Source organism: Phalacrocorax carbo, chromosome 10, assembly GCF_963921805.1.
Source record: "Phalacrocorax carbo chromosome 10, bPhaCar2.1, whole genome shotgun sequence".
In the NCBI taxonomy this organism is placed as follows: Eukaryota; Metazoa; Chordata; class Aves; order Suliformes; family Phalacrocoracidae; genus Phalacrocorax; species Phalacrocorax carbo.
The window spans coordinates 3,074,793-3,302,839 of NC_087522.1; the positions used below are offsets into that span (position 1 = coordinate 3,074,793).

General features: G+C 47.4%; 3 protein-coding genes across 10 annotated transcripts; 2 read left to right on the forward strand and 1 right to left on the reverse strand.

Moving 5' to 3' along the window:
* Positions 1-15,572: 15,572 nt before the first annotated feature.
* On the forward strand, positions 15,573-144,431 carry CACNA1H (calcium voltage-gated channel subunit alpha1 H). Of its 3 annotated transcripts, none has more exons than XM_064461417.1 (33): positions 15,573-15,994; positions 19,040-19,173; positions 24,229-24,326; positions 29,475-29,634; positions 39,545-39,860; positions 52,654-52,746; positions 54,693-55,482; positions 59,639-60,051; positions 87,629-87,780; positions 88,773-88,958; positions 89,620-89,737; positions 91,361-91,516; positions 96,150-96,240; positions 98,409-98,617; positions 100,309-100,743; positions 101,439-101,539; positions 101,958-102,081; positions 102,222-102,290; positions 102,409-102,593; positions 104,783-104,909; positions 105,527-105,652; positions 106,361-106,450; positions 107,295-107,508; positions 115,487-115,638; positions 117,643-117,752; positions 118,908-119,041; positions 119,614-119,684; positions 128,536-128,614; positions 130,749-130,870; positions 131,370-131,708; positions 137,351-137,534; positions 140,606-140,784; positions 141,383-144,431. In XM_064461417.1, exons 1-33 carry the CDS (start codon positions 15,902-15,904, stop codon positions 142,562-142,564), a joined length of 7,032 nt encoding a protein of 2,343 aa, XP_064317487.1. In that variant the 5' UTR covers positions 15,573-15,901; the 3' UTR covers positions 142,565-144,431. The 3 variants fall into 3 exon arrangements, with proteins under 3 accessions (XP_064317487.1, XP_064317488.1, XP_064317489.1); XM_064461418.1 differs by having other exon boundaries at positions 131,370-131,690; XM_064461419.1 differs by having other exon boundaries at positions 15,685-15,994; positions 107,295-107,487.
* A 9,036-nt stretch (positions 144,432-153,467) lies between these two features.
* On the forward strand, positions 153,468-159,012 carry B9D1 (B9 domain containing 1). The gene is made up of 7 exons (XM_064461427.1): positions 153,468-153,576; positions 154,673-154,741; positions 154,854-154,965; positions 155,035-155,131; positions 155,609-155,671; positions 156,841-156,908; positions 157,093-159,012. Exons 1-7 carry the CDS (start codon positions 153,511-153,513, stop codon positions 157,236-157,238), a joined length of 621 nt encoding a protein of 206 aa, XP_064317497.1. The 5' UTR covers positions 153,468-153,510; the 3' UTR covers positions 157,239-159,012.
* A 6,784-nt stretch (positions 159,013-165,796) lies between these two features.
* EPN2 (epsin 2) lies at positions 165,797-212,658 on the reverse strand. Of its 6 annotated transcripts, XM_064461421.1 has the most exons (10): positions 212,496-212,656; positions 210,353-210,462; positions 190,412-191,185; positions 180,100-180,224; positions 178,502-178,594; positions 178,077-178,233; positions 174,773-174,946; positions 173,121-173,213; positions 171,963-172,178; positions 165,797-170,361 (listed from the first exon to the last, which is right to left on the reverse strand). In XM_064461421.1, the coding sequence occupies exons 3-10, from the start codon at positions 191,004-191,006 to the stop codon at positions 170,024-170,026; spliced, it is 1,791 nt and encodes a 596-aa protein (XP_064317491.1). In that variant the 5' UTR covers positions 191,007-191,185; positions 210,353-210,462; positions 212,496-212,656; the 3' UTR covers positions 165,797-170,023. The 6 variants fall into 6 exon arrangements, with proteins under 6 accessions (XP_064317491.1, XP_064317490.1, XP_064317493.1 ...); XM_064461420.1 differs by lacking the exon at positions 210,353-210,462; XM_064461423.1 differs by lacking the exon at positions 210,353-210,462 and having other exon boundaries at positions 180,112-180,224; positions 212,496-212,655.
* Between the last annotated feature and the right edge of the window lie 15,389 nt (positions 212,659-228,047).

A 228,047-nucleotide genomic window follows, 5' to 3' on the forward strand; every position in this document is an offset into this window, starting at 1 on the left:
TCCAGGTTTCCGTGGCTCTATTATTTCCCTGAGGTTCGTTCAAGCTTGGTTATGTGCCAGTGGGATGTATCCAGACCCCGCCATTCACCGGCTAATCCAGGAGAGTGAAGCAGAGAGAAAGCACTGAAGCATCCAGCCAAACCCAAGTTGGTCAGAGGAAACCTAACCATGCAACCTAAATGCTATTACAGCGATATGAGGGTTTTGGGAAGGGTGAGAAGGTTCAGAGAGGAAGGTTAACTCCAAAGTCCCTCGAACCCCCCAGTGACACTTCCATGACCAGCAGCATCCTGCACTGGGATGCTGCAATGCGTCTCCTCTGGCACCGTAACGTACCTGACTGCGCAGGGAGCCCGCGCTGCTGCACGGTGTCCCCATCGCCTGCCTAAGACCAGAGTGCTTCCCGTGACAAAGCAGGTCATTCAGTCACTGCAGTCCTTTGCCTCCTGAGATTATTGTAATTTGGGGAGTTATTACGGTGCAAACGTGGGACACGGAGTTATTTAAAGCAGTAAGTAGAAAATCACTAGCTGATAATACAGCTCAGTTTAAATTTGAGCTCATTTAAATGTCAGTCTAAACTGCCCCTTGAATCAAAGCTGCTTAAATTATTCTGAAAAATAATTGCCTCTATTCATCAGAAGAATGTGCCATAGATCCAAGTATAACATGAAGCATTTGATTGAAGATTTTATTTTATTTCCCCCCCCTTCTTTTTTTCAATATTGCAGTCAGGAGAAGAAAAAAAAGCCCACTCTTCGCTTTCTTTTAACAGAGCAGGTCGATCCATCAAATTGCAGTACTGAGATAGGTAAGTTTTATCTGTCCGTGATGGATGTTGCTGCTTATGCAAATCTATCACGAGACCCTGGCTGCAGTAGCGCTCGGCTCTTTGGGAACAGGACTTGAGTCTCCCGCAGCTGAACTAAAGTATGCGCCTGTCCTGACTGAGAAGAGTGAGCGTGGCGGTTGCCTTGGGGCAGACCTTGGGGGGCTTCCAGTGTCGGCACGGCCGCTCCTAAAACTCAGCGTCGTAGCAGATACGTCTCTTGGGTACCAAGGATGAGCAGGCAGTGGATGGAAGGGGATGGAAGGTGCCAAAGTCCCATCTGCTTATAATGGTTGCAATTATTATTGTCCTTCATTTTTGCCACTCATCGCCTCAGTTAGCTCCTTGCATGCCCAGCTCCGTGGACAGCCCAGCTCAGGATCGGCCGGGAGCTCAGCGAGCCCCGAGGGCTCGGCTGCGGCTCCTCGCCGGGGCCGGGACAGGGACCTGCCTGGCAGAGCTGCTGCTGCGCTGGGGCTGCTCCCATCCCAGGGGAGCGAGGACCCACTACACCCAGTACCCTGGGGTTGGCTGAACCACTGCAAACGCCCGGCTGTGCTCTTTTACTCACTCAAAATTGGACTGAACCTCTTTCATTTTGGATGTGTTGAGGCATTTGGCAGAGGCTGAAAGCCTTCCCGAGGCCAGTTACAGCTGTCCAGAGCCTGCACAGAGACCAGTCCAGCTGAGATAGGTTTGCTCACTGAGCTCGAGCATGAGTCGAGAGTTACACTGAAAACATCTGAACATCATCAGTTAGGTTAAAAGGGCATTTCTTGCGTGGATCAGCCACACTTCTTGGACCTATTCATCTTCTCCAGCACAGCACATGGCAGGAGCAGATGTTATAGATAATAAGTCAGAAGCATTTTGCCATTTTGAAAGCGCTCTCCAAGCGCTGAGCTGGCGATGCTGCCGTCTGCCAGCTCCTCCAGCGGGTTACCCTTTCCCCAGCCCCGTGCGCTAAATGCAGTGCCAGACAGTGGCTGCGGTTCCTTTTCACTCAATTGCCGTTGTGCAATGTTTTCTCCCCTCTATTTCCCAAGTAACCCCGGGAAGGATGGTTAGAAACGTCATGGCATAAATCCATGAGGAGCTGGCTCTTGACCGGCTCCGCTGGGCTGGCAGGGCAGGCGGTGGGTGCCCGTGCCCTGCGCCTTTCCCTTCCCTGAGAGCAGCTGGAAACCGTGCGTGGGAAGCACGGGGGTGGCAGGCACGCGTCCCGGTGGATTTTTGTGCCCAGGTAAAGTGCAAATACAGAGAGGGCACATGGGCAGCCCCTGCCCACGGCAGCGGCAAAGAGCAAGAGCTGCAGCGGCAGCAGGGCTGAATCCAGAAGCTGTCAGAGCTCCGGACTATGGTGAAATTAGTTTCTTCCTCTAAACAAACTTCATGCCCCATGTGCATCCATGGTTTTTACCTTTGTATTAGCATTTCCAAATTACTCAATGCTTTCCGGCTGGATGACATTTGGTATTGCTGTTTATTGACCCTGGGGACCACAGCGTTGACATTATTGCTACCAAGTGACATTTACATGGACACCAACGTCATGTTGATATCAATAACGGCAGCTGAGTTTATGACACAGCATTAACTATGTGAGGCAAGGACAGCTTCTGTTATTGATGCTGAAACTGTTTAAAAAGAGAAAAAAAAAAAGGCCAGTCTTCACTTCAATTGACCAAATTTCTGGCAAACCTGTTGCTGGGCGATGAGAGCGGCCGGGGCTCGGGGACGTGCAGGGTGGCAATCCTGGCTGCAAACGCAGCCGAGCCAGCCCAGCCACGCTCGCTGCCTCCGTTCCTGTCGGATCCTCCTGCCCCAGTGTTGACAGAATGGATTTTTGCTACACGTGAGCAGAGGACCAGGTTTGTTCTGGTGCCATTCGCTGCTCGTTCGTGGTGTTTGCTCAGTGAGTCATCCCGTTCTGCCCCAGGTCGTGGGCAGCAGCACTGTGTCAGGGGGCCGAGCCCTCGGCTCCATCCCTGGGCTGGGTTGCGGTTCCTCCCCACGCCATATCACACCTGTCCTTTGCTCATCCTGTCCCATAGACCATTTGCTTCACTATTATTATTGCCATTATAATTATTATTTCTCCCTATATGCAAAGGGTGTTTTGGCTTTACCCAAAATCCCATGAAATTCAGCCCTTAGCAGCCGGTGGCGGGATCCCACTGGAGGATGAGGAGGCCAACCGTGCACTGAAAATGCCCTGGGTCATCAGGAAGCTGGTTTCAAGGGTGTTGCTGGTTAAATCACCCGTGGGGTGAGAGACAGGCAAGGAAGGGCAGGGCGGGAGTCAGAGCAGTGTTGTTAAAGCAAAGCGTCCCTTCTTGGCTGTTAAATACTTCATGCCCAGCTGGGGGGAGAGCCCCAGTGCTTCTATAATTCATGCGCCGAGTTTCTGCCTTGTTTGCCGGTGGAGCAATCGTTACTTTTCATGGTGGCTGGTTCTCCTGCCCAGCACGGACACCGGCCACGCAGGGAACTGCCGCGAGCGTGGCTGGAAGTGGGCAGAGATGGGGCAAATTCAAGCCAAGAAATCCCCTGCCGAGCCTTTTACCTTTTCCTCAGGGCTGATATCGTTTGACTGCAAATATTTAGAAATCCCGGATAAAGGCTACGGGGCACATTGAATTTAAAACGGCAACAAATTTTTAATGCGAGTGACCCAATTCTAACATGAAACGCTCAAGTGGAGGGGGATAAGATCAGGCTGATGGAAACATCCCTCTCTCTGGGTGCAGTTTGGCTCATTAAAACAGGGATCGATGCTGCTAATAAATGAAATATTTAAGACCTTTGAAACCCCCCCAACTACCCTGATGCTGTGACGAGAGGGATCCTGGCTGCGGGCTGCCAGGGGGAGGTTGCACCCCGGCAGGGCGTCACCGCATCTCAGCCAGGACCCCGATGGCAAAACCAGCAGGGGCTGGTTTCCAGAGGGAGACATCACCGAAATGCAGTAGGTCAGGTTTTTTTAATAAAACTTGACCCTTTTTTAAAAAAAAAAAGCTTGACCCAATGCAGCTGAATTGTCACAGAAACAAGAATAAAACTCCGTGGCTGCCGTGCAAGCCCTTGCAAGCACCAGCCCTGAATGCCACGATGGGATGCTGAAGGTGTGTAAAACACCTGAAGCATCTAAGGTAGGGAAGAAAAACACAGTTTTTCTCTTTCCTGAGAATCAGGTTAAAAATTCTTCCTGAAATTATTGCAGCATGGGGTGTCTCGGCACAAAGTGAGTATTGAGTAGCCTACACGGGGAAAACACAGGCTCTTTCCTGGAGCGGACACTGTGGCATTGGGGTCTCTGGTCCCTCGGTTGTTTTTTCTTGTCCTTTTATCATCTAAAAGCCAGCTCACGCTACCCCCAGGGTTACTGGGGCGCGTTGCATCTTTAGTCCCACACAGCTCTGCCTGTAGCTGAAGTGAAGGACACAGGAGAGAAAAAGTACAGCTATTTCTCTTCCAGCATCTTTCATCTTTTGGCCTTTTGTTTGCCCGTGGAAACCTGGACAAGCATTTGGGTTTGGATGAGGTCAGAGTGAGGTGTCCGTCCCCCCGCAGAGTATCTGCCTGTCCAGCTGCACGGAGGTTTGCCACCCCCTCTGAAGGGGGTCTGGAGCAGGTACAAGAGTCCTGTAGCTGCTGCAAGAGTGTTACTCGGAGTGGTTGATCCAATAATCCCTAGAGTGAGATCCACATCCCCACAGGTGATATTTTCCTGGGAAATATTATCTATCATCCTCTAATGCAAACACAGCCCGAGGTCCTGCAGGAGAGGGCAGGGATGGGGCCCCTGTGCTCGGCCCTGGGGAGGCCCCACCTCGAGTGCTGGGCTCAGGTTTGGGCCCCTCGGGACAAGAAGGGCCTGGAGGGGCTGGAGCGTGTCCAGAGAAGGGCAGCGGGGCTGGGGCAGGGTCTGGAGCACAAGTGTGCTGGGGGGCGGCTGAGGGGGCTGGGGGGGTTTAGCCTGGAGAAGGGGGGGCTGAGGGGAGCCCTTCTCGCTCTCTGCAGCTGCCTGAGAGGGGCTGGAGTGAGGGGGGGGTCGGTCTCTGCTCCCAAGTCACCAGTGACAGGGCGAGAGGGAACGGCCTCAGGCTGCGTCAGGGGAGGTTTGGGTTGGAGATGAGGGAAAATGTCTTTAGTGCCAGAGCGGTCAGGCCTTGGCACAGGCTGCCCAGAGAGGTGGGGGAGTCACCGTCCCTGGGGGGTGTTAAAAAAAACATCTAGACGTGGCACTTGGGGCCATGGTTTAGGGGGCCTGGGGGTGTTGGGTTGGGGGTTGGGCTTGATGATCCTCGAGGTCTTTTTCCAACCTTAATGATTCTGTGATTCTATGGTGCTGGTTATTCTGGCCTGGGGGGTGGCTCAGGGTGCTCAGAATGGGGTACCACTTCTGCCTGACACCAATCCCAATTTGGGCAACTCACACGGGGCCGTATTTTGTCTCCTTCAGCTTGTACTGCACTGTGTGGGTGCAAATTGGGCTTGCGAGCAGGAGCGCTGGCCCTCGCAAACCATCCCTCCAACCTCTTTCTGTGCTGATATTTCCCGTCTGTAAAAGGGGATTTTTCTTACCCACCACATGGCACTTCTGCAAAGTTTAATTTATTTGCTTGCTTTTTCTTGTAAAGCCCTTTTTCTGTGGCTGGATAGATGAGGCAGAGAAGACAAAGTCATCCTCTTCTGTTTATTTTCAGGATTCCAGCTGAGTTTGGCTTCCCAAGGGTTGCACTTTTGAGGCAGGGAGCTGGTGGAGCAATTTAGCTGAGTGCAGCCTGGGAATGGCATGCGTTTTGCTAGAGGCACATGTAAGGAAAAGGCAAATGGGATGAAAGGTGATGTGTTTCCAGGGGCATCGCAGTTCTGGAGCAGCCTCATCTTTGCACTGACCTTCCTCAGAAGGGGATGCTGCGATGTTTGTCACCTCTGTGGTCCCCTGCGGGTAACGGCTCCTACTTCTCAGCACAGAGGGCACGGGGGAAGGCTGCTTCCCCTCCTCAGCCCTAATTCATCAGGATACTGGTGTAAAGAGGAGAAGCCATGCTTGGTCCAGATCTGCCAACACACCGGCTGCATGAGGCTGGTAGTATTTGCTCTGAACACCTGTGGGTGTCCCTGTGGGGAAATGCAAATGTGCTTTTCCCCACAGGGAGAAAGCAAAAACCAGAAAGCAAAATAAACCCCAGAAGTGCTGCCCCACCGCTTCGTCTGATGCACGATGCGAGGGCAGGACCGGCGGCAGGCGGATGGTGAGCCGCATCTCCCCCACCCTCTCCCTGCAGCCCCCTCCAGCATCACCCACCACCGAGCAAAGCTGGCACGGGAGATATTTAGGGCTCAACCACCCGCACGGGGTTCACCCCCAGCAGCATCATTTCGGGAAGCCAAGCTGCAGCCCCGAGTTGCCATGACACCGAGCCGCCCCCGAGGATGTGGCTGCGGCTCTCTGCCCTCCGTGACCTGTTTCCCCAAGTATTTGGTGTCTCACCCACGCACCCGTCTCTCTCAAGTAATTACCTGCTCTGATTGCTCACCCTCGCATGTCACTGCTTAGATAGGTGCTTATATGTATTTTAATCAAGTGAGTCACACAGGCGGAGGGGACTAGGCAAAACACCGCTTCTGTCCTTGTCTCCTTGCTGGGTAAATGATGGCTGGGAATTTACTGAGCATGAAACACTCTCATTTGGGTGGATTTAGTGGATTCGGTGGCTGAACGGGTTGTGATGTGTTTAGAGATCATTTGGGTTTATTTTGGGTGAAGCGGTAGGGACTTGATGTCTGGCCCTGGCCCTGAGATGTCCATGCACCGTCAATCAGGAATAGCACCTTTGAATTACCGAGGCTTTGGATTCCCGAGGGTTTTTATCACGATATGTGGAAGTGGCAGGAACAGAGGCTTTCCTGGATGGTCTGAACCTGCCACTCAAGGGCTTCAGAGCGGTGGTCACAGGCAGGAAAACCACAGTAACCCCAACTCATCGGGCATGGTCTGGCCATGGCGTTCCAGCTGGGGTTAAGCCATGTAAGATGGTGTTTTCCTTCATATAATAGAAATGTAAATTCAGAGGGCAGCTCCTGAGCCCGCCCGGTGCAGCACGGCTGTGCCAAAGTCCATTTATGTCACTTTAATCGATACAACCTTGTTTCCTCTCAGGGCATCTCGCAGCAGTTAAGGACGCCTTAGCGACACGCTAAATCCATTTGCTATCATCGCTGTGGGCATTAACAGGCACTAACTTAACACAGGCAGGGGAGGGGACGTTTCCAGGGTGATGCATGCCAGCGGGCTGACGTGGGGAGGTTTTCCTGTGGGTTTGGCAGCAGCAATGGTTTGTGCTGCCTTGATTTCCCTGCTGAGCTTGTTTGGGAGGTACAAGATCCGCTGGGACAGGTTTGCGCTGGGGAGGCACGTGGCAGGGAAGAGTGACGGTAGCGATCAGGTTTTACGGATCCTGGTTTTATGCTCGGAAAGCCCCAAGAACAGCAGGGATTAGTGTTACATTGACTGAGCCGCACCGGGAGGCAGCGTGAGGATGTGCACCCCTCGAGGTGCTTTTATGCCTGTATCATCCTTTTAGTTTGAAGTTTAATCCCCAATAGCTGCGACTTGCTGCATCGCCTGTCTCGTAACAGCCTTACAAAGCTGTGACAACAGGCAGGGAAAATGAAGCTGTCTGACAATGACACACGACAAGGACTTGGAGTTAACTGCTTTTAAATTCATTATGGCTCCCAAAGATTGGCTTGAGCAAGGTGAATGATTTAAGGTGCATAATGGGATGGATTTAGCCTCCTTTTACTGCCGTTGAATGATCTGTGGACAAGCTTTGATCTCTGCATTAGTCGTTACCAAGATTTGTCAGTAAGGGGGGCGTTATTTGAGGACCACTGGCCGTTTGTGGCGGTGGCTCGGTTGCACACTGGTGGCTTCTTCCTGGCAGGACAAGTGCCGACCTCTTGGTGCTTTCAGAGCCAATACCTTCAGTGCAGCCCCGAGTGCCAAAACCAAGGAGGAGGCGTTCAGAGGGCACGTGGGCAGCCTGGGCACGAACGCAGCCGCCCTGCAGCAGGTCCCTGGTTTGCAGAGAAGCTGTGCTGCACAAGGGTCTCGGGAGCCACACCAAGGTTTCTGCCTTGCAGGATGACGAACATCCCAACAGGGAAGGCTTCCAGGTTTGGGATGCCCTGGCCGTAGCACATACGGCACGTCTGGGAGGCCCAGGGCTGCAACCTCCCATGCTTCAGCCAAAAACCGTCTAGTGAGGCCAGATGCAGGAGCTCTGCCCCCAAATCAGCTCCCTGGTCTTTGGCTGTGCACGGCAAAGGGAATTATTCACATTTTGGGGGAGAAAGGCACATCCTCCAGCAGAACAGCCTGTTGCTCAAGGCCCATTTGGGGCTGGTACCAGGTTGGAGTCTCGTTACGGCTATTTTACAGCAAACTAGGTGGATGCAATTATTCCAGTAACTCAGGCTAATCCTTTCTTAAACAAGAATTCTCTGCAGTCAGCCCCATCTCCAAAGACATGTGCCAACTTGGTGTCTTTCAGGCTGAAATATTGCTTCTGGTCCGCATGTTTGTGGTGCTGTTGGGGAGTTATACATTTCTGAAGTGCAGCTGCCTCATTTTGTTTTACAATTCATAAGCAAACGAACCCGAATGATCCAGTGCAGTATGGGCACTAAAAATAGCTTTAATCAATCAACTTTTTAAAAATAAGAACGTTCCTTAAAATTATGCCAGCACCAGCCAGTGCTGCCTCTTGGGAATTTTATTCTGACTCATTTTTCTTCCAGTTCTGTTCCTTCCTTTTCTTTCTTTTTATTTTTTTCCTGCTCCTATTTACCAAATATCATTGGGTTTGGACTGTTTTCCGTTACTTAGCACACAGGATGAGGTGGATACTGCAGACTTTGAGAGCTATTTTTGTCGCTGGTGGCATGAAGGGATGGGAAGCATTATTACAGTCATTTGCTAGTATTTGGGCAGCACCCCTAAATTCTGGTAAAACAGACACTAGGTACTTCTAATTCAATGTTTCTCCACTGGAGCAGCTTCCCGTTTCCTGCAAGCGCTTCGATGCCCCGCAGCTTTGCAGGAGCCCCGTTGCCATCCCATGCAGTGGCTGATTCGTGCTCTGAGCAAGCACGTGGGCGGCCTCGCGGCCTCAGGGTCTGCTGGACCTCTCGAGCGGAGGACTGAGCCCCTCGCCTGCCTCCCCGAGCTCTCCTCCTGCAGCCAGCCGCCCTCCCGCCGCTGCCAGGGGACAGAGGCCAGGTTGGGCGGTTTACAAGCAGGTGCTCAGGTTTCTGACCAGCCTCGTTTCTAAAGGCAAATAAGGCTGTGATTTTGCAAAGGAGGCGTTACACGCCCGAGTCCCGCTGCTCTCCGATGAGCGGTACGTACCCAGCTCACCACGAGCGCCCTGAAAACCCCGGTCTCTCAGATGTGTATGTATATATATGTGTGTGTGTGTATTTAGTGCATTAGTCACATCTCAGGCTATAAAAACTGAAACTTCAGTTGGCTGCTGCTTCTATAAACATATGTTCTCCTTGTAACTATAACTTGGCTCTTCCTGCTTTGTGTTATTCCTCAGCATCATGTGCAGTACATACAGCTACGGTAACAGTAATGATCACAATACTGCCAAATCCAAGCGTTTGAAATAATGGGTTAAGTCTCCAAAATCCCTTGACTGGCTTAAAAATAATAAGCTTATGTGAAAATAGTAAGCACCATGATCTTGTCTTGATGCTTTTCGGTTGCTGGGTGTTTGGAGAGAGGCAGGAGCTGAAAGCCTAACATGGGCATTTAGAAATGAGGGCTGGGGTTGGGGAGGGGAACCTTTAAATGAAGCTGAGACTGATCCCTCTGAAGGACCTGGGAATTTGAAGCAGCACGTCCTTCATCACGAGGCATGGGATGAAAGCAACGGAGTTTGTGACACAGCGGTAATACGGTCCTGGCATTTTTTACTGTGTTTATTGCAGAAATATTTTTAGAATTAGAGTGATGGATGGTGGAGATTATTTCCCTGAAAATGGGGAGGCGCAGGCTGGCTGAACTGCCTAGTGAAGGAGAGCGGTTGCGTTATGGTATGTCCGAGCCTGACCTATCCCCACCTCACTGGAGGTTCCTGTGCTCGTTGTCTGGAGCGGGGAAATGACCGGTGCAAAGCGAACACAACGCAAACCAGCGCTGCGGGCACGGCGGCCTACTCTGTACCTGTGTGATTTTCATACAGGCAATGGAAACATAGTTTTCTAACAGAATGAGCATTTTCTTTTTAAGCCTTTCATTGTTATTTTTAAGAAGGCCTTCAAATTTTTAAAGAAAATATTAGACTTTGACCTGCAGGCTAAGGAATCCCCTTACAGCATTGCACAAATGTGTAAGAATCTGAAAGTCTTCTAGAAATAGGAACTTTCCCCGTTGATTTGCTGACCAAAATGTGTGAAACAGAGATCCAAGTTGCATCATTGCAGTTAATTTCACATTTCTCTTTTGGCCAAGAATCGGAGGTTTATAGCGGGAAGGAGCTGGAGGATGCTGGCTTTGGGTTTGGTGGTTTTCAGTTCAGCAGAGTCATTCTTTTCTTCTGCCTGCAACCATCCCTGTCGTGGTGTACAAAGCACCTCCAGAGGAGATGGAGCTGTCAGGCCTGGCTGGGGCTGGTGTTCCAGTTTAATTAGATCCGTGCCTAAACCAGTTGAACTAAACGGATGCAAAGCGCAGCGCGAGGGCTGCGAGCGCAGCAAGGACACAGCTTATTTCTGCTCTTGCTTAGGTTTGTTCTGTTGCCATAAACTCAACAGAATTCAGTCCCTTTTAAAGTTAAATGTGAGGGTCTGGAGGCGCAGGGTGTTAAGGTTCTTCCTCTGGGTTTCATCCTTGCAACCCGTGGGCAGGTCTGTGTGCGGCAGTGGAACCGGTCTGCCCTATTCCTCTGCTCCGTGGTTTGGGGCTTGAGGTCAGCAATGCACAAAGTCACAAGTGCACTGCTTTAAAAAGGGAGAGAGGAAAAGAAGAAGTTAAATCAGAGGCCAAGTGCAAACTTGTCTTCGGGAAACACTTGCTGCACTAAGAAAAATTGTTGATGCGCTGCTGTGAAATGCCGAACCACTGCAGGCATCCTCGGTCACCTCTTTGCCCTAAGATGACGTCCCGGTTTGCTCTGGATCCACCTGAGAATAGGTTGAAAGACAAATATTTTTGTCTGTGTTTGTTAGCTGGATTTCTTAATTAATCGATAACATCCTTAGGATATGAGAGTCTTGCTGCGTTGCTGCCTCAGGGATGGAGGAGCCCTCTCTAACCCCACGGCTGGTGGCAGAGGGCAGGGGCTGCTGACGGAGGCAGGAGGTGCCAGGAGGTCTCCCTCTGGGCAGGACACGTGCACAGCTCCTGCCCAGTTTTATTTTGGGCTGCCTACTCCTCAGACACGTCCACGGGCACTGACACCAGCTGCTGGAGAGCACCAGCATCCGCCGTTGCCCTAACAGCAGGTGGGGCCAGCAACATTTTGGGGCAGAGCATGATTTCCGTCTTGCCACTTCTAAACTCGGGGCTAGAGTTCAGTGTAAGAGCCTGTGTGGATCGCGCAGCGCAGTGCTGGGCAGCTGAGAGCAGCTCCCCTGGGCAGACTGGGCTCTGCTGCTCCCCAGCTCCTGCCCGAAGGGCGTCTGCGGGATTAGAGCTCAGCCCAAATACACCGGAGATATCATTACCCTGGAGTTTGTGGCAGAGGAAGAAACACCAAGCAAATCTTTTGCAATTATCTTTGCCTCCAGTGGTTAGTCTAGATCTCCCCTTTGCATCTTTTTCTTTTCCAAATCTCCTAGTCGCGAAGTTGGCTGCTTTTAAACTGGGTGGTGCTTCGGTGGCCTCGAGAGCAGCAGTTTCCATGGCAACTCAGAAGTACCCGTTTTTGCACAGTCACGGTTTTAGCGGGTGGCAGCCACCGCTGCTGCTGGAAGATCCCGAGCCGGCCCCGTCCCAGCTCCAGCAGCGCGGGAGCTGGTGCCACTCAGGGTGTGAGCAGGAGCCCCGTATGGCTGAGTTTGGTGTTACCATCCCTCACCTTCCTTGACCTCCTGGTTGCAAAAAAGCCAGTCAGGGCGTGCAGCAAAGCTGCAGGGTCACCCACGAGGCCATCCTGTGCCATGGGGCTTCTGTCTCCAGCCACATCCTTGCTATTTGTGCTGGCACAAGCCCGCTATGGGATTCGTTGGCCTTTTTTTCACCTTTTCCTCTTTCTTTTGCCCTTCTGGATGTTGGTGTTCTCCCATTATTATAAGGATGGGGCTTTTCTTTGTTGATGGGCATTTCAAACTGGACCAGGTTCCGTGGGAAGGATGCTGTGAAAGGTGCCTTCTATAATCCCACCCTGCAAAGCAGCATCACCTCCCGCTGCCCAGGAGCTTTGCTTTGGGGCATCTCCGTGTGGCTGCTGGAGGCTGGATGGCATTGGGGGGACTCTGGAAAAGGAGCCAGACGGGGCTAAAATCACAGCTTTTGGGCTTCTCTGAAGGCAGGAGCAAGGAAAGGGGGAGTGAACTGAAATTCCCTCGAATATCTGTGCACCAGAGGGAAGATTAGTCCCGTTAGGGAAGAGCACTCCAGTAATCCCACTTTTGAATTAGGGATTTCACTGTCATTAATCTGATGTGAAAATAAATAGAGCAGGAGCATAACGCCTTTGAGGGAACTGCAGGCACAGGAGGAGGTGGGCTGGGGGGGGCTGAGCAGGCACAAGACCATTTGGCTCAGAGCCCTCCAGCCCCATCCCCTTGGGAAAGGTCCTGGGACAAGGGAGGAGAGGAGCATCCCTGAGAAACATCCGAGCCCTGAGCAGGGGCTTCCTCCTCCAGTCCATTCTCCAGCCAAAACAAAACTGTTCCCTACAGTGGATTTTCTTCCTCCTTTTCAGTCTTTTCTTCAAAGGCAGCACAAGCTTTCTTTTGTCTTTTTTCTTTCTTCATGCAGCAGCATTGCCGTTTTGCATCTCGCGGCCACGGCTGACCCTCGCTGACTATGCTGACAGCCTCTAAACATCTGTGGCCACAAAGCTATGGGAGAGCCTTTCTTTTTCCTGTTAGAAAATTAAAACAACTCTTCTGACATCCCAAAAGACACTGAATTCAGCTTTGGTGTTAGATGGACACGGGCTAGCAGTGGCTCTGCCCGTCCTTAAGGAATTGGGGCACTCATTTCAACTCCAGTGACAATTCTTCTCATGCAGGTGATTATTTAACCATAGAAAAACCACAATTAGAACTTTTAGAAGGAGGTTTTCTAGAGATCTGATGAGCAGAGCTCCTGAACAAGTAGCTCAGCAGAACGGGGGCTTTAGCCCCCAAGCATCTTCAGCCTCTGCTTCAGCCGCTCCACCGAAATAAAAAAGCAAGGGCAGATGCCGGATCCAGAGGGCAGGCGGGTTTTCCGCTCAGCAGATTTTCTTTTCAAATGTTTGTTATTGATGAGAGTGATCTGAGCAGCAAAAGGCTCCGAGCCAGAAGCCAGGAAGAGCCTGGGATGCGGGAGGCCCCGGCATCCATCAGGGTTTGCTGTACTCCTGAGGGCTCCCTTCAGCAACAGGCTGTGCCTCTGCCTTGCTGGGGACAGACCCCTCTGCGTTGTATGTGAAAAAGCCCATTCTGATCGAATGTTGCCATCAGAAGTGGTCCATGCCAACAACTCGCTTTTCACAAATCAGGTTTTTCTAATGGAAACCAAAACCTAATTCTTGATCAGTTCTGCTAGAACCGAGGGCTCAGACGATGGAGAGCAGGATGGAGAGCAGTAACGCAACCAGCAGCCCTCGGTGGATGGTGGATTCAAAAGCCTTATCACTCCTGAGGCAGGGAAAAGCCTAGGTCGTGCATTTCCCCATCGCTGGAGCCGCCGGGGATGGAGCTGGCACGAGCCCAGGATTGGTGTCCCAGGGCAGGGCAGAGGAGCAAGGCTGGAGCAACCAGGTACAGGGCCAGGGTGCTCCCCTGCTCCGGGGAAGGCAGGACACCTAATTCATCAGCAAAGTTATACCTTTTCCTAACAGTACAAAACCCGCATGCTTTTATTTTCTTACTTTAAAGGAAAAACAAAAATATCTGCAAGTATAACAAGTGAAATGAATGCAAGTACAGGCACCCTGGGAATAGCGCAGGGAGTTCCACATGAATCCCACCAGCAATGCAAATATTGTAAGTAGGATGTGGCCATGGATTGGGCTTTATTTGGGTCTGAATCGGGCTGTTTCCTCTAAGGAGCAGGATTACCACTCTGCTTCTAATGAGACAAAAGGGAAGGGGATCCAAAGAGCCCCTAAAGATGTCAAAAATCAGAAAGAAGTCACTGAAGGGAGGGAGAAATTAAAATAAACCAACGTTGGTGTTTCAGCGATGCACAAGTCCTCTGGGGCTGTGGCCAGGACCTTCGCCTGCTCCAGCTCCTTCTGCATTGCTGACGGGGTGACCTGAGTTTTTATTTCATTTGTTTGTTTGATTTCATGCATTTCCATTTTAGACAAGTGGGTTTCCAAATCTGGCGAGTTTAGTCTCCAGCAGGGGCTTCAAGGTGTTCCTGACTCTGAATTTTGAAATTAAAGCCCTTCCTAGAACAAGAAGTGGCTTGGGCTCAGGTTTTAGGGAAGCTGCGGTAACTGACCCCACTGATGTCTCTTGGCTTTTTCAATCTGGATAAATGAGAGCGTGTGTGCAGAAGTAGCTTGAGACTGCAGCCCTGCACTTGCCTAATCTCATGCTGCAATAAATCTTATGCTGAGCTGCTAAAATGCCAGATAAAATACTTCTAAAAGCAGCAGGGATAAATATGGTACGTATTTTTGTTCAGGTTTCCAGAGCAGGAGAATTGTTGTTATCAGAAATAAGACAATGACTATGTACTTCTCTCTCCGTGATCCCTTGCTCACATACGCTGTGTATTTGAAAGCATAAAGGTTTATTCATGCGCAGATGTTTCCAATTATTTTCCTAAGAACAGTTGTCTCATTCATGCTTCTTTGTGAAACTCCTGTTTAGTTCCTCCAAATCTTTTTTATATTATTTTTAATAGTCATACCAGCAGCAGTAATCATAAGCTCTGGGCCTATTTTGCTCTGATGCAAATCACCACTTACTACTTTGAAACTATTAGTGTTAGTGCAGTTGAGCACTGGTGGGTCCTGTAAGAGAATATGGTCTTTCTTTTTGTTGACTGGAGACATCCAACCTTGAGCCCATCCCTTCCCTTGCGAAGCCTGTGCTGTGCACCCTGGGTCCTGGTTTACACCCCGTATCCCAACATGCCGCCATCCTTGGGCCTAGCAACTTGTGCCACCAGCCTGGCTTTGTTCTGCCTTCATCTTCGGTCATGGTGTAGAGCTCAAAATAGACGCTGTAGCTCCTTGAGGCTTAGAAACTGGGTAGGAAGGAGACAGCCTGCACTCGGCACCCATTCCCATGACTTGAGGTGGAAACAAGGAGAGCAACTTCACTGGTTGGAGCAAGGAACCAGGCACAAGCCGGGTTTCTGGTGGTGCCTGAATTAGTTCATCTTTCTTGGTCTTGCTTTCTTTAGCTTGGTAATGAAAGAGTTAATGCTAGCGGACATATAGGGTGATTCACTGGTAAAACCCTTTGAGATCTGGAGATGAAAGTTACCGTGGGAGGAGGACGGAGGCGGTTGTGCTCTCAGCTGCCCCTGGCATGCATGAAGTAGAGAAGAGGATGGCGGTGGGAAGGACTTGACAAGGAAAGCGTAGCCATGGGACTGTTTGTGCATCTCTGACTTTGCTGCTCTGTAAGAAATGAAAGGCATCCTTTGTCCTTTCATCTCCACAGGACTACCTTTCTCAGGCCCTCCCCTCAGTTGCCAAAAACTTCAAACCTTAGCAAATCTGGGATGTTTGGCAGCGTTTTCTTTTGTGCTTTAGTGAGTAGTGAAGACTTTTTGATGTGTAACTAGCGTGGTGCTTCAGCTTCCTCCCTGCCGATGGCCGCTGAAGCGTGTGCTCTCCTTAACGCCCTCCTCTCACCTGGTTCGAGCACGTCAGCATGCTGGTCATCCTCCTGAACTGCGTCACCCTGGGCATGTTCCAGCCCTGCGAGGACGTGGAGTGCCAGTCGGAGCGGTGCACCATCCTGGAGGTAAGGATCCCGTGCTGCCCCGCTCGCCTGGGTCGTGCGGGTTGCAGGGGGGTGGCTGTCCTGGGAGCCGGGACCCCCATCTTGTCCCCTTGCCCTGAGATCCAGCCATGAAAGTCCTTCCCATAGGGATGGTTTTTCCAATAAGCCACACTTTGGCATGCTAAGTCTGTCCTCCGAGGAGACCTCCTGCCATGGCTCTAGGTGAGACCCAAAGGCTGATTGATTTGGACTTACCCCAGCAAGATCCTTTCTCTACTCAATTAATCAGGGTAGCGTGGCTCAAAACTGGGCAACCAGCTCCCACTGGAGGTGTTGAACACTTTTTAATTACAGGACAGCCAATGCCACAGGGAACCTCTTGCTCGCAGTCAGTCGGTTCCACCCCAGCCAGGTCACTGCCGGCATCTCTTGGATTGCTGCAGTCTGGTCCGCGCAATACAGCACCGATGAGTTTGCCATTTCATTCCCTTCTTGATGAACAAGGGGCCGTGCCTGCTGTCCTCCGCAGCGGAGCCCACCAGCTGAAGCGCAGCATTGCCAAGTGCCAGGATAACTGACCTTTGGGAAATGCATACGCGTACAAAGCTCACAGACACTAGTCTGCTGGCCACCACAAGCTTAGTGGGGCATCGTGCCTATCACTCCATCCCTCGTTGTGTCCTGGCAGTCCCCTCGCTGCCATATGCCCGCAGGATTCGTTTTGGAAGCACATCCCGGCAGCATCTGGTGTGTGGGCTGCACCTTGGCGCTGGGCTTCCTGCAGCAACTCAGTTCTCAGGCTTGGAACCAACTTCTGTTGTTCCTAATGCATTACATCAACCTAGGCAGGGACTACCGACATGTGGTAGTGTAACAGGCTTGGTTCGATTGAATCCTGCACAGATCTGCTGCTTTACTTCCTTTTGGGTGTTTCAGCCATAGAGGAAGGCCAGAGGGATCCTTCCAACCAGGCTCTCCTGCCTCTTTCAAAGATTGGTCCAGAACTGCCTGCAGACGCCAGGAAGAGCAGAGTTTATCATCAAACCCTCTTTCAACCTTAAAAAAGGATCTGTTAAATGCACAGCCAAGTAAACCAGGTGAATTGAGAAGCCACTAGAGGTTTGTTACGGAATGAGATGAGCTTTGGAGAAACACATTGCCACCAGAGGCATCCAGCATAGGGATCGTCTCAGAGGGTCAGGCTCAGGGTTGGTGTGAAGTGGTATCCAGAGGTGGCACCAGAAGATGTCACACTGCAGGCGGCTGTGTGTGAGAGCCCATCAGAAAGTGTCCCATCTCTCCTGAAAGGTTACCCTCCACGTGACTGCTGTTTTTCTGCATGTATTCACGCATGTGGGGCTCTCTTTGGAGGATGCCCATCCCTGCCAAAATGTCCAGGCAGACAAAGTGAATCCTGAGATTCAGCCGAGAAGGTGACATTCTTGAATGCTCCTTATTTGCTGCCTTTTCTTTCGTAATTTAATCAGGTTGCAAACACACGGCTTGTGTGGTCCGTTCTCCTCAGAACACATACTCGTACACCTGCAAGGAGCCCAGGCACTGAATTCGGTTTCTAATAGCAGCTTAATGATTACAACTTATATTTGCAAAACCCAAAGTGTTATCCTGAAGGGTTTGCAGGCAGAAAAGGGCTGCAAGTAAAGCCATCGTTATCCCTCACCCTGCCACAGCTTGCGGGAGGGAATGGAAGCCAGAACATGAGCTGGAAAAGCCTGAACTCCTTTATGGAGGCTTTCGGATGCCAGTTATTAAATGAACTGAAATAATGGAGCAAAACTTCAGTGTAGTTTATCAAGGGAAAGGTTGGTTGATAAAGCCAACAGCCAGAGAAGGTGGTGCTCACACACAGCCATGCAGAGGTACATGGATGCGCAGTGGGAACTTGGCTGCCATGTGGATGCTCTGTTAATTTTACCATTAATCCGCTCAGGCCTCAAATCGAAAGTGCCAGAGACACAATACAAAACACTAAGATCATTAAAAGAGTGGTTTGGACAGCAGCAGTCGTGTCTGTAGATCGAGAAGTTCCTGTGCTTTATCAAGTCTGCAATTCAAAACAAGGAAGCCTTTGCACCTGATTTTAAAGCAATCTGTATCTCCTGATGGTCAAGTTTACAAGCAACATGTAGAAGAGTATTTACAGCAGAGTCCATTTCCTGGTATCTTCAAATACGTCCACATTTCATGCATGTACAGGTAGTCTCCAGGAAGGCTGGAGAATCACAGCTGTCCAAGTCCCCACTACCCTATAGAAGCCATTAAGTAAAGGCTGAGGCATGTTCTGTAGGGCAGCACTGGATTAATCTGGGCATCTTTATTTTCTCCTCTTGTTTTCACAATAATCTTAAAACCCAGAATTCTGGCCTTCACCCAGAGGCTCCTGCGCTTGGGCACGCAGGCTTGCCAGGGGGATGCCCTGAGCCTCTGCACCATGAGGAGCTGCTCCAGTCATTCCTCACGTGCAGCAGAACTGCCCTTATAGTTACTGCTTCAGCCTCTGCTTCATGTGCACATTCGCTGCCAGCTGTGTCTGGGTCTGTGAGTAGGAACCTGGTCCCTTTGGGAGTCCATGAAGGCGTCAGAGGTGAAGCACATCCTCCTGTGTTAGATGGGGGAAATCCTTTCTAGGAGGTATGAGCTGCCCAGTCTGGAAACGCAGCTTCTACTGCAAATTGCTGAGACCTCCTGGACCCAACCACAAGCTGCTGGTGAATGCATAGGCTTTAAATGCCAAGAAACATATCCAGCCTGTGCAATAGCGATGTCCTTACATCTTTGTCAGTAGATTAACAGAAGCTGCTAATGCTTCCCAGGCAGTAGGCTGACCCAGGAGCTGTGCTCAGGGGTTGCCATCACCCATGAGGTATTGCAGGTTTTATTTCTGGAGTTCGGTAGGTGGCACTTTGGTACCAGTGCTTTGCCTTGCGGTGTCTGCCAGGGTATACAGAGCACCTCTGCGGTGGGAGCGCTCGTGTCTCTGCTTTCCCTTTCCCTGATAAGAAAGCACAGCAGAACTGACTGTAATAATCTTTTACTGGTCTCCAGGCATTTGACGACTTCATTTTCGCTTTCTTTGCGGTGGAGATGGTCATCAAGATGGTGGCTCTGGGGATCTTCGGGCAGAAGTGTTACCTTGGAGATACGTGGAATCGCCTGGACTTCTTCATCGTGATGGCGGGGTCAGTAACGAAACCTCATCAATTTGCTTTTTGCGGTGAAAGCAAGAAAAGCCCAGATAGCCAAATCCGTAGGTTGTCTTGCCTGGTTTGTGTAACGTCTTGTGAAAGCCGCCAGGCTCAAGCCAAGGCAAAGTCTCATCTGGTTTCACCTCTGGCAACCACGCCGGATTTTGGGGTGGGGTATGAATATCAGGGCAAAAGCCACTGGGTTTTCAGTAGCAATCCTTTTGCCAGTGTCATGTCTGTCAAGTCAAGCGCGCAGTGATCCAGCCCTTGCGACGGCCAGTATGTCCCAGTGCTCTCAGTTAAGACTGCTGTCTCCAGAGCAGGGGGAAAAAGCACACAGCGGCTCAGCCCCGCTCCTGCTATGTGACACCATTAAAGCGACGCAGAGAGGCAGAAATTGGCTAAGCAACGAGAATCTAGCCCAGAAATCTGGTTCAGAAGGTTGAAATCCCAGTGGAAGAAGGTGACCAGAAGCTGGCCCAAATTACAAGTGCAGGCAAATGCCTCCTGTAAACTTCTCTTGATTTACATTTTAATGTTCCCCACAGCTGCTTATTTGTGCAGGATGTGTTAATAAACAGATATAAGGAAGATCTCGGTGCGTTTGACACCAGCTCCCTCACACCCATAGGGAAAAATGGATTTGACTAAAAGCTTGGCGAGTCTAAAACTTTTTTCTATAAATAAATGGATTTTAGAAACCCCAGGCTCTCTTACCTGCTTAGTATACCCTAGAAAGGGATAGACTCCTGTAATTACAGAGCTCTGCCTTATTTCTGAATTCCTGGGTTTATAATGACCAGCCTGGGGTTAATTAGAACATTCCTGTAATATGTTGGGGCATTTTTACCCTTACATTAGTGATGTACAATCTTCACTGCACTAATGGATTTTGTTTTGCTCCATGTTATTTGTCTGGAATACAATTAGGAATGGCCTTACTGGTTTGAATAAAACATGAGCTCTCCTGCGCAGAGCTTCCTTTGAACCCGTGTGCGGTTACAGCCCACGAAAGAACAGCAGGGACAACAAAAGAAGCTGTTAATTATTTTTTCTAGCCAAAGCTGGTGCAGCGTTTCAGTCAGAAGTAGTAGGGGAAGAGCAAAGCTGTGGTTACAGGGGGAACTCGGGATCAGAAATCTGCCATCCATAACCAACGTGCCGACAGCGATTCCCCACGCTGAACCTGCCGGACGAGCCCTCCTGATGGGCGAGCAGAGGTTCCCCTCATCATCAAAGGGATCATCGCAGCGAAGCGGGAGAATAAGGTAGCACGTGCAGGCAGAAAGGCCAAGCCCTCTGCTCGTACCTCGGAGTCAGGTTTGGCACCAGGGTCTTTGTTCACGTGGCACCTGGGACAAGGGGGAAGGTGGCTGGTGAGTCAGTTTGGTAGTTTTCCAGGGCATTTCCCCACCCTCCGTGGCTGGCATATGTTTGAGAAGAATGAAAACAGCAGGAGCACCAGGAGATGCCAATGGGAAGCCCTGCTGCAGGTCTGGCATTTCTCAGGCTGAAGATGAGAAGAGGAACCCTTCTCTGGCTGGTCCTGGGCCATTTCCAGATGATTTTGGTGTATTCGAGCCATACCTGTGACATTATTTCCGATCTCTCAGACGAGAGGCTGGTCTGGGAGCTGGGCTGGCTGGTAACGCTGGTGGAAGGGAAGGAGAAGCTGTGCGATGGGCTGAGGTTCTTCACCTCCCCCACCACCACCATTCGGTCTGGTGTCTGCCCCTAAAACTGGAGGTGGTTTTAGCAGGGAGCAGTCTACTGGAATAACAAGCGTTGCTTTTTCCAGCAAGGAGATGGATGTGATGAAGTTATTATGAGGCTTTTTCTGATAAGAAGGGAAACAAGTGACAGGCAAAGCTGCCTGCTTTGTTTGTCCCATTCGGTCTCCTCAAATAAGCTGATCTGGCTTACTAGCCAAATCTTTAGTATACTTATACCAAAGAGAGTGGAGGGTAAGCAAGGAAAGTACAAAATAAACATATCTTCTGCCTCTAGCAACAGATTGTGTCTGAAGTTTGTTCCAGCACTGAAAACCCTTTCATGTTTTGCTCGCCTGAGAAATGCACCCTGGAAAATTTCAGACCGAATGGAGCTTACAACCTTTTAGTCTGTCCAGCAGCCAAGTTGAAAGCATTTTCCAAGCATCAAAAATGTTGTCCACTAGAGCTGAAAACTGAGAGGTTTCTTGTGCATCCAGCCCCTGGAGACATTGTAGGCTTATATGATGCTCTGCGTCCAGCTCTGGAGCCCTTGACACAGGAAGGACATGGACCTGTTGGAGCGGGGCCAGAGGGGGCACAGAAATGCTCCGAGGGCTGGCCCAGGTTGCCCAGAGAGGTGGTCGATGCCCCTGGAAACATCCAGGCCAGGCTGGACAGGGCTCTGAGCGACCTGATCTGGCTGAAGATGTCCCTGCTCACTGCAGGGGGTTGGACTGGATGGCCTCTAAAGGTCCCTTCAACCCAAAGCGTTCGATGATTCTATGATGATGCTTTGGGCACCTTTAATTTGACATTTAATTTTCCATTGATTCCATTAATTTTCCATTGACGGAATTGAAAACTGTTCATGGTAGAAGACATCGCAAAGGCTTGTGCCTCCTTTTTTTCAGTACCCAGAGGCTGTGGGGAATCACCTACCAAGTGCCAGTCCACCCAGGCCTCCGGTCCCTGCATACCCAAAATTTCCAGCTCCAGCAAGTTTGTGTCAGGCATTTCCAGGGTGTTCTTGGTTTACATGTGTGATATGACAACAGGACCCCAAGTTTGGTTCATGCTAAGGAGTCTTTGACTTTTTCATGAGGGTTTCAAATGTTTTCACTGCTTGCAGAAGGTCCAATCTGGAATCCATCGAGTGTTTCAGGTGGGCTTCAGTGGGCAGCGTAGATCCCCCTGAGACTTACTTTCAAATCCTGAATGGAGTATCATGGAAGTCCAAAGTATCAGGGTCAGAAAGTCTGTTTCCTAGGCCAAATCCTGGGTGTTTCACCTTTCATCAGCCCCATTGAAACTCCAAGGGCCAAGTAAAAGTGAGGCCCCAGGAGTTGGCCCTTTAACACGCTAATAATTGCATGTCCTCTCTGGAGTACAAAACCAGCTCCCACTGGAGCATTTCGTACTCCTTTTACATGCTATTAGTCGTTCAAAAACTGTATCAGTTACACTAAAATCCACTTACTCAGCCACCCGATAAATTGTGAGTGTGCTGTATTGGGACGACGCCAGCGAACAGCTTCAGGCTTTGGCACTGTTCACTTCAGGGACTTTAAACAATGCTTTGTCTATTCCTGCAAGGTCTGTTTAGAGCAGACACCTGGTGCTGGCTGCAGGCCCCTTGACGCAGGTGTGAATGGGCATTTCCGATGGCTTTCCCACTGTGTGGTCCTTCGCAGCTCTGGGCTGCTTCCCCCGCTCTGCTCGGGCTGCTTAATGAACACACGTTAGATTTAAAACCTGGTTTTGTGCCGTGCTGAGTTTTAAAGCTATTCATCATGTTTGGCTCAGTTCCTACAGACAAACTTTAAGGTGATTTTGAATTATAAAGGCTCACTAACTACTTCAGAAATAAATAATTAAATAAATGGAACATCTCTGGAAGGTTATCACTAAAACCAGCTCAAAATCACCAGGGCCTCTGCACAGCAAATTAAGGCTAACCGGCCAAAGTCACCTCCGTGCAATGCCAGTGGTATCGCAGGGTTACACCAAACAGCTTCGGGACAAAGGCAAAACGGAAGCAAATAGCAGAACGTCTAGATATTCCCAATTAAATTTTGCGGAGCAGGGCTGGGCATCAAATACGAAGTGTGAGGCTCCAGCAGAGCAGAGCATGGGCACGCAGGCAATGATGTGCCCGAGCAAGGCTGACCCAAAACCAAGCCTCCCTCTGCTGTTGCCTGAAATCCCTTCAGCTGTTGCTTCAGTCCATTCGGCTGTTGCTTCTTGATGGCACGTAACGATTCTGGTCCATCCTGGCTGCAGGATGCTTCACTGGAAAACCTCTTCTTCCACTGGAGCTTCTGAAGCGCCTGGTTGCAGCAGTTCAGCTCATATTTGCCTTCCTCCTTCCATATCTCTTTGTTTATTTAAAAAAAAACAAAACAAAACAAAACAAAAGCTCTTTCTCCATGGGATCCAACAGCTTACTCACAGGGTTGCTTTTGATGCCGTTACATTATTTGAACAGGCGTGGTGAGAGATTTGTGACATATTTACAAGTGCTTCCCTGTCGTCAAACTCATAAATTGTAATTACAGCCATGCTAACTAGCCATAACCCCATTAAAAAAACAACACTACACACATTTGCCACTCATTGCTATAAAAGAGCAAGAAAACTGACTTAACATCCTTCCCAGCCTGGGAGAGAAATGTTTATATGAAATGGAGACGGAGCATGAAAAAGGAAATGTTCCCTATTCTTAATATTAAAATGGAAACCAAATGACTTTAACATCATTTGTCGGCTTGGTTATTCACATTTTTGTCATAGGGGGAGAGATAAGCCGGCGTGAAAATACACTGGGGTGCTAGTAGGGGGTATAATATCAGAAACATCTTATTGACTTTGAGCTGCACGGAGTTGTGCAGTAATCTCCCCGGGAAGGCTGGGGCTGCGCCGCCGGCTGGAGCGCGATAAGCTAATGGAGAGGGAGAGCAGCACGGCTGCGGGAGCCGAGCAGATAGTTGGGGGCTCCCCAGTTTCTGTGGCCCCAACTTTGCAGCTCCTTGTCGTGCCAAGTCCCGCTTTCAGATGCGTTACCTGTGCCGTTAGCCCAGGAGCACGTCTGCCTGCCAGTGCCTGCACCATCGCTGCTCCTGTGGGTGTTTTCAGTCTCTCAGAGGCTGAAATATCCCTTATACCCCATTGACAGCATGATGCACATTATGAGCTGCCAACAAAGAGCGAGTGGTTTTGCAAGCGGGCCACGGTTCCCAGAGCACGCAGGCAGCGGCAACCCCAACTCCGGCATCTCGGCACCCTCATGCCCAGAGACCGAGCATCCCATGTCCTGACGCCTTCCCTCTTTCCCCCGCAGCATGATGGAGTATTCTCTGGACGGACACAACGTGAGCTTGTCTGCGATCCGCACCGTCCGGGTACTTCGGCCGCTACGAGCCATTAACAGGGTCCCAAGTAAGTAACGCCTTTGTCCGCGCTGCAGCCTGGAAAAGCAGGGGGTTAAAGCCACCCCCTCTGCGCGCTAAGCCTTGCCGTAGTAGTCTGCTCTCCTGCTGCTGAGAGCAAGTTCATTTGTTTTAATTTTTAATGGCAAGTTAGAGATCATTTGTTATGATTATCAGTGTTAGTAAAGGGCAAGGGAGCAGATTTTATACCTGGAGACCGAATTTTCATGGCTGTTTTCCAATGTTTTTGTGAACTCTCTGAGGCAAGTAACTCTTCTGCTCCTAGTGCGAAGTAAATAACAACGTTCCTATAAAAAAAGGGGGAAAGGTCAGTTCTAAGAAGGATCTTCTTGCCCTGGATGGGTTCATTTTCCCCTCTCGGCTATTTAAGGTCCTTCCATTCCTTTGTGTTCAGGATTAGAAGCGCAGCAGCCTCCGTTGCTGGTAAAATACCACAGAGGGTTTGCTGTCATGTAGAACAAAATTGGGTTCATCCATGATGGAAAGTTCAAGTGGCCCCTAAATCCATTTTCAAGTGGCTTCAGCTGCTTGTCTTCTAAATCCAATTTGAAAGACGAACCAACAAGTTGAAATAATTTCCTGCCGGAATCAGCCGTCTGCTGAGCAATGCTTTGCAAGGTACTAATTTCATAGCGCTTTCATCATTTTTTTTTTGACCAAAATCCACTCAATTCAAGATGCAACGGCATTGCATGGAAATCACAGAGGTTCCTTGCAAAAAAGAAAAAAAAAAGGTGCATTTCCTCTTCTCTCTAAAAGCGCGTTTGAATGACGCAGCCGCGCCAGGCTTTGCTGAACATCCTGCCTGGATTAATTGCCCATCGTGTCGGCACATCTAGGGACAGCAAAACAAACTCCCCCAGAAGGGTTTCGGTTCCAGCACCTCAGATGAACATGCAAGCGAACAGATGGATATTTACGCACAGGAGTCTTTGAAGTTTCTCTCTGAGCTCAAATTCTTCAGGATTTTTCTTAAAAAAATGCTAAAATTCTGTAAATTCAATTGTGACATCATTAGAAGTTAAAAACAAGACCAAAAAAAGAAACAACGGGCTAAAAGGGACCATTGAAACCCTCTGAAGCTTTGTTTTCCTAATGAGGTTTTGTTACCAGGGTTTCGGAGCTGCTCGAAAGCAGAGCGCAAAGTTTTCCTCTGGGGTTTTGAGCACGGTGGTCCATGGCCTCGCTGGGACGGGGAGGAGCAGAGGGACACTGGCACGTGCTCAGCTCGGAGCCCTGCTGAGGTCTCAGACTGCGATGAGGACCAGTCTCACTCTGGAGTCACTTGTACCGTGAAGCCCTTCGTAGCTCTCCCTCGAAACAGTGGGAGTCTCAAGCTGGGATTCAGCTAGGCTGAGAGCAGAAGCTGGGGGAATTTGAGGATTTACATGCCTATTAAACCAAGGCCCAGGGATCCAAAAGCCTCCAGGTCTAGGGGAGATTTTGATCTGGGTCCAGCTTGTGCTTTTCTTTCTTAGGAGTCTGATATTGAAGCTTTGAAATAAGGCATTCAGGCTGTGTTCTGTTACACTTGGCACTTTGATTCTTTTTTTTTTTTTCAATAGGCAGTAGAAAATATTCGATTTTTTTGTTAATAGTATGTGAGATTAAGTCCGAAGAGCTGAATCCCTGTTTGGAGTTGAGTTACTCAGCTTGATGAGCACCTAAGCTGGTCTTACAACACTACCAGTGTCTTGAACAAGTGCCAGGGCAGGATTAGTATTCTTAGAAATATGTCAGTTCCTGAAGGGCAGATAATCACAGACTTTATTTGTTTATGAGACACTAACTCCATCCACCGTTAATATCGGTACTTTTACTGTTTCAGACTAACATAATCCAGGGTCTGTGGAGAACGGATGGCGACAACCCTCTATTTTGTTGCATTTTTGCAGTTTCCGGTAATAACAGAGTTACATTTCTAGTCTTTCATCCATGGGGATGCTACAGCTCAGCCAGGGGTTCACCTCGGACGTCCACCGCATCCCAGCCAGCAGCACAGCAGCAGGTCCCGCTCAGCCCCGTCCGTGCCATCCCCAGCGCCGGGGCAGCGACACTCCCCCGGCCACCGCACCGCTGGCAGCGGCAGGGGTTTCGGCTCAGTGGCAGTCGCAAAAGGACATCGAGCAAATACAAATTATGGCTGGGTCGGAAGAGATGAGCTTGGTGTTCAGTTGCAGGCTCAGGGGAAAGCAGGGACCCATGAGAAATAGCCTGGCTATTTATCCCTCATGCCTGGGCACTTTCCTGGGTTCCAGCCAGTGCTGTTAGCTCTTCACTTCCAGGCACAATAAATTTACCCACAAGATTATGTCATTTTTATTTTATTTGTTAAGAAAAGAAAGGAGAATTCCCAGCCAATAAAAACATCATCTCTATTAGAAATTATTCCTTGAAAACGACTGGAAAAATATAATTCCTGCGATTTATATGTTTGGCAAGGGCTGTAGTTAAGGGTTTGTTTTAGTAGTGGCCACTGTTTTTTCAAATCCATTTCACTGCTTTATTTTTATTTTTCTACTATGTGCTTTAAACCAGGCATCACATGGAATGGGAACTAAAAGAAATCCTGATCCTCATTTCAGCCTAACCGATGCTCTTGCTCTTTTCCCATGGCGCACTTGCCACGCTGCTGAGAGCCCAGGGCACCCTTAGCGGATAGCGAACAGATGGATTCAATCTCAAGAATGGTGCCACTGAACAACCCAAAATACCAAAAGTAGCTGAGCGGAAAAAAAGTTGTCTGGCACAGGGAGATAAATTTTAACCATTTTTGGAAAAAAAAGAGCGAGGATATGGGGGGGGGGGGGGGAGGAGAAAAGCCCAGCATCCTCTTTCCAGTGGGAATTGAGTCTTTTCTGCTTTTCCAAAGATAGATTTGCAAGGAACATCTGAAAGGCAGGGCTGTGGGATGTGCTTCTGGGGGGCTTACGATGCCAGCAGGTGTTGGGAATAAGCGTTACAAAATCAAACCCCCATTTGCCTCCAGCTCGGGGTTTCCCCCTGCGCATGGAGCGGAGGCCAGTGCTGTCCCCGCAGCTGGCACCGGCGTTGCGGTTACGGGGGATGGCAGGGATGCTGGCCGGCATCCCGTACCGCCCGTGGCGCTCGCCGACGCAGCCTGGCTGCCAGCGCTGTGTCCCTTCCCTGCGGGGTGGCGTTGGCGCCGGGGTGGCACGGGGACAGGGTTTGGAGGGCAGCCGGCGGGGCTGGCACGGGGCTAGGCACCAGGATCGCAGCTCCTCCGGAGAGGCATCCGCTGCCAGCGCCAGCAGCGGGGAGCCACGCTGGAGCCAAGACGCAGCTGGGCATGGAGACCTTGAAAGTCTTTTGCCCTGGGATGCAGAGGTTATTACTCACATGTAATTATTTATTAGCATAGACTTCTTGGCCGTGGTGGTTTATCCACCCGCGCTGTGCTGACAAGGTAATATCGGTTCCGGCCCTGCTTGGCTGGGTCGCTTTTCCGCTGGCAGAGCGACACGGGGAGGCGGGTAAAGCGGCGTCACGGGGCTCCGGCTCCTGTTAGCACTGCCTGCCATGGCCTGGGAGGTGCCAGGCTGGACAGGCACTGCTCTCCTGCGGACTCAGCTCCTCCCAGCACCCATCCCTGGGGTCTACAGATGCCAGGCTGCAGCCCAGCATCGTCGCTGAATTAGCAGGAAAGGCATCAGGCGTGACTTGGGAGCTGGCTGAGAGAAGAAGCCAACGTGGAAATGGGTAGGGGAGGAGAGACTGCGTCAGTGTAAATGCCGCTCTCTGTTCAAATGGGATGACTAATGGAGAGCAGCTTCCTGCTAAGGGGAAAGGGAGGGAGATAAAGCTCCACGCAGGCAAGCAAGAAAAGGTGTTTGCAGAGCAGCATTTTAGTGGGATAAAATCCCTCCAAAGGCGGCAGTGTCACCTTACCCAGCAGCCGCATTGATTTCCACCATGTCATAACCTTGAGCCCTACTCTCTGTTGAGTGCCAGGCTCCCGAGGCTCGGTTTCTGGTTTTATTCTTTTCTATAATTTAACATTTGCCTTTGTCTCTTCCTTTTTTCATTAATTCTCCTCTCATCAGTTATCAGCTGTTGAAACGATGGCTGGTCAGTGTCTCAGAGGTTCATTTAACCTCTCTTGAACTGCTGAGCTGCAAGTCTTTATTGCCTTTTTATTCCTGTTTTATCCTTGAGTTTGAAGGTGCCCTGATGAGTGAGATAGGGCAGCTCCCAGGTGCCAGCCCAGTCCCTGCCTCCTTGCCCAGTCTCCCCTGGGCAGCGATGCTGGGAGCATGCTGGATGGAGATGCAAGGGTTAGCTGAGGCTCTGCAAGGTTGACTCATTCCTCAATCTTCTTATTTAGGATGGAAGATCTTGCACAGAAATCAGCCTTTCCCTGGCAGCGAAGGTGCTGGGGGAGCCCTTGCTCTGCACACAGGGTCATAGGGAGCCTGGCAGAGGGGTGCGGGACCGGCTGGGAAGGTCTCCCAGCAGCCTGTGCAGGAGGAAGGGAAGGGAGCAGAGCTGAGAGATTTCCTTAGAGGAAGAAACATTTGCATCCTGCTTTCCCCCTCTCAAAACGTCTTTTGCCTCCCCTGCTTGGAAGTCCTGCAAGCTTCGGAGCACGAATGGCTCTCAGCTGCCAGTGGTGGCGAGCAAGGTGAGGAGTCCTCCGTGGAAGAGGAGTTGTCCATGGAGGAGACCCAGAGGGCAGCCACAGCTCTCATCCTACACAAGGCTCTGTATTGTTTAGTGGAACAATTTGTGTGACTCAGGAGAGATGTTCGATATGTTTATAAATACATATTTTGACAATTTCTCGGGAGGCTGATGGTTTGCAGGGGCGTTTCTCCAGGAAAGACCGTCTTGCAGCTTTGCCCATGTTTGTGTGTTGGTGAGTGCTGTGTTACTGAAAGCATCTTAAAATCCCACTCTTAAGCCCACCCTTTGGAGAGACGCTGTTTGCTCCCATGTGCTGCCAAGACTTTTGTACTCTTACCTTCCTTAAGATTTAGGGGAAAGCATAAACATCCCAATTCCTCTGCCCAGGATGTGCTGCTGCATGGCCAAGCCTGAGAGGAGCTGGGATGCGTGTGGTATTCGCGCTCTCCCCGTCAAGGGGCTCCTCTAACCTGTTTTCTCCTTCTCCCCACAGGTATGCGAATACTCGTCACCCTGCTGTTAGATACTCTGCCTATGTTAGGCAACGTCCTCCTCTTGTGCTTCTTTGTCTTCTTCATCTTTGGGATTGTCGGTGTGCAGCTCTGGGCAGGGCTGCTGAGAAACAGGTGTTTTCTAGACAGGAATTTTGCAATGTAAGTACAGCAAAAAAATCTCCACCTTTCATTCCTTTCTCCCTCTCCCCTGCCAGAGAAAACTCAGCGGTCAGCAGGGTTAGCGTCCAGCTGGGGTGCAGCCAGGGCCCGATCCAGCAGCACGTGGATGAGAGCGCGACGTGGCCATGCCACACAGCTGCAATGGCAGCTCTTAACAGGGCTGTCATCTTGATTCACAAGGTTGTTGGCTTCAGGACTCTGAGTCTGGCTAGGTACTTTTTTTAATGAAAAGCCCCACTTGTCAGCAAGCTACTGAGGGTTTGGAGTGGCTTTCTCATAGTTTTCCTCTGTAGCTGAAGGACAAGGATGTTAGTGTTTGGATTATCTCTGTCCAAGGAAGCTGAGATTCCTGACTCTGGGAATTTGAAGATTTAGAACAAACCAAAGCACTACAGCTCTCCTAAAATTGCCAGTTCCCAAAACTGTACAGGTCCGGGAGGTCACCTAGCACACCACACCACCTGGCAGGGGGTTGATGAGAAGTTCCGCACACTGGTACAGACAGCACCACGGAGATGCTGCTGAAACACACAAATCAATCTTTGTAGGTGTATTAAGGTAAGAAGCTCGATGTGAAAGGCACTAAAGATGTTTGTACACCACTCTCAGCCTGGCACAGGCATCAGGGATGGCAGCACATTTGATCCCCTGCCCTTTTTGATTCAAACTTTAGTTTTGGTTCTTCCAAGCTAGGCAGTTGCCTGGACCAGCATCCCTGCCAGGTGCTGAGGGTGCTAATAGGCCTTAATTACCCTAATGAGCCTCACCTAGGACCCACACCCACACCCTGCCCATGACCCAGGAGTTCTATTTAAGCTCAGCCTGTGGCTCACAGTCTTTGTTTGAGCTGTGCTGTTAGCATGCTTGTCTCCTGCTCTTTGTTCCTGGTTTCTTTGGCTCCTGCCTGAGTTCCCTGGATGGATCCTGGATCTGATTCATCACTTGCCATGTCTGGGGCTTTGAATGGACCCTGCTGCCACCCCTGCTGTGTTCAGACTCTGCCTGTGCGGGTGCTGCTGGCACTGGTATGACCTTTGGCTTCTGGCTCATTCCCCTGCCATGGGACAGTCCTGCTCTGGCAGCTCCCTGGTAATCCCTCTGCATGATACTGAGCTTGGGCTGCTCTGTACTTGCCCCTTCAGAGGTGCAATGTAAGGACACACCTTAAAACCCATCAGCACAACAGATCAAAACCAAATGCAGCCTGCAAGCTCCTGCAGAAAAGGGAGGTCTGCCTGGGAAAAGCCTTCCGAAGGGCTTGTGTCAGAGACTGCTGGAGATGTCAGTGGCTCAGAGGTGAGGAAATGCCTGAGACCAGCTAATGCGGGTAACTGTAGTTCTGTAAGAGAAGATAGAGCCTGTAATTATATCTGTTTGTAATCATCTGCTGTCTACAACTCGTATTGTGCCTGGAAGACAAGCAGAGATTATCCCTCAGCTCTACCCCCGATCCTGTTCCTGCCTCTTGCTGATTAGTCCTGTGGCTTTCAGCTCTCTGAGCCTTTCTCTGTGCAGCAGACCATCTCTGATGGTGCTTACTCATCCCATCAGAGATGCTGAAAGGCAGAAAATTGATGAGTCTATGTGTGTATGCTTCTGCTCCTGCGTCTTGGTGCTCCAACTGCGTGAGCTCTCTTTGGCACCCATGGCAAGTATTTGCTGGTCACCAAGACCCTTTGTCACTCAGGGTAACCCTGAAACGTCATTTCAAAGCCCAAAGAGTGGTGTTAAAGCTGTGCTCAGATAGCCCTGTTGCACGGGGCAGGCACCGTGTACAGGCAGTGCCTTCAGCACAAGGAGCACAGAGCTGTAATTAGCTTTGGCGAGTCTCTCTCATCTCTTTGACCAGGTTTCTAAAATGCTGTGTGATTTCCTGCAAAGTGGAGCTTTTAAAATTAACCACAGGGGGAACGCTTGCTAAGTAGAGATATCAAGCAGCCTGGAGAAAGCAGACTGTTATGTAAGGGCCATTAGCAGCATCGAAGGCTTTGCAGGATTTTTTTATCAGGGTCTTGGTCCCGGTCACTGAAGGCAAAATCAGGCTCCCTGTGCCTCAGGACCTGTGTTTGGAGAGGCTGGAGTTTTGTGAAAGATCATCTCCTTCCCACTTCACTGCAGCTCTGCCCTGGTTCCTGGGTGTGTGTCCCCAGCAGCAGGTAGCGGTGAATTCGGATGCCTGTGGGCTATCCATTGCCTGTGCCCAAGTCCTCTTGCTTGATGCCATGTCCTCAGGGACACCATGAACAAAGGCGTAGCATTCCAGAGAAATCTGGAGAAAGGAGGCTTCTGGCATGCCCATGGGGCAGCTCTCGTGCAGGACAGGGCTGCTCCAGCTCTGCTGGTGCCAGTATGAGTGTAACAAATGTGGGTTGCCCTAGTACCATCACTCAGACTGAAGCTACTGTCTTGGTCTGTGTTTTGCTGGGTTAGCTTTAGACCTGAGAATCCTGGCTGCAATGAGCCATCCCTCCACTTCCAGCTAGAAGCTGTCCCAAGTTGGTTGGACCTTGGTGTGAAACTTTTGGGGAATCCAGATCAAACTTTTCTCGTGTTTTCTGTTACGCCTGATTGACTCTCCTGAATCCATAGTTCCAGGCACTGGGTTATGGTTCACCCTTGCAGTGGTCTTTAATACCCCAACAGTAAGTTGTATATGGGGAAAAGATACGGAGTGGTTTTGGTGTGGCAGTAACAGGGAAAGCACTTCAGGGTTATGTTGTTCTGCTGTTGTGAAGAAGGGCTACAACATAGAGCACTGGGCCCAAATGACCTCGCTTTTGTGGCCAAGAAGGCCAACGGTGTCCTGGGCTGCATGAAAAGGAGTGTGGCCAGCAGGGCAAGGGAGGTTCTCCTCCCCCTCTGCTCTGCCCCAGTGAGGCCACACCTGCAGGGCTGCGTCCAGTTCTGGGCCCCCCAGTTCAAGAAGGGCAGGGAACTGCTGGAGCAAGGCCAGCGCAGAGCTGCCAAGGGGATCAGGGGCTGGAGCATCTCCCTTGTGAGGAAAGGCTGAGAGACCTGGGCTTGTTCAGCCTGGAGAAGAGAAGGCTGAGGGGGGATCTCATCAGTGCCTATAAATACCTGAAGGGCGGGTGTCAGGGGGATGGGGCCGGGCTCTTTTCAGTGGTGCCCAACGCCAGGCCAAGGGGCCACGGGCACAAGCTGGAACACGGGAAGTTCCCCCTGAACATGAGGACAAACCCCTTCCCTGTGCGGGTGCCAGAGCAGGGGCACAGGCTGCCCAGAGAGGCTGTGGGGTCCCTTCCCTGGGGACATTCACCCCCTGCCTGGACGTGGCCCTGTGCCCCTGCTCTGGGGGTGCCTGCTCAAGCGGGGGTGGGACGGGGTGAGCTCCAGAGGTCCCTGCCAACCCCCACCAGTCTGTGATTGTGTGACCAGCAGCACGATGCCACCTGTCTGCGAGGCAGTATGGAGACACAGGCAAAAGCCAAGCCCAGGGTTGGACTGGAGAGGGCCCATCACTCTGGCCTCATGCTCCATCCCTGCGCTGAGCTGCTGTGCTCAGCATTGGTGCTGGCGAGCCCTGACCATCTGTCCCCTTCCAGGGAGAGCTGCCAAAGAGAACAAAAGCAACGACAAAGCCTTGACACAGGGGATGCAGGATTAAAGTTAAGCTCTGGTTTTGGTTAGAAGTAAACAGAATAGAGCTCTGTGGGAACGGGTGAATGAGATTCTGGTCATTTAGTTTTGTCTGCCAAGTCCCACTAAATCCCATTATTGTTCTCCTCAGCCTAAAATAATGTTAGCCAGCAGGCTGTGAGGGACCAGAGGATGGTCAGGGGTGCTGTGCACCTGGACTGGGGCTGAGCAGATGATGGTCCTGATCTAGATTTTCCTTATAGCCCCGTAAAGGGGAAGACCTGAGTTATTGGCAGGACTCACCTTGGTGGTGGTGTCAAACCCTCTCAGATGAAAACAGAACCGCTTTAAAGCGAGGGTGAGCACCTGAGCACAATCCAGGGTGCCAGGCAAGGAAGGGTCATAGCCCCAAAGGTTTTCTGGAGTAAAGCAGGTGTAAGTGAGCTCAGAGACTGGTTCTTCAAATATAGTTTCTTATCTGCTGCATGCTTCTTTGCACACTTGCTGCCAGCAGCTTCCTGGCATTCAGCTTTACAGCAGGCATCAGTTGGAAGAAGTGACTTTGATTTTGCCATCATTCTTCTTCCTATGGAAACTTTTCTTTTAAATCCCCCTTGAAAGCTGGCTGCTCCAAGTAAAGAAACTATTTTTAAATATAGTATATTCTGATAAAAGTTATTTGAGGTGCCTTGGAAATACCTGCTTTCTATCTCTCTCTCTGAAAATTGCACTGTTGCAATGCAAAATCATGCTGGAAGGAGGTCATTTTATTAAGGACTGTCTTTTAGTAGTGACTTCGAAGGAATTACAGGCAGTTACTGGGCTGTTGCAGTAGCAAGTTGGCAAGCAATAGACTGGAGTGGGTCACTGCTGTTCAGGACATGTGAGAAGCTGTCACTCCCCAGCCAGCTGTGGAAACCAGAGTGGTGCTTCAGAGGTCTCTGGTGGCTCGGACACATCTTCAACCCCCCAGGGAGCTCGCTGGCCAGGCTGCGCTTCCCCTGGCATTGAAGAGCAGTGCCAGATTGGGCCCCACCGCTATGAGAGCAAGTACAGGATATCCCTGACAGTGGGAGCTGGAGGGGGAATTTCACAAGGGCTTTTTGGTTGGTCTGAGAGAGGAAGGCTCGGTATGCATGTGTGGGAAGGGCAAGCAAAGCCAGCAGTTTATCTGTCAGATCTCCAGGATGCGTGTCTCCCCACGCAGCCCCTCTGGCTCCCTCCTGCCATCGTGAGCTACTGTCACTGTAAATAAAGGAATCGGGTCACCCCCAGCTTGCCTGGGTTGTTGCGTGTGTGTTGTTATGCAGGGGAGCATTTTCCCCTTTGTGGAGCCTTTCAAGGAACTCAGTGCATTGGAAGCTGGAGAGAGGAGGTAGCTGTGAAGTGCTTTGTATTTATCTAATGTTGCAGGACAGTTATAATGTGAGCACTTCAGTCTTAATTAACTCCGTACCTGCTTGGCATTGTACCGCCTTTGGCTCCTTGGTTTTTGTAGAGCTGCGAGAAGGCACGGACGGCCAAGGCAGACAGCTCTGCGTTTGTCTGAAAGGTTCTTCTGAGTTCTGCTTAATTGCTCCCCCTGGCATCGCTCTGTGCTCTAACGTTGGGTTGTCAGCAGGATTTCCTCCAGAGAGCAGCCTCTGCTTGGAGGGAACAGATCCTGCTTGGTGCTGAGTTTCCACCACATTTTCGCTTTCCTCCTCTGCTCCTTGGGAACCTGAAGCAGGATTGTGCTGAGCATACAGACACCCCATACTCCAGAGGTTGTGGATGATGTCCTGCAGGGGATGGTTGGGCTGTGAGGACTGAGCCAGGGGGAAGATGGAGCAGAGAATAATTGTTCATTCTCCTTTGACATGGGAGAGAATGGACTTTCCTGCCCCCCACTGTCCTTCCTGCATGTGAACATCTCCAGGGACAGAGAAAGGAAAATACATTGCAAAGCTGCTGCAAGGCCAGAGAAAGATGTGCACTGGGCAGCTGGCCGAGAAAGGGGTGTTAATCCTTTCTAATGTGATAACAAGATCCATTCTGGGGCTTAGTTTCTCATGTCTTTTTCCCCAGAGCACAAGGGTCTTGTGATTAGCAGATTCATTACCATTAATAGGTTATTTGGACTATGCCTGCTGGCAAGTAACAAGGAAGTCAGATTGACCTTTCCTGCATGGGGAGGTAGATGGTCTTGGCAGAGCTAATACATTCATTTTGTGGATATTGGGGATTCCCTGACTCTTGCAACACTGTTGTTTCTCATTCTTGCTATCCTTCCTTCTTTCCCCTTTTTGGCTTTGCCAGCAGGGTCATAAAGCAGAGGAACTAGAAAAAGGACTCCAATTTGCAGGGCTTGCTGTCAGTTTTCATGTCCCTTCCCCGCTGTACTCGCTGGTGGCGGAGCGTCATGCGGGTGCAGGTCCATCCCAGCCGGACAGGTGCTTGTGGTGTCTCTGTGCCCAGGGCAGACATAGAACAGGGCTGGGCAGAAATTGGTCACCATGTGACTGATTTGGGCCTGTCGTAGGGAGGACTTTCTCTTAATTTGTAAATTATTTTGGGGACAATTGCAGAAATGAGCAAGGCAGAGAAAAGGGAGGATAAAATCAGTTAGGCAGCAGCAGAACCAAATCAAGCTTCATCTACCCTTTGCAGTCAAGCTGTGCTTTGTTTTCCTGGTTTTATTTTCTTCCCACAGCCACCGAAGTGTGCCGTTCTTTTGGTTCTCCAGAGGGTTTGTGCCCAGATCTTTTCTACGCAGCTTATTAGATCACAGCCCAGGGCGCTGTGTCTGCAGGCAGTATTTCTCCTTCAGCCCAAGGCTTCTTAAGCAGGGACTCATGGGAAACATGCAGCCTCTCAAATCTGCGTACGTGGCTCGTCAAGGGCCTTTGCAGTTGGGATGTGTAGTGAATGGAGAAGCATTGCATGGGAAGGGAATTAGTCCTGTAGGTCCCCAGCCTGGCTGCATCCCCCCTTCCAGCAAAACTGGATAGGTGGGCTCTAGCTGAATTGACTGGCACGTTGCTCTGTGGCTAGCTGTGTTCCTGTCCAGCCTGCCCAGCTGGGTGGGTATATCAGGAGATCAGAGATCAGCTCTGGGGACTGAAATGAAGATAACAAATATGGAATAATCAACATGTGTCAGTCCTGCAGCTGAGAGGGCAGACAGCTGCAGAGTCACGCGTGGTGCTGAATGTTGTGTGTATTGTGCCGTGGTGGGAGAGGCAACTCGCAGGGGAGCTCGGATGTGAGGTGGGAGCGGAGCATCGCGCTGATGCATCAGCCCTTTTGTCTGAGCACTTCTTCCATGGTCAGTGTTTTTGGCATGGGCATGTGTGCGTCTGCATCTAAACACAAAACTGCTCCCAGGAAAGGAGCTTGTGCAGCTATAGCTGCTAATTACACAATCATCCCTCCAGATGGTCCATCTCCCTCTGCAAGTCCAGCTTTGCTCTGGGTAGAATCCTAATTACACTGGACCACGAGCTGCAGTGTGTGCTGAGCCTTCCCATCCTGCCCGCTGCCAAAAGGTGTTTGTGGTCAGGAAGCTCCTGCTGCCAGTGTTGTGGTGGGCTCTTGCTTCCAGGGTGGTGAAGAAATCAGTTTTTGCTGAGTTTCACAGCTCCCCCTGGCCCTGGAGCAAGTTTTTGTGGATGACCAGTTGTAGTTTAGAAGAGCATGTCACTGGAGTGGCTCATACAGATCAAAGAGCCTTGGTCTGCCTTGTTTGAAGGGAATTGAGAAAGAGCAAGGGATGTTCTGAAGATCACACAGGGTTGTTGCAGGACTGGGAGTTCGTTGTGTAGTTTTAGGGTTGCAGGTTACTGCCTGAGACTCGCCTCTGTGGCTGTCTCTGCTGCAAGCACCAGGTTTGGGCTTTGAGCTCAAAGTTTTGAGTTTGCCTGACTTCTCACATCGGGGATTTGAGAACTGCAGAGATCTGTTGAGCCTGAGCTGCAGGTCCAGGTGCTTTGATGAGAAGGTACCAAATGAGTCCTCTCCTGCCATCATCTTAGAGAATTAGAGTACTCTTTGGCTGTAAAACTCAAAGTCCTGGTTTCAAGAGTGGTGAAGTCAGCCCCAGGGAAGCCGGTCAGACCCCGGAGTCCCCCCCGAGTCCTGTGGCCATGTATCAGGCAGTGTAGAGCACAGTCCAGGCTTGGGCTGGGCTCTGGGGATGCTAGAACCCTGTCACCACTGCAGGGTGTGGAAAGCCCTGATCCCAGTGTGCCATTGGAAAGAATTCAGAGCCACTGAGCACCTGCTATTGAGTTCCTTGGGAGGAGGCTAACAAGACATGCACCCATGGCCTCTCAAACCTGGAGGTTTTTGAAAATGTCCTTCCTGAGGCTGGTGGGGCTGGGATGGCTCTTCCCTGGGTCGTGTCATGTCTCATGGAGGTGCGGAGCCCTCCCAGCACCTCCCTGGGTGAGCAGGCTCAGGCAGGTACTGTGGCTGTAAGCAGAGGTGTCTGAGGTGTGTGGGGTTCCCACCACATTTATTTGAGGGTGTAGAAGCCCTTTGCATCTGAATTGAGTCCCTCTCAGCGTACCCACTAAGGTCAAAACAGAGCTGCAGGGGCTTTGCCTGCCACTTGTGAGTTAAAAATCACTTCTCAGGTGCCTCTTCTACTCCTCCCTCTGTTTCTTCTCTCAAGTTCCCCAGATGTTTTTGCTCACAGTCTGTATCACTCCCAGTCACATCCCTGCGCCTCTGCATTTTAATCCTTCGCAAGCCTCCGCAATGCCCCCCTCTGTGTGACAAACTCTACTGGTTGTAGTATCTGATCTAGCAAACACAACGCTAGCATAGCACTCAGCCTTTTCTTCAGCTTGTTTTATATGGAAATTTTTTCCAAGTGAAACCAATTCGTGGGAGGGGAAGGAAAAGGCTTTTAGGCAGTCCTGGAGGAAAAACATTTTCGAGTTTCTTCCTTGTCTCTTGAATCTAAGGCATAGAAACTGGGAGGAAGATATAACAGTTTTTCCTGTAGAGGTGTGGGAACACTGTTCAATGGAAGGAATAGCTGGTGAATACATTTAATTACCAGCGAACAATGCCCAGTTCCTCTGACGTGCTACTCTTGCCTATTCGTGAAGCTGGATGAACCCTCAACACCAATCTCAAGCAATTCATTGATAGAGCAGAAACAAATTCCCCAGGAAAGTTGTTCAGAGTTAATTTCCCCTCAGCTCTGCCCTGCAGCAATTGCTCTCTCCTTAAAGTGCATTTGCTGAGTGACTCCTGCTTGACTCAAGGGTTTTGGGGAGCAATTGCAAGCAATTGTATGGAATAACACTAGTTTGGCACTCATTAGAGCCAAATCTATTCAATAGTTAGGTACATTCAGAAACACATAAAAATACAGCTGTCCTGTCTTGAAGAATTACCTGCTTATCTTCTACCCACATCTCACTTGGTTGTGTAATTTGAGTGTTGCCTTTTCCCTTATCTCCTGACTGATTATAGCATCGTTCGTAGTTCCCTGCAGCTCTGAACACAGCAGATAAAGTCGGTTCTAGGACTCTGCACCTTCTCAGAGCTTCAGCAGCGTGGGTGCCGGAGGGTCTTACTAATGCTAATTAAATAGCATGAAAAGTCCTGCACTCTGGTTGCTCACTGATCTGCCCCAGAGCGTGGCTTGGGAAAAGGCACATCCCTGCCATGCTGCAATTAGAGCACTTGCTTATCTTAGCTGTATCAGAGCCATAAATTTTATCCGGGCCAATTAAATCAGATATGCAGTAAGCATACAGTTCCTGTTAATGTGGGCTCTTTCTTTTCTGATGTCAGTACAGAAGGAATTTGAGATGGTGTGTGTCTGGGTCTCTCTTTGTTAAAGTTCAGCTCGCTCATCCCAGAGAGGTGCTATGGGGCAATTTTATTGGAAAGCTGCTTTGCCATCAGCTTTTCTGAAGTGTGATCTGAGCATCAGAAGAGCTATCTTAAAGTCCTTAGATGGAAACAAAAAGCTCCCTAGATTTTTGGGAAGCACCTGGCCTGCTGGAATTTTTCCTCTCTACACCCTCTCATTTTGACTTTCAACTGCCCTGTTTGCCTGGGAGAGCTCAGGCTGATCTTTACCTGAAAGATCACCGGTGCATTACAGGATGCTGGCAGCAAAAAGCTTTGTAGGCAAAGGTAGGGGCTGATATCTCAACTCTGGCTTGCTGTCCCCAGTCTGATGGGGCTGAAGGGCAAAGGAGAAATAACACACCCAAAGCAGAGCCTTCTGCTGCTGATGAAACAAGGGTTGCATCGTTTGTTCTCATCCTTCTCTTTCTTCCCCCTCCAGGACATACAACCTTACCTTCCTGCATCCGTACTACCGGACAGACGAAGCAGAGGAGAATCCGTTCATCTGCTCATCGCATCGTGAAAACGGCATGCAGAAATGCTCCAACATCCCAAACAGAAAGGAGTACAAGGTGGAGTGCACCTTGAGCATGGACTCCTACGCCCCAAGTTTGTACAACCCTGACTTCAGCAGCAGGAATGCCTGCATAAACTGGAACCAGTATTACAACGTGTGCATGGCAGGGGATGTGAACCCACACAACGGAGCTATCAATTTTGATAATATTGGATATGCCTGGATAGCTATTTTTCAGGTAGGATTCTGCTAAAGATTTTTCTGTTTCTTTTTCGTTTGTCATCTTTTGCTTGAAAAGGTTTTGATAGATGTATCAGAGGAGAAAGGAATTTGCTTGCATCTACGTGAAACTGCAAATAAAGACACATCGAGTAAATGAATCAGGCAATAACCGCACAAATGTTGCAAAAGAGCATTTGGGGAGAAAAGCCATTTTTTTTAGTGCATTTTAGAAGAAGGGGAAAATATTTCTTGAGGCAGACAAAAGTATGGCAAGTTCTAGCACTGCAATTCAGACCTGGGTAAATCCCAGGGATTTTTTAGAGTTAGGGTCTGTCTTTATTGCTGTAGTATCAGAAAATGGGGAACGTTGTCCAAGTCCTTAAGCAAGACTTAACACTGTTCTAAAATGTCGGAACTAGCTCAAAGACATGGTTTGGGCTTGATTCTGGAGCTGCAGAGTTATACAGGTTAGCATGGAATGCCAGGGGGAGGAAGAAGAAATTCTAATGGTCCATCCTGGCTGGAATACCTGTGAAGATACATTACTCACGTGGAATTTGAGTCTCTTTACCCACACCTATGCAGCTCTTCACTAGAGACCAAAGTGCTTCTAGCTCAGGCTGGGGGAGCCTTTACAGGTGACAAAAAGCACTCCAGCAACTGAAGCATCTTCAAAGCATTTGTAGCTCTGGAACACTAGCTCATCTACACAGTCCAGAAGCTATGGTCTCTTAAGGCTAGCCTATTTTAAATGATCCATGTACTGGTTTCCACTTCATTTTTAATTCAAATTTCTTTATGCTTTTAAGTAGATGTCCAGTTTTATTTAGACCTTCTGAAGTGTAGGTGACATCTATTCCCTAAAGAGCTAAAGTTCTTTTAGTTTTGTCAATGATGAATAATTACTCATTCAGAACTCTAAAATTTATTAATTTCCTTCTAGTTTCATATTATAATATGAACTTAATAACTTTCAGTTCTCACCTGGGAGTTGTAAAGGGGCTATTTCTTGCTCTGAGCATCTTGTTTGCTCTCATGCTGTCACAGTAGCACAACTTGAATCACGCTGCTGCTGGTATCAGAGGCTCAAAACCAAATCCAGAAGGGTTCAGACAGATCTCAAGTCTCTACTAGGCTCTGTTTTTAAAAATGCTTTGGTTCTCCCCTGGAATTAGTATGTCAAGAGAGGAGCTGCCGTAGTATATTTGAATATTCCTGACTAGTAGTGAGTGTTGCATAACAGAAGAGGCAAATCAAAGCGAGAATAGTCGAGAGGTCTCTGGCTGCACTTGCATTCTCCTTTTTCTGCTCTTACACAGTTCTTTGACAGAGCTTGATGGATGAGCCCAGGAGGTCCCATCTGGCTCCCACCACAGGGCAGTGGTGTTCTTGCCAGAGAATGGGCAGAGGGCAGTGCGTTGCAGAGTGCCTGTGCTAGTGCATTGAGAATGAGCAGGTGCTTCTTGAGGGCTTCTGCTTCCTTTTTACTTCCCGAGCCTTTCTGCAGACCGCAAGTTTTCATTTCATGTTAGTATTTCGTTTCTACAGCCTGAAAACATAGTTTTAAGCCGGGGAGAACACACCAGCCATAGCAGAGGATTCCTTTGCGAGTGTCTAGCAAAGATGGATATTGTATCCATAGATCATTCTGGCAGCTGCCAGGAGGTTTATGATTGGTTTTAGTCCTGCTTAGGCCATCCAAATGCTAAAGAGTATTTCCAGCCAAAAACTCGTCTTACATCTTCATTCCTTTTAGAAGAAAGGACTCACTCTTAGAAGCTGAAAACAATGTTACTCCAGGTGAAGAAGCAGCTGTTGGGAGTAAGGTGCTTGCTTAACTTCAATATGGAAAGAGTAAATCATTACTGCAAGAGGTTGGATGCTAAATCAAAACAATTGCTGTAAGCAGAGAACATTTAACAAATAAAGCTATTGAGTTGTGCTTTCATTACATTTAATAGTTGAAGCTGCGTAGCACCAGGTCAGCAGTTAGATGAGGCCTCAAAGTAAGTAGTGCAGAAAGTAGAACTGATGGGTTTAGTAGCTCGGGAGCTTCCCTGTGAATTGGTATTGAATTACTGGGCAGAAAGCACTCTGCTGTGCTTTGGAGGAGACTGGTCCAATTGTCCTGATCCCTTCTGGGGAATAATGAATATGTGGTACTTTGCAAGAGTTGTAATGGTGGACTGAACCTCAAGGTCTGGCAAGCCTCCAGTTTGCATAATGGCAATCTTAGGACTCAGCTGGATAGAGCATCCCGCATGATTTATCCCAAATGAGTTGGAAATCTAGCATGGTTTAAGAGCTGTCAGAAGGGAGGTTGGTGAAATGAGCCCTGCAGGTAAGATTCGGCAAGAAGCTTCCAAGTGCAGCGACTGCAAGTCATGCCCAAGAGTTTCCAAGGGCGCAGGTTGATACTGTGCAGACTGCAGACAAACAGAACCAAACGCAGACTTTGACGGGGAAATCCTGAAGATGTCTACCAAAACATCCTTGCGAATGGCACGCCAAGGCAGGAGCCTAGCAGTATGGCCAAACTCTTCCAGCTGCTGGAATTTGGATTCAAGCAGCCAAGCTGAAAGACATTAACTTCATGGTAGTAGTGAGCCTGAACTTGCAAGGCACCTGGCACGTGGCAGCAGGGGCGTACCGAAGAGTGAAATGCGTTGATGGCCTTCTAAGCAGAAGAGTAAGTCAGAGGCATCAGACATGAGAACCAACCTCATGCAAATAGTAAAATCTTAAAGCAATAAAAGCTATGGCTGCATCCATAGCAGGTGTTTGAAAGGATAATAGTTCCTTATGTAATCCTGCAAATGATTCATGTTTTGATTCCCCTCATTTGTTGTGTAATAGGCTAATTCATGTATATATTTGTTACAAAGGCAAGTTCAATGGCAAATTATGTGAACTAATTAGCTTATTACAGAATAAATGAAAGGAGATGGAACCTAAATTAACTGTGAGGTTTGGCACGATATTAAGATCCCTTTATTGCACATGAAATTCAGCCGCAACAATAAGAGCAGTAATTACAGGTATTGTTGTCACACTGCAAATGATGAATTGCCCACCTAACCAAAGTCCAATTTAATTTGAATTACTGACAGTTTCAGTGGAGCAACCAAAACACTGCCACCTTCCTAACCATCAGTCTCGGTGTGGCCAGGCCTGAATGCAGAAACCCAGTTAAAACAAAAGGGAGTTGAAAGGCTGGTAGGATCCATGGTTTGGGAAGAAGAGATCATTTAGGCTACTTTACAAACCACAGAACCATTGCTTGGATGATTTCATGTCTGACTTCCAGAAAAATAAGACCGATAATAGCACTTTACATCAGGAGGCAATGCTTTTGGCAAAACCAGTGAGGCAAGGTTGAAGGAGCAGTAACATTCAGCTGGGCAGATCCAGGGTGAGATCAAGGGAAAGAGCTGTTCCTCTGTACCTCCCTCCAGGACGTAGTTGAGAGGACTGAACTTTGAGAGCAAATGAACAGGAAAATATGACATGGACATTTTGGGAAATGTCCATCCGATGCAAGAGAGAAGATTTGCCTGGCAGTTCAGAGGGGCTCTGACACACTGGTGCTGGCTGAGTTGCCTTTTCTATGGCCTCTTCTTCACGTGTTGTATTTCAGAAGTAATAAAGGCCTTCCTTAATAAAAGACCCTCTTCAAGTTAGTCCTTGGATGCAGCTCTCAGATTCGTGATTCTGTTTCTGGCTTATGTTATTCTGAGTGCATATTGCTTCTATGAGGTTTTGCTTAAGAAGACATCTCGGCTAACAAGTTAATCAAGTCATACAAGTAACACATCTCTGGCCCGTCATCAGAAGGCCCTAGCGAGGGAATTCTCAGAGGAGACTGTTCTGCATTCAGCAGCCCCCTTGCTGCTGTCGGGGGGGGGAAGAAAAAAAAGCCTGGTTGTATTCATGAGAGCTGAAGACAGCCCAGCAGGCACATGACATGATAAGAATGCCCAAGAAAGGAAAAGCTGAATCACCTTCTGAAGAAAGATGTCTGGAAATAGAGAAGCATTAAAGGAACTGGCAGTGGCAGCAGCAAGAGTTCAAGGCATTACCTTGATGCTGTGCTTGGATGGAGAACTCCTCTTTGCACCTGGTCTCACCAAAGCTAGGAGTATGTTACAGCCATGAAGGTGTGGGTGGTCAGCTCCGGAGAGACAACAAGTTGTGGTGGGAAGGTGGGGGAACTGATGTCACCCACTTTTTCCTTCATTTGTCCTTCCACGGGTACTTTACTCTGAAGGCGGTGGCAGGCTGCCTGAGCAGGTAGGACAGCTGGCGGTGACAGCCGTATGCTGCAGGCCACCTGCCGAAATAGCCCTTTTGTTTCGATGTGAAGTCACCTCTTCTGTGCTCTACCTTGTCAAAAAAGCCCCTGGGAGCTTGTGTAAGCTATCTCAATCTAATCAAGGATTTATTCATTTTGACCCTGCGCTATGTGCTGATGAGGAGCTTGTTTTGTCTCCGTGTTGCTGACTCTGCTTCTGCCAGGATCTCCCCCCCCGCTAGCTGTGCCTGTGGATGGGCCAGCTGAGAAGGTACAGACCCTGGGGGAAGATGTCAGGCTTGGAAAGAGAAAGGCTCATTCGTTTCATTTCATCATTGTTTGGTTCCCTCATCTATTCCACAGCCGTTTTCCACTTCACATTGTTTCAGCCTCCGTTCATCACGATTGAAATCCTTCCCTGAGGATTTCTCCCTTGCCTGGAAGTCTTTCAGCTAAATCTGTTGTAATGGGAACCATATCTTCTATTTGAATTAAAGGAAAAATGGCATGCACTCCTGCTATGGCCAAACACAAAAATTATCTTTAAGTCCCTCCTTGTCTATACCATCACTCAGTCAAGAAAAATCTCATTTGAGGAGAACAGACCTGAAGCTCTAATGTTGCTTTCCCTTAGAGTAAGCACAAACCTCCATCCTGGAACCTGCTGGCAGGACGGAATTGGCAGGGTCATTCCTCTTGGCTCCTGCTCGCACCCCATCCTCTTAGCTGGGCTGTCGCTCAGATGGGTGTTAATAGGGACCTTTTGGGGGGCCTGTTTCTCTTGCCAAGGCAAGAGACCTCAGTTTGTCTCAACCAAGTTCCTTACAAAATGATGGCTCAGGAATGGTTACCCCAGTGTCTCAAGAGTCTTGTACGCGAGATGCTACTAATACGCTTGCTTGCCTGTCTGCTGCAAGCTCTGTCCTTCCACTTTCAGTAGTCTTCAATATTTTGGGGAACAGCCAAAAGGCACATTGAAGCAGAAGGAAGTGAAAGAGAGGCTTCCGACTGCAACTGTATTTGTGGGGGCAACATGTAGTTTTACGGGCCATGTTTTTCAGAAGCAGCTCTCACAACGGGTGCCCATGTTTTCAGAGTTCATTGAGTAGATAATTTTTTGGCCAAAAGGGCGTTTTGTCAAATGGTTCATTCTTTAAGCTGGTGATGTGTGTCAACAATGCTTATCTGCTGAATTTGGCAAGAGGTTTTGTCTGGTGAGAAAAAAAGGGAAGAGAGTCCTAAGCTTTTCATTTCCACTGCTTTAAGATGATTCTTTGTCACTAGATTTGAATTTGTTATGGAACACCAAAAATATTTCACTCTAAATGATGGGGTTTGAGTTTTGTTGGTGTTGCTTTTTTTAATTTGGTCAGCCGAATACGCATAGTTTTCTGCATTTGAAGAGCTTTTCATGCTGAACGCCCAATCTAAGAATATTCAGCCCCTTTAAAGCATCTCAGAGTGTGCTTCCAAGAGGATTAGTTGCTTTTGAAAAATCTCTTTCATTTTGAAAGCTAGGAGGAATTGCACCACATAGCACAAGTCAGAGGCCATCCTGATTGCAGGTCTCGGCCCACTAAGCTATGGGACATACTGGAGGGACCCAGTGTGGCACAGAAACCTGCTGCAAACTCTTTAGCATTGGAAGGGTTTCATCCTACCTGAATCATAGATTCTTTTATTCAGAGCAGAAAGAAGGGTGTCTGCAGCAAGCCATGGCCTCACCTGGAGTCCAGTTAGGTGATGAAAAAGCTACCGGTCTTGAGGTGCATCAGAAATTCTTACAGGGAAATGTCACTTTGGTTTGATTGACCCAAACCTGCTCTGTGACCAGGTGCTGCTATTGCACCTTGCACTGTGAGCTGTGCATAGCCTAAGGGAGACTTGTAGGCTAAGCCAAAGGTTCAGCTCCTTCACCCTGATGGCCCCACACAACTGTCCCCAGACTGTTGAGTTGGCAGGTCCATCCAGGAGAGCAAGACACCCCCCGCGCTGATTAGTATGGGTGGGTAAAGCTTAGACACTTGGACACCTGAAATGTTTTGTGTCATAGGCCTGCACAGAGGGCTAGCTGTGCTTGAAGCTGTGCACCCTTCGTCCCTAGTGGTCTCTAATATAATGTGAAGCAAGGTGTAACAATACAATCAACAAAAATCCTTCCTTTTTGTATTTGGGCCAGTACCCCAAGCTGCTGCTGTGTTCCAGACAGTGGTGTCTGGAGAAGCACTGTCATTCGTATAATTGCTATATGGTACACTCATCTGTAAGCAAGGATCTCAGCCTGGCTTCGGTTCCCTTCTCATTGCAGGCTCTTCATCTTTTAGCTTTGCTCTGCTATGAAACTGATTTATGGCACTCTCTATGATAATGGACTCATTATGCTGAAGCTAAACAGTTAAATACATTCCCTGTGCATAAGATACTTTACACAAACAATGAAGACAGAGGATAATTATCACAGTAAATCAAACCTCATGAATATGGACTAAGATGTGATTTATTACAAGCAGCAGTCATCTAAAATCAGTGATGGTTTTGCTATCAGACGAGGATCTTGCATTAGTGTGAAATGGAGAGACTGCAACTAACCTTCCTTTTGTAGCAAAAGTTGCTAAATTTTTATGCCATTTTTAAGCTTGTAGATTCACTTCCATGAGGTTCTGGGCCACCAACAGCAGCATCAGAGATGTGTCCAAGTTTATAAGTGGTAATGCTGACCAGAGATCCCATTTACGTGGAACAAATCTGAGAGGTCACAACTCAAAAACAAATGCAAGGTTGCACAGTTTCCTTTTATTTTCTGTTTTGCAGGGGCACTTCTCAGAGCAGATGCTTGCTTTGCAAGACTCAATTTATAAAGAAATGGCTAAAGTCTCTCTGGAAGTAAGCAGGCCCTCAAAGTGAAAGAAGCATCTCTTGAAGGGACATTACTCAGAATATAATAAAACCTGGTTTTCTGACCAGAGGTTACTTAACAACATGTGTCATGAGGAAATAATTAAAATTGTGAAGCTGACTTTAAAAATACCCGTTGGATTAGCTGCCAAGCACTCTGCATACAGAAAAGGAATACTCCATTATTCACTGGTCAGTACTTGCTAGCCAAATCAATATGCCCAAGAGGGCAGAGTATATAGATAAGAGGCTTTCAGAAATGAATACTGAAGGCCTTATAGAACTTACTGAGACCATCAGAGTAATTAATAGCTCTCGCAGTTTATTATATCATTGGATCTTGTCTTGATAAGGTTTATAAAAATAAGAAATAAAAAGCCTTGCAGCAGGGCCGGGGAAATGATGAGATAAAAAGTAAACAAAAGCAAATAATCATGGCAGTCCTTCAGAGTTGCCGTTCGGGTCAGTACGATTGATTTTCACGCAGATAATGCCCATCTTCTCCCCAAAGGACCCAAGTTAGGCCAAAGAAAAAGAAGCTGAGTGCAAATTACAGATGTCAATTCAGATGAACACTTCAAATGGTTTGGAAACACTTGGGTTTCTCTGTATCTCAGTATCATCATCTGCTTCAGCCAGACACCGAGTTGGATGAGGACCGGCAATTCTGAAATCAACCACCAAGGAAATTTCTGTTTGCCAGAGCTATGCTTTTTAGGGGTTTTGCTCAAAGTGTGAGATGCTGGGTTTGGTTCCTCTGCTTAGGGAGGCTGTCTCTACAAATGAAGTCTGTTCAAGTAATCATAGAAGTGAAATCTTGCCATGAGAAAGATCAGGCCTCGGGGCTGGGCTGGAGTCCTGTATGCTGTGCGTTCAGTTCTTATAGTCTTTTCAGCTTCGCTTCACACAGTAATTTTCCAAACTTCCCTCAGTTGATTAGTGGCACCTCAAGGTTGATTTCTATCTGCTGCAGTCCATCTGGCACTAGCCATTAGTGCTTTCTAATATGAGGAAGTAATTCAGTGTTTGACTTTACTAATTAAACTAGTTTGGGTTGGAGTTTGCATCTTGGGTTTTTTCCCCTGGATGATTGGGTTTGGGGTTTTTTTTTTCCCCTTAACTGACACTAAAGAAAAAAATAACCTGCTCTTAAATCGATTATAGCCAAGAACTTGCAAAAATTTTGGCAGGGCTCAAAGGCAACGATTTTTATGATGAAAATTTCTTGACATAATAAAAGAAATTGTTCTGCAGAGACCTTTGAAGTGACCCCAGAAAAGATAAAGTAAACCTCCTGTCTCCCTGGGAACAGTGAGGAGATCTGAGTTAATTGCCAGTGTCTTTAATCTACATCTCCCTTGTGATTTTCACTCCAGAGTTTTAGATTGATTCTGATTAGCTTGACTAGAAGACCTGATTCTGTCCCCAATTATGCTACTGTAAATCAGACAAGCGTCTTTGTTACAACTGATGAAATTATTGTGGCGTGAGCAAACCAAAAGGAACAGAATCACAGAACAGAAGACATTAAAAAAAAAAAAATATCTGATTGTCCGCTCTCATCCTGCTCATATTAGGAGGGTGATCAGGGAGTGCCTGACTGGGGACTGCATGAATGGTGTCGAGGTCAAAATCTGTCTTGACATTCACCTGAGTGAGCTTTCTGCTCAGTCCTTGCAGTGAGGGGAGAGAGGACCAGACACAAGACTCAGGGCTTTAGTACTCAGCCTTGTAGGTATTAGAGACAAATGATTTATCCCATCCCTACCCATGCTATGTATGAGGTAAAAAACTGAATAAGCAGACAAGGAGAATTGGACTGAGCATCACACAGGATCTCCAATGGGTTAGAGGACAGCTCTGTTCTCTGCCCAGAGTCTCAGTCCTTCGAAGGGAAAAATCATTTCCCCATACTAAGGGAGCAGCATCTCCTTTCCCACTGGCTCTGCAGCATGTGACTAGAGTCGGCAGCGCTCTTCAGGACAGCCTTGCCAATCATCTTAATTGAATCTTTTAGCTATTTCCCTACAGCTGCCAATTTTGGTGTGCCACGTATCTTGCACATCTTTTTCATCAGAGCAGAATTGGGAAACGTGTTTCTCGCCGACTTATCTCTGTTGATAAATAATTGTATGTTGCATTTATTGGAAGCTTTGAACTGGTACATTTGGAGACACTGTTTAATATGTCTGTCTGTGAACAACCATGGCTTGAACAGAATTTAATTACTGAGAATGGATTGCTGAAAATGGAAAGTGCAAGAAAGGTGCTCCAGGTCCTTGGAAGACATCTATAAAGGGCTTGGAGGGCCAAATGCTGGAGCTGCAGTCAACTGGATTAATCAGATTGGAAAGTGAAGAGAGAAGGAAGTCATTTCTGCCTAGCGAAGTAGGTGATACAGCATTCAGGGTGCCCCAAGGGAGGAACAGTAGGCAAAGCAACGCTGAAAAAATGTATCTATGTTCTTGGGAGAATAGTGAGAGTTGCTCACTTTCCCTCTGAGTTCATCTGGTCTGAGAATAGGTGTGTAGGATCAAACTACGCATTGCAGCAGTGAGCCTTGCACCAGTGCAGATGCCTTTGACTTTGTTCCAAAATTATTTAAAGAGTTTAGTTTGCGGTGTATAGACCAGCTGTTGGCAAATTCAAATGGTCTGGTTCCCATTTACACCAAGGCCTTGCTGAGGATATGCAATGAGACCTTGGAGTAGGTAAAAACATACTCATAAAGTCATTCGGAGCCCTTTAAAGGACAGAGGGAAAGAAGTCCACAGCATGGCAAGAATCGGGCTGTAAAAATCATAGACACTGTTTCAGTCCAGACAGGTGGCTATGCATGTGTGCTGTCCTGCATTTCTCCAGAGCTATTTGATTTAAAAAAAAACAAAAACAAACAGATGTCTGTGAGCACGCTCTCTTACGGGATTGCTAGTACTCTAATCCTCAGCAGCTCAGGAATCCTTCCCCTAGGTACTGCTGTGTTTATACTGGGTGAAGAGTCCAAGAATGAATCTACAAAGATGTCAAACAGGAGAACAAAAGCTCAGCGGTCTGTTTATCCCTCCTGTATCCCTTCGGTTTGCGAGTAGTAAATAATGCAAATTCTAATTACATCTTAAATATTCTGTGAGCGAGATGAGCATTTTCAGCCCTCCAGAGGAGAAATGTGGTGTGTCGATTGATTCTTGCTGAAAACGCTGTCTAGCATGCAAGAAAAATACCTCTATAACTGTTGGTTGGCCGTCACTCTTGTCTCAGCAGCTGTTTCCCAGGTGGGGAGCTGGCAGTGCCTGCAGAAGCCCAACAGCAGCCCTCAGGTAACTCCTTTTGAAGAGAGGGCTTTGTGTTTAATCGTTTTAATACATTTTATTTGAGGATTGCCAGCCAAATGCAGATTCAGTGAAGAGGTGTATCCAGTATGTCTGGAGTCCCTGGGCTCATTTTTCATCCCCAAGTGTAAACGATGGAGCGCCTGCTGTGCCAGCTGTGGCAGCCTGACTCTGAAATGCCCATCCAAATAGAGGGGAAGGGACGGAGGGAACTCTGAACAGCAGGAAGACGACTATTTCTTAGGTAGTTGGCAGTGATTCAGTTTAGCCTTGTGTTACCTCCTGATTTGATCCCTCCAGTTTCCCCGTGAACCTACCCAGGCATCAAGTGCAAGAGGCGATCAGCTGCCGAGCGCAGGCAGGGAGTGAGGCCGAAAAGAACTTTGCCCTCTATAAATGTTTCAACCATGTTAAAGGAAAGGCAGAAAAGGGCAGTTTGGGTTTGATTGCTTGTCCGTTTCACACCGCTGAACAGACTGATTACTGCCTGTGTCTGCCCGGGCAGCTTAACCCCTTCTCAGATGTCCAGGGTGAATAACAGCACTTGCATCCACACACAAAAAAAATGTCTGTTACTGAAAAATTTCTACCGCAGATTGATCTCTGGGGTTCACATTGACCAAAAACATTCTTTTTTTGTTTTGTTAAACCCATGCTGCTGGAAGGGTTGTATTGCTGGCTGATACCTGTGCATCGCTAACCAGCAGCGGGGCTGTGATATGAAAGAATATCTAATGAACGTAATGAGGAACAGGAGAGGTGGGTGCATTTTGTGTAAATGCAGCCCACACATCGTCAGACCTGATTGCTCAAAGTCTTTAGCAACGCTGACAGAGTAAACCAGCTGCAGAGACAATTTTTACCTGCTCCTTGGCAGATCATGTTCATTGGTTTTGGCGTGGAGCTGTATTTGCTGGCTCCTCGTCACTCAGCTGCATGGTGGGTGTTGTTACACGCGCTTCAGCATGGGAATTGGGTTTGAAAACTTGCTGGTAAGACATCACCATGTTTGACTTTAGGGTGAGAGGAATCAAAAGTAGGTAGTCTTTCTCTTCCAGCACCCATGAGCTGATGCAAGGTGCTCTGACAGTCTCGGGGAAACTGTGAGTACTGATGGTTGTATGTACAGCAATGCTTCCCCCCTTGCAGATGTGGTCACATACCAAAGATCCATATCTAGGAACTCATTCCAGCTCCTTGAGTTAAAAAAAAATAAAAAATAAATTAAAAAAAAAACCCAAATGAGAAAAGTGGCAAGGATTCATGTCTCTCTTCCCTGCAAGTGTTTTTCCCTGATGCTCCAGGTGTGACAAGAACATTGTTTTATTCGCTGCCTCAACAGCAAGTGCTTTTCTGTACATGCCATGCAGAAAGTCCTCTATACTGATCAGGCTTGATCCTTTTCTTGTTCACAGCAAGCTAATTCACAGTTTCTTCACTGCAAACATGGTTTAAATCAGGAATAATGCCACTGAAATTGGAGGCAGGTGGCAGTTCTGGGTTTAGGCTAGGACCACCAAGGCTTACATTAGGCGTAGCAAATAGGATACATCCGTGCAAGTAGATTCTGACAGGAGCTTTGATTTTGATGGAATTTTTGCTGGGATTTCAGCTTTAGGACTAGTAGCAAGATAGCACTAGAAGTTTGGTATATTTTATCTAAATAAAAAGTGTAAATTACATGGCAGAATTTGCTTTGCTCTGCACACAGCCTGCGTGGTGTTAATTAAATCCTCAGCTGCTTCTTTAGTGGAAGGAAGACTGAGAAAATGAGTATGAAATCAATTCTACATTTAATTAAAGTAACTCTCTTCGATTCAGGTGCTTTCCCACTATGATATTGGTGATACAGTTGTAAGAGTAAGCCAGTAGGAATCGCAAAGAAATTGGTTTTACAGAAACAAAATTGACTCAAAAACGTAGGAATTTTATGAGTAGCATTATAAAACCGGCAGCCTAAGGTAAAAGCCCAGGCCTCTGTAAGAGAGGCTTTTGCTTTGTTCATAATCCCTCCTTGGAATTTCTTTGCACTGGCTTGGAACCAGCGTTTCAGCTGCTTTATTGTAGTATTTTATCATTTTAATTGTACCAGATTCCTGTAGAAACCTCAGGCCAGTCCTTTGGTCACACATTGCTGCTATCCTAAGCCAGCTGGGGAAAGAAGTGCAGCAGGTCTGGATGGAACCTGAGAGATGCTGTGGAGCGATGAGTACCAGGCACTACTGGAAGATTGATGTTTACTAACTTTTTGGTTGACTCTTGTTCTTATACCTTCTTTCTCTGTCTTCCTGTAGGTTATAACCCTGGAAGGATGGGTTGACATCATGTATTATGTGATGGATGCACATTCTTTTTACAATTTTATATATTTTATATTGCTTATAATAGTAAGTATGAACTGTGAGATGCTCCCATTCCTTGTCCTTGGGGGGTAAAGTTGTTCCCTGGGCTTTTCACAGAGAAGAGCCAGCTAGGATTGAGAGCGGGAGACCTTCCTCCTGCCATAAAGTGTAATTATGCAGGTTGTGACTAGTGCTGTGGGGACAGATTATTGGCTACAAGAGTCCTTTTTAGTGTCACATGTGATGCATAGTCACCGCTTGTCAAGCCATATGGTCCTCCCTCCCTCTTACTCTCCCAGTCCTGGTCTTGTCACCTTGACGCGTCCTAACCGTTGTGCCTTGGCCAAGCGACTGCTAATCAGAACAAAAAGCGGAGAGGCTGTAGCTTTGCTTCCTTTAGCTGCTTCAATGTGCCAGAGGGCACCTCATTTCAGTGAAGGGCCCTCAAACTATTGCACTTACCTGAGCCCTTTAAATAACAGTAATAATAGCAGTGCACCCTTCTGAGGTCTTACAGTGCTGTCATTCCTAAAAACAAAGGAGTACTCACTGGAGGCGCTGGAGGTTGCCTTCGGAAGCTGCCGTTCCACGTTAGCAAGGCTCTTTTTTCACAATGGGCACAACCTTCTCCAGGGGTCTACATCTGTGGAAAAGTTAAGCAAGCATTTAAGTCAGGAGGAAAGCAGAGGGAAAAGCACCATGTAGTTGTCAGGCAGGACGTGGGACGGAGGCACTTCGAAGTGCTTTTGTGGCTGGATATTCTTTATATATAACCCCATCCTTGTCAACGTGGTTTTGAAGGCCTTGGGAAGTCAAACCACCACAGCTCCTACCACCAGTGGGAAAGGCGTGGACCAGAGCAGTGTGAGAGGTTCCCAGTAATGATAGCGTTCTGAAGCCGGTGATATTTGAGCCTTTAGCAATGGGCCATGCATAGTAGAGATTTACGCTCCACTCTTTTGAGCTCTTCTGTACATGTGGATCCTTGCAGAAAAGCCAGAAGGTGACTAATCTCCAAGTCACTTGGAGCTAGGAATAGCACCCTTGCTGTTTCTCCAACAGTATCCAGGCCGATATTACAAACTGGAGAACAGCACTGCAAACCGTCTCCCAACACCTTCCCCTGAGGATTCACCAGACAATGGTGCAGATTAAATCCATACGTTTCCTACTGAGCACAGCACAGAGGTTTGGCCATGTAGACAGTGGCGATTTCTTGACGTCAGTCCCCTTCGTGCCTAAGGGCACTGATCCTCTGATGGGAATATCTGACATTTTCCTTTGACTGATTTATGAATCCAAGTGGTGAAAAACCAGTTTGTGGACTCAACAGCTGAGGGATGGATGTAGCCTTATGTCACTTCACATTCTTGTCCTTGGGACTTCATTTTGAAAACCTGGTATCACCCAAGAACACATCAACTCAACCAGACAATAAATCAGGCTTTTCTAGGAGCACTAAATCTCCTAGAGATGCATTTCTCTGTGTCAGAGAGATACAAGAGTACAAGGTCACAGATGCATGGGCCCTGACTGTCATCAGAATGAGGGTGCACTCTGCCAGCGTGTGAAGTGATAGAGGAAGAGAAGAGGCAGTTTCGGTACAGCACAAATTGGACTTCAGACCATCTTTCCTTGCAGGTTGGCTGGGTGTTTCCTAGTGATCTGTTTTGTGGTGATAACTGCATCGTGTTTCATACACCCTGCATTAGTAGCAAATGTCATCACCATTGAGGGGAGGAAAGTGGTGAAGGCTATTGTTAACAGCTTTCTTTGCCATTGCCAAAATAATTTAACAGGGATTAGGGGAAAATTCAGCAGCTCAGGCACATGTTGACATAACATTTGGTGAGCAGACCCTGAGATTTGGCGTGTTTGGAAATCTTGGGATTTCTAAGAACCACATTTCAAGTCCAGACAGCATGTGGTGGTGAAGAGCGTGTCTTCCTTTGTAAAGTCCCTGCTAATTCCTTTCCCTGTGTTTTCTCCAGGTTGGTTCCTTCTTCATGATTAACTTGTGCCTGGTTGTGATAGCAACACAGTTTTCTGAAACAAAGCAGCGGGAGAACCAGCTGATGCAGGAGCAGCGGGCCCGTTATCTCTCCAACGACAGCACAATTGCCAGCTTCTCGGAGCCAGGTAGTTGCTACGAGGAGTTGCTCAAGTACATCTGCCACATCTTCAGGAAGGTGAAACGGCGGACAATACGCCTGTACAATAACTGGCAGAGTAAGCGCCGGAAAAAAGTTAACCCAAACAGCACCACAAATGGGCAAAGCCACCGAGGCAAAAAGCGCATCACCTCCATACACCACCTCATCCACCATCACCACCACCACCACCACCACCACTATCACATCAGCAATGGAAGTCCTCGGGGACCATGTTCCAACCCTGAGATCTGCGACCTGGAACTCAAGGTCATGAAACCTGGAAGCCAATTGATGCTTCCTTCTCCATCACCCAACTTGCAGAGCCCTGCTCCTCCTCCGGATTCGGAGTCTGTGCACAGCATTTACCATGCAGACTGTCATGTCGAAGGACCACAAGTGAACTGTAAGTCTTCCAATGCCCCTGCAAGCATTAAACTGACTGCCGGACTCTCCAACCATGGCAACATGAACTATCCTACCATCCTGCCCTCCCCAACTAGCAAAGCCAGTTCTGTTCCGGTTCCCAAAGGAAAGAAGAATGGCAATTCACCTGTGGCTGTGGTTAATAGTCCTGTAAATTTGGGCACAGATTCTTATGGGAAGCTGCAGCAACTGGTGGGAGAGCATGGTAAGGAAAACAAGCTGGTTTGGGGTTTTTTTTTTTTCTTTTTGCTTAGGAAAACTGGGCAAAGGGCAAATTGCTCAAGAGTTAAGGTGTTACTGATAGCCATGTAGGGTGCTGAAGATGGAGGTTGTTTTGTGAATGCTATTTGAACTGAGCGCTGAAGCCAGAAGTAGGACAGGTTGAGGGACTGAGAGCTCTGTTCCTTCTACCCTTGTATTTGCGGTCATTGGGTAAAGCAAGATACAGGATGGTCCGGGCAGTGAGTTCAGGCTACTGCTGGAGGCCTCTTTCCTGTGGTTACGAAGCATGTGTTTTTGAGCTCCTCTCATGCACTTAGTGAGATCCTGGAGGTTCTCCCTCTGTTCCCACCCAGGAACAGATCTATGCAGCCCCTGGAATTACATCTCTGGTGAGTGACGGACCTGCTGGCTGCAGCCCTGCAGCAGAGGAGCCCCACCTGCTGGGAGATGGTACCTTGAAAGGGAAGAGCAGGTGAAAGCTGGTGGAGAAGCATAGGGTATAGGAAACATAAGAAGTTTAAAACAGGGAGGCACAGAAAGAACTCAAAACAGACACTTCTAGAAACCCCTAGTTCAGCTCTGACGAGCCCCCAAATCTCTTTTTCACAAGAAGGAGCAGAAGATTTGGAGGAAGGCCCATGGCCACTGCAGGGTCTTGCTCCGTGCTAATCCTCAGAGGATGTGTGTGCGGGCTGGACTGTAGCAGAGCTACAAGTCTCAGGCTTTCCCTGTTGTCTTTCTCCCTGTGCAGAAGAAATGTAGGACTGCGTGTCACTGCAGGTTTGGAGCTCCATTCAATCTGAATGAACAACTTGGGGACTGTTTTGTACCTCTGTCCCATCCCTATCTGTACAGGCTGTGGCCAAACCGGCACTGCTGGTTAGTGTAGTCTTGTCTCCCTTCACGTATAAATCACCCACTGGATTTCTGGAGTAGTGATTACATGCAACGCTTGGGTTTCTATTTTGCAGAATGTTTCCAGTTCTCGTGGCTGGAGCTAAAGGCTGAAAATAGAGTCTTAAGCCCTCCAACAGTAAAAAGTCAAAAAGATGTAGATTCTATTTTTTAATCTCTTTAAGCCAAACGTATCATCTGTTTTTTTCAATGCCTGTGTTTTCCAAAACTGTTTATCTGCGTGTGCATGGACACAAGTATTTATCCTAGTGATGTATGTGCTGAAAAAATACCAAGCCTAGCTTGGGGAGGGTTACAGTAAAGGTTGCTTGCCAAACAGGTTGGGTGGTTTGTCTTTGTTAATATTCTTTTTTTAAGGGACCATACAAAAGGGTAAAGTGGATTGGTTATAGGAATTGCCTTCGGCAGACATTTCTGTACGCTTGGGAGCTCAGCAGGAGGGCAGAAAGGGGCAAGGTTAGTTGCAGCGTTCTTCTGTTGTTAAGCAAGGTCTTTATATGAATCACCAGTTCATCTTTAACTATGCAAGTTAATAAAGGTTATTATGAGAACGTGTATTTACCCTGAGATAAAAGCCCAGGCTCTGCAGAAGACTGGAACTGAGAAAGCAAGGATGAGCAGAAGAGCTGTTGCTTGGAAGGCAGTGCTCAAGTCAGAGGTTTGGTTCTTCGTGCTTGCAGGGGGATCTGCTGGTGGGGCCCTCTTCAGAAGAACGCCCCAGATCTCAGTCCCCACTGTGACATCTCAGGGCCACTTCAATGACTTAGGAGATTTTCACATAGCCTGGGGTAGTTCTTTGAAAGCTGGAGGTTAGGTGGAGTTGCTATTAATAACGCAATTATAGCATCCTCCTTTTATGGAGGCATTTCAGCCCAGAGGATGCCAAAATGCTTTAAACAAATCTCCTGAAATTGTTTTGTCTCTTTCAGAAGTGTGGTCATATCTAGGGGAAGGGGTGGATGCTGCAGCTCTTGGCTGGTGAGCAGCAGCTTATCTGGCACCCTGAGGAGCACAGGGTCTGGGAAGGGAAGCAAGTCAGCTGGGTCCATCTGGAGACCCTGTCACACAATGTGTCAGTGCCCAGCTCTTCCCCTATGGGGCTCTGATTCTTTTCAGGCTCTCCTTCCCACTCCTGCCGCAGCCCTTCCTGCCCCACGCCAACAGGGCTGAGTCAGATTCAATTCTGCACCGCAACCATCTTCGTACAGCAGGAATGATGGATATGCATTCAAGGCTTCGGCAGAATCTTTAAGTGCCAGATAAGCTAGCTGCTGAGGGTGTAGCTCTGCCAGGCACAGCTCCCAACTTCTGTTTCTCCATCCCAACCTAAACTTAGCAAAGGAGACATTTTAAGTACCTACCCTGTGCTCGGCAGGGAAGGTAAGGTCTCACAAGCTCACCCAACCCTCCTGGCCTCAGCTTCTTTGGGCAAACAAAATGCTATTTCACTTAATTATCTCTCTGCTCCTACAAGTCAACAAGCAGAGTCTGTTCACTGCAAGACTTGTGCAAGGGGAGCACACAAGTGATAACTGAGAGCATTAAGGAGGCATTAGCAGCCAGGGCACTCACAGCCCCAGCTGGAAACAAGGTTAGTGTCTGCTGGGAAAGATGCAATTGTGGGAGAGAGTATTCTCTTCCCTTCTTTTGTTGTGGAATTGAACAGCATAAAGTACAGCCTGTTCCTCCGTGTTCTCGTGCCCTGCAATGCTGTGAGGTTATTTTAGCAGGCAGCCAAGGAGACTCTGGTATTTTGAAGACATCTGCGGCGCCAGTATTTTTCATATAATTTTTAACACTTTGATAGCATTAAAAGATGTCTGGCAAGCCCACTGCCTCTGCTATCCATGCTACTGTGGCTGTGCTGCAGTCTTTCCTCGTCAGACTGGTCCCAATCAGAAACGCCGTGCTAATGTGCAGTGCTGCACCGGTGCTGCTTGCAGGTTGAGTAAGGGGGCAAATATTTCTGATCCTCCTGGTGTCTTTGACGTAGTGACCAGGAGGAGGACAGTCCTCTCCTGCAAGGCTGTTTTGAAGGTCAGTGATATCTGGGTGACATTCAGGCAAGTAAAATATATTTTGAATTTGTCACAACCCGGTTTTCAAGCTAATGGGGTGCTTTATTTTGTTTGGTGCTGCCTTCTCTTTAAAGGCGTCCTCAAGTGTCAGCCAGGAGTAGCTGAAATCAGCAGCGTTATTGCTGGGTGAGCTCCAAGCTCCTGGGCCCAGAGCCAGGAGCATCCACTGCCTCTTGCTTGGTCTCCCCAAAACCTGCCCAAGCATCCCCATCCAACCTCCAGTCAGGGGCATGTTACAAGGGAAAACTGTCCCCTCCTTATTTCCCTGAATCTCAAGGAAAGTTTTTGTTGATGCTTGAATGGCATTTTGTAGGAAGGATCACATGCTCACAGTACTGCATTCCTGTAGGGTTTTTTCTACCATTACTATCTGTTTCCTAAATATGAGGAAACTAGGAATTTAGTTTTTAAGAGGAAATAAAATCTGGTTCCTGTTCCACCCGAATCACCCTTGTTATGCTTGCCCATATCATCTCCATACCCTGGCCCTGTGAGGGCAGCCAGCATTTCTCCTCACACCACAAAACATGTGGCAGTGTGTTTGATTTTTAAGACACCATGAACACTCAGTCCTGTGCCTCAAGCAAAGAATTCACCTGAGCTTTATTAAAGGCTGAAGGAGGGATGAAGGAGACTGAAGAGACTACGTGACTCTCTGAGCTGTCATCGTGGTCTGTAGCCACCTTTGGCCCATTTCTCCTTTTCCCTCCTCATTATTAGCTAAATGGAAGCGCTATCTAAATTGGGTGTAGCAACTTGATAGTGCTCAGGTCACCGCTAATAATGTTAGGCTGGTCAGATATAATCAAAAATAATTGAAAGTGAGAGGTGTGCCAGCCAGTCTTCCCCCAGCAGCAGAACACAAAATGGCTGCCACGCTGTGTGGAGAGAGCCCCTTGGCCTCATGTCCATGGAGGGAGCTAGAGGATGCTTGGGGAGAGGGGATCAGAGAGAAAAATGAGGCAAAGCAAGAGCCACTTGGTAAGATGGATGGCATGAAGGCTGTATTTGGGTATTATATTTATTTGAGGATGCTGCAGAAGCTGTTCCACCCTGGACGGACCCAGCGCCGCCTGACCGGGGACACGGGGCTGTCCGCCATGTTGAGGGTGTGAGGTGGCTCACGGTGTGCGTCTCCCCTTGCAGGTCTGCGGCGGACGCCCAGCCGGCTGTCGGGGCTGAGCGCGGCGTGCCCGCTACCCAGCCCGCCGGGCGGCACGCTGACCTGCGAGCTGCAGGACTGTCCCTTCTGCGCCAGCCTCCTGGAGGACCCCGAGTTCGCCTTCAGCGAGTCCGACAGCTGCGACTCTGACAGCAACGGTGTCTACGAGTTCACCCAGGACCTGCGGCACGGCGACCACAGAGACCAGCTCCAGCAGCAGCGGGGCAGGAGGAGGAGGAAGAAGAAAAAACCCAAGGAGAGGAACAAGGTCGCCCGCCTGTGGAAGGCTTTTGGCAGCAAGCTGAAGAGGATCGTGGAGAGCAAGTACTTCAACCGAGGGATTATGATAGCCATTCTCATCAACACGCTGAGCATGGGCATCGAGTACCATGAGCAGGTGAGTGTGGGACTGGCCTGAAGAGCCCTGAGGCTTTGTGGTTTCAGGTGCTCGGCGTGGCGGCTTGTGTGGTGGTTTGGGTGACTATGTCGAAGCCATGCCAGAGGAGGAACAAGCGGTTTTCATGCAAGCTGGAAACACCAAATGGGGCCGAGGGCCTGATCCTGCAGATGTGTGATGATCAGGAGCATCCTTCTGTGTACAAAAAGCCTAGAAGGTGTCTGGCAGCACTGCTGAGGTGTGGAGACTTTAAATGTGTGTGTCGCGACGTGGTGGCTCAGAGCCTGACTGCTTAAGTTGTTTGCTGTGAATTATTCATATAAGTGTGAATTGTTTTGATGGAAATACTCCTTTGGTCTAATGATGGTGGTGCACAATGGCCCTTGTAGTGTAAATAACCCATGCAGAAGTTTCTTCTTTGATACTGGACCTCTAAATAAAGACATAAACTGTCAGGCAATGCTAAAAGAAAAAAAAGTTAGCTTCTCCCTGAAGGTTCCAAAACCTTTAATTTGATCTAATAGGGTGTAAGAAGGTCTGTCTTTTAAGTGTTTGGAGGGAGGAAAGAAAAATCATACTGTTCCCAGTATTAGTCTGAAGATGATGATGGCGGAAAGCAGTGCTGGCAGCTGAGGACAGCTTGTCCTTGTTGCTGGCTGATGAGAGCTTGAGGGGCTGTGCAGTGGGAGAGGGAGGCAAGTTATCTCAGTATCTCCAGTTGGTCACTCTAGGGAAAGCTATGCTTTTCTGGGCTTTTCTTTCTTGGAAAACCTGGTTACTTTCAAATGTTTTCTCACAAAGTGCTCTGGAATTTCTCATGCTGCTTCTGTATCAGGTGCAGAAAATGCATGTCAGGGAGGCCAGGTGATCCTCATACTGATCTTCTGTGAGGTGGTTAGCCAAAGGTTCATCAGTGCTCCCCCAAAATCTCCACTGCAGGATCAGGACCAGCTCAAGGTTATTTATAAAGCTATTCCTCCTCTCTGCCTTGGCCCATCCACTCAGGAGCGAGGAGGAAAGGCAGACAGTACATCCAAAGGCAGGACAAGAGGCTCTGTGTTTTCTTTTCCATTGTTTCCCAGGATTAAATCCTTCTCAGGACCATGGCAAACAATTCTCCAGAGTGCTCCTACTTTATTTTCTCTCCACTTGTGTGCTTTAAACCTCCATATTCTGTGCTGAGACATATTTTCTTTCAGAAAAGCAAGTACTCAGCTAAAACACATGAACCTCAACTGTGCAGCAATAAATTAGTTCACACTTACAGCAGAGAGGGTCCAAACCCAACAAAGAAATAGCTGTCGCTGTCAGCTTTCTGTCTGGTTAGTTGTTCCACAACAAGTTTTAAAATTAGGAAGTACACCTTGTCAGTAGCCTTTGAATAGACCATTCATTCCTCGTGGTGGCTGCATTTCTGCATGGATACTCCTTTGTCAGGCGGATACAGCTTTGTCGGTCCTTGGATATAGCTATGATGGGTGCTGGGGGAAAACCTTAGGCAGGCTGCAGTGAGAAAGCCCAGGGATCGCATGGAGTCTGTCCACAATCACTCGTATAAAGGTAACTTGTGATAATTACATCCTTGATGCTAACAAAGGAAAACTGTAGCCGGCAGGTTTATATTGGATTTTACCTTGTAAAAGATTTGCTTTAAACCATCTCAAAGCCAACGGCAATAAAGATTCTGAAGCATTTGGCTACGGAACATCAGACTCCTGCCAGCTTTGCTCACCGGCACTGCCCAGCGTGGGCCCAATAAAAAGGGAGGAATTTTGAAGTGAAACCTGTAAAAGTTCCTCCACGTGCCTGACTGCAAAGCGTCTCTGGTACGCAGCGGGGATAATGAGCCGTGGAGCTGTCAGAGCCCAGCTTCGAAACACCTTGCCCAAGCACTCTTCTATCAATAGAGTGACCTCCAGGGCATCGCCAGAGGCTGAGACACTATCCAAAAACAACAGAAAATGGCTTTACTCTCCCGAACTGTTTGGCATGAAAGTCTGGAGCTTCTGTGAGCAAAGCAGGGTGATTTCAGAACCCGCAGCCCTCCTTGTGTGAGAACTGCCTGCAGGACTCGGGGGGGGGGGGCTGGCTTTGTGTGGAGATAAGGAGAAGATGCCTGAGCAAAGTTGTCATGAACCCACTGCATGGTGTTGGGATGGAGGGGAGGTGAGAATGGCTCGTTTTGGCTATGCCATGATCCTCGCCAGGAAAAACAGTTTAATCACAGCTTTCTGGTTACTGAGGGATGGATGCTGCCCAGTCACTCTGCACCTCTGCTCAGAGCAGGTATGACAAGGCGAGAAGGTGTGAGCCTTCCCCAGGCTGTTAACCAGGCATGGGCATCGCCATCATCTCCTCCATCCTCCCAAGGGCAAGCCTGGAGGCCATTCCCCAAGGTATAAAGATTTAGGACCTGCCTACAAGGATAGCTACTCTGTGGCTCTCCTCTGCTTTCCTTGCTCCCCCCCGAGCAGTTCAGTGTTACCCAGAGAGCAGGGTTCAGGTTCAGCATTGGGGAGGCCTCCTGTGTTCTGTGCCTGCAGACAGCAGCATGGGCAGGGGACTTCTGGGCCCTGAAGCCCTGCAAAACCTCACCTACCATGGAGATATTTGCTCTGGGTGGAACAGCTTAAGCAGGTTCCCTGGTCTTGACTCCTGCCACTTCTTTTCAGCCATCGACTGGTTTTGTCAAACTGGGCTGCAATCAGTGCAGCAGCCACAGGGAAGCCCTCCCCTAACCTCACTGTCTGTAAGGAAATGCCCAATCCCTTTTATAAAAAACTGTTAATGGCTGCTTGCTTTTCTTTTCCGGCTTCTCAGACTTCATAATCATCAGTGGCTTTGCAAGTAGATGGGCACACCATATACATTTTTATTTCAGAGTGCTATTCAAAGCCAAGGCATCAATCCTCTGTGTGCGTGGGAGGGGTGGAGGGTACTGAACAACATATGGCGTGGGAGATAGAGCAGTAGTAGTCCTTAATGCGTTATCTCTCCTTTCATCCCGGGACATAGCGGCACTCCACGAAGAAGTCTCATGGAGCCCTCTTGAGGCAAGCGAGCATTATTATCCATATCTTCTGGATAAGGAAATCGAGGTTGCAAGGTGCCAGGCTGGAGTAAAACCTGGTGGGCTTTAATGCTGGCCCTTATCGTAGCCACAGGGCAAGGGGGCACGTGCACTGTAGCAGCATTTTGGTAGCACCCTTTGACAAAACAGGAAGGTGATCTGTGTCTGTACTGCCACGGTTCTACCTCCAGGTGAATGAGAGAGACCTGTCCATACCCAAATCCCCTTAAGGCTTCAATATGTGTTTTTGTGGGAGTCTGAAGCTCACAGCAGTCTGCTCACACAGTTTCTCTGGCTGCTCTTGGCTAACATAGCTGACACCACCCCATTTAATGCACGTAGCCCACGTAATAACCTTTTAGGCAAGGACCCTGTCCTGTGGCTAAGGGCGCGACCACTGCATCAGCTAGTTGACTCACAGGAAAGATGAGGACATGCTAGAATTGCTTTGCACCAAGCTGTCCTTTAGCATTCCTGCTCTTCTCAGAGGCAGATTGAAGATTTCATGGCAGCACAGCCAGTTTGCGGCAGGAGATCCGGGTAGCGGGAGGCAGCTGATGATGGGAAGCGAGTTTCTTTGGGACTTCAGTCATTAGTGGCAATCAAATTCTCCCGCACAGCACATCCGCAGGGTTAACAGCCAGCTCTGTCTCCAACTGCCACGTTGTACAGGGCTGGTAATTAGGAGGTTACAGGATGCCGTTAGCAGCAGCACAACTTGTATTTCAAAGGTTAATTGGCTGGTTTGGAATTCCTTTTTTTTTTTTCCCCTGCTCTTATGCTTTATTTATTTATTTGTCTATCTCCAGCACGAATAAGCACTCCAACAGATGAGGAAAGCCAAGTACAAAGAAAGCAGCAATCCTTGCATTAATCTTCCAGGCAATTTCAATACATTGGATGATTTTGTTATGCATTCATTGCAGCTGGCAATTCTCCAGAGTATCTGAGAACGTGCCATGGCACTGCAGCAACCAAGCAGGAGCAGCGCACTCCAAAAGCATGACCTCTGCCATGCCTTTGGGGCAGTGGGGAGAGATGCCTGGCACAGGCAGGTCCTGTTCCACAAGGTGTTTCCAAATGCCTCGCTGCCACTTTTCAGTGATACCTTTTTGTCCCCGAGTCAGCTCCTGTGTGTGCTTCCCTGACTGGTCTGAAGAAATAATTGCTGCTTCTTTGGTCTGCCCTAATTCCCAGCTCCCCGATTATCCAGTAGGTCAGAGTCCTGTTCATTTGTCCAAGAGAGGTGCTGGCATTATCCCTGCAGAAGGGTGAGCTCTGAATTCATCCCTGAGGACCTCTGGTTTAAGTTGTGAGGAGGGACCTCCACCTGGCTTCCCAGAGGAATTTGCAAGGTGGCTGTTGATACTTGTAACGGTTCCCCATAAAAGGCTCAATTTACATCAAATGGCACTAGAAATGCTATTTTATATTCACTTCTCAGAAGAGAAGTACAAATTAGTATTTTTTCCAAGCTATTGCTGTTCAAAGAGCTTTTAATTGCTTTTCTGATCCTTCATCCATGGCATGTTTCATTCAGAACAGCTGTCTTTAGAGTAGGTTTGAGCTGACCTTGGTGGGCACCCGGTGGTCTGTTGCTTATCAGTGTAAGAGAAGTATTGGTTTTGAGCAGCACATTTTATTATTCTGGAGTAAAAGTAATTCAGTGTGATTTCAGGTAGCAACTAGCTTCTCTAGTGATGTTCTGTTTTGGCTTGAAAAATTGGTTTGGCCTGGAAAGCTCAGCACTTACTCAGAAAGCAGAGGAGAATCTTTCGGTGGTGTTTGAAGCAAATTGCTTAAATTCCTTTTGAGTTGTGAGTCAATAAAATGTTATCCTGATCTGAGATACTCACTTTCATCTGGCAAAACTTGATCATTCTTCCAACTTTTTTGCAAGATCCAATTTTAAGAACTCGCATACTGGCTGGACTTGAAGCAAACAGATTCCCCCAGCCCAACCCGGGATGTGAAAATTCAGCCCAGTGTGTTTGTGCTTATTGCATAAATGATGTGAGACTCATTCTGCTCTTAGTAGTCCTTTGTTCTATGTGTTTGGGCTTTGTCAGCTACATACCAAGCCGTCCCTCCCTGCTCCCCCTCTGAGGTCCCAGCAGTAAGCGTGGGGTGGATGGTTTTCCCCATGTGCTGGTTTGGTAGGGAAGCTGTGTCGCTCGAGAACATGTGCTGGGTCTCCTGAGCAGAGCGACAGAAATTTGGCTCGTTCAACAAACAGCTTGTGGTAATCTGAATTCTGTCCCCACCTCTTGGGAGGGAAGAGAAGGGCTTTGTCCGGAGACCTCGCGAGAAGAGAGGTGTTTCCCATCCACTTTTGTGTCCCAAGGTCATACCACCTTTTTAGTACACTCCAGGCCACCTTTATCCAGGCCCCCTTTTCTGCAGACAGCCACTCTGCCAGGATGTTAACAAAGCTGGTAACAGTTTGGGGATCCTGTCTGCACAATTCAGGCTGCAAGGCTTCTGATGAGAGCCAGCAGCAGGTCCTACACGGAGCACTTACACCTGGCAAGGTGTTGTTCCCGTATTAGAGGGAATCAAGGGGCAGAGGCAAGATAGTATGAACTGATGGCAAATGTTTGCAGTTAAAAGCCAGGTGTCCTGGCTCAGGGCTAGATCCCTGTCTGCTGGCCTTTAGCAGCTTTCATGGCAAAGGGTGTAAATCACATCCTTCCACAGGGAGCCTGCGTGAATGGTGTTCATGGAGCCTTCTCTCTCTCTTTTATTCTCTTCTGTAATTTAACTGACTCCACTGCTCTGTTTTCCTTCTGTTGGATTGTATGTTCTTGGTATATTTTTTTTTACTATATAAGGGAAAGCATACTAGAGATCCATCCATTCCTCTGCCTCCTACCAGACAGGAACAGCACCTCTCCAATGCAGAAACTGAGTGTAATAACTCATTTGAGCGCTGACATACTGAGCAGTCAGGGGAGAGTCAGGAGAACAACAGAGCTAGTCATGAAGGGGGGAGTTTGCACTCTGATCTGGTTCCTATAGATGTGCTCATTAGTCTAGGGAATAATATTGGGGTATTCCCTGTGGAACCGTAGGCACGTTTTACCACCACCAATGGTTCAGTTCCTTCCCCTCACTTACGCCATTAGTTGTTCTCCGTGGTGAGGGATTGGCCATATAAATCACATCTCCTCTCTGCCAAGATGACGGACTACTTAAACAGGTGATGGTAACGTGCTTCCCAGCATAAGCTGTTGCACGGAACCTGGGGATCTGCACAGCCCCGGTGACAGCCCCACACCATGTAGCAACAGTGTGTGGGACCCACAAGATGAGTTTCTTCCATCTGGGTCATGCACTGAGTCAGCTGAGACAGTCACGGTGCCCTCCAAGGCTTCTGAGCCTGAATCTATGAAACCTCCATGCTTCATAAACATACGTGATGGCAACGGGTGGTTATATATAGAATTTAGACAGGTTGTTTGCATTTCAACTGGCAGGTAAAATAAACCCAGTGTAATATAGCCCCAAGAATGAAAGCAGAGTGCACTTGCCAGCTGCATTTCATCACAAAAATGTGCGTAAATCACAGCCATGGGCAGCCAGCTTCAAATGTTATGCTGACAGTGGTGCTAATGTGCTCCAAGGCAGGGAGGCTTGACACAGCTGGACAGCGGGGCGTTCACTCTCTGTGAAGGGAAACCCAACGAGAAAGGGCCCGTAATGAAGAAGGTGACTTTCACAAAGAGTGGGGCGTTGCATTGTGCCTGTGCCTTCCTGCTGCCTGTCGGCTGAACCCTTTTTGTCTGGGAGTGGGTTTGGTGAGAGGGCTTTGATCAGGCCTCGGGGTGAGCACGCTCCATGCTCCGAAGCAGGCGTAGCTGGTAGTCCCTTGCCTGAGCGATGACAAGACACAAGTTTGAGGAAGAGCTCGAGCCTCTGCTTCATGGCAGCTGTGATCAGCAGTTCCAGAGAGATCTTGGTGCCTGCAGGCAACACGCAGAGCCCCAGTCAGATCCCTCCAAGCAGCCCAAGTGGCTTTGGTACTGCACATGGCAGCAGCTTGCCATCCTTCCAGCTGCCTCCTTGAAAAGCAGCTGGGCTGCAGGGACAAGAGCAGGGTTAGCAGAGAACAGCAGAGGAGGAAATTCAAAAGACTGAGACAGCCAAACCAACAGATGGGGGCAGGAAAACATGGCAAGGCTTGGAGAGGAACGTGCCCTGGAGTGGCGGGAAGCAAGGAGTGGCTTGGATTGTCTCAGGAGCTCTCGGGATGGTGCAGCTGCTGGTCTACCAGGAACACCACCTCCCATGTTAGCTGAGGCTGCCCCTCTGTTTCCTTACACTTCCCCAGTCCGTCTGCATCTATCTTTTGTCTTCTTGGATTTTTAGTTCCACAAGACAAGGATTGCATTTTGTTCTGTGTACATCACCTCGCCAAATGCGCTCCCGGGCACGGCCTGCTAGGTGTTATTACAAGCAATAATAGCAGTGGGAATAGGAACAGAGCACTGCACCTCTCCCAGCACCGGTTTTTATGCCTGGAGGTTGCAGGTGGACTATGAAATTTGAGTTTACAGCCCAAATTCAAACCAAATGCAGCAGGAATGTAACACTAGGGGATGTGCAGATAAGAGGGTGGGAAGGGTGGCACAAAGTGGTGCTGTGCCATGGACTCACGGTGCCTATAGATTGGTGGCTCCCACCTGCTAGGAGGCAAATCAATTTAATACTTTTGTGCATTTCCAACCACTCCCCATGTATGATTGCTTTCTTTGTAGGCCTGGAAAATACAGAAAGGCTTAAAAATAGATTTAACTGAGAAAATGTTTGGAAGGTGTAGAAAAGACAGTCAAGCCACACCTGAGAGCAAAGTGGGGTTAGTATTTGGCAGTACACATGAAATGATGGCAGCTTAGCCTGAAAGCTCTGTGTGGAGATCCAGTGGGGTTGCTCCGGTGTCCTGTACGCTGTCCTTCTCTGGGAACCTCAGAGTTGAGAGGCAGAGCCAGCTGTCCCCACCAGCAGGCAGAGGATTAAAGATGCTCAGGGTAGCAATCACCAGAGGAGAGCCACCACTGCAAGGAAATAAACAGGTATGTTTACTGCTGCTGTCAGCCTGAGTCATGAATTTTCCTCAGGTTTTTAACCAGGGTTCCTCAGCTGGGGCAGTGAGATTTTCCAGAATTATGAATGAAGCTTTAAATGTCTTCTTGAAACCTCCTTCTGGATCTTTTGTTACAAGATCAGGATGCTTTTTTATATAATGGTTTTGAGAGGTGAGGGGAGAAAGTTGCATCTGAAAGGAGCGAGACTCTCACTTGAAAATGAGGGAGATTTGGCATGCCTGCATGCATTCTTTTAAAGCTCTATTTTTGTTTGCTCTGTCTGGTTTACAGCCTTAAAGACAGCCTGACTCCCAATTTGGGAAAAACACTCTGCGCACAGGCCTTGTAGCATCAGTGGTAAAGCTCGCTAGAGCAGGGAGTCTGCCACCGAGGAGGACGGGGCAGGAAGGCCGCTTGGCTTCTTTCCCCCTGTGAATGCATTTCTCAGGAGTTTTCTCTCCTGGCTGAATCCTGTACAAATTAATACCTTCTCTCTCCCTGTTCTGTCCTTGTCCCGTGCACAGACAAATCCAAACCTTTTTACCATAGTGCCCCTGGAGAAAGCAGCAGAGAGAGAGTCTTTTATTTATTTTATATACCCCAAAGGGAATTGACTTTGTTGCAGACAGATGGGTCCTGTAGTTCTCTGACTCTTAGCATGACTATACATGGACTTGTCTGTGCTTTAAAGTTAGTTTGGATTGAGGTGGTTTATGAAGCCAGAGTGTGCTGGCTGCTCCTAGGAGCTCTACCTGGAGCTTGGTGATGGGACCAGGGGAGCAAATCCCTGGCTCTGTGCTCCCCGGGTGCGCCTTGCTCTCAGAGCAACCCAGAGTCTAGGCAGAAACTTCACAGCTCCAACCTGCCCCAAATCCAACCAATAAGAGGAAATACATCGAACCTCAGGGAGATGCTCGATATGGGAGGCAATCAGAGTTTTCCTTTTGTTCATGAAGGGTTCAGAGGCAAAACATCAACCGTGTCAGCACTGTTCAGCTCCGGTCACTGCTGCCTGGGAGTGCAAACAGTTTAAAGTCATTTGTGTAAATTAGTTTCAGGCAGAGAGTCTGAAATCAGCTTGGGTTGCTGGGCAATTATCTCCTTGCAAATGGCCTGTGTTATGGGGCCATATTGCAGAAGATCTCTCACTTGTTCTAAGGTCTCTTGAAGCTGCCAAAACAAGAGATCAGCATCTTGAATATCTTTAAAGCAGAGCTACTAATACGGTATGTTGGAGTGCTGGCAGGTACTGGCTGATTCGTGTGCCAAAGTACAAGGGACTGAACTGCAGAGCGTGGGGATTTAAATGCCAGAGATTTCAGTTTATGATGAGGACTATTAGGGGCTGCAAATGCCTCTGAAATCCCCTAGAGCCAGGGGCAAGCCGGGGTACAGCTCCCCACTTCCTCGGAGGACAGCATAACCCACCAAAACACTTTTCAGAGATATCCAAAAGAGCATTACCCTTCCTTTTCTTGTTCCACGCTCTCCTTTCCCTAGCTGTGTCCCCTCTTCGGGGCACCACTGGGTTCTTCTAAGGTTCAGGCTGGAATTCTGTTGTTTACATCCCTTCCTTCCTGCTGCCAGAGTACCAGCATATCGATACTCCCCAGAGTAGCAGGAATCACCCCCTTGCTGTAATGTGGGGAGTTTGGTGGCTGAGGACGTGCCTCTGCTGCTTCCATTCTCTTGCGCAGATTCTCCCTGTTCCTGAGACTAAGTTTAACCTGTGAGTGATGGGCTGGGACCAACAGACAGATACTGACCCTGCAGCTGACAGTGGAGTGGACATTTCCCACCTGAGCTTGCAGAAGTCCTCGTATTTCAGAAATTATTTAACGCTATGGGTTTCCTCCCACTCCTTTTTCCCCCCCTTGCTAGTCGGTGTGTAATAGCGGAGGGTTTCATACGTATTTGATTTTTTAACTATAGCATGAAATCTGGATGCTGTATTTATGGCTGCAGCTGTCACTCCTCTGAAAACATGCAGTGAAATGAAGGTTAACAAGTTTGGGCTCTCGGGAAAGCATGTAAAACAGCACTTGCAGGAGACTTTTTGTCATCACACCGGAATGAAGAACAGATATTTTCTGAGGTTTTCCAGTCCGGGGTTATTTATCATCATCTGAAGCAAATACTTTTCTAATTGTATATCCTTGCTTGAAATTCTCGAAACCCCAAATCAAATTCTTTTCCTTTGTACAATATACACAGAGAGTACAGGATACAGAGCCTGAGGGGGTGGTTTAATAGTTAAAGAATCACGTTGGCACTGGCCAGACTTGATGCAGCCATATGTTCAAATCCCAGGGGTGACCACTCACCAGGAGGTAGACAGGGCTCCGTATCATTTATTGTGTGTTCACTTAAAAACAGATGTCCTCATTACTGTGGCTGGAGGAAGAGATATTCTGCTTCTCTTCCAAAGAGCAAGGGCACGCCATGCTCTTCAGCATCCCCCCATACCACATTTGCGCTGGTGTGTGCTTCCATACTCCTGTGTGTGCACAGTCTGAGGTTTGAAGCCCTGGCTCGTTGATTTTAATGGTGATTTGCTTAAATAAGATAGCTTTCAGCCTTTGTTTAAACAGAACTTTGGTCTGAAAAGTACCAAATATGCTTGGAAATACTGTACTTGTATAGGAGGTCTTGTTAGAGCCTTAGGGCTCGTGGCTGTGGCTCGTGGCTGTGTCTCTCTAGGGTCACTGCACTCAGGTTTGGGCTCTGTGTGGCTCAACATAGTTGTGTCAAAACAAGACATGGCATTCCAGCCATCCCTGCAGGTCTTTCCGTGTCTGACAGTGCCTGGGAAAAGCAGAGCAGAGCCAAACTGGGACCTAGCATGGGTGTTGAGGGAGTTGGGCACCGGTGCAGACCAGAGCTCTGATCCAGCAGGACTGTACGGATGGGATGGGATGTGAAAGCTCCGTCTTAACGATGGTGAGGCCATCAGGATTGATGGGGCTGGGGTGTGGGAGAGTTCAGACATATTTCTAGTAATCGCATCCTTCCTGTTGTGTGTTGGTTTTGTTTCTAAGACTCTAAAATAGACTGTGTAGGAAGTTGCAAGATTTGGACTCCTTTGCCCAGTTCTGCATATTAAAGAGAGAGAGCTGCTCTGAGAAGCAGCCAAACGCAGCTCCAGTGCTCTTCTGAGAAACCTCTTAACGCACGAGGATCGCTTCTGCCTTGCAAATGCTCACATCCCTCCCTCTCCCTGTCACGTTCACACCGTAAGGAAATCGGGCAGGCTGTCCTCTCCTCTATTGACGCCCCATTGCCTGCAGTTAATTAAACTCTGCATGGTACTCAATGCAGCATGTCCGTTTGGTTAACGCCTGTCAGCCAAAGCGGTAACTTACCCCCATTATCTGCGGCTCTGAGCAAGCAGTTGTAGCCTGGATCTTTAATTCACTCCTCACACTCCTCTTGCGCAGCATTTGCTGCTCACCCAAGTTTTTGCCGTGCCAAATTCGGCACCCAGAAAGTGCCGTTCCATTTTTTTAGCATCTCCATAGAAACCACTTTGGAGTTGCAGAGTGCAGGGTTTGTGCAAATTTAAAAAGAAACTAATGTAATGGTTCAGTTCGATCAGGTTTCGGACTGCCAGTCGCTTGGAAGGAGTGTGTGTTTCAATGATAAAGTTGAGAAGAAAAGCAGCGGAAGTTCTCAAAGGCAGAGATGCAACAATTTTCTGCTATATGAGCCCAGGATAAAGCTTTTATGATAGCACAAAGTTTATCTGAAGATTGTTTGGAGGGAGACACATATTTTTTACTCTTCCACAGAAATCTAGGTAATTTTCTTGCCTAGGAGGAAACCTGTTTATGTGCAAAGCTGCTTTTTTATGTGCAAGCTCACTTCTTCACCTTGTTAATGCAACTGCCTCTCAGTTTGACCTCTCTTAAAAGGTTTAAATGCATATAGATTAATGTACTTTTGATGTCAGGGCTAATGAAGTCCTGTGCCTTCTCTGCTTAATTTTCTAATTTATAGATAGAGGCTCAGCGCCGCTCAGGAGCAGCCAGGATTGGACCTAGGGTTGGTTTGCAGCTGACGGATAGAAAAGTTAATTCTGGGGTGGGGAGCAGAGAGGCAGGCATGAACAGGGGATGCTTCTCTGTAGTAATTTGTGCTTCTCTGTCTCTAGCACAACCACCTACGGCAACTTTTAGACAGGGTTGAACTCAGAAATAAAAACCCCATCATTAGACAGCAAAGGAGGGGAACTCCTTGCTGTGCTCACATGTCCAAAGGTCGCAGTGGTTTAGCAGCACCAGTCCAGGTCCACAGTCACCAAGGCAATAGCTCATTGCCATGGAAACACTCACCACCTTCTAAGCAAGAGCTTTTGAGCAAGTCCTGATGAAAAATTGCTTGAGATCCACTGTGTATCCCACCCCTCGACACATTTGGGGTCTAAGAAATAAAATAATTTGACAGCTTTCATGATCTATCTATTTTGGAAACCCACGAGGAGCATTTCCACATGGGCAGAAACATTTGCGAGCTCCATTGCTTCCTCAAGGGCTCACTGTTTGCACATGATTGTTTTAGCATTACTAGTTTATTAAAGCCACTACACTGGAGATTGCATCTAAATTCTCTTTCACTCCCACTCTCTACAAATAAAAGCTTGTATTGCCTGTTTCATATGAGAACTGACGTAGCTGTTCGGAGGATATGGATCAGTTTGGCTTATTCTTGGGGTTGCCTCTTCCGCAGGGGGTGGCTGGCCCTGCTCCCAGGGCAGGGAGCTGGACGAGCGCCCTGGCGTGGCTGGCGTAGCCGTGAGGTCTGGTTAGAGCAGAGGGTTGGAGCAGCCCTTCCTGTGCATCTGTTCCTCATGGCTCTTGCTGCGGGAGAAGCATCACTTTTGCTACTCAGAGCCACAGCAGGGATGTGCAAAGCTGCCAGGAGGACAACTTGAATGTGGCGTGGAGGAAGGTTGCAAATTAAATCTTTTTTTTTTTTTTTCTTTCTTTGTTTCGGAGCTGTTGCTGTCTGACAGATTTTCCCCAGGTGAAGGCACGATGTGGGCAGCGGGTTGGCAGAGCCGTGCAATTCAGTAGAGCTGCGGAGTGGTCAGGCGCCGCCCCAGTGCTGTCGTGGGGGAGCAGGCGGTGCAGCGAGCCAGAGCTCATCTCCTCTGCCTGGAGGGATTCTCCTGATGCACACAGCGTGGGGTCAGGATGGGGGGCATCGGGGCGAGGCGGCACGGAGGATGGCACGGCCCGCGCAGAGCACGAGGGCCAGGCGCAGCATGGTGTCATGTGGGAGGAAGCTACCCGTCCCTTCACCCGAACCAGGCATCTTCTGTAGAGAAACTGCTGTAAGATGATAAATCAGGAGGAGTGTGCTGCCTCTTGTACCTTCTCTTTTCGCTGCCTCACAGCTCCCCTTGAAATGACAGCAACACATAATTGCATCGCTTTGGTGTTCACGGCATCAGCACTGATGATTTGAGAGGTGTTATTATTGTTGCCATTAACAGTGTAATTAGTGTTAGCGCAACGGTCCCCTTCATCCAACGTGCCAAGGCTGAACTAACAACCTCCAAAACCAAATACATCCACTCCACCAGCTTGGGGAGAGCGTCTCCACTCTCAGGTGTTCAGCAGCCCTACATCTTCTGCAGCTGGCACTGCAGCCTCGTAGTAGTACTGAATTACAATAATTTTAATTAGTACTACTGTTATTAGGGCTAGTATAACTGAATTTCATTATTTTAGAGATTATTTTATTTCATTATATGAAATCATAAAAACTAAACTTTTTTTTCTGAATCATTTTGCTCCCATAACAATAGAAACACTGCAAATCCAGGGCATGCTTGGGTGTGAGGCATATTTCGTGCAAAAAGAATGAGAAGAATGCAGTGGAAAGTCACCTTCTAATTTTTAAGTCCTGTTCTCCAGACTTTTGTGTTCTTCCCCCAATATTAGAAATAAATATTACAAGAGAAATATGTTGCAAAGCCAGCACAGTTAATTTCTGTGAATTTTGTTCCTTGGTCATCTCTGAATATCGGTGGTGGTTTAATATAATTTCATTTCATTGGGGTTTTTTTTGTTGAGAAGGTGAAAATGTGGAAGGGCTGGGCCATCTCCAAACTCAGTGGTGGTTCCACTGAAATCGAGGAATTCTGCCAGCTGAAAATCCAATAGCTGTCTGTAAGATACAAACAGCCGACGTGAGGGGGAACAAGAGCTGCTGAGCTCTCCTGCTGGTTTGTGCTCACATTCAGTAATTCCAAGCTTTCACTTTGTGCAGTGTCCAAGCGATGGGACTATGCTGAAGGGCAGCGCTGTCATGTAGTTCCTTTCTGACCTCTTTTGTCCTTTCTTGCCTTAGCAAAGCAGGTTGCTGTTGTCGCGGGGGGCAAGAGGGATGACCCTGATTGTAGTTGTTACTTCTAAATTTCTGAGTTTGAATGCCTGTATTGCACACACTCAAAAGCTAAAACGGGGCTGTGAGCTCCCGGGAGCGGCTCATTCCCTTGTCTCCAGCAGAAATGGTGGTGGTGTGTGGCTCACCGCTGTCTGCCTGCTCTGATGGATGCTGTTATCAAAGACACACCTGAAGGATCAGGACCCAGAAGCCTTCCTTGCCAGTCGTAATGGCACATGCTGCAGGCTGCCGGCAAATACAGACTCTGGTTTTCTACCTTTTTGTCTTTGCTTTTTTTGATCATTGTGGATGGTTTTAATTGCCACTTTAGTCTGATGCTCATGGCTAAGAAGAATGCATCAATAATTCACTTGCAAGAACAGTGTGGCAGCTCTAGAGTTCCCACCTGCCTGCTTTGGCTGCAGGCGGGAGCACCCTGGGCTGTTCGCAGCATTGTGTTCTCAGGGACAAAAGTAAGTGTGTAACAATTGCTTGGGTTGCTTTAGGTTTACTAGAGGGGAGGAAAGGTGGATTTCCCCTGAATTTGTTCTCCAGGCTCTAGCCTACCTTCTGATACAGAGCAGAGAGGAGTTGCTGCCTGCATTACAGATGTGGGTTTGCAGGTAGTAATTTCCATGCTGATGAAGCTTTTGAAACTTAAGCTCTTTGTGAGCGTTTCTGGAAGCTGCAGAGAAACTGTATCAAAACTGAGTCTGTACAAAGTACAATCCTGTCTTGGAGGACATAAGGGCTGGATGTTCCCCCAGCTGTGTTGTCCCCACAGGATGTCCCTGACCTTCATCAGATTATGAAAAAAGTGATAAGATGTAGCTACCTGCCCTAGCAGTGTCTTGGATCCTAAAAACCCAAGGGGTCTTTTCAGACCAGTGTCACAAAAATCACAGTAGATAGAGCTTGACTCACCTAGTCCATCCTCTTGCTCTAATGCAGGATCAACTCTTCCTGTATCAGGGTCCTAAGTGGTTTCTTATCTTTTAAGACAACCCCAGAAGGTGAACATCCTTGGTTAATGAAGGTCTCTGCACATCCCAAAGGGAAGCCTATAAAGAACTGCCTGTGCCCAAATGTCTGATACGAGTTTAGGACCACATGAGAGACTAGACTTTAGTCTAGCAGTTAGGAAAAGTTCTTGGGAGTCCTGACATTTGGCATCTCATTGTAGACACTTCCCTTGGTGACCCAAGAATGAAGGCTCAAGTAGGCAACACCCCGCTGTTCTGTAAGGTACACCACCAAATTTTCCCCTGATGTCCACCCAACATTTTTGTTTTCTTCTTCTACAAGATCCTTGAACATCAGAAAAGCTGTTGTAACCTTCTTCCATCTTTCCTTCTTCCACTTAGCACTCAGAGGTTAGTTACAGCAGATGGCTCCATTTTTTTCTGAAGAATTATCCTCTCATTGAACTTATTTCCCCATCAGACCACTTCTGCTTCCTTTCCTTGGGCTTAAAAGATTACTAAGTCAGGGTCTTTGTCAGATACACACTAAACATTCCCCATCTTGTTCTTCCCATCAGCAGCCCTCTATCATGTTTTCTTGATGTGCCTCATCTCCTAATACTGGTACACAGTCCGCAAATTGCAAATGCGCATTTTTCAGAGGGACTCTCCATAAAGGTCTATTAGCAAGGGATGAGTAATGATTTGACAAAATAGATTTAAGTGGCCCCTTCTGAATCATCTTGGCAGTAATAGAGAGACTGTGTCCATTTTTTGATTAAATATTTCCAGTGCCATTAGCTTGGGTGAAGTAAACAACTTCTATTGAGTTTGCCTGCTAATGACAACCCACAGGCCTTTGATCTCTGTTATCAGACAGCGAGCCTGTTGCTTGGATATGGATAAAGATCATATAATCATTGCTAAAGGTGCCTCTTGCAGTACAATCAAAGACTTCGGAAACGGTTCTTTATTCTCTTGATGTTCATGCTCCTGAAACCTTTAATGGACGTTGTCAGAAGCGTGTGTGATGGGCATCCCGTAACCTCTGTGCACAGTCAGAAATATGCAACTGTAGTTTGGCTGTAAGATTTTAGCAAAGAAAATCAACAATTAACCTTGATTTCTTGTGCAGACTCCTTGAGGCAGGGCCTCTGTGTTCATTTTTGTCTGAAAGGGACTGTAGCATATTTCCATGTTCTTTGTGTCTATCCTTTTATAGCATGTCTCACAATATTGTATGCTTTTTCTTAAATTTTCCAGCTCTTGAAATCTTGTGACTCGGTTTACATCTAAAAGGAAAAGATAGACCCTAGCTCTTCTTTCTAGTTAATGGTATGGAATATAAGATATTTTCAGCCTAAATATAAAAAAAAAAAAAGAAGAGAAAAGCAAAAGAAAATAAATCAGTATGAATAATGGTTTTCTTTTTTAAATTCATGCTTTGTGATTAGCCAGCAAAGCTGATTCCAGGCATTAGGCTGATGATTTTTAACTATTTCTTGTTGACTTCAGCACAGACAGTGGTCAAGAGAAAAAAAGGTTGGCAATGGGCAAGAATTGCATGAATATAATTCCTTGTGTGAGTGTAATTTTTTTTATGGTGAGAGATAAGTCAAATATATTGGATGAGAGTCAACACGGGCCTCGCTAAGAGATGTCATGCCTCACAGATCTGCCGGTTCTTTGAAGGACTCCACCAGCATACGGATGGGAATGATTCAGGCTGTATAATTTCCCTGGATTTTCGCCAGAGGCTCTTAAAGGAACTAAGCCGAAGTGGGGTGGGATGGCAGTCTGCTCATTGAGAGAAGCCTGCTCGTATTTAGCAGCTGCCTTAGAGATGTGGGAAGGGGTACAAGTAACAGGTCCATTTTTGAAACATTGGGAAGTTGCCAGCAGCATCTCCTGCTGCGCTGTGGGACGCGTGCTGCCCTGCGTACTCCTGAACGATGTTCTGGTCACGGCGTTGCTGAGAGTGAAAGGATGATGATGGCTCCCCTTGGCACCAAGCTCAGTCTGAACAGGCGCTTCCTCGCTTGCACCCAACCCTGGAGGAATGATTATTCATTTGCTGTCCTCAGTTCAGGCATATTTCCAGTTTTCTTCTTTTTCAATGAAACTTATCCATGTATTAGATGACCAGTTTGCAGAGTCCGCACTGGAGCATCTCTCCCCAGGTGAGCTATTACAGTGCTCTTGGTGTATTGCTGGAGGCAGTCATTCTTCGTTGTTGTCTGGAGAGTTAGCTCCTTCCTCCTGTGACTTCTTGTTTAATAACTAAACCTGAGCACTTCTGGCCTTGTTTGGGGGTAGTTATTTTATAGGGCTTGGGGTTTTTTTTCATTTTAAGGCTTATTTTTTCAGCCATCTGTCAGACCAAGTGATCCTCTGTCAAGATATAATCCAGCTGATTGGCCTACTTTTCAGGAATAGTAACTTTAGTTTTGTATGCTACCACTCATAGCGTTTCAGATTACTCAGGTCCTTTCCTCCTGAGGGTGGAGAAGACAGCAATTGATCTAATCCAGCCTGGCATTTATGCCACTTGAAATGAAATTGTATTTTGCTGAATGAAACTGGGAAAGTAATACCGCAAATATGTTGTGCCATGTGGGATCTTCTGCCTGGGAAGCTTCCCAAGGAAGCTACAACGGAGTTGATTATCCCAGAGAACAAACTCTGATCTGTAGCTCTTGTTGCAAGAGACGGAAGCGTGGCAGCCAAGGTTTCTTCTGTAGAAAACATGCCCAAGCAGGGGTGTCAACCAAGTGAACTTGAAGGATTCACACTAAAATCCCAGAGAGTATATGACTTTGGTGTGCCGTCATTGCTGGATAACATTAACCCTAATAGCATTTTGGTTTTTTAATGCTGGAGTACACCATGCTTGTACACAGCTTGCTCCATTCCTCCACTGATGCCCTATCTGCAGCTCTGGAAAGCAGCAGCGTGTTTTGCATTTGGCTGGCCGTATGCAGCTGGGTAAGTAATTATTAGCAGTGACTTTCATGCCACAGAGCAGAGAGGTAAAAGCAATTCCACCGATCATTAGGAGATCAAGTAGGTCAATTGAAAGGAGGAAAAATTACCATCGGCTATCTTCAATTAAACTGTTATCGCTCCACGTGAAGGATCCCATTTAGAGGAAGGCATAAAACCTGAGAGTAGAGGTGACTGAGAGAATAAATCCTCCATTTTTCATTCCAAAGCCAGAGAGTTCATCAGTAGACATGAGGAGGAGATCTCCCTTTCCTTCTATTTCCGGCCTACTTTTGTGTAGAACCCATTTGGAAATCTCTCAGCAAAACATTTCTTTCATCAGAAGGCACAAACTCATCAAAGTCGCAGCTTTTAGTAGAGACATCAATGACAGCTATACCCTTCCTGAGAAGGGCTTTTGGATCTGGGAGGTTGTGGTGTCTGGCTGTCAAACGCAGGGCAGAAGGCACCTCAGAATAGCAAATGTCTTGGTGACCAGGGCAGTCTTCTAGGAGCTGGGGCTTCCTGGTTCAAGTCCTTGGTCCCTTTCCAAGGCCAGAGAGCATAAATAGCTTTCAGTGGCATTCATGTGCATGGGAAAGCACCATCCAAACCATTTTTTTTCTAGTAAGAGGAGTTATATCGTATGAAGGCAAGGCAATTTCCATGGTTTGAACTGGAGTCTGGACTGACTAAACTGGTTTGAAGTTGATTTTAAGACAGTAGGAGTCCTATGTTGTAGTAAATAAACAACATCAAAATGGTTTACAAAGGAAATATTTTCAGATGCAGGAACTGAAAGGCCCACTTGAATTATTATCCATATTTTTTTAAGGGCAGAGAATGCAGAGGAGGAAAGAAGCCAGGTCTTCAGTTGCTTGGGGGGTTTTTTGTTAGGTTGGTTTGATTGGGTTTTTTACTTACCTTAGAAATATCAGAATTATTCTGTTTGGTCTTTGACAAGCAAAAAAAAAAGGGGAGAAAAATAAAGGTCAAAATGTAGCGTTCACATTTGCTAGCAGTCTTCTGAGATGTCACTTACATTCCCTGATGGCTCTCTGCTTCAGCTGTGAGCTTCTGGCTCTTTAAACTCCCTCAGAGAGAACCTTTTCCCAAACTGCTTCAGAGGCATTGGAACGAAATAGCTGTAAATAAAAACAAGCATACAGCTTGCAGAGCGTAGGGCAGCCTTGTCTCTTCTGCATACAGCTGCTGCAGTACTGAGCCCCTGCTTGTGAGATGTCGCTGCTTCCTTCCCTCACCCATTTCTGGGCCCTGGATGTTCGTGTTTATTATTACAGTTAAGCCACGCTACGCACTTATGTTTCATTCCTGGTGTGCGAAACGCTTTCCATGACCTAGCCCAGCCAGGGCTGCCTTGTGACAGAGCCTGCAGGAACTCCCAAAGCACATGGGCCTAAGCACTCTTGCTCTTATTCAGGTGTGAAATTCACTGTCTGCCTGTAGAGCCTTGAGCTGCTTATTTGCTGGGGTTTCAGGCACATGCCGTTATTTTCACCAGTGCTCAGCTTCCACACAGGGTGGGCAAAAGCTTGGGGAGGGACACACAGCCCCCTCTAACTGCATCATTTCTGCATGCAAGTGTAAATCTGCAGTGATATTCAGGCTGTTCTTGTCCCAGACGTGTAGCGGGGGTGTTTGGGGTGGGAGGCAGGGCAGAGTTCCTCTGCCTGGGTGGTAAATACCTGCTGTGACTGAGGGAAGGGACCAGCCCCCAGATGCCGGCACGCAGAGCATCCACACTCATGCTGAATGGCTGAGTACATTGTTTTAGACAGGTTAAATAATTAATAGCCTCAGGGGCACGCGAGGTGACAGATTCTCCTATATGCTGCATTAAGCATTTAAAAACTTCAGCTTAGGCCTGTCCCATGTCATGCCCGGTTGCTGGGCTGACTTTAGGGGGGGTCTGAGCTTGTGCCCAGGAGGGCAAGTGCTGCTGACGTCTTCGCATCCTTTGGCCAGAATTTGCTCTGTAGCAAAATGCCTGTGATGTGGTTGTTAATTATAGCTCTTGACCCATGGGTAGAGCCTACCTGAGGAGGCTGAGGCTCCTCTTTAGTTGAATTTGCCATAGGAAAAGGGTATGGGCAAGAAACTGGTGTTTGATGTAAGTTTTCAAAGGAGTAAGCGTGCAAGAAACACGGCTGAGGGTTTCAAGTGCAAAGCTTGAGCTTGTAAGAGTGCAAGGGTTTGGGGGTCGCTGTGGATGCAGGTGAGCTGTGGTGCGTGGGGAGGAGGGGACCGCTGGGTGCCTGAGGACTGGGATAAATCAGCCACCTCCAAGGAGAGGAAAGAAAGGAAACAGGCTTTGGGTTAGAGATCTCTGCACTTTCTCTGTGGGTTAAACCCAGTCTCCAATAGTCCCATGCAATGTTTTAGCCAAACCTTCATCACGTATTCAGAAGGCACATGGGTCCAGGGTTGCAGACTGATGCTTGCTGCCTAGCACAGTGGGAGTCTGCCTGTAATATTAGTATTATACACACGTTCCATACATGTTCTAGTTTTTTAGGAAAAGTTGGAGGAATAGTTTGTAACTTTGAGCTCTCTTTAGCAATTTCGTTGATTTGCTCCCCTCCTGTGGTGCCAATGCTTCAAACTCATTTAAGCTACTTTCCACAATTTTTGAACAATATTTCTTATTAAAAAAGCCTAATCCCTCCCAAACCATCGCTTTAATCTGTCCCAGAAAACTGGCTTTCATCTCACGATTGCTTTCACAGTGGCACGTAAATTCTAGAAATTTAATATGGAGCCCAGTAATCCATCAGTTAAACGGATTAATCATGTAGGAGGCTATATGGCTCAGAGAGTAAAGCAAGTAGGCTTTACTCTCCCTCCATAGAGGAAAAGCTGGCTCAAGCATAGCTCCGTGCTCTGCCGTCGATGTGCACTGGAGATGCAAAGGGCTTCCTTCCGCCTTGCAGATCTCGTGGCGGGGATGGACCCTGGAGGGTGGCTGGTTGCGGTGTCTTGGTTCTTCCCTCGGATGAGTGAGCACTGATGTCCGTCACAAGATGAAAAGGTAAAGCGCGAGGCTGAGCTGCCAAGAGGCACCGTCTCCTCATCTCACAGTGGAGGGGGAATTGCACTGTGGTTGACATCCCTTTACATGGTTTATTGGGACTGTCACCTTTCTGCAGCCGGCGACATCATGACCGAGGCTGCAGGTGTCCTGGTATCCCCAGTGTACCTGTGCAGCATGCAGACACCACTCGGAAAAGCCTTCACTGGAAAAGTAGAAATTCTTGAGTCCCTGTCCTGACGCTGCCTATGGCTCACTGAGTGAAGTAACTCTTAAAATCCCCATAATTCGGTTTCCTTTCGATAGGGTGGAGCAGAGCTTTTGTACCCCATTACCATAGATGAGGCAGAGCCACAGCCGACACCGCTGCCTGGCCTCAGGAAGGCAGGAGCTTGTATTAGGGAGGAGGAGCAGCCTGTGCACAAGTGCCAGGGGGACAATAAGGCCTTGAAGCTAGACTGTTTCCTTCTGGGTGGTGTTCTGTGCATCACTGTTACTGGATCTTTGCTAGGAAGTGTCAGGAGCAGTCCCTCCTTTAGTCCTTGGGCACAGCTCGCAAATGCCTTTGAAATCTATGAACACACTAAAAAGTAAAGTTGCTTAGTGCTGGGTGGGTTATCCAGTATTGCGCCAATTGCTATGGTTTATTAATCTAAAAAGTTGTGTGGTTTGGATTTTTCCTCCCTCTTCCACCTCATTTTAATTAGCCTGAATGCCTTCTCCCCTGCCTCTCTCCTGCATTCCCTTTGGTTTTTTAATTCTGTGAAATGGGGATGATGCCAGAGACTGCAGACAGGTGAAATCTGTTGCAGTGGGAAAACTGGTAATTCGAAAATGGGGTGAAAAGAGAAAATAGGGAGTGTCCAGAAGCAAAATATGAATTGACAGTTCATTGTGTCTCCTCTTCCTGGTCAGAGCCTCTGCAGACCAAACTTAAAAATGTAAAGCAGAAAAGCCAACATAAACAAGTGCTCAAAATCCCATTGACAGCTTTAGGCCCAGGACTAGGGAAAAAAACAACATAAGTGCAAAGGATGTTTATGAGACTAAATGTTCTGGATTTGTTTACCACTCCTCTGCGTCTCTGCCAGCCTCAGCTCGCCCTGTTCAGGAGTCGTTGAATGGCTGCTTTGGGCTTGGGGGGATTTCTGAAGCAAAGCACATCTTTTACTCTGGAAGCTTCCTTTCCTGTTTGTTCAGCAGGAGGGACCAGGTGTCTAACAGCCCTTTTCTCCAGTGTGATGCAGATATTATTTCTACTCAGTATCAGAGCAAAAAGGAGCCCCAGCCAAGGCATGGTGCCATCCCGCTGGTGATTGAACCTAAGCTATGTAAAATAGGTGGTTGTGGATGCACCAATCAGAAGAGACAAGGTCGAAGGTGGGTGAGAGGACAGAGAGAGGTACAAAGAGATAGTGACTTCCTTGAAAAACTGCAGTAATTCAGTTGCACGAAGAGAATCTAAGGCTACAAAGTCCTACTCCTGCTCTTCGTTCCCTGCTTGTAGGAGCCGTCAGGAGTTTGACCACTATAGGTTTCTCTTTTATTGGATTTCTCCCGATTCCAGGAAGGCTCTGGGGTTGTGCTGCGGCTTGCTAAAACCAGAAGTATCAGATTCTCAGAAAGAGACTAGTCTTCCAAGGTTTTCAGACCCAAACTATTTAGAAAAGGATTTTTTGTCTGTTTATCTGAACTCGGAATGAACTGCTGAAACGTTTGAGGTTTGTCCCTAATAAAAACATGGTTTCGAATCACTGAAATATTCTACAGCAAAAATATGGCCTTCAAAGTGAGCAGAGGTGGTTGCGCTTTCCTGGGACATGTTTTGCCAGGAGTCAAGGCTAACTGTTACTTTAAACTCATATGCAAGGATGCTGAAATCTTACAGATTGATCCCATACAGTTTCTGCCCTTCTCTTGAACGTGGGAAACTTACTCCTGCAGCCAAAGCGTGAGGATTCATTTGAATCTGAAATCTATAAAATTTGTACTCAAATCTGAACCTTTTTTTTGAACGTTGCCTGGGACCTGCCAGTGGGGCTTGTGGGTTAAACCACTCTCTGTGCTCGTTTCTGCTGTCTCCAGCGTGGCAGTTCCCATTCCAGCCTCCACATCTGGCACTGCGGACCCTCGTGATAGCACTGTGCACCATCTCCCGCATTGCCTCCGTTGTGGGGATTCCTCAGCGTTTTGTAGCCTCGTGCAATGCTGCCTGGTTGCCATTCGACTGGGCCTGGCCTGTCTCCAAAACCCTGGACAAATGTAAAGGTCAGTCATTGCAGCAGCAAAAGATGTGGAGATATTCAAAGCTGCTTGAGGGGTCATGCTCTCTGACTGTCGTTTGAAAAAGCAAGTTTGCAGCGATGCAGTTTGGAGCCCTATGGTGGGCTGTCAGAGTTGTTAAGGTTTACAAAGTATTTAGCAAAAAGCAAGAAAATACCACTTTAGAACTACTCTTGGAAGTGCATCGTTTTGATGCCAACCTTTGTTAACCATTCCTTGCTAGGAAGGAAGTTGCATTTTGTGACCTAACCACGTCTCAAGCAAAAAGCCTGACATCTCCTTTTCTGAGAAGGTCAAAACAAGACATTGCAGCAATTTTAAAGCTTTGTTGCAGCTTCATTTTCTTGCAGCCAGAAAGTTTGACAAAAATAATCCTTGCCATGAAAAGTTTTGTTTTCAGCAAATCAACATTTTGTTCTTCCCAGAGAAAAAAGGCTTCTGGAAAAATTCCTGCTCTGGGGTTGGCTTAAATTTGAACAAAACAACAGTGTCTCCTAGTGGCTGACTCCAGGGGAATAGCCAAATCCATCTTGGCTTTCAAGTGTCTCTTCCTTGACCCTCCTCCTAGATCTTTGTTCATCGGGAAGTGAGAGAAGTGGGAAATGAATTGTGCTCTAAGCAACAAACCATTTCATAAGCCATAAAAATATCTATGGCAGGCTGTTTTCTAGGCTCCAGTTGGTGTTGAAAGAAGGTAATTACTTTTGAAGGCTGTATCACTGGATGCTTGCCTCATCTTCTGTTCAGCTTCCACTCTAATAATACAAAAGCTCACATCAGCAGCTTAGCCAGCATGCAGGGCTATCCATCCTTGTCTGTGCCCAGTGGGTCCTGCCTCCGTGGCACTGCAGGGTTGCGCTCCAAATGTCTCACATTACAGCAGTCCTTGTCATCAAATCAGTTCTGCCTCACACCAAACGTGATCGCTACAGGATAACGAAGATCTCTTGTCTAAGCACGCCTGGCTTTGCAGCGTCAGCCTGCTGTCCATCAACCTTGCCCAGGCGTCCCCCTATCATCTTGATCTGCTGGATCAGCTCCTCATCACAGCTATTGATGATCTCATCTGCGCCGCCTCCTCGTCCTCTCCTTTCCCTTTTCCTTGTGCCCTCTCTCCCCTCCCCTGAGAGATGGCTGCGACTTTTCTCCTGCACTCTCTGAACTCATATATGAAGCAAAAGACGTGGCGCTGGAGAGTAAGGAATAAGGACACCCAACTGTCGCAGGAAATTGGCAAATCAATTCAAGCAATGGTATTGGCAGATGAACTGGTTGCAATGCCAACAGGCCACAGAAAAATCTTGGGGTTGGCTTTGAAAACATGGGAATTTAGGGAATAACAATTTACAAATTCTTCTTCTTTGCCTGAGTGTGTTTTTAAGTTTGTTCAGCCTAGGCTTTTCAGGCTGGACACTAACTTTTTTGATAATGACTCCTGAGATTATCTTGTTGTATTTGTGTAACTCCGGGTTAGGGACTTTGAAATGATCACCAGATACCCCAATTTTCACGATAAAATCGTGACTCTTGGCAGCATATCCGGCAGCAGCAAGGTGAACTTTGAGAACTCTGAATTAAGTTTTACATTAGTGGATGAGACTGCTGCTGTATCATTGACTACAAGGTACTGTAGGTCTAAATGGGTAGGTTCTCCATGTTTCCAAACAGAAAGTGCTACAGGACAACTCTGTCCTTTCAGCTGCAGATTCCTTGCTGGTGACTGTGTCATTAATTTCCCAGCCTCAACACACTTAATGAGCCATCCTTGGCCTGCCGTGAACACCCTGTCCCAAGGAGCCCTCAGTCTGCTGCCTGGAGGGATGCAAGAATTTAGCAAGTTATTTTGCTTCTTGTTAAGAATGCCCTCGTATAACCCCATCTGAGGGGAGAGCGTGCCAGCCGCACAATGCTCCTGACAAATAGCTCGAGGACGCTGCGAGCGTGGTGCCCGGTCACCGCTGTGGCTTACAGCGGGACAGGCGCCTGGGAGCCTGCGGGGCTATTTCAGCCTCCGTCTCTGTTGGGGAGCTGGTTAGATGCCACCCTGGAGCAGCCCTTTTCTTCAGCTGTGTTTTCATGGCAAAGGGAAGACTTCTGCCCGGGTTGTTTTGGCATTGTCGGGGAAGGGAACAGCACGGATGAGCACTGGTCGGTGCTAGGAATCGCCGTCCCTGCAGCAAGGAAGGTGTGAGGAGGGGAGCCCGGTGATCGTGCTGTTCAGGCGCACTGTGCAGCCATCCCTTGCTAGAGACTAAAGAACTGAAAATTGCACAGTCCTTCCCCTGGTGTCCCTTAGTAATTAGTGTATATGGATTATAATCATGAGACCTGAGGCTCTCAGTGCTCTTTCTCCTGGATAAATGGTTGAGCAAAAGACAGTCTATTGCATAAAGTAATTTAGCCTATGAACGATGGTTCATTAGCAGCCCACAGGCTGTCGCTGCCTACAGTAGGCGATGTGTGGGCTCTTCCTGCATTCGAGTTAACTCTTTCATCCTCTCTTTCAATTGCCAAGGATTCGGTGTGCGGTGTGTGGAGTTAAATGGGGCTATGCCATAGTGTTACGGTGGTCGTCTCCCTTCAGAGCCTCAAATAATGCAGCAACACCCCCAAGAAACTGCCAGCTTTTAACATAGTGTCTAATGATGGACGGGGAATAAAGGAAGCTATTAGCAGTCGGGAGATGAGTCAGATATGAAAACAACACCTTTTTCTTGACAATACTACTACAGGGAGGAAACGAAAAAGACTTGTTTTCTGTTGCAAAGGAGCAGGCCTTGAGCATTAGAAATGCGCATTGCAGAGCCCAGTGCTGTTTGCAGGAGTAGCTCTGAGTAAGTGAGCAAACCCCCATGCCACCTTTTGCATCTGTCCCTGCTGTGCCACGTTTTGGAGCCTGGGTGCTGGGCAGACATCGCTGTGCTTCCCAGGAAAGGAACATCTAAGGCTCTGTCTGAAAAGCAGGATTGTAGCCCAAGGTAATTTGGAGGAGGGGAATGGAAAAATCAGTTCTTGGATTTAAGCTACATGCAGTCTTTTACGCTCAGAGAAACCCACGCTGATCCTGGAGGGAATCCTGACTCAGGGCCATAGCGCTGTCATTTTAACACAGTCTGCTGTACATTTCTAACCAGGACTCCGGAAGGAAAAGTCATCTTGGGTTTTTTCGGGACAATTTCCAAAGGGAGATAAATGTCTCAAGGGAGGTAAACTATTGATCCTACTGACTTTCGCTGGTATTTGCTTTCCTAATTCTCTTAAGAGATATCTGCAAATAAAAAAGTAGTTTGTTTGTGTATGAATAGAGCTATGTTTTATTGATAGTGGTCCTGCTTTGGATGTAGCTGTATCCATAAAGCTCGGCTGGGGTTAGAGCAACAAAAACAGCCTGACCAAGGCAAGTCCAGATAGAAGCCTTACAAGCCATGCTAGCCATTCACCTGGATAATTTTATCTTGCAACAGTGAACAAGCCCCCTCCTTTGCATTGCTTTAGTTTTTTGGGCCCACGTATTGGGCACAGTTGTTCTGCTCCAGAAACAGGCTGGGATTCTGTGTTTCTAGTAAGAGTCACAGGGTCTGTCCATGAGGCTTGTCTGCTGTTCCCCTCAGACACTTATCATGGCTCTCCGGAAGGAACGTGGGAAGATGTACCATTTGTCCATCATTAGCACAAATCCCGGAGTGGGAGGAACATACCAGCCTTTAGCCATTTCCTCTGTGCTTCTGTTTGACCATGTTGCTTTCTTGCCCCATAGCCGGACGAGTTGACCAACGCCTTGGAGATCAGTAACATCGTCTTCACAAGCATGTTTGCGCTGGAGATGCTCCTGAAACTCCTTGCCTTTGGCCTCTTCGGCTACATCAAGAACCCCTACAACATCTTTGATGGGATCATAGTTGTCATCAGGTCACTGCCAGTTCTTTCTCCACTGTGGCTTTTCTGCCGAGGGCTCAGACCAGCTTGGGAGTGGAATGGGGAACAGGAACAACGTGGCACGTGTTAATCCAGGGCTCGCTGGCTATGGTGTGCTATAATTATGCCGGCCTTTTAGATTCCCGTCATTAGAAGGGCTGTCCAAAGTAAATGGACCTGGCAGATGGAGAACAAAGTCTATTTACGCCACACATCTGGCACTGTGGTCAATTTTCCACTGAAGTGAAGAATGGCTGGTCCTGGGAAAGGAGTACTGTGAGCGTCCATATCCCAGCCCTCTCCCAAATTAACACATAACTCAGGCCAGAACTGGGCAAGCAGGAGGGTAAAAGAGGGCACTGTTCTGCTGTCCTCTCCCAGGGGAATGCTATCCCAGCCTAAACTGGGGATGTCACGGCATGTGGGTGAGAAGCTTGTGCAGCACTTCTCTGCTGGGATTCTTTCTAGCAGTGCTGTTCATCCCTTGATCAGTAATTTGGGGCCATAGAAGTCAAGGGACACACAGAAGGTGTAAACCAGGATAGCGCTCTTGGCTTCAGTTGGCCCATCTGTTTGATCCAGAGGAGTGAAGAGCAATAGGGGCCCAGAACAAAGGCCGTGCTGTGGCCTGATCAAACCAACCCACCCCAACAAATGTAAATTTTTCTGGATATTAGCTTGGTACACAATTGTGATCCACATTTTGTGGCTAGGTTTGTGACTGTAGTGATACAGACTAGCAGGAGACATGCTGTGGTGTGAAGAGCCACAGAAAGCAAGGGAATTAAAGAACCAAGAAACCAGCTATACAGGATATAGGTTGTGTGTCTGCACAACTGGGAAGTGAAGGTATTTTTCAGAAGCAAGAAAGTAGCAGGCAAATAAATTACCCGTTTAGGTCTTAAATGGTGTGATATCCTGTAAGAAACCAGGGCTTTCACAGTACAGTGCTGCTGTTTATAGTTGTTCTCCTGGTGTTCCTGCAGCGTCTGGGAGATCATCGGCCAGTCAGATGGAGGCCTCTCTGTGCTACGAACTTTTCGGCTGCTTCGGGTGCTGAAACTGGTGCGTTTCATGCCCGCCCTCCGTCGCCAGCTCGTGGTCCTGATGAAGACAATGGACAATGTAGCCACCTTTTGCATGTTGCTCATGCTCTTCATCTTTATCTTCAGGTACCAGCGGCTGCTGCTCTTCGATTAATTGTTCAGCTTAAGTAATATGTAGATTAGAACAATGATACACTGCCTTTGCTAGGCTGCCTGCGTGGTCGAATTGCTCACAATAGGCTGACAAGCAGACACTCAACAGACTATTTACCTCTTTTCACTCTCAGTTTTTCATGTAGTACTGTAATTCTGTAGATGAATGAAGTACACAAGCAGGCAACAATTGCTCTGGGGTTCCTGGGAGGCTCGTTTAGCTGTGTCTCAGGAAGCTGTCAGTAACTGGGCTCTACCAGTGTTATATTTGAGATGGAGGCTGTACAGACACCGAGACTTCTGTTTGCCCCTATAATGCACCTCAGGCTCCTGTTCTTGGAAACCAGTTGGATCAGGAAGCTGGCAACATGGTTTGCCATTTTCTAGACAAAGGAGATCCCTGATTTTGACTTTAGTGTAGACAATTGTAATGAAATGTGACACAGAAGAGCCAATTGGCAGGGTTTGATCAGTGATTGTGTCAGTGGTGGAGCAGAGCCCTTCTTCCTGGGAAACATCCCAGGCATACAAACCACTGTTGGGGGGAAGTGTCTGAAAAATCACTGCAGTTCTCCCTGCAACCATATTTCACACAATAATGTGTTTCTTCCATCTCCCTTTTTTCCCACTCTAGCATTCTCGGCATGCATCTTTTTGGATGCAAGTTCAGCCTGAAAACTGATACGGGAGACACAGTTCCAGATAGAAAGAATTTTGATTCCTTACTTTGGGCCATTGTGACCGTATTTCAGGTAAGCTCTGGATCCTCTGGAAAGTTTTAAGGTAGACCACCTGGACAAGTTATTTCACTTTTAAAACGAACCCATTCTGGTAGGTGTCAAATTTGGACTGAAATGGCACTGTAGAGTTATTCGGGCAAAGTGATTGTGTTTCTGAGTTAGGTGGTCTTTATAAGCCCTGATAGAGAAGCAGTCTACTCAAAATCATCACTGTGCATATCTGTTGTCAGTAAAAGTAAAGCCTAAGAAGGCCTGGAAATCCACCCTTAATTTTCCTTTCATGTAGTGGGTAAGATCAAGACCCACAGCCAACTGTCCATTCTGCTCCTGTTCTGTAGACCTCTGTCTCCTATTTGCCTTCACTGCCCCAAAAATGCACTTTGCAAACAATTTCTTTTAACTGGGAGTGAAAAATACTGTCACAAACCATTGACAACTTTTATATATAAAGTTGTGTTTCCTCTGCAGACAAGAGCTGTTATCTGCTTGAAATTACTGGCATATTCCACAATGGAGCAATAAGCTGCTATTCCTAGGACTTTCTAAATATAAAGATTAGCCTTTTCTGTTTAAAAGCTCAATCTTTAGAGCCCGAGAGCAGCAAGTGGAGCACGAAGTAAACAATGTTAAGCTAAACTTCTAGATGCAGAGGAGGTGTTCACCACAGTATCTTTCAAGGTAGAAACCAGTCCAGAGTCTTCACTGTGAATATAACTTCTTGCCAGGTTTTCCTTCTTACAAAGGAGCAAGGACAAATCAGCAGTAGTCTCACAGGTTCACATTTTTCTTTTACCAACATAAATACAGATTTCTGCATTCATTCTAACATCCCTCGGGAAATAGAGTTGGCACAGAGCACAAGGGCTCAGTCCTACATCCCATGAAGTTTAATGAGTGGCATGACTCAGTGCAGCTGACTGCATTCCTATCCCCAAAGCTACCTTGTTTTCAGGAGGGATAGAGGCTATTTTCATTGGAAGCAGGAATTAATGTGCAGCATGAATCTGCCATCCATTTTTCTTAGGCCCCAAGATTTTTGAGCTCCAGGAAAGCTAGGAGAGTGGGAATCCCTGAGGAAGGTGACTTGGAGCAAGGCTTTGCAAAGTTGTGTATTTTTTTGCCTGGCTTGTCAGTGCTTTTAAGTAATGGAAACCACTTCATTTCCCTGAGTTTCCTGAGCCACCCAATGTCATTTATCTCATCAAATATCATGTCCCCTACCCTTTCCTTCAACTCCAGATGCCTTATAAAGAGCAGCCCGAAAGGAGAAAACAGCTCTGGCCTCAGGTCTGTTATTTTCTGAGGGTTACCAAAGGAGGCATTACGCCACCAAATAATGGGACTCCTACCAGTGCATCCTTCATGTTACCATAGGATCTGAACTAGTCATCTCTGTGGGCAGCAGTGCACTAAATCTTCCTGCAGAGAGGGGAGGTTTGGCCAGGAGAGAGCTCTCACATGCAAAAACCTAAATAAAGGAATGGTTTGCTGTCTCATCTCATGAGACCTGCTAATGATTACACTCAGAAAAGGTCAAAGGGAGAAGAATAAGTGGATGAATCAGTATTTGAATGGAGCTGCTGTGCATGAGAGGAGTGGAGTAATTAGAGAGTCTTCCCCTTCACCTCTCTGCAGATCCTCACTCAAGAGGACTGGAACGTGGTCCTGTACAATGGGATGGCATCTACATCCTCATGGGCAGCACTCTACTTTGTGGCCCTGATGACCTTCGGCAATTATGTGCTCTTCAACCTTCTTGTTGCCATTCTGGTAGAAGGCTTCCAGGCAGAGGTAAGAGACCTGAGCAGAGGGAGAAAACTGAGAAGCACGTGTAGGCAAGAGTGTAGGGATGAATCACATCTGAGTGCTAACACCTAGCCATGCAAGCAGCCCTAAATTTAAACTGAAGGGTTGGATGAGCTGGGTTGGGCATGGAAAGCTCTTGCAAATCTATCTTTGTGAATCAGGCCCGCTGGACTTGGCATGGAGCTTGGGAGACGAACACTTAGCTAGATCTGCTACAGGGTCTGTTGTGTGACCTAGAGGAAATAATTTAGGATGAATTGAACTCGCCAAATCTCCCATATGCCCTGTGCTTGGTGTTTCTTTATGGTGGGCCTCAGGCCTTCAATGTATCTAGCCAGTGGTAGTCATGGGGACCAGGTAGGATGTGCACTGGCTCTCAGTCCAGGCCCTTCCTTTTGACTCTGTCCCTTATGTGTTACTTGAAGCTGGTAGCACAGCTGTTCAAAAGTTGTGTTGCAAGGTTACAAACATTAAATTTTGAAATACTTAGGATAATGTAGGACATATAAATGCTAAAGAGATTTTTACCTACACCTGAAAATAACGTGTGTGTCAGGTCAATGAGCAGGGAATTTATGATGAACTGCAGGCATCTCATCTCATCTCACATGGAAAGGATTAGAGAAGTTATTTTATTTCTAAGTCAAAAGTGATATGTCATGTCCTGATCTGAACTAGGCAGGAGGCTTAGCAGCTCTGCAGGCAGTCCTGTGCCACATGATCCAGAGCAGTAGGCCACACTGGTGTGAGTGGTGTAAGGGGTATAGTACTGGTGTGAGTGGGGGGCCCCTGCAACCTCTTAAGTTTTCCTCCCCACTGGCAGGTCCACACCAGATATGCTTTCAGCATCCTGAGAGAGTAAAACCAGCCATTCCCTGCCCTACCTTGCTCTTCCTTCAGATCACAGCCAGTCCATTTGGGGAGATTTTAAGTGAGGATGATCTATTTCGGTTGTAAATATAACTATGTACGTGCATGGATATGTTATCCAGGAAAAAAATTACTTTTTTCAAAGTCCTAGGGCAAATGGAAATTATTTTGAGACTTACCAAAAATCATCTAGTCCCAGTTAAAGCTAAGAATAGTGGCATCAAAAGGGCTTACGTCGTGCTTTGGGATTTTTTAATTATTACTTTTTTATTTCTGCAACCATCAAGAAGGGAGAGTTTGTTTAGTGCTGGATTGGCTTCAGAGACACACAGACTCAGAAATAAAATGAGGAAATGGCTTCAGTTTTCACTGCCTTAGCTCCCAAGGGAAAGAGGAGAAAGAAATTATTTCTATAAGATTTTTTTTCACTTTTCGTTTTTTCCCCAGAAATGGTATCGTGCTCTCATTTACCATGTTTCGATCACACTTAGATGAACCTTCGCTGACCATGGAATATAATTGAAATATTCATGGACCAAAAATTTCAGTCTCTCAAGCCAGCACAGCCACATTTATGTCTTTCAAGGATGTCTGCGTAGATTCATTATTAAAACTTCCCTCCTAGCTTGCTCGTAGCACTAGCAGAGGAAAATTAATTGAAACAACAGGAGCCAAGTCCTAGTTTGCAAAAAAAACACCCTGATCTATGTCTCTCAGGGCCATTTCATGGATGGTCAGAGTGGCAAGTGCCACCTACACACGCGCAGAAGGCACAAGTAGTCTAGCTCATTGCCTTCAAAATGAACAGCTCTGCACTGCATTAGCGGGCATTTTAATGTCTTGCACAACATGGTCCGTGCCCTGAAGAGCCAGCACAGCTGACCATGAAGAGCAAGAAGGTCTTTTTCCAAGAACAAGCCTATACTGCATGTGTCAGTGACTAGAGCTCATGCTGACACTGTTTATTTGCAAATTCCTGTAGTTTTCTCAGTGTCACTGATCTCAGCATCTCCTGGCTTTGCCCTGGATACTAGAACACCTTTGCCATATTCCTGCTCTAGATGCAGCCTGTTGCAGATGGAGGTGGAAATTTTAGCCACTGACCTAATAAGACCAAAGCAAAGGAGCAAAGGAATCACCAGTATTTTTACAAGCACTGCAATAGCTGCTGTCTTCCAACCCAGAAGGAGTTTTCCTCTAGGAGAGCTGTAGCTGTATTCAGAGTGGTTGTGCTGGATGTCAGTTCTGATAGAAAACAACACAGGCCGTAGCACACTAACGTCTGTGTTAAAGTAGTAGCTTTTCCAGAACTGAATGCAGAAACAACCAATACAGGTGGCCATATGGTATCTCGGGGTTTCAGTGGCCAGACGTGTCAGGTATCCTCAGGTTCCACCAACCAGCAAATCTGGGTGGAAAAAAGAGGACATGCCAGGGAAACCCAAACGGCCAATAGCCAGCATATGTGACCCGGCTGACTGGAAACTACTCCTGCTCAAGCAGTCTTGCGATTAGGCACAGAGAGCCCTTGCACAGCAGTTTGCATCCTTTGTTCCTGATTGCTTTAAGGCAGAAGAAAGTTTTCTCCGCTCAGCAACGTGGCAGCTTGTAGGTATCTTTGTACGGTATGGATCCCGTCCCTTACCTGCCCTATTGGAGATTGAATCACCCGCTAATGTGAAGGCAGAAATGGGCAACCTCCTGCAGTACTCTCTGAGTGCGTGATTACAGACCTAGCCGAATGGCTGTCGTTTTCTTGCTCAGGCTTAATGACTCCTTTTGGAGCTGTTATGGACCATGATTTAAATGTGTCTGAGGAGTGGTTTTCAAAGCTTGTGTTATGCACTCAGTGCTGCCTCAGAAAAAGCCAGCAACCACAGGCATGACATTTGCAGGGCACATTTTGCTCTCCGCTTCCATTTATTATAAATCCTGACATTAAGCCTATGGGCTTGTCAGTTGTCTCACAGTAAGGTATTAGCTGTGTTACAGAAAACTCTTCTCCGGGCTGTATTTCAGCTACCGGGGCTTGATTCAAGTCTTGCACTTATAAATGCATAACTTAGCTCTGGTTGTAAACCAAAGCTGTTTATAGTCTCCTTGGACAACTCCCAGGAAGAAGTGTTAGTGGAGCTGGGTTTCCTTTTGTCACCCCTGGTTCTGTCGGTATGTTGGGAAATGGCAGAAATTCTTGTTTTGACCTCTTACGGGGTAATGCTTTTAGTTATAGGAGATGCTGAAGTACACTCCTCCTCCCTTTGCTCAGGTGTTTATTTTACTTAGATGGAGAGTGACTCCTGGGAGACTTGTGCAGCTAAGAGGGTGCACGTTAGGGCTGCTCTAAGCTCTGAACCATCAGCAGAATTTCAGCAGGGACACTAAAAATTGTGCTGTGAATCACAGTACACAGTCTCAGCTTGATCTCAGGTTCCGGTGTGCCTGTGGAGCAAGTTTGGCAGGAGTATCCCTACAAGAGAATAGGCTTAAATGGCCACAAAGCCATTTTTAGTACATTTGTGCTTAGGACAACAAGCAGCCAGGCTTCAAACAGGACCATAATTGCATATTTGTGCTTACATTGTTCCCATGTCATTTTGAAATCTACCCGAGAGCTGCTCTGGAAAAGCAGACAAACCTTCCAAAATTATGCAGATCTTTCATCTACTCTGCAGTAGTGCTTCTGCTCCAAAATGGAGAAGATGGATAAGGGAGCTTAAACCTTTCAGTCATCCTGTCTGTTTGGCTACACCAGTTAGCAATACATCACAGATGAAATTAAGTTCACTGCCACTTCAGCACCATGTCTGTAGCAGCCGTGGTGATTTGTTCAGGCATCAGTTAAGGAACTGCGCTCCTTTTTCTGGGATCAGCTGCTTTAATCCAACCATTTGCTATCAATTTGCACAGCTTTTCTGCAGTCTTGATGGATCAAGCCAGTGTCGTGCCGACAGCCTGCTGGATTCTCTCCTCTCTGCAGACCTCCCCTAGCAGAAGAGAACCTGATAATAGCTCTTCTGTCCCAGGCTTGTACATTATTTAGGCTGACCATTTTTGATAGCAGAGGCAGACGTGTATGAAAGGGAAAAATAACTGGACTTCCAGGAGAAAGCCAATATGAGGGTGGTTGGCCATTCTCTGTCCTGAGATGATGCTGTGCTGCCAGGCAAGCTGGCCTCATTCCCTTCTGCCTCAGCTTCAGTGTTGCCAAGAGATTTCCCAATACAATCCCCATCACCAGGCAGCATGAAGAAAGCAGATCAGAGTTTGGTTTTCATATTTAAGTCAAATTTACAGTGCTGTCAAATAAAGAAAAAGCATTTGACATCCTGTGACCTTAAAACCTAAGTGCTTTCAGCTGGGATCATGGAGAGTGCAACTATGGAACCCCACAATGCCGATTTTTCTTAGTCACTCCTCTGATTACAGCTGCCCTTCCACGTTCTCCCCTGGGATACGCTGTTCAGTGAGGCCGGGCGCAGCGTAGGAAACACAACGACGCGGCAGGAGCGGTAGTCACAAGCACAGCATCATCCTTTCTATCCAAGTATGAGATGAATCGACTTACCCGGGGTCATTCCCCAGGGCAGTGTCAGGGGGAGTTTGGCATTCTGCCCTCCTAATTCTTGAGGCCACACTTAAACTAACCATGGGGAGCTGAGGTATCTCCGAGCTGCTAAGTAATCCAAACGGCCTTTGTGCTAAAGTTTAAATGAATCGTGTCTGATAATTATCCTTCTCGTCTCTGCAGGGTGATGCCAATAGGTCAGACACAGATGAGGACAAGACATCTGCCAACTTCGATGATGATTTTGAGAAGTTAAAAGACCTCCGAGCAACAGGTAGGATTTTGTCTCTACATTTTCCTGGGAATTTGAGCCCTACGACTCTGCTTCCACAGTTATCTTTTCATAGAAACTTACAGGGGAAAGTGGAAGAATCCATTTTATTTGGCAATCTGATAGCAGAGCAGCTATGCAAAAAGCATTGGGAAAGCTAAATGAGCATTGATATTTCCTTTAAACAGATGTTTTTCTAATTTAAACTCTACTAGTATATTTAGATATGTCTCATCATTTCTTCTGTATCATTACCACAGAATGGTTTGCCGACAGCAGTATTTTCACACTACTTCTCAGCAGCTTTTCAAATCAATCATGTTCTTGTCTGTTCTTTTTGGTTTCTCACACAAATGCATTTAGGTGAGGTTTGATTGATGGAAATGTTGCTGTTCATTTGTGTTACAGGAGGGCCTGGCAATTGATTTGAGGTAAGGCCACATTGTACTAGTGTACTATAAACATGGAATAGTAGGTGACAGCCTTCACTCTGTAGAGTTTGCAACCAGATAGGGGACAGGAAGGGGTCACGTATTTTAACAGAGTGAATAGCATGATGGTAAACAGGAGCCAGTTTAGTTCCTCTGTACTTCGATTCTCGGCTTTGGCTCTTGTTAGCATTACTTTAAATGCTTCTAAACCAGGGTTCATTTCAGCTAAGGAAATTATATTGACTGTGGTGAGCAGATGGAATTCAGCTGAGGAAAGGGCAGAAGTAATTTGTTGGGGAAGCTGAGACAGAGCTGGATCACAGCAAGGTGATGGAGCTGCTCAGTCTGCCGATGAAGCAACAAATTCCAAACACCATATAATCAAATGAATGTCCATTGGAAATAGTTGGCAGGGAACCCACAGCACCAACTCCACGCCAGCTTTGCACCAACTCTGTGCGGAGCAGCTTCAAGTATTAAGAGAGTTCTAAGGGAAAGAAATATTCTAACTTCTTCTCAGTTAATACAGGAATAGAAAACAGGGCTGAACTTTCCATCAGTCAAAATCCATGAGCAATTGTGTGTCTCCATAAGCCTCAGAGGTGCCAAGTGGTGACTAAACAGCATAAGGACATTAACAATTCTATTACAACGCTGTTGGTCTGTAAACAGATACACTGGCAAGAGGAGCGTGTATTGCAGATTAGCAAATTTTGAGCTGGATCTTCCACCCCTCAAAATGAATGGCAGTGTTCCCACAGACTTCTGTGGTCCAGATCAGGTATTTGTGCACCAGCCAGCAACTAAACAGATGACACAATAGAAGCACACTGCATTACAAAAGCATCCAGTGGAAGAAAAATAGCAGGGGTAATGCATAATGCACTCGCTTGGATTTCTCACTGCAGACTTACACTTCTTTCCTGCTGGTCACAGATGCTCCCATCCTTCCCCCTCCTTAAGACTGATTCTGCAGTTATTAAACCAGAACCTGCTAAGCCCAATAAAACAGGAGCTAGTTCAACTTTAGTTTTGTGTTTGAAATTAGGCTTTTGGTTTTGAGTATTACAGCACCCCATAGGGCTGGAGGTGTTATGTCTGGTTTGCCTTCAGTGTGAATACGGTTTTTGCAGTCTGTACTTGCCACACAGCTAAAACAGATGCTTTTTGCAGTTACCACAGAGATGTGCCAGTGGGTTTCTCCGTTACAGGAGGTTTACCCTTCTAGACAGGTGGAAGTATAAAAACAACTTCAATTTCTTGTCTCCTGAATATATGACTGAAGACAATGACAAATATTTGCTTAGTGCCTTCCCCATGAAGGAACTTAGAGCACATCAGAACTGCATCAAAATCTCCGTGCAAGACTGTACGACAAGGAGAAGAGACTAACTTCCTAGAGTGAATTTAGCCAGTCCTCAATGCCCTTTCCCTGGAAACTTTCTCCCAGTCCCCCAAAACTGTAACTCTACCCTCTAAATCCCAAGAAATAGTGAGCAAAAAAGGCTTCCTTTGGGGGGCAATGAGTTCCAAGCCCAGGCAGGGCTGAAGGCCTCTTAAAAGGTTGTGACATTTGTTGTATGCCTTTCAAAGTGGTGGAGGTGATCGTATTGCCCACAATATTTCATCTCCATTTGGCAGAGTTCCTAGAAGATCCAAGGAGCAATGTCCGTTTTGAAGAGTGATTTCTGTAGCTGTACCTGAGCATTCACCTCGTATTCTCTCTCCCCTTCTCTCCAGAGATGAAGATGTACTCGCTCGCCGTCACCCCAAACGGACACCTGGAGGGCAGGGGAAGCATGCCGCCTCCTATAATCATGCGCACCGCTGCCACACCAATGCCCACACCGAAGTGTTCCCCACACATGGATTCAGTGCACACTTTTGTGGACTCGAGGAGAGGAAGTAATGCTTCGCTAGACCCCTTGAGCTACGATCAGAAGTCCTTGGTAGGTTCCCGTTGCTAACAACTCTCTCTCAAATGCCTGCAAGCGTCACGGGTGATATATATGTGTGTGTGCACACGTGTGTGTGTGTGTGTGTGTACACGTGTTGCTGGAAAATAAAAAGGAGGGTGATAGAAGTAAGAATTTATGTGGACAGGCAGTAGGAGAACAGAATCAAGGGGGAGAAATGAATGGGTGTGCTATGCTGGGGTAGGACAGTGACAACTTAACAGTCAAGAACAGTGAGTATATGGAGAGCGGAGACAGGGATGTACTGGGATTCGGTGTTTTCCTGCCTAGTATCTGACTGGAAGCCCATGCCAAGCCACCTCACTGGAGAGACGCAACCTGAGACAAGTTGTAAGTTCATGGAGTGATTCCAGCAAACCCCTCTGAGGAAGAGCAGGCACCTTTTTCCAGCCACACTGGCCATTTTTTGGTGTCTTGGAGAAGCTATGAGGTGTTCCTGCAAGGATGAGGCCTGTTTCTCCCCACAGTGTTTCAGGGTTGCATCTTGAATCCACCTTGCGTCAAGGGAAATGAAGCATTTGTCCTTACCAATGCAGCAGCCCCACTAGAGGGGAAGCAGAGGAAACAAGGTATGAGCTGACCGACAGCCACCAGGCACAGCTCATGGAGCAGAGATCTGGCTGGAGCTGACTGCTTTGGCAACTGATTGCATTTTGCCTGCAACAGGGAAGTGGGAGGGCAGCTCTATAAAAACAGAGGGAGCAGAGTAAATAGACAAAGTGGGTTTCTGCTGCTGCTTATCTATCCCATTCCTCTGCTCTGTAACTGCAATATCATGTTCAAATCAAGGCAGTGGACCGTGAAGGCACTTCATGCAGAGACAGAGCCGCTATCCCCTTTGGTAAGCTGCTTAGTCAAGGTAATGCTTTTGAAAAGAAAATAGAGATGACTGCTGTTTGCCTTGGGGTTTCATGGGATTATGAGTTGCTGGAGAGGGTTGTTCATCGTTTGAATCCTTTCTCTGAGAGCACATCAGTGCTACCAGCCAAAGGAAGATGAAGCAGTCAGAGGAGAGCTGGCCAGCCCTGAGGAGGAGGAAGGCAGTTTGCTTCGTTTTGTGCTGGGAGGAAGCCATGGAAGGAAAAGGAGTTTTCCTTCTAGCTTTTCTGCTCTGACCTTAAGCGCTCTCATCCTGGCAACTTCCTAGCAGTCAAAGTGCACTGGCACACTGATTAGTGCCAGAAATTTGCTGCAAGAGAAACATTTATTTCACGTCATATGCAACAAATTGAAGAAAAAGTAATGTAAATAGGGGCACGATTTCCAGCAAACACTTAGGTGACTCAGGTGCCAGAACCCCTTTGGAAATTAGGGAAGTTGTGTGCTGAAACCACTCAAACATGAGGAAAGAAACCACCACTTCAGCAATAGTGTCTGGGTTCAGTTTTTATGCACAGGTAATGTTGCCAGGACAGTAGGAAGTCATGCAACACAGGACTGGTAGCTGTGTTACAGGTGTAGTTCAGAGAGTACCTTCAGCATGGGCTTAGCTGGGTGCTTGGCTCCCATCTCAGGGCATTGGCATGATGAAATCAGAGCAGTGAGGAAAGCTGGACGGGGAAGACGTGACTTGCAACAAGAAGGGTCTTCCAGTCTGGGCAAAATGCCATATCCTTTGGCTTATTCCTGCAAACAAACCTTCAAATGCCTTTCTCCTCTCCCAGTCCAGCCTCCGCAGTTCCCCTTGCGCCAACTGGGGCACCAGCAGCAACTGGGGCAGCCGACGCTCAAGCTGGAATAGCCTGGGCAGAGCCCCAAGCCTCAAGAAGAAGAACCAGTCAGGAGAAAGAGAGTCCTTGCTCTCTGGGGAGGGGAAAGGCAGCACAGACGATGACTCCGATGATGCCAAGTCCAGCACGGTCAGCAGGCCCTCGCTGCACCGGCGGGCAGAGTCCCTGGACTACCGAAGCTCCCTGGACCTGCCTGAGCTGCTCCAGCTGCCCACCATGCGCCACTCGCTCAGTATCAGCCCCATGGCCGTTCTGCCTGCCGAGTACCAAGACTGCAACGGCAAGATGGTTCACGTCCCCAGCGAGTTCTTCCTGCGTGTCGACGGCCACAAGGATGATGCCATGGACTATGAGGATGACATGGAGGATGTGAGTTGAGGGAGAAATCGGGCGATCATGAGTTAAGTGGCTTTTCCACTTCAAAAATGCTGATTAAAAAACGGGCTTTGGAATGTGTTACTGCCTAATGGTTGGTGTAGACAAAATGAATCCAGATCCGAGGGATGGGCATCCACATCCCAAAAAGTTTCTTTTTAGCTGATGGGTTGGGCTGTAACCTTGCAGTGGTCTCTAACGAGGTAAAACTGCAAGGGGTTGTGTGTGCATTTGCCTAGTCTTTGGACCGGCTGAGGTCACCCCCCTGACGCAGGATGCCTCCAAAAATGAGCTGTAGACACAACATCTAGCTCTTGTCTTTGCTCACAAGAGCTGTTTGGCATCTCGAAGGCTTGAAAGCCTAGAAAGAGTGTTCCCTATTTAACCTTTTGGTTGTTTGTGGCCTTTTTGGTTTTGACACAACTTTGGATCTCAAAATGATACCTGCCTAGAAAGTCTTGCTTTGTTATGTTCATATCTCACTGCACAGCAGCCACTTTCTTCCACCCCTTTCCTCCCTGTTTTGTTGGACAAATGTGGCAATGCCTGCCACATCTCTGTCCCAAAAGCCATGACTCCCTGCAGGCACTAGGAAAGGCCACGTACTGTCCCCTTTCACAAAAGGTCTGTGAAAGCTGAAGAGGCAGGAAAATAAGAGGAAGAAAAGGTGTTTCTTCTTTTCTACCCAGAGTTACTGCTACCGAATTCGTAAAGTCCTGGAGCCCTACAAACCACAGTGGTGCAAGAGTCATGAAGACTGGTCCCTCTACTTGTTTTCCCCACAGAATCGGTAAGAAATCCCGGTGAAATGCCAGCCCACCAGGTTTTTGTGGTAATGGAATACTACATTTCTAGCCAGCCTTCCCTTGAGAAAAATCCCTCTCTGATGCAGAAGCACTGAGAGTTTTAGAAAGCCAATTCCTGATTTGTAGGTAACTTTTTCTGTTACACATGGGCAGTATTGTCGCATGATTCGCTCCATGCCTGTCTAGGAACAAAGGTGGTTTAACCAGCATTAATAATAGCTGTATTACATCTTGTTTACTGCATCGCTAATAATGGCTAAAGCTTGAGGAGACACTAGCTCACCAACTGGCCTGATGCTGGTGGCACAGCTGCTGAAGACTTTTGAGGACGTGCCATTCAGGTGGGAGTCTCTTGCTGACCCAAACATCTGAAGGATATTTTTCTCCCCACCATTTCTTCAGGTTCCGAGCGATGTGCCAGAAGGTCATTGCCCACAAAATGTTTGATCATGTGGTGCTGGTCTTCATATTTCTCAACTGCATCACTATAGCACTGGAGCGACCAGATATAGACCCACACAGCACGGTGAGTACCTGAGTCATTTTATTACTTGATGCAGCACCCAAATCTTTGTCTTGTCAGGGCAAGACCCTGCAAGATGAAAGATGTTTGTTTTCTAGCATCTTTAAATAACTTGCCTCTTTTTGTTGTTCTGTGTTCTACAGGAAAGGATATTCCTAAGTGTTTCTAATTACATCTTCACTGCAATCTTTGTGGCTGAAATGATGGTTAAGGTAATTACATCTTCATCCCATGGCCCGTGGTGAGGCCTGGCAAAGACCAGAGCACAACACAGGATCATGGCACATGATCTGGGTGAATGCTTAAATGTCTCTCTTCTCCTGGGTACAGGTGGTAGCTCTTGGCTTTTTCTCTGGGGAGAACACCTATCTGCAGAGCAGCTGGAACGTCCTGGATGGAGTCCTGGTCTTTGTATCTATCATTGACATTATTGTCTCCATGGCATCGGCAGGTGGAGCTAAGATCCTGGGTGTCCTTCGTGTTTTGAGACTTCTGCGGACCTTGAGACCTCTCCGGTACGTTCGCCGATAGGGTGGCTGAGGCTGCTTTGTGTTGATAGATCAAGAAGTTTGAAAAAATGCACATGATTCATCAAGGTCTTGCTTAATAACACAAAAAGCTGAAACACAGTATGGGTAGAGTCGTCTTTGGGGAGCTCTTATCTAGTGAAACTGTTTGAAAACAGTGAAATTAGGTATAATACAGTTGATCTTCACCAGGATAGAAGAGAGTGGATGGAGTCTGGAGTGAGAGGTGTTATCGTTCTCAGGCAGTTAGTGCAGTGAATGCCTCCTCCACGCTGCATTTTTATCACCATTTTACAAATCAGTCTGGCTCCTTGTTAAACTGCACAACCTCACAGTCGTTCCCAAGCAAAGAGGCTTCGTTGGCTGGGAGAAAATTTGCAATTGAACAGGTGCTGACAGTAATTCGATAAGCTCCAGCATCTATACCTGCTTTCCCGTGCCTGCACATCTAACGTTACTGCAAAACAATTTAGCTCTCAGCTCGGAAAAGGAAGGGGAGACACTTCCAGTATTTGAGAAAAGGAATAAAGAGAATTTGTATTTTGTTTACGATTATGCAATAACAAAGAGCGTTAATGCTTAGGGGATTTTTATCAGCTTGCAGCTCCTGTTCTATTTCCATCCTGCTTGGCAAGGAACACAAGCCTTTTTTCATGAAATTTCAAGGGAAATAAGATAGGCACCTCCTGAGACCGGTACGCTTTCAGATAAAAAGCTGCTTGCTTATGAGAGCAATAGGAAGACGCAATCTTGTTTAGGCCCATGACCACAAGAACAACAGTTATTTGTCTGCTGCTCTGTATTTCCTTAGTGGCAAGTAAATTTGTGAGTGTTTCTGTCTCCTCTCCTGCTCCAATGCTCTGTTCTGCTGGTGGCATCGGGGTCCCCTTGCACTGCTGGCTCACCAGGAGCCACTCTGGGTCACCCCGGACGAGCCTTGGCCTGGCAGCGCCTCGGGGCACCTGTCTAAAACACATAACTAGAACTGAAATCAGGGCATAGGCAATTCATAAGTAAATGTAAGGTGAAAAAGGGAATTGGTCTTGGAGAATAACTAGGCCAGATCCTATTAATAGACAGGAATTCATCACCCCTCCTGATGGCTTCACTTATCACAGCCTCTTCTAGGATTACTCCAGGGACCATTCCTAACACTTTGTAGGTGCAGTTCAGACTGCCACATTATTTGCTGCCAAACAAGACCTTATTGAAATGCTTTGTCCCTGCAGCATCCAACTCTCTTCTTTTCTCTATGTTTGGTGGGCATGAAAGCATCATTAACCGTGCAAGCTCGAGCTACCTGCAAGGACTTGTACCCTCTCCCCTCTACAGGCCCCTCTTAAAAAAAAAGCCTTTATATTCTTCAGTCAAAACACCCACCTTCCCAGAAGAGCTTGCTTGGGCTAGTTACACTTATCTGTGCAAACACAATTTTCACATGTGCATGGGAGAGCCACTCTCCGGGCACTCATACAGAAAACTCTTGTTCTCCAGAATACCCAAAAGCTGCTTCAGGCGGTGCTCAGAGCACGCCTGGCCTCTCACAGCAAGTGAGCAAGCTGCTCTTTAATGGGGTGACCCCTTGGCTGTGGAGCTGTTGATCACAAGTTCCTCTTAGCTGAGGGTCAGTCCAGGAACTAATCAGGAAACAAATGGAAGTTATTTTGTTTGAAAAGTTGTCATGGGGCCCAGGCTTGTAGGACAGGTGAGCGCTTACGCCTGTAGAAAGAGGACAAGACATGCTCACTAGTACCACTGTGAAGCTGCTCACACGTGTGGTGCTAGGAAGCAGGCTCCTGCCTGGGGTGTGCCCCTCTGCTTGGATCAGAGAGGCCTCAGAGGGCATCAGCTTTCTGGACTGTGGTATAAATAGCCCTGTAGTGGGAAGCTTTGTGATATTCTGTGCATAGAGAGTATTCCCTCCTCACTGTTACTGGCAAGCAACTGCCCAACACCCTGCTGACAGGGTGTCTTAGACTTTTTTAATTCCATCTAATGTGTCTGTGAATGCTCTGGCTGTCCAAGTCAGTCACTAATCGTCTCCGAATGCTGCCTGCAGATAGAGGAGGGTTGTGTTAGCTTTACTGCAGCCCTAGCAGAGGAGGAAAAGCAACCATATTAATAACAGGGCATGCATAAAAATTAAAAGCTTTATTGTTTTGCCTTTTTTTTTCCAGAGTCATCAGCAGAGCCCCAGGTCTGAAGCTGGTGGTAGAAACCTTAATCTCCTCCTTGAGGCCTATTGGGAATATTGTTCTCATCTGCTGTGCTTTCTTCATTATCTTTGGGATTTTAGGGGTCCAGGTAGAGTATTTCCCTCACCATGGCCATCTGTAAGTGACTGCTGCAAAAGATAAGCTCTTTTTCTCACCACCTGGGGTTAAGGTGGAAGTAAGGAGCTTAAATCCCTCCAAAGGAAGATTTCAGTTAGGTGTTAGGAAAGAAGAGCCAGGCCCTAGAAGGAATACTCCGGGGTGGGGTTGGCATCTGCTCATTGGGAGGTTCTCAGGATTGGAAGAGCAGACCTCCCTGATGAACAACACAGCTAAGCCTGGCTGAGGGTAGGGGAAGGAAAAGAACAATTCCCAAGATCCCGCCCAGCTCTGTGTACTAGGATGTATGTAATATTTCTTCCTCAGAGGGGAGATTATCATCCTCCCAACAAGGCAGGGCAGGCCTGAGCGATCACCTTCCTTCTGCGTGTGAGGCAATGCACAGCAATGTCTCAGGGCCTGAAGTTTCATCAGAGGTGTTTTCCTGCCGTGTGTGTTAAGACAGGTATCTGAGCTGGAAGGAAAGGAAAGGAATTAGAACTTGGCAAACAACTCTACTAGAGGAAAGAAAGGTAAATCAGGGGACAGACTTTTCAAAGCTGCTTCTTTTTCATATTTTCTTTTTTTTTTGTTGCTTCTCAAATACAGCTTTTTAAAGGCAAGTTCTACTACTGTGATGGTCCTGACGTAAAAAACATCACTACGAAGACTGACTGCACTAACGCACACTACAGATGGGTTCGTCGGAAGTACAATTTTGACAATTTGGGACAGGTAAATTCCTTGCTGCGGGGATTTTCTGTACCAGTTTTTAATGGATGAGCACCTAAAATGTATTCCTTGAGGAGGGTGTGGAACCTCCATCATAGTAAGTTTTCAAGAATGATGCAGGCGTTCATCTATCAGAAGCAACCCTAACTGGGTAAAAATGGATCAGGTTACCTCTTGCAGCCAGACTTGCTAGGGTTATACAATTCCTTGTTTATAAGAGAGTATTGTCTTAAAGCTGCTGCTTTTGCATGCAGTCCCTCAGGTATGCACCTCAACTGTCATTTTTATTCTCTTGAATTCTAGCTGTTACATTTGCAAATGAAAAAAATAAGGTGTTTTATACTGCTGAAAAGCAAGACAGCCCATAGTAGGAGCTGGAATATATTACTGCTTTTTAAAACCCCATGACATTGGGCCTGCCTGACATACTGATTTTTAATCATGCTTTGGTGACCAGACAGCCTGATATGTCTTAGCAAAAGTCAGCCTATATGTGAGGGAAAAGGAGCATTAATGACCATAGTTTGCTCACTTTTAAGACAGATATGGAAATAGGTAAAAGAAAGCAACAATACGTTGCATTTCTCCACAGCTCCAGGCCAGATGATGTGTTCTGAGCTGTGGATTGGCTTTGCCGAGCATTACCTGTTGTTAGTTTCTTTTCTGGGGACTAAAATGCAAGACCAGTCTTTTCTGTTTGTTTTCTTATAGGCCCTCATGTCCTTGTTTGTTCTGTCGTCCAAGGATGGCTGGGTGAACATCATGTACGATGGTTTGGATGCCGTGGGTATTGACCAACAGGTAAATGTACAGCAGAGTCCAGCTGTGTTGCTCTCAGAAGTCTCATGCCTGGGTGACTCTGGTGTTTTTGAAGTCCCAGGAAGGAGCAGAGCTACAGGATCTTTTTGAGGTCCCGGCTGCCCCTTGGGCTGCCAGGGTTTTCCATTCTTCACTGAGTAGCTTTTACGGTGGCTGCACGCCATATAGCACACAAGTACTGATGGGGTTTTTAATTAGAGTGATGGTACTTGAGGAGGGCCACACGTGCCATTGCACTGCAGCTTCACAGAAAGCATGATGAATAAGAGCAAACTCACACGACATGGGAAACAACCAGGGATGTTGTGAAAGAGACATTGTTAAGTTTGTGTGTTATGTGGTGTTTACAAAGGAAAGTCAAGAGTCTTAGAAGCGTAGTACCCCGTCGTAGCTACAGAAACACTTTGTACTTAATTTTCCCCTGCTTCTGAAGATCTCATAACAACGGAGAAACATTAACCACATCTCAAAAAAAAATAAGCTGGAGCCTATCTTTAACCAAAACGGTCTCGCAGGTGGGCTGATGCGCATCCACTGAGATTCATCTTAAACTGTGTGAAATAAATGCCAAAATAATTAAACCCTATAAGCCAACTTACGGAGGCTAGGATGCGTTTTACAACAAAAGTAAAATCCTCGTTGGTGAGAATGTGAATGAGAGGAAACTGTTTTGGGAAAAATCTCCTGACTTCTCCCAGCCCTCTCCTCCTCCCCACAAAAGCGTACTGTGCTGTCTTGTTGCTAGAGTGCCCGATATCCTGACTTACACACATCTTGTCTATGCCACTTCCCTTCTCTCTTGTTTTTTAATTCCCCGCCTCACCAGCCCATCCAGAACCATAACCCTTGGATGCTTCTCTACTTCATCTCCTTCCTGCTCATCGTCAGCTTCTTCGTGCTCAACATGTTTGTGGGGGTGGTGGTGGAGAACTTTCACAAGTGCCGACAGCACCAGGAGGCGGAGGAGGCCCGGCGTCGGGAGGAGAAGCGGCTGAGACGCTTGGAGAAAAAGCGCAGGAGTAAGGAGATATACCTGTCTGGTCGGTAGACTGCGTTACAAACCAAAATCTTTCTGAGCCCTGCCTGCTCCCAAAGCAAGACTTTCATTTTCCTTTGGTTTTGTTTCCATGGGATTCAAGAGGCTGGTTTGCTTCGTTACCTCTTTGGCGGTACCTTAAGTCTTGGGTTGCCAACACCCTGGCATTGTCCTCTACAAGCCTGATGTAAAGCATTACCTGTTTACTTGGCTGGGGAGAAAATCCTCCTCCAAGCAGAGTTCTCTCTCATGCTCTGCAAGGCAAAGGTGTCCCAAGCACCGAGCGGGAGCTTGCGGTGTGCCGGAGGGATGCAGTGAGTAAACAGCTGCAATGCTTTCTCTGTGTGTGAAGGCTGGTCCCGAGGGTAGCCCTGTGGCTTAATGTGCCGCTTGCATCTGATGGTGGTGGTGGTTTGATTTATTAATTCTTTTCTTAGACAAAATAATTGCGATGCTTTTTAGAGTCCTAGCGCATGGCCCCGCATGCCACAAAACATGCTGCATGAGGGCATGAACAAACTGACAGCCCTGGGGAGAGGAACAGAGCCCCAGGACGGGGCTATCCAGAAAATTCTTCTCTGGAAGATGTCCATTACAAGAGATTCTTGCCCCATCACAGGCTGGGGGGAGCCCTTCATTGCTGAGCAATGTGCTGGGACTCACTTTGTCCTTGCAAACAGTCTACATGGAAATACCGGCCAGGTGCAGGGCCATTAGGGTGCAACCGAAGGCCTTTAGCTAAAATCTGCTTCTTAGTGGACCTACTAGGAACCATCAAGCTAGACCAGAAAAACACCTGAGCTTGTGTTCCTTTCCTGACCCAAAGCTTCCCAGGGGTTCTCATGTATTAACTCTCACCTCCACTGCTCCTCAGCAGGCTCCAGCCAGGGGCAAGCTGCCGATAGGTGGGTGTTCCCCGGGAAATTGCCAGGAAACCAGCCACACCGACTTCCCAGCCAGTTTTAGTGAACAGGGGGAGCCTGCGTTAGATGCTGCAAGCATTTTTTAAAAGTAAGTGAGGCAACATGGCTTGGCCACTGGGATCAAAGATGAGCTTAGTTAGGGATAAGGCCTGGGCGCTTCTGGCCCAGCTCGTCGCAGCAGCCCTGTGGCTCTTTGCCTAGCGCTGTGCTGCCCTGCGTAACCTCCTGTAAAGACCTAATATCTCATTGTGACAAATGGCTAATTATCTCGCAAATATCAAGCCACAGGTATCCATTTTCAGCTGGAAAAACTGCAGATAGCTCGAATAGGCTTTTGCCTGGCTCGAAGGACATAGCAAGTCAGAGGCTTTGCTTAGAAACCCCAGCCAATTTCCTCCATCCATCTACACTTGAGTCTAAAGGCAGGCAGCAGTATCCCTTGCAGCTCCTCTGCTGCTCTTGTGGTCTTCTTTATAAGAGCATTGGAGACCTCAGCGCTAAATATCTGCACTGTGGTCTCCGCGGGGCCTTAATAACAGACTGACCTGACACCACAGTGAAGGCCAAGCCCATTTCATTTTAGCTAGTTGTGAGTTAAGTAGCTGGGTTAAAATGAAATCCAGATCAAACTAGCCAGCTGCAAACAGACATTGCATCTCTTTGGAGATTTAGAAGAGTTCAAATGCGATTTCATTTCCCTTTTCCCATTTTGTTTTTTGAGTTTGAGGTTCCAGCTAGGATTAGAAGTGGAAATCCTGAAGGCAGCATTTCCAGCACAATAAGAGAAATCAGTTTCAGGCTCTCAAGAGTCCTCCTGCTTGTGCAGTATTTCTACCCCAATGTGCTGATGCAAGAAGACGTTCAGATAAACTCAAAGTTTATATTAAAATAAAAAAGCTTATTTACAAAGAACATTAAGCATCCTTAGAGAAAATAGACTGGGGCACAGGTGAGGAGGGATAGCTTAACCACAGCCAGTTGCTATTCCTGATTAGTAAGTAAACCTTATTACAAGCCTGTCTGTGGCTCGCTGCTCAGGCACTGAAAAAAGCCAGTCCCTGCAGTGATGGGCACTGTTATATTGCCCCTCCTTATTCAGCTATCTCAAAGGATAGGGACATGGAGATATTTCGGACTGCACACCCAGGCATTGCACAGATGTGGGTTGTAACATTTCACTGAGAGCGCGTGGGGAGGAGGACAGCTTTCTGGAAGGCGATCAAGTCCAATATAGCAACTGAGAGGCTAAACGTTTGTCCCTGTGTTGGGCTTCCAGGAGGTTACCTCAGATCGTCTGGCTCTGAGGTCTCCTACTTGCCTCTGCTCAGCATGGACAGCTTGGCATCTAAATTTGAGTTGTTAACAAGGTGAAATCAAATATCTGATACTCATTTTGGAAGATTGCTATTTACATTTTAATGGCTTTTTAAAATTGAAATAGGAGGAGTTTTCACCTCCTGGGTAATTTAGAAGATGATGGATTTGGTGAAAAAATGTGGCAGACTCAGAAAGATGTGAGATGTGGTTGGTGCCACGCGTGGCAGAGTCTCTGGGGGGGACTGTCTGTGTGCACATGCAGGCATGGGATGCTGCGCGGTGAAGGTGGGCTGGCCAGCTTTCCACGTGCCCCAGCGCTGTGTGTCTCACCCATACAGAGGAGTGGGTGAAAGGCCAGTCCCCCCGGCACAGGATGGGCACAGGAGACCAGTAATTCTGTAGAGGAGCAAGGAGCCTGCATTGGGAAGCCTAGCAGAGAGCCCTGCTTTTGCTTCTGTTGCAATTTCTAGTATTTGGCCTGAAGAGACCCTGAGGGGTGGAAGAATCAGGGCTGTTAGCAAGAGTAACATCCAGCATAGCTAACAGGTGTACTCTCTGAGCAATACCCGTCCATTTGGACTCGCCCTGTCTGCCTGGCATCTTGTCTTTGCATCCTGTCTCTTGTCTGTAATGTCCTCTGTGTGTAGTGACCCTGTGTGTGTTTCTGTGTATTGAGGTCTTTGGGCATCTGTAGGTACCTACACACACAGAAACACACCACTGAGCCATGGTAGGCTTGGGCTCAGGCCTGGAAATGGGCTAAGCCTCAGCTTCTCAGTGCCTGGATAGTACCAGTCCCAGGCTCTGCAGGCTGGGTCGAGGATTTGGACCCTGCGTGCAGAGCTATGAGCCTGGCAGAGGATTTGCTCCGTGGAGGACACAGCCCTGTGGTGGGACACAGCTCCTTCTTCAGACCCCATGGATGTGGGATGGGGAATCATCACGTGTCTGTTTTGGGGGTGCTTTCCAGGCCCTTCAGGAGCCTGGCAGGAAGGTTCCTCTCAGCCCACATCTCTGCGGTCACACACCACCTCAGACCATTCCAAAAAGTTTCTTGATTCCCACCTGAGGGCCACTTTCACGGAGGGATGGGGACAGGGTGAAACCCCACATCCCTTGTCAGTGTGCCTTGACTCTCTGCTGCTGTGACAAGCATCACTGGAGGCACCGGCAACAGAGTTCATGGACCAAATCTGTCAGCAAGGCACTGCTGCCATGGCAGCAGCAACGGCCGCAGGGCCCAGCCTTCATGATCGGGCTGCAGTAAACTCAGCTGAGGCCAGGGCCAGTGCTGGAGGCAGGCACTGGGATTGCCAGTTAACCCTGCTCACAGGAGAAAAGAGGGCAGGGGGTTGAATACACTGTAGAAATGCATTTGATGTGGTTTTAAAGGTGGAACGGCACAGTGTACTTTTTCATGTGAAGGTAAAAATTCAAGATAAACTAGAATATTTTCTGACACAGTCACTACTATATCCACTGTATCTACTATGTAAATAAGTGTAGTGTAATTTAATAATCCTGCAGCTCCTAACCTTTTAATGAGGTTCTGAGAAGACACAGACTGAAACCAGCCTCCCCAGATTAAAGTTTTTATTAAAACCACATGGATCAGCTTGATCTCCTCTGCGTTCAGGACACAGGGCCAAATCTACCCGCCCATATCTGCTGTGAAGCCAGCAGCCGCTGGCCCACTGAGCAAAGCACGATGTCAGGTCAAACGCAGGCAGTACCCTGGGCTTCAAAGGCTGCAAGTCGGGTCTGGGTGACACCGTGTGCCAAAAGCAGTGCAGGCGACACTGGAAAAGCTGGAAATGCCTGACACAGCCCAGGGGAGGCCCTAGCTGGGGAGCAGAAGTGCCTTTCAGTAGTGTCACCGAGTCACTGGCCCCTGGGAAGAGCCTAAAAACTGAGAAAAGGCAAACGCATTTTCCTGATTTCCGCTCTGCACGAGAGGAGCACAGCCACAGCTGTGTTCCTCTGAGGCATTTCCCAGCACAGAGCTGAGCATCTGGGCATTGTAGAAGGAAGAGACCAGTTTTGTTTTAAGACCCAGCAGAGATGCCGTTCAGAGCACTGACTCTAAGCCTTTCTCTCTAGGGGTGAGCAATCATGGGCAGCACACAACGGTATTTAAATTAGTCCATCCTCTCCGTGCCGCAACCAGCTCTGTATCCAGCAGAAACATTTGAGCTGTAATTTTGGGCACTGCATATCTGAGTGTTTAGTATTTCCAGCTAGGGAATTATCAACCCATCTCGCTTATTTTTCCAGGCAGCTGCAGGTATAGAGCTACTCTGTGCCAAGCATGCACATAAACCCATTAGGGCTTTCTAATGTTTCATGCAGAGGAGAATAATGGAGGAGCTGTAGCTAGAAATTGTAATGCCAACCCAAATGCTTTTAAGCTAGGAGACAGCGCTTCATTAATTTTCACGTCAGCAGAATCACAAGCAAGAAAGTTTAAATACTCTTCAGAGAGGTGAGAGTCAAGCATTAGCCAACATCTAGAAGTGGGGGCGAGAAAGGACTGTGGTTTTCCTTTTGCTTATGTTTGATGGTTTCGCCTTTCCCTCCTGCATTTCCACCAATTCAAACCGTCAGCTGCAGGGATACTTGTCTGTGTTTGATATAAGTCTGCTGGTTGGCTGACTGGAGCCTCACCCCAGAAACCATTTCCCTGGAGAAACCAGGCACAGGTTGCATTTTGCCTACTGTAATTAACGATGCATTAGATCTTCCCCATTTGCTGTGCCCACATCCCCATGGTCCACTGTTCCCCTCATGCGGGTTCTTCTGCAGACCCCACGTCTCTGGTTGAGCAGGCTGTAGCAGTAGGTGTGTGCAGTGAACGCTTACATGCAAACTGCGGAAAATGACATAGTGTGCTCTCACTAAGAGCTAAAAAACGTGTGTCTGAAGTGAAAGGAGGCCAGAGCCACTTGCTGTGCTGTTGACTGAAGTCAAAGTCCTGTTCCTGAAGGGTCCGGGAATAAACAGTGACCCCGCAGAGCTGGGGGCCCTTGGGGCTCTGAAACGCAGCCACCCTCCTGCAGGGAGCAGGTGAGAGCTGCAGTGAAGCTGTGTGGCTGTTCTCTCACTGCTTTCACCCTGCTGCAAACCCTCTGCCTTCACGGGATTGTCCTGATGCCACACCAGCATCACCAAAAGTAGAAGCTGGCCTGTCCTTCCTGCACATCCCTGCTCACTACAGTTAGCCTCGCATGAGCAGTATCTCCTCTAATGGACATTGCATGGGTTGCTCCACTGAGCATGACAGTGTTGTTGCATGCGTTTTAAAGTGTTGTCAACTTTATTCTAGACTGTCCTTGTATGTGTCCCCCCAGGAAAAGTTTCTTTTTCATCTGTTAACCTGGCTTCAGGCATGCAGTACATCCTAAATGAGTAGGGCATTTCCTAGAGCTCCCTCATCCCAGGTCAAGTTAAACCTGTCGCAAGTTCTCTGAGCAACCAGTTGACCAGGCGTAGCCAGTGCTGAGCACCAGCAGAGTGTACAGACACAGACCTCTGAGACTCTTTCACTCAGTAAAACAGACCCACCTTTATGGCTGGGTGGTTCCTCCTTGCTATTTCTATATCCAGCCCAGGAAAAGCGGGAGCTGTGTTGCTGACAGGCAGCCTAGAAGGTTTTCTGTTCAGCGACTTCACAGTGGAAGACGTTTTCTTGTGATTATGCCTTAGAATTATATAAATAGTTTATAAAAGGTAATAAACACCTGATCTTCTAATGAAGTTAATCAGTGGCTGCATTTGGGCAGGTTAGAGAGTAGTTGCAGTCACCTACAGCCTGTTCTCCATACGTGCTGGTAGCCCGTGTATTCACACGCTGCCCGTCGCAGCTTGTGTTCTTCTGAGATCAATCAGTCATTAATAAATAGCCCCTTAATATAACATTTGACTGTTTGGGGTATTCTCAGACCTCCCAGCAAGCTGATTTTTTTGCATTCCCAAGAAGACAATTCCAAAAGTAAAAAAAAAAAACAAAGGAAGAAAAAGTATGTCGTAATCCTGAATACACACGCACACATAGTACAGAGTTAAGTAAATATTTTACTGTAATATTTTTATTATTATTTTTTAGACACACTGGAAGATTAGCCGAGCTAAGTAGCAGACAGCCGTACCAGCCCAAAATGACTGGTAGGACTAAAGCACGTGAAAGCAACAGAGAAATATATTCCAAAACAATTGCGTTTGCTTTCATCTAGTTTTTCCACCTCCATTAGCAGAAAAAATAAGTCTAGGTGACCCCAGTCAGAAGGAACTGTTTTTCAGATGCCTCCACTCCACTTTTAACTACCAGAAAAAATAGGAGTTGAAAGAGGGCAGCAGCTTCAATTTCCCTTTATCCAATTTATTTTAGGGTTTTGGACTCTAATCTGGCATCAGTTGCACTACCAAAAAAAACACCCACATTTCAAGAGTCACTCCATCTGAAAGATACTAGCAAGATAAGAGGAGTGGAAAATGTATTTCAGGGGGCCACCGAGTACTTTTGAGCCTCTTTCCCTCCTTATTTTTTAAGGTGAAGCAGCTCCTTTCCCTCAGCTCCTCACATCTTTAAAGCTGAATTTGCTGAAACATCTGCAAAAAAAAAAATCCCTCTCTGTTAAGAGCAATCCTGCTCTGACTTAGTGCGACCTAACATGTCTCTTCCACTTGCAAAATCTGCAGTAGTGCTGACTTTGGCCCCAAGTACGCTCTTTGAATATTTGCATTTCTTAAGTTTGAAAAGAATTCAACTCTATCCAAGTGCCCACAGCCATCCTGTGGTCAGAGTCTAATTTGAGAGACACATGCAGTAAATACAGCTCGGTCGCAGGGCAGTGTCCAAACACTGTCCTAGGAACAGCCCCGGGAACTTGGTCATATACAGAAATCTCCTCATTTCAAAGGGAAGAAAGGAGGAGTCATGACCAGAGGCAGAGAGATGAAATTTGTGTGATCATAGCCCAGATGGTTTTTTAGATGCAACCATGTCCTTGTTCGTATATTTCCAGAGGAGCTTGTGCTGACAGTCTTTGTCGAGGCAAATGCTGAGCACCCCACTCCATTGCCATTGATGCTCTTCTGTGTGCTACTAACCCCCACGCATGTGTCTTCCTTTGCCACAGGCATTGCTATGTTTCCTTTAGACCTTTAAAACACACCAAAAGCCTTCTGTCACAGAACCTGGGCTCAGGTGATGTTCGTCTCTTACGTGATGATGCCTGCCATCAGCTGGATTAGGAGAGATGCATATCAGAGTCCAGACCAATAAGACCTGTCCTTGGCCATTCCTCTAAACTGGAGTTGGAGCTTTGTGGGGTTTGGAGCTTTTCTTTTGGCTTTGGGTCTCGTTTCCATCCTGCTTCACACCCTTCCTAGTTCGTGATAAGAGTCCATTAAGTGAAGAGGTTGTCCTCTAGCCTGAGACAGAGCAGTAAGAACAGAGCACACTTGGGAGAAAAACAGACCTGGTTGTCAAAGCTGCGGAGGTCCCTTCTGCAGACACAGGAGGTTTGGCTCAGCCTGAGAACCCCGCTACGGTTCTTGAAGGCCTCGCTGCTAGGAAGAAGCACTTGGCCATTTCCCATGGCTTGCTTGAATCAGTTCTCCCAAAGGCTTCACCCTGCATCTGGGGGTGTGTAAGACACGACCCGCAGCCCACGTTGTGATGGCTGCCGACCGCGCAGCAGGGCCTGCATTCATTGCATTGCCTTTCTTTGTCTTCTTCTGCAGAAGCCCAACGCAGGCCTTACTACGCTGACTACTCCCCAGCACGGAAGTACATTCACACCCTCTGCACCAGCCACTATCTCGACCTCTTCATCACATTCATCATTGGGGTCAATGTCATCACTATGTCAATGGAGCACTACAACCAGCCAAAGGTAAGAACCACCCATCATGTCGGCCACGAAACACAGCAGCATGGGGTAGCAGGGGACCTGAGGACCATACTCTGTGTCCTTGGGATACCATTGATCGATGAGGTCTGCAGCCAGCTCTGATTCCCTGGGACCATTCCCTGTTGTTTGAAAGCCTCAGCAGGCTCCAGGCTCAGCATTGCAATCCATCTAACTCTAGGCCAGCTCTACCATTCGGGAGTCACTTGCCTCAATCAAAAGCTTGACTTCCCTGCTCTTGCATGAAAAAAAAAACAGAGAATAAAGTTAACGGAGAGCAAACTAAACTTTTACTAGGAAAAGATCAGTCCAAATATTTCCTCTCCTAATCCCAGACGTGACTGACCCTCAGACTGTAAAACAGTCCAGAACTTTAGAATATTCCATTAACAGATACAAACATGAAGTTAATGCATGCAGAGCAGCGTTCCTTTTCCTCAATGACTTTAGAATAAACCAGCTCTTAAGTACAACCCTTCTTTTCTTTATGTATCATAAAATCTGCCTTTCCCAAGAAAACCTTTGGCATAAATCATATAGCTTGTCTGTTTGCCGCATATATTAATCTTTCATCACATTATCATTCACAGAGCTCTAGGCTCAGTGTTTACTTTTCTAGTATTGCACGGTCTGCCAGGTAACCTGCAAATGCCTCCTGGAAGCTGAGCCAGAGGGGCACCAAGCCACAGGGTAACGCATGTGTGTTTTACACCAGCTGACTATGTGCTGTTCTGCCCCCATAATTCCTTTGCATAACAGCCTTTGTTTCGCATGTAAATGTTATTTATCCAGATTAGGTCTTATTTATACTTGTTTTATATTCATGTAAAACACAGTGGTGTAAATCTGAATGCAAACCATCACAAATGACGTGAGAATTCAGGCTTGGGCAGTGTGCTTCAGATGAAATAGTAAATAGTCCCACATTCTTTTAAAGTTGCCATTTTACTTCAGGCACTGGAACAAAAATAGGGATGGTAGTGCACTGAGGAATGCCAACATCAGCAAAACTTTCAGCTCTTGTTCCTAAAAAAATTGGTGTGTGGTCATCCCACGTAGCTGGGGTCAGCAAAGCACGGTCATGGCACAAATGTGACGAGGAGAGCTTGCCTGTGGCCCGAGGCTTCCTCTGTCAACAAAGCAGACGTTGCTTTGGAGATTCCTCTGTTGCATTTTATTTCCAATTGTGTCTGTTTTGATGTTCACTGTTATCTTTTTTTTTATTGTAAAAGACCTATATTACATTGAACTAAATTCCCCTTCCCTCCCTCCTTTCCCCAAATCCCTACCCAACCAAAGAGCTGTTTCACTCTGCAACTATCTATTTTAAGGTCCCAGCAAGATTCTTTTGCTATTGTTGGCCTACAGTTCCAGTGAAATCCATTATAAACACTCATCATCTTAAAGTATAAACACTGCAGATTCCTGACTTCCGAGAGCAGCTCTATAGAGAGCGTGAACATTGCACCAAATATGGACACACTCTGCCCAGCTCTAGAGATGTAACATTTTTCAAGAAGGCAAGATTTAATCCATCTCCAACATCATTTATTTTTCTGAGGGTTTTAAGCAAAGCCATCGTTCTAAGGGTTGCCACGCTGGAATAAAGAAATGATCCATCAAGTCTTTTATTCTACCCAAGGCTAGGCAGATCTGACGAAGTAAACCTTCTTAGCTGGAGAAGGGGTAGAATTTTCTGTCTGACCAGACTGAACAATCTGGACACTGAAGTTGGAGGGCTGCTAGCTCTTGACATTTTTAACACAAATAGCATTAGTGCTTAAAAGGTTTGTGTGTGCATCGGTGTCTAACCCTTTATTTGCGTTTTGCTTTGTGATTTAGTGCAGTTTTGTAACTGAGCTCTGCAAGCTATTGTGACTTTCCTTCTTACATCTTTGTCCCTGTGCCACCCTTGTGCCTGCCAGTCCCTCTTCAGGGGCTCAAGAAAAGGATAGCTTGGGCTGGTCTAACTGGTGTCTCTCTTTCCAGTCCCTGGATGAAGCCCTGAAGTACTGCAACTATGTGTTCACCATAGTTTTTGTGTTCGAGGCAGTTCTGAAGTTGGTGGCATTTGGTTTTCGAAGGTTCTTTAAGGACAGGTGAGAGTATTTTAAACTCCTGTGCATTTGGGGTAGAGCTGTATCGACCCAGTTTCAAAGCTGGATGCTGGGTACATGTAGCATCACTATGATAGCGCTACATGCTGTGTGCAAGGAAGAGCAAAGGCCTGTCTCTCCATGGGTGCAAACTTTATAGCGTAGAAACTAAAAATTCGAAGAACTGCTGGTACTGCTTTGCAGAAGGAATTAAGGAAATCTTACAAAATTCTGTATACGTTCTTTCTCCCAGTACCTGCATCTCCACCAGGTCTGACTGGCTCAGCTTAGAGGTCAGAAACAACCTGTTGGCATCAATCCAGTCCTCAAAAGTGTAGTTTTGGCACCCTAAGGTCACAGAGTCCCTCAGAACAAGTCTCCTTTGCAAGCCGAACCAGGCCTTTGGTAGACTGCTGGCTTTGTAAAGCCTTTAGCAAAGGCAGAGGTAGTTGTGTTCAGCCCCGCTGCCTTCAGATCCCAGCTGCAGAGACCTGCGGATCTTCTGCTGCCTCACATTTAGCCACAAGCAAATGTGCGTGAGAGCACGTTGTGGTTTGGCGCCTTGCTGGGGAGCAGGGTAAGACCGAACATTTCTCCCCAAAAGTATCTTGTTTTCCTCATTTATCCTGAGTGAGTGGTTGGAAGCTGTGCAATGAGCTATGAGCAATATTACTTATGAGGGAAACCGCATAGGGAAGTCACTCACTTTCTTCACATCTTACTGTCTTTCTGGTGCTGGTGTGGAAGGCCCTCTACAAGTCTTAGGCTATAAATCAATGAAGAAATTCTAGTGGAGTAATTCAAAAGGCAGGTGACATATCATGGGAGCTGTTATATTGCATCACATCACAGGTCCCTCTAGCCTAGTATCTTGCCCTGAGAGCAGCGCCAGGTGGATAGCAGGGGGACGATAGGGACCGGGAACTGGGCAGGGACACTTCCCAGGCACAGCCTACAGCAGCCTGTGGCTCGGACACAGCCTGTGCCAGCTGCAGTGAGTTGATTTTGTACCACACAGAAGATCATGGACCCAGATATGAGAGAGGAGGGGCATTTGGGGTTTGCTTGCAATTGTTAGTAACAGATAATTCTCTGCCCTTGGGTGTCTGCCCATGTATGATTTTTATTTATTTTGCCTTCCCTCTTTTTGTCTGTTAGGTGGAATCAGCTGGATTTGGCGATAGTTCTCTTATCGATTGTGGGAATCACGCTGGAGGAAATTGAGATGAACGCTGCATTGCCCATCAATCCCACAATAATACGCATCATGCGGGTGCTGAGAATAGCAAGAGGTACGGCCTGCTCCGTAGGTCTCCAGCCATCCCTCCAGACATGTCAAGAAATGCTTTGGCCATTCGTTCTACTAGTCCTACTGTTTAAGTTCAGCCTGAGAACAGTTAGGCGATGAGGCAAAATGTCGATTCAGAGACAAGCTACGTGGGGTTTCATGGGTGTTTCCAGCGGCACCTTAGATTGGTCTCTAATTCAAACCTGGGATCACAGGCCTTTTATACTCATGCCAGACAAGAGCAGGAAGCAGCGGGGAAGGGAAGATCAGAGCTTGAGGTGGTGCTCTTCACTGATGAAATGTCTCCCCATCACTCTCCCACATTTTCCTGCTAGGGCATGCTGGAGTTCTTCTGGCTTCTTGGTCTGTTTTACTGACGTCCTTAACATTAATTGGTGGGGGAAGTAGTCAGGATGTTCTATGGGCCCTGCCAGGACGCAGCGAGCTTGCCATCTGTATGAATAGATGCAAGAGAGATGTAAACCCTCCCTACAAGATCTGAAGCTAAATTTACTTTATGGGTTTTGCTTAAAATATTTCCCAGCCTTTCTGACCAGGATTTGATTCTCATTGTAGTGCTGAAACTGCTTAAAATGGCCACCGGGATGCGAGCTCTCCTGGACACAGTGGTACAAGCACTTCCCCAGGTAAGCCCCCAGACTTCACCCAGGCTCAGTTTGTTCCCCGTGGTGGACTGTGCCTTTCAGGCCTGGGGTGAGCTCTGTGCCACCATCTTTCATGGGCACTAGAAGCCACCTGGGGAGGATATCAGCTTTCTCTGCTGCCACTGTTGCCTTTGTGGCAGTTCTGTATGGTACGTCCTGATCACATAGTGTGTGTTAGATGGGAGAACCAGAATGATGGAAAAAGAGTTAACAGAGAGCCAACTGCTGTAGGCAGAGCTCTTATAAAACACAGATTTCACTGGTAAGTTCAGGAGACACAAGGCTAGAGAAAGCCGTTGGTGAAAGCACTGGAAGTAGACAGCTTCCAGCTCGGCAGTTTTCTTTGTGAAACAGGAGCAACCATGCTTATTGACACCCATTGACAGAGGGCCTGCAGACTTGAAAAGGCAAATAGAGGAGGTGTTTCTGAGTGTTAAAAGCTTGAAGTGGGGCGTCAAGTCACCATATCCTCATGAGCTACAAGAGGAACAATGATGCTGCTAGTCTTAATGATATTTGATAGGATCCTTCAGGTGTTCAGTTCCTGGGACCACTTTTTTATGGATCCATTTATTTGAAAAAAAAAAAAAGAGGGAAAGAAACCTTTGGCTGACTTGCACTCCTCCCTCAAAAAGATCTAAATCACATCAGAAGAATTCCAAGAAGTTTAGGGTTCCTTTGTTTTTAAAATCTTATGCTATTTAAGCTGTGTTCTGCTAGCTTGTGGGTTTGATGGTCTGAGTCCTAATCTTTCAGTCTTTAGAGTCAGCTTGGCTACCTACACATTCCAATTTCATATATCCCCAGCACCCTGTATCCCACCAGGCAGCAGTAGAGACATTTACTGTGACACTTTACCCAGAAGTGAGTACCAATATGAGGTGCCAGGCCATTAAGAATGAGGCAGAGGAACTCTGAGCCTGATTCTCTGAGCTGGCATTTCAGAAGCAGCATTTTTAGGATGCACAGACGTGGTCGGTCCTTAGTTTTCAACCCCTCAATCCCACAGCTGAGCCGCTGGAAGGAGCTTTATGAGTGAGCCCACTCTATTCCGTGTAAAAGGCAGTGTAGTGTGCCCAGGGATGGACTCGGAGAGTCAGGCCTCCCCTCTCCCAGCCCCAGGCCCATAGGCACGGGGACATGGCAGCACACCATGGTGGGCAGTCACGTCTTGATCAGCTTCAGCTGTCTGCAGAGGGATCACATCTCAAAGGCAGGATGATAGCGCTGTGGCTTGGCCAAAAGCAGACACCATGTAAGCAGCTCTTCCAGAATATGAGTGGCCCTGTGAGAACCAGTAGAACTAGTACACATAATTACCCCAAAATACCTCTGTGAGTTAGTTGCTAAGCACAAAGAAGCCCATGATCTATTCAAAATGAACTGGAAAACAAGGGACATTTCTTTTTCTTGGAAAGACCCATTTACTTTTCATCACTGCCATAAAGACGTTTCTAATCTGAGGCACTTGCCCTTTGGTATTCAGATTTCCTTTTCAGTGAAGGATTTTGGCTGAAACTAAAGCAAGGAATTTGCCAACCTGACCCCTGTTTTGGCATTTCAAGAAAGCATTTGATTTGTGTCTATTTTTTTCTATCAAAATCATTGTGATTATAGAGTGTATTTCTCTCTCTCCTTGTTTTGTCTCCCCCCCAGACAATAGAGTGGCTACAGGCCAGGCCTTTTGTTTCCTTGGGGTGTTTTTGCAGTTTACATTCAAACCAAGCTCTCTTTTAAAGGCAAATCCCCAGGGATATTCCAAGCAGATCGTGTGCAGATAAAAATACCATTTTGTCCTCCAGTGAAATTCAGAAAAAGAGAAGGGAAGTTTGGGAAGACCTCTCCGACAACAATCACTCTTCATAAAGCTACAGCTTTCATTTGAAAGGCAGGGTAAGAGTTCCTAGCCCAATTAATTTAGCAGCCTAAAACCACAGCTGGAAAATCCTCATTGAATGTGTCTGCTAAGTGACAAGAAGAATGAATTTGATGCTTAGTCATTACGGTATTTGGGGAAATTCTTTGTCTGGTGTATGTAAAATGGCCCTTTATGGGCTTACCGTGACAAGGTATTGTCATTGCAGCACACTTTTTTCTTTCTTTTTTTGGGTGATGTTTCATCAGCTTCCTATTTGTTTTTATTCAGCAGCAGATATAGCTTGAGGAACACGTAGAGAACCAACTATCCCCCCAGCTTTGGGGAATGTTAGCAGTCACAGTACAGGCTTAGTCTCCTCTTCTGGAACTTCAGACTGACCTTGAGCTGCTGTTTTCAATGCAGGAAGACTTCCTGGTGTCTACCAGTTCAGAGATCTTCTCCTCCACCATGTCTCTGAAAAAAATGAGATGGAGTGGAGGGAGAACAAAGGAGGAGAGGCAAGAGAGACAGAAGGAATGATCAGGAAAAGATCTCAAAATGGCACCTTCTTTGCCCACCACCTCCATTCCCTCTTAGTCTCAGCAAATGTTTGGGATAATGTGTATTGACCATCACATTCCTGCCATAGGCCATCTGTGCATGTCTCCAGCACCGACTCCTTTACCCACTACTATGCAGTCTCGAGGCAGCATCTCCTTTTCAAACAGGAATCCAAGTTTTCCATTTTTACAGCTGGTTGGCCAAGAGGTTGAACTAGTAGTGGGGCCATCCACGGTCACCTAGAAGGGCACTGCCAGCCTTGGCTCTGAAGGTGTACCCTCATGGCATGCCCTTTTGGAGAATGAACTATATCTGCCATGGGCTTAAAATTATGAAGTGCTAAAATCAGCTACATTGCTGTAAACTTGAAATAGAACCATTGCTTTAAACTGAGCAGCTTAAAAAGAGCTGGGCTAGCATGGCGAGCACTGACTTCATCACTTCGACACTGCCAGTCCTAATTGAAGTCAGTTCAGGGCTGCCATTCACAGACTGGAAACTCCCCTGTGATTGCAGAGGCGTGCTCCTGGCGTAACACAAGCTACACAGCTCTGCACTGAACCTCAACATGTCTTCAGAAGCCACCCAGTCCTGTTTTAAGGATGCAAAGTGTTAGGGATCGGCCATCCCCTATTGATGAAATACATTCTTCAAGCAGGTGTTTACTCTTTCTGCTAAAAAAATCTGGTGTTTTTAGTCTGAATTAGCCAAGCTTGTTTTTTCGTTGGATGTAGTTTAGCTTTTTTTTTCTTCTAGAACGTCTTCTTTTTGGAGGCAACAAGAGATAAAATAATCTCTTGCAGTCTGACAAAGAGAAGAACATTGAACTCCTTTAATCTCTCAGTTTGAAGCAGGTTTTCAAGACCTGTTTCAAGTGTTTTTCTCTTCTTTATGAGCTCTGGCCCCATTAAAGCTCTATAATGAATTATACCACTCTTATGCTTCAGCTGAATATTCCCTTGCTTATACATCTGGTGCCTGCCTCAGTTTTGTAAGCGATGTCTGCTCCGTAGGACTCCTATTTGATGGTAATCCTTTAGTCCTTTTCACATCCCCTGCTTTCCAAAGTACAATTCACCCTTTCTGTAGCACAGGCCTGCACTTCGCTCTCAGATTTGTAACTTTGCATTTGGCTGGGTTAAAATGCTCCTTGCGTAAGTGAATCCACCATAGTGAGCAGCCCAGCTCAGTCTGCGCAGCACTTCTAGTATCGATTGCCAGTAAGAAAACCTGCAGTCAATGCTAAGCTGCCAGTGCTCTCCCTGATGGAGAGGACAAAGTGGAAGCCAGTCCAATTGCCATCCTGGCCCTGCAAGGCCAACAATAGTAAAAAGTGGAACTTTCCTATCAAAAGATCTGGGTTCTTTCTCCTTCTTCTTTGTCAGTTGGTCCATGGACAACACATTAATTAAATGCAGAACTGTACAGTATACCTCCTCTTTGTCTTCAAAGCTTGGAACTCCCCCCAGATGGACTCTGTGCCAAGAAAAAAGTGAAGAACTCCTCGTTCTATCGGTGCCCTGAAGGACAGGCTCTGTAGTTTGCTTCTGTCCATGAGTTTAACTCTTCGTGGTGCTGTAATTCCTGTTCTTATCTCAACTTCAGCTCTTGAACAGGTTTTCTGGCATTGTGTAACAGCAGTTATGAGACATAAACAATAGCCTGCTTTTGCCAGATGCTGAAAACCCTCAGCGACTATAAAGCTCAGAGAGCAAGAATATAAATGTCTTACTAGCAAATATTGCAGATGAGACAGATTCTGGAAGGTCGGTACGTGTGTGCTATGCTGCACATCAGCAAGAAGAGTAGAGATGCCTGAGAAATTTGAGCAGTGAACCAGAACTGATTAGGTAAAGAAACCAGGGTTCTACTGGCTGTTAGCACTGGTCTCTGTGGGGCTGAGCGGATACACAGAAAGGGGAGCTCATTCAGGTCAGCTAGCGGCCTTGTTGTTGCACCAATGAGATGACTTTAGCCTTCAAGGTTGTCTCCTGGCCCTTTCCACTAGTCTTGGAATTCACACAGATGGCCTTTGTTTTCCAAGCAGACAAATATGTCCATTTTCTCTTGGGTCCAGTGCATGAATTAGCTGTGTTTTCCTGCTGCCAGGCTTATTGCTTTGGCTGGAATGTGCTGGAAGGAAGATGAGGAGAACTCATGTCCTTGGAAAGGATTGGCAGGGGCTTCGTTTTATGAGAAATTGCTCTTGACAGGCATCCCAGGGAGCTGTGTGCATTGCCTGCATGGACAATTGAAATGCCAAGGTGTGGGCCAGTGATGCAGAAATAATTGATGTCAGAGCAGGAAGAGCCACAAGAGGAACTGTAGTGTGCTTCAGCCAGCCATTGCTGGACTGGGGCAGCAGAAGCCATGTATTTCATCAATGCCACTCCCTGAGCAGGGAGAGTAGAGGCCAGCAGGAGCTAGAGGGATTTGGGTAGCATCACACAGCTGAGAGTGCAACAGAGGAGTGAGAGTGCAACAGAGGAGTGAGAGTGCCCAGGTGGCCCGTGTCCTGTTGTACATGGTCAGTGCGACACGTGCATATCAAGCTAACACAACCTGGCATAGTTGCTTTGCATCCCAGTGCCTGCAGATATGGGCTTCTTTCTTAGTGGCATAGGTCAGGGGTTGAACTCTGATGACACATGCAGTGGTGCTTGGCTATTGCTGTCTCTCTCAGGGGGAGGCCAAAAAACCTGGCAGCAGTGATGGCCACAAGAGCTAAAGCAGACACAGCCTCCCCAGGCCACACAGGGGCAGTGGGAGAAGGGTTTGACTGGGTGTGTGGAGAGGATGGTCGTTTCCCTTGCCACTGAGCAGGGTTATTCCAGGGCTTCTGCAATGGGAGATCACAGATCCAGCTGGGATGCACCATGGTGAAGGGTGGTAGCTCCTCACACAGGGCCTCCCTGCTCCTCCCTGATCACTCTGTCCCAAACACACAGACACTTTTGCCAGCAGTATATGATAGCCAGGATGCCAGAAAGTGAAGGTCCAGGAGGAATCACAGGTACTCACCAGTGTCTCCATCTTCTCTTGTGGCTTCTCTGAGGTACTTTAGGGCACCAAGAACATCTCCAAGATGTGGTTCATCTCTGCTTCACTCCCTACAGGCCAGAGCCTCCCCTCAATGCTGGAGCCACAGCAAATGATGGATAGCCCCTGGCTGCCAGAGAGAGGAGTTATCTGTAGTTTTCTCTGCCCAGCCAAAGGCAGCAGCCCAAGTCAGGGGGAGTTTGATGGATAAACAGAGCATGGGCTGACCTGTTCAGTGCTGCTAGAGCAGAACCACTTCTCAGAGCCTGTCTGGGTGACCGACTGCCAAAGATGAGGTTGCAGACCAGAGCTGGATCTCTGCCCCGATGCAGAGTCCAGCACAGGCATCCCAGCCTTTGGCTGCTGGAGAAAAGTGCCTGGATATGCTCCTGCCCCCTCCCATTCCTCCCAGCAACATGATTCATGCACATCTTTTTCTTGTCTGGTCTCAGTAGATCTTAAAGTGCTTTAGAGACATTAATTACCTATCTGCAAGGGTATTACAAATGGGTACATTGAGTTACAGGAGACGAATGACTCACTCAAGGTCACAAACACATCTAGTCTGCCTTCTCTGCTACTCAGCAGCCGCTGGCTGACCTCTTGCCTCCACCTCAGCCCATCTCTGAGAACATGCCTTGGGTCCTTCTCTGTACTCAGGCCTTGGTGAAGGCCATGGGCTGAAGAGGACCTTCCTTTCCTTTCCTGAGGGACATGGGCTAGCACTGACAAAATATTGAAGATCCGGGGACTGACTTGTACTGATTCGGTACCGCCAGAGCCTACACAAATAGGCCAAGCCGTTTTGCTGAAGCACCTAAGCAAGAGGTGAGCCACTTTGCTCAGCCACATTCTCTTGAGCATCAGATGTTTGTGGGCTGCTGAGAAACTTACGCCCTCTCCAACCTCACAAGCCACCAACTGCCTGCACATATCCAGGTGGATGCTACATCTGCAGGGGGTGGTTTGGGCAGCAGGTTGTTCTTGTGCAGATGGGGAGCAACCTGCTTCTTAGCTGACACTCCAGAGCAGCTCCGGATATCTAGATACAGGTTGGGACGGAGCTTAACAGTAACGGTCATGCCATCACTTGTCCCAGGATCTTTGACTTGCTGCTGTCTCCCACATCTCTCTTTCATGTAGCCACGTTTCCACATCAGTCATTCAGTAACATCCCAAGAGATCCTGTGCACCAGCTGAGCTTTGGAACTGCCCCGTGTCTGCTCTCAGCCAAGGGCAAATGCAACCTTAGACACCAGCAAACACCACGTTAGCAAACATGCTTCTGTTAGCATTCTTAGACTATGCCTGTGGCTGGGATGCCTTGAGCCTATGCAGCAAACCCATGAGTGCAGCCTGGTCTTTGAAGGACTAGTCATGAGACACGTTGGTTCAGTAATGTAATTAGTCACGATCTTAAATACAGAATCTTTTACAAATGTACATGAGGTAGTAGGCAAATTGTTTATGAGCAAACGTCAGCTCATAACATGCTTTGCATGTTGAGAGGTAGATAATAGTTTTGACTGATAACCTGGTAATAACTTCGATGTTACTCTAAATTCTTTGGAGTTTCATTAATGCCAGAAGTTTGCAGACTGATTTATTAGGCATTAAAATAGCCATAAAATATTCAACGTATGGGCTTCTTTGAAAAAATTCCAAGACCCTCTTCTGCAGTGCTACATCAGGCTTTAATTTACACTCAACCTAGAAAACTTATCACTTTTATTTTCCTTCTCTTTAATTATTTGCTCATTTGCCTCCCCAGCAGCATGTGTGTGCATTTGCCTGTGTGCCTGGTTTCCTGTGTTTTCTAATTTGCAGTAATTTTGCAGACTGCTTTCTAATGCCTTAGAAACCACCAGTGGTCCAGCAGACATGAGTTAGGAAACACTATTCCGGAAGACAGTACATGCAGATGAAATAATCCAGACCAGCCATCCACATCACTGTATTATCTCTACTATTCCCTAGAGTATGGTAATAATGTTAGTAGAATTGCAAAGCTCTGTGTGTAGTAGCCAGTTTAGGCTTCAGAGCAATTACAGTCTCCACTGGGTATTTTGCCTACTCCCATTTCTTTAATACAAAAAAACCCCTACTTCATAAGTGATAGCTGTGTTAATTTTATGATAACAGGTATCATACTGATAACCTTTTTAATGAAATTAAGCAGCATGGTCAAAATACCCAGCAACACAGTGGCTGTGCTGCCTCAGAGAATAAAGCTCTCTCAAACTGTAGCGTTCACTAGAAGATACCTTGGAGATCATGAATCCCTTGGCCTGACTACCTGCATCACGACCTGGTTCATTTTTATGTAGAGATAAAATGACGCTTGTGACACCCTGTCTGACTGGAGAACTCGATCGCTCTGTCTCTGTTACAAGCCGATGGACACAAGGCATTTAAAAGTGGTGGGAAAGGTAAATGTGACGTTAGTTGCAGGTAAAATGCAGATGGTTAGCCAGTTGGGTTACCCTGCCCTTCATGTTCTCTGCCTGAATTACAAAAAAGTCTGCTCTCTGAGATGTTTTAAAGGCTTAGACCCCATGTAGTGATTGACTCCAGGGTCAATAACTGTATTGCCATTGTTATTAAGAACCTTTGTGTTCCCTTTAGCAACGCTGTCCTTCTGTTACCATCCCCTTTAGCCACCTTGCAGCACACGTTAATACCTAGTAGTAGCACACCACACAGTGTTTGAACTGTAAGTGGTGGCATGTGGATTAGGCTTTTCCTTTGAGATACTGAAGCTAAAATTCAGGTAGTTGTTGTTAAGAAATATCTGTAAAGTGGCAAGGCTAGGACAGCTTTATATCTTACTGGAGCATATGTTCCTTTTCTGAAAGCCCTGCAGGCCAGTGAAACCTTTGAAAACCAGGCAATTCCTCTTGTGGCTTGAGACATGTCTCATTAATGCCACTGTCTTGAAGCCCTCAGCCTTCATGCTCAGAGTCTCAAACCTGGCAAACAGAAGGGAAAGGCCCTTAAAACTCAAACCAGAGCACCAGGTCACATAAACTACCACTGCACTAAAGCGCAGGGCTAAGTGCTGCTGAGGCTACAGCTGCGGGTTGGCCAAATCGGAGATGAAGGCAGCACCCTGGGTAAGTGGAAGGGCGATGGGGAGGTACCAGCCACAGAGACTGCTTTGCACGTGGGAGCAACTGCTCCTTCCCCAACACAGGAGACTCCTCTGGGTCTGTTAAAGCAGAACCGTGACAGGGGACCAGGGTGTTGAAAGCCAGGGGAGACGATGATTAGCCTCTGGCCACCAGTCACTCTTTTGCTCGTGTTGAAAATGTGATGGAGTGATTTAATTCATGACCTCAATTTGCCTGATCCTTGTTCTGCTTTCTCCTTGTGTAGGTAGGGAACCTTGGCCTACTTTTTATGCTCCTGTTTTTTATCTATGCTGCCCTGGGAGTGGAATTGTTTGGCAAGCTAGGTGAGTAATGTGCCTGACACAATTTATGTCATCCGGTTGATGTTTATTTGGTATCTGGCTGTTTCCTTTCTTCTCTCTTTCATTCTTGGGCCTTCCTTAGCTTCACAGCGCTCAGTCTGAAGATTAAAGCTTCCTCTTGATCTCAGGGTCGCAGATGACACATGGGGATGTAATACAGAACCTAACACGCGCGCGCACACACATTTAGAGATTTGTCCAACACCACCCTTGGCTGTAGAGGAACTATTTACTGTTTAAATATAATTGTCCGGCATGGTTATGTTCACAAAGATGGAAGTTTGCTACTTAAGACAGAACATGAGTCTGTAAAGCTGGATGGCAGTCAGATTCATGCTGGAGAGATGCCACCATAAACATGTCCCTCCTCGGAGCTTCCACCACACTCCATTAGTTTTCTGCACTTGGCTGACATTGCTCTTCCCGCTGCCCAAGTCTTGTCTGTCCGTTGTTCCTCTCAGCATCACCTTCCCCTTTCTACATATATCAGGAAGCATCCACTGGTCCCTGATTGTCCAGCATCATTTATTCCTCCAGCTTGAGGACACTGTGGAGCTGGTGATGATTGTGTCCACCACTAAAAAGAAAATCAGGTGGAGTCAGGGAGAAGCTGGCCCTACCTTGCCCAGCTTAGACAGGCCAAAGCAGTCACTGCCTTTAAACACACTGTTGGAAGGAGATGTGTCTGCCTTCTCAATGTTTGCATCCCAATTAGGGCTTCAAGAGCATCAGAAGGGCCCTTCCTCCGCGATGATTTTATGGCTGTCATTAATCCTTTTTATGAGTCCAGCCCTCTGCTCGGATTACAAATGCCTGAAAGCAGAATATTTCTTTCAACCAAAGACAAATTATTTTTCAGTCTCCAACAAATTCTGGAAAAAAATTAGTTTGCGTCCACCCCAGATGAAATACTGGGATTTTTTTATTACATATCTAGATATATGGGTATGTATTTGTTCAGCCATAAAGGTGAAAAATGTCTTATAGAGGCACCTTCTGCTGCTCTGAATCCTTTTTGTGTTTCCACGCACACACCTTGCCAATGCCAGCCCCCAGGTAACCACAGCATGGGGTCAGAGGCTGGGAAAGCCCTGATCTTGCCTGGGGCAAGCTGCAGGCAGTCAGCCCGCTGCTTCCCATCTAACATTTCCCATTTAACTGGGAAATGCTTTCACTTCTTTTTCCCAATCACCGCTAGTCCATGCTGGGCACAAGAACCACCAGTGCTCGCTCCCCAAGACTGGTCATTTGTGGTTTGTTGTTTTTTCTAATTGCTTTTCTGGTTTTCCTTCCTATTTGCCTCTGAAATAAATACCTAATAGTGAAATGCCCTTGCAAGAGGCATTGCTGCCTGTCCTAATGAATATTTAATGAGCCTGTGTTTTATAGAGAGAAGGACAATTCATATGTTTGATTTACATTCGTTAGTATATCAATTCTCAGGGGGAAACACATCAAATTGCTCTGCTTTATCTCGGTGAAATATCCCTCATGGTAGATGTGCCCTGTAAAAAATAATCAAGACAAGGATGTAATCAAGAGGATAACAGACAAAGGATAGTGTGGAGCAGTATTTGTTGAGACAACCCAGCAAACCTGCTTGTTTCCGGCTCCTTTTAGATCTCTGTGTTGGCTCTGCCTGTTGAGGCAAAGTCAAGAGAATCACAGAAGTGTTGGTGGAAGAGGCCTCTGGAGGCCCCCACGTAGCCTCCCACGTGAAGCCCCATCAGTAGTTCAGAGGAGCTGTGGCTTTGTCCAGCCAAATCTTGAAAACTTCCAACAGCAGAGCTCGCCTGCCTCTCTGGTGGTCTGTCCCAGGGTTGTTGGGCCCTCCAGATGGAAACAACTTTCCTAACATCCACCTGGACCTCCTAAGGCACAGTGTGTTCCTCTCCGTTATATCATCTGCCTCCACTGAGAAGTTTGGCTACGTGATCTCTGCAGCTGCCCTTCAGTAGTTGCAGGCCACCATGAGATCACCACTTAGCAGTCCTCCCTGATGCCACGGATCAGTGTGACGTACCTCAGGGTCTCGCTGCCAGGTTTGGGAGGCTGCTCTGAATAAGTACTGACAAACATGGCTTCACCGACGTGCTTCTGCTTCTCTCTCCTGCAGACTGCAGTGAAGAAAATCCTTGTGAAGGTCTGAGCCGGCACGCAACTTTCACCAACTTTGGCATGGCCTTTCTCACCCTCTTCAGGGTGTCGACAGGGGACAACTGGAATGGTATCATGAAGGTGTGTGCAACCTCTGTTTGGGTACTTTCTTCTCTCTGTAGATATATGGGTACAGATTTCAAACAGATTTATGCACCTCTTGTGCAGAAACAAAAAAGGTTTCCTTTGAAAACGTCAAAATTAAACTTTCCCATTTACAAGCCACTCGTATTTTCAAGGGATAATTTGTCCTAAGTCTCACCCAACCTGAAACTTCATATATATATATATATATATATATAAAATACTTCAGGAAAATTATGCCAGTTCTCGTGGCTGAGAGGAGTAAACATGTACTCGTGCCCTGTGCCTCTGGGATGTAACACAGTCCTCCTCTTTGTACTTGATGTAATTCATGGTGTCCGTATTTTCTTCTATCCATTTTGTTTTACCTACAAGCTATTGTGTCTGGGATCATAAGCTTTTCAGCCCTCAGCAGTTAGCTTCCATGTTTCTGTATTTGGAGCCCAAGCAGAGCCCCAGCCCTTATTAATCCCTCACCCCTCCCTCTCTGTTGCAGGACACTCTCCGGGAATGCACTCGGGAAGACAAGCACTGCCTCAGTTACCTGCCTGTTATTTCTCCTGTCTACTTCGTCACCTTCGTCCTCATCGCACAGTTCGTCCTAGTCAACGTAGTGGTAGCAGTGCTGATGAAGCACTTGGAGGAGAGCAACAAGGAGGCCAAGGAGGATGCTGAGATGGATGCTGAGATTGAGTTGGAGATGTCCAGAGGAGGAACCACCTCAGCCACCAGTGGGAGCAGGGGAGGTGCAGTGGCCCCGGAGAGCAGGGCACCCTACAGAAGTCAGGAGACCGTGAAGTCAGAGCCAGCGGTGCAGGTGAAGCACCAAGCCCTGGTAATAGTTCACACAAAGCATCTGCTCTTCTTGTGCTTGGGGTAGGGAGGGGACAGTTGTCACCAGTTGCTGTCTGATCATCAGGCAGGCAGATCCCGAGTGACACAGAGCCAAAGAGGCAGGAGACAAGGCAGCGTGGGAGGAAGGCAGCTTTCCCGGGTCCCCCTGCAGCAGAGATGTCACCGCCACCTCCACAGCTTGAGCCATCTCAGGAGGGCTCCCTGAGGCGGAAGCCTGCTTGTAACGCGTTCTGCAGGGCTAACGCTGTCCTGACCGCTGTTCTGGAGGAGGGTTGAAAGTCCATCTCTTGCTGTTTCCAGTTCTTCCAAAGGCTGTGAATTTTAAGTTCAGAAGCATAATAGCCACAGGTCCCTGTCCTGTTCTCCCAGCCAATGCATCGGTCCTTGTCATTTTAGCATGGGCAGCAGCACCAGCGAGCAATCTCATACAGCCCTGGGAATGCTGGCCCTGACACATGCAGCAAAGGGTGGCATAAATTCCCTTCACACAGACACAGAAATACTGCTCAGGTTCTTTTTGATCCCAGTTCGGGATTTCCAGAAAAGCCTCAAGCAAATTGTAGGGAACAGCTCAGGAGGCCACATCTGGCACTGGTGTAAGATGCAGCTTCCCACTGGCTCGTGCTCTGCTTAGGGCATGGCTGACTTGCACCCTGGGAATTGTCAGAGCCCCTCAGCAAGAAGCTGGAGGTTCCTGGGTTGGTTTTCCAGACACTGCCTGCTCTCTGATTTCTATTAGTCCTCCAGAAAAATAGGGCCATCAGAAGTCAGAGGGGGAAGGAGGGGCATGGGATAATTGTCTCATCCCATGTCAGCAGCGCATGATTAAGAGTGAATACGAAATTGCTTTATCACCATGATCGCAAATAAATCTACCGCAAAACCAATAGGGGATTTGAGATTAAATTACATTAAATTGGTTTTTTGTAAGATCTATCAGACTCTATTAAGTCAAGTAAAAAGGTATTTAGTTACACAGCGATGGGGAATTCACTACTTGAATGTAGTTTCTAATAGTAATTTCTGCAGGAAAATGCACCATAAACACCCAGGTTGCTTTTCTCACTGGGGGAAGAGAGGGCACATCCTTTCACATAGGCCGTGATTGCAAACTGAGTTCATTCTCCTTGGGTTTTCCTCATCTTCCAATACCTCCCGAGCACATCAGGAGCCATGCAGCGCCTCCTCTTAGCCGTAGAAAACCGGTAGCGAGGGGTGATGCTGTCCAGAGGGAGAACGGCGTGAGCAGGGAGGTGGCCACAGATTTCCCCCTGCAGGTGAGATTTGAATGCAAGGGAGGATTTGCCAGCCAGGGCTCCCCCCACCCTCTGCGACAGTGAGGCGGGGGTGCTGCGGTGGGGCTGGGTTGTGGCGATGCCCTCACTCAGGCGCCCAGGCTGTTCCAGTCAGGTGTGGATGGCTGGCAGCTCAGTGCTGTGCTCCCTGCTAGCTGCACTGAAGAGGTTAAATATCTAGAGCTCTGTATTGCTAATCCTGCCACTGATGGCAGCATGGGCACCCTGGAAGGTGTTGCAAGATGCTCTGTATTTTCCTGCCATTTGTGCCAGTTTTTGCAGCCCACATTTCCTTTTCTCTTCCTTCCTGTTCTGGACGAATGGGGCAACTGGGAAATGCCACGGGGCAAACAAGCTTTAAGACCCAGCCTTGCTCTGCTACTGATGCTTTTTATCTCCCCAATTTGAAGGAGGCACTGAGCTGTGAGAATGTGTCTTTAGCCATCCCAGACTCAGACGCGCTGGAGGGGGCAGAGGCTCCCGTGATGGAAATCCCGTCCTGCTCTGTTTCCCACCATGTCCTGACACCTTCCCACAAAACCCCAGGCCATGAGGCTGAGGTGAATGACGTCGCGCCGTTGCTTCTGCATTGTGGCATTGTGCTTTGGTGCTGTGCAGCTAGCGGTGGTGTCTGAATTGTCCTAAACCTGTTGCTTCACAGCCACAACAGTCATTTCCATCCTCTGTCCTTCATGCCGCCTTTGTGTGTGCAGGGGCTGGGCAAAAAACGTGTCCCAGCCGCCTCTGCCAGCAGCCTTGTGTGGGACACGAATGAAATACTCTTTTTAGCTAAAAAGAAGCCTCGCATTTGATGTGCAATGTGATGTGTGAGCTGTCTGTCTTCAAATGATATATCGAGAGCTGGAGGCAGGCAGAGTCCTTTGTGGAGAGAACACAGCCCAGTTTGGTTTTCTTACTGTTACTATAAGAACCTGTTTATGCTACAGTACTGAGGAAACAAAGGCATAAGTAGATCAACACGTTAGGCTTTCAGCAAGCACCGGAGCTGTGGATTCAGGAGGTGCTCTGGGGAGATCACCCAGCAGACCAGAAGGGCTGTAGCCCCCTCTGCTCAGTCCCTCCCGATTGCACCATGAACCGGTGCTCAGGTTGTATCACGTAAAGATATCACACAGTTTGCCCTGCTGCAGCGCAGTGCCCTCCCCGGGCTGAATGAGCTCCAGATGTCCTCCCATGGGCACGAGAACATGCGAGCCACAGTGATGAAGATGCACGTGCTGCAGTGGGGAGCACATTTGCTGTCATCAGAGAACTTCCAGTGGCCACCCAGAATTAATCTGCTTTAGACTTGGGTCATTTTCCCCTTTATTACCTGACCTCTGCCACAACTATCAAGACACCTTCTAGTGACAAGTATCTTGCAGCATCCCCAGGCAAAATCTGGGCTCAGCTTAAGCTTTTGATGACCAAGTGGTTTCCCCTGTGCAAGATGAGGGATATCCTCAAGGAAGTCCCCTTTTGTAGCTCTGCAGGGTGCCCATCCGCTTGGCCGCCTGGGAGCTGCAGGGTCTCAAAGGGAGATTGTGAGGAAGGCATCTTTCAGGGAGAGGCAAAATTTGGGACTTTGTAAATACAACTGTGAAGGGTCCTGGGTTTCTGCTGGCAGAGCTGAGAGTTCGTTGCCTCCGCAGGGAACGACAGCACGACCAGGGTGCCACCAGAGTTGGCCTGTGCAGGGATGCAGGCATGGCAGGCACAGGCAGGGAGTTGCCTCCTGCCCTTGTTGTGCCTCTGCCTTCCCCACCGCAGAGGCTGCGGGAAATGGCTGAGCTCGCTCGCAGAGCTGGAGACACATGCCTTCAGAGAGGGATCAGGAGGAAGAGGAGACCCTCCTCTGGGAGTTTTGCCCACGGCTTGTTTGCAGGTTCTTGGCTCCAGGCCTCTGAGAAGTTACAGTGTTCCCTCTTTCAGAATATCCTGCCGGTCACCATTGCTTACAGACTATCTTCTGGCCATTTAATCACCCAGGAAGGGTGATGTCCTGCAGAGGTATTTGTGGGATTATTTCTTCTTGAGCTCCCTCTGCAGCAGGGCAAAATCAGAGCTCCAACAGACTATTGATTCCCAGACACAAGAGGAAGGAGTTGTGCTCATTGATTAAAGATGTTTAACTGAACCTCTGAGCTGCATCACCACGAGCCTCTACGGTCAAGTTAGTGCCTTTCTACTTGTCCTGAGGGGGGTCCCACGGCGAGTAGGCTCCCACCTTGCACACCTCTATCAGGTGCCTGGGATCTTCCCAAGCTCTCAGGTGCCTGCAGGCAGGCTTCGCCATACGCAGTCTCAGCAGCACTCATCCAGGTTGGGCTTCCATGGGTTTTGAAGGAGCCACATTGATCTCCAGGGCATGGGACCAGGCTCTCAAGTGCATCAGGTGTTTCCCACCAAAGAGGAGGAGCAGCAGTGCCTGTGGTGGTGTGTCTCCAAACCTTCCCAGCTGTTGAGAGCAGCTCATCAGGTGTCAGCCAACAAGCTTTCTGTCCATGTTTCATATTGCTGGTACTTACTACCATGGCTTTGAATCCTTTTGAAATGTGCCCACATCCCTAAGTCAGTTGGGTCTCAACTGCTGAAATCTTAAACATTGCAGTTGTTTACATCACAACAGGATTTCTGTTCATTTGTCCCAGCCAGACAAGGCAAATACAAGATCCTGTAAAGATGAACTGAGATTCAATAGCCAAACACTGTGATCCTTCTGTTAGAATACTGAGAAAGTGGAGCAAGACCTTTTGTTCTCTGCGTGGCACCGGGGTGTTAACAATCGCCCACCTGCGTTCAGCTCAGGTGTTGCGATGCTGGTAGCTGATTAGCTGTAATGGCCAGAGGCCAACTGGCGCAGCCACACTGCTGATGCATTAATATATCAGCCGAGAGACCTGGGTGCACCGGGAGGGCTGCTGGGCAAGGCAGCCGTCAGCGCTGGGTGCCAACTACCTGTAAATAACTGCTGCTGATCCACCCCCCCACCCCCGTCTTCTCAGCCAAGCTCAACAGGGTAAAAGCATTGAGTAATTTGTCTTGGGATGCGTCTCTTTAGGGATGGATCTAAGGAAAGAAATTTGTAAACCAGACATGTATGGAAAAAATAGAGTTAACCAGATCCTTGGTGACCTCCAAACTATCCAGCAAGGGATCTCAGGCCCAGATTTTGCTAGCAGAGAGGGGAAAATAGCCCAGCAGAGCAAAGCAAAATACATTTAATTTAAGACATGCAGCTGGGAAAATGTTTTCAATCAGTCACTGGGAAGCTGACATTAAAGGAAAACCAGAGCGATTAGTTGTACTTTAGATAACGTGGTAAATTGCGAGGGGAATGTGTCTAGGACCAAAACCTCAGGGCCAGGAGCCAGGTTGCAGGTCCTGTTCCAAGGGCTCCCACTCCCCCAACGCTTGGCCAAGTTGTGGCACCACCTCTCACAGCTGCTCCATCAGCACTGCAGAGACATCATCTGAGTCCCTAAAGCTTCCTAAGACCCCAGGAGAAATCTGCTATAAGGTGCCTGAAGTGACAAGGGCCTCAGAGAAGCAACGAGGGGTCAGGTTTAAGGTCTGTGAAGCGCTCCATCCGGGCACTTCCAACCAGACCTGTTTCACAGCGAGAGCAAACACAAAGAAATCCCTTTTCTACTCCCGAACAGGCTCCAGACCCACATACGTGCTGCCATGATGTCTTCTTCCCTCTACCTCCTGCCACGTGGCTGTCTTCTTCTGGGGTCAGTGGTGCCCAAATTGCTCCATGGTGTAGGAGAGTGGCCGCAGGGTTTGCAGCGGTGTTAGCGCGTATGTTTAAATGTCTGCCTGTATGTGTGCTTTGGGGAGATGACACATGAACTTCCAGAAACACTTGGTACCCTCGGTCAGCGTGGCCGTGGGCTGGCCAGTGTTGCCCATCTGACCCAGAGTAGCTTTGAGGGAGGAGAAGGGCATCACCACCTGGGCCAGGCTGAAAGCACCCCTGGGAAAATCCGAGCAGACCCCTGTGAGAAATGCTGGCTTTCTCATGTGTTTAGAGGGTGGGCCCTCTTTTCCTGGACCTTCCTTCTTCTCTGCGGTGTCCAAGAGTCAGCTTAGTGGTGTGTCATTGATGCCTTATTTTACTCCAGCAGCAACTTGAGCTCTTTGCTCAGCTAGCACGGCATAGCTTTGGTATCCCGTTGCAATCACCAGGGCTGCAGACTCTGTAAGACGCCAAGAGGAACATCTGCACAAGGTTTTAAAACAAAAAAGCAGACGAGAAGGTGCTTGCTGTAAATTCACCACCAAGATGCTGACTGACCCCGTCCCCCATCTCCTTGCTTTGCAGGGCGGCGCAGCCCCTCTGAGGCCACAGGACTCTCAAAACCTGCTGACAGTCCGCAAGATCTCCGTTTCCCGTATGCACTCCCTGCCCAACGACAGCTACATGTTCAGGCCGGTGATGCCAGCGAAAGCCCCTTTCCCCCTCCATGAGGTGGAGATGGAAACGTATCCCTGCAAATCCCAAAGAGGTACTGCTCGCGGAGTTTTCCCTTCCTCCTCCTCGCTGAAACCAAGGGGCAGCAGGTACGCGTGGGGGTTAGATGGGGAGCAAGCAACCCGCCCCGAATGTGAGCTGAGCCAGGGCTACAATCTGATCCCAGCAGCAGGACTGCAGTTTCCCACACACTGCAGAGTTTTGTGTGTGCATCGTGTCGCTGCATTTTCCTCAGCAGAAAGCAGGTGGCTCAGGTGTTCGACTGGGGACAAGCAGGGCTCCCAAGCATGCTGGAGGTGTAGGCGACAGGCTGTTAGCTGAGGAAGAGGGTACGAGCTGCACGTTTCTTCTGAAGTGATCAGCCCTGACAGCATGAGTACAAATCAATAAAATCAATGTGAATAAAAGCCAGAGTCGGTATTACTTCCTGACAGAGCTTCTTTACAGCTCTTGTTTCAGGCAGCCGTCAGTCTCAGCGCAGTATCTCTTTAGCACGGTACATTGAGTTCAGAGGTGCAGGAGCTTCTCAGGGAGTGTAAGGATTAGAAACCACTCTCCAGTGCTGCCATAGCCTGGCCTTATAATGAATCTTGTGGAGAGGCCCTGCAGTCAGGGAATCTCGAGCTACATGGAGCCTTTGCGTATACATTTACCCAAGTGCATCCAAATACATTTCCCCTAAAATGCCTTTCTAACTCTTTTTGTCATGCGAGTTGGTTTGAAGGGAAAAATCAATACGAAAGAAAATATCTGCCTCCCTAAAAGCACATGTGCTTCTTGAGTGGCTCCCAAGTACTTACTAGCCTGGCTTCCTTTGATGCAACGTTATTTGAAATGCAAGAACTGCTTGGACAGATGAGTAGTGGGTTTGCAAACCCTGGTGGGGCTGGCAAGAGCTGCTCTGATTTCCTTGGGTGAAGTAACTCTATATTTGTTCAAACTCTCTGGGTACCAGTTAATGTTCTCTGCTCGGTATTATTATTATTTCACCTGCAAATTCTTTGCTGAGCAAAGAAAACAGAGGTTGAGTTTCATGGCTGGACTACTGGGGCTGGTTTTCATCTCTGTAGTGGGTGTAAATCAGGATTTATACCAGTATAAAACTGCTGTGATGTTGGCAGGGGTGGGCAGAACAGACCAAGGATTTTCTTATGTATGTTTCCCAAATTTCTCTCCAAGAGCACTTGAGCAATGGATATGACACAGAATCACAGGGGCTTACTTTTTACCTGGTCTGGTGCATCCAACCAGCATCACCCAGAGCTGCGCCGCTTCTGCGCTTCTTACCAAACTCTGATTTCAGCCACAGTCCTGTAAGTTTCATGCAAGTAAAACTGAGGGCGTAGAGAGACTCGCATTAGCATTTGTGCTCCCATGGAGTTTTCGGTGTCAGTTAAGGATGTCTGGTCTGAGTCTCCCTCTACTTTGGTGACTACACAGTGAAAATACTGTGAGATGGCCGGCATTTTGGTCTTAGATGCAGTTTCCTGATTTACTAGAAGCACAAGAGAAAAATACAGAAACCCAGAGATATTCAGTGTTCCTGAGTATGCAGCTCAGAGGGGTTTTGGTTTCCTATACGAGAACTAGATGGAAAGTTTCCAACAGAAGGAAATTCCAACCAAGGACGGGGAGGAGTGCACAGGGTTTTGATTTTATGACCATGTTTGCGACAGATTTCATGACAGAGTTTTTCTGCACCATAAAAAACATTTTGTAAAGCCTGGATTAGCGCACGAATGGTACAGACTCACACTGAAACACTGGCTGTAGGAGAGCCCAGAGGAAGAACTAGGGAGAAGTGGGGCGGGTTGGGGGGTGGGAAGCTCACTGCTCTGCCCGTTCTGTGGTGTTCTGGAGAAAAGCTCCAAAAGAAAAATGATTAAACACTAACTTTTCTTTTTTCCTAACAACAAATCTTGTTCCGAAAAGCAACTGCAATCTGTCTGGATGGCTTTTGTCATAGGTTCAAGTTCCCTGACCTCTGGGCGAGATCTCTTGAAGTGATGGATAGCTGTGTTTTTAACATGGAGCAGCAATGTAGAAACAGACGTTGGGTTTCAAGCTAATGAGGACAATAAATCCTGCAGCCAAAAAAAATAAAAAAGCAAAAGATCTTTCAAACAACACAGAACTGCAGTAAAGCAGCACCACAAAGGGGCTGGGGAGGAGGAATTGCCTTTAGACCCAGCCAGGGAACTGGGAACCTTCGGGAAGAGAGTGATTCCTGCCTGATACATGAGCTCAGGGACTGTCAAAGCACTTGAAGCAGCCTCCATGCTGCTGGTCGGACCATGTTCAGCCAAGGTCTGCCTCGTGGACAGACAGTGGTGGTAGTGTTTGGGCTGTAGTGAATGGGAAACCTGCCCTGTGCATGCCAGCGGTGTCGTCTCCCAGAGGAGCCAGTGGCAGGGTGCCCATGGGCTCTACGAGGCTGTAGGTTGGACCTGTAGGTCAAGCCCTGGAGGCTCTGTGGGAGCTGAGCAGTGCTGCTCTTGCATCCGTGTGGCTGGCCACAAAGCCTTACGCTCCAGCACAGCCACCAGGCTTCCCTGATCCATGTTCTCCAAACAGGCACCATCCTTTTACAAATCCACCCAAAACAATGCTACCAGGAAGGTGGCAACGGCAGGGTTTCAAATGCAACCCCACCTCCTGCCCTTCAGTTGATGCCGTGTGGCCCTGGTGGCCACCATCCACCCTGAGTGTCACAGCAGCTGCAAGAGAAGATTCCTGTTACCTGAAACAGAAAACAGAGACTACGAGCATAAAGTTTGTAACAGGTGATGTCCTGGGCTGGGCAGAGCCACATGCAAAGCTGCTGAATTGCAGAAGAGGCTTCATCTGTAACCTCCCTGCCATCCCTGGTGAGATACGGCCCATTATTCAAAGCAGGACACAGGACAAGGGACACCTGGTTTTTAATCCTGGCACTGCCCAAGGCTTATGCCGAGGCTTGGGATTTCAGCCAGACTAAACAGGCTTTTCCTTTCCCCTCCTGTGTTTCGCCTCCTGCAGGCTGTGGGCACCGGTCCTGCCTCAAACCTTCACAGCCCACACGCTAGCGGTGGTGGTGACTGCTCTCTCTCTCTCTCTGCTTCCTAGGGTCCATCACCTCCATCCGCTCCCAGCCCGTGGGAACGTGTTCCTCTCTGAGAGTCCCAGCGGAGTCCCTCCAGCTGGCAGTCCGTTCTCCCAACCACGAAGGCCGCCACCACTGGAAGATCCTTCCCCCCCATGTCACACCTCGATCTCCTACTCTCAACAAGCTGCTGTGCAGACAGGTGAGAGGCCAAGAGCCAGCAGAGGTAACCTCCTTCATAATCACCTGCATCCTTCCCTCCTTCTCCAGTCCCCTCTTGGGTTTCTTTTCTTGGAGATGAGAGTAGAATTCCCCTTTTTAGACATTTCTGGTGCCCTAAATGTTACTATACTCCAGCCTCAGCAAGTGACACACAGGGGAAGGCCTTTTTTACCTACTTCCACCATTCTGCATGTATAATTCCAGGAAAGAATAGCTAAAGCATGGAGAGAAGATGCCCAATTTGGTTTTACCAGTGCTGTCAGAAGCCTGCAGTCAGTCCTACACCGTGTCACTTTTTAGGCAGGTTGCACTGACTCGGAATTTGGTGCTAGAGCAAGACTAAGACTGTGCAGAAAGACGCAGCAGCTACAAGCCCTGTACACGTAGGCTCTGGGTCTGCTTGCTAGCAAAACTGCGTCGCCATGAACAGCGAGGGTCTGACGGGGCAGGGACGGGGTGGTGAGGGGTGCGTTAGACCCACCAACCGTTCTGCCACGTGCCATGTTTCACCACTGGAAATGCCACCGGCCTGGCAGATCCCCAGGCTCTCACCCCATCTCTCTATCCTCACCTTCCAGGAGGCCATTCGAACAGACTCCGTGGAGGGGCAGACTCCGGACCGCAAGGACAGCCTGCAAGCAGAGCTTGGAGAGGCGCTACCGTCAGCAAAGCAGCCCCAGAGCACCTTCACCCCCAGCCCACTCCATCCCACAGCTGCCTCCCTCCCGGGCACCCCCCCACGCTCCCCCCCATCCTCCCCGCATCGGCACCCCAGCACCCTCACGCGGAAGCACACCTGCGGCCAGCACGGCGTCCCCAGCCGTCCGCCCAGCGCCGGCGGCAGCCCTCCCAACCCCGAGGGCTGCCTCTTCGAGTCCTCCGACCTGGCTGATGAGGAGGTTCGCCACATCAACAGCTCGGCCAAAGACTGGGGAGGGGAGCACTCGGACGCTGGGAGCCGCTCGACTTCGCCGTTCATCTCCCCGGCCCCGTCTCCAGTGCCCCTCAAGAACTGCAGCACAACCAGCCTCTCCGGAGGCAGCAGCAAGGAGAAGGACTTGAAGAAGTTTTACAGCATCGATACAAAGGGCTTCCTCAACAAGCCCAGCTGGGCAGATGACCAAAGGCGGCACTCCATTGAGATCTGCCCCTCCATCAGCGATGGGGACTGTAGCTTTGAGGACCCTGCCGCGGAAAAGCAGCGGTCCTCTGCCCACATCCAGATGGAGTCCGAGTACATCCATGGAGCCCGGAGGAAGAAGAAGATGAGCCCGCCCTGCATTTCTATAGATCCTCCCATGGAGGACGACGGCGGGGCGGCCTCACGCACCAAACCCTCTGAGAACAGCATGCTGCGGCGAAGGACCCCATCCTGCGAGTTCCCAGCTTACAGAGAGTCCCTGGAGCTCGCAGAGAGCCAGCCCGGGGAGCCGGCCTCCAAAGCGGAGCGCCGGGGCCAGCCGCCATGCCGCGGGGAGCACCTGACCATCCCCAACTTCTCCTTCGAGCAGTCGGACGGCAGCTCCTTGAGCAGCCTCTCGGATCTCCTCCTGGACAGCGGTCAGTCCACGCCGGCCTCCGCGGACTCCCGGGCAGAGCCCGCCGCCCCCGAACTGAAAAAGCCGGATCACTTAAAAACTCAGTGGAGCAACACCGAGAAAAGCAAAGAGCTCCTGGGCATTGCTAAGAGCCCCCTCCAGAAGCAGGACTTGGTCCCGGTGACTGTCGCAACAGAAGACGACGTAGATGACCCAGTATAGCTTTCTGGGAGGGGGGAGCGGGGGGGTCTCAAGGGCTTGACACCAATGTGGGTTCCCAAACCGAAGGGACTGAGCGGCCACGGGTACGCGGGTGGCTGCGCTCTTGGGTTTGTTTTTTTTTTTCCTTTTCCTTTCTCGCAGTCACTTGTTCTTAAGCGCTGTGGAGGTTTGCAAAAAAAAAACCACAAAAAAGAAAAAAAAAAAAAAAAAAAAAAGAAAGAAAATGAAGAGGAAAACAAAGAAATGGCTGGATGAAACGGTGACGGGTTTGGGGTGGGGGGAGCGGATTTGCAAAGCGGTTTGGGGGGTTTCTTTTCTAAAGGGAAGGTGGAGTCTGTTCAGGGGGTCGCTTTGTTCCTCCCACCCTCCTCCGTGGCCTCAATCACATTGATTCGCGTTCGAGGTGGTGGCGGTTGGGATTTGGGGGATTCTCTTTGGGTTTTGCTGTTTTGTTGGTTTTGTTTCTTTTTTTAAAAGACGCTCAACTTTTAACAAGGCACCTTTTAGAAATGTCACGTTCCGCGGGAGTGCCCAGGAGATGGGAGCTGTACATTGTCTGTATATCAGCCGTTATATAAATAGAAATAATGTATTTGTGAGATACAAAACAAGGAAAAAAAAAAAAAGACAAAAAAAAAATGTACCCACAAAAACTCTCTCTTCATAATGCACATATTTTTATAGAGAAACGATACTGTTTTTTGCATTACATGTGACTCCGCAACTGGGTGGTGTTTCCTTGGGTTTTATGTGGAACTAATTATCACGGCCATTCGTTTTCCAAATGTTCCTCTTCTTTCTCCGCTTTCCTTATTTTTTTCTCCTCCTTCCCTCCACCGCCATCCCACCAGCTTCTTTTCACAGCTGACGCTTTAGACGTCTCGCTCATTTTTCTTTCGTACTTTAGAGGTTGTCCTAACTACAGAGAGAAAAAAAAACCAAATCACTACTGAATTGTAGCCAGTGCAATAATAAGTTATTCATTCTTCTTGTCTGTACTGTTGCTTTCGGGTTTTTTTTCCTTTTTTTAACTGAAATTCAGGTTAAATGTCGCAATAATCTGAACTAACGTGCACAAACACGTTTTTCTTGTGTTACAAAGAAAAAAAAAGAAAAAAAGGAAAAAGTTAAACTTACAGAAAGATAAAAAAGCAAAACAAATAAATAGTAAATTATTTAAGAAATGTATTTTGTTTACTGCAGTGCAAAGTAAATTATTGATACAGTATGTAAAGGTATAAAAAGCTGTCTTAGGTGATGCTCTTTGTGAGCGTTTAAGCTAACGGTTTCTCCTCATCGCAGCAGAACGCCTTCGGACCCTCGGCGGTCGCCGCAACCGTCCCGTTTGCACTCTTTCTGTCGGTCTTCCCTCCGCACCCCCTGCACCCGCACGTGGACGCCTTCGCCTCCCACGGCCCTTGCGGCGCCGGCTCCGCTTGAGAAGCCTCTAGAGGATTTCAGGTCACCTGTCAACACCGCTTTCTTTTGGGTGTTTTTTTTTCTTTTTTTTTTTTTTTTTGCAGTTTTGGGGTTGATTTTTATTTTTTAGCCTCCCGTCCCCGCCCCCTCCCTACCCCTCATCCAGGCCCTCTCACCGTGGGACAGCTTCGCCATGGAAAGCTGCTGCTACATTAGAGCAGCGACGAGCCCGGCGCGAGGACGCGCCGTCAGCCCCAGCGCCCGGCAGCGGCAGCGAAAAGACATACAAGGGAAAAAGAAAAAGATCAAGAGAATCGGTTTTGTTTGGTTCGTTCCATGCCGCCTCATATTTATGCATTCACATATATCTTCTGTTATTTATGCATTCATTACTCAAAAGGAAATGTATCTTGTTTCACATGTATTAAACTGTATAAACTGGAAGCGTGGCCTGACTTTGTGCCGCAGGGCGGTGTAGCTGCGATGCCGAGCCCCGCTCCAGCACACCACCCCCAGCCCGCGGGTCCCACCGCCTGCCCCGAAGCGCTCCATCCCGCTCCTGCAGCTCCGCATCCCCTAGAGCCCCCTTCCTAAATGCAGCCCGCCTGTCCCCTTCCCTGCTGGCGTGCGGAGCTGGTCCCAGCTCCCGCTCGGCTCCGGCAGTGCCGCCCGGTGAATCCTTCGCCTCACCAAGAGCTTCCATATGTCGAGCGGCTTCGTGCCGGCTGCCTCCGAGCACCTGCGCCGCTGTAATTAAGAGTCATTTAAGATTAGTGTAAATAATTATTCCGTCTCAGTGGGATAGCAAGGGATTCCAGAAAAGCACCATAAAAGTCATTATTAATAGCGCTTTGGGGACGATGGCAACCTCCTTCTGTTGCAGTTTAAGCAGCCGCCTGGGAAGGAGGGGAGGTGAATTCCCCTGCGCTGGGCCAAATCCTGCCCGGAGGCGCAGGGGATGCCCTTCCGTGTCCCTCAGCGGAGGGGGCGGCCGCACCGTCCTGCTGCGTTACTTACTGCTGCGATTATTTACCTTTACTGGGGAAAGGAACGTCCCCCGTGCCCGAATCCCGGTCTCAGAGCTGGAGGAAAAGCCTCTCGCCGTGGGGCGGCGCGGCTGGGGGCCGCTGCTGATCACTGCCTGCACGGCGAGGGAGGGCTGGCTTGAGGAACAGGTCGGAAGGGCTTGAGGCCACGGCAAAAGCAGCCATGGGGTTACTTTATTTTATGCTAGCACCCAGCCAGGATCAGGGTCAGGATGGGACGGGCATCTCCCGCTCCGTGGCGACCACCCAAAACACACAGCAAGTGCAGCAGGTGGGTTTTATGTTATGAACCATCTCCTTTGCAAAGAGGTAATTTGCTAAAACCAAGCCGTTTGGGGGAGTAGGAGCGTTGAGCAAACGGCCACCAGGGAAGGAGTTCGTTACAGCGGTGGGAATAAACCCTGGTGAAGCCCCAGCGAGAGGAGCCCCGGGACGCCACTGGCAAGTGTAGGGAAGTCAGGCAGCTCTTCCAGGGGAGCTGCCCTGCTGCCGGCAGGACCAGAGGATGGAAAGCCTCCTAATTTTTTAAAATTTCAATTATAAAATATTGGGATGGTTGGGGTTTTTTTAATTAACAAATTTAGAAAGTAGTTGTTCCTGCTTGCTCTGGAGTGGGGACAAAGGGAAAGAGCCTTTTCCCATCGCCTTCCCAAAGCGCCTTTCCAAAGCCGCGGGGGGTCTGAGGCGCTGCAGAGGGGTGTGAGCTGCACCCACCACCCACCTTCCGCAGAGGGGTGGGCTGCGGGAACGACAGCACTGCCCCACAACGCCGGAGAGGAGGTGTCCCTCCAAACCGAGTCCCTCTGCCGCTTGTCACCTTCCCAACCAGGGGTTTCCAGCCAAGGAAATAAAAATCCCATTTGAGGCAGGAACCTCTGCTGTTAGAAGCTTTTTTGGCAAACTTGTACCTTATTAGGCTAAAAATAAGCCTAAATCAGACCATTTAATTCCAAGCAGGGGTGTGACGCACAGTGGGGGTGCAAAAAAGCTTTCCCTGCGCATGGTTGCAGCTGCTGGCGGTTTCAGGAGCACTGGGGCTGGGCTGCTCTGGGAATCGCCCCTTTCCTGGGACTCTTCCCCCTGCCCCGGCCAAGCACGGGGGGATCCCGCAGGCCAAAACCAGGAACAAAACATGCGAGACCCGTGCAGGCGTTGTTGGCGGCACGGAGAGGACACACACGTGGCTTCACTGTCCCAGTCCACACCACGACGACAGCTCTGCTCTCAGGTACAAAATGCCTCAGTTCAGGGGCATCAGCAGAGGAAAAAAAATAACCTTTTTTCTCTTATTTCTATCTCAGCTGAAGTACAGGCAGCTTGCCGAGACTGGGGGATGGTCTCCACTCCACGACATCCTGCCTACAAGGTGTTGGGCACTAACACATCACCGCAGGCGCGAGCTTCAGCTGGGAACTGCAGGTTCAGAGCTGCTTCAGTCAAAATGATAAGGGATTTAATGGGCTTTTGCTGCCTCTGAACAGCTGGCGAGGCTCACCGCCTCCCTGGGACCCGACCTCCCCGGCACAGCCTCCCACCGCAGCTGCCTGTGGGATGCAGCAGTCCCCCAGGACGGCCCCGCAGCTGCGACAGTGCCCCGGGCTCCCACCGAGCCCGGCCCCAGGGCCTGGGAACATGGGTCGGGCTCCTGCAAAAGCGGGAGGGAAGGACAAGGCAGGACCCTGGTGCTGAGAGTGATCAGTGACGACAAAGTGCCTTTTATATTTTGCTGGATGCAAAACCATGATCTGTAGAATAAAGATGCTGGGGATGCTGATGGGGATGTAGCCGTCTCTCTGAAGCCAGGGTGCAAGTCTTTACCACACGTCAGGCCATGGGGAACTCGCTCACCTGCAGCACAACTGACGTTCCCAGCCAAGAGCGTCTGAATGTGCCTTCAGGATGCTCCTCTCCTTCCCTGCAGGTGCCGGGGCCGAGGCCGAGGCGTTCAGCACAGCCCAGTGACGCCTCCTGGTACGTGTGAATGTCCTGCCCCGGCCCAGGCAGGACCCCGCTCCCTTCTCCCCCGCGGGTCTCCATCTTCCGTGGCGCAGGGAAGCCCACAGCACCTCAGGGCTGCCACGAGACCGAATCGTGGCTGTGGGGCTGCGGACTTGCCTGTCTGCTCTGACAAAGCCGCACATTCCCAAACCCCATGAAGCTCAGCAGGACCCACAATGATGCCTTCCATGATCCTGCGGGAACATCCTGGCAGCCTGGGGAGAGTCAAGTTCTGACTGAATCTTCTAAGACCAGATCGTGACCGTGAGTTGCTCCATGATGCCTCTTGGGGACAGTCACCTGGGCGTACAGCTACAAACTCCCCGAGCTCTTGGAGCTGGGTCCTCAGCCCAAACCTGGTCATGACCAATTGCACAGAGAAGCAGCTTAACATCGCCCAGTATTAATTTTCCTGTTGATCAAATCTTTGCAACATTAAGCAATTTCCACCAGGCCATCTGCAGGGGTTGCGTTGCTTAAGATCGGAAGTGAAAAGCACCGACTAAATGCAAGTCATTATTATTTAACTGGGTCGATTTCTATTTTGCATTTTTAATGACAATTTGGTCACGTCCATTTGTCTCTGGGCCACACGCTGCCCCACCGCTCTCCATTTCAGCAAAACCACCGCCCGCAGGGACAGCAGCGCTGCGTCGGTCCGGGCTTGCTCGGAGTCGCTTCGGCAGCCTTTGAGGAGCGGGGATCAACCGAGGATGAAAAACCACCATGTTGAGGAAGGGGCAGAGGAAACCATCACAAAGTGACCTGAAGAGCTTCAGCGGGTCTGTGTTTCAAGGTTAAAGCTCAGGCGGCATTGATTTGAAATTCTCTTTGTCAAGCTGGGGAGGAAAAAAATCATAAAAACCCAACCCAAATCTGAATCCATCCCCAGTGCAACCTTTAATCTGTCAGTGTTGCAAGACCATACAGGTTGCATGAATGCTAATAAGCATTTGATCGTTGTATAAGCTTTCTTAGGATGAATAATTAAATTTACTTTATCCATTAAACCTTCCCTATTAAGCTTTAAATACGCAGCTGGTTTAATGGCTGGGGCCGTCTCGTCTTCCATACGAGGGGGCTTAATTAGAAATTTTCATGCATCCTACTGGAGCCTCAGCACCAACACAATGGTCTGAGGGGCCCAATTCTCCATGTCTTTTGAGGTTTTTCTTTTTTTTAAGCAGCTCTACACATCTATCTGCTGCAGTCCTGCTGGGGCCCTGGAATAACTCAGGCTCACTCTGGGTGGGTGCTCAATCCTCTTCCAGCAAGCCAGTGTTGACATAGGCAGCCCTGCGTCTCTGAGGGTGGGTTTCAGCCCTTTCGGTGGGGCCAGCCCCAGCGCGAGCTCTCTGCGGTGGCTGGGAGGGTGCGGCGGGGTTGTTCCGGGCTGAGGGATGCGCGGCAGCACAGATGTGCTCCCTGGTTCGACACTGATGCACACAGCAATGTTGCCAGGAGCGTTTCATACCCAGGCTGGGCTGCTCCTCGTGCCAGCAGCCTTCACTTCTGGTTGCTCGCTTGTAGGTCAGGATTGGGTTTTTTTTCCAGCTGTGGTCACCGGACTATTCAGTGAAAAAAACTCTGTTCATGGGGAAAGAGAGAAAAATGCCAGCAACCCTCATTACATCACACCATGGGAAAGAGACGTGCTTAATTATTTGAATATTTGATTGAAATCCCCTGAAGCAGCTTATTTTTGATCCCTCTCTGCCCCACTCGGTGGCAGAAGCTGCCGAAGACCCGTGGCGACGTCTCCAGGGTTCGCTGCAGACGCGCAAGCAGAGCGCAGCCCTCCCACCCGGTCCCCCCCGAAAACACAGCCACCGCCGGGGCGGGCGGCCGATGAGCAGGAGGGCGAAGGAAGGAGCTCCCTTCCCCTCTCTTCTCCCCAGAGCCTGATTATTGCTCTCATTCCTTACGCCCTTATCGAATCCGATGGCCCCGCTGGGAGCCAGTTTCTCCGGTCCTCCTCCCCCTCTCCCCCTTCCTGCCTGCATGTTAATTTATTCTGACTGGCTCAGACCAAGGCACTAATTAATTTTCCTCATTAACAACAAAAAAAACACCCCTCACAAATGGTACCAAGTTCCAATACAAATTAATACCTCATAGCAGGCCAGGCATTCCAGAGCTCGTTGGCAGAGGCACCTGCCGTACCCAGCGGTGCTCTGCCGGCCTCAGGGCTGGCGGCCACACGGACAGGGGGTGTCAGAGCCGGACCCCAGCCTCCTAAATTACCCAGCGTGACGAGGGGGAGCAGGATACTGAATATTGAAATGTCTGCTTTGGCTTTTCGCCCTGCTTTTCTGCTCTGGGTGGGGGGAAATATTGGTATAATGTGCTTGGGCTGAGGGTGGAGGGAGTGTCCTTGGGTTCACACCTGGCCTGCGTCACATGTGCATGTGTCCCCTCCATCCCGGCAAAGCTCCCTCCCAGCCGTGCCCAGGGCGACAGGGACCATCCTGGTGCAGCCACGGCCCCGTGGGCCTCGTTCCCCAGCTGGCTCGTGGCGTTCAGACACAGACCCCCCAAAAGTTTACCCCACCTCTTTTCCCCAATTACCTCCCACCAAAATAAATCTCTGGGTAAGTATATTCAGGAAGAATGACAGGAAGAATATCCTCCTCTGATATGTCGTTTGATGTTATGAGAATATCCTCCTTCCATGTGGTTTGATTCGAGCAGCAGGTGGGGAGAGCTCTGAGAAGAGAAGGAAAAGGCTGTTAAGACAAAGGGCAGGGAAGCCGCTGCAGCCTCCTCGCAGATATAAAATTCAGGCAGGGATGAGTCAGGCTGGCAACGTTGTGCAAACAGTCTAAAAATAAAACCGGTTTGTTGCAGATTAATGACACCATAAAATGTATTTCACTGGCCATTTAGCAGGTGTTGATCATAAATATTTGGGATTAAAAATAAACTCTTCTGCTGTGGCACTGTATTGTCATTTCTGTCTCGCCCACCTTCCTCGAGCACCTGCTGGAAGCAATGAATCAGCCCCAGGGTTGGTTTAATCATACTCAAAAACGTAATGGTGACAAAGTACCTGCTTTCTGGGTATCTCCCTGCAGCACAGGACTTTCAAGCGCTGGCTCTCCCAGGCAGCAGTGAGCCGCAGCACCCGGACCTGCTGCTCACACCGAGGGCTCTACTACTGCTCTTGCAATTACGCCGAAGGAGCTCGGTGATGGGCGACAGGCGTGGTGCGAGGTGATACACGCCACCGGCGGTATCGCCCGACGTCATGGGCCCAGTGCCTGACAGCTTTTCCCAGGAAAAGGAGAGCCTTTCCCTGCTTCCCCCCTCCCGAGGGCTAGCTCAGCCCTCACCCACGCTCAGCCCATCACCCCGGGAGTGAGGCAGCCTGGTCGGCTCTGGGAGTCAAGTCAAGGTACATTGGCTTGATTCAGAAGCTCTTAGTGACAGAGCTCCAAGCAGTTTGGATTTTTCCAACCCCTGGCTCTTTCTGGGAGTGAAGAAAACATAATTCCCGTAGCTGTATAACACGCCTTGCACATGGAGGTCAGAGCTAAAGGGACACTGGTGCACTCATAGACCAGGCGTTGTTCTTCTGGCGCCGGGACCCGACATGGGCACAGCATCTGCAGGAGATAAGTCAGCGAGCAGCAGGTGAGAGCCCTTACTCCTCGCAAGGAGGGCTGCAGCCCCAGACGCCCCAGAGAGGCTTCCCCTTAGTCCCTTCACGTATCACAGGATCAGGGCAAGTCTGAGAGAAGAGGTTAACATTTTATGTGGCCAAGACAAATAGCAAGTTCATTAAATAACACCCATGGAGTTGCTGCAATCCACACGTTTTCGTTATGCTTGGACATCAAACTCTCTGATGGATCATTAAGTTTTCCAGCAGGATAAAAATGCTTCCTTGCTTGGGATTTCATTCTACTCACAGAGATTAAAAAACAATGCAGCTCATTAGAGCAAGGCTGGCATGCAAGGGAGGAAAGTAAAAAAGGTCTCATTATGACTGGGAGGGGACGTAGCCCTCCACAAGCAGGTACATACAGATGACTCACAGCTGCTGAATAACCCCGCTGCCTTCTCTCTGTCATGGGGAAGGTCCCCCAGTGCTGATATTAACTCCTCCAGCAGCTGTACATCACTGGCCAGGCAAGGGGAAAAAAATCCTTAAGTTGGCTTTTAGCTAGTTCTGAGGTAGCTGGTAGCCAAGTAAAGTGTTAATTAAACAGCCTCTCTAGCTGCATCAGACAGCTGGTCAAGAATGGTTTTATTTCCCCGTCCCAATAATTTTCAGTTCTAATGAATTATTTTCTCTGAAGCATTGCTGAGGTGCAGGGGAGAAAGGATAAAATTTCAGCCGTTCCCTCCCATCCCTCCTGCTTTTCGCCCATTCTCCTCTTGGCCAGATTTGTTTGCTGAACATTAAAAAAAAAAACAAACCAAACTCAAATAAAACCTGAAATGGGTATTGACAGAGAAAAGGTCTATTGGACCATGGAAGGTATTTTTCAGCATGAAGTGTAATGGTAGTTTACTTTCAGTCCAATATCAGGCCCACCACCGCTTTCAAGAGCAGAGGCGGTATCTTGGGGTGCCCCTTTGCGTTAAGGAGAGACACCTGCAATGAACAGGCCACTGTGTGGCACTGCAGACAGCCAAAGCAGCAAAGCCACCTCCACCAGGCCTGCCAGAAGGGAGACCCAGCGGAGACAGCGGGTGAGGACAAGGACTGAGGCGTTGTCCCGGCCATGCTCGCCTGCATCTCTGCTCAGCCCATGTGTGAAAGGTGTCCGACTTGTTGCAACCACAGCATGGGAAAAGCAAACCGACACTGAGCCAGGGCTTCCTTCATGCCTCCCGTCCTTCTCCAGAGGGTTTGGAGGCAATCAAATGCCCCCTGGATCGCTCTCGACGAGGGGAGCATCATCTAGGATGCAGAAAGGAGGCGAAGGGATGAAATGGAAGGGATGCACTGCAGCAGATGGTGGCCGAGCCACCGGGTCTCCGCGGCGCCGACATGCGCGTGGGCAGCAAAGCTTCCTGCCGCGAGTGGCGGCACGATCGCAGCCCAGCGTCGTCAAGTCGTGACCTCTGCGGCGAAACAGTAAGACCTGGTCGGCAGATTTCAATAGTTGCAGCTTTGCAGAGCCTCAGCACATCCATCCACCTTGTTTACACACAAAATTCAGCCCCTCCTTTTAATTAGTGCAGGCTAATTAAACCAGCACAATCCCATTTCCTCCCCTTCCCACGGTATGTGCGGCCACATCCAGACACCGGCGTTACGGAGGCACGGCTTGCTCCCGTAAGGCTGGGAGAACAATCACCTTGTAGGAGACGACTAAGGACCCAGCCAGTCTCTCCCCCTCTTCACATCAGTGTGGCTGATGTGGTCCAGAGACCACAAAATGTACCATTTCCCAACAATCCCGAATGATTTTCCTCCCTGGAAAACACCTCGTGGCTCCAGCGATTGCCCGGCAGCGGATGGAGCCGCTTCGGCCCAGCCGGCAGCAACATCTAGTGGCCATGTCCTCGGTGCCTGCTACAGGGAGGAGGCCCCGGTCCCCTGGCTGTGCTTTAAAAAGAGCTTAGTGGGGTTGAGACAGGCTAATGAAGAAAATATAAATTCAGAAAGTTCAAAATGTGAAGAATAATATCTTTATAAAGATAAAGATAAAGATATTGTTTAATATTTTTATCGGTGATCTGGATGAGCGGATCAAGTGCACCCTCAGTGAGTTTGCAGGTGACACCAAGTTGGGCGGGAGTGTCGCTCTGCCCGAGGGCAGGAAGGCTCTGCAGAGGGACCTGGACAGGCTGGATCCGTGGGCCGAGGCCAGCTGTGTGAGGTTTAACAAGACCAAGGGCCAGGTCCTGCCCTTGGGTCACACCAACCCCTCTACAACTCTCTGCAGCTGCCTGAGAGGGGCTGGAGTGAGGGGGGGGTCGGTCTCTGCTCCCACGTCACCAGTGACGGGACGAGAGGGAACGGCCTCAGGCTGCGTCAGGGGAGGTTTAGGTTGGGTATGAGGGAAAATGTCTTTAGTGCCAGAGCGGTCAGGCCTTGGCACAGGCTGCCCAGAGAGGTGGGGAGTCACCGTCCCTGGGGGGGTTCAAAAACCATGTAGCCGTGGCACTTCAAGGCACGTTTTAGGAGGCCTGGGGGTGTTGGGTTGGGGGTTGGACTTGACGATCCTAGAGGTCTTTTCCAACCTTAATGACTCTATGGTTCTATGATAATCGTGGGGAGCGGCCGGCAGCCCTCAGCCCAGGCCCCTCAGGCCTGGCAGGGCAGCCCGCGCCGGGGAGGGGGTACGGCTGGCCCCGGGAGCGGGGGGTGCCCGCGTTTTGGGGCGATCCGCCCGCCTTTGGGAGGCGGGGAGCCCCTCCCTGAGAGCGGCAGCTCCGCGAAGCGCCGTCGCCGAGGAAGCGTGTCCCCGCCGCCGCGCCGTCCGTACCCATGGCAACGGCCGGCGCGCGGCCCTTCGGCCCGGCGCCATGGCGGCCGCCGGCAGCCCCAGCGTCTTCCTGCTGGCGGTCAGCGGGCAGATCGAGAGCGGGCAGGTGAGCGCACCGCGGCGGGGGGCCCGCTGGACCCCCGGGCGGCCGGGAGCGTGGTGTCCCGCCGCACAGCCCGGCCTGGGCCCCGGTAACGCGGCCTTGCTTCGGCCCCGGTCCCGCACCGCGGCCCGGCCGCCGCCCCGGTGCGGGTGGGCCTCAGACCCCCTGACCCGGCCCAAGCGATGTGGGCTATGTGGGCTGGCTGCTTGTCGTGGTGGTGCAGGCCGCCCTCAGCCCCCCGGTCCCAGTCACTCATCGAATGCCCTGAGCTGGGAGGGACCCACAAGGGCCATCAAGCCCAGCTCCTGTCCCCGCACAGGACACCCCAAATTCACACCGTGCCTCTGAGGGCCGTGTCCAAGTGCTTATGGAATATCACCAGGCTGGTGCCGTGATGCCTCCCTGGGGAGCCTGTTCCAGGGCTCCACCACCCTCGGGGGGAAAAACCTTCCCCTAATGCCCAGCCTAACCCTCCCCTGGCACATCTCCCTGCCATTCCCTCGGGCCCTGGCGTTGGTCACCAGAGAGCAGAGACCAGCCCTGCCCCTCCTCCTCCCCTTGGGAGGGAGCTGCAGAGCACCATGAGGCTGCCCTCGGCCTCCTCTGCTCCAGGCTGAACAAACCCAGGGACTTCAGCCGCTCCCTGTATGGCTTCCCCTCTAAACCCTTCACCAACTCTGTGGCCCTCCTTGGACACTCTCTAGTAGCTTTTATATCTTTAATGTACTGTGGTGCCCAAAACTGCACCCATCACTCAAGGTGAGGCCACCCCAGCATGGAGCAGAGCGGGACAATCCCCTCCCTCGCCCGGCTGCAATGCAGGGCTCGATGCCCCCCAGGACACGGTTGGCCCTCTGGGCTGCCAGGGCACGCTATTGGCTCATGTTCAACTTGCCATCGACCAGAACCCCCAGGTCCCTCTGCAGAGCTGCTCTCCAGCCCCTCACTCCCCAGGCTGTCTGTACAGCCAGGGTTGCCCTGCCCCAGGTGTAAAATCCAGCACTTGCCCTTGTTAAACTTCATATGGTTGGTGATTGTCCAGCTCTTTGATTTGTCAAGATCAATTCCCCACCAACGCAGCTTCTCTTCTCTCCCACAGTTCCCTGGATTTGATGACCTCTACTGCAAGTTCTGCTTCGTGTACGGCCAAGACTGGGTTCCCACAGCAGTAAGACCCCGTTGTGCACCCCCAAAACCCAGCCTGCCTGCCAGGCCCACTGGCATCACGTGTCTAACAGGCTTAGTGCAGGCCCCTGGCTCATGCCACATCCTCCCGGCAGGGCCTGGAGGAGGGCATCTCCCAGATCACCTCCAAGAGCGACGTCGCGCCCACCATGCTCGTCTGGAACTTCCCCATCAACATTACCTTCAAGAGCACCAACCCGTCCGGCTGTGAGTGCTGGGGGCGGTGGGATCCAGCCCGCAGACCAGGCACCCATCTCACAGACGCTTTGTTTGCAGGGCCGCAGATTGTAGTGAGCGTCTACGGACCTGACTTTTTTGGAAACGATGTGGTCAGAGGTTATGGAGCTGTTCACGTTCCCTTCACGCCCGGAAGGTGAGGAGACAACCTGTCTTTCAGGACTGAAACGGAGAGGGTTTGGGTTTTTTTCCCAGTTACTATCTTGGTTCAGGAACAAAAATGTCCCCATATCTCCTTATCACACCATGTCCATTTGGTACAAAGAGCATGGATTTCCTAGCAGCAGCCCCTGGTTATCAGATAGTTGTTGGTAATCCTGAGACAACTGCGAAGTCACCACAGGCACGTAGACAGCCCAAGTATGAAGCACAATAGGTTACCTCTCCCCCATCTCTCTCACTACACGCTAAGCTTTCACTCCCACCACTGGAAACGGAGGAAGATACGCTTTTCCTACACAAACCAACCCTTTCTTTGTGGAAGAGAAAGTATTTGAGTTGTTCAGTCGTCCGACGTGTCTGAAATTCTGGTACCTTTATAAATGTAGGAGGTCCTGCAGTGCGGTTTGGTTCGTTTCTTAGGTGCCGTGCGTCTCACGTTTGTTTGGTTTAGGCATACAAGAACCATCCCTATGTTTGTTCCGGAGTCCACATCTAGGCTGCAGAAGTTTACAAGGTAATAATTGAAGACTTTACTTTTTTTAAGTCCTTCTTGCTCTTAGTCACAAAAGTATATCCAGCTACTCACAGGTGCATCTGTGGGAACACCTCAAAACCAGATAGTTTTGAGTTTTGTAGGTAAAATCATGTTTTTAAGTGCCTAGGTCTTTTGAAAAGCTTTCTTAGAACACGTTACCTACCTGCTTGCAGTAACACTAACTCATCTGTTTTTTGATGCTCACATTTGAATACTGTTGGTTTGAAAAATAACCCATTTCAGCAGAGCAGACTGACACGTGAGTTCTGGTACCGAGCAGCAGCTCCGTATTCCGCAGGTTGATTCATGGCAGGGATGTGACTTACAGAGGTGCTACTTTGACTAATTTTACCGAGCATTTTAGTTGTCGCTGGGCCCTAAAGAGGCGTGCTGCAGTCCATCCCTAAATCTTACGGTAGCTAGCGGCTTTCCTTGAAGGATCGCCACATTAAGAGCAACCTGGAAAGCAAAGGCAGAACATGGGAAAACCAATTCCCAGTGCTGCCTTTTCTTCCACCCAGAATGCATTTGCTGTAACCTCTGGTGTGTTTGCGCACACACACCCCCCGCTGAAGTAGCCGTTTGTCCACAGCAACTGAGGGTGTTAAGGCTTTTTTCCTTCCGTTGTATTGTTTAAGCACAGTCCGAATGATCCGTGAGCTGCCTGTTCGGCTGTGGATTGCCCGTACTGACGGAGCCTACCCTTGCGCAGAGCCAGCCACGTGGTACCTCGGGTCAGTCAGCGTGGCTGCCCCACAGTCGGGATTCAACTGATCTACTTTTCTCCTCTTTAGGATACCCTTTTTGTAGAAGCTACATTCCAATTTATATAATTTTGTATGACGTGCACCGCTGACGTATTCAAAATATCCAAGACACTGTTTCAAAAACATCTTTGCCACAGAAAGAGTCCATCTAGCCCAGAAATAACTTGGATTTAACAGAATGTGTATGAAATTGGCTTCATTTTTTCCTTAGTGAGATAAGTTTATCTTCAATCAAACCAATAAAATGAAGCAAAACTCTGTACTGCACACAGAAGCTGGGAGTCTCATTAAACCTCTCCTTTATTTTTTTAACATGCATATAATGAACTGTATCAAATCTAAATGCTAGTGACTGTATCCAGTTATTTTCTATTCTCCAAGTTGGTTCACAGGGAGACGTCCGGAATTCACTGACCCCAGAGTGGTAGCACAGGGAGAAGGAAGAGAAGGTAAGTCCCTGGGAGCTCCTGACCTCAACCCTTGCGGGACACCAGGCCACAGCCTGGCCATCCCTCTTCTGTGGATAAAAAAGTCGAGTCGATCCTGCTGAGAACAGTTCTGGGCACGTGAGGAGTTCAACAGCTACGCAAAAACCTCTCTTAACCAGTTTTATTCACATCTTCTTTCTTCTAGTAACGAGGGTGCGATCACAAGGCTTTGTCACCATTTCCTTCAACGTAGTGACCAAAGATATGAAGAAGCTGGGCTACGACGTGAGCCCCAGCGACATGCAGACCCCTTCTCTGGTGCCCGTTGCAGAAGGGATTCCTAAGTATTGAACTCGGGTGTGAGATGTTCGAAGGCTCGGGGAGAAGTTACGTACCTCGGGGCTTTTTGTGGCAAAGGGAAATGAGTATCTGACTAAGCTGAGAAAATGTCACTTGAGACCCTTATTCGTTGCAAGAGAAACACAAGCCCCTGAGGCTTTGGAATAATTACGTAAGTATAATCCTTTCAGTAAGCATACAGGTGAAGTATTATGTAAATTCATGTAATCAGATAATATTTAGCATTTTTATGAGTAATAGCAGACTATCTCAGAATGAGACCTGTAACAAATTATTTTTATAACAGCCTTTTGTACACTCTTTATATACTTAAAGAATAGCAAAGTTTATAGCTGTAGCAGTTTTCCTGTGTTTAAAACCTCACTGCAAACCCGGTTCTGTTTACGAATGGTTTTTATGGTAGAAAGGAGAGATTGAAATTATTGCCCCTTCCAAAAAGGAGGGGATATGGAGACGTTCCAAAGAAACACACGCACTTCCCTGGGCCACAAAAGCAGCCGCAGGTTTCGTTATAATTCCCACATAGTCCTTTAGAGTTTGTGCAACTACTTAAAATAGCTCACGCACTGCAGAAACAAACCTTTCCACATTTTCAGTGAAGCAACCTGGGCTTTTGCGTTTAGAACAAGATGGTGACTCTTCCAAATTTTTATCTCTGCATCAAGCTTCTGGAAGAAAAAGAAAAAGACAGCAGTTTATTTTAGAGGCGCTGGAGAGACCACGGCGTTAAACAGATCCTTGCGGCATGGGTTTAACTTCTGGTAAAACATGTTGCATTTTAAGTGCAGGCATTGCCTGAAAAAAACAAACCTTAGAGAACGCTTTGCAAAGAAAGCGGCGTCTCGGTAAGCCAGCTCTGCGCGCAGTCCTAAGCCACGTTTGGCTCCAAGTGAGGTACCAGAGGCGCCGCGCGGTGCAGGAGAGCGGGGAGCAGCAGAAGGGTCCCGCTCCTCCCTCCAGCCCGTACCCTACACGGGTGGGCTCCCTGCTGCGGCTTCCCTGAGCTGGTTTCTTAGCAAAAGGCAGGCAGTAAAAAAGCAACATAGCGATGTCCAAGTCTCGGGTTTTTCCTTCCCGTGGCACAACCTCAGAGGAGGACGGAAACGTGGTGGCGGTTAGTGCGTGGCGGGCTCCAGCGCTGATCGCGCCCTGCGGCGCGAGGGTGCAGAGCTGGCCTCTGTCTGAGGAGCTTCTCCGATGCATTACCCTCGCCTTTCGCTGAATCCCTCTCTAAGCTAGCGTTAGTGCTCTTTTTAGGCTGAATAAACCCCATTGTCTAAATATATTTATCTTTCTAGTGCTAGGGATTTTATTTGTTTGTGCCAGAAGGGAGGTTTCTAAGTCCAAAATCATCCAAGATCTGCTATTCTTACAGGTACAAGAGAGAAAGAAGTGTGTGCTACAGTGAAATGACTAATTGCTTAGTCATGTTCATATTTAAATTCGGGCATGTAATCTCTTGCGTTGGACTGCAAACACCAAGGGATGACTGAGTGACTTGACGTGATACCGCCCTGTAACTGAACTACCAAGCCCTCGAAACGGCAGAAATACAAGTAATAGCAGAGAGTGGTGAACTGCAGAGCCTCCAGGGCACGTCTCAAAGCAGCCAGGGCGAGGTGGTGGTTATTTCATGCTGAGCAGTGTCACTGAATAAATACCATTTCTGAAAAGTTAATGTGAGCACAGTAACCATGATCACTGTAACTGATCACTGTGAGCGTTAGCATTTTTCATACTATTTATAAATGCTTTTCCGAACACAGTTACAGGTGATTTCTCGTCTCTTCCTTTTTCCTATCTTGCTTTTTTTTTGGTTTTACACTTCCAGTAAGCTCCTCCGCCAGTTGTCTTGGCAACTGTTGGAGTCTCTGAACTGAGTCACGTTGGAATCCGAATTAGTATTTCCTGTTGGCTCTGGGGAGATGCAAGGAATTTTGTTTCCTTTTCAAAAGTATTTGGGAAGCGGTTAGCTACAGTAGCAGGATAAACAGCTGCGTTTGAAATACTTGAAAGGCAAGCATTAAACCGACTACCGCTTAAATATCTTTTTTCCCTTGAGCACAGTTACCTGCCCCCATTCTAATTAGCGCAAAACTGCACAACAGAGCTGCTTGTCACGAGAAGCCCGTTAAACCCGGATAAAGCCCCAGCTCTCTGCCCGCGGTGAATTCACTCACGCGCAGCTTTGCGGCGCGGTGCCGCATCTCCTGAACCCGCTGCTGCTTCGGGCGCGTAGCTGGGTGCGCACCGCGCTGAGAGCCAGCAAAACCACCCCGTGCGCTTGCACGGCTCCGCCGCTCCCAGCCGAGCTGCGGGGACCACGGAAGGAAGGGTAAAAGAAAACAGTGAAAAGCAAAAGGGTTAAAAAATAATAATAAAAATGCCAAATGCCATAAAACAGTGTTTAAGCTACGTGACTATAAGCAGCTACTGCATTACCACCTGCGTTATTAGGGCTTTGTACCCATTGTCTCCGGGTTTGGTTGGGTTTCAGGGGGGTTTTTTTGCCTCTCGGTGTCTCGAGCACGTCGTTAAGAACCTCGCGTACCTTCCAGGCCTTCGCGCGCTTCGCCTGCGAGCGCGCCGCCGCGGGCGCTCCTCGGGGTGACGCCGCCCGCTCCTTACACAAGGGCGCGTGTGGGGGTGACGGTTTCAGTAAGCGTTTCCCCAAGTTCGGTGCCCTCCCTTTGTTCTGAGAGGCAACTGTTGACACCCCGCACAATCATGCTCTTCTCCCAGACACGGGCTTGCTGCTGCTGTTATGATTTTTCTGGAGAACCACCTCTAGTTTGAGTCTTTGGTACTCAGGCGTGGCAGAGCGTTTGCAGCTGTCTCACCCTGGAGGGAGTCTCCGCTCTCATGACAGAGGAGTGAAGACAGACATGACGCTGCGCTGCCGAGAGCGGGAGGCAGCAACAAGGAAGGGATTTATGACCTGTGAGTGTTCCTTGCAGTTAGTGCTAAAGGTTACAAGAACTCATGCTTTAAGAACAGCCAAAACCCACTAAAACCGAGCCTTGCTGTAGCGGAGGCTCAGAGTAATTCCCTTTCACCCTCTCCAGGCCGCTGTATAACCACCCTGCTCCTTTACTGGTTAATCATTCTGCCTTATATTCGAAACTGGACTGAAGTTCCCAACCCCGCGTAGCGCAGACGGCAGCGCGAGGCCGTCAGCAGGCGCTGCGGCTCCTGTTTTGTTATGCTTGAGTCTCTCCCAGACAGTGAAATTGGCCATTAACCTCCTCCTTCATGACAGGCAGGAAAAAAAAAAGTAAATCTTTATTCAGAACATGTGTCCTGACAGAGGGTGAGGCTTCAAGGCCGAGGCTTCAAGACAGAGCGAGGCCGTTAGAGGTGGACGAAGCCTGCGAGATAGTCGTGGGCTTTGCGGAAGCCTCCCCTGCTCGCGCGGTGCGGAGGAGCTTCGGGGAGAGCTGCCCAGCAGGACCACGCTCGCTCCGTGGGAGAGCGGTCCTGCCACCACCATGGAGGGAGACAGCCAAGGACACGAACCGAACGGCAGCTTGGGAATCAAACCCTCCAGAGGAAGGAAAATCATTCCGATAGCCTTTAGGAACCGATAGATGCAGCCCTTCCTACCAAAACTAGAAACAGCAGCATCAGCTCCTGCCCTCTCGTGGCAGTTTTCAACATTTAGGAAGACGTTGGAAGTTGCTAATAACGATTAGTTGACAAGATTGCACGAAGGACACCCAAGTTTCTCCCGCCCCTACGTGGAAAATCGCCCAATGCAATGGTGCTGGCTGCCCTGCCGCTGCCCCCCGGCCCGAGAGCAGGGGGCAAACACCTCCCCGCGCCACGAGCCACCCGCGCAGCCTCGCAGGGAGCGGGACCGAGCCAGAAATCTGTGCATCAGCGAGCGCTTGAGAAACCGGCTTTGTCCTGAGGCTACAAGGCTGTTTTACAACAGCAGTATTGCAGCAGCTAGAAGTTATCCCCGTCTGAAAATGAGAGTCTCGCAGATGGATTAAAGCTGACAGCGACTGCTCCCCAGCAGCGGTGTCAGCTTGGGAGCAGGAACCTCCTGTGAATACTCCAAAGGAAAAAAAATAAAAAGGCAGAACACAAAACCACAGAAGCACAGAACAGCCAGATTTGAAAAAAATTGGAGCTTCAGCTCCAACGCTTACCAGGGCCTGTCACCAGCAGCATTTCAGCCCATCACAAACCAGCCCCAGGATGACCCACTTGTGCCAAGGTCACCGGAGCATCATGCCAGGACCCGCCGCCCGGGGAGGCGGGGGGTCCCAAACACCCTGGATCCGCACCCTGGGTCCGTGGGGTGACAGGACAGGACAGCTGGGCTGGGACGTGGGGGTTGCACGGGATGAACAGCATCAGCGCTGACAGAGCTGGGCTTGCACCCGGAGCCTGGGTCTGCGACTGGCCAGGCACCCCCGGCGTCCAAGAGCTCCAGCAAGAACCACCTTCCTCCGGGGCTTTTCCCTTCAGTCTGGCAGTGCCAGCGGACGGCACCAGCAGCAGCTGGACGAGAGGGTGGCTGCAGCAGAGCCCACACGGGACATCTCCGGGGCACCCCTCAAACACGCTCAAGGGACTGAGTCCTCCATGAGAGCACCATGAACCACCCCTCCTGCACCCACCACCCAGCCGAGCTGCAGACCCCAGGTCCAGGCACGCAAGCCCGTGCCAGCAGCACATCTGGAGCAGCCACCAATGGTGATTTTGAACACCTTCCAGGCCATGCAAACCCCAAGCAAGAACGCGGCAAAGAGCTGAGCAAAGCCCGTGCGGCCCACACCCCCGCAAGCAGTGCTCAGCGCTTGCTCCCCTCCCTCCTCTCGCCGTCCATCCGCAGGGTGCTCGCTGCAGAGGGGAACCCCAAAGCTTCTCCCACCAGCTGGGGAGTCCCTGGGGAAGCAAACGGGTGAGCTCAAACCCCAAGAGCTGAGGCATTCATGGGTGTTTGCAAACCCAGAAACCACCTCCACATTAATAGGAAAAAAACACCAAACCACCACAAAACCGCAGCTCCCGCCAGCCTGCGGAGAGCACCCAGCACCCTCCGCTGCAGCAGAGCAGAGCCTGCGGAGCACGAGGACGGCAGGTTACAAGGGCTCGGTTTGAGAAAGCAAGTTTCTTAGTGCCTGGCCACCTTTCAGGGCACAAAACCCGTTAGAAACCATCCTTTGGCTTCTGAAGCCAGGCCTGAGCCCCCAGGAAGGAGGCTGCTGAGAAGCAAGGGTGCAACGCAACCCACTTTCACGGCAGGGTGCAAGTGATTCAGTCTCTCGTCCTTCAGAGGGAAGATCAGCAGAAGCATCTAACTGCTGTAGGCTTCTATTTTTATATCTCTATTCAGGCCAAGATATTTAAGTACCCAAATTCACCTCGGAGAATATCACTACATTTAGTGCCAGACTTGCTAATGAAGACATTAAAAAAGCAAAAAATAACCCAACACACCCCCACCGCCGTCACCCAACACAACCCCAGCCAGCCCATGGCCTCCTAGCCATATGCGCTGTTGTTATACCAAGGCAGAACCGGCTCCCTTCAGCTTGGTTAAACCACCCAGTTTCATTCCCTGCCCAAAAAACCCTTCAAGAACACCATGGACCCCCAGGTCCATTGCCTGATGTTCACAGGTTCCATGTTCCCACCCCGGTGGGGCGCAAGGAAAGCGTCTAATGATTTTTCCGCCTTAGAAATCGCTAGAGGCGGCTCAGCCGCAGCACTGCGGGGAATCCCACGTGGGTTAGCGATAGCACAGCTGGTGGGACACGTCCGCGCCGAGTCAGCATCCCACGGAGGCCGTTCAGCCCTCGCCTCCATCCGCTCCAGCAGCCGGGCACGAGGTTCTCCTCCAGCCCCCGCCTAATTCAGCTGCGCAGCGCGATGCCACGGGCCGCCACGGAGGCCGGGAGGGTGAGTGGTTTTGCAGAGGGGTTATTAGGCAGCTCTGTCGGTGACTACTGAACGCAACGTCTTTGCTCCCAGAAGGTCTCCGCTGCCAGCAACGGGACCCTGGGCTGGATCGAGCTCTGATCCGACCTACGGCAGCTCTAGCACGCCGTGTTTAAACAGGGCTTAAAACCACGCCGCCGTACCTGCTTCTGAGGATCTCCCAGAGCGTGTTTAAGCTTTCAGACCGCAGAGCTGGCGGCACCGATGTCCCGGTGAGATTTCATGTCAGGCAGCAGCAGGCAGGGACCTGAGAAGCAAACTCCACCTTTACCATTGCTTTACTCTGGCTATTTGAAATGTCATCCATTTTCTTTCACCCGAGAACGGGAATAGAGTTGCTCAACTGGGGGCACAAGTGCTGAGAACAGATCCTGTAACACATCCAGGCTCCTTTTTGCTGAACAGCCACAGGCGACTTTTTGAATCCTGCTCCCTCTACCCCAGCGGCACACGCCGCCGCCATCCCTCCGCTCGTGGACGTGCTGCGAGTACCCGTGCCCTGCACACAGCAGCTCTCTGGCGGCCATGAAGATGTCCAGGTGTTTTGAAAATATTTTGCACTTCAACAGCGTTTTCGAACCGAGTTTCAATGCACGTCACAGGTAACAATCCTGCTGGCCCCCAGTTTACTCAGGAGTAACGTTTGCAACCCCTCCCTGCCCTGTCCCACGTTAAACAGCCGCCAGGGAAGGGACAGATTTTCCCCCAGTCTCTTCAACGAGGGATATTTGGTAAATATCCGAGGGTGCCGCTGCTCACTCGGGGTTTCGCAGAGCTCCAGGCTCCCCCCGGTGAAGCCAGAGGATGCGCCATCTCCCCCCAAGGCATCTCCCTGCTCCCCCATTCGTAATTTACTACTCCAACCTCTGGGCTGTGTTACGCTGGTAGGATGCCAAATTTTTTTTTTCCTTATTGATCGCCAGACTGCTGCCAATTCACTGCCCTAATGGGGAACTGGCAGGGATGTCTGAGGCACCAACGGGAACTTCCACTCACTGAAACCCCGAGTCTTCAGCAATTACAGGGTACCATCGATCGACAGCAAAACAGGAAGAGACAGGATTGATACCACCGTGTGCAACACTGGCTCTTCGCTATTTACAACCCCGAGCTCCCAAACATCTCTTTATGAAATCAGTGGTCACTTGTGTCCCAACTCACAGGACAGGGAGGGGACTGCCCGGAAGGCGGATGAAAGCCAACTCGAAAAACGTGGAAGTTTTTAACGTGAGGAGCTGTATAAATCACGTCTGTTCTCTGAAACGCAGATTGCGGGCAGCTGCGGAGGTCTTGCCAAACCCATGGCACGCGCTGGCCCAAACCATTTTCTCTCACTTCGATGAAAACGAGCGAAAGAGCAGAGCCCCACTCGGCCCAGCACAAACAAAAAGGTAACGGCAATGTACGTGTTCAGCACAAACACCTTGGCAACCCCCGGTGCGGATGAGGGCGAGCCTCTAGATAACACTTTATCCAGAGAGGCCTTTTCCTCTGCAAGAGGCGGCAAATTCCACCTCGCTTCACAGAAGAGGAAGAGGAAACCCGGGACAGGGGGAGAGCAGCTTGCCCAAGGTCAGAGGAAGGCTCAGCGACAGCCCGATCTCTCTCTCATCAGCCTTTATCAGCTCAGGCTCCCTCCGGCAAGCCCTCGGCTTGCAACATTCAGCTCTTTTGAAGAGTATCATAGAGTAATCACAGAAGTTTCCACTCTGAGCCCTTCCTAGATCTTTCCTGTAGCGAGCAGCTTTATTTTAAAATGTGCAGTTTCAAGAGGCCAGAGCAAAACGGTGAAGAAGCATTGATCACATCGAAAAAGAGACCGGTCAGAGGAGCAACAAACACGGAGGAGCTCCTGCACAGGAGCAGAAAGCCGCCTCCTGTGAAAGCGAGAGGCACAAAAAAGCAACAGATATCTGGGCTGCCAGCCCCGGCAAAGGAGGCTTTTCTGTTTTCCTCACCGGCCCAAACGCAGAAGCAAAATTAATCGAAAGACCCGACCGGCCTCACTCCCCAGGGAAACCGGAGCGTTAGCGGGGCAGTGGGTTTGCACACCCCCAGCCCTGTACCACAGATCTGAAACCAAAACAGATCCTTTTCCCCCCCCGAGGCCGCCCTTCCGATAGTCAGGCCTCCAGCACCACTGCAGTTTCAGCATTAAGAAATTAAGTATTTGATTAGGGATCAGCCTGATTGGCAGCAAACCGTAACTACAGGAAACCCGGAGGGGCTCTGGAGAGGCAGCGCTCGAAATAGCCTGCTAATGAAGTACCCTTCAATTTAAACCGTCCGGAATTAGAAGCTGAAATCACTTCCCAGCTGGAGGGAGGCTCGCTGCTACCCCACCTGCGAGGCCGACGATGGACGGGGCAGCGCCAACGCTGCGGGAAGGGCAAAAATGGGAAGCGAGGGCTCCCAAAGGCAGTTCTGTCACAGCTCCCCAACCCTCATTCCACCAGCGACGGCTTTAAAACTCACGCCTTCCCCAGACTTCTGCCTTGACGTAAACACGGAAGCCTCCGCTGAGACAGTACTCGATCATCCCTCCGACAGCGCTGTTTAAAGGGTAATGCGGTTTAAAGAAGCAATTCAGCCACCTGCAACACAACAAGTCTTCATTTTTATTGAGTTAGTAAGGTCTCAACTGATTCCGATTTACGTGATCTATAAGAAACCCTCCTTTCTCATAGTAAGAGCAGGCCTGCCCCAGGACAGCGATGAATGCATCGAAGCAATCACATTGACAATGTACAAGAAGCATTACTCTCGGTAACGGTTAGATTTCTCCTAGCGCCTAGGACTCGCAGCACACACCTCAAATCACCTCGACCAATCCATCGGCTTTCTTGAAAACTAAAATCAAGCGTGGCAGCGACAGTTTCTTTGAAGGGGATCATAAACACTACGCAGAGCCTTGAAAAAGCAACACGGCTGGAATAGAAGCAATACAATTTTAATTCTGACCAGTCACCTACAAACCCCCTGTCTTTCCACTGTTCTGATGGCATTATTAAATTATCACATTTGTGACATCGCTTGGGAAAAATGACACAAAGATACAGACATTATGATACAATAGTACAAATGATAAATTATTTATACAGTAAATAATGTCAATAGTCAGCACAAATTCATAAAAAGCAGCCGGCTCCCAGTATTATGAAAACAGTTTGGTAAATATTTAAATTGTAACACTCGTAAAGGAAGCGAGTCTTGTGAGATTCTGCTGTGAAAAATAAACCGTATATTTCTCCACAATTTGTGCAATATTAATACATACAGTACACATTAGAAACTGTAACAGCAAAAGGGAAGATGGATAACAATAGTTGTCTTAGCTACGGGACTTCAAAGACTGTAAACACCACAACCCACCACGGTTTTCCTTCCCTGTCCCCTCAATGTAGTTTAGTTTCTATATAGTATAAAACTGAATAAATAACTGAGCTTATTTTGGGTTTAAAATTATGCCAAGATTTTTTTTTATTTTTTTTTTTTACAAAATATTTAACACTTTATCTTTGGTCAATTTGACCAGTAAGGCTATTTTGGGATACTAACATATTAAAAAAAAAAAAAAAATCAAAAGCACTTTTAATATTTGCAAGTGAGAAAAGAAGGGGAAGAGGGAAATGCATTTGGAGAAATACGCCAGAGCAGATGTGATGGGATACACACACGTCCTCCGTGCAAAAAGAGGTGGGAGGGCGAGAGGAAGAATTATTCTGGAGAGCAGCTAAATTATCGCAAAGAGATATTTACCACTCTGGACACAACCGAAGCTTCACCCGGCTAGGACAGCAGCCGCCCCTCGGCGTCCCCGCCACGGCACCCCACGCCTGCAGGGCCCTCGAGACGCGGGCCCGCCTCCGGCCCGGGAACCGGGCAGATTTACTGAAGCCGCTGCTTATCACTCTTGAACTCGGCTCCTGCCACAACCCCGACGTCAGGCTGGGAACCTCAGCGCGGGTAGTCCTTCGCCTAACGCTTTAGAGCGCCACGGTCTGGGCCGATCGCTCTTCAGAGTGCCCTGTCACGGTTTATTGTGCGATATATGTCTATATATAGAGCTATATAATGTAAAAGTAATAGAGCTTTCACAGAAGTGGCTTGGTAAAAGCAACAATTTGCCATTCAGCAGTTTCATTAAGCTAGGGCTGCCTACCAGACCGACAGCACGTTTTCATCAATTCACGGTGACAGATCGTGACTCTGAACTGTAGATGACTTCATCGCTTTAAATACTTGCTATCAACCCCAGCCAACCTCCAAAAACAGCTACCTAGCGTTTAAGGAGAGGAGGCGCTTGGAAGTTTTTGGCTGAAGAGACAACACCCCGTCTACCTGCTGCAAACGCATTCGGGTGACAGACTACGGGAAAAACATCGAGTGACCTCAATTCCGCTGTTGATAAAATTAAAGTGGAAAAATAATGAAAGATAATTCTTGCCACAGATCAATTGGAAAGCGCTTCCCCTCCCCCCCAGTCCGCAAGAATCACACCCTTCCTGGTCTACACTTTTCAGTAACTTCAACAACAACAAAAAAGTAAAGTATTTTTTCCTTACTCTGAAAGGCAACATGAGCGGTTTTTTTTGTTTTGTTTTCTTAAAGACATACTGGGTGTGGACAGTAATTCTCTTTCCTCCTATATAAAAACAAGAGCAGATGAATATTCTGAATCCTACTTGCAAATTCATCAGTATTCAAGAGGATAGAACAATCTGCATAGAAACATCCACACATTTAGCATTCCACGTACTAACAGAGCTACGCTGACCTACACAGCTAAAATCTGTGATTGTACCCTAGATCTGATAGTCTTTCAGCCTCCCCTGCCCACCAAAAGATACAACCCGGTCCCTTCCGCGGTGGCCCGCCCTTCTCTGCGCTCCCACACAGCATCACAACACCAGAACACACAACTCTGGCAATTTCTTTCAGCTTCTTCGTTCCCCCCTCGCCCCCTTCTAATTAGGGAAAGGCCACCAAGATGCATCAGTTCATTCAGAGGGATGCCCTCAAGGCAGTAGCGAGGACCGGGGCATCCCTTTCCACATGCTCTGCGGATGCTGGCGTTGCTTGTGAAAGCAGAGCTCGGAAACGTTGCCGTCTTTGAGAAGGCCAGGTTTCCACCAGAAACCCCGGCTGAAACCTGAGCGCGGTTTTAGTGCCGATGAGTCCAGGCATGCAAGTTAAAAATGTATAGCTCGGCTTACAATTAATAGTTGTAAATGGAGCCGGTTATTAATATGGAGTGCACCTTTCATTAAGAAAAATTAGTCAATAAAATTAATGAGTCGTGTTTGTACATTAGGATTTTTAACATCTCAAGAAGTATTACAAGACAAAAAATAAAATAGCCTCTCTTCCGATCTTCATAAAGGCTAAACGTCTGTCCATTTTGGTCATCGGGAAACGGGAACAAATCAAGGGAAAGGCGACTTTAGTGTTTTTTCTTTTTAATGTAGTCTTAAATCATGTTACGCTCAAATTCGATTCATCTAAAAATAATTAGTCACGAGAATTTGTTTTGATTTGCATTATGAATACTTCATTTAAAAGTAAATATTTTAGTGTTAATCTTCCCTTTTAAACTCTCTTTACAGAAACAAAGAGCTAAAACCATAAATAAGAGGGCATTAAAACCATAAAAATGACATTTGCCAATATCTTAATTTTTCAGCCAGACTTGATAAATCTATCAAAACCAGACAGTTAAATAAGAACCACATTATAAAAATTAGCAAAAAAAAAAAGGACTATTAGGTAACTCTGCAAACTCAAATATGAAACTGTACTAAACAAAATATGTGCAAAAGTATACAAGAGTAACTGCATATAGCAAGGTTAAGCCTGAATTAGTTTTAAAGCTTGCCCCGGTGAAACTGAATTCAAAGTTGTCCCACTGTATTTCTCTTTTCTTTCAACTCACATTGTAAGTCAAATAAAAACAAAATACACATGATAACTTCCGAACGAAGCTGGTACTGGACAAGCACAGAGCAGGACACTCACTCAGCACGAGTGCAGCATGCCACTCACAGAGAGTTCCTCAGGAGTCCTTAGAGAGTAGTGTACAAATTCAACACTGCATACAACGGCACACGTTATACTCGACAACTTGAGAATGTTCTTGGGTTTTTTTGTCTTTTTTTTTGTTGGTTTGGGTTTTGTTTGTTTGCTTTTTTTGTTTTTTTTTTTGTTTGTTTTCCTTTTGAGACAAGCTTGCTTTCTCAGTCAAACCTCTGATACGAAAGCAGTGCGAGTTTGCGTTGCAATGTTTAATGCATAAAAACCAGCCACCTGGGCCCTCCGAATCGTTCTCTTCTAAGAGTAAGGACTATGGGTGAACCAACAGTCTAGAACTGTGTATAGTTATGTGCAAAACATTCACTAGCACTCTGAATCTCAGGTCTATTATATGGGCGTAGGAAGTGACAGATGCAGGGAAATCGTAATTTCGGGATCCAGCACATCATCTGACATCTACAAAATAGCCAATGGAGTTTAAAATGGCAGGTTCTCCCTAGAAAGTGTATTGAAATGATTAACAAAGTAACAAAATGGGCAGAATCTAACTTTGGTGAAAAGTCTGAACATTTCACATAATGCTCAACAAGCCAAAGTAAGGTACCATCTGTAGCAAAGACTAGATTTAGATTAACTGGTAAGTAGAGACAACTCTTCAAAGATCATAACTGTAAACTGCAAATCTACTTCCAAGTCTCTTACACACTGTTCAGTCCACACAGGCCATGTTCGTTTTGCTGTAAAGACTTCAGCCTGGAAACACTATGAAAAAGAAAGTTCCTTTAATTGGGTCTTTATAGGAGAAAAGGGTTAGTTGTATTTGTCGACTGGGACGCTGACGGCGGGATTCCTGTACTGTGAAGAGGTTGGGTCATTGATCCTGCAATGCTCACGTTCAGCCCCTGGCCCATCCTCGTTATGGATGCCACAGTGCCCATAGCTGGTATCGGTGCCATTCCCACAGGCACTGGGGCCATGGAAGACAGAGGTATTGGCTCCATGCTTATCGGTGGCACAGCACTGAAGGAAGGGCTGGTTCCCATCACAGGACTCGCTCTCATCTGATTTAGAGTGAGTGGCTGAGGCTGATTCACTTGGAAGGGGTTGATTGGAGTCGGTGCTGTAGCGGCGCCTAGTTTTGAGAGAAGAAGGGGGAAGAGGGAAGGAGATCGCACCTCCACAAACACGAGGTTTTGGAGATCATCTTTCCTGGCAAAGAACGCGCCTTCTGTACATCCCCACATGCTCCCAACCCCAAAACGCCCTTTGGAGAAACATTGCGTGGATGCCGTTCGGCAAACTGGGGCTGCACTGGTGCACAAGCACAGTCTGCTTCCTTGACCCTATCAGTGCCACAAAACGTCCCTTTGCTGACCAACAGCTTCCACTTCTGATAGCGGTCACCGGAGGGACAGGCTCTTAAGTTTGGTTCCCTGGACCACGCCTAACCATGACACCCAGATCACTCATTTTCTTTTTTCTTTTTTAATGCTACTTAAAATTTGCGTTACAGGAGAGAACTGCAGGCTCTCTGAACTCCTTCACTGCAATTCGGCTGCTGCAGATTTTTGCATCTGCTTCAAGATCTCATCCAGTCATCTCCATTTAGAAGCTGTGCATGTTCCTGGCACTGAGTTTTGACAAGAATTCATAAAGTAAACAAGTTGTTTCCGAAATACTGCGGTGCTAGAAAAAGCAGAGAATAATTCTCCCAGCGTTTGAGGTTCTCTGGACCGCTGCCAACACCACAAATTCCTTTTACCGTATATGTATAGCGTTATTTGGATGGCCCAGTGACCCCTTATAAACCTTTTGTAGTAACCAGTAATGGCAGATACACAGACTTCCTCTTGCTAAACACCGCCAAGGCTGTTCAGAATCGCTGCTTTTCTCCTACCCAAGGAGTTCAATAAACTGCCTTTTTTTTTTTTTCATTGGAAGAGTGAAGAAAATAAATACTGAAAGAGCATTTTAAAGTATTACACCATGCTAACATCACACAGAAATTTTAGTGCATATGAAGAGCTTTTAAAAAATACATACATCTTCTATGTATTTCGTGTCACCATCTAAGTCTGCTACAAGTGAAGGCTCACTTCTAACGGGACAGTTTACAGAAGAACTGCAACAGCCTATTTTGTTTTCAAAATATACTGAAACCATGTTTGGATCAAAACTGGTTTATCACACTAGCCTAAAGACAGCCTAGCCAGCGATCCACTAAATTATACTGAGTTTTGTTATCTGGAACCTCAGGTTGCAGTGAGAGGTGCTACTGTGCCTGCTGCAGCACAACAAAAGGGCAATTCCTACCTGCTTCCACAAGAACCTACTACCTATCACCTTCCCACGGGATTCTCTGGTGGCCCACGTTCACATCTTGCCCGCTCTGCCAATCAGGCAGCTTTAGCTCAACCATTTTTAATAACATAATGCTGCCCAAGCACAGATCGTTTTCAGAGAGCAAGGGCAAAAGTGGAAGAGAAACCATGCTCAGCCAGCTGATCAGCTGCAGATGCAAGAGTAGAAACTGCGCTTTCAGGGGCCGGCATATGCCTTGAAACCATGATGGCTCACCCTCCGGCTCTCAGTCATGATCTGTTGGCTGAAGCAATCACGAAAAACAAGCCCAAAACAGCTTATGTTAAATCAAACGGGACTGAGTTATGCAGAGTTTTTCTATAGGAAGGGAAAGCTAAAAGAGAAAACTGAAGGAACGTGCAGAAAACAGACCTGGTGCCAAGAATGGATTCAGCGAAGTAACAGGTTGTGGTGGCTTAGACACCAGTGAATCCAGGTTCACCAAAGCAGCATTGGGGCCCAAAAAAGACTCAGGGGTTTTCCGAGCCGCACTTTGTTTGCCTGATGTCATGCTTGAGTGCTGGGAATCAAAGAGATCGGGACTTGTGGTACCGCTATGCTGAGATGGCAAAGTGGAACCTGATTCAGCTGAAACAACACAAAGAGAAAAACAAAACTTATTAATGTACACAGTCAAGCAAAGAAAACCCTGAGGTCTCTGTCAGCAGAAGTGTTTTAAAATCTAACATTTGTATTAGTCAGACTTAAACGTTTCAGTACATGTTACACCCTTATAGCATGCAAGCAGATAAATGTTCTTTAGAAGAGTATGAAGAAGCTACAGTCAGAGGTGCAGTGCTCTGCTGAAGGCGCTACCTGATTTGCCCTGATAAATATTCTCACAGCTGTGTTGCAACAGATGGGACTAGGAGTCTCCAAGGAAAAGATATTCAAAAGCTTTACCTTCTGCCCTTGCACTACATCACTGCTGTGCCCTTCCTAGCTAGATCCCACCCAGGTTTTCTCTTCTGTGTTAAAGCAGCCTAGCCCAGCTTTGAATTAGTCACCGTTCTTTCAGGCAGAACCATCCCGAAAGTACACAGTATCAAAGCACTTACACATTAAGGTCTGGCAGTTTTTATTTTAGTGACTAATGACCAAATAGAAAAATAAATTAAGGCGTTCACAGAAGCGTATTTTCACATCTTCCTACTATTGTTACACCCTAGAATATACACATTTGTGAAATGCCGTCAACGTTGTTCTGTTTGACTCTGTGAGCATGAGCCATACTCCAAAAAAGCTGGATACTGTAAATTTAGAAGTCAAACAAGTATCTGGGTCAATGCAGTGAAAGGTTACAGAGTGAAATTCTATGGCTTACAGCGCCAAAGGCCCATTCCCCACAAGTTCATGCACAGGCCAAAATGTTAACAAGCAGCTTTTACTGCTGCATTATCACCAGCTTTAGTTTTTTCCTTTGTGAAAGTCTAATTTTTTTGTTTGTTTGTTAATAAAATTTAAGAATAGAGTCATTTGTTGCTGAGACTGTCACCCAAACTGTCCACATGCTAAGAATTTGATTCATACCTGGCTTTTTGGAAGTTCGAAGTGTGTCAAATTCAGAAAAATCATCTTTAACTGTACCATTCAAATTACTGAAGAGGTCAAAAGATGTACTTCCTGTTCAAAATAACAAGACAGCCCTGTCATTAACAGATCTTCAGTTGCATCACATACCTGATTCTACTGAAAGCAATTTCTAACCCATCACTGTTGCCAAGAAGTGACTCTGTCAGGTTCCAGGGCAGCAGTTCAGATCAGCTTGAGCGCGTCTGCTCTTACCCAGGACCAGGGAGAAGGCTAATGTCAGAGAACTGTCCTTTCTTGCAGGATTAGCCAACTAATTCAGAGCAATGTGCTTTTAAAACACAGTGCGAGGTACGTGCTGGGTTTTTATTGAGTGTCTGCACTAGAGAGACATATAGACAGGGATATATTGCTGCGGAAGAAGAGAACAGCAATGAATTTACAGCCTAAACTATGAAGAGTGTTAATCGGCCCTCAAGTAAAACACACGGCTGAATACAGAACCAAAGACAAATGTAGCATTTCTACAACTTAAGCGACGGTTTGACTTACGCTGCCGAAGTTAAAAGGCGAGGATTGCGACAGAGAAGGTTATCTATGCCAAGTGAAGATGGTAAGGCCCTGTTAGCTAAAGCACCAGAACTCGCCCGTAGTTTGCAACCAATGAAAACAACATTTTCAAAATGTGGACACACCCTTACCTCAAAATGGAGAAAGAAAAACCACTCCTAAATGAACAATCACACTCCTGAAAAGCTTTTAAGTTTGCCCTCTTTTATTTTTATTAGTTGAAATGTTTTTCTGCTTTAGTTTTAACCTTCAAAATATTTCAAGCGAAAGAAGGCACGGACTTAGCTCCATAAAGAGCGCAAAATGACAAAAACCCAAGAGAATGACCGAAGAATGTGTATAACAACAATACTTCTAATCAAGAACAAAGACCCACCATAGTTAAAGGACCGTTCTCATAATGATCCAGTTATTGCCCTTTGCCCAGTGAAAAGCTGATTAGGCAACTTTTTGCAGTACTCTGAGATTCCTTTGTTTATTATGTACTGAGATGAAGGACTAGCAGAAAATGCATTCAGGACGCATTTAACCACGGTGCAAACATGCAAATACCAGGTATTAAGGTTCATCAAGGCTGCGTTAGTTACAGAGCGTGAACAGACAATTACATCAGCACTTTCTGCATCTTGCTACACAAGGGCTTAGGGACAGCTTTCCCAGCTACCTGTCAATCTACGTCTGCAGAGGCATCCATCTGCATAGCTATTTATCATGATGAAAGGTAAAATTATAGTATCATTCATTTCCAGAAATTAAGTCCTTGTCTAATTAAAGATAAAACCCATTTAAAAACCCAACAGCAGCCACAGTCATAAGTGTTCAGCATGCATCCGCACTTACCGATAAGGGAATGTAGAAGGGACAGAGCACAAAGAAGCAACACAAATTCAGAGCTCTAAGTCAGAATAATTACATTTGAAGTTCTTTTTGCTGCTAGCTATTACAACTCCCATTTATTTTACAGACCAGTTCTGCAAATTGTTCAGCACATAGCTTCTTTTAACCAAGCAATGCAAGACAATCATTCGGGTTTCACCTTCATTACTCAAATAACATGGATATGGGATGAGACCGTTTCTCACCAGAAGTGGAGAGAGGTTTGTTGGCAGGTGCTGGTCCCCAAGGATCCACAGAAGATTTTGCTGCAGTAGAAGATGGCTGAGCAGGAGCCCACGGGTCCACATTTTTGGACAGAGGCTGAGCTGTGGATCCTGCTGGTGCTGCCCAAGGGTCAACGGAAGCAGCTGGTTTGGCACCTGCAAAAAGAGGCAGCAGGAACACAAGTCAGTACAGTCTCGCTTTGGAAAGTATTCCTTGGAGGTTCATCTCTCTTATGAGCTATCACTGCCAATTAATACTAAACATAAATAGGTGAAGCAGTTCAACATCAGGAATACTGATCAGTCTCAGCATCTGTGCCATACATACTGAACAACAAGCACAAGTAAAATCTGTGCGAGATAGATGAATAAAATCTCCCATTTGAAACTGAATTAAAAAAATCTGCAGCTCCAACAAGAAAATAAACTTGCTTTTGTTACAGACATTGCCACCGCAACAGACAATATCGGACTGAAGGTGACCTAAATCACAGGCTACATTTATGGAGTCATGGGAAGAAGGTTTCTAAAAAGCCTGTAAGAGGTATGAAGTACACAACATTAAGACTTGGGCAAAGAAAGGAAATCTGTAAGATGCAAAGGGAACAGTTTTCAAACTCCTTTAACTATACTGTTATTTTATAAAAATATAATCAGCTTCCCTGAGCTTTTTTTCATTCCCATTTGTAAGCACTCCTGACACCGATGTAAGCTGCCCACCGATACCCCTCCCTATACCTTTTTCTGTATTTTTTTAAACCCAATGCCTGTATGTTCAGGATTCCCATTTTTACTTGGATATGCTGACAACTCTCCACTCCTACAAATTCAGATTAGCAAACTGCTTCAGACTGTGCACAAGGTCAGGGCTTCCTAGTGTAAAGTGACAAATTAAGGCAGTGAAGGGAAAAGGAAAGAAGGAAACTTGCCTCACTATATATACAAATTTCCTGCCAGTTTTATCTTCTTCCTCCCCAAACCTACTGACTTACTGCTTTTCAGCTTAGGTGACCCCTTCTTCCTTCTAGCATAAAATGAAACTATTCCGGCTTATCAAACCCCAAGACCACTGAAGCAAATCACATTTCAGATTTGCAGTGGGCCAGGGCTGTGCTGGAAGGTATCACCCTTGCTTTGTTCCTACATCATCCATCCCTGCAGCCCCCGCCCCCCAGCCATCAGGGTGCAGGAGTGGGCACCCAGTACTTTAAATGCACAACCCGTACGGCTCTGCAGTGATCAATTACCTTCAAGTCAGATAGTAGATGCAAACACATTTCCTCTTCCCAAGGAAACTTCTCAACCAGTCATGGTTAAATTACTAAATGAGAAGGACTGTATAATCCAAGAGTAGGACAGGAATACCCACGCAGTACATGGCTATTATCTTTAACCGCCACGTGGGTTTCAAGTTACAATCGAATATTGTTTTATTTTTTTAGAACTACAAACAAACCCCCTTGGCATCACAATACTCTTGAAAACCAATTCAACGCTACACACAGTGGCACAAATTCCAATTTGCAATGTTAGTCTTTGTTTCATCAACAGGCAGGATGGTCTTGCTACAACTTTGGACCAGGAAATGCTGAAGTTCTCCAAGTCTGTCCAACTATTCCCTCACCGGTACTTACATTTCCTTTATCTACCCTTAGTGCTGAGTTACGAGCAATGCCACACAAGAAATGCTAACAGCAGCACTTCCCATAAATGCAAGCTTTCAAAAATGTCTTTTATTTCATAAAGAGAGCGCACAAAATTCAAACACTACCTTCCCGTAGCTTCCATTATCTCCACTGAAATGCCAAAGCACATCCGGGATTTGAGAAATACAGTTTAATGTGTCACTCTTTTATTAGCAAATTCATAAATCTTATATCTTCAAGACTATCCTTGGGAGCCAAGTAACCAGCAAGCTGGAACAAGGCATTGTTCTATGGTATTAATAAAGCTGGGAGCCACTGAGAGGAAATGCTACAGCTGCAACTGATGCAAGGAAATCTTGTCAGAGGATGATATATCGAGCATGAGATTTGAAGAAGGTGGACTTTGTTTTTTAACCACGGAAAAATACACTGAACAGCCTCAGGGCCCCAAACTTGGACTTTTTCTGATTTCATGCTTGCAGTTTATCACCGAAAAAGAAACAGATTACACTTAGAACAATGAACTGGAGTTGGCCCAGCAGCTGTGCAGGTGCCTTTAATGCTGCCATGAGAAGGGGAAAAACAAAAAAAACCCCGCTTGTCATTATTAAACTTTAAAATTTTCATCAGGAACCTGGATGGTGGTGTGTTGGATGCTAATGCAAGTGACTTTGAAGCACTTTATAGCACAGGTCATAGAATCACCAGCCTGAAGCAAAACTGACAGAACTAAGCTGTTAGTCTTCATGAAAACGCTTCCGTTTGCACAGAAACCCCCAGGCCCTCAAAAAAGAAAAAAAATCCAAAGCTAACAAAAAATAGATCCAGCTCCAATTCCACAGATGTAGCAAGCTGAATGTGTACTGTGAGGAACCATCAGCTTTCTTATTCAAAGGACTAACTCCTTGGACAGGCTTTGGCTAATCTAGAAAACAGCACACCACATGGGCAGCAAAACACACACACACACACACACACACACACAAAAGCAAACACACGAATAAGTGGGCTTAATTGCTCTTTAAGATGTGAAGCACAGGATCTTTCACTTCAGAAACAGAGTTCATGAATTTAGCAATAACAGCTTATGAAACCCAGCAAATATTTAAAGTGGTAACCTCAATTGTTTGGTTTAGTAAGAAAATCTCCATTTAAACAATTTAATCTGTTTGATTCTGACGGCGTACAAACGACATTTCACTAGGAGCAATTAAAGACACGGTAATTCAGATCTATGGCCCTCCTAGGTTAAGTATTATATTAAACACTGGAAAGAGTCTAAACCCACGACACTGGTCACAACTAGAAGTCAAAGCATAAACATCATCCCATCCTGAGACAAGTTGGTTTTGCTGTGCAAAAACAACAGAAGCTTCACTCTTCTCCGCTTTCTTAAGATTCAAAATGCACACACAAAAGCCCAGCTGCTTAAAAAGGAGGAACAGAGTGCAACTTCCATTTGTTTCTGCTTGGAAATGAGTTAGAGGAACGTCAGCTCTAGAGTACAGGGAGCAATCAAAATGGACTAATAGACTGTTGTTATCAAGCACGACACTGTATACTGAGAAACTTTGAAAAGCTCAACATTGAAAAGCAAAAGCATTTTTAAATAAGCATTCCTTCTGGCAGCCTATTCTTACCAAAGGATTGCCACGGGTCAGAGGCAGTAGCTGCAACTGTGGATCCTCCCCAGGGATCAGTTTGGTTTGCAACAGCTGGAGGTCCCCAAGGCTCCGTTTTCTGTGGGGCCGGTGCCGACGAGGGCAGGGCATCCATTAGGTCCAAGAGAGTGGTATGCTGAGGGCAGGAATAATCTGAGCTTTAATCAAGAGCATTACCAATCTGAAGTACAAGCCCATGAGAGTGAAGAAGCAATTATTTTTTTTTTTCCTTTTACACACCTGCATTGACTAGTAGTTTGAAATTTAACCCACATGGAAGAAGCTTTAAGCTATACAACAAAGCAATCCCAAAAGCATAAAAGAGCTCAGTATTAAGCTATTTTGTGTTACTGTATTTCAGCTTTTGGCAGCATAACCGGGAATTTCTTAGTCGAAGGCACTACCTCCTTCTTTTTGGGAATTTTAATTGTGTCTCTGCGACTCTCCTCCAGAGCCATCTGTAATCTCAGATCATCTCCGCGTCTGAGGCGCTCCTCCTGCAAAGGAAATCAACACTGTTGATATAGACCATTAGCCTAGACTGTGCTGCTTGCTCCCTCCAGGTGCCTAGCCCCCTTGGCAGGACACTGCCAGGGAAGGCCTGGGCAGTACTCCCTGCCGCCCTAAGAGTGACACGCACCACAGGCACGCGCAGTGGGATTGCCAGGATTATTTGCTGTAACTTGTACATAACACAAATTGGGGGGGGGGGATATATGATTTCTTGTGATTCTTGCCTCAAACGGGGTCAGGAACACCCTGACCCTCTAACACCAGTGTAACAGCGCGATCATAACATCATCCACTTCGCTGAAATCTACCCTCGTGTTGTTTTACTCCTAATGGGAAGGGTACAAATCAAACATTCTTTCCAAAAATTCAGTTACAATGCTAGAAACACCACAGAAATGAAAGACACAGTAACCATCCCATCTTCAAATGTCCTGTTTTTAAACATTCAAATCGTCCCTGAAGGACACAGTGATTTAGATTTTACTTCTCCTGGCTTTTGTCAGCTTCCCTCCACAGCTGCTGCAACTGTTATAAAGAAGGTTAAGTGAATTAATCTAGCCAATTCCATGCATATTTTCTAGGTTTTTAACATCTGTAAACTACAATGTTTGTGGTACATTCAACTACTTTAAATATCTTTGCTTGCATCACGTCTTTCAGGAGTTGACTAATTCCCCAGCTGGTATTTCCCTTGCCATTTTTTTCAACTGATAGATTCTGATTTTTATTTTCTTTAACTTTATTGCTCAATAATGACTCAAAACTCAAAAAAAGTTTACTGGGTGATAGTTTCCCGTTCCAAGCACGGAGATACTAGTGCTTGGACACAGCAGTAAACTAAAATTGTCACAGGAAGCCGCTAAAATATTACATTCAGTTGGCTGACTTGAATTTTCACTCAATAGCTGAGATTCAATAACTTTGTTACATATTAATATGCAGTAAACTTTACCCACAATTACTGCATTTACTCCAAATTCAGAAGGAGCGTCCTAAGAATTACCACAATAACATAACCTGTGCAACAGCTTAGGAGCCAAGTTATTTTAAACCAAGTTCTTTATAAATTCTAGTCTTTTGTGTCAGGTCACCTTCTGTTCCAGTCAACCTCACCGAATGAGCAGATCATTCAGAATTTCATTGTAATCACAATTCACTGACATTTCTTATGCTGCCCCATTAATTAAGGTTTTCAGGACTAGGCGTGTTTTCAGTTCTTCCTAACTGAAAACCATCTTCAGTACTGTGATGATTAACATCCTCCCACACAGTGTCTTCTTGCAAAGTGACTGTCATCTTCCACTAGTCTCAACAGCTCAGAGGCTGCAGTTTCTTTAAAAAGAGATTTTTTTAAAAATTAAAAGAGCAACATCTTCCAAAACGGCCTTTCTCTCCCCCTATTCCACCTGGAGCAAAGCCAAGCTGCCATTGAAAAAGAAACAGGATTGTAGGCTCAACTATCAAAGCATAGATACTTTGGAAAACCTACACGGTAACTGACCTGCTCCGCCACTTCCCGGCTCATTGCCAGCGCGAGCTGCAGTTGGAGCTCCTCTTCTCCACTTGTCTGAGGCCGAGCCTGCTCAAGCTCCGAGGAAACTCGAGGGGATGTAGCTGTTGGGAGACAAAACACGGCAAATTTAACACCAAATAACAAAAAGATATACTGGGTTTGATTATTCCTCTGACCAGCCCATCCCACTTTCACACAGCCATTCTCAAAGGTCCGCAGCACAGCGACAGGCCCCCTGGGTGCCAGAGGCCACCAACTCGCCGACCACCATCGGCTCCCTGCACCGTCAGAGGTAAAGCTGGTACCAAGGCTGAGGTTAACAAGCCAGAACAATTAAGCAGGCAGAACTTTGCAAGGCGGTTCAATTGCTTTAAAGGAAAAACGTTCCTGGAAAACAAAGATTTTTTGTGTCAGTGGGGTTGTAATAATCAAAAAGTATCACCAACGACTGCTGGATACCCTGCCTCAGCATATCAGAGCCTCGGGGGGCAGGACGCTGACTTAAAGAACTATAGAATTAATTATTCAAGAAAACATTTGTGGATATTTCTTACATCTTATAATGTCAGCGAGAATTTGCTGGGAGTTGGCCAATACCAGGGTAAAGTTGGATACCACCCACTTCTCTGTAAAATAATACACTCTTAATGGGACAGATAAAAGAACTATTCTTAACTGTTAGGCAGGCTCAGAGACCAACAAGCCAGCTATTCATACTCAAAATTTACAAAAATACTGTATCATTCTCTCTTTTAAAAGAAAGTTTGGTGTATGTATTTTGGGGGGTGGTTTGTTTTTTGTTGTTGGTTGGTCTTGCTTTGGCTGAAGACCTCTGTTAGCTAAGTAGAAGCTGGTAACCTCCCTCACTCTTCCCTAAATAACAGTCAGGCTTGACAGCTAAAATACACAATCTCTCAATACACAAACAGTCTTTTACTGATGTTTTTACTACAGCAGCATACAGAAATTCCCATCCAAATGGGACAACTCTAATAGGTTTATCACTGCATGGTAATTAAACAATTTTTGTCCTCTCTGTCAGACAATTCTCTAGCATCTAAGTAATTTATAGAGAAATTTTATCTTACTTAGGCAAGGAATTTTGTGTTTAATGGTTGGAATGATGATTAGTCTGGCAAACTAGATATTGACATTTAATAAAGAGGAACCGTATCTTTAAACTATGGTGTCAAGCTCAAAGAAATCACATTTCTTCTTAATAAGTCAGCTAGGCACGTAAAAATTAGATTGCCAAAATGTAATTTTTAAAAAAAAAAACAAACACATTCTTCCAGTCACATTTTTCAACTCTCCAAGTATTTCCCAGCCTCGAAACCCCGTTAGCCCAAAATAACATTATAAAATAAAACGTGCAACCTTCCCTCTCATCCAGCAGCCCAGAAGGAAGGTGACTCTCCGTAAACGAGGAATGACCTTTCCTTTCCACCACACACCCAATGTGCCATCCCGTCCCACTCTGTTTCTAAAGGATCAAGTTAATTTTTCCCCCGGAACAATTCCTTCCACGTGCTGATCCTGAAGCTTTCAAGCCAACCAAACAACCTCCTTACTTCACATTTATAAAGATATAACTCATACCTCAATTCTATTGCTTTTTCAAACTCTTTCTCATATGGAGTATCTAAATTTAGCCTGCTTCATGAGTACTTTTTGCTCCAACAGTCACAGACGGGCTCTCCAATATATTATACAGACTATTACAGATTTGAAGTAGGAATAAACAGGGCATCAGGTAACAGGACGTCTGAAAATACTACCTTAAAACATCTGTAAACTTTGAATATTCTTAAATATTAAAGATAATTAAAGGGAAAACAGGATAAAACTCAATGTGAGTCAAAAGGAAAAGCAGTAAAGTTAATCTCTGTGCACTCAACATTTTATGATGCTAAATAGGATGTTACTGTTAAACAGGGGTAGTGTAAGAACTGGAACAGGTAAAGAAGCAGCTGAAGAAGAGATTACGCCATACTGCCTACCACCAAGGAAGTTTACTAACGGTTTCTCAAGAGCTGGCTTTAAGACAATCTTAAGAAAAATTATGTAATAAACAAATGCAGGAGGTTATGGGAAAACGCAAACATAATGCTAAGAAAAATTGCCAAACTAGAGGGAGAAACGGGAGTATTAAAAAACACAGATGACTGAGAAGGGAAATGGGGTGATACAGAGAAAGAAAAATAATTTCTTTGATGACCACCTGCTAACTGGGGGCATCAGCTGCCAGTGAGATGTAGAGAACTTTCTTTAGTACAAAAGCACATGGTAACTCCCAGCCGCTAACCTAATACAGCTATTACTAACATCTGCACCACTGCATCAGAGGGTTAGTCAGAACTCGCCTAACATATGAAATGCAATTCTAGTCACACAAATCCAAGACAGATGATTCCAAAACAGAGTGGATGTAGAAACGCTTCCCTTCTGAGCACAGAGAACATTTTATGTGTTTATCTTTGCAAAAAGAAGATTATAGTTTATAGTTGCTAAATACATCAGGCTTGCAAATGCTATGGAGTGAGAAAAGCTATTTAAGATAAAGGGGCAAAAGCTAATTGTACAAATTGGCCATGAAGAAATTTGAGATACAAATAGAAAGAAGCAGCTTTCCAGCACGAACTGTGGAAGGAAAGAGTCATGACTGGTTAAAAACCAGAGCTGGACACCGACATAGTCACCCAAGAACAGATGGTAACCGGACTATGATCAAGCAGGTATCTTCTGGTCTTCTGTTTCTTTAACTGCAATTGTGGGGAAGAATGTTATTTCCTCTACTTTTTGCATAGTCTTTCCATCTCCCTTGGCATAATTACATTCCATAACTAAGAAGCTTATCGTAAAATGACTTTAAAATAATGTGAAATGGGTTAACTCAACTCCCTTGCTTTCCCTCCCATTTCCACATGAAGGACTACTCACTGAAAGTGCTCACCAGTTTCAGCTTTTAACAGCAGACAGCATTTTTGCACTAAAAAGCAGCAATAAGCAGGGATTGCGTCCTACTTGAAGCGTCTCACTCGCCCTCCCATGGTGGGTCCTCGCCTCCCAGCCGCGCACGGGAACGGCAGGCTTGCTTTGGCAGCGAGCTCCATTACCTCACAGCTCCCAACAGAGACCAGCATTCAGCGGCTCCAGGATCTGAACACAGATAATAAGGGGTCTCACAGATATAGCTTATTTCTTTTCACTTTTAGGCTTTTCAGCGATTCATTCCACTTGGTTTTATTAACTCTAAAGGGCACTTTAGAGCTCCTTTTTAAAAAAAAAAAAACACACCAGAAAAAACTGTCAATTTGAAATTCTTCCTTGGGCCTCACATTTAAAAAAAAATTATAAAAGTATTGCTATTTTACATTTAGACTTCTGCAGTGGTTATACAACCATCTATATCAAATAGCTGCCAGCATATTTTTTGAAAAAGGATTAAGGGAAATTCAAAATACTGTTCTTGGTGGTGATCTGACATGTTTTACCCAGCAACTTCACTCCTAAACTCCTGCAGTATTATAACTACCCTTCTATATTGGCCTCATCCTGCATTAACGTTTTGGTTGCAAGGATCTAGCATAAAGGTTATTGCCTTAGTAACAGTATTGCTGCCACACAAAGAATCTCTTATCCCACAGCACATGACAGTTAACTCAGATGTTTATGTAAGATGGGACTCAATAGATCAATTCTGACCTGCTAAGCCCTGCTTTGTTGCTGCTTTGAGAATCTGGAGATCCCGGCCCCCCAAGGCTGCCCAGAAGCAACTGCGTGGGCATCTGCTTCTGCAGGGAGACATGCCACCAGGCCCTCTTCTCAACAAGGCTCTAGCTGCAGTGCAAGGAAATGATTTCCAACCTCAGTTAATCACTAAAGCAGGATTCTGCTCCACCATCTGTCTCTCATACAGGCTATGACGTCTTTCATACGTATCTATTGGTAATTTACTTTATTTTAGCTATATTAAAAGCCCTCTGTAGATGTCTATAGGCTTGGTTAAGTTAGTGAGTTAGTGTATATGCAGTACATAGCTAGAAAGCAGAATCATTGCCTATATTTATGCTAAAAACCAGTCCCAGCATAAAAATCAGATAGGGTATTTTCATTCAGAAGCATGTGCTTGGTTTTTTGGGTTGGGGTTTTTTGGGGGGGTTTTGGTTTGATTTTTTTAATGTCACTCTAGACCAAGCGACGGCACAGAGGGCCACGGAAAATAAGCCCCAGCCCTATAATTTGCAGGTGGCATTCTTAAGAACAAAATTCAGTTCTTAGTCACATTTGTTCAGACATAAAGGCTGCTTCCTCACACAATCGGTACGCCTACAAAGGTAGACAAAACCAAGGCTGAGTTGAAAAATTAGAATAATATCACGGTAAGAACTTAGAAGCCGATAGCAATCCACTTGGGAACCGAGCAGAGATCCCACTTGTTAGTCTTCAAATAAAGATGGGATACTTTCAAAAAGCCAATCTAACTCTCAAATGATGAAAGTGCATGTGCAACTGCTTAATCTAGAAATAATTGTGTAATCCACCTTTCCATTGGGAATTAAAGAGATTTTTCAAATGCAAGAAGAGAATTAACAGCGCCAATTAACGCGACAAGGTGGAGCTGATCAGTCTTACTGCATGATTTCTAATTGCACTGAAGCAGACAGAGCACTTTTGAAATTAATTTAATATTGAACAAATCCTTAAGGCTTGTTTTGGTTAAAGAGCATTTTCTCTCTCAGGTGATCCCTACACTCACCGTCATACACGTAGCTAGATAACTTATTGCAACTACAGAAGCCTGGCTACACCGATGGCATCTCCCACCTTCAATTAGACCATGACAAAAAAAATAAAAAGTATGATGAGAGGATTAAATCAAGTTGTCAAGTGACATCTGACAGATAACATAGGAGTCTCCCAAATTCCTTCAACACCTCAAACTACAGAAGTCATCCACACAGCTCATCCAGATTCATTGCTGGATGATATGTCATATATTCCCCAACTGAGATGGAAGGCCAGAGATGTACTCCAACCTGCAAAGATGCAGGACAGATTATTAAAACCCCCCAAACTTTAAAAACAGGAGCATTCTGAATTTCCTATAGTGTCAAACCCAAGTTAGTAATTCCTCTGAATTATTTTCTACTCCAAGCAAAAGGGGAGACAAAGCTGAAACAGATGAGTAAACACAAACTTGCTGACGTTTCACAAAACTGTTTTTAAATAATGAGTCAACTTAATGTGAATAATCACTGTGAATATTGAAACTCATTATTTCACCTAAAGAAAATTCCTCCCAAAAATGTTTACAGGTAAGGTTAACAGAATTGGCATTTCACAAGATCCATAAAAGCCTTTTTCAGTCCATCTTTCACCAATATTTTATCCCATAGGCTGTATGTATAATGAATCTGATTTCTCATCCGAACAGCCTACCTCTGGGCAAAGTGCTCCTCTAAAATCAGGTCACACTGTGCACGTTGCGTTGCTCCCTACTCTGCCGCATTTGTGTAAATGAAATCAGGACATTAAAACACACACCAGTCCTGCTCTGCCAACCCTGCAAAGGGCAACCCAAGACCAAGGCAGCAGATGGCTAAAGCAAGGACATGTGTACAACCCAAAATAATACAGGTAGGTCCTGGTTTAGGTATAATAGGATGGGACCTCTTTAAAAAGCAGGGCTCCGGTAAACCTGATTTTAGAACATGAAGGTAGTAGAGGGAGAGGACCAGCATTTTAGAGGGATCCTTCGAAGCTGAAATTAATTCAAACACACTGTCTTCTGGGGCCAGGGCCGCCGAGGAATTGGCTTTGTCAGTCGCTTCCCTCCAGGTAGAGTATTTTTCCATCATTTTTCCGACTCCTGTAACCACCCCAGCCACCGGAGCTGCAGACGACCACACTGCTTGCTTCCTGAGCAGCCACAGCTCAACGGTGACAATCCGCATAGCTGTGTTGTCTTTAGCAGACCTAACCTGCTCCCAAGACAGTTGAGAAAGAACAAGGTAATCTGGGTCCCTACACTCCTGCCCCATCTCCTGAGAGCTTCTGCAGCCCAAGGTGCTCGAGCACAGTGTTCTGCAGGCACCCTAAGCTGCCTTCCGCACAGCAGTGACTGCGGGTTACGCTTCTGCCATGCTGACAACTCCAATGCAGCAACAGAGTAATATTCCTATGTAAGCCCCTGCTGGAGAATACTTTAGAAAGATAGTTACTAGATGAAGGACTTCATCCAGACCAGTAAACTCTCACAAATGCACTCCCAGGCTTGAAACAGCATCACAGTTCAGACTTAAGAGGTCTATATTAAGAACACCCTACTCTCCCCCATACAGCCATAAATCCAGAATCCTATTTAAGTGGCCATTGGCAGCTGTAGGTGAAACAAGGCTAGGAACAAGAGGCTGAAGTTTCAAAACTGGGTGACTAACATCTAGCATAAAGACAATAGTTAGACACAAAGCCAGATTAGGGGTGGGGAACTACTGCTCCAAAAGACTTCAAATATTGACCTCACATTCCTTCTTCCCCCCAGTAGGTTTAGTTTCAGCACCACACAAGAACATTCTCTTAATGTGAAATAAAACCTGGTATCAGATTTCATGCAACTCCATATAATTTACACATTTTCCAAAACAAATAATTTTTTATATTTTGTAATGGAATATTTAAATATTTAACAGCTCCTAATCTGAGCATTAATTACCCCTGGCTTAAAGCTGGAAAAGAGCTAATTGTCCCCAGTATGTCAGAAGTTGTTGACAAGGTGGAGGTTGGGAGAAGCTTTATCTTTGCTTTTAGCTTTACAGTATTTCTCTTGGTTTCCCTTTACAGATTATGAGACTAGATAGCAAAAGCATACTAATATACTTACACAAATGTCTGCATCAACAGTCAGCAATATTCACACGCCCTAATGTACTCTCCAGAATTATACAAGCTTTACAGCACGGAGATCTTCAGGGCCAACAGAGTCATTAAGGCAAAGCTTTGGGGGAAAGGATTTTAATGAAAACTATCATGCTTCACCATTTCACTTTCCACAGTTCTAAAGGACTGTTAGAGATGAGATGGAAATATCTGCAAGGAAATGGGGAAAAATGTCCTTATTTGCCAGGGTGCCTAGCCTGCAGCACTGAGGGATGACGGTACATCAGCCAAGAGATCTTTTTCCATCTTGAGTTCTCTCACACTACACAGGCTACCAATACTGCTTTTATTTTTTCATAAAAGATAAGTTTCGGACACAAACACCAGCAACTCTACAAGAAAAACCTTTCTGGCTCAACATCAAATACAAAAGACAATTCTTATACACACTCTCAGATACAAGCCTACAGACATGCTTGAGAAGCTAGAGAAGAGCAGTAGTTTGAGCATTGCAGTGTTTACAGCCAGCGCTGTACAGTGCAGCTAATTCACCATTTTGAAGAAACTGAGCAAAAAAGGGTCCACTGACTTATCCAATATTGCACGTTTAGTAACTGACAGAAGGGGGAAAAGATCCCTCACGCACAGTCCCCACACATTAGCCACTGGAAGTTACTTGTTCCCCTAGTGACCTGTCCTGGAGAAACTATTAAGCTCCTTCAGCCAGCTCAGGCTTCGTTTCTTCTCCACGAAAGCATCAAAAATGAGGTCTTATAGCCAAACACAATCTTTTCAAGTAAGGGGAATGCGTTTTCAAAATCTGCAATCCCCACCCACTGCACCTAGCAAGGAACAAAAGTAAAAGGCGCTTATACCAACACACTGAGAGACGAAACATCTCATTTGGCTGTGTTGGTAAAAAGGCTGTTACTCTCTCCCAAACTTTATTTATATTTGAAGGTTAATAAGACATGTTAAATATTTAGCAAAGAGGGTGGTTGTACATTTTTAATAGGCAAATCTCATGCTATAGATTGCAAATCTAAATGCCTCTGATCTCCTCTTCAAAGGCTCGGAGGAATGAAAGATAATTCTACCAGAATACACGGTATAGCAACCGCATCATAAAACTGCTGTAGGAGAGGATCTCCCAGGAGCTAAGCATAACTTAATTCTTTTTACATGTTTTACTGAATTCATATTTTCAGAACAAAAGAAAGGTATCGTTATAGAACAAAAGAAAACGATGGATACAATCTTTCACTTTAAATAATGAAAAGCATCTTTTCCATTAAATTTAGAAGGCACAAGAATAACCCTGCATTTATGTAACAGATTAAACGTCTGGATTTTGATGAAAACTCCTTCCTCGTTTCCTAGGATAAAGGACAAAGCTGTACAGTTTTCCATTATCAGAAGCAGTTTAGCACAGCTGTTCTGTAAGGTGCTGGTTTGCTTTCCTATACTCAATTAGACCATACAAGAAACATTAAAACTTCAAAAAGATAGAGATCATAAAAACTAAACAACCATCTGTATTTTTGCTGATAGATAATTAAGTCCAGGAGAGTCTACAACAGAGGAAAAACCTGAAAAAAAAAGCCTGAGATTTCTAAAGCGTCTTAGTTACATGCTTATGGGGGAGGAGAAAAAAACATTAAGAAATCATTACCTCAAAAGCAATCCTGCAAATAGAGATACACAGCAAAGTCATAGGCAGGCAAATGAGAGTATCCAGTAAATCAACTTTGTACGGAAAGAAAAACGAAACTTGCTTCTTGACATCTAGTCCCCCATCAAAATTCTTAAAATGTCCAAGGAACAACAATTCAGAAACACACCCTGGATTGCTCAATCCTCGCTGGGAGGAATAGTTCGAAGCCTCTGGTAGCATTTAACATGACAAACAATAGTTACATGCACTAATTAAAGTTAAGAGCTGATTTAGAAATAACCCTGTGGAACAAACCAAAGGTGTGCTCAGCATACCTTAGTGACTATTGCTTCAGCCCATCAGCATTAAGTTAAAACCAACAATATTTCAAGCTATCTCCTAAATCAAGAATTTTTATTGTAGTCAGAGATCTATAGACCTCAAAAGAAAAAAATGTTGGTTTTGTGATAACGGTATACGTATTCTTTTAAAAACTCGCACTGAATCAACGCTCAAGCATGGTTATTACAGAAAGACTAAGATGTTTGTTATTTTACTGCTTATTAAGAGAAGATAAAAATTCTCATACCTGGAAAGCTTCATGCAATTTTTTTAAACTCTGCACCCTAAAAATATTTCCTTTTGAAAAAAATAGTTTTCCCTGCTCTTCTTCATAGCTTTATATGAACAGAGATTTTCTTCATCCTAGCTTCGTTTGTCCTGCTACCTCCTACTGCCTTCCACAGAAAGTGTCTGTACATGTCAGGGGTACTGACACCATTCACGTATTTATAATTTGAGAAGGGCTTTGGGACACAGGACATGACAAACTTAGGATTCTTAAAACTGGTGCTCAATCGATTCACCACACTGGCTCAGTTACAGTCCTTCACACACTATAAGCATTCATTTAAAGAAAAGATTTTCCTTCAGAATTAGACCACAACCACTGACATTCCAGCCAAAGCAGCTTTCATCAGATCATTACTTATATTAAGAAGGATTTAGTGCCAAATCAGGCCCCTTCCTAACATGACAGGGAGTTCCCCCAAGCAGCGGGATAAAGAATTCATTCTTCCCACATCACTATTTTTTTTAAAGAATGAAATATAGTATTTAGTACCAATACTTGCATACCAAATGCTGATCGTATAAATATTTAAATGCTGACATATTCAAAGAGTTACTCCTCTAAGAACTGCTGAGCAAGCAATAAAGGAAATTAAATACCAATATTCTTCCTAAAATAAAAAAGCAGCAATATAAAGACAGTATCTAGCAAAGTGACCCAGGAAATACAAAGTATTTCCAATTCTTTCTTGAATTATACTTAACAAAAAAAACAACCCTTAACAAAACAAATTTCCAAGCACTCTTTTTAAAACCAGAAACAACAACAAAATCCATTAACAATCTCCCTCCCGAGAATGGGGGTCTATCACATCAAACATTGGAACATGTTCACAAAAGCAGCTTGACAATACTACCTTCGGGAACTGACAGTAAACAACTGCTATTTAAATTGATTTACGTCAACACACACATCCTCTCCAAAACAAATGTTTAACCAGTCATTTGAAGAGACATTAGTGCCACCAAGCAGACCTGCAGAGACTCAGCCATTGCAAAAGCCCCTTGCAGTCAGCGTATTAATCCTCCTAGCAGGCACCATTTACTCTCACATCTAACAGCAAATCAGAAGAAAAATCTCTCAAAAGGAAGAGAAACATTTTATGTCGTTTTGCTTGTACTTACAGCCATGGTAAGACGCTGGGGATCCACCAGACTTTCCATATTCTTGCTCTGAGTAGCTGGTGGATAGGTTGGGCTGACTGGAGCCGCGGCCGAAGGTGATCTGATTGCTACCCACTCCAGTAGCCACCTGAGCCATGCGTTCTTTGGTCTTCAGGGCTTGGGCCCTCTCTGTCTTGAGTCGCTCATCATCCTTCAGAAGAGACACCAGCTGCTTCGATTTCTCCCTCACATTGATGCCCTGGTCTTTACCGTCTCGATCAATATACTGGAAATCTTTCAATGTCTGGATAGCAAAAATATTCTCTTTACACTGCTGCGCCACCCTCTCGGAACCAGTTTTAATCAGGTAATCTAACAGAGTAAGGGCCTTGTATACGTGTCGCCAGTTCTTGCCATGGTCATTCAGTCGTTTCCAGATCATGCTCATAATTTCAGAAAAGGCCACAACATTGTAAGTCAGATCTGCTATTTCAGTCATTAATGAACTGGAGGGACCCCAGGGGTCATTAGAGGTCGCTTCCCGAACTTTTATTTCGGCCTCTGAATAATTGTTCACAATGTTCTTCATCTGCCGTCTAATAGACGAAGTCGTCATTTTTATTTCCCTTTTTAACTAGACAGATTCCAGAACACAAACAAAAGAGGGCTATATCTGCTCTTCTATGAACGTTTCTGAACTGCGAAGGCTCCGTATCAGTGGCTTATTTGTAACACGTTCCACTACAACCATTTCCTCTCTTCAAGAGAATGACACGAGAAAATGAAAATCATGACCTGAGTAAGGAAAGAAAACAAAGCACGTTAGTTGTGTCTTGAATTATTCCTACATGGAAAGCAATCTACCTACGCTCTTGAGAAATTTTGCTAGAGTTAACTGATGGATTTTCTCCCAGAATTTCTTCAGGACATCTGATTTTGAAAACAACTTGCTCTTCTCACAATTAATATTAAACACCGAAGATTAAAAACCTGAACTGCTGAACAAGACAAAAGCCAGAAGACATCCATGCTGATGCAAATGCCAAATATTAAAAGCAAAACAAAGTCCAAGAAACAACTTACAGATTTAGTTTCCAACAAGGTAAAACCTACCTAGAATTTTTATTTACAGAAATTACAATGCCAGCTTGTAGAGCTGAGATGAAACTACGTTAGGAATCCCATGCTTAGCAGCCATGAGCTTCCCTCGAACAGTGGACAACTGCAGTCTGCTACCACTGCCATAGGAATCTGCACACAGAGAGGATGAGCCAGTGTCCTAAAAATTAACCAACTTTTTTCTGAAATCTCAGGTAAGTTTAAAGCACCATCAGTCTCAGGGCAGAGATCTCAAACAGTGCTCTGCATTCAGTTGAGGCCTAGGGAAGAGGAATGAGCACCAGAACAACGCACTCCAACTCAAGGTGATCTTTAATGCTAAGCAGATTAGAGGGGAAATTTTTTTTCAAATGCATTTGCTTTGCACATTTGACAACACTTGTCAGATCTACACTTTCTGCCTCGTGTGTCTTTCACACAGCACAGAAGACTTTTTAATTAAATGAAAATGGAATTGTAAAACCCAAATGACTGGCAAAAAAACCGAAGGACAAGCTCTGGAAATGGAAAGCTGTTTCAGTTATTTATTTAAGGTCACTGTTTCAAGTAAACAGAGGCCTATTAAGCTTTAGAATACATTACTTAATGTAAAAGCAAAATCTGCTAGTTTAGTCAACACTGTTAGAATAGCCTTTGATATTCACCAGTTGCATGAACACTCAGCACTAACAGAACCTGCCACCTTCATGGAGCTTGCACATTCAAGATGTCCTCTAACATTTCTCCAAACACTTCAAAGAAGCAACAGCATCACTTAGAAAGGACAGGAGAGAGCAGCAATGCACAAATTTCGAGCCTAACGTTGTTATCATTCTTCAAATTACTATTGTGGCATTTAGAAGAAAAGCAGAATTAAGTGTCAGCTTGGACAACGTTCAGCTCTGTAATGACTTTCTCAGCAGAAAGGCATACACCCTTCCTAGAAGAACCATTCTGGGCAAGTTAAACTACCGCAAAACAGTCTAATGAGATACTGTATTTTATCTTGTTCCACTGAAGTTCATTTTTGGCAGAATAAAAAACTATTATGGAAAATTAACTTCAAATGAGACCAACACTAAACTTCAGGTAAACTGCATCATCCTGGTGTTCTCCCCATTATTTAAACCCAGCTGTAGAATAACGTTGATCTGCTGTCAGACGGCTAGCAGCCACAGGAATAAAAAGAGGCATCTCCTCCTGAGGCATTTACAGGTTTGTGAATTATAAATCCAGCATCTCAAAAGGATCCCATATAAACATTCCCAGGTGCTCACGACTGCTGCTTCACTCCAAAAGTTAACACTGTCCAAATCTGCTGGCTCGTCTGCCCTTGTGATCCCTCTCCAGTGCATTACCCTCAAAAGGTGAGGCACCATAAAATAGACGAAAAAAACAACCACACCACCACCACCCACAAACACAACTTATTTAACCTAAACCGTTTCTCTTTGTCAGTAATAGATTAAGGCAAGTTCGTTCACAGACAAAGCTGAAACAAGTTATCCAAGGAGGTGGCAGCATCTGGTAGAAAGATGGTCACAAAGAACTAAGAGCAGACTGCAGGCAATAACCTCTTCAGCTGGTAAAACTGGAGCCAGCAGAGAATACAAGTGCCAGCCTAATCATGAACACAACTATACTGATGATATGGATCCCAGAGCAGAAGAATTTGAACCCCCCACGATGGCTGAGCTTGTCACCCAACGAGAAAAACAGTAAAAAACATGAAAAACCGAAAACGTGAGAACTACGCAACCTCCTAAACCAGTTCAATAAAAAGCCCACCAAGCCTAACATCCGCAGGCACAAATCCTCAGAAGTATGAGAAAGGAACATACACACTCCCTTGCCTTAGATTATCAGCAGTTTAGGCACCTTCGATGCAAGCTGTGGCGGAGGCTCTCCAGCCAGCAATGGGCACACCGCGTCTGTACCAACCCCTTCTCAGAAGCCACTTGTATTTCCTGTTTCACCCTCAGCAAGTACGCAACAGTGGTGCAGTGACCACACAACACAAACAAGTACTTCAGCTCAGTTTAAACTCGGACACTTATTCCCCAAGCTGTAGACAGGGGGCACACTTTTTAAGAAAGTCACCTTCACCTTCTTTATGTCACTCCGGATTTTATAGAAATTGGCCATCTCCTTCCAAACTGATGGCCTCGTGAAATCCAGTCCCTCTCTTCAGAAGCTGCTCCACATCCCCAGTCATCCCTGATGGCTCTCCATGCATCTGTTACGCTTCCATTTCTTGATACACACAGTTCCAAGCACTCCACACTTCAGATTTGGCAGTAACAAAAGTTTATATCACAGCGCAGTCATGTACTGTTTAGCGATTCCCATTCTTTATCAAAAACTTCCTAAAAGTCTACTTGCCTTTTGGTAGTTGTGCCTCTACTTGCCCACGTGAAACCAGGGTCATTTCTTCTCCCTCTGCAAATGCAATGAGGCTATTTAATCTGCCGTTTTATCACTCAGCAGATCTCAGTCTTTCTCCCTTCAACTCAAGACTTGTTTCAAATTTGACTAATTTGGTTCACTTTGGCCACCTTATTATTTAGAAACAATCTGGAAAAGAAAGTATTTGCAAGAGCACTGATCTCTGGCAGGACACTTCACCGGGAATAACCCTTCACTGTGAGAACCAACCATTTACTCCTAACCCCGTTTCCTGTCTTTTAACCCACTGTAAATCTATGAAAAACATCCTTGCCTTATGAGAGGTTTTTTTCCCTTTAAAGTCCAGGGATGAAAGGCCTTACGAAAATATTTTTAAAAGTCAAGCGCGCTATACAAGCAAACACCTCACCTATGTGCACCTTCCCAAAGGAAAAAAACAAGTTTATTACTTGTTACAACTGCAGAAGCTTTTGAAAAAATCACTTTAGTACCACACATATTTGGAAAGGTAAATTTTACAGTACAGGGGAACGCCTACTAGCCCTAAGTAACACCAACCTCGGCCTATGAAATAAATACCTGAAGAACTGATCATAAGCAGGCACACGGACAATCAGGGGCCAATTTCACATGCCACGCCAAGCTAACTGAAAGCCAGCACCAAACCCAGTGGCCTCCCAACCCTCCAACCACTTCCCCTTTCTCTTGCATCAAATCTAGCAATTACACAACAGCACAGTAAAACTAATCAACTTAAAGTCTCACAGAAAATTAGCTTTTTAGCACTGGTTTGTATTGTCAGATCAGTGAGCTCATCAGGGTGCACAGCGACACAGCCACAAGCTTTGCTGCAAGGCAGATGGTGAGAAGAGTAAAAACAACCCAATTCAACCCCGGCCTTGCTTTTCAAGGAGCTGATTAAACATAACATAAAGCTGTCAAACTCCAAATAACAGCACCAGAAAGTGAAGAGCCTTTATTACTGCCCACTACGCCACACGCACTAAGGAACCCATGCACCTGGTTTCAGAGAAGAAACCAAACGAACAAAGGCAGGACCCAAGGCCCCGCTGTGCTCTCCACACAGGCTGTAAGCTATAAGTGAAGGAAAAATATTTGTGGTTTTGCTGTAAAGCACGGGCAAGAAGCAGAATAAAAATTATAGCCTCAACGAGCGCAGCAGTGGTTTGGAGCGAACCCCATATTTGGGAAATGCTTGGGTTTCTGTTTAGGATTTATTAGCTGAATTACCAAAGCTGCACCCCAACAGCAAGAGAGCTCGGAGAGCGCCCGTGTGCAGGAGCCCCAGTTTATGGCAGCCCCATTCCCCAAACTGGAAGCTTTGCCAGCGTGAAGCTTCTGATGAAGGCTACTAGCAAAGAGTAAATCTGGAGTCCTGCTTTGGAAAAAATGAACATAGAACAAACATTTCGAGAAGAGAACACACTGGATTAAGTGGAATGAGCATTTTTCACTCTTCCAGAAAACTATTTTTCTGTTATTCTGTAACAGATTTGAAATCCATCAACTCATTACTGCCGGCCTGATTCTTTACCCTCACATCTTTGATTCATGAAAACAAAGGCATTTAACGAGAATCATGTTAACGTCTTTTTTTTTTCCTTTTCTTGATGGAAAGACATGTCTTCTAACCCTATTCTACTTTTAACCCGCTGAAGACCATTTATTCTAAACTCCATTTTACTCTATTAAAAACGCAAAGGATGAATGGGGTAGAAAGATGATGGATTTTTTTATCCCCCCCATCTAGTTGTACCAACATTCAAGATAACTATTTTGGCAGTAGCAGTAACCCTCACTGAGAGCTCTGCTTGCCTTTCAGTATCTGCTTTACAAACTCTCTGCTTCTACACCACACATTTTACTTGATCACTACAGGTTGTAGAACACCGTAACAGCCTATCTTATGGGTAAAGAGATCAAAAAGCCAAATATCCCTGCTGCATAAAAGCGAGAAACCATTTCTAATACACGATCAAATATTTACATAGAAAGTTTACTTTTTTTTTTTCCAGAGACCACAGTGAAATGACTTCTCACAACAAACCACAAGGAAGTGCAACGCACTTGCAACTTCAGCAAAAGTCTGGGTTTGCATTTTTAACAGCATTTTAACAGCAAAGAAAGCAGAAAGCAAGACTAGTTGATTAAAGCTGCTATTACTTGCTAACAGCAGGAAAAAGTCGATCAGCTTGACCACATTTCTCTAAAAGGTTAAGTAGGGAGGGAAAGAGGGAGTTGTTAGTCTTGTTCACTTTAGGTGAGCCTTCCTCATTTTCTCTCCCCTGGTCCTTACAAGCCATTTTCTCTGTTTTATACGTAGCTTGTCAAATTTAAATAGACAGAAAAGGAAACATGCAATTCTGTAGACAAGAAGGTGAAGCTTACCTGTGCTATCAAGAGTAACCTGGAGGGGAATACTTCATTTCCTCTTTCCAGTTCCAAAAGTTACACAAAAACCCCCAAAGAATTCTCACGGTGCTTTTTTAGATACAATGTGCAGACAGAAAGGAATTCTTGACTGCACTTCTCAACAGCTCTCTCTCTCTCAAGAGATTAAATTCAGTAGATGGAATCTACATGAGGAAACCATCTTTAATTTGCTAAGACTAACACAGAAATGAGGCCAAGCCACAAAGTCCTCAATAAACTTAGTTCAAAGAAACAGCCATACAAATCCACCTATATACAGGCTTTCAGCAGAATCCTTTCAGATCTCTGGAATGTAAAACTCAAACCAGGGTTTGTCTGCACTGATAAAATGCCCTTCATATCAACCCTGAAGGTAAATATATACATAGCCCAGATAAGTATGGGCCGGAAATATATTAAAAGCCTGTAATAGCAAGTGGGCAATAAAAAGTGTAAAAATTAACATTAAACACAAGACATTTGCCAGAAATTTGCATAAAATTTTGATTAACAGTATTACAGACAACAAACACAAGTCAGATTAGACATTTACTGTCGGTAATATGCATAAAAAGTGAATTTTTAAAAACAGTTGTTAATTCAGTCATTCTGTGATTTCGAGACGGTCTCTACGGACATCAATCTCCATAAAAATATCCTCCCTTTCGTGAAATACATGGAAAGCTAACTACAAGTTTTCATCCAAAGATTCATACTGTAATTACACAACGATATTTTTCTGGTCACCACTAGAAAATAACACGCAAACAGCTCAGACAGGTTCCCTCGTTCAGCTCACAGGACAGTCCTCAACAGCCATGCTGGCAACCAAGAGACCAGAACACTGCGATACGGGGGGCATAGGTGGGCCGTCTCAAGCCGGCCGTGCTGCTGAATACTCTCTATTACAAAAGCACATCCTCAGTGACAATGGATCCAAACAGCACCATCCAGGATATCTGCACTACAGTTTCACAGGAAAGTGAAATAGAAAGCCTTGAAGAGCCACCAAGAGCCTCTCCTACCCAAGACATGCTGAAGCAGCTGCTCTGAGAAGTTCCAACATGTCATAAAGCCGAAGCGTGTGCCTCACCTCTAAGGTGCGAGTACACACAAACAGATAGAGGCCTGCTCTCCTCGCTGTCAGGACAGAATGATAGAGGCAGGCGATCCCTGGGGACCTGTATTCCAGGATAAACCGGAGAACCCAGGGCCTGGAATGTGCTGCTTGCCAGTCTGCAAAGAATCAGGCTAAAAGGAAAGTGTTGCCAGATGCTGACTGAGAATCCCCCCAGACAGACAGAGACACCACACCTGCACAGAGCAAAAAGCACACGCTCAAACACAACCCCCATCGTGACAATCAGCCAGCTTCTATTTACGGCAAAGAAGAAGGATTCCCATTGCCTGACATGGTAAATTCGCATCCTAGCTTTCTTGTGACAGCTTATTATGTCTACAAATCCAAACCCACTGTGCTTTTAGAAAGGCTCGTTTTCCACAAGCAGGAACCAGAAATCTTTGACAAAAAAAAAAAAAAAAAAGGAGCACAAGCCTTTATTTAAAATTCAGGAATATAATAATCCAGAAAAAAATGATCGCAAAGACATTTTTCTTACACTGGATCCCACACTGCCAGAGGAATTTTCAAACTTAGTTAATTCTCTGTCACATTCCCCCCTGCTCCTTATTCATAAATAATTCCTACAGAACAACTGGATGACCAGAGGATACCATTATGCTGCCTACGGTATAATATCCTACTGTAATACAAACATTGTTCCCAAAACCAAACAGGAAGAGGGACAACTGTACATTGCGGTCACTTGGAAAAGAGTACTAAGAGAAGCGAAGAAGCTTGGCACTATACATAAAAGCCAACAAGTAGCACACTTATTAGCTCTCTCACGCTATTGTACGGCAGAGAAAACAGCAATTCATGTGCATAAAACAGTAAAATGAAGACACTGAAATTACCATCAATGCCCTTCCTCAACCTTCAAAATTATTGAGGAAATGAGGTACAAATACAGATTGGCAAATGGTTTGAAGAACAGGGTTAGCTCCAGAAGAAAGGTTTAATTTCCACTTTTTACAGCTTAAATGCTTGTCTTCTTCAGTGTAAATTCTGAGAAGAGGAAATGGTTCAAAATTAAAAGTTTTGGAAGCTTTCCACTCCCTTTTACAAATGAGAGAACAAGGTCAGCTTTCACAAGACAGCAGGTGGCCAAATTATTTCTTTAAATAAAGAGTTAATGCTGAAAGATAATTCTCCTTCAAAGTTATGCATATTCATGAATCCCAAGGTTAGACTCTACACTGATTTTACAGTCAGGCCTCAGACTCACAGAGAAAAACTGACTCCAGCTTGTGTTGCCATTTAGCTGTAAAATAGATTTACTGATGCAAATTTGCTTAAGTTTTCTCTGTAACACCTTTTCTTACTACGTGTCTACTTAAATTACCCGGGCAGCATTTGAGCTCAATGGAGAACTTATCTCATTACTCACAGAGTCTGCAGAAAGCAGGGGCAAGGACCAGAAATCCAGCTTTCACCTGGCAGCCGAGAACATGGCAGCACTACCTGGGCACTTCGGGACCTGCCAAGCCAGAGCTGCTGGTGCTTCGACATTTGCAGTTACATTTGACTTTGCAGCCCATAACGCAGCTGGAATTATCGACAGCGTGGGAAGCAGCTGAAAAATAGGCTCTGAAGCACTGTGAAAGGAGACGGACTCTGTAAGAGCCACACAGATCACCGCAAACGATCCAAATCCGACCTACACTGAGGATCTAATTTTAGGATTACAAGCTTTGACAACATCTCTTTAAAAATAACACATTCCTCCTCCTCTGTTTTGGTCAAGTGTCATCGACAGCACTACCTGCATTTTACACAGCAGAGCTCAGTTTATTTTTCACTCTATATTAATACAGCAAGTACCTGGTAGGTAATGAATAACAGAATATTGCAGAATCACAAAACAGCGTAAGGTCAAGCTAATACACACTGAACCAGAAATTCTAAATGCAAATTAATCCAACACGGCAGTGAAAATACCTACCCAAACTCTCAAAAGGAATTTGTTCTCTGGGGATTACCTACTTGAATAAAAGCACTTTGTCTTTTATTCTCACAAATAGAGAAGAAAAAAAGTAATCCCTCAATGTGTGCCTTAACAGAAAGGTAACAATCTGCAATAAATTCAGTTTCCCAGGTATACTTGAGTAGTGTTTTCAACTGAATTAAGGACAGTGGGAGACAATTCTCTCCCTCCACATTTTCATATTGGAAGGGAGGAAGATATCTCATATTCTTGCCAGCGGAGGTACCTTAGAATCTACTACTGATTAGAAGAATCCAGCCTTGCCACTTAGGCTGCTTACTGTGACAGGCGACTGCCAAAGGGAAGCCATTATATCTTCTCTCCCAACAGCTCAGAGCCCTAAAAGATCAGCTTGAACACAGCAGGAACTGCATATAATGCAGCCTAGAAACCTGCAAGACCACAAAATATTAGCTACATTCTTTAACCCATCGGGTTTTCTTACACAACTGCAATTTTTAAAATTCACAACTGTCAAGAACTACTATACCCATATATAGCTGTGCTCACACATCAGACTTGGTATTTCAAGAAGGTACCTGCTACATACAATTACCCAATGATTTCATTAATTAAATTCAGTTTGCACTTTATTACTATGAACCAGACGTCACCACGAGCAGTTTCTCCTATCCACCTACACACCACAGACATGCAACCACATTAATAAACTCAGTAGGCCAAAGGCAAATGCTCACCATGACAAAGACTAGGGTGAAAAAAAAAAGAAACAGTTTAACTCTCCATTTTACTATTGCTAGAAGCTGGGAGACTAATGCTTTTTCTTTACGACATGAATTTCTAATGAAAAGGAACAGCGCAAGATCTGCAAAGCCATATCTGTCCATACATCTAACACAGTTAAAATTGTTAAGTGTATTGGCTGCTAGCACAAACTACCTGCCTGTAAAGAAACTGGAGGTTGATTTAATAACCTACCTCCATTCATCAATGCCCATTCACGGCATAAAACTTCAAGTGCCACCCCTCACAGCCGCCACTGATGCACACTCATCTTGAAAAGTCAACACATGGCCTTAATTCAACTATCGTAACTGGTAACAACTAACATAAGTTTACTTTAACCCTCAGAAATTAAACTACATGCAGTTGTATGCTCATAACTAATTAAGTTGCTATAAAATCGTAGAGCAGGGAACATATATCCTAAGATCCTCGGTGCTCCCCACTGGAGGAACATTTTGGCCAAAACCCAGGGTTTTACACTAGGCTCCACTGTTCAGCAGTCAGCCTCAGAGAGGAACCGAGGATGTGGCTTCGCATTACACTTTATTCTCAGCTGGCTGAGGGCTGCTACTGAAGGCAGCATCCTGCTCCTACCTGCTCTGCCTTCGCAAACCACCTCCCTGCCCCTCACGCAGATCCCGAGATAGAATCGGTTCAGTGCGCTGATCTGACAAACCGGGGGAGGCGGGGGGGGGAAGATGGATAGCTGGGTTTTCTGACAGATCAGGTCACCAACCCAATTAATCCCCAAGGTCATTCTGATTACTTTAAAGTACACCACAAATACGGGAAGTAACACGCATTTCAACAGTGACCTACAGTTATATTTCACAAAGTAAAATGTAAAGCTGCAGCTTGGAAGCTCAAATTGGTTTAGACCTGGGGCTTGCCTTCAGCAGGTAACAGTGCAAGAACTGCAAACGGTGGGTTTTCTGGGAAATGCCTTTTACCACCCATCTGCTCGTAACACTGAGACTCACATTCACTTTGTTTCATGTTGAAAACAGCCACAGAAAAGAAGAAAATCCAGTCCTCTTTCAAAATTGGCTAAAATCTTAATATCTTGGCCCCACCCTTTATACACACTGATTTTAGCCACCTGTCCTGCAGCATTTGCTGTTCCGCTTTCCCTCTTATTCCTCCACATCTTTATCTTTCATACTGTACACACCACAGTTTCCAAAATCTTTTCCAAACCACCCAGCTCTTTTCTCTCTTCCTAACAGAGGTGTCTAACGTACCCAGCATCACCGCCTCGGCGGGCAGAGCAATTCCATCCAGCGGAGCGCTGCCGGGCAGAAACTGTGGGCAGCCAGAGGAGAGGGCACAACCCTGCCATCAGCAGCCTGGGTTTAGACTGGGTTATGCTGACCATGAAACAGCATTCAAAAATACTGATAGTCACTTTGGTTTACTTCTGTGCTGCCCCAGTTCCTGATTTTGAGCTATATCCTTAAGTTCATCTTGGAGAGAAATGAATCACTAAAAGACCAAAAACCAAAAAAAATCAGCACATTTGCTATAAGGATTTTTCCTCATTATGCTACTTAAAACTTTCCAAGTCCTTCATTCAGGCACTAATAAGAATCATCCCTATTCACAAATGCAAAGATTTGTTGTTGTTATTTTGTTGTTTCTTGTGGAATTGGGGGGAAAAAATCTGGCTTGAAGATGCCAGTGAATCCCATGTTCTCCCATGCAGATACACAGAAATTTTCAGCTGTCATCATAAGAATTCCTCAAGTTTTCTGAATCTATCCTTCAGCAGTAATATTCTACCTACTCCCTTATCTATTCTGGATATTTAGATGGAAAATTATTTGAGTGGGAGTTAGCCTGCTCTTCTCAAAGAGGATGATAAAGACTTGTTACTAAAAAGCATCTGTGCCTGTTCCATTATTAAAGGTCATTTTCTTCCAGTCGGCTCTTGCAGAGAACACGTTATACCCTCTTAGCTCTGACACTCTGCAACCAGCAACTCTGTGTCTGTCCTCAGGACTCCATATACCCTGTAAAGAGTCCAAAGGTAGAAGACAGTACCTACCGCGTGTAATCCAAAACCCAAGCCCTGGATATTTCTGAAGCAGGTGATTATAGATTGAGACATACAAAAAGAAAAACACCAAGTAAATCCCCTGTGTGCTACTACTACTACTGACTGTACCTCCCATAGCTGCCTGGTATCCCTGCACTGTTGATTATTCTTTTAACTACTGATTTAAGGCAAGTCATTACAAAATATTCTCTCTTTAGATTTTATAAACAGAACAAGAAAGTGACTTAAAAACTCACCCACACCAGAGCATTCCATCTAGTCCAAATGCACAGAAGAAATTCTAGCCCATTAACATCCATCAGCTAACAGAAGGGTAATGAATTCATCAATATTGCTAAAATGCGTGGGTACGGTATCATGCTGAATCACTTAGAAACTACATTTGCAGCAAGAAGAGCTCAAACAACCCGCCTTACACTGTCAGAAGCCATCTTTCTGAAGGAGGAAAAATTAATGTATTAAGATCACCCTCAATTTTGTTATCCCTCCTGACGAGGTTGGTAGTGTCTCTACACACCGGTATTTGCATGCCAATCAAATAACAGCTGATGTTGCTCCCCTCTGGACAGCATCTTCCCTAGCCAAGCCACCTGTGCAATTGCAAAAGCTTTCATTGCTCATTTTTTTTGCAAACTACATAAGAACATGGCTTTTCCCTGCTTGTTAACATCCCGGTCAAGTATTTTAAGTCTTAAATTGAGTTTTCAATTTGCAAAGAAAAAAACAAACCACCCAAAACCAAAAAAGCCCAGCACATTGTTCCCTCAACACCAGGTTACTGCAAATGTTAGTGCCACAGACTTGACACTGATTTTTTTCTTTTTCTGTTTACAAGTCTATGGAAGGACCATTATCTTCCTCCAGCAAGAAGTACTCCTAACAGTGAGAAGTTCTACACATAAGAATAGCTAAAAACTACCAAAATCAGTCAGTCTGAAGAGAAAAAACACTGTGAACTAACAGGAAAGTGTAACTACCAAAAAAAGCCCACACCTGAGGCTGGGACTATGGGCATAAAGGGCGAGGTGGGTGAAAGGGGAGGGAAGAAACTGTATTATGGAGTGCAATGGTATTAAGTTATTGTTCTCATAACAGTGAAAGGAAAAGGCATTTGTTTTGTAAAATAAAAATTAAAAATCAGACTTAACAATATAGAGAAACAAAATTATCCTTAAAAGGTAGATTAGAAACCACTTTGCTTGTTTTGCCTTGTTTGGGTATGCCAAGCCTGGTCTTCTCTGCTTTGCTGCAGTTTTAAAAATGATAGTAAGTACATCCCACTTTTGTTTACACTTTCAGTTATAATGGTACCTACTCTAATTAAGTCCAAGAATAAAAAGGTTTCTGTTAAGGTAGCCTTTATAAACCGAGTACAATTAATTCAACTCTCAATACCTTCGCTTCCTTAATACAGATAATGTCTTAGAATACATACACTTACACATGTGTCTACATATCCTTAACTCCCACGGCTTAATTCAATTAATACTATTAAATCTTTAATGCTTAGCTTCAAAGGCTTTTTTTAAATTTTTAATAGCTCTCATAGGTTAGCATGAATGTTTTAAGTCTTTCTACTATATTTTAAACAAACCTCTCTTTTCTTTCCACTTTGATGTTTGCCTTTCTGACAACCCTACACTCTGAAGCTCCTGGAACTTTGTAACTTTGTTTTCGGTGAAATGATGACATTACAAACTCCAAAAGCTATGTTAATCACTGAGCTGTAATCAGGGATTTTTCCTCTCACCTGCCCTCTGGGCTGGGAGTTAGCAACAGAACCGCTTTAATCAAAACAATGTAGAAACCCATGAGGAGAGAGGATGCAACCAGGAGGGAGGGGCTCATATTTGCATCTGTTCAGCATGCAAGCAGCAGGCGGGGCTTAATTCTCTTTTACTCTGGTTTGCCATGAAAAGGAGAAAATGCAAAAGTCACCATATTTTATTAAAATAGTTAAAATAGGAGTGGAGTTTTGACAAAGTCTACTGTGGCTTCAGGGAAGCACAAGCCTCGTGGCGTTTAAAGACACATCCATTTCACAGGCACTGAACGCATTTTTAATGGTAAAACTTTGCCTAGCCCAACAGCATTACCACTATGGATTTGATCCGCTAAAGCTCCAGTTTATATATACATGCATCTACACAGATGCACACACATATACCTCTAACTTACCCGTTCTGCTACCCAGTAAAAGCTCCACTGTGAGCACGTTGTGCTAATACCATTTCCAGGGGCAGGAAAGGGTACTACCGTACTATATACACTACCCAAGTAGACCAAAAATAAAAGAAAAAAGATGGAAAATCTGGCTCCGTTCCAAGGCATCCAGACACAATTTTGTGCCGACACGTACATAACAAAAGTATTTCTGCATTCAGGATGTTCAAGCATGTTTCTTCCATTCACACCTGGAAAGCTAACTACCATAAAGCGATGTGCCGCGTTCAGCATCGACTGTAAGGAAGCGACCAGTCCCAGACCAACAGGTCCCTCGCAGGTTCTGTGGGAAGTACGCACTTAAATACTTCGCTTGATCTAGACCATAAACTGCAGAACAGAAAACCTCTCATAAAGCATATTAAGAGTATAATGAAGACAACCAACAAAACTACCCTGCTGTTCTTCACCCCTTCAACATTTCAGCAGCTTGCAATGTAAGCAGAGTTGCCACCATGCAGGGCACTCCCCAGCGTTACACATCCCCAGTCACACAACATGTTCTGTTTTTTAAAGCCGATGTAAACACACTCTCGGAGGCATCATATGTTCATATAATTGTGAAATTAAATATACGCAGGCGCTATTAGTTGGCAGATAGACACCAAAATGTCAATTATACTATTCAGTGTGCTTAAACCAGCAAGCTCGGCAAAAGGAGATTATTCACTAGGTAGTCAAACGTAAAAAAAAAAAAGCCAGACATTTCAGTCTGTCTCAGTGTTTCACAAAGGGGTCAGTGATTTGTAAATTTTAAATGCAATACTTAAGCAGTTTTGCAGACCAAAAAAGCCCTCACATCCTTTGATGATATACCTCAGTGCTTCTCTGCAATAAAACAGCTTAGAAGTGATTTTGCTGTCGCACAAGCTTTTACACTTCAGCTTCTCTAAAATTTCAGAATTCTGAAAGCCAAGTAAAACCAATTATAAACATTCCTGTATTTTACTTCTTTATTAACTCTTCCTAAGAGAACCAGTAAACATAGATACAAATATCTTTCAGAGGAGTCACACAGGTACAAACCTTTTAAAATCTTCAGGAAGCAGCTGATTTGCTGAAAAAGTATGAAAAAACATAAGTTGCATAATTATAGTCTGTTGCAATGACCATCTACATACTACTCGGAACAGGAAGAAATTTCTGCTTTAAAAATACACATAAGAAAGTTGTAGAGAGTCTCAAAAATTACAATTACAATATCAAATATCAATTGCTGATCTGCATTTGCATACTTCGAAGAAAAGTACTTGGTGTCACCTATGCTATTTATCTAAAAACATTCCGTCAGAGGCACTATCTTTACTTGCTGAGGAACACTCTCCTAAATTAGTAGACAAAGTTTAACTTAATGAACTCTGCTCAACAACAGCAGCAAAAAAATAGTAACACTTCTCATCAGTAATAAGCATTCCAAGCCTTCAAAAAATAAAAAAATCACTGCAAGAAGCAATCATAAAACCATGCAATAAGCCAGTATGGGCTCAAAAGGCAAATACTTCATTAGATAACAGAATAGATGCGAGTCTTATGCTTTCAAACAGTCATTATAGAAAGTTTTTTATCAAATTATTAAATACCTGGGCAGGGGCATTTTAAAGATTCACCAGATCTTCCCTGGATCTGAATCCTGCTGGAAACACACAATTTAGCTCTCTCTCTAAATAGATACTACTCTTCACACTCTAGCAATGTCACAAAATGGTAGGGCGTTCCACTGATTAATTAGCTGACTGAATAATTAAAAACACTGAATTTCTGTTTTTCAAATAATAATTCAAGTGTTTCCTTTAGATATACCACATGACATAGCACATTCTGCTTGACCATCCATCAGAGAACAGGCAAGCGTGTTAAAATAATTCTATTTAGAACTGAAGGATAAGGATTAATTTATGATCTTTAATTTTTGCCTGATTTCATAGGGTTAGACCAAACACCTATGCCTTATTGCCTTTGTCACAAGCCTCATCCCTGTCCAAACAGAGCTGAAAGTTAGTAGAAAGGCAGTTGTAGGTGCAATTGGGTCAACAGATTTGGCTGAAGAAATCCTCACTGCTAAAAGGAAACAAAAATAAATAAAGAGAATGACAAAATCAAAATGCTGCTTGGGGCCTGCTCACCCAGGCAGCAACACACAACCAGCCACTTGAGAACAGATTCCCTACCTACAAGGAAAGATGTCTGAGGGAGCCTTTTGTGCCTGCATCTCAGGGGAGGCAGTTGCCTTTAAACATACTTTGTTTTGCCTTTCCCTAAGGAGTATTAGAACTGTATATTGGTTATTTTAGCAGGTTTTGTCCACGAGGTCCTACAAAGGTCTTATTTGTGAACTGCACAACCCTTACACCAGTGAGCAATTACTCATGCAATTAGTCCCAATGAAGTCAGAAGAACCATTTGAGAAAGAAATTGCTTGCCAACCTAAGGGTTGCACAATCAGAAAAAAAAAAATTATAACAAACCCATGGAGGGGGGTAAATTGCATCTGACAAAAACTACAATCAAGAAATAGCTGGTGACAGATTGTTATTTAAGTACATGGAAGTGATTTAAACAGTCAGGAGCAGTTGTAATAAGATTATACGATTCTCTATTAAGATTCTTAAAATGTCTTTGTTCTACCAAAGCTATGATAAGACCGTTGCCCTCGTAAAGGTTCAGAAACTACACTAAATGGATATTAAGTCCAGAAATTAATATGATTTCAAAGTGAGCAAAGAAAAAACTGTAAATGAACATCCCTGACATCATTAGCACCTTTCTCGCCCATGCTGACGCTCTTAATTAGCATGGGTACAACGTATATTGCAGTATTTCTCAGTGGCAAAACTCCACCAAAGAGAACAGACCCAACAAACACAGAGCTCACTGCTTTGGTTTCTGCTTTTTAAATAATGAAAACCAGTGGTTTGATTTTGGAAGATGTTGCATTATGTAAGCGACATCTTCAGAACTGCAGGAAAGTCTCTGTAAGGTTATACTGCAGGGAGATGAAATCAACGTCTGGCTGTCGAATTTCTCTAGAGAAACAGACGTGGCATTTTAGCCGTGACCCCCAGACTCCACCATCTATAAGTAGCCACTTCTAGAATGACAGGCCCAAAAACTGACCATAACTACTGCTACACTGAAAAACAGACAATGCAAGCGAGTCTTCCGATTTCTGTCTTGAAGGACAGACATAAAACATCTCTAGGTAAGGTGCCTGGTATGTTTTTAAACTAATAAGCAGCTTTGAACTTTGAAAAAAATATATTACTTAATTTGTTAAAGTACTGTTTATTAAGTGCTGCACTGTAAGCATAAAAGAGCAAATGATTTACAGATTAATATTTTACTGTAAGGGATAAGAACAGAAATTTCCATTGGAAAAGAACATCCACCGAACACTGGGTCTAAAGGTGATCAAATCCGAGCCATAGGAAACATGTACGTGACCCAGCCAGGGAGAAGAACCAGGACTGCTATTCAAGTAAGCACTAAAACAGATGTATACATGTACAAAGTACAAGGTAATTATGAGGGCAAGAAAGAAGGAGGAGATAGAAGTCTAAAAGATAAAAGACAAGTTTGTACCATGCCTACAGAAGCAGACTACATTCAAGTGTTCTCCTGTCTGGGTGACTCTCCAAAACTATTCTACTTCTCATGCCTTGTACATTTAGTATTTGTCATACAGTTACACGACAGGAGAGCCAGCAACTGTAGACAACATTAGTAAAACAGCACTTGGAGGAAAGACGGGAGCAGTCAGCAACGGGAAAGAAAACTGCAGAGGCCTCACGCAAAAATTTCGACTAATTAGCTTAGGCAGCTCGGGGAGCTAAACTCCTAACTGTGGACGTAGAATTATCACTTGAAAACAAATTGCATGCATCAGGACAAAGAAACATACCAAGTCTGAGATTCTTTAGAACTTTACCCAGCCACTTCCACCATAAAACTTAGATAAGGGGAGCCTCCAACGCAGAGGTGTATCCAGTTCTGGGCTGGGACTGGTTTTACCCAGTCACACTGCTGGAGCCAGCTGCACTCACGCTGCCAGAGGGGACCTGTTCGTGCCTGAGCTCTCCTCTGCTCCGTACTCATGTTTCCCCACCTGGAAAGAGCTGGCTTTTTCAAGTCGGCATGCAAGCTGAGGCATAGGCAGTGTGAACAGACCAAGTCTGACCTTGAACACAAGCTCTAGGCACTTGTTAGAGGCATTTAGGTTAACAGCCGTGGTTGACATGAACACAGATACACTATTAACAATTAACGCAGTACAGGGCGTCGGTTCCGAGATCAATTTTTAAGTTCAATTTTTGTTAACAATACCATTTCACTAAGCATAGTGATTCAAAGCAGTATTTCGATACAAGAATGCACAACAGTGAATTACAAACCACATTCCGGTAAGCATGTCCAGTTGCCAGTGACATTGTAACTAGAAAACACAAAATACTTCTATATCAATTTTCTAATTAGTACAGTCATTCATATAAACTCCATTATTAGATATTTGTAAGTATGTAACTTGCTCGTAACTCTGAACATAGATACTACAGTTTGAAGGAAATCAGTCTCAGTGATTCAAGCTACTCTCTCCTTAAAATCTGCCTACAAGCCCTGGTTACCTACAAAACACACCTTAGAACTGTTTGATCCAACTATTTTGCCTTTTATCAATAGTTTCGAGCATTATCATAAAAATCAACCAAATCCCAAATTCGAAAACCAAAGACAAACCTGTTATTTGCAAAATGGTAAATAAGCAATACCATCTCTTCTGTAGCTTTCTACCTCCCGTGCCACTCACCAAGAGGCTCAACTGCGACAACCACCTAGTTCTGGATCCACCCTGAAGCTTACGGGCTCTGAATTCACTTATTCTGACATACAAGCATTCTAAATTTCCCCCCTCCCCCGCAGAACAGCAAAGCAATCCTGTAACAGCCACCTAAACTGATTAATTCTGGGATTTTTTATGGTCTACTATTCAGCACGTACCAGTATGTGACCAAACTGAAGTATACCCACGGTAGCGGACCTACAATCAGACCTAGCAGGTTCTATTCTAGAGGACAGCACACATGTTGTTCTCCTCCCCAGTATCTCATGCCTTCTTAATGAGCAGCCAGGCTACTGAAATACACAAAAAAAACCCGCTGTTCTTTGAAGCACTTAAGACAGCAGGATACTAGTACGTTTCGATACTTTCCCTGCACAGATCAGAGCAAGGCAAAGTGGAAAAAGAACATTACAGACATTCATACAAACCAGGCACCTTTCATTTTCTATTAGCAAGATCCCAAGAGACAATTTAGCGTTCTGCAAATATGGCACTGGAAGTCTGCAAAGTTGCTTCCTGAGTAGCAGTCATTAAATAAAGATTTTAGAATAACTTATAGTCTTCTAGACCAGGCAAAACCAACTGCCATTTCCCCATCCCACGTACGAGACCTAAGAAAAGCAAGATCAGGAATATCATAATTACACTGTAATATATTTTTCCTAAAACAGATCATAATGTAACTGTTTCTCTCTCAAAAAAAAACCAAACAAACAAACAAAAAAAACCCATCAATTTCTGTATCAAGAAAGACTATCAGCATTGTTATAAAGTCACTTATTAGGCCTTTGGCATTTCACAGCAGCGATCCAAGATTCGAGGCATCTTAAAAGCTCCAAGTTTTAAAGCAATCAAATGGCTGACAGCTGGAACAAAATTAGCATGATTAACCAGTTATGTAAATAATGATGCGGTCAGTACAAGCTGAATTAATCTATGCCCATTGCATTATACAGCACTGCTTGCACTGGACATCAGATGTTTGCCAACTACTCATTAAAAATGACTGTAGAAATAATGGACATGAAAAACAACATGAACATTACCATCCAGGCTACCTGACAGCCAGGTCTCAGATACCTCTTCTCCTACTAGGACAGGACCACCAGGTAACTCGCAGATAAGACTTTTCTTGCCCAAATATTATCCAACGCTCCTTAGCTCTGACCTAAGGAACAGGGCAATCATTGTTTTCTAAAGAGAGAGGTCCATCCTGTTAGTACCTCATTATATTTCATTTCTTAAAGGCAAATACCAGTTTTCATTTGTCAGCACATGTAAAAGTCAAGCTACCGTGTCAGAGAACCGTTGTCACAGCAGGATGACGTCATATAGTTGCTTTATGGCATCAAGGAAGTTACAATCAGCACCTGTGAGTCAAACTTCCTGAAGTATAACTTGCAGTCAATTTGGCCTTATCAGAATTCATCTTCAGGAATGCATACTCATGGTTAATTTGTACTTGATAATTTTTGGTAACATAGAGTTTCAAAGATAATCTTCCATATATTAAATAGTTAACTATCTTGCTCGTTTACCATTACCTCGAGTTTATAAAAGAAAATCTATCAAAAGGTTTGATTCTTCACAATAAACACTATGCATGAGTTTGTTCAAAAATAATATCTTGGCTCATTCTCAGGTACAAACATATTTAGAAGTACTTCCTAAAGAGACTGTATTTTGCTAAAGATATCATTGCCATATATTTATATTTCTGATAAAAAAATCATTCTAACACCCCATATTTTACAGCCTAACAATCCCATTTTCTATGACCTTGTCTCGCATAAAACACAGCAACACAATGGAATTATGCAAGAGTTCCGTATTACCATAAAACATTTACAGTATTTCAGTGGGGAGAATAATAAAACTTAATCTTGTGGCCTGATTTGCATTTTGAACTCCTAAAGTCAACCTCTACCGTCCATAACATCCACAACACACCTTAACAACCTGAATCAGTATTTTAGACCTCCTGTTGAAAATGGATGTATATCATTCAGGATATTTTCTTAGTAGGTTAAGAAAAAGAAACATGTCCAATTCACTTACATTTTAAATATAACTTAGCTTTTCAGATCAGTCATGATGCCATTCTTAGGAAGGGGGAGGGGGGAAGCATTACATGCCCCTTGGCCAAATAAAACTGAGATCAAACATTATCAATATGCCCTTAATGGCTTTAAAACAGGAAACCTCCATTGTGGGTAACCTGGGATAATTCTTGTTTCAATATACTTCACAACAATAATGCTTAATAGAATTGCAGCACGCTGACTACCCAAGACCAATCTGTAGCATCAAAGGTACTGCAGGTAAAGATTTAATATATATACACACACACACATATATATAGATATAAAAGAAAGAAAACCCTAGAAAAAAATAAACCTAAAAAATAATGAAAAGCATTACTACACAGCTTCCAAACCCACGATATTACTGAAAAAACGAATCCCACACCACCATAACTAATGTTAATAAGGCCGAGGCGAGGTGACGGTGAACCAAAGGCCCCCGCCGGGGATACCCCACCCCCCCCAGCCTGGGACCCGCCCCTCCCCCCCCATAAACGGGGACCCCCACCAAACAGGGACCCCCCTCCCCAGCCCAGGTGGCTCCCGGGGAGGCGGCTGGGCCCCACTGCCCGGCATGATAAGCCAGGCCCAAACTTTCGACCTGAGGCTAAAGCCCTCCTCGTCGGCTGCCGGCCCCGAGCGGGACGGAGCCCGCACCCCCAGGGCCGAAGGGCCGGGGCGATCGTGACCCGTGTGTCCCCGTCCCCCCGCGGCAGCACCGACCCGGCGGTGGCGGAGGCGCGCTCCCGGCCCCGCCGCCGGGCTGCCATGATGGGCAGTAACTGTTGCTGCCCACCCCATGGAGACAACAAAGGCCACCCCGGCCCCCCCGCCGGGGCTGCCCCGCCGTCCCTCCGTCCGTCCGTCCGTCCCCCCCACCCCAGCGCCCCCCGCCCCGCCCCGGCCCCGCGGCCCTCGCCGCCGCCCCAGCCCCGCAGCCGGCCGGCGGGCCCGCTCCCTCCCCACCGGAGCCCCGGAGCAGGGGGGAACACCCTTCCCGCGCCCACCCCGCACCCCGCTGCTGAAGGGAAAGGCGGGGGGAGGCTCTTCCGCCGCCGTCGCTCCGTCTGTCCGTCCGTCCGTCCCGCCCCGAGCACCCCGCGGCTCCCGGACTGACCTGGCGCTGCGTGCCGGAGGGTGCGGGAGGAGCGGGGAAGGGGCCGCGGGAGGAGCGGAGTGGGTGTCCCGGTGCCCGGCCGCCGCTGGCTGGGTTTGACACCCACACGCACCATCCAACATGGCGGCGACCTGGGGGAGGCGGCGGAGGAGGCGGAACCGGCCGCCGTGCGCGGCCCCGAGGCGCGGCCCCGGCCCGGGCGCGGCGAAGGGCGGGACGCGGCGGCGGGGGATGGGGACGGGGATACCGGCGGCCTCCGGGCGGACAGCGCTGGCCGTCTCCGCCGCCACAGCCCTCCAAGGGGACAGCGCTCCGTCCCCTCCCGCCGCCGCCAGCACGGCCATGGCGGGTCTCCTCACAGACAGGGCCGCCGCCCTCCCGGCCGAGGAGAGTGAGGGGCAGGCGACAGTGAGGGGCAAGGCAGGATCCACCACCCGGCTGCACCCCGGGAGAGGCCCACTGCCACACCTGATGGAGGGAATCATAGAATCACTAAGGTTGGAAAACACCTCTAGGATCGTCAAGTCCAACCATCAAACCAACACCCCCAGGCCTCCTAAAACGTGCCTTGAAGCGCCACATCTACATGTTTTTTTTAACCCCCCCAGGGACAGTGACTCCCCACCTCTCTGGGCAGCCTGTGCCAAGGCCTGACTGCTCTGGCACTAAAGACATTTTCCCTCATCTCCAACCTAAACCTCCCCTGACGCAGCTTGAGGCCGTTCACTCTCGTCCTGTCACTGGTGACTTGGGAGCAGAGACCGACCCCCCCCCACTCCAGCCCCTCTCAGGCAGCTGCAGAGAGCGAGAAGGGCTCCCCTCAGCCCCCCCTTCTCCAGGCTAAACCCCCCCAGCCCCCCCCCAGCACACTTGTGCTCCAGACCCTGCCCCAGCCCCGCTGCCCTTCTCTGGACACGCTCCAGCCCCTCAAGGCCCTTCTTGTCCTGAAAGGCCCAAAACTGAACCGAGGATTCAAGATGCAGCCTCAGCAGTGCCAAGTACAGGGGCAAACCGCTTAGAGCCCCTTCCTCACTCTCATCCGCAAGGGGAAACCACTTTTGGGACAGGGAAGAGAAGGGATCCCAAAAAAAGCAGGGCCACAGGCAGGCTTCCACCTTTCCCCACCCCACCAAAGACACCAATACAAAATAACGGCATTTATGGATCAGGGGACACTTTGGGATGGCAAGAGGGAGCCTCCTCATCACCATCACAGTTGGTGATCGAAGGGGAGGCTCAGTGGAGGGGCATGAACTCAGCAGGAGGAGCCAGGCAGTCTGGGTGGGTTGGAGCACACGTCCTTCCCCTCTGGGGATAATGACTAAGCCCATGTCCGGGATCACAGGTTGGAGGAGGTTAGTGGTCTCATTGTAGTTCTCCCTGAAAATATTTGTTCCCATCGTAAAACTGTGAGACAATTCAAGGAAACGGGACGTGGCCGTTCGGGAGACGGTCAGGGTTGGTGCAGGTCAGGGGAGAAGCTGGCTCACAGGACACTGCTCTTAGTGCAGATGGCTCTGGGTAGTGCTACCGATCATTTAAAGCCCAGATCCTTGAGGAATCTTGCCTTACTGAAGCATAACAAAACAAAGTAAACTTGGAACAAAATCCAGTTTATAAGGTGTTGCTTTTGAAGTGAAGGGAAGATCAGGGCAAGCACTGCAAACTTACAGCCCAGCCCTTTCTCCCATGCAGTCAGCAGCAAAATTCCTGCTGACCTCGATAGGAGACAGATCGAGGTTTAAATACGGAAGAGCGGGGACTGCAGCAAAACACCAAGTAAGCTGCATTAAAAAGCAACTTGTTTAGAAACGCTGTAAGTTCAAATGCTTTGAATACCATCTGGTAGCTGGGAAGCTAAGTCTTCCGCAGCTAGCTGCGGTGCTGGCTTAGCTGTTAACCTTGAGCTAGGAAAGCTAGGCAGAATTAAATTCTGGATGAAAAAAAATAAAGGATCAGCACGCATCTGCTGTTATCAGCAGGAGCTGAGAGAATACTTCCCTCTTTTCTTTAGAAGAAAAGGGCAATGATGGAAACCTAGTGTTTCCGTGCACGTTCATTAATCCTACTGATTAGGTGCTGACAGCTCTAAAGAACAAGAAGAAAGCTCTTGGTTAAAATAAAATGGGAAGAACAAGACTGCTCCTGCTGCCTTCCATCCAGGTCTGGGCAGACAGCTCTCCAAAGCAGGAGGTGGCTTCCTCTCCAGTCCCAGCTCCATCCCAGGTCTCTCTGTCTATAGCATAAGTGTACAAATCAACAAACCCAGCAAAGACATCCTGCAGCTGGCACACCTGTATCAACTAAACTGTATTTTCTATCAACCAGATCAAGCCACTTAGTTCAAGCAAAACAAGGCAGCCAAGGAAAACTACACTTTATTACACCCATGTTAATGCCTTAAATCGCAGTGTTCCTGCTGCGCTGGTCAGGTACCTGACTGACACAGCTGCACCAGCAGAGACTTGCCCAGGCTGCAAAGGGATGATCCCTTCTGGCAGGCCCTGAGGACACCCCCAGCGAAAGGACACTCATGGCAGTGGACCTATGGCCTTTGTTTCCTATCAGTGGCAGGACGTCACTGCTATTTCTCCTGTGATTTTTAAACCCAGGAGCTAGTCTAGAAAGCTTTCCACCCCAGTGCTGCCCCATCCCTCTTCCAAGCAGGCTGTACCACACCTTGGATGTTGACCCAAGCCACTATCAAATCACTCCCAGCCCACAACATTTCAGCTGTGTTGGCAGAGCCAGAGTTCAAGGCCATTATCTGCAATATGAGTTCAGCATCGGAAGCTGATAGCCATGGCACCTCCCTGATAGCTGCGCCGGCAGCAGAGTAGTCCACACGGAGAAAGCAGATGGTGGCAGCGTATCCAGCGAGTGGGAGTAGAGGGGCTGTTGCGTAGCAAGGAGCAGGAGGATAACGAGCAGTGCTACAGTGCGATGTGTGATATGCAAGAGACTCTCCCAGCAAAGACAAGGCAGGCGCAGCCTCCCCCAGCTCTTCCCAGCCACGGCTGCCCTCCCAACTAACCTAGTGAAGAGCTGCTGCCAGGAAGCCACAGGAGGGCCTGTTCCACAGCCATAACGTGAATATTGCCCACACAGCGACTACTGCCACGTGGGGCTGAGCACACCACTAATTAGCTAATGAGTTTGTTCCAAATGTCCAGCCACGGTGAAGTGACAACAGGAACAGCACTTGAAAAGCACTGAACAACGACAAGTACATTCGTCTCTTCTCGCTGACCCCAGCCCCGCATTAACAAATAGGTCACAAACAACGGTGCTTTACAGTGATCTAATCCTCCAGCCATATGTCGGCTGACTGAAAAAAAACCACAGAAAATAAGCTGCACTGAGAATGCCAAAAGGCCCTGCAAAATTTCTAAGGAAAACTTGATAAATATATCCCTGCAGTTTGAAATTTGATTTCCTCACTCTATTGTTTCTCATTTCCTGAGAGCTGGCTTGGTGGATCACATTTTCTGCTTCTGTCTCCAGCGCTTGTAACCAAACAAGACTGAATCTCATTATCCTGATGCATGGCTCTAGCCGTATGCAACCCGATCTCTAAATCACAGTCATTTTTGCTCCATTACCGATTTTCTTTCCCACTCCTAACCTATAGGTCTTCAAAGGAATCAATTTGAAAATAGAGACTAGCATCATCTAATGAAGGTGTGTTTACTGTTCAGCACTTAAGTCCATATACAGCAGCCAAGTGAGAACCTGCCTCATGTCTCAGGAGGTTGGGCACCCTCCACTCACACTGACTCCAGTGGGAGCCAGCGTTTCTCGGCCTCCCCGGGAAGCCACATGTTTCCATGTGGGATAAATAGGGCCTTAAGTCCCTTAGTGCCCAATTTTGAAATCTACTAATTAAATGAGAATCTGGGCAAACGCAATCATTATTGCCCTTAGAGCCAAAGCAGCGAGACATTTCTCAACAAGCACAGACCCTCTGGATTTTCAGAGCTGCCTGCATGTTGCTGACAGTGGTACAGAATATATTCAGATTCAGACAAAGTAATGTTCACCCCAGGTTATTCCCTTCTGGATTCATGAATATTTCATTGAAATATACAAAGTCTGAATTACACTCTTGTCTGAGTTACTCTGTTGCTTTGATTAGACACATGGATCCACAGGGTCTGCAGCCCAACCACACATACAGGATTTACCTACAAGCAGAGGAAAACCAAAATAAAGGTTTAGTTCCCATCATATTTAGTTTGGTTTAGGTTATTTCTTCAAACATCTTTAAATAAATGTAGTTCCAACGAGCAAGAATCAGAAGGATGATGAATGGGGGAAAAGGACAGCCCAGTAAGCCCATGCCTGAGTTCAGCTGGAATTGACCCAAGTTTAATCAGAATAGAGCATGCTTACGGCCAGCGTGAGGGTTTTAGTTTCATTTGTGATGCAGACAAACTTGTAGAACTGTTTCCAATGCAAATGTTCGTTTTGACAAGTTCAAAATTAACACACCTCTAATATGGGCTTTCAAAACAGACCTTTTGTGAACACGTTAGCAGATTCATGAAAAGGAGAAAATGCAACCCCAGCACATTCTGTTTTTCTCGAAATGAATATGCACTGACAGTGCAAGAGGCAGTGACGTTTGAAATGTGCTTAGTTCTAGTAATTACCAAGTGTTGTGTTTCTTTAGAAGTTAGAGCTGTTCTCATCTGCGGGCACCTTCCCTCATTCCTTTCTCCTTACTGCTCTGTAGGTGCAGTTTCTCCCCATGCCACAATGAGAAGCCAAGGCTACTGCATTGCTTACATTAAATCCCACTAAAGCCTCAGGGTGAAATTCCACAACAGTTTTAATTGACCTAAGTCAGGGTGCTGTGGTTCCTGCCCTTCCTCCACCACCTGTTCCCATTCCCTCCCTACCACCAACACCAGTTTATACCATCTGCAGTGAAGACTAATCACTTTTTTGGGGGGTGGGATTACTTCTCAGCCAATGTATCTCCCTGAACCAGCTTACCAGAAGGTCAAATGAGCACCTGCATCAGCAGGAAGGAGGGGACAGGACGACTGCAAGGCCCCACTGACTGGTGAGGAGGTATTTTCCTTGTCTAATAAGATACAATTGGCATATTTGACCTAAAGAGCCTGGATGTGCTGCTTGTTCCCAGGCTGGGAGTACTTGCCCGTTGGGACTGTCTACATAGTTTTGAGTGGCAGACTCAGGCCCAGGGTATTTGTAGTGAAGATGGGCTCCTTTAGCATTACCAGCTCATTCCCCAAAGCAAGTAATCAAGTCAGAGCCTGTAAGCCCATGCTGGAGGACAAGGATTCCCTCGTGGTTGCTACAGTTTGTACTATCCCTCTTGACTTCCTCTTTGCCATGATGAGAGGACTTCCTGCCAGGAAGGAGCTGATGGACAACATCATGCATCAGAGTTCCTCTTCATCATTCCTGCAGCCACCCAAAGAATGTCACCCAAAGAGTCAGGCCCTCCCTTTTGCCCCAGGCCCGTCCTCAGACCGATCAAGACTTCATAAAAAACAGCCAAACCGCAGGATGACTTGTGTTGTTGCACAAGGATCTCACGCGGCCAGGGATTATCCTCACTCCTCCCAGCTGTTTCTCACCTTGAGGGAAACCACCCTGTGGGGCTCACGATGAGGAAAGTATCAGGAGAGCAAGAAGAGCTGTGCTGCTGGCTGTGTAGCACCATCTGGAAATTGGGTCTCCTCTTCTCCTGGTGGGCTGGGACAGTGATTTAGGCTGGTCCTATCTGGCTGGAGAAGGAGGCAAGAGACTTTGTACACTAACAGAAAAGGGGGGGAGAAGTGAAGCATACCTACAACCAAGCAGCCAACCAGTGGTCACTGCTGTCCAAGGACATGGTACACTCAGGTGCAGAGTTTCACATTTAAGCACAAAAATCCAAGGCCCATGAGAAAAGCACCACCTTGCCCACAAGAGGCAAGTGCAGTGATTCATCCACCACTTACCTGGGGCGAGTCTGGGGTACCAAGACTGAAAACAGTATTATCACACCAGTGTGGTGCTCATAAACATGGAGACTTGGGGCATCATCTGTTCAACAGGAGCTTCCTTCACGCATGCTCTGCTCCCAGAGCACCTGACAGCAAGCCATGCCTGGCAGCACAGCCTGTCTGGAAAACCACATCTGTTTATAACCCTGGGAACTAAGCTGTATAGCTGCAATGTATGGCTACAGCCATTTTTAGCTCAGAAATTTCATAGTATTGCTCTCAGCAGCAAAGACAGGACCCCTGAAGCAGACCAAGTACTGGAAGCCACAGGCATTTTGAGCTCTGTCTCTTCTAAACCAAGGGATTGCTAACAGTGCTGCCACAACCCTGGATTACAGCTGGATGCCCATCACTGATTATCACAGCTGAAAAGCTGGTAGTTTTCCCCCCTTGACAGATGAAAACTGAGGGCTGTCTATTTGGTTTGTGTTTGCACAGCACCCAGCCACTTAATTACTTGGCCCAATTTCTAGGTTTCTGATTCCCACTTCTGCAAGTGACTTCCTCTATTCCCAGGCTCACAAATGCTGTTGAAACTTTCATATCTGCATTCATATCTGCATTCATGGTCTCAACTCCTAACTTGTTGCTGCCACTCCGTCACAAAGAGCATCTCATCCTCAACAGGGCTTCCCAGGTGTTTTTGTAATGCAAAAAACCCCTAAACAGTGCAAAGCTGTGTAATCAACAAGCAAAATAAAAAATTTGCCAGCTGGGCTGGAAGAGATTAATGACAAGCCATCAGGGCTCCACAAAGCAAACAAACCGCACAGCACTGCAGGCAAGAGTTTCTCAGGAACATGTTCAATTCTAACACTATCTGACCAAGCTGTTCCATGGATCGGCCCTGCTGAACAACGGCTCTGTGGGCTCATCAGAACCAGAAGGCTTCCCTGGTTAAATAAAAGTGTCCATCTTCAACAACAGCAGGTTTCAGTAGCTATTTGAGTATCTTGGCTAGTCAAGCAGGTTATAATTGGCTGCAATTAACACTCCTATGAGCTTCCACGTTCTTATAGACTGAATGAGATGGAGAAATACAGGATTGCTCCCTGACCTGGCCAACATTAGAGGAAGTCAAAGGAACCCATTCTCTTCTGATCTTTAGAAATCAAACATCTCTGTGATCAGGGAAGGTAAAAGTCAAACCCCAGTGCTACTGCAAACTGGCTGCGCACAGCCTTGTTTCTCCTTGGGCACAAACCACAATGGCCTCAAGCTCAATCAAAAATAACTGCAAAGCAAGTTGCTACAGACAGTAGGTTTCCTCTAACCCTCAAGAAGGCTCTTTATGCTTGCATGTCACTCTGAGTGTGTTGGGGGAACAGGGGGATGCAAACCCTGGTGCAGCCACAATAGATTTTAGCAATACCGAAAGCAGCCTTCGGTGAGATTCATAAACTGAATAACCCAATCAGTAAAGGCAAGCGCCAAATAAGCCTAAACTGCCTGATGTACTGAAAATCCCACATCTGTCACCGGTGGGCCAGAAGACCGGTTCACAACACCTGCACGGCTAGCTTAAAAGGGCTTTACACTCAGCAGGATCTTAACCACTTGGAAAGGAAGGGCTGTGCTTACAGATGATTTCCTCCACTGAAGCCACCAATTTGACCCTCAAAAGAAAACTGACAGGCACTTCCATGCAAACACCCTGTGCGCCACCTTCTCTGTTGTTCTGCTTGCAATCCTTCATTACAGGCACATCGCCCAAAGTGGGTCTGCATCAGCTTTTCCAGCTTGCACTTAGTTATCATGAGAAAGAAACAAGACTCCAGTGTCTTCCCTCTGGATGGGACAAGACCTCCCATTTTGCTGTGAGATCAGAGCCTGGGGGAGTTGGGGAACTGGAGAAGCTGTCATTGCAAGGTACATCTTACAGACACAGCTCTGCTTCAGGAACCGTCCAAGCCCCACACTGCTGGGTCCTAGGAGAACATTACAAGGAAATACTTGTCTGCTTACCCATTTCCAACACTTACCCTCCAACATTCACTACCAGCCACTACTGGTGTTGGGATTCTGGACTGGACCCCTTTGTTTTAAGTGGGATGGATGCCTTTATCTTCCCACACGCTGGCTTCCAGCTCTGTGTTTCAAACCTGCGTGGATGTCATCTTTGAAAGCACAGGCCAAGTGCAGCACTTGTGTGCTGTTTCTCAGCTCTCCTGAACAGGCTGTCACAGGTTTCTCCCGAAAGCTCCATCCCTGTATGCCTTTCTCCAGGCTCTCCATTAACGGCCATGTTTTACACCCTCAAGGCTAAAACCTCTATTAAGCCTTGTAGGCAGGTAACATGCTTTCTTAAGCCTTCAGTACCCAGGGGTGCTCAGAGCCCCTCCTACACAGGTAGATTTAATATATTCTGAAATGAACCAGTGAATGTCTCTGCCCTGGAGAGCCAAGAACAGTGCAGCTGAAAACCACTGGAGGCTGCACTGCTGATCCCAGCTGAAGAAGACATCCCACCAGATACCAGCTTGGGCTGCAGACCTTGACTTAATTTTCTGGTCTCCAGAGGAAGAAAACACAGGTGCCCAGGCTGGAGAGGGACTGTAGCCATTTCCCAAGCTGTTTCTGAGGGTCCCCCAGAAGTGACTCCAGCCCTTGATGCCCAGTGCACTTGGTCCTGACTGTTCCTGCTGTTCCACAGGTTCCCCAAGCTTCTGCAGCCACCTTGCAGTGCCTCCTCTTCCCCCACAGCACTGCCAAAGGGCAGCAGCCAGCCCTGCTCTCCTGCACAGTGCCCTCCACTCTGCCTGATCTGCTTGGAGCTGGCACTTGCCCAAGATCAAACTTGACCTAATTGCTCATCTGAGCCCTTGCAAGGAATCAGGTGCCCTTTGGTGCCTCCAACCCCCTGCTCCGAGGCAAGTCTAGAGAGGCTGAAATCCCAGTCCCTGCAGCTGGGAGGACCACCAGGGCCTTTCAGCATGATGCACTCAGGAGCCCCCTCCCAGACACTTCTCTAGCACATCAGGACACCGTCACATAACATTAATATGACAAGACAACATGTGGACATAACACACATCCTGCTGCCACCTAATCATTAAATGCTCCATAAGCTGGCAAGGCACTTGGGTATGCAGAGCCTGTAATGACCATGACTGTAGCAAGCCACAGCTCCCCAAAGCCCAAAAGCCAGCAAAACCCAAACCCAGTTCCTCTTTCAGCCCAAGAGAGTTAAAAGGGAAGGAAGGAGGGAAGGAAGACAACAAATCTGCGTTTCAGATGCTTGCTGAAAGGAACACTTTATATAAACACAGACCTATAACAGTCTTTTGCTATGTACTTTGCTAGACATTGCAAGTGCATCTATATGCATGCATGTGCCATGCATACACCTCCATGGGAAAGGTTTTTATTACCTGTGCCTTACATCACTCAACCCACGAGCCCTGCTGGAGCCACGCTGCAGGGTGAGGCCAGCCACGCTGTTCCTTTGCCATCAGCTCCATGGGGAGGTGGCCCAGGTCCCCGGTTTCCTGGGGATCTCATGAACTCTTTCATCGAAACAAATGCTGTCATTTCCAGCACTGCAGGAATGTTTCTAAAGAAAGTAGTGCCTCGACTTTCCATTTAAAAATGAAGAATTGCCTTGTGGGAGTGCTGCATTAGCATTTGCTAAGAGAGGCAGAAAGCCACAGCATGCATCTTGGAGCTATCCCCTGGGCAGTTTTTCCTTAAAACACTCAGGCCAGATCCTGGTCTCATGTTCACAGGCAGATATCTAGAGAGGCGTTACTGAAATTACCCTGGACTTCCACAGCTGATGCATCTGAAATCACAGTCTGACACAGCCCCAGGGAACAATCCGTCAGTTTTATGGTGACCTCCCAAAAAAAAAATTAATCTTTGCTCCCTCTTTCCTCTTGCCTTGCACAGGCAAAAGCACTGCTCAGGAAGATGGCATGAGAGAGTGCTGTGCCACCAAAGCAATGGCAGCAGCTTTATTTAGCTTGGTTTTTTAAAGGGAAGCAGATGCATTAGCACTGTGTGGAAAGGGACAGGCAAGGCCACACATGTGGATTCCCCCTTGTAACCTTTGAGGCTGTTTGCTCATTTCAGACCAAGCCAATGACAGGCTGGGCAGAGTTTTCACAGCTAGTTCATTTCTAGACATTTCCTGAAGGTGAACAGTTTGGGGAGGGGAGAGAAGTTATACTAATGAGGAACAGCTCAACCCTACATCAGACTTCAGAGAACCCACACAGACCTGCCACTTCAAGGCCCAGCTCTATAGGGAAAAAAGACTGCACCAGGTGCTGTGGCAGCAGGAATAAATCAGAGTGAAAGCAGAGCTGGGGGCTCTGGGAGCCCAGGGGGACTCCTGACTGCATCTCCTCCTTCCCCGCAGGAAAGGGCGGTGCGGAGCTGCCGGAGCATCCGGGGAATCCGCAGCTGCACCTGCATCCGTCACTGGCCAGACACAGAAGGCTTCAGTGCTCCATCTTCCCTCCGCTTCCTCCCTCTTGTCTTCCCCGTGTCTCCCCTGAATAGGCAGTTTCAGGAGGAGCACAGTGCCCGGATTCTCTCGGGTTTTACAGCGCATCCGGTGCTCCATGAATTATCCCGGCAGGCTCGCTCCAACAGCCCGCCTGCCTCCTCCCCACTGCCCGGCACATCGCCAGCCTGGCCGGGGATGCAGCAACATGCACATCCTCAGCCCAAGGAAGCAGCGGGCAAGTGAGCCTCCTCCCTCCGGCTGCTGGCCCTCTGCCCCGGGCTGTCCCCACGGCCGACTGGCACCATCTGCCCTGGCACTGACCAAAAACCTGCCACACCGGGCTCCTCTTCTTCACACCCGCTCCCCTCAGTGCCATGAGCTCAGCCAAAGGGAGCCAAACACACTACGGCCGAGCCCCAGGTCACCTCTGCACCGGTGGTCCCCCACATCCCTGCCTGGGAAGCGTCCCCCAGGCATGCCACTGCTGGGTTGCTCTGGGGGGACAAGGCGCCTGCCCAAATCAGCACCCCATGCTCCTCTGGCCAAAGGAGCAGGGTGGGTACATGCCAAAGGAGGAACCACAGACGCTGTTGCCACACTTCCAGAGGAAGGCATGACGTGAACTCTGGCTTAATTTGTTATTAATAACTCTTTGTTAACAAGCCAGACCTAAGGAGGAACCAAAATTCAACTGCTTCTCTGGTGGAGAGCTCAGCCACCCCTCTGCAAGCAATCATTCACAATTTATCCCGACATCATTTTTGTTCTCGGAAATCACAGACCTCCCCAGTGAGTCACAGCGGTGACAGCATGGTCCCCTCACCTACACACACATCGCAAGGCTTCTTGGTTGGTTTTTTCTTTTTAAATCCTAGGAAAATAACAGATGCCGTTATTGAGGGGGAGATTCTCGGAATCTGTTCAAGCAGCAGGCTGCGTCTGGGTATGACCACACTCACAGTTCCCCTAAAACAAGCCCGTTGGGAGCCACAGAGCTCCCCTGCCCAAGGGTGGTTACTTCTGCCACCCTATGCTGCCTGCTGAGAGCAAGGAGCCTTCCTCCATGGCAAACACTGACAACAAATAGCCTCCACACCCAAACCTCATGCCTCCCTGCCCAATTTCTTTGGAGCTTCCAGTTAAAGGGACCCTTCTGATTTCTCTCCCATGTAAATCAAAGCAGCGATGTGATCCTCTCCTCTTTCGTGCTGTGCTCACAGCATGCAGTGTGGTGGGTTTCCAGCCCCAACTCTCTGGGGATGGCTCCCCAGGACCCACAAGAGATGGCAGAGAAATCCCAGCTCCCACACATGCTGCAGCACCAGTCCGCCCAGATAACGTTGGTATGAGTATCGACGCCTTCCCCATAACCCACACAGGCAGCCCAACACCAAGGGGGGAGACTGGAGGCCGGATGCCACAGCAGTTTCTCACCCCAGAAGCCTCATCAGACATTTCCAGAGCAGCACTTAGCAGGTTCAGCAGAAAACATTGCTCACTCAGCTTAAAGCAGAGCCTAGGGTGACTTAGATGAGAGCACCCAGCAGGTCTCAGAGTAACCCACAGAGATATCAGTGACCACAGTAAGGTCCCAGGGCAGAGGTTAAGACTGGCATACCACAGCCACGGGGCACACAACGAGATCTGCTTCCAGCCAGGCACCAAGTCAATGAACCAAGTAGAGCTACATGGCTCAATCCTCTCCAGGTCACACACAAGGAAACCACAACCAGCTGGAGAGAGGACACCTTACAGACAGAGGGACAGCCCACCTTCTACTCTTGAAGTGCCCCAGGCTGTCAAGGGGAACCATCCCAGGGAACAGCAGGATCCCAGGAACCCCTTTTCATAAGCCCAAGCCTAACTAGTGGCCTCCATCTCCTTTTTAGAGGTCCCAGGGAGATGAATAGCCATCAGCTGTTGCTGGCCCTGATGATTATCTCATTAACAGTTAACACCTCTGTAAATAATCCTCACCTGAATCTCCATCACAGCTGTGTTCCTGAACCAAAACAGATGCAGTGCCTGTCCCCAAGAGCCAGGCACCGGCACTGCTTGCATCTGTCAGCCCAGAACTGAGTCCTGGGAGCCCTGCAGGAAGCATCACCCTAAGGCTGATGCTCATTGTGCCTTGACTTTCCCTCCTCCACCACAACAGTGTTTGGCCCATTCCCAGGAGGCTGGCCCTGGCCACCATCCAAGGCTGCACATCCCCTTGAGGAGGCTGTCTGGGATCACCTGCTTCCTCAGTGACCCTTTCCTGCAGATTTAGGTTGATTTGCACATCCAAGACCTCAGAATTTTCAGTCCTCTTCCAGATCCATCATCAGGAACAGGCCCAAGTGTCAAAAGTAATGTCCTACCACCAGCCCCTCATCCCTGGGCTTCCCCCACAGGAGCTGGGGAACATGGTCCCACTTCCCATCTCACCTACACCACAGGCAAGCAGGACCCAGTCCAGTTTACTAGCCCAGAAACCCTAATACCAATCCCAGACACCTGTGTTCATCCCAAGGAGATGCAGCTCCACGGCTGGAGGCCACCGGTGCCTCAAGGGGCCTCTCGTGGCCACATTGGACCAAACATGGCAAACTGGCTGCGGGTCTGCTGGTGGCTGCTCCTGTAAATGCTTTCCTCTGGGACAATGAGGAGTTTGGAGGGGTCTGATGCTCCCAGTGCTGGCCATGCTCTGTGCTCAGTTACACCAGGGTGTAAATGGTGACACAAGCATCTAGGTGTGGGCTGGGCTTTGTAGAGAGGTAGGGTTATGCGTAAGGACAAGCCTGATGCACGTCGGAGTTACCAGCGTGGCCTCTGCTCCAGGGGGAAAGTGCTGACTCTGAACTCCTGTTTATGGGCACTGATGTAGTATTTTCTAGCCCGGGATGTTGCTTCCTCTGTGTGTGGGGCCTCAGCAGGGCACACACTTCCTCAAGAGACAGAGGGTGCCCATCACAGCCCATGCCCCGGCCGTGGGTCAGTACCAGTCCCCATGCACACAGGCAGCTATGGGCAGTGTGACACCTCTGCGCCGTGCATGCATCAGCGGTGCCGGCGGCTGACCCGTGTGCCTGGCTTTATCCACATGCAGCATCCCAGGCATGAGCTTAAAGCCAGGCTGTATCCCCACAGCCACCCCAGGCCAGCCCCGCTGCTGGGGTGCATCACCCCGTCACCTCACCCTCTGTGCCCCAGCACTGCTGGCACCCCAGGGGAGTAGCTGGTTTCCAGCGAGAAGCTCAGGGCCAGCATTCCCACCCTGGCCCTGCTCGCTGTGCCAGTGCAGGGCATTTACTCTGGTCTTCAGGGGCTCGCTGGAGGGCAGCTGGTGGCCGGCATGATGGATCACCCTTCCTTCTCCCTTCTTCATTTTATCTTCCCTCCCCCTTCCTCCCCATCACCTTATCTTTCCAGCTCCATCCCCAGCCAAACACAGACTTGGCAGCGCTGAGTCAGCAGCACCGGGGCTGCCTTCCTGATGAGGCAAGAGGAGTTGCCCCACGCCTGGTGCACAGGCTGTGCGTGGGTGTGAGAAGAGCATGGCAGCCACCGCAGCCAGCCTGCGGTACACTTTGCACCGTCACTCGGCCGGCAGCTCTCTGCTGCTGGGGACAGATAGAGCCGGAGGCAAAAGGGCTGCAGGGTTTCTTCTCAGGAAAACTGCCTGTCATGTCACACCAGCCCCGCTTTCTCTGCGACTCTCTCGGGGTGGTGTCACGCTGTGGGTTTCCTTTCGCACCGGCACAAGGGGAAGCACAGCGTGTGTTGGGCTGTGCTCCATTGCTGACCACTGGGCACAGCACTGCGTGGAGAGACGGGACCCGTCCCTCGTGCCGCTCGCTGCCAGGAGTGAAGTCCCTGTGCACGCTGGGGTCTGCATCATCCAGCCCTGCCGCCATCCAGGCCTGGCTTACAGCCCCACCACGGGAGGGCTTGAGACACCCCCTCCCCTCCCATCCTCCCCCAAATGCCACCTTGGGCCATGGCACAGTAAGGAGCCACAGAGGGCACTGGCTGGAGAGGAGATGGGGAGCCCGGGATCACCTCCTTAACAAAGCTTCCCGGGCCTGTAGCGGAAGGGGAAGAGGCTCCCCTCCCTCCTCTTCCTCCCTTGCTGCATGGGGATTTTGCAGCCAGGTAAACACAGGATGTTGATGAAACGGGCTTGGCAGATTGGGCAACCTGGGAAGAGGCAGGAGCTCCAGGCAGCTCCCAGCATCCGACACGCAGCCCAGGGGCAGCCGTACAGAGAGGAAAGGGAGATTCCAGAGCCGGCTGCACCCTCCCCTGCCTGTCCCCAGGGTCACAAAACTCCTCTGTGTGGAGGGAGAGGCAGTGTGGGCTGGTGGTCAGACCCGGGGCAGGGTGGGTTCCCTGGCTTGGCTCCCTCCCACCCACTGCTGTGCACCCTCAGGTGAGCCACTGCACCTCCATGGCCCTTGGGTTCTCCTTGCAAGCCAGGCTGATGCTCACAAGAGTGCAGCCCCGAGCACCTTGTTACACCCAACCAAGGTAATTACGTGGCACCTTCTGGGTCCCTCTGAACACCAGGGGCATGCAGGGCACAGGGATGGGGGTACAGACCCCCCAGGATTGCACCCTACTGGGCATCGGCTCAGCACCTGCCGCTCATGGCTGGCACTGAAGGGACAGGCTGTTCCCTGCTCTGATACAGTGTGTGCTGTATGAAATATGGCTACTTGACAAGGCACAAGAGGGAAGATGGGGGGGTGGAAACTTGTTTTGTTGTTTCTTGGATGTCTTAGGCCGGTGGTTAGTCAGCTGTTGGCTCCTGGACTGAGCCTTGCAGAGCTCTGCAGCACAGCCTCATGGCTAGCAGCCGGGCACCGCGGGGGTCCCTGGCTCCTTCTAGGGGCTCTGGTGAGTGTGGGATGGGGCAGATTTGGGGCTGCTCGTGAGCAGGCAGAAGGGTTTTCCCAAGAAATGAAGCAGCTGGAGGCTAGGAGGTGACAGGCATCGCCAGTCTTGCAGTACCAGGATGCTCGTGGCCCCTTGGAAGGGTTCCCTGAAGGCAGCATGTGCCACTGAGATACCCACCACCACGCTGGGCCCTGCTCCCCT

Coding starts and splice junctions, on each gene's coding strand:
- CACNA1H (XM_064461417.1), top strand. CDS start 15,902: ATGCTGGTCATCCTCCTGAACTGCGTCACCCTGGGCATGTTCCAGCCC. Junction 119,042..119,613: donor GGTGCTGAGAATAGCAAGAG/GTACGGCCTGCT, acceptor TTCTCATTGTAG/TGCTGAAACTGCTTAAAATG. Junction 128,615..130,748: donor GGAATTGTTTGGCAAGCTAG/GTGAGTAATGTG, acceptor TCTCTCCTGCAG/ACTGCAGTGAAGAAAATCCT.
- EPN2 (XM_064461420.1), bottom strand. CDS start 191,006: ATGACGACTTCGTCTATTAGACGGCAGATGAAGAACATTGTGAACAAT. Junction 172,179..173,120: donor TCGAACTTCCAAAAAGCCAG/GTATGAATCAAA, acceptor GTGTTGTTTCAG/CTGAATCAGGTTCCACTTTG. Junction 170,362..171,962: donor GAATCCATTCTTGGCACCAG/GTCTGTTTTCTG, acceptor TCTCAAAACTAG/GCGCCGCTACAGCACCGACT.
- B9D1 (XM_064461427.1), top strand. CDS start 153,511: ATGGCGGCCGCCGGCAGCCCCAGCGTCTTCCTGCTGGCGGTCAGCGGG. Junction 153,577..154,672: donor GGCAGATCGAGAGCGGGCAG/GTGAGCGCACCG, acceptor TCTCTCCCACAG/TTCCCTGGATTTGATGACCT. Junction 154,966..155,034: donor GAGCACCAACCCGTCCGGCT/GTGAGTGCTGGG, acceptor CTTTGTTTGCAG/GGCCGCAGATTGTAGTGAGC.